Raw genomic sequence first — 208,498 nt, 5'->3', positions numbered from 1 at the left:
ACAATCTCCACCATGTCTCAATTCTCCAATGGAACACAGACCCCAGATGAGTGCCTAGAACCCCCTGGGATCTTGCTATTGTTCAGCAGGGAGTGGGGGTGGCACCCAACTTTTGTAAGAGAATATACACACTAGAGTAAAGAGTGCATTAAAATTCATGTATTAGTGAAGATAGCATTCAAAAATGTATTATATTAGGGGAATGTGTTTTGCAAAAATGCGGATATTAGGCTGCTGTCACTGAGCTCATGGCCAGGGAAACAATATCTGACAGCATCCCAAAGAAGTGAGGGCCTTCTCCTCACCTGCAATCTACCTCCTATTTATAAGGAGTGTATGTTTAAATGAAGGGAAGCATTTAGAAAGGTAACGTCACACAGCCTAAAGCGGTAGAGTACATTCTACCCTCTCGTTTTGCTGTTGCACATGTGTAGGCCAGACCTGAGAACTTGTTCATGTTTCTGCAGTAGTTTGAGTGGCAGCTGCTCTCCACACAGTGATGTAACTGGGCACAACGTCTGACCCCCCCCCCCCGGCAGCTGCAGCTGGCTGGTTTCTGTTACTGGCAGTGATGCTTTAGAAACTTGCCAATACGTTATAGTTCCTCAAAATGACTTCGCTTTAGGCTGGTGCAAAGCTGATTCAGATCAGCATACACTTTAAGTCCACCAAACACTGAATATCATTTGAGAATCCTTTATTTTCAGCCAATTTGAAGCTGGACACCATCAGTAAAGGCAAAACAAAAAACATGTTTGCTGGAATATGCTCTCTTTTTTTAAATAAGCCACAGGAATCCATGTTACATTCAGTGGTTCACAGCTACACCTTACCAGTTGTTTTAAAGGCAGCTCATATTAAAAAAAAGTTGTGGGTGAACATATCAGACGACACAGCGATTCTTCAAACAGCTCTTGTTTATTCACAGGCCAGAATAGAACTGAACTGAAGGGTTCAGCCAGCCTGCTTATATAGAGCTCCACTACAATGCAACTGTAACCACTTTCTGTAACTATCCAATCACTGAACGTCACTTTCAATCCCTTATTTCCATATGTGGACCTGAGTGAAAACTATCTACAGTATCCCCCTGCTGGCCCAGGGTGAGAACTTCAGTACTTAACATTTTGGATTTCAGAAAACTGATTGAATTTGACAGATTAAAAATAACGTCATTGCCTACTTCCCACAGATGTTGCCTCTTGAACTGGGTCTGTGTGACAGCGAGACCAAATTATTGGGGGACAGGAGGTGTTATATTGTTATGTGCACCCTGAAACTTGAAGTGCTGCAGATAGTTACCCAGATGAGGTAATGTCAGGGGTGGGCCCTGGAAATTCTTTTCTAACTGTCCCATGTGTTTCTGTTTGAGTAATGAATTCAGGGATAATTGAACGGAAGGAGCTATCTGGGTGAGATATTAATTTGGGGAAATAAATTTATTTAAGATTACTTTACCTAGAGATAATCTGGGAGCGAATGAATGGGGTAATTAAAGGCGAATTTAATTTATTTGGAGCAGGATATGCTGGCAGATAAATTAGTGGAAAATTAACTGAAGAACAGATTTGCGATGACCTAGGGTGGAGTGAAAAGTGATATGAGGGATTGATCTGGGTCGATTTGGATGCAAAATGAATTGGCTTGTCGCCTGTGACATTTAAATTGTACATTTGCATAAATTATGCATAACTATGCATAACTTAGCATATGCCTATTTTATGTAAATTTACGTCTCTGTGCCTCAGATGTTTTAAGTATGTAGCAACAACCCCGGCAACACGGATTTGGTCTCTTTTGGAACAAGGGGACTGACATTTTGTAATATTTGCATTTATTTACAGGCTCACAACTTAACACCTCAAAAGACAGCCTGAAATCTTCAAGAGCTCCAGCCAGCTCTCTGGCCCTCAGTCTGCACCACCTGAATCTAAAGCGTCATCAAAACCACGACGGGGTGAGCTCCTGTTGCTCTGTCCCTGTTCCTGCCAACCTAGCAGTTTGAAAGCATGTCAAAGTGCAAGTAGATAAATAGGTACTGCTCTGGCGGGAAGGTAAACGGCGTTTCCGTGCGCTGCTCTGGTTCGCCAGAAGCGGCTTAGTCATGCTGGCCACATGACCCGGAAGCTGTACGCTGGCTCCCTTGGCCAAGAAAGCGAGATGAGCACTGCAACCCCAGAGTCAGCCACGACTGGACCTAATGGTCAGGGGTCCCGTTACCTTTACCTTTAACAAGTGGCATCTAAAACCATCTACCACCTAGATTGCCCAGCAGGTTTCAGGACATTAGTCCTGTCTCCTAGAACCAAGAACCATGGAATCCCTAAGTTCATGAAGTCCAAAACTCAGCCCTATCTCAATATTCTTCACAACAGTCTTTGGAAGGCATGAAACTGCCTTACACTATGGGTCACAAGCAACATGGTGCTGGTGGATACGCATTCACCCACAGAGGCCTTCCATGATCACCTGCAGCACCCCATCTCTCCCGCTGTCCCCACACCTGCTGAAATTAGTCTTGAGAGAAACCATTTATTTCAGCCATTGGTTATAATATATTGGTGATATAATAGGAATCTAGCCCTATCATTGGTGATAGAATGGGAATCTAGTCCTGGCCATTGTGCTGCATGAAGGAATGAAAAAAGCTGGGTCGTAGCTGTTTTCCATTCTATGTGGCCATGGGTGGGACATTTTAACCCCCTTCTATTGCCCAAATAGGGACGCGGGTGGCGCTGTGGGTTAAACCACAGAGCCTAGGACTTGCCGATCAGAAGGTCAGCGGTTCGAATCCCTGCAACGGGGTGAGCTCCCGTTGCTCGGTCGCTGTCCTGCCAACCAAGCAGTTTGAAAGCACGTCAAAGTGCAAGTAGATAAATAGGTACCACTCCAGCGGGAAGGTAAACGGCGTTTCTGTGCGCTGCTCTGGTTCGCCAGAAGCGGCTTAGTCATGCTGGCCACATGACCCAGAAGCTGTACGCCGGCTCCCTCAGCCAATAAAGCGAGATGAGCTCCGCAACCCCAGAGTCGGCCACGACTGGACCTAATGGTCAGGGGTCCCTTTACCCCTTTACCTTTTTATTGCCCAAATGGATGTGACTTCTCAGAGCTCTGCCATGCTGAAGAGAGGGACCTGCTTCTTGTTTTGTGTTTTCCTCCCTCCCTCCAAGCCCGGAGTGGGGAGGTCTGCAGCTTCCTCCCCCAGGCTTCCTCCCCCCCCCATTATGGGGGCGGATATGTGTTGTCTGCCTTCACAGAGTGCATCTGCCACTGTTTTTTCTGGCAGGCTTCCAGATCCAAAATAACGCCAGAGATACACACATCTTAGGATAACATCGAAATCTTGGAACTCTGTCAGGAATAATATTCCAGAACATCAACGGTGCATGCCCTTAATGGGGAAACTTGTATGAGATCCAATTCCAACAGTAATTAACACACTATGCTCTGCGGGAAATGGATTAATTAATTCACAGCATCTGTTGGAGGTGTGGCAGGAATTGTGCAGATTACACACACCCTTGCTGCCTAGAAAGGCAGTGGTGAGGGCTGCAAGAAGCCAGTGTTGCTGTCATGGGAACATGCCTTACTATGAGTGAGAACAATGGTCCATTTAGTTCTGTATTGTCTGCCCTGGTTGGCAGTGGCACTCTAGGGTTTTAGACAGGAGTCTCTCCCAACCCTAGAGATGCCAGGATTTGAACCTGGGACCTTCTACATTCAAGGCAGATGTTCTAACACTGAGCTACAGTGCCCCTCCTTCTCCCTGATCTTTGTCTCTTACCAAGCAGCCTAGCCTTTGGGCTCCCTTATAGAGATAAGACCTTTAGTACTTCTTAGACCATGTGCATGCTGGGTAGAATCCTATTGCAATTTATCTGCTGCTTGTATATAGGATTGGAGGGAGAAATTTGTTTCAGATTGCATTTAAACACAAACCTACCGTATTTTTCGCTCCATAGGACACATTTTTCCCCTCTTAGAAACGAAGGGGGAAAGTCTGTGCGTCCTATGGAGCAAATGCAGGGGGGAGGCAGGCAGGAAAAGCCCCCAAGAGCAACACACAAGCTTCACGCGGCTCTTACGGGCTTTTCCCCAGGAGGGAGAAGGGACTGACGCGGCCAGTCAGTCCCTTCTCCCTCCTCATAGAAAAGCCCGCAGGAGCCGCGCGCTCCTTAAAGGGTGTGCGGCTCCTATGGGGTTTTGTGGGGGAATTGCCATAGCCGAGCGCAGCCTCCTCAACTGGGAGAGGCTATGCAAGGCTAAAGAGGAAGCCAAGGCAGCCAGCGGGATGGATCGTGCTCGCTGCCTTGGCTTCTTTAGCCACGCTTCTTTAGCCGCGCTGGAGAGGTTTAGCTCCCGGCTGGAGAGGTTGCGCAGCTATGGCAGAAGCCAAGACAGCCAGTGGGATGGATCCCGCTCGCTGTCTTGGCTTCTTTGCTCTTTGGGGCTGGGGGTGGGAAATAATTCCCCCCCTGATTTCCCCCTCTAAAAACTAGGTGCATCTTGTGGTCTGGTGCGTCCTATAGAGCGAAAAATACGGTACTTAAATCACACTTTCTGAAACAGTAAGAAAAACGAAACACAGACATCCTTTGAAATCAGCATTTCTCCAAATTTTGCAGCGCAGTTCTCCAGTCAATTAACAAGCTCAAGAATAAAGGGTCCATATAAATGTATTCATGAAAATAACATACAAAATGCATTATATATGAGGAAACTGCATGATAGGCAAAATTGCAAGTCTATCTGAAGAAATTCACTGATGGGTTTTCACGAGTCCTTTAAAAAGCAAAAGGAATTGCAAGCTGATGTGAAAACGTGGAGGTGAAAAAATGTTATTAGAAAAACGAGAGACAGAAAACGACAGATTCATCCATTTCTACTTATATGTTGCATCTGTTTTGTTTACCAACAGCCTGATGATGATGAAGTAGCAGCAGGAGCGAGGAGACAGTGATCCCCATGTGACTTCTTCTCTACAAAAGGCAACAGAAAGATTTAGAGGAAAGCTGTTTCGGTGTAATCTGCCATTACACACCTTTTCCTATGCTAGTGAAGTAGACAACATGGTGACCTCAGAGCTTTCAGTCTACCGTGTTGTGCGGAAGCGACTCACATATGTTTTCCACATCGAGAGAAGATGAGCGAGAGAGAGAGAGAGCGCACCCATGGGGGGGAGGGGAGAAAACACCCTACAGTGACTTTTTCGAAGTTCCTCCTTCACCTCCTCATTCTACTTGAGTATTTATTTGCCTCTGCCTGACTGCTCACCACAACCAAAAACCCAGAAACAACTGCAGCGATGTGAACGGATTTGAATTTTCCTTTAACCTAGATCTTAAAAGGCAGTCACTCTCCATCAGAAATCTTGAAGCACATAAACCTAGACCGGCTTCTTCAGCCTCTCTGTAACAGCAGAAAATATACTTCAGAGACGGATAATGTCTAACTGGCATCTGAGGCCCTTTTAAATGTGCCGTGAGCACAATTTGTGAGGGGAAGACAGCAAAGGCCACATTGCAAGAGCGATGTGCCAGCACCATGTCTCATAATGTCCAGTTGCGCCCCCAGCTGCACAGATACTGCTCCACAAAGCCTAGCATTTCAAGCGTGCGAATGGCTTCCACGGTCAGGAACATCAGTTCCAGACTGGCTACCATTCCATGGCCATCTATGGAGAGCAGCCTTAGCTCCTGAATGGTTGGTGCAGTGTCCATGCAGTGTCTTGGGGGTGACCTGGGGGGTTCATGCATGCAGACTGAAGGAAAGACCTGCTCCCTCTGGACTCCATCTAGGCTCTTTAAGATATGGTTACCAGACGTCCCTGTTTCCTGGGGACAGTCCCCGGATTTACAAATCTGTCCCCAGATTTCATTTAATGTCCCCGGAATTATCTTTTAAGTGTTGTAGATTGATTACTAGGGAATGAATGTTGCGTGATTGGCTCAATGGCACAAGACACATCACATGAGGACTTCAGGCAAGGCAAAATGGCAGGCGCCACGGCAGAGAGCAGCTCCTGAAGCCAGCCAGAGCCAACTGCGCTACCAGGCTGGCTCCGGGCTGCTGCTGCCGCTGCTGCTGAAGGGGAACTGGGGGCACCCGGCACGTCAACTGGGGAAACCGCTGACACCCCGCGACCTAAATTGAGCCGGGTGCGAGAGCGCCCGGCCACCTGGCTGACTGCCCAGTGGCGCTCTGGGGCCAGGAAAACCCCGGAGCCAATGCAGGGAGAAGGAGGAGAGGAGGAGGAGAAGGAAGAGGAAGAGAAAGGAGAAAAAAGAGGGAGCCCTGACTTGCTGCGCCGCTGCTGAGAAGGAGAGGTAGGAGAGCACCAGGAGGGCAAGGACACATGCCCAAGTCCAGGCCCGACCTGAGCCTACTCCATGGCGGCTAGGGCTCCAAGAAAGCAGGCTGTTGCCCAGAGGAAGGCCACGCGACAGAGGAGACCACAGAAGAGAAGATATTTCTTCTTAATTAAAAAAAGAAATTAACTTTTTTTCTCTCTTAAATAAAAAAGTGCCCCTGGATTATTTGGAAAAAATCTGGTAACCTTCCTTTAAGGCAGCCCAGGCCACAGTTCAGCTATTCCTCCCTCCCTTGCCTTTCCCTCTGGTTAGTTTGCATCTCTTGCTCACATTCTTAAATCACATTCATAACAAATTCTTGCCACGTTTGTGTGAGCCTCACGCGGACTGTGACCTCTTTAGTCCCAACGATGCTGGCAGCGTTTCTGCTGCACCAACCAGGAATGTGCATTTAATGTGCGAATGAATCGACAGCCAAAAAGCTCCACAGTGATTCAGCGGTGTCCCTATCATGGAAAGGAATACGTAGAGAGCCACAAACAGTGTTTTAGCAGTTGAGAGGTCCTCCACAAACATCTCCTGCCACCCCACCCCTGCCCCACACAACTGGTCTGTAAGGAAGTGAAGAATGCTAGGGAGGAACTTTTTCTTCAGACTCACAGACTCATTCAAGCGATGTGACTTGTCAACACAAATGGACTTTGGTGCCTGTTACAGCCTGGAAGCCTGTATAGCTTTTAATAGAACTTCCCAAGGCAGCTGGTTGTGTCAAAAGTGCAGAGAACAAAGCACTGAGTCTGAAGCAAAGAGGCACAATTGAGCAAAGATTCTTTTTCAAAGCCATACAATATTTCGGACCTTTATTCCAAGTCATTTTTTTTCTACACCACAATCCATTCTAGTGTTTTTCGCCGCTTTCAAAATCCCATTATTTTCAGACAGTGGACTCTTTTATAGAAAAAGCTTCCTGTGCGTGCCCAGAATCTACAAACACCAGGCCAGCTAGGTGTTTATTAATTGTCCAGATAACAAACCCCTAAAAAGAGAATGTTTAACCGGTGTCCCGTTGAAATTATCGGGGGGAAACGATGTGCTGTCCTACTCCGGCCTGATGAATAATTTCTGTGTAGCTGCTGAGCTCACAAAACAAATAATATTGATCTGCTAAAAGGTAACAAAGGTCCTTATAGTTAAAGCTATGGTTTTCCCAGTAGTGATGTATGGAAGTGAGAGCTGGACCATAAAGAAGGCTGATCGCCAAAGAATTGATGCTTTTGAATTATGGTGCTGGAGGAGACTCTTGAGAGTCCCATGGACTGCAAGAAGATCAAACCTATCCATTCTGAAGGAAATCAGCCCTGAGTGGTCACTGGAAGGACAGATCCTGAAGCTGAGGCTCCAATACTTTGGCCACCCCATGAGAAGAGAAGACTCCCTGTAAAAGACCATGATGTTGGGAAAGATGGAGGGCACAAGGAGAAGGGGCCGACAGAGGACGAGATGGTTGGACAGTGTTCTCGAAGCTACCAACATTAGTTTGACTAAACTGCTGGAGGCAGTGGAAGACAGGAGTGCCTGGCGTGCTCTGGTCTATGGGGTCACGAAGAGTCGGACACAACTAAACGACTAAACAACAACAACAACAAAAGGTAACACCTTTGTGTACCTTGAATCTGCACTGAGAGTACAAATGGGCCTAGTTAGCACTAGACCTTCTGTTGCAAGAGGATCCTAGAAGATGCTTGACCATGCCAAATCTGTGTATGGCATCAAATTCAAAGTGTTGTTTTGTGTGTGTGTGTGTGTGTGTGTGTGTGCGCGCGCGCACACACGCGCGCATACCACTGTTGGGGATGCTGTTGGGGAAAAGTGTGGAAAAGGCCAAAGGTAATACCAGGTTAGTCTTGTATACTTGAAATGTTAGCAGAAAGAAAAGTGAATGGCTGAAATATCCAGACCTATAGCAGAGTACTTGCTTCACAAAAGACCTTCTAGAAGCACACGTCATCTTAAGAAAAGCAATCCAGGTATATCGACGCCACACTCATGCACTGGTCTAAGCTCACTAATTTTCTTCAAGTGGTTCCTGATGAGCTTCATTGGAACTCCACTGTCCTACTGAATATCACGTGAAAACCACTGATTTAAACCACCAAGCAAAAACCAACCGAGTTAAAACAGGGCGCTGTTTGTACACCAGAAATTTCATAAAGCACCTTGCACACCAATGACTTCATCAAGCACAGTGATTTGCAGCTAAATAGAGCCTTCCTGCTACCTAAAATATTTTTTTTCTTTTTTTAAAAAAGGAGACTTAAAAACATAACAATAAATTATTCTTTGTTCAGAAAATGTGTCAGGTTATATCAGAGTGGCAGTTAGGGCATAATTACACCCATGACAACTTATAAATTACATTTCTGTTTCAAAATACAGATTTCTCTTTGCCCTGCTCCAAACACATGCAAAGACCATGAGCAAATTGGCTTACAAGGCAAAAGTGCAGAACTTAATATTTATTGATTTATTAAAGCATTTATACCATAATGATAATTAAAATATTCAGACAGTTTACGGAGGGGGGCAGCTTTATCATTTCTTCAAGGTTAACATCCCATGATTTGGTTCAGTTTAGTTTATTATATGTTTGTCTTACCAAGTTCTATTCTGTTACTGGGTTATATGGACAAAATTCAATACTAAAAAAAATAAGAGACAACCATAGTGATCCTAAAAACTAGATAAAAACAAGGTAATAAACAAAACAAAAGTATGCTATCATAAATAAAACTGAGAATTGAAAATTAAGAGGTGAGGGTCTAGGAAAGCTTGGGTAAACATATAGGTTTTTACAGTGGTGCCTCGCAAGACGAAAATAATCCGTTCCGCGAGTCTCTTCGTCTAGCGGTTTTTTTGTCTTGCGAAGCAACCCTATGTCAGGGAACTGCCATCGGAGCATCAGGTGGTGGAGGGACTCAGGGAGGAAGAAAGAGACTCAACAGCTGAAGCAGGGACCAGCAGGGGGAGGAGTGGGTCTCTGAGGGAATGCGAGCAGGAGGGAGGGCTCAGGGACGCTTCCAGCGAGAACAGTGGGGAGGTATCTGAGTCTCCCATAGGGAGACCCACACCTCGCCGGAAACTGTCACGCCGTGAGTCCAGGAGACGCGTTTCCGTTAAGGAGCTCCTTTGCTGGAAACGCTTCCGCAGACAGCCACTGTCGGACTCTACTAGTGACTAGAGCAGACATGTCTGAGGAGCTCCGTCACACACGGAGGTTTGTGGGGTCGCACAAACTCTGAGGGAGCACGTTTTTACGCACAAGCAGCTAATCAATCCCTAACAGCAGTCCGACAGTCTCTGTACGCTGCCTGTGCAAGAGAAAGCATCATGAGCGAACCAACCGGAACCGGAGGAGCGGGGGCTGGAGCTGGTCCAAGCTTGGAAGATAGATACCGAGCGTTGGAGGTCCAACTGGCGCTGCAGACGGCGAGGCTGGAGGAGAGAAGGGCTCAGGATGCAGACAAGAAGGGGAGAGCCACTCAATTCCCCAGAAAGGTACCAGGATTGGTGCAAAAATTTGGGGGGGACCCCAAGGATTACCATGCCTTTAGGACAGAGATGCAATATGCCATTAATGTGCAGTTCGATGAGTTCCCTGATGAGGAATCGCGAGTTGCTTTCGTAATTGGGCATCTTGAGAAAGGGGCGAGAGACTGGGTTCGACCCCTAATGGCAACGCACAATGACATACTAAAGGACACGAGGAAGTTCTTTCGTGCAATGGATATCATGTTTTCCAGCGATATTGAGGAAGGGGCGGTGCGCAGACAGCTAATGGCTTGTAAGCAGGGAAGTCGATCTGTCCGTGAGTACTGGACTGAGTTTACCATGCTGATTCACAGACTGAGTTGGGATTTATCGGCGGCACCCATTCAAATGCTATTCGAAGAAGGTCTTTCTTCGGCGGTGAAAGACGAGCTGTCACGGAGCCCCAGGGCGGAGTCTATGGATCAGCTGACCAAATCTGCGCTGACCATAGGAGCGCGGCAGGAGGCAAGAGCCTTGGAGAGGCGGGAAGGGAGAGGGGAACGTTGGAAGGAGTTCCGCATTCCAGACCTTCCTGAGCCAGCTTTCCCGCCGGCAGAGCCGATGGAAATAGGAACAGCGCGCGCGCGCGCATTTTCAAAAACCAGCGAGGGGGCTAAGAAGGAGGGAAAGGGCCCCCGGAAATGCTATCTCTGCCAACAGCCAGGCCACTTTGCCAGAGTCTGCCCCCAGAGGAAGGAATGGCAAGGGATGGTGGGAGCTGTTGAGGGGGAAGAACAGGGGGGAACGGAGCAGGTAAAAGCCAACGCCTGGTTGCCACAATCGGGGCACTGCAGCCAGGCCAAAGAGCAGTGAAAGTGCCCGTGCCAGAAGCTCCTCGACCTGCTCTAGTGATTGAAGTGTCGCTAGAGCTGCAAAATGGGCACCCCCTAAAAATAAAGGCGCTATTGGACTCAGGCAGCTCCTGCAATTTTATGAGCAAGGAGTTTGCTGCTGAACACCAGATACAGACTATCCCTTTAAGCAACCCCCTGCAGGTGACCACGATTGATGGCAGGGAGTTGTTGGGAGGAGGAGTCAGCTTGCAGACTGTCCCAATGATAATGAGGGTGGCAAGGCACACAGAACTGATAGCGTTTAATGTGGCCACCCTGGGAGGCGCTCCCATTATTTTGGGAATGAGCTGGCTAGCTCTACATGATCCGCTGGTTGGCTGGCATCAAAGAGTGGTGTCCTTTGGTTCAGCACATTGCTTAGAACACTGCAAAGGGGAAAAGGGTTCAGCAGGGGCCCAAGCCACCCTAGCAGGGACTGAAGTAATGGAGAAGGTGAAGGTACCACCACAGTATGCAGATCTCAGCGACGTGTTCAGCGAGAAGGAAGCTGACCAACTACCACCTCATAGACCCTTTGATTGCCAGATCAATTTACTCCCTGGAGCACAGCTTCCCGTGGGCAAGTTGTATGCCATGTCAGACAGAGAAATGCAGGAGTTGCGAGGGTTTATTGACAAGAACCTGAAGAGAGGCTTCATCAGAGAGTCCAAAGCAGCAGGGGGTAGCCCAGGGTTTTTTGTGGACAAAAAAAACGCGGACAAGCCGAGACTTGTATGTGATTTTAGGAGGTTAAATGCAGTGACTGAACCGGTGGCTTTCCCTATGCCCAGGATTGATGATATTTTGACCAGGGTGAGGAAGGGAAAGATTTTTACAAAGCTGGATCTAAGGGGGGCGTACAACCTGATACGCATAAGGAAAGGGGATGAATGGAAAACCACCATGTTTACCCCTTTGGGGGGCATTTGAATACCTCGTTATGCCATTTGGATTACAAGCAGGCTCAGCGTGTTTTCAATCTTTTATGAACCACGTACTGGGTCCTTTGCTCTACAAGAATTGCGTTGCTTTCCTAGATGATGTGTTGGTGTATTCGGAGAATGAGGAGCAACATGTGAGAGACGTCAGAGAAGTGTTGAGCAGACTGCAAGCCAACAGGCTGTGGGTCAAACTGGAGAAGTGTCGGTTCCATACCAAGGAGGTGGAATTCCTGGGGTACCGCCTGTCAGACAAGGGATTGGCCATGGATCCCGGCAAGGTACAGGCAGTGCTGGAATGGAAAACACCCAAAACCAAGAAGGATGTGCAGAGGTTCCTAGGGTTTGGAAACTTTTATCGTAAGTTCATCCGCAACTTCGCCCATCTGACGGCGCCCATCACTGACTGTCTCAGCAGTAAAAAGAAGTTTGTATGGACGGCGGAGGCGGAGCGAGCGTTTGAGGAGCTGAAAAGGGCCTTCGCCTCTGAAGAACAACTTCTGCATGTGGATTTACGAAAGAAGCTAAGGGTTGAAACAGACGCATCTGACAGAGCCATAGGGGCGGTGCTTCTTCTGCAGCCGGGGAAGGAGGAGTCAGAGTGGCGACCGTGTGCCTTCTTTTCGCGAAAGCTGAACAAATCCGAGAGGAACTACACGGTGTACGACCGAGAACTTCTTGCTATTCATGAGGCGTTCCGGAGATGGAGGCATCTGCTAGTTGGTGCACAACATAAGGTGCAAGTGTGCACGGACCATAAAAATCTGGAGTATTGGAGAACTGCGCGAGTGCTCAACCAAAGGCAGTTGAGATGGGCCCAGGAGTTCTCCAAATTTAACTTTGAGATTTGTTACGTGCCAGGCCCAGAGAATGTTAGGGCGGACGCTCTCTCACGCAAACCTGAATATTTGGAGGGGGAGGGAGCACCCGAAGAAACCCATATCATTCCAGAGGACCGCTGGGTGTGTGGGGCGACTTTGGTGGGGCAAAGGGAATTGGTAGAGGGTACGGTGCAGGATGCATACGCCCAGGACAAACTCAGGGATCTCAGGAGGGAGGAAGACAAATCCGGTGGTTTTGAGGAGAGAAACGGGGCATTGTATTATAAGGGAGCGTTATATATACCTGAAGGGGAATTGAGGGAGAAGGTACTCAAGCAGCTGCACGATAGCCCCACAGCAGGGCATTTTGGGCAACACAAGACCATGTGGCTGGTTACCAGGGAATTTTGGTGGCCCAAGGTCAGGGAAGATGTGCGGGAGTATGTGAGAGGGTGTGAACAATGCCAAAGAGCCAAGGGGGAGAGGCGGGCGCCGGCTGGTTTATTAGAACCACTGCCCACACCTGAAAGACCGTGGGAAGCAGTGGCAATAGATTTCATGACTGATCTGCCAAAGTCTAGAGGGAAAACAGCCATCATGGTTGTAGTAGACCTGTTAACTAAAATGGCCCACTTTATAGCCTGCTCACATGCGGTCACAGCAGAAGAAACAGCCAAATTGTTTGTAGAGAATGTGTTTCGGTTGCATGGCGCCCCCTTGAGGGTGGTTTCAGACCGAGGGAAACAATTTACTTCCAGGTTCTGGAGGAAGCTCATGAGCTTACTGCATGTAGAGGTTAATTTTTCAACGGCCCGTCATCCAGAAACCAACGGGCAGGCGGAAAGAGCAAATGGGGTTCTCCAACAATATTTGAGGTGTTATGTTAATGACAGAGAGAATGATTGGGTGGAGAAGCTGGCGTTGGCAGAATTTGCCTACAACAATGCAGAGAACGTGTCCACGGGGATGAGCCCCTTTTTGGCTAATCACGGGTGCCATCCCAGAGCCTTCCCAGGGGGGGAGGGGGAGAACTGGAGCGTTCCAGCTGCAGAACAGTTCGTTGAAGAAATGGAAGCGATCCATCGCCAGCTCCAACTCAACTTAAACAGGGCTAAGGAGGAATATAAGAGGCAGGCAGACAAAAACCGAAGGGAAGGTGAAAGCATCAGGGTGGGGGACCAGGTGTGGCTGTCAACCCAAGGGTTGCCGTTCAAAGGAGGTTGTAAGAAATTAAGACCCAAAAGGCTGGGTCCGTTTGAAGTCATGCAGCAGGTCAATCCAGTGGCTTTCAGGCTCCGGTTACCGAACCACATGAAGCTGCACCCAGTTTTTCACAGGTCGTTGCTGTCATCATATAGAGGAGACAGTGAAGGGAGGGTCACAAGGGGACCAGCAATGGAGGAGAAGGAACACAGCTACCATGTAGCGGAGATCCTCGATTCCAGGTGGAAGGGAGATCAAGTAGAGTATTTGGTAATGTGGGAAGGGGAACCGGAGTCGGAAAACACCTGGGTTAGGGCAGAGGATGTCAATGACGAAGTTTTAATAGAGACTTTTCATCAGAGGTTCCCACGTAAACCTCAGCCTGTAGCGAGGTTCCGAAGGGAATACTTTGCCACCACCGACGAGGAAGAGGAGTTGGAGGGGTTCCCAGATTCTGAAGAGGAAGAGGATTCAGCGAGCCAGGACGACGATCGATGGAGGGAATGGTTCGAGACGTCGGAAGATGAGGAAGATTCTTTTCGGGGTTTTAGCCCTTCACCTCCCAGGGGAGAGGAAATGGGAGGGGGTGAGGGGGGCCCTGGAGGGGAGGTGGATGTCAGGGAACTGCCATCGGAGCATCAGGTGGTGGAGGGACTCAGGGAGGAAGAAAGAGACTCAACAGCTGAAGCAGGGACCAGCAGGGGGAGGAGTGGGTCTCTGAGGGAATGCGAGCAGGAGGGAGGGCTCAGGGACGCTTCCAGCGAGAACAGTGGGGAGGTATCTGAGTCTCCCATAGGGAGACCCACACCTCGCCGGAAACTGTCACGCCGTGAGTCCAGGAGACGCGTTTCCGTTAAGGAGCTCCTTTGCTGGAAACGCTTCCGCAGACAGCCACTGTCGGACTCTACTAGTGACTAGAGCAGACATGTCTGAGGAGCTCCGTCACACACGGAGGTTTGTGGGGTCGCACAAACTCTGAGGGAGCACGTTTTTACGCACAAGCAGCTAATCAATCCCTAACACCCTATTAGCGGCTTAGCGCTATTAGCGGCTTAGCGGCTAAAAGGCTATTAGCGACTTAGCGGCTTAGAAAAAGGGGGGGAAGCGAAAAAAAATCGGAACACTCGCAAGACGTTTTCGTCTTGCGAAGCAAGCCCATAGGGAAATTCGTCTTGCGAAGCAGCTCAAAAACGGAAAACCCTTTCGTCTAGTGGGTTTTCCGTCTTGCGAGGCATTCGTCTTGCGGGGCACCGCTGTAATAAGCATTTAAAGGTCTCTACTGTCTCCAGCTCATGAATTATCCAAAGAAGGGCATTCCACAGAGTGGGCACTTTTGCCTAGCAGGTTTCCACATCATCACCGAGTCACAATTCGCTGGTCAAGGAATGACCAGCAGGGTCTCATCTGAAGATCTTAAAAGACCTGCCAGGTATGTGCTTGGGATAGTCTGAGGCAGTCTGGCAGGTGTTCTGCTCCCAAAGTTGTCTGGGTTTTAAATGTCAACAACAAAACCTTGAACTTGACTTGATAGCTAATGGTCCGCTAGTGAAGACCATTTAACACATTTTTGCTTTGTTGAATAGTGTGGGTTTCTGCCTCCCTCCCTCCAAATGGAAAATGAAAGTTCATGTTGTCCGGCCACTGGAAGCTGTAATAAATATTCATATTTTGGGTTATTGCTTGGAGCCAATTGCAGAACATAGATAGCAGGAGGAATACAACCAAAGCTTGAGAAGTCACCCAAGTAAGTTCAATGGATTCTTCTGCATTGCCTTTGGAAGCTAGAGGTTGTGCCTCAAGAACTAGGCCTTTTCTTGACCCCCAGTCACAAACCCAGGTGAAATATATGTATATAAACACATGCTTTCTTGTGAGACAGATAGATAAAACATCAAAAGGCAAATACAGCTTGGGATCAGGATAGCTAATTGTGGGCACCACAATTCAAGAAGGACACTGACAAACTGGAACGTGTCCAGAGGAGGGCAACCAAAATGGTCAAAGGCCTGGAAACGATGCCTTATGAGGAACGGCTAAGGGAGCTGGGCATGTTTAGCCTGGAGAAGAGGAGGTTAAGGGGTGATATGATAGCCATGTTCAAATATATAAAAGGATGTCACATAGAGGAGGGAGAAAGGTTGTTTTCTGCTGCTCCAGAGAAGCGGACACGGAGCAGTGGATCCAAACTACAAGAAAGAAGATTCCACCTAAACATTAGGAAGAACTTCCTGACAGTAAGAGCTGTTTGACAGTGGAATTTGCTGCCAAGGAGTGTGGTGGAGTCTCCTACTTTGGAGGTCTTTAAGCAGAGGCTTGACAACCATATGTCAGGAGTGCTCTGATGGTGTTTCCTGCTTGGCAGGGGGTTGGACTCGATGGCCCTTGTGGTCTCTTCCAACTCTATGATTCTATTATCATATATCACCTAATCAGTCATTATGGACCTTAGGATAGCTCAGTTGGTATAGCACGAGACTCTTCATCTTGAAGGTCCCAGGCCACAGAGAGGTTAGGCTGGCCTCAACCAGAGCCAGGGCTTTTTTCGGCTGCGGCTCCAACATGGTGGAATGCTCTGTCACAAGAGACAAGGGCCCTGCAGGACTTGACATCTTTCCGCAGGGCCTGCAAGACAGAGCTGTTCCACCAGGCCTTTGGTCAGGGCGCAGCCTGACTCCCTCCTTTGGCAATCTTTACAAAACTTTAGTTTATGGTTGCCATCAATTTTGATTTTAATTAATTTTTATAATGTTGCATTATTTTAGTGTTGTTAGCCGCCCTGAGCCCGGCTTCGGCTGGGGAGGGCGGGATATAAATAAAATTTATTATTATTATTATTATTAGGGGTTTTTTTGAGCATTGCAGTTGTTGCCCCTTGCAGGGGGTTGACCCTCGAAGTCCACTCCAACTCTACCATTCTATAGCACTATGTATGAGAGGGTTCCTGCAGACGCCATCTTATCAGGAGGTGTGTTCCACACAATACGGAGCAGGGCCTTTAATGTTGTGGCCCCTTCCGTTAAATATTAGATAAGTCCCATTTCTGCCGCTTTTTCAGCACCTACTGAATACATTCCTTTTAACAAGCCTATTAAAGTAGAGTAGCAGCACTCACCCACCTTCCCACCCCTCCCACTCAGGAACTGGCATTAATGCTTGGTGTTTGGAAGACAGATGACCATCACTGGCCTACCTGTGTCCAGGGCAGATGTTTATCAGCTCCATCTGGTACGCAGGCTGAGACCCTACCTGCCCGCAGACTGTCTCGCCAGAGTAGCGCATGCTCTAGTTATCTCTCACTTGGACTACTGCAATGCGCTCTACGTGAGGCTACCTTTGAAGGTGACCCGGAAACTACAACTAATCCAGAATGCAGCAGCTAGACTGGTGACTGGGAGCAGCCGCTGAGACCACATAACACCGGTCCTGAGAGATCTGCATTGGCTCCCAGTACGTTTCCGAGCACAATTCAAAGTGTCGGTGTTTACCTTTAAAGCCCTAAACGACCTCGGTCCAGTATACCTGAAGGAGCGTCTCCACCTCCATCATTCTGCCCAGACACTGAGGTCCAGCGCTGAGGGCCTTCTGGCAGTTCCCTCGCTGCAAGAAGCCAAGTTGCAGGGAACCAGGCAGAGGGCCTTCTTGGTAGTGGCACCTGCCCTGTGGAATGCCCTCTCACCAGATGTCAAAGAGAAAAATAACTACCAAACTTTTAGAAGACATCTGAAGGCAGCCCTGTTTAGGGAAGCTTTTAATAGGTTATTGTATTTTAGTGTTCTGTTGGAAGCCACCCAGAGTGGCTGGGGAAACCCAGTCAGATGGGCGGGGTATAGATAATCATTATTATTATTTTTATTATATACCTGTACCACCCCACCAGCTGCTACTTTCGAGGCTGATGTAGAAAGCTTAGATTTGCTATCCTTTGTCTGAGCACCTGCATCGACACCTGTGGCATTGCTTGCCACTCTGCATAAATGGGAAGGCATTTATTATTGGAGGAAGGAGGGCAATGGTTTTATATTGGCAAAGAATTCCTGGCGCTTCTGGGATTTGTCCTTTACAAATATGTTGGTTCCTTGGGCTGTAACGATGTCTGCAAACTGCAGAGCAGCCACTGAGAGGGCGGGACCTATACCGTTAACTTTTAAAATGCTAACATTTGTGCTATGCCGAAAGAGGAAAAAAACAAATGTGGGCTTAGCCTGCGTTTAAAGATACCAGGTCTCTCTGGTATGATAAATAAATGGGTCATATCTGATGCATATCTATGGACGCAGTGTGATGAAATGGAAAATAAAAGATTTGCGGGTCAAAAAAAACATTGGAGGCACAGCAGCAGTCCTCATATTTCCACACCCTTTCCTCTTCTAAACCAGTCAATAGAAATACCATAGTAAACCTAATGATAACAAATTAAAATAGATAGGTAGGCTACTTAATTTTTCTTATAATTTTCTTTTTAAAAAAAGATGATGATGATGATGATGATTATTATTATTATTAGAAAATGCATGAATTGCAAATATATATTCCAGAAGGCACAAAATCATTGTGTTGCGATGGATCTAGACTCGTGACATTTCAGAATATCCTGGCTATGTTTGTGGCAGTTGTTAGTTCTACACAGCTTCTAGGCCAGGGGTCAGCAAACTTTTTAGCAGGGGGCCAGTCCACTGTCGTTCAGACCTTGTGGGGGCAGGACTATATTGCGGGGGGCAGGGGGGAATGAACAAATTCCTATGCCCCACAAATAACCCAGAGATGCATTTTAAACAAAAGCACACATTTTACTCGTGTAAAAACACCAGGCAGGCCCCACAAATAACCTTATATTATTATCTCACGTTGTAATATCTACTGCTGAGTATTTTTTGTCAGCCTGTTATGATTATTTTCTTGCTGTAATATTTTTCCATATAATCTATTATATTGTGTCCTGACTTCTTTTTAGATTCTTATCTTTATGATAAGTGGGTTCATTGTAGAAGACCTTCTAAGCCTGTAATCGCACAAGCTGAATTTGCCAGTATACGATTGAATCCCACTCAAAAATGGAAGCACCATCATTCTCCAAGGCAATGAGAGCATCTAAAAGTCTTGTGGAAGGCTTAAACTCTCACTGACTGGAACTGTATACTTGGAGGAGGCGGCATCCGGGCAGAGCTGTCATGTTTCCTTACTAGCTTGCCTGTACTTCTCAGAAACAGTTGCAAGATCGGACAAAACTGGAGGCAGACCAATGGCCCAGAGCCAGGTTTATAGGCTGCAATTTAGTGAAATTGACTGTGAGACTTGGCTGCACACATGTGAATGTTTAAATGCTGGTTTGCTGGGTGGTTTTTTTTTTTAAAAAAGAAATGAATTGCATTGGGTCTGTAAACACAACAAGCAAAGTTTTCTACCTTCAAAAGCATTATATAAATATAAATCAAATCTTATAGGGAAGCATAATGCTGGATTCTGGAACTTGTCAAGGTCTTTCAGGCATGTAATCTTAGCATGGAATTTTAATATGTGATTTTAGTATTGTTTTTAAACAGATAAGTTTTATGTTGTATTTTGTATGTAACTTGTCTTTAATGCTTGCTTTTATTGGTTTTTTTTAAAATGAATCGTGTGTTTTTTAAAATGAATTGCATTGTATTTTGTAAACCGCTTGGAGATCTTGGGTTATATTAAACTAAATAAACCCAATAATGCAAGGATTTTGCTTGTGCAATGAAAGTTCCCCTCCCTCTGCTCTTCCTATGTGCTCCCTGCCCTCTCCCCAAATCCAACTCCGCAGTAGATATTGCAATGTGAGATAATAATATAAGGTAATGAAAACAACTTAGTAGAGTAAGAAAACACAGTTGGAAAGAGAGTTGAAGGAAAACCCAGAATAAATTTAGGAGACAACCAGAGAAGGGGAGGGAAGTTCCCCTTGCACAGCCAAAAGTCCTTCTGTAAGCAGAGCTATCTAGTAGAATACCCCCTTTTGTTTGAATAGGCATCATATACATTTTGAATATAATAAATAAAAATCCCTGGAATATGTGGAGATGAGAGGGCCTCCCAGGGCTGGCCCACCCATGAGGGGAGAAGAGGCAAGGTGAGGCAACTGCTTCGGGGGGAAAGATCCACAGGGGTGGCATTGCCAGAAGCAATGGGGAAAATTAAAAAGGGGTTCCTAGACTGGAGGTATCCTTCCCAGAAACCCAAAAGGATACAGGCTCCAAGTTAAGTGAGAGGCCCTTGTTGAAATACAAATGCTTATAGAATCATAGAATCATAGGGACAGCCTCAAAAATAAAGAGGAGGCTGCAAAGAACCACACCCAAAGCAATGTTTTTTATACGCTTCCAGATTGCACACGTGATTTCTGTTCACAATTCACAGCAATCTTAATACATGCCATCATCCTGAACCAATACAAAAATTGGCTCTTCAGATCAGCCCTCATTATAATACCATGTGATTACATATGACCATTTTTCAGTTTCTTTCCCTATTAAGACTTTGATTTCCCTAATCATCAAATGCCTTCCCATACAGTGGTACCTCGGGTTAAGTACTTAATTTGTTCCGGAGGTCCGTTCTTAACCTGAAGCACCACTTTAGCTAATGGGGCCTCCCGCTGCCGCCGCCGGAGCACGCTTTCTGTTCTCATCCTGAAGCAAAGTTCTTAACCTGAAGAACTATTTCTGAGTTAGCGGAGTCTGTAACCTGAAGCGTATGTAACCTGAAGCGTATGTAACCTGAGGTACAAGTGTATCCCTTTCATTTGTCTACAAAACAATTCAAGATTAATCACAATTGCCATGCCCAACCGATTCTCTTTCCAGGCATACAATGGCCACCATAGATTCTAACAGTTTATTCTTTCCAGTGTTCTGGAACGAACATTTGCCACATACAGTACCTAATAGAAGCTAGTTCTGTACTGTAAAAGGTAGGCAGGCAAGGGCCTTTTCAGTTTCGCTAGCTAGGCCATAGGCTCAAAAGCAAATGGATCATCAAAATGATGCAGTTTTATGAAATTTTTGTTTTCTCCATCACAGATCTGCCACCGCCTTGGCAGTCCCCTGCCCAGGCCTCCTCTATAGTGACCTCTTGGCCAATAGGAGGTGCTGCTGGTCTGCCATCTTTGTTCCTAATGTAGATCTTTATTCCCCCCCCCCCCCCCGTTCCTGATATAGATCTTCATTCACCCCTTCTTCCCTGGCGGGTAGGGGCACCATTTTGTGGTTCGCCTCAGGTGCCAAAATGTCTTGGGCAGGCCCTGGTGCCTCCCTCATCAAAAGAAATGCTCACGGGGCTATGATGGATAGGACTGTCCTTCCTGAGGTCTGTGGTTACTTCTTACTTCACTGGCAAATGTAATCAATGTGCAGGAACCATAAAGATGCGAAGTCCCTCCTAATTTAGTAGGTTTCTCCAATTCAGCAACTGCCTCTCTCCCAATATACCAGGACAAAGTGGACAGCTAAAATTAACCTGGCAAAGAAAGTGAAATCAGCAGAGCCTAAATGAAGAGATGGTCTTTGGAAAAAACGATAGCTTAATAAGCTACTTAACTAATAGGATACAGTACTCAAAATGTAAACAGTACCTAAAAGCAGTTAAGTAGTTTGCAGAGGTGGGAAAGGAACACACATTTCAAAGCGGGTAATTAGTGCAGCTTAAAGCACATAGCTTACAGTAACCCAGGAGGCGAATCAGCCAAGGAGTGTGTGAAAATCAAACAGCAAACAGAGCAGAATGCTATTGACACCACTTTCAGTGCAACACCAACTTACTAATATTCAGTTGAACAAAAATGATAATCGTTTCAGATCTTGTTTTAGTACAGATAAGATATATTTTCCTTATAGAAGTTTTACACCCACAAGAGAGGCAGGGTAGACGCTGAATGGGTTCAGCGCCCCCATCACTGCAGGCAACAACTGTTATAGGCAAATCCAATTGGCACGTGACCATGCCCCCCAGAAAAGGGGGTGAAATGGGCTTATATGTGCTCTGAGGTCAAGAACACAACTCCCTGCAAAATGGTCATTGGCTGTACAAGGAGAAAAAAACAACACTATTTAATGTCTGCCACCAGTGCAGAGTGTAAAAGGGGATGTTAAATTGTGGGTGAACATATCAGACAACACAGCGATTCTTCAAACAGCTCTTGTTTATTCACAGGCCAGAACAGAACTAAACTGAAGGGTTCAGTCAGCCTGCTTATACAGAGCTCCAGTACAATGTAACTGTAACAACTTTCTGTAACTATCCAATCACTGAACGTCACTTTCGATCCCTTATTTCCATATGTGGACCTAAACTATCTACAGTATCCCCCTGCTGACCCAGGGTGAGAACTTCAGTACATAACAGGGGAAACAATATTTATTAGGGGGAAAGGGTGACGGATATTTCTTAGGAACTAAAGGGTGACAACTTTTATCCTGTGGCTCTTCGCTGTCTCTTTATTTAGAGCATGGGTAAGAAAACTAAGCGGATCTGGCCCAATCGCCTGCTAAATCTGGCCTGCGGACAGTCCGGGAATCAGCGTGTTTTTACATGAGTAGAGGGTGTCCTTTCATTTAAAATGCATCTCTGGGTTATTTGTGGGGCATAGGAATTTGTTCATTCCCCCACCCAAAATAGTCCAGCCCCCCACAAGGTCTGAGGGACAGTGGACAGGCCCGCTGCTGAAAAAGTTTGCTGACCCCTGCTTTAGAGAATGGTGTTTAACTGGTTCTCTGTGAAATACCACCGTCCCCTTCACAACCCAGTGACTTTTAACTAGCATCTACTTGATGCCAGACGCTTTGAAAATCTCACTGGTGCTTGCTTCTTCAACTGGGGTGGGGGCAGTGAGAGTACATTATCCTGTTTATCTGGCATCCGTACTCTTCCGCTGCATTCCAGGCATGCCAAAATGCTAGTTTATTACGGCTTAAACAAGACTTAAAAGCTGTGGGCCTGTTAAACCAAGCAAGATAGCCACGGACCTCAGGTGGCCATGATAGGAATGGAATGAAGGAAGAAGGCTGATATTAACTAGGGCAGTTTAGCTAGAATGCTCAGTCTAAATTGTTTACTTAGCAAGTATTGGGATAACAAAATATATAATGGATAAATATGTCCTCTGTGTGTGTGTGTGCGTGTGTGCGCGCGCGTGCGCGCGCGCACACACACACACACACACAGAGTTTTTGGTTGAAGAACTGCATTGCAAAATTTGGAGAATTTGGCCAGATAACAATATGTATCATCTCAGCAAAGGAAGCTAGTCTGGATTATATTTTAACACTTGCTGGATCCAGGGGTTAAGAAGGATCTCGCATACAGTCTACTTCCTCCCCATCACAACTCACAACACTATTAAACGCAGGAGGAATTTTGTCCAATGAGGACTGACCAGTGTTTACTGATAGTTTATTGGATTTGTGTCCTACACAGCTACTCCAAAAGGCATTCTAGGATCAAAAAAGGCTTTGGTATTTATTGTCTTTTTGGTGCCTAGCGAAGGCCTTCGCTTTTCAACAAGCCCTTTTAAGTGGAGATATTTATCTCCTTCTGCAACTTGTCTTGGATTTTCAAAAAGGAAAAAATCAGAAACTCAGACATGAGATCTTAAAAGTTAGCAAGCCCTGTCCTATAATTAAACAAAAACAAGTCGTGTCTAAGCCACATTTTGCAAGAGACCAGGTTTTGCTTCGCTAAGATACCTGCAATGCAAAGCCTCTCTTTCAGATTATAGAGCTCTTTTCATCACCAGAACCCGATTTAGGGGTGGGGAGGCCTAAAAAAGCTTTTCCTGCTCAGGAACTGAGGAGAGATTAACAACTGCTGGCAGAAATGTAAAAATATAGGTGCCTGCAGAAGCCACAACAGCTGGGGCAGACAAAGACAATTGCTAGATTCACACACATCCCTCCCTTATGCTCTAAACCTTCTACTGAGGTTGGCAAGTCATGCTAAGTGAACAAGGATCCCTTAGTGCTGATTCACGTGATCCCTGGGCTTGTGGTGGCTGCGTTACATTTCTGTGCGCTATGAGTGGTGGCTTGGCCTTCAGCTGCAACCCCGTAATTATCTTGGTTAATTTTACTCACAGTCCTTACCAAATAAAATTCCACCTTGTCTCTAGTCGAAGCAGAGTGCTGCTGTTTCTGAGAATGATTAAGGGAATGCAGTATGCCACGGGAACAGCTGTTTTGGAGATAGGCCGCCATCGCCTCCAAGGCTGCAGATGTGCGCTCCCTTGCCCGGAAGTGGGCTTCGCTGAACTCTGCGGAGCTTGCTTCTGAGTAAACATGCCTAGGCTCACAGCAGCACCAAGGCTGCAGCTATAACAGCGGCTTCTCATGCTGCTGATGGGCACTTTTCTGTTTACTCTGGAGGGCAGCCAAGGGGATAACACAGCTATACCAGCTCCTCTGGGCCCAGGAGACTTGCAGAAGGATCTTGCTGCCCAGAGACGGGTGCCTAAGGGTGCTGACAGGTTGGGGGGCTGTCGGGAAGAACAAGCTGAGAGGTGGGCGAGAGCTTTCCTCCTTTTTGTTTTACGGAGTCAGAATGGGTTGAGTTGAGATGATTCTTTTATAGTTGCTTCAGGTTGTGATGGGCTCCAGTTAGGTCAGATTCTGTCTCTTATAATAACAATTAATAACAATTTTATTATTTATACCCCACCCATCTGGCTGGGTTGCCCCAGCCACTTGTGGTTAAGAGGGTTTCAGTAGACATCAGAGAGGGAAAGGAGAAGAAGTCTGTGTGTTGCGTGGAGAACTTTGGTGTTCTGGATTCAGGCTCCAGAATACGTTGGTAATGGGGTCGTGTAGTCCTCCCTTGACAGAGCTCTCAGAAGAAAACTGCATGTACGTTTCTGAGCACAATTCAAAGTGTTGGTGCTAACCTTTAAAGCCCTAAACGGCCTCGGCCCAGTATACCTGAAGGAGCGTCTCCACCCCCATCGATCTACCTGGACACTGAGGTCCAGCACCGAGGGCCTTCTGGCGGTTCCCTCGCTGTGAGAAGCCAAGTTACAGAGAACCAGGCAGAGGGCCTTCTCGGTAGTGGCACCCGCCCTATGGAACACCCTCCCACCCGATGCCAAAGAGAAGAACAACTACCAGACTTTTAGAAGACATCTAAAGGCAGCCCTGTTTAGGGAAGCTTTTAATGTTTAACAGACCACTGTATTTTAATACTTTGTTGGAAACCGCCCAGAGAGGCTAGGGAAACCCAGCCAGATGGGCGGGGTATAATTAATAAATAATAATAATAATATTTAATGGCAAATATGTGAATGCATTTAGCATGTGTAGGGTTCTCCCCCCCAAAAAAATAAAAGCTGCAGGTTAGACCACATACCTCACCGTAGTCCTGATGGAAATCCTCTCAATATTGGCATTAACCCCCATGTGAAAAATAGACATTGCTCTGGGATGTTTCATAGAGAGAATTCTTTCAGCAGGTGAAACTTGCTGAAATTGCTCTTCCACGCAGCTATTAAACAGACAGGGGCCCTGCCTTCTTTTTCCTCTGACTACCATAGCTTTTTGCTTCCACTGGTGAATTTAAATATCTAGGGGGACGAATTCAGGTTGAAATAGCATCAACAACACACTGTATTTTAATTTCAAACAATACGTTGATGTTTCTCTCTGTGTGTATGTGGGAAAGGATACTGAGCAAGACCATTTAATTACAGGCTGAAGTTGCAACCCTAGGGACACTTACTATTCGGTAAGACCCATTTAATACTTCTAAGCAAGACTGGGTATCCTTTCCAGAAAAACATCCACAATGCGAGAGTTTTTCCTGTGAGCAAATTGCAGCGTTTGAGTAGTTGGAGAGCATAGAATGGGAGAATGAGATCAACCCAGGTGTCTTCAGTGGATTATACTAAGAACTTAATAACATAAGGATTGCCTTCTTGATCAGGTCAACAGTCCATCTAGCTCAACATCCTATTCTCACAGTGGCAAACTAAGAAGCCTGCAGGACAGCATAATTGTATCATGTCTGTCCTTGGTTCCCAATACAGTGGTGCCTCGCAAGACGAAAAGAATCCGTTCTGTGATTCTCTTCGTCTAGCGGTTTTTTCGTCTTGCAAAGCAAGCCCATTGACGGATTAGCGGATCAGCGCTATTAGCGGATTATCTGCTGATCGGATCAGCTGATAAGCGGCTTAGCGGCTTAGAAAAAAGGGGGGGGAACCAGCAGGAACTCGCAAGACATTGTCGTCTTGCGAAGCAAGCCCATAGGAAATTCGTTTTGCGAAGCACCTCCAAAACGGAAAACTCTTTCGTCTAGCGAGTTTTCCGTCTTGCGAGGCATTCGTCTTGCGGGGCACCACTGTATCAAGGCCAAAAATATAGAGAGAGCGCATGATGTTTTGTGACATATCTATGCCTGATCTCTCATGGCCCTTGCCTTACATATAAAAGTTTTAACTCGGTTCCTCCAATCCAACCGGGAGACCTGTGTATTGAAGCCGGACTGCACATGAATTTCCCAGGTTGAAAAGTCCAATGCCGTCATGTACCACATTTAGATTGTTTTGAACAGAACTATCTATCTGTTTGGGGTTGTTTTTGGGGGGTGGGCGTGGGAGGAGAGTCCTAAATAAAATCTTCCATTTTCCTCTCTCACCTGGATAAGCGAGGTATGAGTGGCAGGCAGTCTCCCAGTACAGACTTTTCAATCCTGGGAAAAATGAACTCCCCCTTTGCCCACACATTTTCCAGCGTCGGATTTTGGCAAATGCGCTGGGCCCAAGGTCATTAATTCCATTGTAAGAAGTGCAGGCTTTGTGTTTTAACACATGCACATTAGGGGAACAAGTGTACTACAATGGCAATGGCAATACAAGAACATTTTGATTTTGATTTCAATGTTTAAAGTCCATTACTTCATTTTTTTAAAGTATACATCTTTATCTACCATTTAAATCATTTTAATAGCCTAACCAAAGTCTGCCATCATGAGGCTCACAGCTAGCTTTAGAGCATGGGTAGGCAAACTAAGGCCCAGGGGCTGGATCCGGCCCAATTGCCTTCTAAATCTGGCCAGCGGACAGTTCGGAACTCAGCATGTTTTTACATGAATAGAATGTGTCCTTTTATTTAAAATGCATCTCTGGGTTATTTGTGGGGCCTGCCTGGTGTTTTTACATGAGCAGAATGTGTCCTTTTATTTAAAATGCATCTCTGGGTTATTTGTGGGGCATAGGAATTCGTTCTTTTTTTTTTCCTTCAAAATATAGTCCGGCCCCCTACAAGGTCTGAGGGACAGTGGACCGGCCCCCTGCTGAAAAAGTTTGCTGACCCCTGCTTTAGAGCTCCCTAGGCCCTACGTAGCAACTAATGCCAGCGGACACGAAGGCTCGTTTGGTGAAATCCGAAAATGCTTACGCCAGCACTCTTACCCTCATGAACTTCAACTTTCCAATAGCTTGGGTGAGAAGTTACACTTGCCCCCTCGCTCCCTGAAGCTTTTAAAAGTAACATTGGTGTCGCAGCTAATGAGGCAGTAGAAGGCAAGCTGTGGTATATTCATGGCTGCTAATTACTCCATTCCCGGGAGCCTAATCAAAGAATTGTGCATTCAGTTGCTGTCTAGTCAGCACCAGCCACCTGCGATTTCTGACACACCTGAGCTCTCAGCTCAGTGGCCCATGATTCCAAATTAATCCGTCCCCATTACTAAAGGATAGAAGATGAAGGTGCCAAGCAACCGTGAAATGGTGCTTTGCTAAAAGAGCAAAGAACAAACAAGCTGAGCAATACTCCGCAATACTCCGCAGTCAACTGTCTGTGCAGAATCATATCTATATATTTATTGACACATCTATTTTTATATATTCCCCCCCTCACCAGCCTTCTCCATTGTTTCTCTCAGCCCCCATTCCACTCACCCCGTTCTGCTTCCTCCCAGTTGCAGGCAGGCTGGATTTGGCTGGCGGGCCATAGGTCAGGGCTTCCCCCATCTTTTTCCAGGCCTAGGGACACATTTGGAAATATAATAAACTGTCAGGGGCGCCACAAAATACCCATTTCACATAAAACAGGCGATGCTCAGACGCACATACATACACACTGAGAAAATAGGCAAAAATCAAGACTGAATTACTGCAATGCGCTCTATGTGGGGCTTCCCTCGCGCTTCATCTGAACCGGTGGCCGATTTGCTACTGAGCCAGGTCCAAGGCATTACTATTGGTATAAAGGTAAAGGGACCCCTGACCATTAGGTCCAGTTGTGACCGACTCTGGGGTTGCGGTGCTCATCTCGCTTTACTGGCCAAGGGAGCTGGCGTTTGTCCGCTTCCGCAGACAGTTTTTCCGGGTCATGTGGCCAGCATGACTAAGCCGCTTCTGGCGAACCAGAGCAGCACACGGAAACGCCGTTTACCTTCCCGCCGGAGCGGTACCTATTTATCTACTTGCACTTTGACGTGCTTTCAAACTGCTAGGTTGGCAGGAGCAGGGACCGAGCAACGGGAGCTCACCCTGTTGCGGGGATTCGAACCGCCGACCTTCTGATCAGCAAGTCCTAGTTTCTGTGGTTTAACCCGCAGCGCCACCCGCATCCCACTATTGGTATATAAAGCCCTTATAAGTTGGGATCAATTTGCCTATGAGACTGCCTTACCCTACACGTGTGCCCACGCAACCACTTCAACCGGCGGAACTGGAATTACTACAGTTGCCACATAATGCCTGTTCCACATTTTTAAAGAACTCAACCTTTTAGTGTGGCACCGTCTACTCTCTGGAACTCCCTGCCTATTGAGATCAAGCAGATGTTTCCCTATACTCCTGTTTAAAACATTCCTATTTAAACAAGCCTACCCAGATGCTTAGAAACCTTAGGTCCTTTTAATCAGTTTTAGCATCTTAATTTTCGTATGTTTTAAAGCAGGGTAGTATTTTGTTCTTCTCGGTTTTACTGCTTCATCTTTTGTAAACCGCTTTGCTTTTTTTTTTTTTTTTACTACAATCAGGCAGTGTATAAATGGCTCAGTTGGTAGAGCATGAGATTCTCAGGGACGTGGGTTTGAGCCCCGCCTTGGGCAAACGTTTCCTGCGTTGCAGAGGGCTGGACTAGATGACGCCTGTGGCCCTTTCCAACTCAACGTTCTCAATTTTATGAAATAAAGTAAATATGCTTACACTTATAGGAAATAAGGAAACTCTAGCCCAATGGTTGCCATTAGATTTTTAATTGATTTTAGAATGAATTGATTTTAGAATGCATTTCAATTAATTGATTGTTATTTTATGTAAACTGTGTTACTTTTCTTGTTGTTAGCCACTCTGAGCTCGGCTTCGGTTGGGGAGGGCGGGATATAAATAATTTTGTAAAAAATTATTATTATTAAATGCCACCCTTAAACAGACAATGCCTCCCAACCAAGCAGCCCCCCCCCCGCAAAACATACATATGCACACATATATACATATGAGGAAAAAAGCAAGGACCCTGATAGGTTTGAAGAGCATCTTAGGGCACTATGGTGAAAGGCAGGAACAAGGATTGAGCTGCTGCTTGCCCAGCACTACACCAAACCCTGGCAAGGCTGAAGTGCGGGAGAAGGCAGACAAACCTCTGCAGGAAAGATGGTACTGATGCTGTTGCCAGGCCCCAACAACCATCACTGTCCCCTAAAATGGAGGAGGAAGCAGGTGGGTGCATCAATACTGGTTTCTACCCACTCTTTCTTCTGGTGTTGCTGCTGCACGTATGGCAGGTGAGCACACCGCTTCTCCTTCACCTCACAATAAGTTAGGAGGGAGCGGCAGGCTGGCCCAGGTCTGCCCACTTCCTGCACCTCGGCACCTGCCGCCTGAGGTAACTGCCAGGGGACCAAGTAAAGTGGTTATTTCAGGCTGCAGGTGCCAAAAGATGGGAAGTGGACAGGGGCGTGTGGGTCGCATGACTTACCTTGGGCACCCCCAAGCTAGCCTGCTTCCCTCGCGTTTAATCTAGACGCAGCTAACTTACTGCACCACTCATATCTTTTGTGCCTATGGCAGCCATCTTGTGCCGGAATGCTTGTACCCATATGAGTGCTGGTAGCTTATTTTTAGAAAGAAAGGGAAAAAACAACCCACCCTTAAATTTTCTTTTTTGAACCACCACCAGAACTTATATCTTTAACCGCAGGTATTCAACCTTTTGAATTATGGTGCTGGAGGAGACTCTTGAGAGTCCCATGGACTGCAAGAAGAGCAAACCTATCCATTCTGAAGGAAATCAGCCCTGAGGGCTCACTGGAAGGACAGATCCTGAAGCTGAGACTCCAATACTTTGGCCACCTCATGAGAAGAGAAGACTCCCTGGAAAAGACCCTGATGTTGGGAAAGATGGAGGGCACAAGGAGAAGGGGACGACAGAGGACGAGATGGTTGGACAGTGTTCTCGAAGCTACCAGCATGAGTTTGACCAAACTGCGGGAGGCAGTGGAAGACAGGAGAGCCTGGTGTGCTCTGGTCCATGGGGTCATGAAGAGTCGGACATGACTAAACGACTAAACAATAACAACATTCAACCACAGTATTAAGCAGTCTTGCCAGACATTAACGGGTAGACCCTGAGAAAGCGGATTTATGCCTTGCCTACCATCAGGAGCATCTATGGGTCACTGACAAGAGCTAAGTGCAGCAACGTCCGGATAAAAATGTAATCTCAAGAGAAAATGAAGGTGTTGGTACCAGCTGAGCTGCTGGATAATTGGCTTTTAAGCTGTGTAAGATATAAGAATAAGCACATTTGTTTACTTCCAAGAGAGCCAGTATTATCCAGGCGTGCCTCAGCAGGCCCCTCTCCACTGAGGGCATGACAGAACACTGAATTGAAGGAGGGTATCTTGAGTCTGCCAGGAAGGGCTTTTTCTATGCTACTGGCCAACTTGCGAATGTCATGCTTGCTATGTTTCTCGGCTCCAAGAAGGAGAGCATATGGATATAAGGAAGCCACAGGAGTATTTTTCTCTCTCTGTAAGGAAAAGCACCTTCAGGAGGTGGAGGGTTTGCAAGAGGAGTGGTTAGGGAGAAGGGTGTTTCACCCTTTCCCTGCCAGCTGTGTTCCCACTCCAAATCACCCCACCAAAGCTGCTCTGCACACCAACCCATAGCTGTCAACTGTCCCTTATTTGGCGGGACAGTCCCTTTTCCCAGCGCTGTGTCCCGCTGCTGTCCCTTATTGATGATGTCCCTTAAATTTCCCGGGTTTCCAAGGAAGCAGCTCCTCTCCCTCCGTCCCTGCCAGCCAGGGAGGAGGGAGGCTTCAACTGTGTTGCTTGGCTGCATTGCTCACCCAATAAGGAGTCTAAGAACGACTAGGGGGTGGAACTTGCATGCCTTGTGCCGATCAAATCGGCCGCATTGCCTGGGGACTCGCCTTTGTTCAGCGCTTCCCAGTGGAGAGGTGGCACTGGTTTTCCTTGCTGCATGCCCTTCGCCGGGTTGCTGCGCTGTTGGAACCACCGCTTGAGGCTTCGTTTGGCTGCTGGCTGGGCTTTCTGCCTTTGGCTCAGAGGGGCTCAGAAGTCGAACATACCTGTGCTCTGAAAATCCCTTATTTGGCTGCTGATCCCTTATTTTCAAATCTGTAAGTTGACAGCTATGCACCAACCCAGCCTGGAGCAGAAATCAGCTGGGAGCAGATGAGATTTGGAGTAGGAAAACACCAGAGGAGCAGAGGGTCAAGCAAAGCCACACCTTCCTCAGCCTCACGTCTGCCCACAACAGCTTCCTCCCAAGGCTGTTGCTTGTTCTTAAGGAAAGAAAACATTTAGGCCTCGTCATATCTTTCTATATCATGCATAAAACTGCATTCTGTTCGCGTAACCAAGGCCAAATGTCTATACACATTGTTTGCGCATGAAAATGACAGCCCATGATCCCAGGGACAGCGGTCTTGTCCTACAATAACAATTCCAGGAAAATAAGAAGATATGTTCTGCTTACCAAACAGTTCCACTAACTCCAGCTCAGATATCTTCACGTTTCATGAGAAACTGGCTTTCTGAGCCCATAGGTCTGGAACTTAATCCTGAGCAGGGGCAGGGAAACCCTTTTGGCTGTGATGTGGCCTTCACACCAGAGTGCAAGCAGCCATCAGCTTGAGCCTTTATCTCAGCCTTCTCCAATTTGCTACCCTCCAGCTGTTTTATATTACCACTTGCATCAGCTTCAGCCAGCATGGCTCTGCTAGCTTGGGGGCTGATGGGATTTGTAGTCCAAAACAGCTGGGGGGGGGGAAGCAGCTCTGCCTTACATAGAGGCTAAACTTCTTGGTCCACAAATAAAGTATGGTCCACAAATATAGTATGAGTCTGCACACAGTCTTTGGCCACACCATGCTCGTGGTTTTCTAAAGATTGCTTACTGGAGCCTTTTGTTTGTCTGCTTCATTTACCTGAGTAAGGGTTTTGCCACTTGCTGCCAAATCGCCTTTCATGTAACTAGGTAAGGTAAAGGGACCCCTGACCATTAGGTCCAGTCGTGACCGACTCTAGGGTTGCGGCACTCATCTCACTTTTTTGGCTGAGGGAGCTGGCGTACAGCTTCCGGGTCATGTGGCCAGCATGACTAAGCCGCTTCTGGCAAACCAGAGCAGCACACAGAAACGCCGTTTACCTTCCCGCCGGAGCGATATCTATTTATCTGCTTGCACTTTGACATGCTTTCGAACTGCTAGTTTGGCAGGAGCTGGGACCGAGCAAAGAGAGCTCACCCTTTTGCAGGGATTCGAACTGCCGACCTTCTGATTGGCAAGTCCTAGGCTCTGTGGTTTAACCCACAGCGCCACCTGCGTCCCTTCATGTAACTCTATTTCCCCAAATGAGCATGGGAAACCTCTCTGCAGCTTCTCTGGCCCTTGGGTGCTGTTCCAACGTGCATCACACAGCTTTAATCTCTTGCTAACTACTGTGATTCTATCTTTTTAACTTCCTTAAAGCAGATTCTCCTTTTCCAAGGCTTCATATTTCACTGATCCTCATCAGTTTTGCTTCTGATCTCTGCACTGTACTTAAACTACTCCGACCTGGTTTTCCATATTATTATCTCTGCACTAAATCCTGGATCATTCATTTCACTTGCCATGCTGAAGAATTAGCAACGAGGTCTGTTTATATTGTTACACACTTCTCTGACCTCTGACTCCAGAGTTTCTTGCATGGAGTCTTGGCAGTACTGCAACCATGAGGTATACAGTGGTACCTGCAGTACTTAATTCGTTCTGGAGGTCCGTTCTTAACCTGAAACTGTTCTTAACCTGAAGCACCACTTTAGCTAACGGGGCCTCCTGTTGCTGCCGCGCCGCCAGAGCACGATTTCTGTTCTCATCCTGAAACAAAGATTTTAACCCGAGGTAATATTTCTGGGTTAACGGAGTCTGTAACCTTAAGCGTATGTAACCTGAAGCGTATGTAACCCAGGTACCTCTGAAAGTGAAGGCGAGAGACAGGGACATACCAAATTCTGGCGTCGCACAGGGTGCTGCTGATTTTTGAGACCCCAAGGTCCGCCACTGGAAGGGACCCTGACTGTCACACACACACCCCGCCCAAGATCATAACAATATTATGTATGTCTTCATCCTGAGATCGCTCTGCTATTGACATTGTGGGTCATTTTATAAACTCCATAGGCTTTCCTACATCAAATCCTTAACACTTCCATAGTAACATAATGTACCGCATTTTTCGCCCTATAGGACGCACTTTTCCCCCTCCAAAAATGAAGGGGAAATCTGTGTGCGTCCTATGGGGCGAATACAGGCTTTCGCTGAAGCCTGGAGAGCGAGAGGGGTCAGTGTGCACCAATCCCTCTCGCTCTCCAGGCTTCAGGAAGCTATCAGCAAGCCTGGGGAGCCCGTGGGAGTTCCCGCAGGGCTCCCTACGCTGTGGATAGCAGCCTGCCGCCCGGCGCATGGGGCGCCCTGAAGCAGAGTGCCCCGTGCGCCGGGCAGACATCCGCAGCGTGGGGAGCCCTGCGGGAAACCAAACCAGGTCTGGGAACAGTGGTATGGTGGTGCTCCGCCATCCCGCTGTTCCCCGACCTGGTTTGGAGGCTGGCATTGGGAAGAAGCGCACTTCTCCCCAACGCCAGCCCCACAAGTTCGGGGGACAGCGGGGAGGCGGAGCGCCGCCATACCGCTGTTCCCTGACCTGGTTTGGTTTCCCCGACCTGGTTTGGGGGGGGGGGGGAAATAAAGGGGAAAAAAATCCTTTATTTCCCCCCCCCAAAAAAAAAACTAGGTGCGTCCTATGGGACGGAGCGTCCTATGGGACGAAAAATACGGCATTTTGAATAATGGAGAACAGCCATTTCCTTGGAACAGAAGTAGAGGACGTCTGGATTCCTTGCAATAAATGACAAACAACTGCACATTTATAAATCAGGAGGGAAAGTCCATAAAAATCCTGTGTTCTTAAACTTCATAACCCACTTTCTATTGTAATAACTGAGAAGAAGCTTGTTGTCCCACTCCTCTAGTGCCTGAAGCAAATGAGTTGCATGCTATCTGTTGCCCGTCATAGGGAAAAAATCCATGAGTTCATCAGTTTATCAGACCTGGAGGAAAATTCCTTCCATCGCTCATTATGACATCAGCTCAACTCTGACTCAAAGGGCCTCCTCAGTGGCTGGGTCCAGACTTTGGAACTCCCTCCCAAAGGAGGCTTGCCTAGATTCCTTGTTGATGGTTTTCTTCAGCCAACAGGCAATTTAAAAACAACAACAACCAGACAGATATTTGGCCTATTGGGCAGATTTGCTTTGCTCTGCTAATCTGTATTCTGCTGCCATTTTTAGTTGCTCTTATTTGATTCCATTGCCATGTTGCTTATGGTGAGGGTTGCAATATTTTGAAGAGTAAAAAAGAGGTTGCTGTGACGACTCTCATTTTAAATATCCTTACTATATGTAGACCAAAGAAGCTGTGGTATATATTGCTGAGCGGGGCAGGAGCATAGCTGTCATCTTTTCCCTTTTTTAAGGGAAATCCTATTCACTGAGGCAGCAGTGAGTTTGGCTCTGCCTATATGTTTGCACCGCACCAATCTGGCCTTCCTACAGGAGTGTGTGCACTGTGCTGCCCATGCCCCTTCTTCTTTACTTCCTGGTATGCTGTCTGCTACTGACTGCTACATGTTTGTCACTCCGGACAGTTCTTTGTGGCGATTCTAGTGTTCCTAAACTTTTCTTTTGTCTTAACTCAGCCAGGTTTGGAACACGCACAATGGCCTTGCGAGACCTGAATTGCACCGGAGAAGCATAAAAGTCTGGCACTCTCCTTTGCCAACTACTTTGGCTCTGGACTTACTGCAACTTCAGGCTGATTAATAGAGTCCCTTCTCTTCCCTCCCACTTATCTAGAAAGCAGCAGTTACAAGCCAAGAAACAAACATCCAGGGAAAGTAATACATTAATCTTTTTTATTGCTCTGACGCTTGCTTCTAGGATACTTCAAGGATTTTAAACACCTAGTTCTCAGAATTTTAAAGCATACTAATTTTGGTGTGTATTTCTTACTAACTTAATATACATTTCTCCAGAAACCAACTGTTCTCCTCGTAATGCTTCTCAGGTTTTGCCCCGGAGAGGTTTTGGGAGAATGATGCAAACGGTACGTTATCACAGGCTGTAGCAACAATGCCTAACCAGGTCCATGCACAAGTGCCAACCCTGTCAAGATTTCAACAGGGTTTTTCTTTTTAATTAAGTGCGGTTGCATTTTAATTAAGAGCTTACTGAGTCCATAATAAGGCCCGCAAGGCAATTCCAAGACAGGACAGGGTGATTCACCAAGGGATCCAGCCTTAGCTTAAGTAGGTTTCACTTGATTCCCTTTGCCCACCAAAGGCCTTCCAGATCAGGGCTACGTCTTCTATTTTACTGAAGTCCAGTTTGAAGGGGTCACCCAGAGAGTACCGGCGCAGCCAAGACAACCAAAACACCCTTAACAAACCCATGGGTCTTGTAAGTTACACCACCTTGGGTGTAGCTGATGTAAAGGTAAAGGGACCCCTGACCATTAGGTCCAGTCGTGGCCGACTCTGGGGTTGCGGCGCTCATCTCGCTTTATTGGCCGAGGGAGGCAGCGTACAGCTTCCGGGTCATGTGGCCAGCATGACTAAGCTGCTTCTGGCGAACCAGAGCAGCACACAGAAACGCTGTTTACCTTCCCGCCGGAGCGGTACCTATTTATCTATTTGCACTTTGACGTGCTTTCAAACTGCTAGGTTGGCAGGAGCAGGGACCGAGCAACGGGAGCTCACCCCGTCGCGGGGATTCGAACCGCCAACCTTCTGATCGGCAAGTCCTAGGCTCAGTGGTTTAACCCACAGCACCACCCGCATCCCACTATTGATATATAAAGCTGATGAGTTGACTGAAAAGAGCCTCAGCTCAATGGTGGAGGTCCTGTTTTGCATGCAAAAGGTCCCAACTTCAGTCTCTGGCATCTCCATATAAGGCTGGGAAAGTCTTTCTATTTTAGGGTTGGGGAATCTTTGGCTCTTCAGAGGTTGCTGAACTACAACTAACATCCCTGCTCATTGGCCAAGCTTGCTGGGGCTGATGGGAGTTGTAGTTCAGCAACATCTGGAGGGACACCGGCCCCTCGTTCCTGCTCTATCAGGAAACACTTGGACCAAGGGTACCTTAGGGACTTCTGCACACAGAATGGAAACAGGACATATTCATATTCACATAGGCATTCAGGATGCAAGCTAAGCCAGTAAGGTATAAGAAAAAGAGTGGAGCAATTATTATTATCATTATCATTACCACTGTTATTGTTATTAATTTGTATACCACCATACATCTGTAGATCTCAGGGCAAAGATGGTTAAATTTGCCAGAAGAATTCACCAGCAAGCACATCTTGAGTGATACCTGGCAGGGTATAGGTATAGGGATAGAGAACAGATATACTCTATTTTTTGCTCTATAAGACGCACTTTTTCCCTCCAAAAAGTAAGGGGAAATGTGTGTGCGTCTTATGGAGTGAATGCAGGCTGCGCGGCTATCCCAGGAGCCAGAATAGCTAGAGGGAGCGCTGCGCAGCAATCCTTCTTGCTGTTCTAGCTTCTGGTTTAGCCACAGGAAGCCTCCGCAGGGCACAGGGAGCCTTCACCTTGCTGCCCTGCGAAGGCTTCGCGGGGCTATCCGTAAGCCAGAACAGCTAGAGGGAGCGCTGCTCTTGCGGGAGGTAGGGGAAGGGACAGAGCCGCGTGCGGGAGGTGGGGGAAGGGACAAAGCCAGGGATAGCCACGCTCCCTTTAAAGAGTGCACGGCTTTTGCGGAAGGTGGGAGAAGTGACACCCACCTCCCGCAAAAGCCAGGGATAGCAGCGCTCCCTTTAAAGAGCTGCGCGGAGTGTGTGTGTGTGGTTCTTGTGGGGCTTTTCTCTGAGGAGGGAAAAGGGCAGCCTGTCAGTTAAAGCTGCACACGCGCTCCACGCAGCTCGTGAAAGGGAGCGCTAAGCAGAGCCTGGGATGCATACAGGCTCTGCTCAGCGCTTCCTTTAAATAATCCCCCCCCCCCCCACATTCCCCCTCTAAAAACTAGATGCGCCTTATGGTCAGGTGCGTCTTATGGAGCGAAAAATACGGTAGATACAGCCTCTGGCTTCACTGATGGTAACGCAAGGTCTGTTGCCTTTCTTTTTTAGACTCTGCAATGGAAGTAGCTGTGCATTTGATGTGAATGGCAGCCACGAGGGTCACACAATGATAATAAGTAATCTGAGCCATTGTGTTACTTTCTGAAGGTCGCTCAAAGACAGTTATTCAATGTATTGTTTGCTAATAGGGTATGTTTACAGTCTTATGTAGACTCAACAATCCAGGGTTATTGTGTTTTGGGCAATGCCTTAACAAAAGCAAAAATGTGTTTATTATTCCCTCAAAGTCCCATATAACTATGGGAAGAATGTGTCAAAAACACGCCACCGTGTTTTCATCAATGTTATTTTCCTCAAAACTAGCCCTGTTGCCATATACAGTACCTTTAGACTGACTCTTATGTTAAATAAGAGAATGGATACATTCGGGGATATAAATCTCCTACCCAAAGGAGCTTAATTCAGGTTACTTTGGGTCAAAGCAGAATTGGTCATGCAACACCTGTTTGCTAGCAGAGGTTTAATAATTTGTTGTATTTAATAACACAGATTTAGTTATTTCAACTCAAAACACCGGCACAGTTCTACTTCTTTACTAATTTGCCGAACATGACAGTGTTCACTAACCCTTCCATGGCTGGGCAAGACACAATGGTCATGCAAAACAGGGCAAAGTCGAAGAAACCAAGACAAAAAGGGAGTGGAAACCAGTGAACAAAGGTGGATGAATCTGTCAGTTTTTGTTTCTCTTTGCTACTTATTTTCCCAGGCTTAAATGCAGTTCTCCACATTTCCGCAGAACTTTGCGATCCGTCAATCTGAAATTTCATCAGCATTTTGGTGCAAATTTATTTTAATAAGCACATTTCTGTATGCAGTTTTTAGCAATCTAACACATTTTGGCAAAGCAAGTTCCCCCTAATGCAGAGGTTTTCAACCTTTTTGAGTCCACAGCTCCCTTGACCAACTACAGTGGTACCTCGGGTTAAGTACTTAATTCGTTCCGGAGGTCCGTACTTAACCTGAAACTGTTCTTAACCTGAAGCACCACTTTAGCTAATGGGGCCTCCTGCTGCTGCCATGCCGCCGGAGCACGAGTTCTGTTCTCATCCTGAAGCAAAGTTTTTAACCTGAAGCACTATTTCTGGGTTAGCGGAGTCTGTAAACTGGAGCATATGTAACCTGAAGCGTATGTAACCCGAGGTACCACTGTACATTCTTTCTGCGGCATCCCTGTGGGGCTCAGGAGCACAGTTATGTCACCCCTTGCCTGCAGAGCTGGCAGCCGCTCACACTTTTTCAAACACCCTGCCTTGTGGAGTGTTTCCTCAGCCTCCTCTCCTTGGGAAGTCCTCCGGGCAGTTGCTGCCGCCACCCCTGGTCTCTGAGCTGCCCCCCTCGCCCCAAAGAGAGGTGCCTCCTCACACTGCCCCACAGGGGCATGGGAAGAGGATGTCCCCATCCTTAGTGGTCCAACAGAAACTGGCCATAGGTGAATATGAGGCCAGCACCTAAACTTGGGAGGCAGCAGTAGCAGCAGTGGGTTCCGCTTGGCCTGCATGGCAGAAGGGCTCCCCTTTGGCGCTGGGCACTCAGCTCCCAAGCCAGCCTGGCACACAGGAAGCACAAGAAAGGCCAGCGCAGCGCCTGCCCGGCCTCCCTCTTGTCTCTCCATTCCCAACAGCAAGGGCTGGCGGACTGGCTCCCTTGCCCACTTGGTTGCTTCAGCTCCTGGCAATGAGCACCCTCTGACCAGCCCCCGAGGCACCATTTGCCTGCTGAGCTTGTAGCCAGAACAAACAACAAAAGCAGTACGAAGACCAGTATACTAGATAGCACTGCAATTCTTATTGCATAATATACATAATTTAGTACAACAAAAACAAAATGTGTACACTTGTAAATTCTCTAATATATTTGAAATCAAATGAACACACGTCTGTCAATCTTTGAAAGTCCGTAGAAGTATAATAAGTCTATAGTTGAAACAAAGTAATAGATGCTATCCTGTGGGCTAAGCGGTAAAGCTTTTTTAGGCATTCAGGGTGCCAAAGTAGTAAGTGAATAACAACGTAGGACAGTGATCCCGGATAATCTGACTGTTTCGCTGGAATCGTCTTCAGTACAATGCATAGATTAGAAAAATGCACAAGGAGCAGTGTTCATGAGGATTCAACTATAAAATTATACTTCTACGGACTTTCCAAGGTTGTTTTAAATACAACCACCACTGAAATGAATTGTCACTTCTTTTTTATTGTTAAGGTATAAAAACCAACACAGGACGTTGCAAGTTTAAAAGCAACCCTTGCATTCTTTTTAAAGAAGACAGAAATTATATGCAATCAATTTCCCTAAACCAAAGAATTGGGACATAATTATGAAACTGTTGATATGTTGATTTACTGGATGAGGCAATATTCATAATAATTTTTAATTAAATACTTTAATGTTAGAGATGTCAGGGGCCAAAATCTCTGCATTTCTTACAAAGCTCAGCGGAGGAGCTATTCTTGTCTCAAGTCTTGTTTCTAAATTACATCTGTGATCTCCTGATCTAGAAAATTAGCACAATCTATTACGAGGGGGGTTGTCACTTTTAATGATAAGGAGGGTTGAACTTCACTGTGCGATGGCTGCTGGATTTTATTTAAATTAATACATTATACTTAGTAAACCTAATGCTGTGGATTTAGTCAGCCATTTACTCTTGCTGCTACTGCTAGGAAATTATATTAGCAGTCAATTTCCAGGAGAGTTAGTGAGCTAAAAGCTTGTCCATTTTGCTTTCTTTGCCTATAATGGATCTATTTTAGATAGAAAATAGCCAGTCCCTAGTTTATTATTTTCTTTATTTATTTTTAAAGAAGGACCTGATGTATCTCTGCATCGCCTTCATGTTTATGGTTGACCTCAAAAGTTTTGATTCTGTTTATAATCTGTTTGCTCAAGGAGGTCACACTGGGAGAGATTCTGTTTGCAATGGCAGGCTATTATGTGCGTTCCTTTTCTCCAAAGCCCCATCAACAACAGAAGTCAAGGGCCCTCCAGCCATCATGTCTCCTTCCCTCCTCTAGAACATTTCAAGCTTTTGTAAGTGCACAAAAATGGCCATTAGGAAGATTGGTAAAAAATATGGAGAATTGATTTAAAATTTACAGATTGTTCCGAACACACTGACCAGATGCTTGGAAGCTGTGGCTGGATGGTTTCGTGGGAGCCGATTGAAACTAAATGTTTCGAAGACAGAGGTCCTATGGCTGGGTCGGGATGGCATGGGGATGAGGGACCAACTCGCTTCTCTTGCAGGGGCCCAATTAGTGCCATTGCCTTCCGTTAAGAGTTTGGGTGTAATCCTTGACGCCTCCCTTTCCAGGGAGGCGCAAGTTACAGCAACAGCCAAGGTGATATTTTTCCACCTTCACCGCATCAAGCAGTTGGTCCCTTACCTTTCCCGCCCCGACCTGGCCACAGTGATCCATGCGAGGGTCATCTCCAGGCTTGACTACTGTAATTCGCTCTACACGGGGCTGCCCTTGAAGCTGTCCCAGAAACTCCAGCGGGTGCAGAATGCTGCAGCGAGGCTCCTCACGGGGTCTCTGCCATGGGAGCATATTCACCCAGTGCTTTTCAAGCTGCACTGGCTCCCGGTGGAGTACAGGATCAGATTTAAGGTGATGCTTTTGACCTTTAAAGCCCTTCACGGCCTACGACCCTTGTACCTACGGGACCGCCTCTCCCGGTATGCCCCACGGAGAGTCTCAAGGTCCACAAATAGCAACACCCTTGTGGTCCCGGGCCCTAAGGAAGTTAGATTGGCTTCAACCAGAGCCAGGGCCTTTTCAACTCTGGCTGCGGTCTGGTGGAACGCTCTGCCTCATGAGACCAGGGCCCTGCAGGATCTGATTTCTTTCCACAGGGCCTGTAAGACAGAGTTGTTCCACCTGGCCTTTGGCTTGGAGCCAATTTGATTCCCTCCCTCTCTTTCTTTTTTCTTTTCCTTCTCCTTCTGCGATGAAGCTACATTTTAATATTTTAATATTTCAGTATTTTAATGTTGTATTTTTTAATTTTGTTTTTAAGTTGTAATCATTTAACTTGTTTTTATTATTGCTTGTAGGCTGCTCTGAGCCCGGCCTTGGCTGGGGAGGGCGGGGTATAAATAAAAATTATTATTATTATTATTATTATTATTATTATTATTATTATTATTATTGAAGGAGAATTACATGAAGATGATCTACAGATGGTACACAACACCAGTGCAGTTAGGGAAAATGTACAAAACTAGTTCAAATATATGTTGGAAGTGTAAAGAAAAGGAGGGGACATTTTATCATATGTGGTGGGATTGTAAGGTAATTAAAAAATGTTGGGAAATAATATATAACAAATTGAAGAAAATGTTCCATTTAACCTGAAGCGTTTTTATTAGGGATTGTAGGGAAAGACCTGCCAAAAAAGTTGAAAAACATCTTCATGTATGCGACAATGGCCGCGGGAGTCCTAATAGCACAAAGACGGAAGACTGAAGAAACCCCAACTAAAGAATCATGGCAAAAAAAATTGATGGACTATGCAGAACTGGCAAAACTGACATGCAAACTACGGGACAAGGATAACTGTGACTTTAAGGATGAATGGGAACCCTTTGCAAAGTATTTGAAAACGCAACAAAGCGAACTGGACTCCTTGGCTGGTTTTGAATAAACATTCACAAACTTTTTATTGATAATTATTACTTAAATAGTTTGAGGATCTATACAACTGTGTAACATGCAGAAAACAGCATTTTTAGAGAAATCAAAGACTGGAACTGAGGGAAGTTGGGGGGTGGGGGGTTCTGTGGGGGGAGGGAGGAAAAAAGGGGGAAATAAGGATATGTTTCTGGATAATATGTTTTGTTTTAATTTTGAATAAAAAGTAATTTAAAAAAAGGAACAGAGACTGAGCCAATTTTTGTCTTCCACAAAAATCTGCTTTTCGGGATCTGCAACGGCATTGAGCAAAATGAAGATCAGGCTCTACGGATAGATCTCTGGGTGATTAGCAGGGGATAGCCAAGGGAATCTGGATCTCAGCTGTTTTGACAACAGAAATAGTGAAGTGTCTTCTTCATTTTCTTGCTAAATTGGACAGTGGAAATGAAAGTTTGGGGAGACAGCAGGAGTAGGGGGGAGGATATTCAATGCAGTTCATATTTAAATTTCAGTTCCCCTTTAAATCAGTCTCAAACTTTCCAAAACAACCTAAGAACCAAAGCACAGCCATCTTTCAAAATTCACATTTACCTGAATTTTGAGATCCTGTTATTGAACCAAGTAGTGGTTACAAAAATGCATACATCAGGGGAAAGCGTGCATAAAAATGAATATGTTGCTTTAAATAACAATCAAAAATGCATTATATCAAGGAAAAATGTGTCAAAACTGCATTTGTTAGAAGAAATCTACACTAAAATGCTAAGGAAATTTTATGAGAATTTTTTTTTTAATCAAAATTGCTGGTAGTGAAAACATATTTCCAGGCTGTGAATACACTCACAGGCAACCTGTTGCTTAATTCTAAGTGTGAATCTGCCAGGCTGAGTCGCCATTTTACATCTCGTTCTGGTTGTTGGTCCTCAGGGTTAGTCCTAGTAACAACCACAACACCCAATCAAGGCTGCCTGTAGACCTGTGGCTGTCCAGAGATGTTATTAGACTCCATCTCCCATAATCTCTGGCACTGGCCAGGTTGGGTAGAACTGATGGGAGTTCGAATTCCTATCCCTGCTCAAGCCTAAAGTCTTCCCGCCCAAACAGGTTCTGCCCTCAATAGGGAAATCTTTAGAGAACAGAACTGGTACACTCCTTGATTCTGATGACTGACTAGCTACATAAAGGTAAAGGGACCCCTGACCATTAGGTCCAGTCATGACTGACTCTGGGGTTGCGGCGCTCATCTTGCTTTATTGGCTGAGGGAGCCGGCGTACAGTTTCGGGTCATGTGGCCAGCATGACTAATGGTGAACCAGAGCAGCGAAAACGCCGCTTACTTTCCCGCCGGAGCGGTACCTATTTATCTACTTGCACTGGTGTGCTTTCAAACTGCTAGGTTGGCAGGAGCAGGGACCAAGCAACGGGAGCTCACCCTGTCACAGAGATTCAAACCACTGACCTTCTGAACGGCAGGTCCTAGGCTCTGTGGTTTAACCCACAGCGCCACCCACGTCCCGACTAGCTACATGGTGACTTATAAATTAACTGAATTTTAGTCTCAAATAGCAAAATTCATAGGAAGGCTAATGCTGGTTTTAGCCTTTGGTTCAGTCATGAGATGAAACACTGTGGTCCATATTCACTGCAACTGCCTTTGCATTTTGCATTAATTTACTTCCTTGGCTACGTCACTGTTAGCAATCTTTAACAACAAACAACTGTGGTAATATATTTAGAAACAGGTTAAAAACCCAAATGACTTTCCTCTTCACCCCCTCTTGCTTTTTACACACTCATAACTGCGGTCACATAGAACTGAAGGAATATAACCCCAGGGACAGCCTAAAATAACCAGGTCTCAAGAGATCTGTTAAAGGCAAATAGGAGACAAACACCCCTTTCCTGATGCTACCTATGGAAATTCAAGACTAGGACTAGTTGCACATTATAGAGTCGATGATTTGTTAAAAGGTTAGGAATAAGGGCTATTCTTCTAACCACTCATCAGCGGAGGCTTCAGATTAGTTCTTCTAGAGCAAGGGTTCCCAAGCTTTCTTCCCTCAGGGCTCACTTGAGGCAGCTGAAAATTACTACAGCCCACCAGTCACAAAACGTTGGTGAAGAGGCAGAGCTAACCACAAAATGGAGGCGGATAGGGGTGTTATGTACTGAAGTTCTCACCCTGGGCCAGCAGGGGGATACTGTAGATAGTTTTCACTCAGGTTCACATATGCAAATAAGGGATTGAAAGTGATGTTCAGTGATTGGATAGTTTAAGTTGTTACAGTTGCGTTGTACTGGAGCTCTATATAAGCAGGCTGGTTGAACCCTTCAGTTCAGTTCTGTTCTGGCCTGTGAATAAACAAGGGCTGTTTGAAGAATCGCTGTGTCGTCTGATATGTTCACCCACAACTTAACAGGGGCATTTTGGCGTAATCAGCTGGCAGTTATCATCTTCTACTTCTAACTAATCCAGCTTTGGAAATGTTTAAAGTCCTTGCCACAGCATTTCGCTTGTGGCACAGAGTTTTCCTCAAGCTAACGACAGACCTTTTTGGGAAGGCATTGCAACAGTCCCTACCCCACTTCAAGCAGAATTTGCTGGTCGAAAGTGGAGAAAGCGTTTTCTTCTATATTTTCCCTTCCCACCCTGACATGCCTCCCACAAGTACAGTGGTACCTCGGGATAAGAACTTAATTTGTTCCGGAGGTCCGTTCTTAACCTGAAACTGTTCTTAACCTGAAGCACCACTTTAGCTAATGGGGCCTCCTGCTACCGCGGCACCGCAGTTGCACGATTTCTGTTCTCATCCTGAAGCAAAGTTCTTAACCCGAGGTAATATTTCTGGGTTAGCGGAGTCTGTAACCTGAAGCGTCTGTAACCTGAAGCATCTGTAACCTGAGGTACCACTGTAAAACCTATGAGCAAGACTTCTTAAAAAGCAAGAAAAAAGAGGAGCAAAACTTCCCCAAAATGGAGCAGTTTTATGCAGAAAGAGACTAACAGTTATGTGTAGAAAGAAGACTTCCCTTTACTAGTCCCAGCTTATAGAGCAACAGCTTATTATTCATACTACTCACTTTCAGATTTCCTATCTGCCTGCCTCCCCTGCTAATTCCTCTGCCTCCCAGCCACCTTTACTCAGCATGCAAGGAGTTGCTGGTCCTGGCATCTGTCCAGCCCAAAAGGCTATGGCATGTCTATGGGGAGTGGCAGGCAAGGGAGGAGGCACGGGGCAGGCTGGGGCACTGAGGATAACCTGAAAGTGGTCCAAGGACCACTGATGGAGTCTGACTCACTGTCTAAGAAGCAGTCATCCAGCCTGAACCAATAGGGAATGATCCTTCTGGGGTGGTTGTGCTTCAGGCTTGTAGTCTTCATTTAAGTTGGTTGCTGAAAGGTTCCTGCCTCTTAAGGTTGCCCTATTTCAAAAACTGTTGAACTTTTTTTATGGAAACCACCAAAATTTGTGAAAGTTTTTTGAATTGTTATTTCTGTTTTTTTACAAAAACACGGTTTTTTGATTGACTTGTCTAAGATCCAGGACAAAGCACCACCACCTTACTGCAATGCGCTCTACGTGGGGCTACCTTTGAAGGTGACCCAGAAACCACAATTAATCCAGAATGCGGCAGCTAGACTGGTGATTGGGAGTGGCCGCCGGGACCACATAACACCGGTCTTGAAAGACCTACACCGGCTCCCAGTACGTTTCCAAGCACAATTCAAAGTGTTGGTGCTGACCTTTAAAGCCCTAAATGGCCTCGGTCCTGTATACCTGAAGGAGCGTCTCCACCCCCACCGTTCTGCCCAGACACTGAGATCCAGCGCCGAGGGCCTTCTGGCGGTTCCTTCATTGTGAGAAGTGAGGTTACAGGGAACCAGACAGAGGGCCTTCTTGGTAGTGGCGCCTGCCCTATAGAACGCCCTCCCATCAGATGTGAAGGAAATAAACAGTTATCCTATCTTTAAAAGACATCTGAAGGCAGCCCTGTTTAGGGAAGTTTTTAATATTGAATGCTGTATTGCTTTTAACACTTGATTGGGAGCCGCCCAGGGAAACTCAGCCAGATGGGCGGGGTATATAATAATAATAATAATAATAATAATAATAATAATAATAATTTCAGAAATTCCCCCCGGAATCCTGGTAATTTCCGGGTAATTTGAAATCCTAGTAATTTGAAATCCTGGTAATGTGAACGCCAAGGGGAATCCTGGCCTATGCGAGCCGCAACCAGTGCTTCTGTAATCGGTTAAACTATTATCTGCTGTTATCTACGTTGGTCAGGTGCAGGATGTCTTGAAACACCTTGTTTACCTTGCTGGGAATAAAGGAACATTTGCTTCTCGCCATTAAGGGTCACGTCATTTGTGTGGCAATGCTTGTATCTACCAATGAAACTACTATCGTATTTTTTATTTGTACGTTAGAGGGACTCCTCTTTCAGAGGCAGTTTTAGGGTAGTGCGACCGGTTCGGCCGCTCTGAGCACTGGCCCTACAGGGGGCACCAGAACCATGATGCAGAAGAGTGCAAGAGGCGGCGGTGTGTGTGTGTGTGTGTGTGTGTCACAGAGTGTGCCACTGAAATTTGAGAACCAAAAATCTACCCACTACAGTGACATAAGGTAAAGGTAAAGGGACCCCTGACCATTAGGTCCAGTCCTGGCCGACTCTGGGGTTGTGGCACTCAGCTTCCGGGTCATGTGGCCAGCATGACTAAGCCGCTTCTGGCGAACTAGAGCAGCGCACGGAAACGCCGTTTACCTTCCCACCGGAGTGGTACCTATTTATCTACTTGCACTTTGACATGCTTTCGAACTGCTAGGTTGGCAGGAGCAGGGACCGAGCAACGGGAGCTCACCCTGTCATGGAGATTTGAACCGCCGACCCTCTGATCGGCAAGTCCTAGGCTCAGTGGTTTAACCCACAGCGCCACCCGCGTCCCTGAAAGAGACATAGGGCTAGACTATTTTCAGAGCCGTCCACTTTCTCAGGAAATCCACAAGTGCATATATTATTCTGCTACAATGTGGTACTCCCAGATCCAGGTCATGAATCTTGGGTCGTGAATCTGCTGCTTGTTGCGAGCTACAGTGTAAATAAACCATTTAGCTCCTGCGTTGGTTTTAATTAAGAGTGGGTTATAAATCATGCAAAAGAAACAAAGACATTGCATCTTTCAAAGAGGGGCTCAGCTCTGTGGTCCAGTGGTACCTTGGGTTAAGAACTTAATTCGTTCTGGAGGTCCGTTCTTTTTCTGGGTTAGCGGAGTCTGTAACCTGAAGCGTATGTAACCCGAGGTACCACTGTATTTATTTACATAATACAGCAAATTTCTTCCTGTGGTTTTCAGTACTTACTGGCAGTGGCAGCAAAGGTTAGATGGTTGAAACTACAGTGGTAGCTCAGGTTACAGACGTTTCAGGTTACAGACTCCGCTAACCCAGAAATAGTACCTTGGGTTAAGAACTTTACTTCAGAATAAGAACAGAAATCGCATAGCAGCAGCGCGGCAGCACTGGGAGGCCCCATTAACTAAAGTGGTGCTTCAGGCTACAACCCTGAGATTAAGAGTCACATCGTTCTACCGACTGAGCTATCTGGTAGTTTAGTAGGAAATTAACATACGAAGTACATTATACTGGGGTGAAACGCTTGCAGAAATGTGAGTATTAGGCAATTCATAACAAAATGTGGGTAAATGTAAAGGTAAAGGGACCCCTGACCGTTAGGTCCAGTCACGGACGACTCTGGGGTTGCGGCGCTCATGTGGCCAGCATGATGAACCAGAGCAGCGCACGGAAGCGCCGTTTACCTTCCCGCCAGAGGGGTATCTATTTATCTACTTTCACTTTGACGTGCTTTTGAACTGCTAGGTTGGCAGGAGCTAGGACTGAGCAATGGGAGCTCACCCTGTTGCGGGGATTTGAACTGCCGACCTTCTGATCGGCAAGCCCTAGGCTCAGAGGTTTAGACCACAGCGCCACCCGTGTCCCATAAAATATGGGTAACACACACTAAAATTCTCATAAACTTCCATGTGGATTTTAAAAAATGCAAACTGACGCAGAATTGGGGCAGACTAAACTGGGAGAAACCAAAATTGACAGAATCCGTTTCGTTTTGTGCTTCTATGTGGTGCAGAGGCAAAGCAGGAAAACCTCTGCATTTCAAATGGGCAGCAAGCACACTATCATTGAAATGTGAAGGAACAAGTCTACTAACCTAAAGTAGCCAGTCTAGACAAACTAGGAAATGTGGCTAAACTCTCAGAACAACTTGATCCGGTAGTCAGCAATATTTACAAGCAACCCGGGAATTTAGAATGTGACAGAAACATTTCCATCAACTATGACTTCAACACAAGGGTCACAGGATCAACAAAAGCTCAGGCTGGCAAGGTCACTGTCACCCACTCTGTTACCTTGAGGGCATGGCCCTTAATAAAGTCAGTTTCTAAAAAGAAAAGGGGAGGTTTTATAAAAATTGACAGGACGAACTTTCAATGGCTGTCCTTTCGCAAAGTGGTTCTGCAATGGTGAAGCAAGGCCCATGTTTCAGGTTTGAGCCATGGAACTGAAAAAAGGTTCCGAAGTTTGCAGCCTGGTCTGATTTCCCCCTCAATTTTTTATTGGAAGAAAAGAGAAGGAAGGAAGGAAGGAAGGAAGGAAGGAAGGAAGGAAGGAACAACAACAACAAAAATTGCCAGCTGACATTAGCCATAGTATTCCATCTACTCTGATTTAAACATATTTAGGTCCGATCACTTCCTGCATCCAGAACATAGTATGCCACTGGCGAAGATATAAATAATGCCTTTTATTTTAAAAATTGAAATACAAAGTGGGTTACGTTCTGGGCGCCCGCATACATAACTGAAATTGTGCAAAGTGGGGAACACCTTCTAAAAAGCCTTCAAACACCCATGTTTTTTCCCTGCTCTCTAGCTCTCTCTCCCACACTCTCCCCAATCCAGACCAAAATATCTGGAGTTGAAACTCTGGGGCCTGCTGGAGGTCGAAGGACATGCAGGGACGCGGCTTCAGCTCTCTCTCTCGCCATTTCTGGGGCTGAATTAAATTATTTATTTATTTTCCGGTACCACGCAGATAAGCAGTTGCGCACGGGTCTATTGCGTGTTAAGTGGGGGGAGACACCTGTATTTCTATATTGCAATTCCACTAGGCTCTACAATACAATTAAAAATCAAACAGAACATTTAAGTATGTCAAAGCCAGACACAGCATCAGGAAAACCGATAGCGTGCTGCCTCCAAATGTGCTTTGAAATAGCAGGGCCTTAATCTGCAGCCTTTATGGTCCAGCTTTTACTTCCATAAAGAAGGCTGATCGCCCAAGAATTGATGCTTTTGAATTATGGTGCTGGAGGAGACTCTTGAGAGTCCCATGGACTGCAAGAAGATCAAACCTCTCCATTCTGAAGGAAATCAGACCTGAGTGCTCACTGGAAGGACAGATCCTGAAGCTGAGGCTCCAACAGTTTGGCCACCTCATGAGAAGAGAAGACTCCCTGGAAAAGACCCTGATGTTGGGAAAGATGGAGGGCACAAGGAGAAGGGGACAACAGAGGACGAGATGGTTGGACAGTGTTCGCGAAGCTACCAGCATGAGTTTGACCAAACTGTGGGAGGCAGTGGAAGACAGGAGTGCCTGGCGTGCTCTGGACCATGGGGTCACAAAGAGTCGGACACGACTAAACGACTAAACAACAACAATCTGCAGCCTGAACTCCTTTGCTGAGAGGAGCTAGGCACATTTTCCTAGGAAGAGAATACTGCAACTTAGGTGCCAACCTAGAAAAGGCCCGTGCCCTCAGATGGCAGAGGGCCCCAGAAGATGACCTAGTTCTTATATAGGAAAAGGCAGTCCTTGTGGTATCCTGGCCCCTGACCAGGCGGCAGCACATAGATTCCAGATTACTCAGACTAGAGATTTGTTGACATTCTGCAGAGAAAGATGATGAAACTGCGAACTGTCAACTAGCTTTACGAAATGTAAATACTCCTTGCATATGATCAGTGAGATCCCGCACTGCTCAGTCTATGGCTATTTGCGTAGGAAGGAACAGCCTGTCTTCCACAAATAATGTAAAACTCTGATCTGCACAGCTGAATACAATATTCTGTCCTTTGAATACATTATACTGTAAATACGGCTGCTGTATAGGACGTGGCTGAACAGGAATCAAAGGCAAAAACGGGCTTTTCGTTGCGATTCAATTAATGATTGACGCCTCCACGCCTGTTCTGATTTCTGCAAATCTTGTTAATTTAGTGTTGCTGTTTCATTTTAAGAATTTGGAGGTGCTGCCCTGCCCTGCTGTACAATTCCTGAGAAGGAGCAGGGCGCTCCAAGGAAAGCCAGATGTTTATCTTGTTGCAAAACTTTAAATGGCCCAATAGCAGCAGTGCTGCCCTCTCCAACGTCACATGGTAACAGGCAATTTTCACTGGATCGTCGCTTTTGCACAATGGCTAAAAAAAAATAATGCACTTGTGACCTTTTTTCCAGTGTCTTAAGCAGGGAGGCTGCAGCGCGTTGCCAAAACACATTGTTTGCTTTTCTTGCTAGCCGCTGGTAGCCTCGCTTTGCATTGCATTTCTGCAACATATTCCCACTGCTTGCGCCCTAAGCTGCTACCTCCTTCTTCTGGGTGCCTTTACGGCGTGCCTTTGGGACACGGCGGCCTTCAAGAAATGGAGATCAGCTTCAAAAACAAATTGAAACAGAATGGGGAGCATTCCAAACCCGCGTTGCTCAACATCGCAGGATCAAAGTTTATGTCTCCTGCCCCTTGAATTCCTGTTTAAATACAACATACGTTTGTCCCCTGAGGATTTGTTTATACTAGAGTTGTGGGTGTGACTTGCTTCTTGCTCCACTGAGAAGTTATTTGTTGAGTTGTGATCATATCAGAAATACATTAACAGGCTGTGTGGTTACTACATGGTAACCCCATATTTTTCGCTCTATAAGACACACTTTTTCCCTCCTAAAGGGGGAAATGTGTGTGCGTCTTTTGGAGCGAATGCAGGTTGCGCAGCTATCGCTGAAGCCAGAACAGCAAGAGGGATCACTGCGCAGTGATCCCTCTTGCTGTTCTGGCTTATGGGATTCAGAATATTTTTTTTTTTCTTGTTTTCCTCCTCCAAAAACTAGGTGCGTCTTATGGTCTGGTGCGTCTTATAGAGTGAGAAAGACGTCAAATGACATGAACTTTCAGAAGTCCAAACACTTTGTAGAGAGGGCTGCCCAATTATTTGGAAGCCTTGTGTAAAGCTGGTTGTAGGAGCCCCAAATTGATCCCCATTGTGACATTTTCAATCTTACTTCAGAAGTATGTCACATGCACGTGCTGAGCCCCTCAAAAGTTGGGCGGAACCCAGCACATGTGCTCAGGTGCCATATTGGTTGACTGCTTATTGCAATTCTGAAGAGGTCTCTGGCCTTCGTGCTGATGTGGTTCACACAGATCCCTCCCTCCTCCCTCCACGCCATATCACTGTCAAGTTGCAATGGCTACTTCATGCAAATAGACACCAATATACTTTCATTAATTCAAGAAGCGTTAGCCCAAGAAAGGTAAAAAACATGTCCGCCCCTCAGCCATCTGTGACAGCACTCTGTAGACAGCAGTGCATGGAAATGAGATTTGTTCCTTTTTTAGCACAGCATTGGCCCAATTCAGTGTTTCCCGAACTTGGGTCTCTGGCTGTTTTTGGACTACAACTCCCATAATCCCTAGCTAGCAAGATCGGTGGTCAGGGATGATGGGAATTGTAGTCTGAAAAAAGTTGGAAAAACAGGTTTCGGAAACACCGGTCTAATTCCTTCAGCCACATACGAACAGCAGGGCAAAGCAGGGAATCATTGGAAGGATGGCTGCTTTGGGGAAATAAGGAAGGGAACTTGTGGCAACAGGCACAGACATTCCAGACATCCTGATTCTATCTGACCCTGGAGATATAATACAAAAAAGAAAAGAAAAGCTGAATCCACAAAGGGCATGTTGCCAGATAAAGGCTGTTATTTTACAAAATATAACTGCAGCAAAGAAAGAAGTCCAGCTTTCAACAGGTAGAAGTTGGTGGGCTTTAAGGGCAGAAAATGAAAGAATATCATCCAAATTATTGGGGTAGAAAGGAGGGTGGATTCTCTTATGTGTAAACTTCACCCCCCTGGTAACAAATTGAGAAAGTACCCCACTCATTAGTGGTCCCACCCCATTTTACTATAGTACAGTCAGTAGAGTATTCTCAAGTTCCCATGTTACAGTTAGAACTCGTGATGAAAGCCAGAGGTGCAGACAGAACGCGTTGGCTGAGACAGAACTCAGGCATTTATTTTCCACATCCAGAGAACTGACCACATTGCAAAGAATAGGGAGATTAATGCCTTCTGCAGCTTTCTCCTGGGGGACAGGCCTTTTCCACACCATTAGAGTTGATGCAGAGCTGAAATCTGACATAATTTGTTCCAATACGGATTTTTGGCACCATCTAGTGACAGGCTGAAAGTAAGACTAACTGTTCCTCAAACCACTTCAACTCCGTGACACATATGGACGAGTACAGCTGCTCTGAATGATTTTTGTTCTGAAAACGATCACCCTACTCACCTGGTTGACAAACACGGCCAAACATCTGGTACAACGCTGATCTGAGACACCACTGTGCAACTTGCCGAAGGCAACACAATCTTCATGGAGTAAGATACCCAATAACTTTTCACATGGGTGATGAAAAATGTCCAGCTCCATGTAGAGATAAGGAAAGAGTGTTTGAAGATTGTGACTGGGATGAGAACTACTTCTGGTTGTAGCTGGGTAAACAGATAGCTCTCTTGTACGGTCGATCTCTCTCCAGCCAAAGTAGCCTTTGCTAAACTCAGCAGGGTGGAGTCAAGTTTTGGTAGATGCAAATGCTGCAGGAAACTGAATTTACGGATGATCCATTTGTAAACAGCACTGGAAATATCTTAGCACAGGGTATCTTTAACATATGGCTCAGGTGGCGCTGTGGGTTAAACCACAGAGCCTAGGACTTGCCGATCAGAAGGTCGGCAGTTCGAATCCCCGCGACGGACTGAGCTACCGTTGCTCAGTTCCTGCTCCTGCCAACCTAGCAGTTCAAAAGCACATCAAAGTGCAAGTAGATAAATAGGTACCACTCCAGCAGGGAAGGTTAATGGCTTTTTCGTGCACTGTTCTGGTTAGTCAGAAGCGGCTTAGTCATGCTAGCCACATGACCCGGAAGCCGTACGCCAGCTCTCTCGGCCAATAAAGTGAGATGAGCACCGCAACCCCAGAGTCGGCCACGACTGGACATAATGGTCAGGGGTCCCTTTACCTTTACCTATGCTTTTGTTAAGTTTGAAGCTGTTTTTTTTCTTCTCCCACTCGGTTGTTCTTTGGGTGAGATGAGGATGCAATTTAGCTACATTTCTCTGGTGTGTCATGGCCGGAGTGAGGAACATGTGGCTCTCCGGATGTTGTTGAACTACAACTCTCATAAACCCTGAAAGTTGGCCATGCTTGCTAGGAATGATGACTCCTGGTTGTTGGCATCCATCTGTCGCGAGAGACAATGGAGCAAAGTCCAGGAGCAAAGTCAAACTGCTGGAGAATCACAGTGCCTGCTGTGGCCGCAGAGACCGGTAACTCGTAACTGCTGCTCCCTGCATTGTTTGTGCTGTGTTAGCAGTGCCAAAGTGATCTTTCTGGGGCATAAGCCTGGGGAGTGCATGGAGGTCCTGTGTAGCGGCAGTTTAGCAAAAGGTCCCCCACTGAAGTGGTTACTTGACAAAGCTCAAATTACATGATTGTAGAAATCACGGCAATTATATATATGCAGCCAGATCACGAACTGTATTTTCTCTGCAATGAAATGATGTTGGTGCCTTTACATATGGCATAGCGACAAAACATTAGTACAGATCAATAATGGTAAGAGACAAAGACAGAAATTCAGGAGTGGAGCAGAATGTTTCCCGCCCCACCTCTACACAAAACATCTACTCTGGAAACAAATGACTTGGAAGGCAGCGAGTGTCAAATCTACTTCTACCACACTTCAGGGTGAAGACAGGCAGACATTCTTAATCCAATATGGTTGAAATTAAACAGATCGTTGTTCTCTGGGCTGCTGTAAACAGCAGCTGTGCAAAGCTGGGGAATTCCACGATTCTCACCCAAGGAAATAATTCAGACTCTCCCAAAGTGATGATGAATGCTACTTGGAGCGACGTCTCGTTCTGCTTTGCTGATTGCACACAATTTCCATGCCCCAAATCAAGGGCACACCCTACCCTCACTGCAATTCCACATATCGCCACCTGCAAAGTCAGTAGCAGGGGAAAGCAGCCAAGACGTTGAGGAGGAGATGGAAGCAAACACCGAGCAATTTAAAGTTCCTTCTCTTCTTGGCTGCTCGAGAACAAGGGGAAAAGTTATCAGGAGGGTGAGCCAACAGCGGTGTGCTTTCCTTGCCAGGATCACGAGGGCAAGAGGGGTCTGAAAGCAAACTTTTCCAACCCATGGACATCCAAACTAGCGGTCAGAACTGAGAGTTGCTATAGGAATACGGAGGAGAGAATTCGCCATAGCACTAGGCAATCATTCCATTAGCCAAGCATTTCAGCATGACAAGTGGAATACCCACTTTTCCTCCCAGCTGTGTGCTGTTCTGAAGATTCTCCTGACTCTCCCAAATCTAATGTGGGGGGGGGGGAGCTTGAGAAGGGGGGGGGAGCCCTGTTGTGCTAGCAGGAGTCCTTGCACAGGCTTCAACTAGCAGGCCTTGTTAGCTGATTCCTACCTGTTATATGTAATGCATCTCATTTAGGCATTAACCAGACCTAACACTGACCTAGTTAGGTTAAAAACTGGTAATAAGATGGACAATTATGTCAGTCAACTGGTGGTTGTTGTTTGGGGCAGAAATGCACCTTGCATTTCTGGTTTGCATTTTCATGTGAATAGTTTGCATTTTAATGTTAACCTGCCTGATTTGCAACTCTTAATGCAATACGTAATCTGAAACGCAGCTCTCCTTCGAAATTCGGACTTCTCTGAATTTTGTGATGCAGTTCCACAACAAAAAAGGGGGGGGGCAAAAATGTGGATATTAGGGGAAAGAGTGTGTAGAATGTGTACAGTAATGAAAGTCACATATAAATACATTAGGGGAAATTGCATGCAAATAAAAGCATCGATTTGGAGAAATTCACACGAAGATGCGGATGAATTTCTGCGGAGACTTTCAAAAACTAAAACTGCAAACCAATATGGGCAGGGGGTGAACTTGTGAATGGAACAAGAAAGGTGCGAGAAACCAAAACGCATTCATCCATCTCCATCAGCATGTATTTTAATTAGGAATTCCCTCCCCTGCTCTTAGCAGCCAGAAGCCTCATAGCCAGACCTGTCAGGGATGAACATGGACCAGTGGTACCAAATCATTTGGGAAACCACCTTAGTAGAAAAGATAACTGTTATGTGCGCCAGCGTGGTTGCTTGAGAGCGAACAGGCTAGACCCCCACTGGTCTTTTCAAAGGTTTTATTATCAGTGTAAAAACATTCACAATGCAGGGCGTCTCAATTCCATGTCTTACGCAGTCACTAGCAGAATCTGGGAGTGGGTGGTCCTTAAACTTTCCCCAGCAGAGTAGTCTATTGACCCCCATCCTACGCCTCCCCTCTCTGCGCGTAAACCTACTGCACAGAGAGGGCGTGGGCAAAGGGGGACCTGTCGCCCCCCCCCGCTTTGCTCATGCACGGTGTCTTGGCTCTCCCTTGCATCCTCCGAGTCCTGCACCCCTTCCCCACTGGAGGCGTGGCTTCCCTCCTCCACGGCGGAAGTGCTGCTTCTCACGATCTTTGGAGGCTCTCTGTAACCCAGCTGCCCTTCCACCTCTTGCCTCTGAGCTGATGGCAGTTCCCTAACACTAACCAATAAACTGAAACTGACATGGGGACAAATAGAAGAGGACGCCTTCACCCCAATATGGCTCCCATTTATCACATACATAGCCCAACAAGACAACAAGAACCCACCGAGAGCATACGAATCCATTGGGCTTACCTGACCCAACAAGCCCTCCCCGCCACACAAATGCAAAGAAATCCCATTGTAGCCAACCAGACAACCAACCACACCCTGGGCCCCCAACCTTTCTCACTACCAAGGAAACGTAACAAGCAAACAGAAAAAGAACCTATCTAGCCGACACAAAACCCCACACGCACACTGCAAAAAATATAAATTTCACTACCACCCCTCCTTTGCCCCCCTCTTCTTCCTGACCTTACACTGTATAAGGTAAAGGTAAAGGGACCCCTGACCATTAGGCCCAGTCGTGACTGACTCTGGGGTTGCAGCGCTCATCTCACTTTACTGGCTGAGGGAGCTGGCGTACAGCTACTGGGTCATGTGGCCAGCAGGACTAAGCCGCTTCTGGCGAACCAGAGCAGCGCACAGAAACGCCGTTTACCTTCCTGCTGGAGCGGTACCGATTTATCTACTTGCACTTTGACGTTCTTTCAAACTGCTAGGTTGGCAGGAGCAGGGACCGAGAAACGGGAGCTCACTCCATCGCGGGGATTCGAACTGCCAACCTTCAGATCGGCAAGTCCTAGGCTCTGTGGTTTAACCCACAGCGCCACCCGCATCCCACCCGCGTCTATACTCAACACTAATGTCTCATAACAAAGGTAACTGATCTGTAAAAAACACTGTACAACTTGAAAAGAGAGACAAGGCATGTAGTTTTGTAAACCAAGAAAATCTTTATTTATTTATTTTAAAAAATTGGGCATTTCCTCACAAATAAATGTCATGTGAGCAGCATGCTCTTTATCTCACTTGCTGGTCATAGTTGAAAGCTGGGTATGTGTGACCCGACAGCAGGTGCTTGGAGACACAGAGTCATGATGACTGACAGACGACGTGTGTGTGGCATGGTTGGGATGGCGGTGATTGATAGAAGAGAGTTTGGAAGAGTTTGGATTTGATATCCCGCTTTATCACTACCCAAAGGAGTCTCAAAGCCGCTAACATTCTCCTTTCCCTTCCTTCCCCACAACAGACACTCTGTGAGGTGAGTGGGGCTGAAAGACTTCAAAGGAGTGTGACTGGCCCAAGGTCACCCAGCAGCTGCATGTGGAGGAGCGGAGACGGGAACCTGGTTCACCAGATGACGAGTCCACCGCTCTTAACCACTACACCACACTTAAGCCAATAGTCTCGGCTGGCTCCAAGATTCTCTTGCCAACCTAGCAGCTCAAAAGCACGTCAAAGTGCAAGTAGATAAATAGGTACCGCTCCGGCGGGAAGGTAAATGGCGTTTCCGTGCGCTGCTCTGGTTCGCCAGAAGCGGCTTGGTCATGCTGGCCACATGACCCGGAAGCTGTACACCGGCTCCCTTGGCCAATAAAGCGAGATGAGCGCCGCAACCCCAGAGTCGTCCGCGACTGGACCTAATGGTCAGGGGTCCCTTTACCTTTTAGCTCCAAGATTAATTGCCCAATCCGCAATGCCTGGGTTGGGTGATGGCCTGAAGCATCTTTCTCTGACTTCAATCTCCTGAGTAGGCTTCCATTTTTTACCTGGCAACTTAAAGCCATGCACCTGGTCATTTTAAGATTTGTTACCTGGTCATCATAGGCTGCTTAGAAGCTTCAACCAGAGCAACAGTGAGGTTCTTTGCCTCCTAAAAGGGGAGGGATGCTGAGGGCATGTTACACAAGCGCTCCTGTTGCATTTCTTATCCAATTCAAGGCTCTGTTGTTGATCTTCTAAAGCCCTAAAGCAGTCTAGACGCTTTCGGGACCATTCCCTAGGCTCCTTCACAATCCCAGGGTGATCGAAGCTGCCCCTGTAACGATTCCATGTTCAAACAGCTAAAATGCACCGAGAGGTATCTTCTGTTTATGGAACACCCACTTCCAGGAAAACTGGCTGCTTTCCAGGCCAGAGCATATTTCAGAAGCTTATCTCTTTGTGCTGGCTTGTGTGGGTCAGGGATAAGCTGATGACAGGTTAGTGAATTTTCATGTAATTTTAGTGCCCGAAAACTGATTTTGTTTATATTGTTCGCAGGTTTAAATGCTTTTTCCATTCACCAGCCCCAGCCTTCTAGGATGGCATTAAAATAAACAAATTAAATGGATGAAAAATGCCGAGGTCTTTATTTGAACTCCTATTATCCATGCAAGCTGACGTAACCATTGACTTCCTGAACTATATGGGAACGGTATCTAGCAGTGTACTTCTACAGGAAAAGAACCCTAGCCTGCTCTCAGGAAAGCTAATAGGCTTTGGCTCTTCATTTTATTACTGGATGTTTATAGCCGTATGCTGACTGCATTTTCCTTCCCCTAATGGACAGAATAAGCCCCTATTGAAACTCAAAGAGCAGGAGTGGAACAGAAGAGTCAAAAGCAACCACACAGCTCTTAATTTCCGACTTACCTTTAAAAGCATTTGTTCTTTAGCTATTAATTAAGGTATCCAAAGATTTATTTTGTCCAGGGCTTATATTTTCAGGTCTTCCATTTATACCATTTATTTAGTCTAATTGAAGTTTAATTGAAATTTCCTCTTAGTACAAGATGGGAGAGGGGAGAGCGGCATACTTCATGCTGTGGTCAAAAATAATGACCTTCATGCTGAGGTCAAAAATAATGAGTGTGTCGTTTGTTTTCAAGGGTAGTGGTGTTGTGAAGTCAAAGTCTAAAGCAAAGTACATTGATTTACAGGAAATTGCTCACTTCCATATATGCTAGTCATTTACAAATGTATTTAGAGGGCCCCTCGAACGCTGATAAGCTTTGCACTAGTAGTGCCAAATCTGCTTCCAATAACGTCAGTGCCTCTTTAGAAATTCTTTATGCCCACTGCTGGTATTCAAAGTTCAGAAAAACATTTTATTTACAATATCCTACAGCGGACAAAGGCAAAACTTCCACTGTTCCAACAGCTGGGAGGCTCTGTGCAGAAACACATATAAACCAAAGAAAGTGGAGGAAACATTCTTTATTTCCCCTGAAGTCTATTATTAATTTTATCGTCATCGTTATTATCATCCTCCTGACCTCACCAGATTAAAAGCTATTCATTCATTGGCTTACGAAAGTGAAGCTGATCAGGTCTACGGCACTGATGCTAAATTAAACTGGTACTCTGTGCACTGCAAAATGAGCGGAAAGATCCAACGAATTAGCAGTTGTGGCGACAGTACCCAAATGGTGCATTGATGCCAGTTGGGTGGCACTATTAACATAAAACAGTGTCCACATAACCCCCACACAGTTGTGTTTTGATGGTGGAAATGCACCCTGTTCCTTGTGAGCTAATCCTGGGAGCAGTAAGAGCTAAGGGAGTTCACCCCAATCGAAAAAAAATTTTTAAAAATTGGAATGGATTCCATGAAGCAGCACATGTTCATATCCCTTTCGGAACAAATCTTTGGAACCAACCAGCTCTAGGTGTACCAGCAACAAGTGGGAGAAATTACAGTATTTTTTGCACCATAACACTCACTTTTTCCCTCCTAGAAAGTAAGGGGAAATGTCTGTGCGTGTTATGGAGCGAATGCCTGCGGGTGGCGGGGGGATCTGCTGCAGTCGTGAGCAGAGGATCCATGGTTCCCCTTCCTTCCCTCCTCTGTGGTTACAAAGCATGGATCCACATGGATCCTCAGGATTTTTGCATTGGGCTACTCCAAACCCACTGTCAGATCACATGTCTGTGGCCACAGCATGAACCACAAAAATCATATATCCACTATTTCGTTTAGAATATTTTTTTTTCTTGTTTTCCTCCTCTAAAAACTACGTGTGTGTTATGGTCTGGTGCGTGTTATAGAGCGAAAAATACGGTATATTTTTTACTTTTAAGTAGCATTACTTATTAAAGTGAATTTCCTGATATTCTAAATTTTGTAGCTACCCATGTGTGTTTTCCCACAGGTACCTAAACTAGCACTTACCAGGTTACCTTCCTAAGATTTTTTATAGTTTTTCCAGACATATTACACACACAGTTATGTGTTTTATTTACTTTAATCATTGATCCGGTGCATGAAACATTTGTTAGTTCATTTGATCAGGTTTAAAGACAATTGGAAGTACCCAACCCATAAATTAAATTAAAATACCGACTGCAGATTTCTCTGTGTTCAACAACCCTAGAAACGTAATTGATATTAACAGTACAATTCTATGCATGAAGCAAGCCCCAATGAGTTCAACAGGAACATACCCCAGGTAATTGTGTACAGGACTGCAACTAGGGCTATCTTTCATCTTTAGCAGATGAGGCGCCTGGGTACAAATATCCACCCAGCGCCCCAAATTACCAGAGATTGGGGGGGGGCGAAGCTGCGCACTGCCGGCCATGGGGGGGGCACAACTCTCCCCCATGCCTCTGCAAGAGAGCAATCCCCACAGAGGCTTGGGAGGGAAACTGCGTGCCTGCCAGCCATATAGTTGGCAGGGCGCAGCTTCCATCCTAAGCCTCTGCAGGGATCGCTCTCCTCCCGCTGAGGCTTGGGAGGCAAGTTGCATGCCTGCCAGCCATATGGTTGATGGGGCGCAGCTGGCAGGCGTGCAGGGAAAGGGGAAGCCGCCGGCAAAGCTGCGCAGCTCCCCCACTGGCTGGGGTGCCCATGAGAGGCCGGCGCCCTGGCGCAACGCACCACTAAGCCCCATGGGAAAGACGGCTCTGACTACAACCATGAGGATCAAGAGTCATTATTGCAAGGGGCTGGACTAGATTGCTCTTGGGGTCCCTTTCAACTCTACAAATCTATGATTCTATAAAATGATCAATGAAAGACCCTCAGGGGAATGGTGTTGTTGTTTTTATTGACTTTTTCCAATCAGTACAAACACCAAACTAAAAAGACACGTACCCTCAGGGGAATGGTATTTACCAGGCAGGTTAAGTTTCAGGTTTCTTAAAGTCAGGTTTGTATACACACTTTCCTGATTCTCCACGGTGCAATAGTCACCAATGTGGATATCATGAGTTGTCACAGACCAATGTGGATCTGATGGAGCGCGGCTTGCTTACATTATTAACAGCGCAGTGAGTTCCACTGTGTTCAACAGGACTTACTCCCAGGCAACCATCAACTGGGTAACGGATACATGGCAAAAACCTAATAGTATTTAGCCAGTGATATAAGTTACATCTTCAAAGATTAGACTTGGGTTTTTATTTTTGCTAAGGGTATCCATGACAGAAAGCATCGAAGCACCCACACATTCGTCCCTTATCCAATCCAAACTGTCTCCCTTTGTTCGCAACGCTGGTATCTCTTCCTCCAAACTGTTAGCGGAAGAATGGTGGAACAAAACCCAATATTGACTAAGTCACTAGAACTTGGAAGCTTTTTGGGTGCACAGAATTTATCATAAAAAAAAAAATTAACGAGGATTTTCTTTCTTTCCCAAAGAAGCCCTTTTCATGTTTATAACAACATGAAAATAATTTAGTATCTGAAAATTCCTCTTGCCTCTGTCTACCATTATGTCTACAGTACTGCACATAGTAAGGCAGCAGAAATCCCATTCAAGTCAATGGGATCTCATCAGACTAACTTTGTACACAGCTGTAGCCCAAGCATACATCCACCCAAACTTCCACTAAGATTTCAAGAACAGAAAGAAATAGCCATTGCCTATCTTGTACTTGCATGAAAATATTCTGACCTTAAACAGTGAGAAACTCCATTTTGGCTAAGGTTAGGAGAGAAGTGCTTGAACCTGATGAGGAGATCTGGGCAATATTGTTTCTGGATCTTTATAGCCATTGTCTGGATTCATTACAGCTGAATATACTTCGCTATAGGCTCTGCAGACTAGTTCCGTGGACAGTTTTATTATCTGCTGTCTAAAACAAAACAAAAGCACAGTGTTGAGAACAAAATATCTCTTTGCATACTTCTGCACCTTTGCAGAAATTAGTACAGTCAAACCTCGGATCCCGAACGCCTCCATTTCGGAACGTTTTGGCTCCCGAATGCCGCAAACCCGGAAGTAAGTGTTCCGGTTTTTGAATGTTTTTTGGAAGCTGAACGTCTGATGCAGCTTCCGCTGAGTGCAGGAAGCTCCTGCAACCAATTGCAAGCCTTGCCTCAGTTGTCAAACATTAAAACATTAAAATACAGCCTCATAACAGGAGGAGAAAGGAAAAAAAGAAAGGAAGAGAGGGAATCAAATTGATTCTAAGCCAAAGGCCAGGCGGAATAACTCTGTCTTACAGGCCCTGCAGAAAGAAATCAGATCCTGCAGGGCCCTGGTCTCATGAGGCAGAGTGTTACACCAGGCTGGAGCCAGTGTCGAAAAAGCCCTGGCTCTGGTTGAGGCTAATCTAACTTCTTTAAGGCCCAGGACCTCTAGGGTGTTGCTATTTATGGACCTTAAGGTCCTCCATGGGGCATACCGCGAGAGGCGGTCCTGTAGGTACGAGGGTCCTAGGCTGTGAAGGGCTTTAAAGGTCAAAACCAGCACCTTAAATCTGACCCTGTACTCCACCGGGATCCAGTGCAGCTGGAAAAGAACTGGGTGAATATGCTCCCATGGCAGAGACCCCGTGAGGAGCCTCGCTGCAGCATTCTGCACCCGCTGGAGTTTCTAGGACAGCTTCAAGGGCAGCCCCGCGTAGAGCGAATTACAGTAGTCAAGCCTGGAGGTGACCGTCGCATGGATCACTGTGGCCTTGTCAGGGCGGGAAAGGTAAGGGACCAACTGATTTGGATCAGAAACTACAACCAAAGAATCAAACCCAAAGCCAAAACGCTTACTTCACAGTAGTACTTAGAAGAAAGTTTATCTGTGGCATTAGCAGCCCATCGGGAGCCGACAAATAACGATCAAACTGGACCTAACGCAAACAGAAGAAGAACAGGCATTAGGCACTAAGCATCTCACCCAATTTTTCTGGAATCAAGAGAGAAGCTTCATGGTGGAACTAATGGCTGTGACTGGAGTGGTTGACCTTCTCCTCCCTGCCTGCTGTGATCCTTATGAAAACCAGACCCCACCACACACCTTTATTTATAGGGGCTGGGGGAAGCCCTGATGTGTTTCAGAGTGATGCGTTGAGCTCCGTGTCTAAATTTGGCACCAAAAGAGCAGGGAAGCAAAGAGGATGGGACTATGGGCAGCTGGAGACGGTGACCTGCTTCACTTGATTTCCATCTATGATGGAGGTCTGAGTTTGAGGGCTATTCATGCACAAGAGGATGGGAAGCAGGGTTGTGTATCCTAGCCTGTCCTCCCTGTCAGGAGCCCCTCTTCCTTGTGTCCTTAACCCTGCTCCTTAACCTTAACTCTTAATGCCTGTGTGTGCAGGTCTATCATCTATTTCAGGCTTCCTCAACCTCGGCCTTCCAGATGTTTTGAGACTACAATTCCCATCATCCCTGACCACTGGTTCTGCTATCTAGGAATTGTTTTCGGCCTACAACATCTGGAGGGCTGAGGTTGAGGAAGCCTGATCTATTTCAGCTGCTCAAATTAAACCAATGCCACTCTTATCAATTACTAGAAACAACTTTTGGACATATTTCAAAATGATACAACAGAACCTTACACCAGAATAGAATTTGCGGAGCACCGTATTTTTTGCTCCATAAGACTCACTTTTTCCCTCCTTAAAAGTAAGGGGGAATGTGTGTGCGGCTTATGGAGTGAATGCAGGCTGCGCAGCTATCCCAGAAGCCAGAACAGCAAGAGGGATCGCTGTGCAACGATCCCTCTTGTTGTTCTGGCTTCTGAGATTCAGAATATTTTTTTTCTTGTTTTCCTCCTCCGTCTTGTGGTCTGGTGCGTCTTATAGAGCAAAAATACGGTATCTTTCTTACATGGCCTTACATAAGATACGTAAGATACCACTGAATATGCTCGCTTTAGTCAAAGCAATTTTCTGTGCTAAGGGTTTGTGTCAAAAAGACCACACAAATAAACAGCCAACATTCTTTTCGGTTATCTGCACCAACGTGGTGTCTCATTAAAACTTTATGGGATAGTTTAATTTTCATGCAATGTTGCTGTGTATCAGGCCTCTTAGCACAACGAAAATATTGTTCTGAAAAACATCAAAATAAAACCAAAGCGAATGCACAATTTGGCTCAACTTTTGCAAAAAAATAATAACGAGGGCATACTTCAAGGTTCATTCACAGCCCCATTTATTGATTTGGAGTGGAACAGCTAGAAGAGAGGCAAGTCATTCAGTTCTAAACTTTCTTGAGACTATGAAGATACCCCTATCATCCCCATACCCTAACTGAGCCAAAGCACATGTCATTGGAAAAAAGGGTACATTGCTTCCTTGTTTACCCCCGCCTCCTCTTGCCCTGGTTTCTATTTAATAATTACTTCCCCCCACCTAAAAATAAATAAATACAGCTACAAATTAAATTCCAGTATCTTACCATTGCAGCTTTTAATGACATGGAATCCATACTGGGTACATTTGCCAAGGGACCCTAAAAATACAGCAATGATAAGCAAATAAATAAATAAATACTTAACCATCACTGTTAAGGAGTGCCGTTGCTTTGTGTATCTCAAAAAGAAGGCAGCTCTGTGCCACACAGCAAGCCCCTTTTGAAACTGAGGGGGCTTTCAATAGTAGCTTTTCTGCTGTTCAAAGGGCTGGGGGAGGAAAATGATGCCCAAAGGCTCAAAGTAGCACTTTGGTTCTCATCCAGATACAGTAAATGTATATTTGCAATTCAACATATTTCATCAGTTGATCAGAGTACCCATGTGATGTATCTTGATTTTGTGTGCATGAGTGTGCAGGATTACATACAAACATTAGACACCATCTCTCTCCCTAAAAATTAAGCATGAGAATATTCTTGAGAATATTTTCTACTAGAAAATTCTCCGGAGAATTCTCTCCACAAACTGTAAATTCTAATGTAAGAACCAGTTTGACAACCCACATTTTTAAAATCTAGTAAATAATAAGTCAAGCTGTAATATTGCCAATGTAAGTAATGAATAATGTTTTTTTTTTTAATCCAGTTACATTACTGGGCATTTTTATTTTATTATTATTATTTATTTATTACGGCCATAGGCCCATACTGGGCATTGTGTCATTCACCATTGCTAGTTCTGAAATGTGAGCTACAGAAAACTTTTTTTAAAAAAGTTTAAAAAATGCTATTCATTTAATTTGATGAACATTTGAATTCGTATGTATTTGAACTATATGTAATAGCCTTTTTTAATAATAATAATAATAATAATAATAATAATAACAACAACAACAATAATATATTTATTGTCATTGCCCCCTTCGGGGACAATGAAATTACTTGACTGCTCCATAAAAACACTAATTAAACAATACAGTATAATACAGCAAGGGAGATTAGATGACTTTCAAAGTCCGGGCTTCCCATTCAGGGCCGAGATCGCTCTGGAGAAGAAGCTGTTCTTAAGACGGCTCGTTCTTGTCTTCATCGTCCTGTATCTCCGTCCCGATGGCAGGAGCTCGAAGAGACAGTGACCAGGATGCGATGGATCTTTTACTATGTCCAGTGCCTTTCTATGGCACCTTGTGGCATAAATCTGCTCTAAGGTGGAGAGTGGGCAGCCAACAATGCTCTCTGCTGCCTTAACAACCCTGCACAACCCCATCCTGTCCTGGGTAGTACAGCTTCCGTACCACACACATAAGCCATAAGTGAGCACGCTCTCAATGGCACAGTGATAGAAGGCAAGCAGCAGTTTCTGCGGAAGATGGTTTTTCCTTAGTATTCTCAAAAAGTACAGTCTCTGCTGCGCCTTCTTCACAAGCCCCCTTGTGTTGACACTCCAGGACAGATCCTCTTGTAATTCAATGCCCAAAAATCTGAACGTTGTTACCCTCTCCACACAGACCCCATCAATCAAAAGTGGCTGGACGTTGCTCTTCTGTCTCCTGAAGTCCACCACAAGCTCCTTTGTCTTCCTTGTATTTATGAGCAAGTTGTTAGCTCTGCACCACTCTGTCAGCCGCTCCACCTCATCTCTATAATTCGTTTCACCCTCCCTTTCAGAGATGAGCCCAATCACGGTTGTGTCATCTGCAAATTTGACAACCCTATTACTAGGGTGAGTAGCGACACAATCGTACATGTAGAGAATATAAAGGAGCGGATTGAGTATGCATCCCTGTGGTGTTCCTGTGTTAGTCTTAAGCATATTAGAGGTATAAGGGCCCAACCGAACCCTCTGGGGGCGGTCTGACAAAAAGTCCAGTATCCACCCACAAAGTGATAACGGAAGCCCCAGATCTTCCAGTTTAGACATCAGACGTTGTGGTAGAATGGTATTAAATGCCGAACTGAAATCTAAAAAAAGCTGTCTGGCATAACCCCCCCGCTGCTCCAAATGTGCAAGGACAGCATGGAGGGCAATCGCCACAGCATCCTCTGTCGATCTTTTCGTTTTATAAGCAAGTTGGAATGTGTCCAGTCCCTCTGGTAGGCAGGCAATGACATAATTTCGTACCAGCTTTTCAAAGCACTTCATGATTATAGGTGTGAGTGCTACTGGACGAAAATCATTCAGATCTTCTGGGTTAGATTTTTTTGCTATTGGAACGATAATAGAGGACTTTAGGCAGGATGGAACAATAGCCTGGGCTAGGGATCGATTTAAGATCCCAGTGAAAACTCCTGCTAGTTGATCTGCACAGTCTCTCAATACCCTTCCAGCTACCCCATCTGGCCCTGTGGCCTTCTTTGGGTTGATTCCCTTCAACGCCTTCCTCATCTCTTCTTTCTCCACAGAGACTACTACATTCCTTTGTACTGATGATGGTGATGGTGGTGATGGTGGCAAAGCCTTCACAGGGAGTGGTGGTGGTGGTGGTAAAGCCTCAGCAGGTGTTGCTGAAGATGTTACTTCAAAACGGGCAAAAAAGGCGTTCAAATCCTCTGTGAGGGATGCCCCTCCCTCATCTGCCAGGGAGTCCTTGGATTTATACCCTGTTAATTCTTGTACACCTTGCCACACCTGCCTGGTGTTGCTACTTTGTAGATGATTCTCCAGCCGCTGTCTATACGCCTCCTTTGCTACATGGATACCTCTCTTTAGGTCGGCTCTAGCTAAGCTGTACAGCAACTTATTTCCACTTCTGAAAGCAGTATTTTTCTATTTTGGTGTGACCTTATTCTCATTGTAGATATGCTTATTAAAGAACGTACTCATGTAGTGGACCTGAGATTTTTTTTACATTCCTTTAAAAGCTACATTTCATACATACTCAACATAATTAGAATTCAAAGTTGATGGTAAATATACGGTTAGCGGCAGGCTTAGTGATTAACGTGAGTCATTCACGTTGAATTTTCAATTTCAAGCTTGGTGCAAAAAATCAAAGATGTGAATTCACTGCATTGCCCCATTGAATAAAAGTATCTGTACCATTTTTGGTTGCCATCTGAACATTTTAAATGAAATTTCTCTAATATTCTCATTAATCGAGAATATTCTCCAAAAGATTATTCTCGAGAATTTAACTTCACTACCCTTGACACATAAATCAGATTACATCTTAACTGCACCACAACAGTTTTATTTACTCACAGTTTGGAACAGAAGTGGTCTATACGCATTTCTCCCCAAAATTATTGCTTACCTGCTCTGGTTTGTGCTGCTGTACAATGTTATAGATGTAACTCAGGCCCACTCTATTCAATACATAGGAAGCTTGTTCATTTATAAGGGTATCCAAGTGTGCTTCAATCTAAAAGACGGAAGGAAGACATTTCTTACTTATCGGAATGGTAACTGAAGAAACAGCTTGTTGACGAAAGCAATTCGGAAGAAAAGTCACTGAATGCAATGGAAGCATTTTGACTAGGTTACGAAATTAAGTGCATTCAAAGCGCATTACATATGGGCCAATAATAATAATACAGTAGTCCCTTGGGTTATGTTACCTTCAGATAACGTAACCTTCGGGTTGTGAACGCGTCAAACCCGGAAGTGTGTATACTTCCGAGTTTTGCCATGCATGCATGCACAGAAGTGCTCTGCACACCTTGCACATGCACAGAAGCACTCCGCGTGCTGCGCACAGAAGCGCTCTATCACGCCGCGCACATGCGCAGAAGCGGCGCCTCGTGTTGCGGACTTTTCAGGGTATGTAAGGACTCCCGGAACGAATTAAGTTCGTATCCGGAGGGTCCACTGTAACTTGATCCACCATACTAAAGATTTGGAAGAAGCAGAGGTTTCCCTCCATCTGCCCCTACACAGCAGATGAACCAGCTTTCATTGGCTGGTGTGAGTGGCTGCTGCCCATTGGGGAGTCAGAGCAGTGAATGCTCCAATGCATATTCACAACCAACAGGTGGATGGAAGCTACTGCTGGAGGAAATATGGGGTGGGAAAAGAAAGAAGAAGAAGAAGAGGAGGAGGAGGAGGAGGAGGAGTTTGGATTTGATATCCTGCTTTATCCCAGGAGACTCAAAGCAGCTAACAATCTCCTTTCCCTTCCTCCCCCACAACAAACACTCTGTGAGGTGAGTGGGGCTGAGAGACTTCAGAGAAGTGTGACTGGCCCAAGGTCACCCAGCAGCTGCATGTGGAGGAGCGGAGATGCAAACCCGGTTCCCCAGATTACGAGACTACCGCTCTTAACCACTACACCACACTGGCTCTGAACCGCCGAAAGGTCCTGGATCTGAAACCAGCATAGTAAAGATGCATTGCCGCACATACCCGCCCTTCCAACCTGGTTAGTGCAAGTGGCAGGGCTGTGATGCTCTATTAAGTTCTGCCATTGCTGCCCAGGGGTTTGAATTGCCCCCAAGGCAAAAAGCCAAACAAAAAACCCCCCCACAGACTCATGGATCAGCTCTCCCGGACAAACCACAGGTTGTCAAACATACGGTAAAGCTTGGCTACAGCTCACGGTTTGTCTGGAGTCAAGCCATGAGCCCTGATCTGGATGAAAATCCAAGCCAAACCATGGTTTAAGGGACGCGGGTGGCACTGTGGGTTAAACCACAGAGCCTAGGACTTGCTGATCAGAAGGTCGGCGGTTCGAATCCCCGCGGCGGGGTGAGCTCCCGTTGCTCGGTCCCTGCTCCTGCCCACCTAGCAGTTCGAAAGCACGTCAAAGTGCAAGTAGATAAATAGGTACCGGTCCAGCGGGAAGGTAAACGGCGTTTCTGTGCGCTGCTCTGGTTTGCCAGAAGCGGCTTAGTCATGCTGGCCACATGACCTGGAAGCTGCACGCCGGCTCCCTCAGCCAATAAAGCGAGATGAGCGCTGCAACCCCAGAGTCAGCCATGATGGACCAAAGTTGTCGAGCTTTTCCCCACCCCCACCCCCACCAGGAAACACTACCTAGGTCAGGGGAAGTTGCGCTCCCCCCAGCCAGCCAGTTGGTGAGAGCGCAACTTCCTCCATGCTGCTGTGTGCGGGAAACAATCTAGGAAGTGTTTCCCGCTCGCTGCAGCATTGGGGGAAGTTGCACTCCCGCCAACTGGCTGGCTGGGGGGAGCGCCGCTTCTCCCCCATGCCACTATCCGTGTATTGGACAACCCCTGTTTTTTGACATGATCTTTGAGTCAAAAAACCTTGTCTAATACACAGACACATACGGCATTCTCTGTTAATGTTTGATAGCAAAGAAAACACCGGGAGGTTGACTGGACGTTTACCTGGTACTGTAACATTTCTAGCCGTTTATCTGTGAATTCAAACAGAGCCAGCGTTGTCTTCATCATATGAAGCGAATTCACCATGAAGGTTGCCATGTCAGCAGACCCCAAGTTACTGGCAGACACAGTGCACATCTGCAACAGGGGATCCAGCACACAAGAGAGAACCTAACGGGAAGAAGAGCGTGCAAAAAATGCTGTAACTGGTGGGAATTCTTGTCCATTGCCCTTTCTCTACATCTCCCAAAGCGGAGGAATGATGCTGAAATGGGGGAAATGTCATTTGCCTCCGAAAGGAGCTTCAGGCACTACAAAAAAGCATTGCCAGCCACCTGCGCTGTCTACCGCACAATCAGCTGGCTTGTTAAAAGTCTGAAAAGGATGTTGCGAAGGGAAGTTGCGCAAGTCATTGCCAGCCCAGTGCAGACGCAACAGCTTAGGCAACTGGTGATGCTTGCTTATGATGTCCAAAACTTGCTCTGAGAAAAAGGCAGGTTCGAATTACAAGGAGGCTGGACATTTAAAGCAAACATTCCAACAGCTTCCTATCGGGAGCAGCACAGCGACAGAGCAGGCTGCAGCTCCCCCTCTTTCAATGCAACGCACAACACGCAACTGCCTGGGGTGCCTTGCGTGGTGGACATCCAAGCTCAGGATCACGTCACAGGGCCACAGAATAAAGCTGAGACTGGCATCACTGTTGTTTTAACAGAAGAGAAACAGCTTGAAGGGAAAGTGAAATTACTGAAGGACTCATAGAGCATACTATTAGAATGGGAGACAAAAGATGAAGAGGTAAAATCAGTTATGATTAAATGGGCACAAGTTGTAGGTCACAACATTTTGATGGAAGACTGGGAAAAATTATGGAAAACTGACTTAAAATTTACAGATTGTTCCCTATTGAAGGAGAATTACATGAAGATGATGTACAGATGGTACACGACACCAGTGCAGTTAGGGAAAATGTACAAAACTAGTTCAAATATATGTTGGAAGTGTAAGGAAAAGGAGGGGACATTTTATCATATGCGGTGGGATTGTAAAGTAATTTTAAAAATTTGGGAAATGATATACAACGAATTGAAGAAATGTTCCATTTAACATTTGTTAAAAAACCCAAAGAATTTTTATTAGGGATTGTAGGGAAAGATCTGCCAAAAAAGCTGAAAAACATCTTCATGTATGCGACAATGGCCGTGAGAGTTTTAATAGCACAAGGACGGAAGACTGAAGAAACTTCAGCTAAAGAATCATGGCAAGAAAAATTGATGGACTATGCAGAACTGGTAAAACTGACATACAAGCTACGGGACAAGGATAACTGTGACTTTAAAGATGAATGGGAACCCTTTACATAGTATTTGAAGATGCAGCAAAGCGAACTGGACTCCTTGGCTGGTTTTGAATAAACATTCACAAACTTTTTATTGATAATAATCAGCTAAATAGTTTGAGGATCTATACAACTGTGTAACATGCAGAAAACAGCATTTTTAGAAAAATCAAAGACTGGAACTGAGGGAAGTCAGGGGGTGGGGGTGGGTTCTGTGGGGGGAGGGAGGGGAGGGGGGAAATGGGGGGAATAAGGATGATATATTTCTGGATAATATGTTTTGTTTTAATTTTGATAAAAAAGTTATTTAAAAAAAACACAAGAGAAACAGCGAAGATGGCGCTTAAAATGAGGTAAACAGGAAAAGGTAAGGCCTGAGGTCAAGGGATAGCTAGCAAAGAGCAGAAACCTGCCCTGTGCAAAAACAGATAATAATTGAGAGGGGAGGAATCTCCAGCACTCAACGAGGTGAGGTGGGGGCTAGGTCACATGATCTACCCATGTGACATTGTTAGACATCTCTGCTGCCAAACATAAAACAATGTTTTCTCTCGCAGGAGAGCCCCAGACACAATTGCAGGAGCTGCTCACCACTGTCTATTCTTGATCCTGATCTACGCAAAATAATTCCACTTCTGCTATAATTAGAAATTGCCACGGATCCAGCAGCATTTCTCCTCTTTTTCCGCTCGGAAACCTAGCATGGAATTTAATTGTCTGAATTTTGTGTCATCCCATTCCCCCCAAAGCCCTTCCCTCAAGTTGCTGTGGTTCCTTGCAATTTCAACCAATTTTACCTGCCCAAAGTCAGCTTGGCGGGTATCCAAAGGAATGACGCAAGAGTCGTGGGATGCTAGAACCTCCCGCAGCAGAGCAAGGGTCTGAGTCAATGCAGAGCTTGGCCCAAGATCTGCAGGCGGCAGTTCAACCTACAAAACAAATTACAACTTATTACTAAACTGAAAACTATGGAGAGACCTGGTCTGAATATTGGACCAGATACTGAGATATTGGATTCTTGTCTCATTACATATGCTAAAGCTATTTTTGGTCATCTGCATACTATCCCATGCTTTTTCCTGTAGGACCAATGAAGTCGTTAACAGTCGTCAACAGGTTTACCATGCCCATTGAGTAAATCACCCATCTCCTACTACCCACAGAACTGGACAGAACTGAGAACTGAGGACAGAACTTAGGAACACCTTGCACACTAGACCACTGCTGTAAAAACCTTGCTGGATTTTCATAGTGACCACTGTGGACCAGCAATGGTGGTAACAGCAACTATGATCCCAAGTGTCAACATGGCGTAGCAGTGACAGACTACACCAGAACGTATGAGCTCCGAGTAGTGGCAGTTAGAGAATAATAACTGGCAACCTTTTCTCTTTAGTGTCCCAATGTAAATATATGCGGTGCGAGATTCCTGATTTGTTGACCTGCTTTCATTTCAGGTAGGTGTTCCTCAGCAAAGTATACTAAGTTTGACACTCAGTGGCCTCGTTCCACTTCTTTTAGTGCAAAAGGCTTTAAGCGCCAGATTTGAGGTGGCACTGAAGTAAATGGCATTGGTCAGTGGGAGGGGGAAGGTGAAGAACGAGGAATGGGCAGAGAAGTCTGGTGAGCAGCATAGGCGAGACTTGGCGGCGAAGGGTGCTGATGGACCAGGGAGTTTCACATGGTGCTAAGAAGGCAACGGTGCACAGATGAAATGCAAAAGCCAACAGCAAGGTTGGCGATCACTTCGATAGTACAGAACCTGGACTTCCAAGCTTGATACCTGCACAGAGTGTCCACTGACAATGCTACAGAACCTACAACTGCAGAAGTAGGGAAGGGGGAGAGAGTTGACTAACCCCTGAAACAGACCTTATCCATCAGTTTGCTTGCATGAAGGCTCAAACTGTTGAAGAATATCTTTTTACTCAAGACATGCATCTCTTCCATTGTAGTTAACAGCATGGCTGAGGTGTTCCCCACAATATTACTGGAAATTGGGAGAGAGAAAGAGAGGCAGTAAGAAATTTCACGATAACCAAAGCAGACAAAGTCCAGCTATTTAATTCATTCCGGAGGTCTGTTCGTAACCTGAAACTGTTCTTAACCTGAAGCACCACTTTAGCTAATGGGGCCTCCCGCTGCCGCTGCACCGCCGGAGCACAATTTCTGTTTTCATCCTGAAGCAAAGTTCTTAACCTGAAGCACTATTTCTGGGTTAGCGGAGTCTGTAACCTGAAGCGTATGTAACCTGAAGTGTATGTAACCGGAGGTACCGCTGTATATTGCCTGGTGCTTTTAGGTGTTCTCTAAAGGCAAGAGGAGACGCGGGTGGCGCTGTGGTCTAAACCACAGAGCCTAGGGCTTGCAGATCAGAAGGTCGTCAGTTTGAATCCCCACGACGGGGTGAGCTCCCGTTGCTCGGTCCCTGCTCCTGCCAACCTAGCAGTTCGGAAGCACGTCAAAGTGCAAGTAGATAAATAGGTACCGCTCCGGCAGGAAGGTAAACGGCGTTTCCGTGCGCTGCTCTGGTTCGCCAGAAGCGGCCTAGTCATGCTGGCCACATGACCCTGAAGCTGTACGCCTGCTCCCTCAACCAATAAAGCGAGATGAGTGCCGCAACCCCAGAGTCGGTCACGACTGGACCTAATGGTCAGTTTACCTTTAAAGGCAAGAGGCCACCAAACTCTGAGGAGTGGGAAGCGTGCGGCCTTCCAAATGTTGTTGGATTATTACTATCATCCCTGACTACTGGCTATGTCGCTTGGAGCTGAATAGAGATGCAATCTTACAACATATGGAGGGCCCGAGGCTTCCTATGGCTCTGCTAGATGCTGATATTGAGTTCCACATAACTTATTTCCCTTATGTAGAACAGCTGGTTTAATGTCCTTTACGATGTGGAACATGTACTTGCTCTCATCAATGAATACATGGTTTTGAAGTAAAGTGAACTGACGTGATTCTAGTCTCCTTTTGGAAATTCTGCAGGAAAACTGGAAAAGCAGGACAACTCCAAAGCTGAGTGTTTTGCAAAAGGATGCTTTTTCTAATGGCCAATTATGGTCCGACTAGTTGCCTTGGAAGCTCAGCATAATGGTACTATCATTGCTTGAAGAGGGCAGGAGTCCAGGGATGTAATTTTAAAGAAGGAGCAAAGTGAATTGAAAGCACATCGAAAGGGTATTGTTGTGATAATATCAGAATATTTTTATCCAAATACAAGTTATAAATAGTACAGATTATCTTAATAAAATAAAGATTTCTTACTTACTAAAAGCAGTACTAGGAATTTGTTATTTTCCTGCTCAATGCAAAACCAACTCTACCAGCTCTGAAATTCTAAACACTGTAATGCAAAGCAAGGAATTTGTTTATCTCTTTTGTTTCTGTTTACCTGATGGTGTGGTGGTAAAATTTGAGAAGATTAGAAATTTTATACAGCAGGACTGCTCCTGGTTCAGCTACGATCACCTGTTCAATCCTCACCTGAGAAAACAGATTGACACAAACATCAATTATGTAGAATTCTTTCACATCCCATTATGAAGACAGCGTCTATGTTGTCTTCAAAAGGGACGCGGGTGGCGCTGTGGGTTAAACCACAGAGCCTAGGACTTGCCGATCAGAAGGTTGGCAGTTCGAATCTCCACTACAGGGTGAGCTCCCGTCCCGTTGCTCGGTCCCTGCTCCTGCCAACCTAGCCGTCCGAAAACACGTCAAAGTGCAAGTAGATAAATACCATATTTTTCACTCTATAAGACGCACTTTTCCCCTCCAAAAATTAAGGGGAAATATGTGTGCATCTTATGGAGCGAATGCAGGCTCCATGGCTTCAGCGATAGCAACGCGAAGCCTCCGAAGCGCAGTGGGAGCGCTCCTGCCGCACTCCGGATGCTTCAAGTTGCTTTCGCTGAAGCCTGGAGAGCAAGAGGGGTCAGTGCGCACCGATCCCTCTCGCTCTCCTGGCTTTGCTTTGCTGGAGAGGCGCTGCACAGCTTTCCCCTCTCTGCGCAGCACCCCTTCAGCGAAGCAGGAGGAGAAATGGAAGGGGCTCCATTTCTCCTGCCGCTTCGCTGAAGGGGCGCTGCGCAGAGGGAGATATATTTTTTTTCTTGTTCTCCCCCTCTAAAACAAGGTGCATGCTATGGTCGGGTGCGTCGTATAGAGTGAAAAATACGGTAGGTACCGCTCTGGCAGGAAGGTAAACAGCATTTCCGTGCGCTGCACTGGTTCGCCACAAGCGGCTTAGTCCTGCTGGCCACATGACCCAGAAGGTGTATGCTGGCTCCCTCAACCAATAAAGTGAGATGAGCGCCACAACCCCAGTCGGCCACAAATGGACCTAATGGTCAGGGGTCCCTTGACCTTTTTTATGTTGTCTTCAAGCAGGTAAGACATTAGGGGTGGGGTGGGGGTTGGGAGGTATGGGCGCGGCAGCAGAACTGCTGGATTGGTTCTGCCGATGCCCTCATCCTGCCCCTGCCCCATCCCAGTATTCAGAAGCAGGAAGACAGGGCCGCAGTGTTGCTTCAAATGAGGTTGGAAAATTCATCATGACGAAATAATTTAGGGAAATAAGAAGCCAGTATTGTTTCGATGAAATATATAACGGGAACAATGGACAAGTTTCCAACAAGTTTTGTCCTGCTTTTTCTTGCTTTTTATAGGACTATAGGACTATATGGGAAAATGCACCTTGTTAATAAATGCAGTCTTATTCTAATGAGGACGCGGGTGGCACTGTGGGTTGAAGCACAGAGCCTAGGACTTGCCGATCAGAAGGTCGGCGGTTCGAATCCCCACGATGGGGTGAGCTCCTGTTGCTTGGTCCCTGCTCCTGCCAACCTAGCAGTTTGAAAGCATGTCAAAGTGCAAGTAGATAAATAGATACCACTCCGGCGGGAAGGTAAACGGCATTTCCGTGCGCTGCTCTGGTTTGCCAGAAGCGGCTTAGTCATGCTGGCCACATGACCCGGAAGCCGTCTGTGGACAAACACCGGCTCCCTCAGCCAATAAAGTGAGATGAGCGCCGCAACCCCAGAGTCGGCCACGACTGGACCTAATGGTCAGGGGTCCCTTTACCTATTCCAAGGGCACACATAAACCAACATGCTCCACCCACCTTCAGAGGCCGGCAAACGCCTTCTGTGATGTGTCCAATCACTTCTTGCATATTTTTTTCCACTCCTGAAAGGAAACACAGCGAGAGTTATTCAGAGGTATTTCAGCAACCATGCTTCCCATTACCACACACTCCCTTGAAAAAAGTCACACCTAGGCAACTCTAACACATCACAGATTTTGTGAGAATTGTGTATATTTTTCCCTCATGCAATAAGCTGCCCTGAGCATGGTTATAATTATGGAAAGTCAATACACAAATAAAATGATTATGTGTGTAAAACCGCCCAAATCCAACTCGTTTACTTTCCACATTTCTCTGTGCGCACCTTGGACTTGCCAATGCTTTTTTTACAATCCTCCATGCCCCCATACCCCAGTTACACAGAACAAATATCTGCTGAAGTACACCGGCAGATGTTTATCGCCACCTACATCTTTCCCTGGAGATTCCAAATACACATTTCCTATGTGGTAGGAATGTAAGATTGTAAAAAAATTATTGGGAAATGATCTATAACAAATTGAAAAAAAAGGTTTAAAATAACATTTGTAAAGAAACCAGAAGCTTTTCTGCTGGGTATTTTAGGACAAGATGTGAAGAAAGAATTGAGGACGCTATTTATGTATGCGACAACAGCAGCAAGAATTTTAATAGCACAAAACTGGAAGACGGGAGAAATACCATCCAAAGAACAATGGCATGAAAAGTTGATGGAATATGCAGAATTAGCAAAATTGACAGATAAACTGCGTGAAAAGGATAATGGTGACTTTGGAAAAGAATGGGAACCTTTTGTAACATACTTGCAGAAACAAAGTAAAAGTATGGACTCTATGGCAGGGTTTAAATAAACATATATAATGTAATTAGAGAGAACAAGAAAGACAACAACGTGATAATATACTACTATATATAAGCAACAGAATGCAACAAGCGGTTAAACAAACCAGAAATGGAAATGGAGGGAAGCCAAGGGGGAGAGGGGAATTTCCAAACGATTGTTTGGTTAAGTTGAATAATGTGTGATATATGTATGAAAACCAATAAAAACTGATTTAAAACACACATTTCCTGAAATTGAGCAATACCTTCAGTAGTGATATGTTTTAACAGGGCTTCCAGATGCTCCTTTTCTGAAGCAGTAGCCTGATGCAGCCAAGCCAACATGTCTCCTACATATCTAAAACCAAAAACCAAAACATCCTGCTGCATTAAATGGTTATTCTGGCAGCAAAACCACCATGCAGTGTACGCTTCCGTGACTGCTGTACCTCAAAGGATCATGGGAATGCATTTCGATAGGCCGGGGGGTTCCTCCTGGACCGCCTCTAGTAAGAGCATCGATAAAACCACGGACCACAGCACTTCTTCTGGCTGTTGCAAACTCATCAAGAGTGTATCTGCAGTGGAAATGAAGAGGCACTTTATTAAAATCCACGTGCTTTATATTGCCACTCCAGTCATTAAGGTGCCTTGCTTTATGGGAATGTTAAGTATGCTATGCACAGAAATAAACTGTCTGAATATTCACCACTTGAGCTCCAAAAATACTTTTCACGGCGTGAAATTGTTCGGTACCATGCCTCAGTCTCCCAAAACAGGATCTGGTGGTTTGTTTCAAAAGACAATAGGTTCCCTGAATAAATTCTGTGTGGATGAGCTCATCATCTGCGGTTCCAGATGGGAAATGGCCACCTAAGCTAGAAAATACGGGAATATAAGCAACTACAGTGGTACTTTGGTTTAAGAACAGCTTAGTTTATGAACAACTCAAATTAAGAACGCTGCAAACCAAGAAGTAGGTGTTTTGGTTTGTGAACTTTGCCTTGGAAGCAGAACATGTTCCGCTTCCTGCTGAGTGTGTTCCATTTGTAAATTGAGTCCCCTGCTGTTATAGAAAAACATGCCTTAGTTTAAGAATGCTTTGGTTTAAGAATGGAATTTCGGAACGGATTCGTAAACCAAGGTACCACTCTATTATATTGGTGGCAGAGGGTTTTTTTAAGGGGGTGGGCCTGCAACACATGGGCCGAATTAAGCCTGCCTGACACCAGTTTAGCATTAGGTTTCAATCAGGGATCCTTGTTTAAACCCATGGTTTGAAGCTGGCTTATTATGAAAATAAGTTTGCTAACAGGGGTATAGCGCAGTTGGTCAGGGTGTGGTGCTGATAATGCCAAAGTTGCAGGTTTGATCCCCGTAACGGACAGCTGCATATTCCTGCATTGCAAGTAGTTGGACCAGATGATCGCTAGGGCCCCTGCCAGCGCTATGATTCTACAATGGTACCTCGGGTTACATACGCTTCAGGTTACAGACGCTTCAGGATACAGACTCCGCTAACCCAGAAATAGTACCTCAGGTTAAGAACTTTGCTTCAGGATGAGAACAGAAATCCTGCTCTGGCGGCGCGGTGGCAGCAGCGGGAGGCCCCATTAGCTAAAGTGGTGCTTCAGGTTAAGAACAGTTTCAGGTTAAGAACAGACCACAGGAACGAATTAAGTACGTAACCAGAGGTACCACTGTATTATTCTTTAAACCAGGATCCCTTGAATGTAATGCTAAGTTCAGATTCTTGAAAGTGAAACCAAACTTTCCAGAAATTCTCCTTTCAGCTATTTTATCTGGGGGGGCAGGGGCGGGGGGGGGTAGAGAAGGCAAAGGGAGTACATGAATCTGATGTTCTGCTTCAACTTGCTTAAGTTCATCCAACTTGCACTAAATCAGAGTCTGATGTTACATGTGAACTGTGCCTTTGTGTTATAAAGACATAAAAATGTAGAAATAATATTAGGATGTATTTCAGCAAGGCATTTCATTAAACGAAAAGAAAGTTGATGCTATAGAACAGGCATAGGCAAACTCGGCCTGCCAGATGTTTTGGGACTACAATGCCCATCATCCCTGACCACTAGTCCTATTAGCTAGGGATCATGGGAGTTGTAGTCCCAAAACATCTGGCGGGCCGAGTTTGCCTATGCCTGCTATAGAATTTGGTAGGTGTTCCAAGACCGTCACCTTTTGGTTAATATCAAGCACTGCTAACATTCCTTAAAAATCAGGCAACTGCTGCTGAAAAAAGGAAAGTCATAACATCATAACATAACATAACATAACATAACATGTTCCCTGTTATGATTTGATAGGTAGTTATCCCAAATCTTTAGCACAAAAGATGTAGAGTGGAGTGAAAGTCCCACGCCTTGAAATATTCAATTCCACAATGAATGAACTTTTTAAGCTAGCTTGTGGTCAGAAGGATGAAGCCCCCAGAATATTAATCTTGGTGACATTATGTTCTGCGACTAAGATAGGCAACATACTTATAGAGAACAGCCCTGTCCTGCAAAGCTTCTATTGCTTGAGCTAGAACTGGAGAAATGTCACAGGATTCTTGGGTTAAAGTTCTGCATTCGCCTGCAAAGAAGAAAAGATCAGGCCAATAGTAAGCAATGTTTCTAATCTTTACAGTGTTCTAAAAATAATAAACGAAAGTTGTTGCAATCCTATTTGTAACTAAAACGCTTACCGTATTTTTTGCTCTATAAGACGCACTTTTCCCCTCCTAAAAATTAAGGGGAAATGTGTGTGTGTCTTATGGAGCGAATGCAGGCTGCACAGCTTTCGCTGAAGCCAGGAGAGTAAGAGGGATCGGTGTACACAGATCCCTCTTCTTCTCCTGGCTTCAGCAATAGCCACGCAAAGCCTCCTGAGTGCAGTGGGAGTGCTCCGCCCGCTGCGCTCAAGAGGCTTTGCATTGCAAAGAGCCTGAAGAGGCTTGGCACGGCTATCCCAGAAGCTAGAACAGCAAGACGGATCACTGTTTTCGCTGCGCAGCGATCCCTCTTGCTGTTCTGACTTTGCTCTGCTGGAGAGGCGCTGCGCAGCTTTCCCTCTCTGCGCAGCACCTCTTCAATGCTGAAAAGGCTCTGTGCAGAGAGGGAAAGCTGCGCAGCGCCCATTCAGCAAAGAGGGAGGAGAAATGGAAGGACACCATTTCTCCTGCTGCTTCGCTGAAGGGGCGCTGCGCAGAGAGGGAAAGCTGCGCAGCACCCCTTCAGCAAAGAGCCCCTTCCGTTTCTCCTGCCACTTCGCTGAAGAGGGAGAGAATGTTTTTTTCTTGTTTCCTCCTCTAAAACTAGGTGTGTTTTATGGACGGGTGCGTCTTATAGAGCGAAAAATACAGTATTTTAAAAGTTCCTCATCTCAAGGCCTAGGAGACTAAACTCCTAAGTCCTGCCCAGGGCTGTCATTTTGAGTCATATGTGGTTATTTCCAAATCAGGAGGTCTTGAATCAGGATGCCTAGGGGCTAATAAGGGAGCTTAAAATATTAGAACATTAAAACATTCCAACATTCCAGCTGCCATAAAACTCAGGGAACAAGCTGTGCTATTACAAAGACTAAGACCTCAGATGCAAACTCTAGATAATATTTTAGAGACTAAAACCTAAACCACATTTCTAATGGCTGTCATATTCGTATTGTTTATTGTCATATTTGATTGTCAATTCAAACTTTATTCTATTGTGTTTTATGTTTGCGTAGTACGGTATGTGAATCTGGTCTGGGACCGTAATAAATTTTATTATTATTAAAACATTCCTGTTATAAAATTAACCTACTCCTGTGGTGGGGTGAGTGGCTGGAAGATAGGAGAAAGAGAGGAGATAATGCTGATACAGTTGGTATTGCTTGCCAGCTGCAAACATTTGCAAAAAGACTTCATTTTTTCTCCCATTTGTCTGTTTTGTTTTATTGTGTAGTTGTTGGTGCTTATTGTTTTAATAATTTTATGTAATTATATGCATGCAAGGTCCTCCTGAAAAACAATATATAAATACAGTAAAATAAATGTTTCTATAAACCATAATGATTTTGGTGACCAAATAGTACTGGCTAATCTTACACATTAACAAAAAATATATATATCCCAGGATTAAACTGAGGAGATTTCACCCCTCCCATATCCAAGAATCTCCTGAGGAGTCTGCTGATTCTCCAGAGAGGAGGAGGCGTGTTCTGCTCTCTACTTATTCTGCTCCAGCACCACATCAAAAAGTCAGTGTGTCGGAGAGAGAGAGTGTTAGAGAGAGACTGTGTGTTTAGATAAGGTTGCTGCTAAGAGCAGCTGCAGACACTCAGTGCGGTTCAGCATTCATTTATGCTTAGACCTATTTAGCTCTGTATATAGTTGTATAATAGTTGTAGATAGAATAAAGAAGATATTCTACAGAGCTGCTCTCCGAGTTGTTTATATACTCTGCTAGACTCTGCTATACTCTGCTGTGCGACGACTGTCTTCTTGTGGAAGTGAATCCGGTGCTCACAACTCTAAGCTGTGAGTCCACAGCACTTTGACCTGTTCCTGTGCAGAAGGTGGTCTCTGGAAGTGCTACCCAGCTCGCCTAGCCCAGTCAGGGCTGAAGTGGATAAGTCCTGTTGGTGGCACTGGCTCAAGGGCGATGCTGACATAAACAAGAGTGTAATGAATAAGTTGAGGCTATAGAATATGGTAGATGTTCCAAGACTGCCACCTTGTGGTTAATATCAAGCACTACTAACATTCTTTAAATAAGCATCTTTTCAAGAAAAAGGATTATCCAAAAAAACTAAGGTACCTTGAGCCCATCGGTAAAGCTGCTCATAAGCAGTCTCTTGAAGCAAAGCCATCTGTTCCATAATTTCTAGGCTGCAAATTTAAAACAATTAAACGCTTTTAATAAGTGTTTTATGAAAATAAAAAAATCTTTAAACAAATAATAATCTTTAGAGCTATTTCCCCGTTCCAAATATATCCACAGCCCACTTTATACAGCTTAAACTGATTGATGACTACTACTTCAGCCATTGCTTTGTAGTTTTTCGGTGAGAACTCACCCTGATCTCTGCTGGTTTGTGCGCAGAAGAATCTTGACATCGTTGTGAATTTGTTTCACTCTCCCCAATACCTTAAAAAAGTCCTAGGAAACGCAAGATTGAAAGTCACTGGTATTTTATTAAAGCAAACTGTCAACAGAGAAATATTCCCAGACTGTTATACTATAGGCCACAAACTTTGCAGTTAAAAGAATTTCTAGTGGGAGGATAGGCAAGATCTCAATGCTAAAAAATGCAATACTATTATTAATATTAAAACAAGAGTTTTACTTCACAACCACCATCCCAAACATAATTTCTCCAAATACGCATCGAGGTATGTTTTTGCCTACATTTAAAGAAAACCACTAGGCATGGTCTATGAGCTAAGTCATATTGTATCCTTTCAAGGAAGCAGGTTTGCCATATGTCTGCAATTTCGTAAACACAGCCAGTACTCAGCCCTTGCAAACAGTGTCCAGGTGGAAATCACTGAAACGTCCAGGAAAAACCGGACATATGGCAGCCCATGCCAATAGAGCAGATTTTGGCAAATTTCATTTAAAAATAGCTCAAAAACACACTCTTTTTCTAGATTTTACCAAAAAAAGTGCAACAACTGTGGGCAAAACTAAAGAAAGCTCAACAACTTTGTCAAAAACCTCAACAACCTTTGTGTGCCAGGATTTTCACTTTTTGAAGATCTATTTCTTCCTTTTTATTTGTAGGACTAGAAGAGTCTGTATGTGTGTGTGTGTGTGTGTGTGTACATGCACGTTGTAAAAGAGTGTGTAAATGGCTAATAGTATTTTGATTTTTTTATAGGTAGACCAGGGAATCATGCAGACACAAAATTATGGGACTAACGCAAAAAATATACCTATAAGCAGTTAAAAACTCATAACCTATAACTCAAAACGAAGAAGTAAGGCTTAGCATATAGAGAATGCTTGACAGGCTTTTTAAATATATAACTGATGAACACAAGTCTTCAGTAAAAAATATGCTTAACTTACAGATTCTAGCATTAATATGCTTAGCCCATGACTTTTAGTACGAAAGTGCTGGTGAATGTCTGGGTTAAATACTCGGTTTTGATCATATTAACAACTCTTTATGATACATTAGGAGCTATAGGGAACGCACAATATGAAAGGAACAAGGTAAATGGAACAGAAAGGTTCCACCTCAACTGCTAAAGCTAGAATATTATCGGTGTGCATGCTCATGGTACTTACCTCTGTAACAGGCCCATCTCTTGTGCTTCGAAGGACATTCATTTCTTCTGGAGAAAGCTGGAATTCTGCTATGAAAGCATCTGCTATCTGTGCTTTCAGTTCTAACCTTTGGCTGCAATTAAAAGGTTGAAATTTGAAAATGGGATACTTCTAGCACAGTCATATATGTGTGTTGACTCAGAAGTAAGTCCCAATGAGTTCTATGGGGTATACTCCCAGAAACTGTCTTGAATGAGCCTTATACATCAGGTAAAGTTAAAGGGACCCCTGACTATTTGGTCCATTCGTGGCTGACTCTGGGGTTGCGGCGCTCATCTTGCTTTATTGGCCAAGGGAGCCGGCGTACAGCTTCCGGGTCATGTGGCCAGCATGACTAAGCCGCTTCTGGCGAACCAGAGCAGCGCATGGAAACGCCATTTATCTTCAAACCAGAGCGGTATCTATTTATCTACTTGCACTTTGACGTGCTTTCAAACTGCTAGGTTGGCAGGAGCAGGGACCGAGCAATGGGAGTTCACCCCGCCGTGGGGATTCGAACCGCCGACCTTCTGATTGGCAAGTCCTAGGCTCTGTGGTGTAACCCACAGCGCCACCCACGTCCCAGAATATATAGATACAGTGGTGCCTCGCAAGACGAAATTAATCCGTTCCGCGAGTCTCTTCGTCTAGCGGTTTTTTCGTCTTGCGAAGCAACCCTATTAGCGGCTTAGCGCTATTAGCGGCTATTAAAGGCTTAGCGGATTAGCAGCTAAAAGGCTATTAGCGGCTTAGAAAAAGGGGGGGAGCGAAAAAAAATCGGAACACTTGCAAGACGTTTTCTTCTTGCAAAGCAAGCCCATAGGGGAAATCGTCTTGCGAAGCAGCTCAAAAACGGAAAACCCTTTTGTCTAGCGGGTTTTCCGTCTTGTGAGGCATTCGTCTTGCGGGGCACCACTGTAGAACGAAAAAATAGAGGTTGAAGTGTAAATGAAACTATATTTGAAGTGAAATAACAGAAGAAATTTATTAATGGGTTGGAACCAGAGCATCCAATCTGAGAAAGGAGCAGCTACGTCTGTCCATAGAGGACACCATGATCCAATGGAGGTTCTTTATTGCAAGAAGGTAGTGGGAAGGCAATATTCACTAGTTTTTCCTTCCTGCAGCAGCCCTCCAGGGTGCCCCAACCATGTGCATAGATTTTCAGGGGGGCACTGGGGGAATAAGTGAACAGCGCATCCCTGGCCCCTTCTTCCAGCATAAGCAGATCTCCAATGAGCATAGATCTGGATCCGACCGAGAAAGCAGAATCAGTTTCAGATATTATGATAAATGCGGTAAGATCAGATAAATGGTACAACTGGCTTTTTATACAAATTACACTGGGGGGGGGGAGGGATGCAGGTGGTGCTGTGGTCTAAACCACTGAGCCTCGGACTTGCCGATCGGAAGGTTGGCAGTTCGAATCCCGCGACAGGGTGAGCTCCCGTTGCTTGGTCCCAGCTCCTGCCAACCTTGCAGTTCGAAAGCACGTCAAAGTGCAAGCAGATAAATAGGTACCGCTCCAGTGGGGAGGTAAATGGTGTTTCTGTGCGCTGCTCATTTCGCCAAAAGCGGCTTAGTCATGCTAGCCGGAAAAACTGTCTGTGGACAAACGTCAGCTACCTCGGCCAGTAAAGCGAGATGAGTGCTGCAACCCCAGAGTCGTTCGCGACTGGACTTAACTGTCAGTGGTCCTTTACCTTTACCTTTTTACACTGGGGGGGGGGAGAGCACCCTGGAAATAGGATTTTAATCCACTGAAGAAAGACATCCAGCAATCTATGCCACTTCAGTGTATTAAATACGTAGCCCCGGTGATTTACATTGAATCATCCAACAATATAATGATACAACAAGCAGGAAAATAATACCCACTTAATAAATTAAGCATATTAAGAAACTGCTACTTGAGTGTCATTCAACCAGCTTTATATTTACATATCAGTACTCAGTGAGTGGGACGCAGGTGGCGCTGTGGATTAAACCACAGAGCCTAGGACTTGCCGATCAGAAGGTCGGCGGTTCAAATCCCCGGTCCCTGCTCCTGCCAACCTAGCAGTTTGAAAGCACGTCAAAGTGCAAGTAGATAAATAGGTACCGCTCCGGCGGGAAGGTAAATGGCATTTCCGTGCACTGCTCTGGTTCGCCAGAAGTGACTAAGTCATGCTGGGCACATGACCTGGAAGCTGTACACCGGCTCCCTCAGCCAATAAAGCGAGATGAGCGCCGCAACTCCAGAGTCGGCCATGACTGGACCTAATGGTCAGGGGTCCCTTTACCTTTACTCAGTGAGTAAAAGCTAGATGTTGGGCCGCTAACAAAAATAAATAAATGACTTGCTACCCTCCTTTGCATTCTTGGCAATTTCAATTATTGAGCTAATTTGTTTTAAATTACATCGCATAACTGAGTTTACTGAACATAGCCTGATACTTATCGTGTCTACTTTAAATAGTAATGAATATCCATTCTTATTGAGAAACTGAAAAGTCCAAGAACCATACTTCTTTAAAGTTCAGAAACTATACTCAGAGGACCTTTCAATGCCCACACAATATTATGCAAAGTGAGTTAACGCGAAATTCTCTCATTCTGAAAATTCTGCGATTAGAAAAAGGGAAAGATGCATATCCTGTGGCAAATATCTGAAGAACAGTTTAATAAAAATGACCACTGGAAGCAGCCCTAAGGTGACTTCATTCAGTACAAATGTGGGAGAATCCAGAAAAGCATTCTAATTTGACATAAATATAACAAAAGAGGCAAATACATACTTCTCTGCTTGAAGCTTAGTTGTCTTTTCTATTAAATCCTGGGTTTGCTCCTTGGTTGCCTGGAGTACAAACCAGAATAATTACAATTAAACCCCACTAAGGTCTTACGGTATATTTCTACTTTTTCATTTGCTGTTTCAACCAAAGTATAAGTCATTTAAGCACAGTAGAACAGTGAACAGAAAGGCAGTTAAGCTTCAGAAACAAATAAAGCTACATTTTTCTTAAAGGCAGAACCCAATATATGCATTTTCTGTATTTATATACTATGGGTAGACAAACTAAGGGCTGGATCTGGCCCAATCGCCTTCTAAATCCAGACCACCCGGGAATCAGCGTGTTTTTACACGAGGAGAATGCGTGCTTTTATTTAAAATGCATCTCTGGGTTATTTGTGGGGCACAGGAATTCATTCATTCCCCCCCAAAAAATATATAGTCTGGTCCCCCACAAGGTCTGAGGGACAGTGGACTGGCCCCCGGCTGAAAAAGTTTGCTGACCCCTGTTATTACAGTAGGCCCGCAACATACACAGTGGTTTCATTCCAGAAATAGCGCATAAAGGCAAAATTGTGTATAGTCAAAACACACTGGGTGCAATGGTGGGTGGGATTGCTAAAGTTTCTTTTCTTGGATGCCCTTTCACCCCCCCCCTTTCTTTCCAAACAGGTAAATGTGCACAAAATAAATCTGCTTAAGTTGCAGGTCTACTGTACTGTCTTCCTAATACAGTGGTACCTCGGGTTAAGTACTTAATTCGTTCCGGAGGTCCATTCTTAACCTGAAACTGTTCTTAACCTGAAGCACCACTTTAGCTAATGGGGCCTCCTGCTGCCGCCAGGGCATGATTTCTGTTCTCATCCTGAAGCAAAGTTCTTAACCTGAAGCACTATTTCTGGGTTAGTGGAGTGTTGAACCTGAAGCGTATGTAACCCGAGGTACCACTGTACTAGAACTAGGGCCCAGTGCAATACAGAAGTGTAGCAAGTATACCAGAGTGCTGGTTTGGTTTTGTGGAGATGTAGGTTCAACTTCTCACTGAAGACATGAACTTGGATCAGTCACCCTTTCCGAGCCTAATCTACCTCACAGGATACTTGTGTGGATAAAAAGGGAACCCATTAAAGTGTTAGGATATTTCCGTTCCACCTTAAAAGGGAGCAGGCTTTGTGAGTCACAGAGTCTGCGCATGTCCTATTCACAGGATTTTTATATTTGCTGTTGCTTTCGTTTTCTCTCTCGGTCGGAGAAGACTGACGCAGACAGTCATGTCTTTCTTTTGTTCTGATCAATGCTGAATAAAGTCTGTAAATATGCTCTCCTGCTGTGCATCTTCTGCTGTGTGAATTCTGCTGATAGAGTGTGCACCAGCCTAAGAATGTGGCAATCTATTTCTGAGGCTTCGTGTCGCTAATTGCTGATATTGCCTGTCTACAGGAGGTCGATGGATCGTCCGGCAGCTGGCTTGGGGGCTACGATGGACTATATCTCCCTGGCAGTATCCCAACATAAAGGAAGGGTGGGATAAAAATCATAGAGTTGTTCAGTTGGAAGGGATCCCAATGGTCATCTAGCCCAACCCCCTGAAATGTAGGAATCTCACTTAAAAGCATCCATGACAGGTGGCAAATGTAACAAGAACATATCCACCCCGTTAACCTGACAACAATATTGATGATCTGATCATAATGATTCATAGGAAACTGATCATAATGATTCATAGGAAATGTGTTTTAGAAACGTAACCTGGGTGATTTACATACACACAAGCTCAGAATAATGTGCACAGAGAGCTTTTATGCATGCAAAATGCCCTTTTGATTTCACTAGATGGAGTAGATTCCTGAACAGTGAAAGGCTCCAAAAACAGACCATAGAAATTAATGGGAACCTCTTTTCATGCAGGGGGTCCTTTTGTGCCTTAGAATTCCCATGGCTGTAAAAAAAAGAAATCTTCACACTGGGATCAAAAGTGATCTCTATGTGTTGTACTGGGGGAAAGTACTGTGCTGTTGAAACTACCAAGTCCCAGTGTGCCAGAAATTACCACATCTGCACACAAATCCATTCTTTACCTTCAAGTGATTGGTCATCTCCTGGCAGCAGTCGCTCATAAACTTCACATCTTCATTTATGCTTTCAAGTTCCTGAAAGAGCACAGAAACAGACAAGTAGCCTAAAACACTAGCACTCATATTGAGATTTGCTTTTTCCACATTTCTCTCCCCCCCCACCAATTTTCTGAAACACCAGAACTATTGGACAGTTTCCCTAACAAGCATAATCTTCACTGTTGTATGATACAATCACTGATAAGAATATCCAATGATTCTTCCTCCCTGAAGCTCCAGATTTGGTTTTTCAGCGTTGGAGAAACTGGATGCGCAGCAGTATAAGAAAGCATTACATACTTTTAGCATTCGTGCTTCCCAACAAGTGCTGGATAGCTCCAGAGATACAACTAATGGTGTTGCTCTATACATGTCTACTCAGGAGTAAGACTCATTGACTTTAATGAAGCTGTCTCCCAGGTAAGTCTGTACAAGATAGCAGGCAGCAATAGTAATATCTAAAGAAAAATTGTGGTGGCAAATGGAGATCTGGTAGTATTTTATATAGATTTTGTGAACATACTCATAGGGGGTGTTGAACTGTGGCCAATGAGAGTGCCCAGTGAGAGAATAACAGCAGCAAGAATATTATTGGCCCAAAAATGGAAGCAAGAAGAATTACCGACGATTGAAGAATGGAGGATGAAGTTAATGGACTATGCAGAATTAGATAAACTAACAGGAAGGATTCGAAACCGGCGGGACCAGAAATTCACAGAAGACTGGAGTAAATTTACGGACTATTTGAAAAGTATTTGTGAAGTTCAGATGACATTTGTAAGTTTGCAAGAAGTTTTGTGAAGAGTATTATTGGAAGAAGTGGTTAAAACGGTAGATCATCAGAGGTGCTGATGGAAGTCTAAGAAGATTATGTAAGTGATAAATTTTGTGGTACATTTTATAAGTTATATGTTAAAATCATATATATATATATATATATATATATTTGTTTTCGTAGATTTTCACGGGTACAGGAATGCAGGTTTTGGTGTCCTCGGGTGTCTTCCCGTGTAAAAGTTGGGGTGTCTAGGCGACGTTTCGACGAGGTCTCACTCGTCATCTTCAGGCTGGTGCTTTCGGCTTCTTGTTACTGGAACAGAGCGGGATCTCAGTGTTTGAGTTCCTATAAATACTGTAGAGGGGTGTGGTGTATTGCCTCAAAAGTTCTGGGCAGAGGGGAAGTTCCCAGGCTAGTGTTCTTTTCTTCTTTTGTTCCTTAATTACTTGAGGGATATCTTGAGTGATTTCTTGAGTGATATTCTGAGTACCACTTAGGTGGGTCATTAGGTGTGGATTAGTTGCTAAAGCCTTCGTGTCTTGACCTCTTGAATTTGTGAAGAGTTTTTCTGGGAAGATGGCTGTACTGCACTTAGTTGTGCTTTGGCTTGGCTTCGTGTATAGGGGCGAGCTGTGGTTTTGTGCCCTGTGCCAGCCAGATCTGTGTAGGGATTGCAGGGGGGTGCAGCATCCGGAGTTGCCACTATGGTTTGGTTACTGGATGGTGTCTGTAATTTATCTGTGGAGAGGGTCTGGGTTTGGGTCTGAATCTCTCAAATGTGTTAATCGCCAATGGATACCAGCAAAACAGGGTTAAGAAGCTAATCCAAAAAGAAACACCCCCCAAAAACCAAGACACGGAAGAAAACAATGGCATGGCCCTCCTTCCTTATATCAAGGGCACTACAGATAAAATTAGCAAAATCCTCCATAAACACAATATCAAAACAGCCTTTTGCACCAACCAAAAAATAGCCAATATCCTCAGAAACCCCAAAGATAAAATCCAGTTGGAAAACCAAGGGGTCTATGAAATACCCTGCAAAGTCTGCCCAGCCACGTACATTGGACAAACAAACAGACGAATAAATGCACGTATCGCAGAACACAAGAATGCCGTCAAAAAAAGAAGAAAAATCTTCCTCTCTTTTCCAACACATGAAAGAAACAGGACACGAAATTAATTTTGCAGATTCCAAATTGCTCTTTAACATGGAACATCACCACAAGAGAATAATCATGGAAGCCATCGAGATAGAGAAACACCCTCACAACATGAACAAGCGTGACGACACGTCCCGCCTGCCAGACATCTGGAAATTAGCCCTCCCCACAAAAACCGACACCAGATCCAGAGGCACACAGAACGCCACCACCAATCAACCACACCAGACCCAAACCCAGACCCTCTCCACAGATAAATTACAGACACCATCCAGTAACCAAACCATAGTGGCAACTCCGGATGCTGCACCCCCCTGCAATCCCTACACAGATCTGGCTGGCACAGGGCACAAAACCACAGCTCGCCCCTATACACGAAGCCAAGCCAAAGCACAACTAAGTGCAGTACAGCCATCTTCCCAGAAAAACTCTTCACAAATTCAAGAGGTCAAGACACGAAGGCTTTAGCAACTAATCCACACCTAATGACCCACCTAAGTGGTACTCAGAATATCACTCAAGAAATCACTCAAGATATCCCTCAAGTAATTAAGGAACAAAAGAAGAAAAGAACACTAGCCTGGGAACTTCCCCTCTGCCCAGAACTTTTGAGGCAATACACCACACCCCTCTACAGTATTTATAGGAACTCAAACACTGAGATCCCGCTCTGTTCCAGTAACAAGAAGCCGAAAGCACCAGCCTGAAGATGACGAGTGAGACCTCGTCGAAACGTCGCCTAGACACCCCAACTTTTACACGGGAAGACACCCGAGGACACCAAAACCTGCATATATATATATATATATATATATATATATATATATATATGAGAGTGCCCAGTGAGAGAGGAACCCACTGATAGAGAAAAGTGGAGGAAAAGGATAGCTGTCCGCATTTTTTCTACAACCCAACATGTATTCATGAAACAAGACACTCTACTTCTCATCTTACTCTTAACAAGATTATCTTCACAAGTTCCCTGTTTGGCCAATGTGGTTGTTTTTTGCTTTCTGAACATGAACATATTTAGCCACAACCAAGTCTAATCCAGTTTCCCTGTGATATCTTGTGTGCTTCTTTCTTCTCTCCGCAAATTAGACAGGTATAGTAGAGGGGAACAGAACCAAGCAATGGAATTACCAGCCAGTCATTTGCCTCAGGGGCATATAGGTGGGTTTACAGAGGCCCTTGGCTGTCAGCTTCCTGCTGGACATTTAGAGCATTAATGAATAAAAGTGGCATACCTCTTTCACTTGTTTGAAAATGTGAACAAATTCTTCATTTATAGCTAAGCTGCGATGTTCCATATCTCCGCGTAAATTTCTTCTGGTACGCAGACTATTTTCTACAAAAAAGACTGAAAGAGCCTTGAGCGCTTCTAACATCTCCTATAAAAATATATAAAGATCATGTTGACAGTTCATATACAAAATGAACTTTTTAAAAAAAGGACACACATCAGAAGACACAGAAAACATCTTCAGTTTTCCAGATAAATCACATTTTAACAACGCTAAACTATCTTTACAATATAGTTTACAATAGCAAATATATAGATTAAATACTCAACATATTTTTGAATATAAACATCAACTTGATATAATTATGCCATAGTCAACTCAATCAACTAATTACTTGCAAGTAAAGCTAAACTCTGTCCTGTATTGTGAAGACCAATTCTAGGGCACCAGTCCAGCTTGAGTTGCATTCAGCTAGGGGTTCCAGATGGGAATGCTCATTCCTATCTGCAAAAGATGTATTCCACGCATTCAAGTCTGTTGTTTGGGGGGCCTAATCTGGCCCGCTGGTTGGTTTAATCCTGCCCCTGGCAATTTATTTCCTGGGGTAAAATCCTAAAAAAAAGCTCAATAACTTTAATCCTAAAAAAGGTCAACAACTTCTTTGGTCGGCCCTCACGCATGTTCACTTCATTAAATCTGGCCCTCTTTGAAAAAAGTCTGGACACCACTGATGTATTCAGTCAATTCAGTAACGCCTGTCAATTCAGCTCATTCAAGCATTTTAAACTGCCACTCTTCCTTGGTGGGTACCATATTCGTTCTCCATGCCAATAAGATTCTAGCCACAGTGGTGGCATATAATAATTTTGTTTTTTAGGGACTTCTATTGTTACCGTTCCCAAAAGGGTTGTCTTGGGCTGGGTTTTTTGTTTTTTTAATCTTTTTAATTCATTGTAAATTACTTCCCAGAACTCCCTGATTCCTTTACAGGACCACCACATGTGGGGAAAAAGGGTCCCTCTCTACTTCATTACATTTCCCTGCCTTTTCAATGGTGATGTCTAGTCTTAAAAAAAAAAGTCTCATTTATAATTTAATCAATTTGAACCCCTCGTTGCCTGCGAGTAAGCCCCGCTGAGCCCAACGGGGCTTACTTCTGAGTAGACCTGGCTAGGGCTTGGGCTGCTGTTCATAACCAGCTAGAAAAGGGGAATCCGCCAACTAAGCCAGTCATTTTTAAAGAACCACCCTAGAGAAAAGAAACCACACGAACGACGCCTTCCCTATGGCTCTGATTCGCAAAGCCGGTGCCTATTTCTCGGATACGGCAGGACTGACCACAGGTCGCCCACCTTGTCCGTCTCCAAGCGCGTCTCCAGCACTTTGCGGAGCTTGCGAGAGAGAGGATTGGACCCTCCAGACGACCCTTGCGAGGAGGAGGAAGCGCCCGCCGACGAAGCGGCAGCCCCGGCCGCGAACGGCTGCAGCGGCCGCTGCTGGTCTTCAGCCGCCGCCGCCGCCATCTTTGCTCTCTCCCTCCTGAGGCCGCCGTGGCGGAGGCGGCGCCGTCAACCGGACCGGGAGCGTCGCTGCACCGCTTCCCTCCACCTCCCCGTGGCTGGAGACAAAGAGTTCCGCCCTGCACTGTTTCTCAAACTCGGGTCTCCCGCTGCTGTTGGTCCTGGTAGCTAAGGATGCTGGGAGTTGTAGCTCAACAAGGAAAGCTGGGTACAGTGGTACCTCGGGTTAAGTACTTAATTCGTTGCAGAGGTCCGTTCTTAACCTGAAACTGTTCTTAACCTGAAGCACCACTTTAGCTAATGGGGCCTTCCGCTGCCACGCAATTTCTGTTCTCATCCTGAAGCAAAGTTCTTAACCCGAGGTACTGTTTCTGGGTTAGCAGAGTCTGTAACCTGAAGCGTCTGTAACCTGAAGCGTATGTAACCCGAGGTACCACTGTACAGTCATATCTCGGGTTGAATACACTTCGAGTTGAGCGTGTTCGAGTTGCACTCTGCGGCAACCCGGAATTCACGGAGTGCGTTACTTCCGGATTTCGCCGCTTGCGCATGCGCAGACGCTCAAAAGGACGTGACGCGCATGCGCAGAAGCGACAAAAAGCGACGCGCGCAGACGTGCCGTCGCTAGTTACGTTTGCTTCTAGATGCGAACGGGGCTCCAGAACAGATTCCGTTCGTATCTGGAGGTACCACTGTATGAGGGAGGAGGGTGGTGCTGTGGTCTAAAGCACTGAGCCTCTTGGGCATGGGTAGGCAAACTAAGATCCGGGGGCTGGATCTGGCCCAATAGCCTTCTAAATCTGGCCCACGGATGGTCCAGGAATCAGAGCGTTTTTACATGAGTTGAATGTGTCCTTTTACAGTCATACCTCGGGTTACAGACGCTTCAGCTTGTGTTTTTTCAGGTTACGGACCCGCCAAAACCTGGAAGTACCGGAACAGGTTACTTCCATGTTTCGGGGGTCATGCATGCGCACAAGCGCTAAATCCATAGCTGTCAACCTTCCCCTTTTTTGCGGGAAATTCCCTTATTCCAGCGCCGTTTCCCACTGCTATCCCGGATTGTTAGATATCCCGTAGACTGTCCCCGGGACAGGTGAGGCTGCTGATCCCTTATTTTTGAGGCTGCCAATCCCTTATTTTCAAATCTGAAAGTTGACAGCTATGGTTAAATTGCGCTTTGCGCATGCGCAGAAGCGCCGAATCACAACCCGCGCATGCGCAGACGCGCCGCTGCGGGTTGCGAACGTGCATCCCGCATGGATTACATTTGCAGCCTGAGCGTCAACTGTATTTAAAATGCATCTCTGGGTTATATGTGGGGCATAGGAATTCTTTCTCCCCCCCCAAAAAAATATAGCCCACCGTCCACCCAAGGTCTGAGGGACAGTGGACTGGCCCCTTGCTGAAAAAGTTTGCTGACCCCTGCTCTTGGGCTTGCTAATTGGAATGTCGGCAGTTCAAATCCCCGCTTCCGTTCGCTGTCTCAGCTTTTGCCAACCTAGCAGTTTGAAAGCATACCAGCATGAGTAGATAAATAGGTACCATTCTGGTAGGAAGGTAAACAGCATTTCCATGCTCTCTGGCACTTGTCACTGTGTTCCGTTGCGCCAGAAGCAGTTTAGTCACGCTGACCACATGACCCAGAAATCTGTCTGTGGATAAACGCCAGCTCCCTCAGCCTGAAAATGAGATGAGCACCACACCCCATAATCGCCTTTGACTGGACTTACTGGGAATGTGGGCTTGGGAGAACACATATTTGTTTGAGGCTGTCCTGCCATGTAACGCTCCAGATCTTTCTTACACAAGAAATAGTACCCATGTAGAAAACAAAACACAACAATAAAAGATACTGTGTACATTACAAAAAGGGGAGTTGTTATTGTAATTAACCAGACCTTAATCTAATATGGTATTTACAAAAATGAATTCCAAAAATCGTTAAATTTGTCCATTGGAAGTCTATGTTTGTGCACAACTTATTCATGTGTAGTGAGTTTGTACATACCGTATCTTTAATCCAATCATTAAAGAGAGCTGCGTTTTTATTTTCCCAGTTCATCAATACCCGTCTTCTTGCCATAGTAAGGACACGAAAAGTCCATGCATGTTGTCCCTTTGTTAGATTCCATGTCTTGGGTATATAATTCCAAAGGATATATTCCTCTGCAAATTTAAGATTGTTCTGTACAGTTATGATCATAGACCTTCATCTTTGTATTGATGGTTAGCATCATATTTTCCTTGCCAATACACTTGTCACCAATGCTGATGCATGGAGTTCTGATGACGTCCTGACCCAGGATGTTGGTCTTTGTCAGGCTAATGGCGAGACCAAACTCTATGGAGGCTTGCGCAGGACAGTTGATGAGTCTCAGCAGAGCTTCCTCAGAGTGCACTGTCAAGGCCACATCATCTGCAAACAACATCTCTCGGTTAAGAGAGATATTGCATTCTACTGGAAATCCAGAGATTAGAAAAATCTGGTAAATTGCTGTCTCCATAGTTAACATACTTTGCATTCAATAATTTGCAGTCCTCAAGCCAATAAATGTAAAGAAAAACAGACTATCTTCATCATTTTATGGAACAATAATTACTAAAATAAAACCGAACAGAACACACACACACGTATATTCATTGTTAGGAACGCCTGTATTAGTATATTTTTTTCTCTGGGTTATATATTATTTGTAGTGGCATATTGCGTTGCTCATTATGTGATATCTGTTTTTTTATTAAGTCTTAATTAAGAGACTTGTTTCACCCTAGACAAAGTGGGCTCAAAGTGGGTCATGAAAGGTTCTGCCACCATAAATTTGCCAGTTATTACGGTGCTCAAAGTAAGATTTGCTTCTGCTGCAGCGTACTGACATAGCTACCTCTCTGGTAGAATTAGCATTTATATAGTGCTCTGGAGTATACAAAGCACTCCACATGTATTATATAGTAATTCTTACCTTAACCCCGTGAAATAGATCTGTATTATTATCCTTGCACTGGGAGTGGGGGTTTGAGGGCCTTGCCTAAAGCTAACTAATACGTTCATACCAAAAGCACAATTCAGACCAGAGACATCCTAATCAATCTCTTGGTTACTACACCAGCTTGTGACACTAAAAGTTATGGACCCTCCAACATTTCTCTGATGAAAATAGGGATTTCAAATTGTTAGTGGGTGCTGAGCATGAGAGTTTCACAGATAGCTGTAGAGGCCATATCTCGCACCTCCTTTCAGCAACATCCATGCGGCCTCTACAGTGGCCTCTCAGGAAATAAGAGGTGCTGCTGGTCAGTGTGGTGTAGTGGTTAAGAGCGGTAGATTCGTAATCTGGGGAACCGGGTTCGCTTCCCTGCTCCTCCACATGCAGCTGCTGGGTGACCTTGGGCTAGTCACACTTCTCCGAAGTCTCTCAGCCCCACTCACATCACAGAGTTCTGTTGTGGGGGAGGAAGGGAAAGGAGAACGTTAGCCGCTTTGATACTCCTTCGGGTAGTGATAAAGCGGTATATCAAATCCAAACTCTTCTTCTTCTTCCTCTCACCCCTAGGGACTGCCCTCTGGTGTCTCCTGGGCTTTGCAATCACCCAGTGTGATTCAGGGTGGGCCCCTTTCAATCCCACAACAATCTTTGATTCCCACTTCAACCACTGATTAAGATTGATTTGATCCCCACTCCTGTTCCCGATGGAGATATTTATCCACTACTTGATCCTGATGTACATCTTCACTCACCCCTTCTTCCCTGGCGGCCAGAGAGAGCCGTTTTGTTGTTCACCTCAAGGACAAAAATGTCTTGAGCTGGCTCCGGTTTAAGCCCTAACAATTTGAAATCTTTTAGCAACTTGGCAATTGCTTTCTGTCAGTTAATGTCTACTGTAGAGGTATGACCATCATATGTAAAGGTAAAGGGACCTCTGACCGTTAGGTCTAGTTGCGAATGACTCTGGGGTTGTGACGCTCATCTCGCTTTACTGGCCGAGGAAGCCGGTGTTTGTCCGCAGACAGCTTCCAGGTCATGTGGCCAGCATGACTAAGCCGCTTCTGGCGAACCAGAGCAGCGCACGGAAACGCCGTTTACCTTCCTGCCGGAGCGGTACCTATTTATCTACTTGCACTTCGATGTGCTTTTGAACTGCTATGTTGGCAGGAGCAGAGAGCTCACCCCATTGCGGGGATTCGAACTGCTGACCTTCTGATCGGCAAGCCCTAGGCTCTGTGGTTTAGACCACAGCACCACCCATATCCCTGCCTGACCATCATATGTACAAAGAGCCAAAAACATTGGGGGTAAGGTTGCTATTTCCCCAATAATGCCACAATAAACATAAAACATGATATGAATGTAACTTTACATCTTAAACAATGACCGTATTTTTCGCTCTATAAGACGCACAAGACGCACCTAGTTTTTGGAGGAGGAAAACAAGAAAAAAAATATTCTGAATCTCAGAAGCCAGAACAGCAAGAGGGATCGCTGCGCAGTGAAAGAAGCAATCCCTCTTGCTGTTCTGGCTTCTGGGATAGCTGTGCAGCCTGCATTTGCTCCCTAAGACGTACACACATTTCCCATTACCTTTTTGGAGGGAAAAAGTGAGTCTTATAGAGCAAAAAATACGGTAACAATAACTTAGGCTTTGGTTTGCTGGCTCAAGTCAGTATCAAACGTCATGCTTCTGTGGTTATTCACCTGCAGGGCAGATCCAATTTTCATCAGCATCATTGTCATAGAAGGTCTTCTCAGAGCTGGTCACTTGTACATTTTCCTCATTCTTGACCACACTTTGGTGCCTTCCAGTCACCACTCATGTAATGCACATATCCTGAGCTATGAATCAGCCATGTTGCTTTGTACTGTTAGGAGCACTCAAGAGTTGTTGCCCAAAAGATGTATATCAAAAACAGCATAATCCAGCAGTTCAATACTGTCAGTCAGGCACAATAATGTTAGTGGGTGCTGAGCATGAGAGTTTCACAGAATCTTTGAAACTGCCTACCTACAATATAGCGATGCAAAACGATAGCTGCTTCCCGAACAATTTCTCTACCAAAGGGGCAAATTTAAAATCCAGTTGAAGAGACACCTCATCAGAATATACCAGGCCACCTACAGAGTTTGACTGGCAAAACCTGATTCTTCAAGCAAGCTGCTTTTTCATCATGTCTTTCAGCGTGGATTATAGAACTCCAGAAAATGGTGTATGCATAAACAACTAACATAATTTGTGCAGACATCTGTTCAGCCTCAAATAATTGTTCCTTTCACATCCGTGCTCAAAGGCTTTCTCGTGTGCTCTGATGTGTAAAGAAGTGTCACCTATCTCATCACTTTTAATGATCTCGTCACCCTTGCGAGTGTAGTCACACCAACAACCCTTATGGCAAATGTCTCACCTTGGCCTCACGAAGAACTGAAGAACAGCACATCTTTTCTAATTGTAGAAAAGCAGTCCCTCAAGAGCTCAAGTGTGGAAACAACCAAAGTTGTCGCTCTTCCAGAAGTGTTTTTTGTGTGCGTGTGTGTACAATGATGATGGCATGCAGAAAAATTATGGGACGAACTACTTTCACATTGTGAACGTTGCCATGCGGAAAATGAGTCCCCTGACACTTCCTTGTGGGAGCGCATTTAGAGTGGAGTGTTTCTCAAATGTTTGCTTTCCTAAACTGACTCCGCTTTCTTGGATGATCACACGCACAAGACCACCTATCTGTTGGGCTGATGAATGATTGAGATCTCAGCAAACAAAGCTGTGTGTATCCGGTGACTGAGCATAAGAACCTGTCAATTGGGGTGAAGTGATACTGACATTTTCAGTAGGCATCTTTCTCCTTTCTCTTAGTCCTGTTTTGTTTTTTAGCAAAAGGATGTGCGGCCGCTTCCAGACGGATGGCTATTTTCAGGTGGGATTCAATCACATACTCCTGCAATTTCAAGTCACACAATTATAATTGATTGGGAACTCTTGTGTAACAAACAAAAGACCAGGCTTTTTGCAATCAGGGAAATGCAGTGCGAAGCATGGGCTAACACTTTTACACAATTTTGCTTAGTCTCCTCGCAAACAAATCAGGTGGATCACTCATTAAATAGCCCACAGTCACCTAAGCTCCCGGCAAACAAATCAGGGTGAATGCTCAGCAAATAGATAATGTGGTAACGCCCTGAGGAGCTCCTTTTTCTAGCTGCTACTTGTACATTTGCGCTCAAAGAGAAATAGACAAGTCAGAGAGAGCCCACCCTAGCTATCTTCCAGGCCAGCAGGCAGGAGCACTTGATCAGAAAAAGAGGTGTTGGAACTCACCCTCGTTCTCTTATAATGGCAATGGCACCCATCTGAGAGATGCCGGAACTGAGTTCCGGAGAGTTCCGGCTGAAAAAAAAGTCCAGCATATTCCCCTTCCCAGATTTGATCCCAAGTCAAAGATGATCTTACCCCAAAACAAGCTAAAAATACCAGCTCAGGTGGCAGGTTTTGACTCCCATTTAATGTAGCTGTCAGCTGAGAATTTACCTCAGGCACAATGAAATGTCAGCGGGGTTGGCCAGCAGAACTGCCTCATCGACCGTGGACTTCAATGTGCTAGGAAAAAACACTATCCAAGAAGAGGTCTCACTTCAATTGCTGCGTTTACCACCTGTTTTACATTTCTCTCTCCTGTTTTTGAAAATGGATTTGGGATTCAAACTGGTTGTTGTTTAGTCGTGTCCGACGCTTCGTGAAACCCCTGGACCAGAACACGCCAGGCACTCCTGTCTTCCACTGCCTCCCGCGGTTTGGTCAAACTCATGTTTGTAGCTTCGAGAACACTGTCCAACCATCTTGTCCTCTGTTGTCCCCATCTCCTTGTGCCCTCCATCTTTTCCAACATCAGGGACTTTTCCAGGGAGTCATCTCTTCACATGAGGTGCCCAAAGTATTGGAGCCTCAGCATCAGGATCTGTCCTTCCAGTGAGCACTCAGGGCTGATTTCCTTCAGAATGGAGAGGTTTGATCTTCTTGCAGTCCATGGACTCTCAAGAGTCTCCTCCAGCACCATAATTCAAAAGCATCAATTCTTCGGCGATCAGCCTTCTTTATGGTCCAGCTCTCACTTCCATACATACCTAAAACGTAGATTGATGTTTTAAACGTAAACATGCCTGCTGGACTTCTCTCAAGGTGTGATCCACAAAACCCACTTCCAAAAGGGGCCAGGCAAGATGTCAAAATATGACACAATGCGATTTGAAGGCTGAGAGTGATATCAGACTTAAAAGTTGGTATGCATATTCAAGGCAGCATACTGTACAGTGTTTCAAGTGCAAGTGTGCCCTCCTACACCTGTTTTAAAACTTGGCATGTAGAAACACGCACAGAATTCATGCTGGTAACTTCATGCTCAACAGGGTTTTTGTGTTAACTAACAAACCTACATATGGGATGCCAAAGAGGCAGGTCAAACCTGTCATTTTGCTTGGCCTGGGAGGAACTGTGTGTGTTTCCTGAAACATTTTGAATGAAAAAAAGAAAACCAAGATTTTTTTCCCCTGGAATTTTTATCTCCACTCTAAATTGATGAGAGATCTGATGTAGCATGCTTGACTTAATTTTAATAAACTAAAAAAACTAAAAACTAAGCAAGTGCCATGTTAATTTTATATGCAGTATTTCTGACCCCTCCTCCCATTAGCCAATGTAGATGAACTAAAATATTTAATTAGGGCCAACTTATAGAAAGCATACTTAATGTGGTTTATATGTTGATTTCAAGCAAATTTTAAAAATTACTTGGGCATACTTTTTATTGGACATACTTTATTTTACATTTTAAGATGTGACAACTAATACCACGAACTTCCCTTAAAAAGGTAAAGGGACCCCTGACCATTAGGTCCAGTCGTGACCGACTCTGGGGTTGCGGCGCTCATCTTGCTTTATTGGCGGAGGGAGACGGCATACAGCTTCCGGGTCATGTGGCCAGCATGACTAAGCCGCTTCTGGTGAACCAGAGCAGCACACGGAAACACCGTTTACCTTTCCGCCAGAGCGGTTCCTATTTATCTACTTGCAATTTGACGTGCTTTCAAACTGCTGGGTTGGCAGGAGCTGGGAACAAGCAACGGGTTCTCACCCCGTCGTGGGGATTCGAACTGCCGACCTTCTGATTGGCAAGCCCTAGGCCCTGTGGTTTAACCCACAGCGCCACCCATGTCCCCCTGAACTTCCCTTACATTGCTTCAAAATAAAAATGGGAAGGCGCTGAAAACCTGTACCAATCTGAGCATGCTAGAGGTACATAAATATATGTTCTTCCTATGAACAGTCCTCTGAAAAATGTGAATGACATTTTAGATTTGACTATTATTTATTTATTAAATTTATATACCATGCTCTTTTTCTTCCAAGGAGCTCAAGCTGGTGTACAAGGTTCTTTTCCTCCTCTCCATTTCCTCCTCACAACAACCATTTGAGGTAGGTGAGGCTAAGAGATGGTGGACGGCCCAAGATCGCCCATTGAGTTTCACGGCTGATTGAGTGATGGGATTCAATCCCTGGTCTTCAAGGTAAGTCCACGACAACTGGAATGAACACAACATCCGTGTTAAATGAACAATCAAAGCTGTAATTCCATTTTTTCCAGGTCTATAGTAAACACATATTTATCCGCACAGCTCTTTGGGCATGCTAAATGGGTATGTTGAAAAATTTCACAGCACCTTCATTGTTTACTAAATTAAGATAAAATGCATTATTAATTGTTATTAACCGATCTTTCAAACCATTAGTTTCTAAAAGGGGGGATCCATGGGCACAGCCAGGGGGTGCAGCTGCCCCCCATAAAGTAAATAAATAAAAATGCTTAACTGACCAATTGCGTGACCAATATCTTGGTCTGCACCCCCAATATATCCTGGCTACACCCATGTCCAGAAATGAATCGGACAATGTTGGGTTTTAGGGTGATACCTATCAATTACTCAGTGTGTAGGTCGCTGCAAAACATGGGGTTTTCTCTGCCAAACTTTGGCACCGGTTTGAAGCGACTTGGACAAGGTTAGACTTGTGGGTGTCCACTACGAACCCCTCAATTACCCAGAGCGCTGCAAAACGACTGCGGAACTCTGGCGCAGCTTTGGAGGGGGTCCCCAATGTCGGGGTCCCCTTCTTAATGAAGTTGGTGTGGGAGGGGGGGAAAGGTTGGCAGAATTTCTTCCCACCCCCCACCCCCACCATCCTTGGGTACCCCTTTGCCAGGAGCAGCAGCCAGGAACGTTTCCAAACCCCAACGCCCCCCGGCCATTCATTCCAGCCGACTCGTTCCACGACGGAGCGCGCAATGCGTTTCTGCAAAATGGGAAACCATCGACCCATCGCGAGGTCATCATGCTTCACCCCCCGTCCGCCCGTCGCTTTTTTCAGCGGGGTAACTATTTGTTGGTGGTGATTGACCCCCCCCCCAATATTCTTCAACGCGATCTCCCCCCCCCCCATAAGCTGGCGCGCTGCTGGAGATGCGCCCCTGCCTTCCCGCCTCCTCGAGGGCGCGCCTCGCTTCCCCGTCCTTCTTCGCCTTACAAGGCTGCGCGCCAGGCATCCCCCTCCCCTTTCTCCCTCTCCCCCTCCCTCCCTCCCTCTCGGGATGGCAGGGGCGGAGCTCCGCGCTCCGGGATTTAGGGACCCTGCCCCGGCCCGCCCACGCCTCTTAGAGCCCTGCCCGGCGACGGCAGCGAAAGCAGCATCGCCGGAGGAACGGCGACGGCGGCACCGCTTCCTCCACCTCCTCGGGTGCCCAGAAAGGCCGCACTTGGCAGCGTCCATGCGGGCCCGTGTTGGGGACGGCAGGTTAGTGACGAGTCGCGTTGTCCTGGGGGGGGGGCGGGCAGGAGACGGATACCCCCCAAAGCCCCCCACGACCCTCGCCAACGCCTCGGGCTGGCAGGGCGCACAGCGGCCGGGGAGAAGGGCTGCTGCGCAAAGCTGGGAGGGGGCGCGCTGCTGGTTTTTCCAAAGGGGGGAGGGGGGAGGGCGGGCCCCCACCCCCACCCCCACCCCCACCCCCAGCCCTCAATCCCAGGCCCTGGATCCATTCCCCAACGTGCTCGGGACAGGCGGGATCAAACTTCCCAGCAAGTCCAGTTGGCCACTGGGCGCTGCTGCTGCTGCTTGCACCCACGTTGGCGTTGCGATAAAAGCCACGGCTTGGTGGCTTTGGGGGTGTCCCCACCGCCCCCTCCGCCTTTGAAGGCTTTGCCAAAGGCGGCTCTGCTCTGGATGTCTCCCCCGCGCATTCTTCCGAGAAAGGGGCGCATCCAGTTTTGGGGGTGGGATTGGAAAAGCGTGCCGGCGAAGTCGGGTTGCGCAATGGGAAGTTTCCAAGAAGATGGGATTTCTTGCCGTAAGGAAAGTGGCGGGGGGGGGGGGGGAAGGATCGCAACGAAACTTGGAGGCGACGTCGTCTAAAGTCCCCGCCAACGAATGCTCGTTAAATATCCTGCGCCGTCTAAGCACCCCTTTGGATGAATGCTGGATAAACAGGTTGTCTGGAAGCCCTGGGGATTTCTGATCATTACAGCCTCTTTGAAATTAGGCAGCCACCAAAGTAAGGTAAAGGGACCCCTGACCATTGGGTCCAGTCGTGAGTGACTCTGGGGTTGCGGCGCTCATCTCGCTTTATTGGCCAAGGGAGCCGGCGTACAGCTCATGTGGCCAGCATGACTAAGCCGCTTCTGGCGAACCAGAGCAGTGCACGGAAACGCCGTTTACCTTCCCGCCAGAGCGGTACCTATTTATCTACTTGCATGTTGATGTGCTTTCGAACTGCTAGGTTGGCAGGAGCAGGGACTGAGCAATAAGAGCTCACCCCGTCGTGGGGATTCAAACCGCTGACCTTCTGATTGGCAAGTCCTAGGCTCTGTGGTTTAACCCACAGCGCCACCCGCATCCCTAGCCACCAAAGTAGATGCTTCAAAAACAAAAGGAGGGGTGGGGTGGATCTGGGCGTGCTTAAAGAAGGCTCCACTGTATGCCTTGGGTCTTAATTTGCTTCGCTTTTGTGGGAAGAGGCATCAGCCAAGTTTTCTCCACAAGGTTGCCAAATTCCATCAAGCCCACCCTTTCATTCTCCTGCCTGTTTTTCACCACTTTGAAGTACAGTCAATATAATTAAGCCCCTCTTGTTTATTCTGCCCTGGTAACAGATTCCCCCCCCCCTCTACATTTGTGAAGAAAAGCAAGGGCAGATTTTTGTTTAGGACCCAAAAAGGCCCCACCTGGCCCTCTGCTCATCCATGAGCAGCAGGGAAAAGGCAGTCATAAAGACCACCTTCTTTTGATTTATTTCCTAAGTACCCCAGTTGTTCTCTGAGAAATGACATCACCTTGCTGTTCTATTGTTGATTCCCATGCAATTAAACACTGATTCTGACCCCTGTCTTACAGGAGGCGGGTGCGGGGGGAGGGTTTGCCAACTTTTCACCTGGCCTCTCTAACTCTGCCTTCCACAGCCACCAGATGTGCAGGTATTAGCAGGTGATGAAGTCTGTCTGCTGTGAAAGGCTTCCCCTACTGATTTCTGCACATCAGAATTCTGTCAGTAGCACAGGTCTCCGTGTGTGTGTGTGTGTGTGTCTCAGTGTGTCAGTTTGCTGCCCTGGATGGACGGCTGACTGAGCTGTTGCAGAGCAGGCAGAGAAGCATGTCTGCTGATGGATTCTGTAAATAAAAATAAATAAAATGAATAAAATTTTATTATGGTTCTGACCCCCTCCTTTGGCAATCCTCACAGAACTCTAGCCCAATGGTTGCCATTAATTTGATTTGAACTGATTTTATAATGAAATGATTTTAGAATGTTGTATTATTAGCCGCTCTGAGCCTGGCTTCGGCTGGGGAGGGTGGGATATAAATAAAATTTTATTTTATTATTATTATTATTATTATTATTATTCACACAACTCCCTACCCCTCTGCTTTGAAAACAGCAGCACTCAGAACTGGAATTGGTAGCCCTACCCTAACCCAACCCCCCTTGTTCTCTTTCCTCTCGCCTTCTGCATGCTGAAAAATTCCGCTCCCCATCCCAGTATCCTTTCCCCCCTTTCCCCATTCCTTTGTTCCAGGAGCAAGTTGATGTTATTTGCTGATAATATTTTTTTTCCTTTGTCCTTTCCTTTTCCCGCCCTCCCCTCCCTGACTGCTTCTTATTACAACCACCACAGCTAATACAGGGCAGAACGCACTGAGAAGAGTGAGGAAACTTTCCACCGCACCAGGAAGGTGACTCTGGATGATAAAAGAACCAAATACGATGGCCGTTCCGGAAGATTCTTTTGGACCGCAACGTTACCGAGACTAGAGGCCTTTGGGTTACTCGCACAAATGTCCTCCTAACCCTCACGGCGAAATCGTGTCCCTGGCCTCCTTTTTTTGACACGGCTGTGCGGGGTGGGGAGCTATGACTGGGAAAATGGCATCTAGCCTTACTTGTACTGGGGTAGTATGGGCTTTTTTCTCCTTCCTCTGTGCCGGAGTTTCCTGCGTGGGCTTCTTCATGCCTTACTGGCTTCTGGGCTCTCAGCTGGAGAAATCGGTGTCCTTTGGCACTTTCCGGAGATGCTCCTATCCAGTACGAGACGAGAACCTCCAGATCACGGTGATGGTGGAACAGTGTGGACGCTATGCATCCTTCCAGGCCATCCCAAGCGTGGAGTGGAGGATCTGCACGGTGGTGACGGGTCTGGGCTGCGGTCTCCTCCTCCTGGTGGCCTTTACGGCACTCATGGGATGCTGCGTGTCAGAGCTTATCTCCAGGACTGTGGGCAGGGTGGCTGGAGGACTCCAGTTCTTGGGCGGTGAGTAACAGTGAACTTTTGACCACGGAACCCGCCTTTCCGCCAGTACAGAAAACAGTGCCTATGTTGTTCTCCTTGCGGAATTGTCTTTGCGGCTTGAATATATTTGTACGTTAAATTTTCTGCCGGATCCGACACTTGCACTCGGTTAGGAATGGGAAAGGCTGCTCTCAGCACATCTCGATTTCTAAACTTTCAAACGAGCGAGTGCGCTGCTTTTACAGTACTGTATTTATTTATTTTTTACAATATGGAAGAACGGAGCTGTTTCATAGCTAGTCCTAAGCTACGGCTCATGAAGTGGCAGATTCCTTTTTTCCGCCATTACAGTACGTACAGGAAAAGGGTATTTGACTGGTCGCCCAGTCCTAATGTTTGTTTGGAAGAAAGCCCTATTGATTTTAATGAGGCAAGCAAGCAGCATGATTGTATCCACATTTTACTGGGAAATAAGGTCCTTTGTGTTTTATTAGGACTTTTTTGCTCTCAGTCAGGTTCATGTGTAGAGTTGCAGACTTCCTTAGTGGTAAACACATATTGGATTGCAGCTCATATCATGTTTTGTAGGTAGACCCTCCATATTTCCCCCCTCCTTTTTATATATATATAAAAAGTGTCTTGGATACTCGGTTTTCCTCTTTCTGACCATATGGTTTTAATTTTAGCTTTTCCTCTCTTTTTTTGTGGCAACAGCACTCCCTACTTCTTTGTGTTCCTTCCACTCCACAACTGCTTCTAATTCCAACCTCTGCAGCTGCTGTTGTGGAAGGAAAAACTTGATCAAAAACTCCAATTTCCCCTGTTCTTACGATGTAGTCTTTGTCTTTGTGATCCTGCAATGGAGAAGAGCGATTTTGGCTTCCTAACAGCTGCACTGCCTCCACCTTAGCTAGCATTCTTGAAGATACCTATCTTTGCAGAAAACTCTGGGTTGCAATTTGATCACGGGATGAACCAGGCCAGAGAGTGCTAAAAAATGACAATTGCATTCTCAAAAGTACAGAGACATGTTTCTGGCTGCTACTGGTGGTTCATTTTCTTCACCAATCCAAGCCTGATTAAAGTGTATGCAAAGTAGTCATGGGGGTGGGTGGAGGCATAACATTTTCTGCATAATCCCTCCTACTACTATTTTTCTGTAATCTCCCCCCATTTTTTATTATTTCGAAATGCACTGGTAGATAGCGGTCGCATTTCCTTAGTGACATTAAAAAAATGAACACGGTATAAGTCAAGATGGGCAACTGGAATGGTTGCAGTACTAATCAAATCTAAAATCAAAGTTGTAGTTCAGTTTTTTTGGTAACTGTCTAGAGGACGTACCTATATTTATGTCTACAGCTTCTCCAGCAGTTACCCGCAGTGGTTTTCAGTGCTGTCACTTTCCCTCTTAAAATCTAAATAATGTTAGGGAAGTGTGTGCTATTAGTTGTTGTGTCTTGAAATATTTACAAGTAATTCTAAAAATAGTTTCCAAGCAAATCTTCAAATTTCATAATAGTCAAACCACGCTAAGTGCATTTTATTGCACCCCCCACAGTATTTCCTTTCAGCTACTTTTGGCTTTGGGGTATTGCTTCAGATAGTAACACAGTATATAAAATTCAAGACGGCATGCATTTTTAACTTTGTTTACAAAATTTAAGTTGGAAAAAGGCTGTTAAATTAGATCTCTATTCGATTTAGGGCAGTGGAAAAATCCACCAGGAGCCCCCTTTCACTGGTGAAGAGGCAATGAATGTCACAGTTCAATATTCTGTTTTGTGTATGGCTTTACTTGCACTGAGCATTGCCCTCAGTTGTAACATGAATTCCATGTTCCGAGTTTTGACTGCAAGCTGTGAAAGTGTCTGATTTCCAGACTGCCTTGTCTTGGGCTATGTGTGGCCAGTTAACTTTTTCTGTTAATTGAGCAGTATCTTAACAATGCTTTGCATTCCTGTGATTGTCATTTAGCCTGTCCTACACAATGGTAACACAGTCAGAATGTTGTTGTAGGCATGCTGTTTTTTGGAGAGAGACGCAGCGCTGTACCCTCATGTGCAAGCTTAGCAGTTTGAAGTTTATCTGGGCAAACAAGAAGAACAGGAAGATTCTTCTCCTCTCCTCTTTTCTCTCTCTCTCAATCTCTGTTTCTGTGGTTTAAGGCACTAAAATTCAAAAGAAGCTACCGGACCCCAGTGCTTTAAATCTGTCACCAAATAATCTTGTTATATATTAGTTTTGCATCTCTAGCAATGAGAGGTCTTTAGGCCTGTTTAGCTGAAAGGTCTGACATGAATTCGGGATATGTACCTCACACCGTCCGGTTTGTTTTAGGGCTTCTGCATGTTATAATGGGTATCTCTTCACATTTCACCATTTAGGTTACCAGATTTTTTTTAATGAATCTGGGGACCCCTTTTTTTTTTTTTTTTTTTTTTTTGAAGCTGAGTAGCAACAGGGAGTCAGTAGTGGGGATGGTGAGGCAAAAGACCCTGGGCCCAAGCACACATGCATATTGTATAAAGGTGCAAAGCCCTTCTTTCGCAACCTGTGAAACATAGATGCTCTGAGTTTTTAAAAAACTGGGCAACGGCACCTGCCTGTGACTCCCGAGCCTCACACAATCTCCTTCCCCCTTCCCCCTTTGTTTTGACTGATCTTGGGAGTCATAGGGTTTCCCAGTTTTTAAAAAAACTCTGCACATTTATGTTTCACAGGGTGTGAAAGAAGGGCTTTGCACCTTGCCTGGCAGAGAAACCGCGCGCCTTGCGCCCCTCCTGGACAACGGCCGCCCGCCTGCAACTCCTGAGCCTCACCTGATCTGTCAAAACAAAGGGAGAAGGGGGCAGGAGATCTGTACCGCCGGATGTCCCTGCTTCCCCCTCAGCAGTGGCGGCGGCAGCAAGCAGATCCTGAAGCCAGCCAGAGCCAACTGTGTTACCAGGCTGGCTCCGGGCTGCTGAGGCTGCCGCTGCCACGTTTCCCGGGGACAGATTTGCAAATCTGGGGATATCTGGTAACCCTAAGCTAAACTGATAAGCAACCCTACTCTACAACACACTAAGGTGGAAGTTGCACCTGTGCAGATTAGCAAGTATCCTAGGCTTCCTTGTCCGAAGACTAGCTATGCCACAAGCATGACAATTGCAGCAACTATGGCGGCCACCCAGAGACCACCCCCTCCAGTCACAACATCATCCACAGACAACACCCCTGAATGAAAAGCACCAATCAATAGTCTTGTGAGGAAGGCAACCCTGGTTAATGATAACCCCTTGCTCCTCCATCCGTTAGGCGATGCCCAGGGAATTGGGAGCAAAAGGCCTTCCCTACCTGATGTTCTGAACCTGTAGCTCAGTGGGGGGTGTGTGGAATGGGGGAACATGGCAGAATTTGGGAACCGTGAGTTCAAATGCTTGCATATTTTCAAAAACGAGGAGAAGCGCTCAGAAATGTGTATCCAAATACATACCTCATACAAGTCCAATTATACATACATGACATCTAAAAAGAGGAATTTGAGAGGGGAAAGTTAGGAGGGTCTCTTTAACATCTCATGAAAGAGAAATTGTGCTTCTCATGAAAAGGCTGACACCTACACAGGAGAAAAAACAGTGGCATTAAGATAGGAGAATGAAGTTTTTCTCTTCCAGTTCTACTGATGTTGAAATGCAATGCATGCTTTAAATAGTTATGCAACAATCATTCCTTTAAGCTCCTTTAAAAATATTTAACCTAAGGGTTTTTTATTTCGTCTGGATTTAGTCTAATCCTTATTAATAACTTCCGAACTACCAGCCCACTTCTAGAAGAATAGCATTATTACTTAATATTAACAAAAATAAATTTTAAAAGTCAAGAGTCTGTAACACAGACTTACTTATTACGGTATGTGGTTTCGCAAGTGAAAACCATACTTGGTTGGATACACTCTGGGGTCAAGTGAGAGATTTGGAGAATCTGCGAGCAGATAGACCCTTAGGTATTGCGAAAAGGAAATATTTGGCTGTGTAGTCTTCTCCTGCATGGTCTCACGCATTCCAGAGGTTGCTGGTTTCGCTTGAAAACAAGGTGGTGTAAACTCAGGCGCTCGCTCCATTTTGTGGAGCAGATTTGCTTGGCTGTGCTGCCATTCTTCAACGCTCACACGTGCGGCGGTGGCAGTGCTGCGGCCTGCATGAAAAATAACAGGGGTGGCTTGCTCCCATGGCAACCCACATCCGTGCCCCTTGTGGGCTATTCTCTCTTGCCCTCTCTCTTGCCCTCCCTAGCGTGGGACAGGCAGTTCACTGTAGGGCTTGATATTGAGACCAGAGAGAGTCACTCAGGGACGCCTCTGAGGCAAAGTTGGCTGAGGCCGGGAGGAGGATGGGTTCAGAGAGAGAAAGGGGGTATAAATGCTATTTCCTGCGCAGGCTGCTGCACTGCTAAATTTGGAGAGCCAAAGCAAGAGATCTCTCTTGCTGTTTTTGATACTGCTCACGTAGCAAGTTGTAAGAGGAGAGACTTTAAAAGTCGTTTCCTTTATGAAGCCTCCCTAGCAAGCTTTTCCATTCCCTTTCCCTCATTCTCTAGATTGGCTTTTTCATATCTCTCTCGCATATCAACTAATCCATGGGTAGGCAACCTAGGGGCCAGATGCCAGTCAGTCAGTCAGTTTTATTGCACATAGCCAAAGGCTGCCGAAATGTACACAAAATCATTCGACAATTAAAAGAAAATATACTGGATTGATACAAACATTTATATTATCAAAACATTACATACTCTAAACAGAGCTATAAAAGTACCCCAATATACAAATCAAGACATTAAACAATAAAATTCATAAGCTAAAATCACATGGCCACTAATATCTCAAAAAACAATGTCAATTAATACAGTGTGTGATTTATACTCAGAGTTTGGTGACAAAGATAGAGTATAGCCTGATGTAGATAGATGCGGCCCAATCGCCTTCTAAATCCGGGCCACGGATGGTCCGGGAATCAGTGTGTTTTTGCATGAGTAGAATGTGTCCTTTTATTTAAAATGCATCTCTGGGTTATTTGTGGGGCATAGGAATTTGTTCATTTCCCTCCCCAAAAATTATAGTCCGGCCCCCCACAAGGTCTGAGGGACAGTGGACCGGCCCCCTGCTGAAAAGGTTTGCTAACCCCTGAGCTAATCCCTCCCTCTCTAAGGTGAACAAATGTGGCTTCCAGTTTCCCTCTTCCTCAAATTTCTTCCTATTTCCAAACACTTTCCTAGTGCCATCCACCATTCCTGTCCCCCCAAAATGTCTCCCACCTCAAGGCTACCTGAAAGGAGGAGTTGGTAGTCTTGGACTCTCTGAAGCACATTTCAGAGCTGTAGCTCGTGGGGAACACATGGCTAACCTAATGAAAAGTTCAGGATTTGCATGAGGGAAGGAGGCAAACCCAAGTGCCTTTGCAGAAAGCAGGCTTTGCATGTGTGGAGGGACACTTCAAGCGCCCCTCCACCTGCAAATTCAAGTCAAAAAGAGGTAACAAAAACCCCATGCTCCAAACATCTTGGTCCAATTTGCTTGCCTCCCCACTGGAGACGCCCCAAATGTTGGGTGCTTCGTGTAAAATAAATGAAAGACTTGCCGTTTTCATCCCCCAAAAAGTTTTTGATTTGAGTTCCTACTGAAATGAGGCTGCATTTTAAAGTTGTATTTTAATCTTGTTTTTACGTTGTATTTCAATCAATTGTTTTTATATTTGGTGTTAGCCGCCCTGAGCCCGGTCTTGGCTGCGGAGGGCAGGGTATAAATAAATTTTTTTATTATTATTAAAAGTTTGCACACCTTTCTTTAGTTGTCGGAGCGCTTTCGGCTACCCAGGTGCCAAATTTCAGGGCTGCGTCTTATCAGGTGAAGCTTTAATCCAGGGGTCAGCAACCCTTTTCAGCTGGGGACCGGTCCACTGTCCCTCAGACCATGTGGTGGGCCGGACTACATTTTGAAAAATAAAAAATGAACAAATTCCTATGCCCCACAAATAACCCAGAGATGCATTTTAAATAAAAGCACACATTCTACTCATGTAAAAACATGCTGATTCCCAGACCATCTACGGGCCGGATTTAGAAGGCGATTGGGCCGGATCCAGCCCATGGGCCTTAGGTTGCCTACCCCTGTTCCATGGCATTCAGAGTACATAAGCAAGACAGCCAGTCCTGAGCAGCTTTCCATAGCAAAGCTACTAATAGCAGCTTTTTATTCTGCAAGCATTGTAGATGCACATATTGGAAAATCCCCTGAAGGCTCATTACAGTGCCTGAAGGGCAGAGGAACGCTCACAGCCCAATGTGTCGTCCATATGTGGTTTTGTTTGCTCTGTGTTGGAGTGTTTGCCTCTGTTATGAGACATCTCTCCCTTCCTTCCTTTCTCCCTCCCTCTCTCCCTTATTATATTTTTATTCTGCTTTTCAGACAAAAAAAAAGAAATCTCTCAAAGCATCTCGCCGCAATTAAAATTCAACACACAGTGCCCAGACAGGCAGGGTACATAAATGAAAAGAAGGAGGAGGCCCCGCCCTCAGGCTTGCAAACTCAAAAAGACAAGACAACAGAAGGGGAAGGGAAGGGAGCTGGAGCGAAAAGAAAGAAAGAAAAGGGAGATCAACATGTCAGTGCCAGAACAAAGAGGTGTGTTGGGGAGGGACTGCTCAGCGCAAATGGAGCCCTTGCTTTTCCAGGTTCAATTCCTGGCATATCCAAATAATAGGAAGCAGAAGGAGCTGATGGGGCAAATAGCCTGAGACTGCCGGTCAGAGTAGACAGCATTGGGCTAGGATGGACCAATAATAATAATAATATAATAATTTATTATTTGTACCCCAGCCACTCTGGGCGGCTTCCAACAAAGATTAAAAATACAGTGGTACCTCGGGTTAAGTACTTAATTCGTTCCAGAGGTCCGTTCTTAACCTGAAACTGTTCTTAACCTGAAGCACCACTTTAGCTAATGGGGCTTCCCGCTGCCGCTGCGCTGCCGGAGCACAATTTCTGTTCTCATCCCGAAACAAAGTTCTTAACCCAAGGTAATATTTCTGGGTTAGCAGAGTCTGTAACCTATAGTGCATGTAACCCAAGGTACCACTGTACATTAAAATGTCACACATTAAAAACTTCCCTGATCTGATTTGGTATAAGGCAGTTTCATATATTCGTAAGCAGGGATATGCAACTAATTTTTCTAATTTTCCTGCATTGGACCTTCCTTTCACCTCTGTGCTTGCAGGACAACTGACCATTGGAACAGTGTTATTTTGAGGAAGGATCAGGCAGAGGAGGGATATTCCTGCCAGCTTCTCATTCTTTGCTAGAAAAATGCAACCTGTGCCGTTAATAAAGATAGTGCAACTCGTTGGCGACAAATAGGGCGAAACGGGGATAGAGCGCTGACACCCCGACTTCCTCATTACTTCATATAATAACAACGTTGAACTTACCCTTTTCTTGAATCTTCTTGAACTTATTAAAAAAAAGAAAAAATGAAAAACTGAGTCAAGAATTTGTGAGAACCTAGTAAAATCTGATATTGCAAGTTCACTTTATTTTAGGTAGTTTGTAAGTTTCTGTGGCACTTTGTAAGTAATTGTCTCTTTCTCACATATTTGATAAATGGCGTAAAATTATTTTTGAACCACTGTGTGAAGATTTGTCGCCAGTGTGATGTACGAGTTGCACTAGCTTCTCATTCTTTGGCTGATAATATCTGGGGCCGGATAAAATTTGTGCGATGAATGTTGAATCCTAGATGTAAAAATGCCCCAACTTCCCTAGTAGTCTGGTGTACTTCAGAAGATGCATGTGTACAGATTTTCAGGGTTCTGGCTAGCATTGGAGTACCTCAACCACTTTAGGGTCCAGTTCATGTCTTCTTGCTGCAATTACAGTGGTACCTCGGGTTACATACGCTTCTGGTTACATACGCTTCAGGTTACAGACTCCGCTAACCCAGAAATATTGCTTCAGGTTAAGAACTTTGCTTCAGGATGAGAACAGAAATTGTGCTCCGGCGGCGCGGCAGCAGCAGGAGGCCCCATTAGCTAAAATGGTGCTTCAGGTTAAAAACAGTTTCAGGTTAAGTACGGACCTCCGGAACGAATTAAGTACTTAACCAGAGGTACCACTGTATTATTATTACAGTCATACCTCGAGTTGAATGCGCTTCGGGTTGAGCGCGTTCGAGTTGCACTCCGCAGCAACCCGGAAGTAATGGAGTGCATTACTTCCAGGTTTCGCCGCTCGCGCATGTGAGACACTCAAAATGACGTCATGCGCGGCAGTGGCGAAACGCGACACGCGCAGATGCACCACCGCATCTTGTGTTCCATTCAGGATGCGAACGGGGCTCCAGAACGGATCCCGTTTGCATCCCAAGGTACCACTGTATTATGAGCCATGAATGAGTCACAACCTCTTTATTTATATATCTAACCCTCACCTATGAAGTAGGGTCTCTAGCCTACAAAAGTTCATGCCATACTAAACGTTTTAGTCTCTTTCATTTTTTTATTTTGTTTAGGAATTTATCTCCCATCCCTCAGGTCTTGCCGTTCTCAGGGTAGCACTTTTCCAGCGCCACAGGACTCGTCATTATTTTTGCTGCAGCAGAGTAACACCACTTATCTTCTGGGATTGGAAATGGTGTGAGAATGGCCAGATTGTCTCTGCATGGGCTCCTGGCATCTATTATGGGATGGATGGCACAAGCGTAGAATATGGAAAGCTGTATCCCAGCGTACAGGAGAAATCAGCTTTTAAGAATGTAAGAAAAGCCCTGCCTCTAAATTGGATTTGATTTATTGTATATCTATGCTGCTTTTTGTTCAGCTGAATCTCAAAGCAGCTTACAAACAATAAATAACCATAATCTACAGAAAAACAGCAGAATACCACAAATGCAGCACAAGCCATTTAAAAGATTTTTAAAAAGATATTTTTAAATCATCAATAAAACAAATACGATATATAAATCATTATTTTCAAAATAACAACTACCATATTTTTTGCTCTATAACATGCACCAGACCATAACACACACGTAGTTTTTAGAGGAGGAAAACAAGAACAAAAAAATTCTAAACGAAATAGTGGATATATGATTTTTGTGGTTCATGCTGTGGTCACAGACATGTGATCTGACAGTGAGTTTGGAGTAGCCCAATGGAAAAATCCTGAGGATCCATGTGGATCCATGCTTTGTAACAACGGAGGAGGGAAGGAAGGGGAACCATGGATCCTCTGCTCACGACTGCAGCAGATCCCTCCCGCCACCCGCAGGCATTTGCTCCATAACACGCACAGACATTTCTCCTTACTTTCTAGGAGGGAAAAAGTGAGTGTTATGGTGCAAAAAATACGGTAAAAAAAAGTTGAACAGGTAAATTGGCGGCAGCACAGTCATTGTTAATCACAACTTCCATGAGTTTACCCCCAAACAAAAATTGAATTTTTGGAAACCTGGACATATGGCAGTCGCCCCCCCGCTCCCAGTTTCTGCAAACTCTTGGTCATTTTGGTTGCCCTTTTCTGAACCTTTTACACCTCTGCAATATCCTTCCTGGTTCTGCTTCAACACGGCTTGTTCTTCTATTTTTAATAGTGATTCCCACCAGTTTCCCCAGAAAATACATTAAGCTAACTTTCCTGTAGTTTCCCAGATCCCCTCTCTGAATCCCTTTTTTAAAAAAATGGGTGTTTTACATTGGCTCCCCCCGCCCGCCCCCCGTTTTCAGAGACAAGTGCTTGTTTTAGGGACAAGTTGCATGTTTGGGCTAGTAGATCAGCAGTTTCACATTTGAGTTATTTAAGAATTCCTGGGTGGATGTTATCCAGACCTACTATTTTGTCAAAAAAGCTTATAACTTTGCTTGCTGTCCCTACTATTTGCCTCAGTTCCTCAGACTCACTTTCTGTGAGAATTAGTTCAGGCCCAAGGATCTGCCCTACATCTTCTAGTGTGAAGACAGATGCAAATATTTTATTTAGCGCACGGGTAGGCAAGCTAAGGCCCAGGGGCCGGATCTGGCCCAATCGCCTTCTAAATCCGGCCTGCGGATGGTACGGGAATCAGCGTGTTTTTACATGAGTAGAATGTGTCCTTTTATTTAAAATGCATCTCTGGGTTATTTGTGGGGCCTGCCTGGTGTTTTCACATGAGTAGAATGTGTGCTTTTATTTAAAATGCATCTCTGGGTTATTTGTGGGGCCTGCCTGGTGTTTTTACATGAGCGGAATGTGTGCTTTTACAGTGGTGCCCCGCAAGACGAATGCCTCGCAAGACGGAAAACTCGCTAGACGAAAGAGTTTTCCGTTTTGGAGGTGCTTCGCAAAACGAATTTCCTATGGGCTTGCTTCGCAAGACGACAATGTCTTGCGAGTTCCTGCTGGTTTTTTCCCCTCCCCCCCTTTTCTAAGCCGCTAAGCCGCTTATCAGCTGATCAGATCAGCAGATAAGCCGCTAATAGCGCTAATCCGTCAATGGGCTTGCTTCGCAAGACAAAAAAACCGCTAGATGAAGAGAATCACAGAACGGATTCTTTTCGTCTTGCGAGGCACCACTGTATTTAAAATGCACCTCTGGGATATTTGTGGGGCATAGGAATTCGTTCGTTGTTTTTCCTTCACAATATGGTCCGGCCCCCCACAAGGTCTGAGGGACAGTTTACCGGCCCCCTGCTGTAAAAGTTTGCTGATCCCTGATTTAAAACTACAGTGGTGCCTCGCAAGACGAAATTAATTGGTTCCGCAAGTTTTTTCTTCTTGCGAGTTTTTCGTCTTGCGAAGCACGGTTTCCCATAGGAATGCATTGAAAATCAATTAATGCGTTCCTAGGGAAACCGCTTGCCAGGCTGGCGGTGCGGAGAAGGGCTTTTCTCACCACCGCAAGCCTTCAGGACAGGTACGGGAACAGAGGGGAAGGCGCTTGCGTGGGAGGAGGGTTTTTCCTCCGCACCGCCAACATTCAGAACAGCATTCTGAATGTTGGCGGTGGGAAGGAAAACCCTCCTCCCACCCCAAGTCTTCAGGAAAGCCATCCGAAGCTGGGCGGCGGGAGGAGGCGTCCCCCCCCCGCCCGGCATCGGAGCTTCGTTCCGATGCCGGGCGGGGGGAGGAGGTCCGAGGACAGTGGGGAAGACGCGCTGCGCTTCCCCGCTGTCCCGGAGATTTCCCTATGGTCTGTCGTCTTGCGAAGCAAGCCCATAGGGAAATTTGTTTTGCGAAGCGCCTCCAAAACGGAAAACCCTTTTGTCTAGCGGGTTTTCCGTCTTGCGAGGCGTTCGTCTTGCGGGGTACCACTGTATTTTCTTCCATTAGCATACCTTTGAGTCCCTTGCCCAAAAAAGTCCAACTGCTTCCTTAGCTGACCTCGGGCTGCTAATGTATTTGAATAGGGTTTGGGGGGGGCAGTATTATTAGTCTTAATGTTTTAGCAATGCGTTCTTTTTTCCGTTCCTTATTGCTACTTGCCTTTCTTTTGCCAAAGTTTATGTTAACTTTTTATTATCATTTGGACAATACTTCCATTTTTAAAAGCAAGACTTCTTGCTACTAACAGCTTCTTTGACTCTGTTCATTAACCACGCTGGCATCTTCTTGACACTGATCTGTGATATACATTCTAGCTCAGCTTGTATTTCTCCAGCAATGGTTTTAATGGCTGCCTGGCAGATATTCAACTTGTAGTGTTTCCTGCATGGAAAGGCAACGAAACCACACCAGTTGAATTTTTGAAGCTATTAGATGCGAGTTTATGAAATATGTATTATTTAATATGCTATGTGTGCAGCTCGGAAAATGTTGCTCAAATTTTTATTTTTTATTGTTAGTCCTTTTTAGAAAAAGTGTACAGTGGTACCTCGGGTTAAGTACTTAATTCGTTCCGGTTCTTAACCTGAAACTGTTCTTAACCTGAAGCACCACTTTAGCTAATGGGGCATCCTGCCTCTGCCACGCCGCCGGAACACGATTTCTGTTCTCATCCTGAAGCAAAGTTCTTCACCCGAGGTACTATTTCTGGGTTAGCAGAGTGTGTAACCTGAAGCGTATGTAACCTGAGGTACCACTGTACTTAATGGTCCTCTTGTTTTTCCTCCAGTAAGCAAATTGCAGCGGATTACCTAATTATGATGGAAGTCTGTGTAGACAATATCAAATGTTCCCCCTATAGCATAAGTAGATGTAGACATAGGCTGTCACAATTTCAGAAATGTTTTTGGCTCATCTAAGTGCCGTTTCCCCAGATTTGTTTGTAAATCATAAAACGATCAAGCCTGGGTTCTCTACACTTTGATCGTAAGACAGAATGCCAAATAACTTTCTAGCTTGTTGTCTCAGTCCAAGTTATGGGATGATGAACATGTATATATTCCAGAAAGCTGTTGATGAACCTGTATGTCAGCTGTTATTCCTTCTTACCCTTCTTGACAGTTTATACTTGGATTCTTGCTGCAAAGCATCAACTCAGCCTCAGGTGTGGCTCCCATGGCTGCCAGTTGCCCTAGGAGGCATTCACAGGTGTATAAAAGGATTTACGGAAGCCTGTAACCCTCTTGGCACTAATCAACCGTACCCAGCTGCTACTCTGCAAACTACCCAGATGGGAGGCTGAGTGGAAGGAGGGGGTCTCGTTCGCAAGGTGAAGGCCTCAGGAGACTTGGAGGTTCTGTGCTGTGACGCACAGAGGATATTGTGTTGTCAGAGATGCAATGCAGATCTCTTTGGGGTTGGATACAGATTGTGGTGGTGCTGTGGGTTAAACCACAGAGCCTAGGACTTGCCGATCAGAAGGTTGGCGGTTCGAATCCCGGCGAAGGCTGAGCTCCCGTTGCTCAGTCCCAGCTCCTGCCCACCTAGCAGTTTGAAAGCACGTCAAAGTGCAAGTAGATACATAGGTACCGCTCCGGTGGGAAGGTAAACGGTGTTCCGTGCGCTGCTCTGGTTCGCCAGAAGCGGCTTAGTCATGCTGGCCACATGACCCGGAAGCTGTACGCCGGCTCCCTCGGCCAGGAAAGCGAGATGAGCGCCACAACCCGAGTCGGTCACGACTGGACCTAATGGTCAGGGGTCCCTTTACCTTTACAGATTGTGGTCTGAGCCAAAAAAAGATCAGCAGAAAGTGTGTTAAAGGAAAATGGCATATTTCCCCCCCATTTCTGAAGCTCTGCACCTGGCTGATTTCGTATGTTATGTGGAAGCACATAACCTGGAAGAACAAGTGAACTGTGCTTCCTCTTTGAAGTGTAGCAGCTTGACTTCGCTCTATCATGTCTCCCATTTACGCTTTCAGATATATCATTAAGAAGCCATTGTGGCAATTACCTAGGAAGGGTACACTATAACTGCCTTAAGTTCTTAAATTTCGTTTCCTCCTGTGGTTTCTGTTTGAGCTACAGGCCTGATTTTATGGTATCTGTCCCAGGTAAATGCTGTCCTTATTTTGCCTTGGGGAGAGATTACAGGGGTGCCGTGAAAAAAATGTTGCTATGAATTGCTAGGGTTTGACATTCTTCAAGTTTCAGCCCTCTTCCCCAGACTCTCTAGAACACCATCTTTGAGTCCCTTTGAGTCCCTAGATTTCATTAGACTACAACTCCCATCATCCCTAGTCAGTAAGTTCAGGGATGATGGAAGTTATAGTCCAACAACATCTAGAGACTCCTAAGATTGGGGAAGGCTGGTCTAGAAGTTAAATCTCTGTGTGAGAGGGCAGATGCAACTTGCGTCTCTGGTGCACAAGCACGTCAGCGTGAACCCTGAGGCACAGGGTAGTGCAAATCCTGCCATTTCAGACATCTCAGCTGCTGAAACTCATTTTTCACATAGGGCAATTATGTTTTTCTTTATCCCAAAGAACTAACACCCTTTTTGCAGAGTGTTAAGAGTTTATGCAGAGTTACCGTATTTACCCAAATGTAATGTGCCATCGAGGGACGTGGGTGGCGCTGTGGGTTAAACCACAGAACCTAGGACTTGCCGATCAGAAGGTCAACGGTTCGAATCCCCGCGACAGGGTGAGCTCCCGTTGCTCGGTCCCTGCTCCTGCCAACCTAGCAGTTCAAAAGCTAACGGCCAGGGGTCCCTTTACCTTTACCTTTAATGCGCCGTTGAATCTAATGCACACCCTAGTTTTTGTGATGTAATTTGGCAAAAAAGGTGCGCATTACATTCAGATAACAGTAGTTAAAAAGTACCCTATAGCAGGTCAGGTGGGGAGGAGCCTTCAGCGGTGGACAGAAGGGAAGTCCTTGGGCAGTGGTGCTTAGCATGTGACTAGGAATATTGCAATGAGTTCCCTGAGAAGCAATGACATATTTAACAATTGGGTGTGTGTGTGTGTGTGTGTGTGTGTGTGTGTACATCACTCTGCACACATGGAGTCATCCAATGTGCCTAACTGCTGACAGAGGAGATTCCTATCCTTGCAGAACTATATCAGGGGATCAGAATAATCTGCCTCTCCACTGAAGCCAGCCTCGGGCAAGCATGCGCATGCATTCGGCCCATATGCTCCCAGCATCAGAGAGCACTGCTCAGGCGCGCAAGCCATGAGCCAGCCAGAGCTGGATGTTTCTTTGACGGAAGGAAAGCGGTCTGTTGTTCCTCGAAATTCACTTGGGTGGGGGAGGGATTGCGTGGTGGCAAAAATAAAAATAAAAAAATGCACTAGTCGTATACTTTCAGAAATCATGCACATCTGCCCAGGAGTCAGGAAACAGAAATGGCATTCCCCCTGTTCGCGTGATGGGGTTTTATCTGTCTGCTGCACATGATGAATGTATGCAATCAGCTCGACATGACTCTGCCCTTGAGGAGTTCTAGCGCAGAACGCAGTGGCCCGTGTCCTGATGAGAGAGGGCTGGCAGGAGCAAATAAAAGCTGTTACACAACAACGACATGGGCTACCCACTTCCAGACACAGCCCGAGGGGCTGCTGTTGATCTATGACAGCCAAAGTGCCTTGGAATCTGGTGCTCTCAAGGAATGTCTTGACTCTGATTAAAATGTTCCATGAGGCCTTGCTTCAAACGCTGTCTGCATGTACCAGGGCAGAGTGGAAAAGCAGCCTGTGGACCTCTGGATGTTGTTGGGACTCCAACTCCCATCAGCCTCAGCCCGCATTGCCAGTGGTCAGGGATAATGGGAATTGTAGTCCAGTTAGGAGGGCCTAACATTCCTGTCGGGAGCAAGCCAGCAGTAAATAATAATAATAATAATAATAATAATAATAATAATAATAATAATAATAATTTATTTATACCCCGCCCATCTGGCTGGGTTTCCCCAGCCACTCTGGGAGGCTTTCAACAGAATATTAAAATACAATAATCTATTAAACATTAAAAGCTTCCCTAAACAGGGCTGCCTTCAGATGTCTTCTAAAAGTTTGGTAGCTGTTTTTCTCTTTGACATCTGGTGGGAGGGCGTTCCACAGGGCGGGCGCCACCACCGAGAAGGCCCTCTGCCTGGTTCCCTGTAACTTGGCTTCTCACAGCAAGGGAGCCGCCAGAAGGCCCTTGGCGCTGGACCTCAGTGTCCGGGCAGAACGATGGGGGTGGAGACGCTCTTTCATGTCTACTGGACCGAGGCCATTTAGAGCTTTCAAGGTCAGCACCATCACTTTGAATTGTGCTTGGAATCGTGCTGGGAGCCCTCTTCATCCCTCTTCGGGTTCTGGGAGACCAGGGAGGACAAGTGCTTGTTGCAGCAGGAGGGGGAGACACTCGTGTCTCTTCACCGGCCTGACTCATCTCTGCCTCTTGGCCTCGTTCCTCCCACTGTCCTTCTTTGGCTTCTGCCTCTGGACTTCTCTAAGCCCACTCATCCCTGTTACCCCCCTCAGCTTCCAATACCTCCTCTTCCCAGTCTTCTCCCTCTAACTACTCATTGTTGTCCCACCACCACTCCCCAGCCTCTGAGTCTTCTTGGGGGGTTCCCCAGCTGGTTCCTCCCACCATTTCTCTGTATACAACCTCTCCATGGGACGTGGGTGGCGCTGTGGGTTAAACCACAGAGCCTGGGACTTGCCGATCAGAAGGTCGGCGGTTTGAATCCCTGAGACGGGGTGAGCTCCCGTTGCTCGGTCCCAGCTCCTGCTAACCTAGCAGTTTGAAAGCACGTCAAAGTGCAAGTGGGTAAATAGGTACCGCTCCGGCGGGAAGGTAAACGGCGTTTCCGTGCACTGCTCTGGTTCGCCAGAAGCGGCATAGTCCTGCTGGCCACATGACCTGGAAGCTGTACACCGGCTCCCTTGGCCAAGAAAGCGAGATGAGCGCCGCAACTCCAGAGTCGTCTGCAACTGGACCTAATGGTCAGGGGTCCCTTTGCCTTTAACGTCTCCATGACAGTTTCCCACCCTTGTACTAGGGCAGTGTTCTACTGAAATTGGGTCTCCAGCTGTTTTTTCAGACTACAATTCCCATCATCCCTGACAACTGATCTTGCTTGCTAGGGATGATGGGAGTTGTAGTCATGCTGATGACACCCAACTATCTGTTGATGGATGGCCATCCTGACTCAGCCCCAGACACCCTGATCAGATGTTTGGAAGCTGTGGCTGGATGGTTATGTGGGAGCCGGTTGAAGTTAAATCCTTCAAAGACAGAGGTCCTTTGGCTGGGTCGGGATGGTATGGGATTGGGGGGGCAACTCCCATCTCTTGCGGGGGCGCAATTAGTGCCAGCACCGTCCGTGAAGAGTTTGGGTGTAATCTTCAACACCTCCTTTCCATGGAGGCGCAGATTGCAGCTATAACAAAGGCGGCATTTTTTCATCTCCGCCAAGCTAAGCAGTTGGCTCCTTACCTCTCTTGCCCTGACCTAGCCACTGTGATCCACGAGACGGTCACCTCCAGACTGGATTATTGTAACTCGCTCTACGTGGGGCTGCCCTTGAGACTGACCCAGAAACTCCAGCGGGTGCAGAATGCCGCGGCGAGACTCCTTACGGGGTCCTCGCTGCGGGATCACATTCACCCAGTGCTATACCAGCTGCACTGGCTCCCGGTGGAGTACAGGATCAGGTTTAAGGTGCTGGTTTTAACCTTTAAAGCCCTATACAACCTAGGACCCTCGTACCTATGGGACCGCCTTTCCTGGTATGTCCCACAGAGGACCTTATGGTCTTCAAACAAAACATCTTGAAGGTCCCAGGCCACAGAGAGGTTAGGCTGGCCTCAACCAGAGCCAGGACTTTTTCAGCCGTGGCCCCGATCTGGTGGAACGCTCTGCCACAAGAGACTAGGGCCCTGCGGGACTTGACATCTTTCCGCAGGGCCTGCAAGATGGAGCTGTTCCACCAGGTCTTTGGCCAAGGCACAGTCTGACCCCCTCCTTTGGTAATCCTCACAGAACTCTAGCCCAATGGTTGCCATTAATTTGATTTGAACTGATTTTATAATGAAATGATTTTAGAATGCTGTATTACTTTACTGTTGTTAGCTGCTCTGAGCTCAGCTTCGGCTGGGGAGGGCGGGATATAAATAAAATTTTATTTTATTATTATTTATTATTAGTTCCAAAATAGCTGGAGACACAAGTTCCAGAAATACTGACTGCCCTAGGATGTGAAGTAGGATCTTCTTTTTAGCAGCCTTAATTTTGTGGAATTGCTTCCTAATGGAAAGGATTTCCTCCCCCCCCCTCTTTTAAAATACTTTTAACAATTTGATTCTGCTGTGAATGTTCTGTTATATTATCAGAGGAGTGTTGGCTTTTTGTCCATTTTTACTGCATTTGAGAGGTATTAATTAACAACTCTTGAATGCAATTTGAGAAGAGCAGGGTATTAAATGTAACCTTTATTACGAATTTAGAGCACTGAACACTCTGCGGTGAATACTCATTATAAGACATCTTTATGAACTATGGTCACTTGGGAAGCAATTATTAGTGTTTGCAGAATCTTTAATCACCACTTTGATATCCAACAAGCAAAGGGTTTTATAGAGTCCTGACATTCGTTTTGCAGAAAGAAAAACTCAATTTAATGGTAGCTTTGGTGCCAGTGGGGCTTAAAAAAAAATCAATTCAGCAGTTACTGGCATGGCCTTTTATCCTCATATGGAGTTGTTTGCGTTCTTTGCAATCCATGAATGTATATTACCAAATTAATTCCTGCTTCCCTGCTGTTCAGAAATAATTGATTCAATAATAAAGAGTTGTGATCTGATACCTATAGCTGCTTCTAGGCAGAGGATCAGATAGTAGATTGGTCACTTCTCTCCGCAGGCAAGGGATTTTTTTCGAAATATATTGTGTGCAGTTCCACAAAAATTTGATGCTTTCCCATCTTTGTTGTTATTTAGTCCAGTGTTTTTCAACCTTTATTGGCCAAAGGCACACTTGTTTCATGAAAAAAATCACGAGGCACACCACCACTGTGTGCGGAGAGGGAGATGTCAGAGCCCCGCTGCTCTCTATGGGGAATCGGATGAGAGCGGACCGCCTGTCCGCTCTCATCCGATCCCATCCGATCTGATCTCCACCCAGGACAGATGGAAAATAGGGTGGACACAGTCCGGCGCCCGCATAGCGGGCAAAAATTTGACATTTTTAAAAAATATATATATCTTTTGAATTTTTCAATTTTTCCCACGGCACACCAGGCAACATCTCGCGGCACACTAGTGTGCCGCGGAACAGTGGTTGAAAAACACTGATTTAGTCGTTTAGTCATGTCCGACTCTTTGTGACCCCATGGACCAGAGCATGCCAGGCACTCCTGTCTTCCACTGCCTCCCGCAGTTTGGTCAGACTCATGCTGGTAGCTTCAAGAACACTGCCATCTCGTCCTCTGTCGTCCCCTTCTCCTTGTGCCCTCCATCTTTCCCAGCATCAGGGTCTTTTCCAGGGAGTCTTCTCTTCTCATGAGGTGGCCAATGTATTGTAGCCTAAGCTTTAGAATCTGTCCTTCCAGTGAGCACTCAGGGCTGGTTTTCTTCAGAATGGATAGGTTTGATCTTCTTGCAGTCCATGGGACTCTCAAGAGTCTCCTCCAACACCATAATTCAAAAGCATCAATTCTTCGGCGATCAGCCTTCTTTATGGTCCAGCTCTCACTTCCATACATCACTACTGGGAAAAGCATAGCTTTAACTATACGGACCTTTGACGGCAAGGTGATGCCTCTGCTTTTTAAGATGCTGTCTAGGTTTGCCATCGCCTTTCCCCCAAGAAGCAGGCGTCTTTTAATTTCGTGACTGCTGTCACCATCTGCAGTGATCATGGAGCCCACGAAAGTAAAATCTCTCTCTGCCTCTCACGCAAGGATAGGAGAGGGACAGGAAGTCCCGTTGCGCAAATGGAAGTCCTTGTGCGAAGTGGATGACTTGGTTGGGTGCGACCCGTGGTCTCCACAGGGACCTAGGATTATTCAGGCAACATTTCCTGCCCTTTCCGATGTCCTTAGTTGGAAGACAGGAGCTCTCTCCAAACTTCTCTGAGGCAAAGGAATGGGCCTGAGCTTCTGGATCTCACTCTAAACAAGATGGGAACTGTCTTCAAGTTTTCTCATAGGCCATTGCCAGGCAACAGCTCCCTCCAAGTTCCTCCGAGTGAGAGGAGTGGGACTGAGCAGCTGGAACCGTGATGGAAGCAGTTTCTAGGCAGCACTCCCAAAATATAAGTATCTTGCAAATTTGCTTGGAAGCCTAAGAGCTGGGGGGGGGGGGGATATTCCTAGAACTGCCAGATTTTTAAAGGTCATTCCTTATGTGCAACCATCTCCAGTGAGGAATTGTGCATGGAATTCTCATCAAAGTGGGATGCATATGCTTTTTTCCTCATTTTAAGCTTACACCTTGAAAACCCATCCAAGCAGTCTACCTTCCTTGGCCCCTCAATAAGGGACCATTGTTGTAACGCAGCTTGCTTTTTAAGCAAATGCCCGGCACAGTGTTAAGCATTCGTATGTGAGGCACACATTTGAGAATAGATCCCTGCTGAAAACAGTGAAGCTCAGTTCCAAGTAAACATGCATAGCCGTGAGTGACACATGCCAGGTTTTTGCTTATTTTCATTCTAAATGTGGGCCTTTACCTTCCAGATCTTGCTTGGTTAAGCTAAAAATGAAATTCCAATAACATTTCCCTCCTCCGAAGCGGACTTTCGGAACTCCCTCAGGGATTTTTGTGTTTCTTGCCTTTGTTTTATTCCCAGCAAAAAGTGTGCTTGCTGTTTTCCAGTCTGTTGCTGTGTGATTTATGAGCCTTTCATGAGCAGACATCCACCAGCTTGTAAATAATTGCACTGACAAGGAAGGCCAGTCTGGTAAACAGATTATTCCTAATTGTGCAGGGAGAGAGTCAGGAATCCTACTGTCACATCCAGAAGCATACCTCATTCCTCATGTTTTTCCAAAGCCCTGGCTGAAGACTTAAAGGGCAAGCCACGTCATAGTTGTGCGAGCGGAGTATAAATAAAATATGTGTGCATTGAGTCAGGAAAGAATCTGCATATGCAAGTGAACTGGCCAAAAAATGAATTGGTATTCTTCCAAGGCTGGTTGAACATTATTGCCACAGACTGAAAAAAGCTATACTCTTTGGCACAACATACCCTAGTATACTTAATACATGATACTCTGGGCAACATTTACTGCCCTGGGAACCTCTAACTAGAGTTGTAAATACAATAGATAATAATTAGAATAATTTGTAACAGAAGCTCCACCTGGCTTCTTCAAAGATGAGCAGCTAGCAAGGTATCCACTCAGCTTGCTGTTTATTAAAAATCAGCTTTGTAATGGCTTAACTTCCCTGATTCGCAATTCTCTGAAGACCTCTTGCTGCCTTCTCCCTGACCTCCATTTTCTTTTGGTCTGCAGGCTTGTTAATTGGTTCTGGCTGCGCTCTTTATCCTCTGGGCTGGGACACTGAAGAAGTCCGGCAGACCTGTGGTTACCTTTCCAACCAGTTTGAGCTGGGTAAGTAAGTGGCTGCCAATGGAGCAGGTTTAAATAAAGTTAACGGTTTTGACTGAGTCTGCTGAAGCACTTTGCATGATCTGCTTAAGCCTTTCTGTCGCCCTGACCACTGAAATTCCGACGCCACCAAAGTTAGGACAGTTGCCATCAGCCCTCCTGTTACAGAGGAAAAGGTCTGCCTGCTGTCTGCTCTTGAGAAACTGCCAGGATTTTATTGCATTTGATTTGTGGTATGGTACCTGTCTCCTCCCACTAGTAGCTTGGGAGGTCTGCAGGAACACCATGAGGCTGCAGATGGGTGATTTGGGATTGTAGTAAAGTGGTACCTCGGGTTAAGAACTTAATTCGTTCCGGAGGTCCGTTCTTAACCTGAAACTGTTCTAAACCTGAGGTGTGCTTTTGCTAATGGGGCCTCGATTTCCGTTCTCATCCTGAGGTAAAGTTCTCAACCCGAGGTACTACTTCTGGGTTAGCGGAGTTTGTAGCCTGAAGTGTTTGTAACCTGAGGTGTTTGTAACCTGAGGTACCACTGTATACAGTGGACACTCGGGTTGTGAATATGATCTGTGCAAGATGCACGTTCGCAACCCACAGCGTAAAACGTACTGGGAGCCAATGCAGATCTCTCAGGACCAGTGTTATGTGGTCTCGGCAGCCACTCCCAGTCACCAGTCTAGCTGCCGCATTCTGGATTAATTGCAGTTTCCAGGTCACCTTCAAAGGTAGCCCCACAGAGTGCATTGCAGTAGTCCAAGCGGGAGAATACCAGAGCATGCACCACTCTGGCGAGACAGTCTGTGGGCAGGTAGGGTCTCATCCTGCGTACCAGGTGGAGCTGGGTAGACAGCCGCCCTGGACACAGAATTAACCTGCGCCTCCATGGACAGCTGTGATAACCCGGAAGTAACCCGTTCTGGTACTTCTGGGTTTCAACGGTCCGCAACCCGAAAAAACGCAACCTGAAGCGGCTGTAACCCGAGGTATGACTGTATAGCATGTCTCCCAGTTGTCATCATGAGGCATGCGCAAAGTGCTTGGGAAAGAGGCGGAGAGGGATCTGCCTGCTGCTTTGTATCCAGGGACCTGATGCTTCCATCTGCTTCAGAGTGGGCCGTTGGTGTCACTTAAACTCTCGAGCTCATGAATTGGAGTCATGGTGGCTCTCCCCTTGTTGCTCTCCCAAGCGCTGCAAAGCAACAGAGGGTGGCTGAAGCCTGCCCAGTTGAATGAATAATCAATCCAGTAGCAGAGAGTTGCCTGGAGGCAGTGTGCCCAAAGGGGGTTTGGGGGGACAGGTGAGCTAATGAGCAACTTGATCTCTTGTCTGGAGATCCTAAGCAAACTCTACTGGGACAGAAGTACTGTATTTTTCCATGTATAACATGCCCCATGTATAAGATGACCCCTATTTTTGGGGACCACAAAAAAGGGGGGGAAATTGCCCAAAGTTGTTGAGCCTTTTTGGGGGGAGGGAGATTTCCCAGAGTTGTTGAGAGCCAGTGTGGTGTAGTGGTTAAGAGCATCGGACTTGTAATCTAGTGAACCGGGTTCGCTTCCCTGTTCCTCCACATGCAGCTACTGGGTGACCTTGAGCTAGTCACACTTCTTTGAAATCTCTCAGCCTCTCTCACCGCACAGAGTGTTGTGGGGGAGGAAGGGAAGAAGATTGTTAGCTGCTTTGAGACTCCTTAAAGGTAAAGATAAAGGGACCCCTGTTAGGTCCAGTCACAGACGACTCTGGGATTGCGGCACTCATCTCGCTTTACTGGCCAAGGAAGTCATGTAGCCAGAATGACAAAGCCGCTTCTGGCGAACCAGAGCAGCGCATGGAAATGCGATTTACCTTCCCGCCGGAGCGGTACCTATTTATCTACTTCAACTTCGTGCTTTCAAACTGCTAGGTTGGCAGGAGCAGGGACTGAGCAACGGGAGCTCACCCGTCGTGGGGATTCGAACCGCTGACCTTCTGATCGGCAAGCCCTAGGCTCTGTGGTTTAACCCACAGTGCCACCCATGTCCCATTTCTGACTTCTTAGGGTAGTGATAAAGCGGGATATCAAATCCAAACTCCTCTGCTTCTTTTGGGGGGTGGTCACCAACCCCAGTCGCTCGACCTTCCCACTCGACACAACCACAGCCAATTGCATGCACGCCTCCCCACTGCCGTAAGTGAACCACCCAATTGCCACAGCCAATTGTCAGCAGGCCTCACTGCAGCAACCAATCGCCGCTGATAATCTCCTGCTGGCTGCTGCCACCAATCACCCTCTGCTTTCCGTGTATAAGACGACATGCAATTTTTGCCTATTATTTCTAAGGAATACATAGCGTCTTTTTCCTAGCATTCATCATCTGGCGATTCAAGCTTTTGGGTCATCCTTATTGGGATAGAAAAGTCCCGTTTTAATATTCGCGCACCCAAAATAATGACATGCCTTGTAACCAAAATTCACCTCTTACTTGTTCTTTGCAGTGTTTCCTTGAATTAATTGCAGCTTGCATTTTTTATTTAAAAGGGGGAAAAAAAAGAAAAACAATAATGGTGAAACCCATCTAATATTGTCCTTTGTCTTTTGTTTACCTGTAGGTACCTGTGAAATTGGCTGGGCTTACTATTGCACAGGAGGAGGAGCTGCTGCTGCGATGTTGATCTGCACTTGGCTAGCCTGCTTCTCTGGCAAGAAGCAGAAACAGTACCCTTACTGAGACCAGAAAGACGCAGCACAAAGAGAACCAGTTTAGGGATATGGAGTGGGGGGGTGGGGGGGGGAGAGAGAGAGGAAAATAAATGCGCATGTAAGCCTTTCTTGGAAAGGTGATTTCTGTTCTTCACTGTCGCCAGATCAATACAAACAAGAGTCAGTGACGTTTGACACTTAATGAACAGTGGGGTTCTCTGTAACTTAGGGGTATAAACCAGGAATTTCATAGAGCTTATGCTCTTAACCACTTTATTCCTAGCCTATTGTGGTGTAGTAGAAAATGCAGGAAGCATTCACTTTCTTGTGTGTAGGGAGGAGGAAATTAAGGGTTTTTAAGCAGTGCTTCAGTTGAAATGGTTGAAAAAACTACATGCTGGAAGACAAGGATGTAGCCTTATAAAATATTATTTAACATGACAGGGGATTGGACATAAAGGGGGCATTTCTTCACGGTTTTTCTGACGTGATTTCTCTGACGTGATCAGCCACATCGGCTCACAGCTACAGCACCTGCCTTGTGTGTGTGTGTGTGGATGGCATCTATTTTGAGGCCTTAAAAGTATTAGCCAATCTGATGCGGAGTTTTAATTTTGTGAACTTAACTATGAAACTTGTTACGTGACTCCTGTAAAGCACATCTGCCTACTTTTGCACAGACACTTTTTCCTTCACACGGCACCTAACTGCAGATTATGTGGAGATATTTTTTTTACAATGTACCAGGCTCCAGCCAATTGGACTCGTTTGCCTGTCTGCATACCATTAAGCAGTTTGTAGTAGCAGCTCACTGCGGAAGGCTCTGATACTCAGGCAAAGCAGCCAAGGGGTTTTCTTCGTTATTTAAAAAAAAAAAAAGCAAAAAAAAAAAAAAAGCACAGAGATCCACATCAAGTCATTTCTCTCCTTTCACAAATGCACATGTTAACTCGCTCCTTTACTTTCACATAACCTGCAGAAATATGGCCAAAGTACACATTGCATATATTTTTACAGGTATTTGTGTGTACAGTCAAACCTCTTCTTACATCCGCCTCCGCTTGCGTCCGTTTTGCGCAACGTCCGCGGCAAACCCGGAAGTAACCGGCAGGTTTGCCGCCGTTCACGCATGCGCAGGAGTGGTGATTGCCATTTGTGCATGCGCAGAAGCGGGCAATCGCCGCCCGCGCACAACGGCACCTCTCCCAGCGACCCATTTCGACTTCCAGACGGCCCTCAGGAACGGATTGTGGCCGTGAGTAGAGTCTTTTTTGGCATGGCGGGTGGGGAGAATTGAGCATAGTTCCATCCCAACATCACAATTCCACGATGCAAAAAAGGGGCGTTACTCTATTGCAGACATTTTGTAAAGTGTACATTTGGCGTGCACGTTCTTCTCACCGTATCACACCTATGCAACATACTGTATTTTTTGCTCTATAAGACGCACCAGACTATAAGACACACCTAGTTTTTGGAGGAGGAAAACAAGAAAAAATATATTCTGAATCTCAGAAGCCAGAACAAGAAGAGGGATCTCTGTGCAGCGAAAGCAGCGATCCCTTTTGCTGTTCTGGCTTCTGGGAAAGCTGCGCAGCCTGCATACGCTCCATAAGACGCACACACATTTCCCCTTTCTTTTTAGGAGGGAAAAAGTGAGTCTAATAGAGCAAAAAAATACGGTAGGTTTCTCTTCATTCACAGATGGAAATGCTCAGATTGCCTGTTCAGCTTCTTCTTCCTCCATGTTAATTCATGCACACATACCTCGAAGCACAGTACATATAAATCCACAGACCCCATTTATATAGACTTCCTCTTCAGGCATGCTTTTTTATGCTCTCGTTATCTTGATTCATTACATTCACTCCATAGAGGAGCAACGAAGACCCGTATGTCCGCTCCTGCTTCTCGTTTCCTTCTTTCGCCGCACAGCTTCAGATGTTCATCAAAAGTAGCAACAAAGGAAATGCAAGCGACTTGCTTCCGCTCTAGTAGTTTTCATGTGAAAGGGAGATGCGGGCATTGCCTGCTGCAAGGTCTGCATTCTCCTTGGCACAGAGAGTGCGTCTCGATGTCGCACAAGACCAAGAAATAGCAACAGAGGACAAGTCCTTCTTTGTTTACTTGGATAGTTTTGTTTCGAGACCACTACTTTCATTACTGCTTCGAGCGATGAGCCGCTCGCAGAGAATCACTGTGGAGCAGAGCAATTGCGATTAATACTCCTTGCACTCCTGTTTTGTTTTGCTCTGCTCTAGATCATATGAATTTCAGTATTATACCACGTTTTAAACTAAAACAAAAACCCTAATGGACTAAAGGGCCATTTTTTTCAGTATTTTATATAATCTGTGTACACGTGTTCTCATGTTTTATTAATGGCCTTTTCAGACCTATATACATTTTATTAACCTCAATGTTTTTCCAAGTTTCTTACCAAAATGCAATATTTTACTCAGCGTATGTAGCCTTTTAGATAGGGACGTTCTATGAAGGGCAGGAAGGAGAGAGTTCTGTCCAGTGAGAATTGTGGGTGTGGCACAGTAGAATATTATGACTTATGCAAGAGCAATGACAAACATCTTCCAATTTTTGTTACTAATAGCTAGGTACTTATTGACGTATTGTGCTGTATTGTTTATTTTAATATTAATCTTTGTAATATAATATAAAATGTACGATATCGTTTGTATTTTAGAATCTGTAAATAAATGTCTTCTCTATGATACTTCAGCCGTCTGGTTGAGTTTCCCTTCCTCCTTTATTTTTTATTATTACTTACTAAATTTATATACTCCTCATCTATCTTTCATAGCTATGGCTTTACAGGATAAGTGTAAATGTCAGCCTGTACCTTGAAAGTAGGATATCCATTTGCAAAGGCTGCCAAACGGAACGAGGGAAGGACTGACACTGACTAACCGTCATTTTCTGGAAAAGTGCCGTGTTCGAAGAACTCCCACAAGGCCCCATACATGAGAGGTTTGTTATGTTTCTTCTGCTCTGCAGCTGCCTGAAAGCCTGGCAGCAAAGGAGAGGATGCATCCTGCTCAAGGACCTCTCCTTCAAGACTTGTACAGTGGTACCTCGGGTTACAGACACTTCAGGTTACAGACTCCGCTAACCCAGAAATAGTACCTCAGGTGCGAACAGGATGAGAACAGAAATTGTGTGACGGTGGCAGCAGGAGGCCCCATTAGCTAAAGTGGTTAAGAACAGTTTCAGGTTAAGAACGGACCTCCAGAACGAATTAAGTTCTTAACCCGAGGTACCACTGTATTCCTGTCAATGGTGACGTCAACCTGGAGCCGGGGGCACTCTCCATCAATGAGGAATGCTGCATCTTTCACAGAGATAAAATGACCTGACCCCAGCTTTCTCCTTCCACCGTTCCCAGGACATAGTTGTTCCGAGTTTCTGCCCTCGTCCCAGACACTTCAGGGAAAAGAAGTGGCAAGTAAGCCACTTCCATCTATCTATCTATCTATCTATCTATCTATCTATCTATCTATCTATCTATCTATCGTAACAGGACTTGCCCAATGATAAAAACAAGAGTCCCTGTTTGTCCCCTTCAAACCAGATGCATGTGGCCAGCAAGTGGCCAGAGCCACTATCTATGGAAATGTGCAGTCAAGAGCTTATAGAGGCAATGCTAATAATAATAATTTATTATTTATACCCCGCCCATCTGGCTGGGTTGCCCTAGCCACTCTGGGCGGCTTCCAACAAAACACTAAAATACAATAACCTATTAAACATTAAAAGCTTCCCTAAACAGGGCTGCCTTCAGATGTCTTCTAAAAGTTTGGAAGTTATTTTTCTCTTTGACATCTGGTGGGAGGGCGTTCCACAGGGCAGGTGCCACTACCGAGAAGGCCCTCTGCCCGTTTCCCTGTAACTTGGCTTCTTGCAGTAAGGGAACCGCCAGAAGGCCCTCGGCGCTGGACCTCAGTGTCCAGGTAGAACGATGGAGGTGGAGATGCTCCTTCAGGTATACTGGACCGAGGCCGTTTAGGGCTTTAAAGGTCAGCACCAACACTTTGAATTGTGCTCAGAAACCTACTGGGAGCCAGTGTAGGTCTTTCAAGACCGGTGTTATATGGTCTCGGCGGCTGCTCCCAGTCACCAGTTTAGCTGCCGCATTCTGGATTAGTTGTAGTTTCCGGGTCACCTTCAAAAGTAGCCCCACATAGAGGCCATTGCAGTAAACCAAGCGAGAGATAACTAGAGCATGCACTACTCTGGCGAGACAGTCCGTGGGCAGGTAGGGTCTCAGCCTGTGTACCAGATGGAGCTGGTAAACAGCTGCCCTGGACACAGAATTGGCCTGTGCCTCCATGGACAGCTGTGAGTCCAAAATGACTCCCAGGCTGCGCACCTGGTCCTTCAGGGGCACAGTTACCCCATTCAGGACCAGGGAGTCTTCTACACCTGCCCGCCTCCTGTCCCCCCAAAACAGTACTTCTGTCTTGTCAGGATTCAACCTCAATCTGTCTTGTCAGTCTTCTACACCCGCCCACCCGCCCCCTGTCCCCCCAAAACAGTACTTTTGTCTTGTCAGGATTCAACCTCCACCTGTCTCGTCAGGATTCAACCTCAAAAGCTAGAGTTCTCCCAAGGAATAGCACTGCCCACTCCATCAAGGGGCAGCCACCATACTGCAGTCCACAGAAGTGCATCCCTAAAGAAGGATTCCCTTCCACGTTGACACTCAAGATGAACAGATATGCCTCTGCCTTTGGATGGAGTAGCCTAAGTCCATACCCACTCAGGATGAATGGGGTAGTGTAGCAAGCAGCTCCACCAAGATCAGACCTTAAGGCTCCTTGGGTCTCGTTCCTCTGATCAGCCTAGAACAGGAACTCCCAGAGACCTCCCTCATTCTCTCTGTTACGTTAAGTTCCTCAATGCCTGGGGCCAGTTCAGTCCTACTGTAACAGAACTGTTCTCAGTATTGTTAATACTGGGTGTTGGATCGGTTGCAAGGAAGTTAGTTCCCCTTCCTGATGCTCAAGCAAGACCAAATCATGTCAATCTGTGCTAACTCTACCTCCAGGAGGAGTTAACTCTTTCCAGGAGTTAACTCTTTCCTGCATGCTCCACTCTCTGCTGACCAGAAGAACACTTCACAGTAAGTCCAACTTGCTCTGTTAAATGTAGGATCTCAAAGGTGGGGCAACATTAGCCAATAGGGTTGAGTCCACAGGCTCAGGCAACCTATGCAGAGGTTAAACTGAAGTGCCATGTACACACTTGCTACCAATCCCACTTTTTCTGCCATATAATTGAAGTGGGCCTAAGGCAGAAAAGGGGGGGAAAGGAAACAAGGTGGTGCAGTCAAATCTCTGTTCTCCAGTTGGTATATGCATTCACATAAGCTTTTGAGGAATAGTCTTTAGGTGGGACACCAAAGAATTTGAATAGAGGATGAAGCAGCCCTTAAAACGCAGAGGGGCCTCTTCAAATGTTTACAGCACCAGTCTGAACTGGGTGCTTTACAAATAATAAAAAACAATTCCAGGAAAATGGAAGAAAGGTATTTTTAGATTCTGCAAATTTCGTAAGTAATAGTAATAATAAATTTTTATTTATACCCCACCCTCCCCGGCCAAACCGGGCTCACACAACAAAGCATACATGCAAAAGTGGGAATGTAAAGAATACCCCAAACAGTAAAAGTAGTCACAACATGACAGTTTGCTTTAGGAGTAAACAAACTTGAATTTCTTGGTCATTCACAAAGCTTCAGAAGTCCCAAGAGAGTTTTAAAAGATACCACTCTGGTGGAAAGCTATTTGAGGCTCCCTAGAGAAAAGCATTGCTAAAAGACCTTGCATTTTCAAACTTGGAGGAGACATTTCCAGAGATAAGCATAGCCAAGACTGTTTTGCAGCACAGTCATCTTATAGGATCTTCCCATACAGACCAGACCAGCCTCTTCTTCCTCCATTCACAGGAAAGCAGCAATCAGGCTCCTTAGCTGAGATAATCTGCTACAAATAAACGGAAATTTCTGACTCCATGAAGAAGTAATTTTTTCCCAATTATGGAATGACTCATGGAAGCTGCATTAAACTAGTATTTCTAGCAGTTTGTGTGGCGGTAAATTTACTCTTGTATGATTTAAAATTAGCAGTGCTGATGACACTGACTTAAAAAACAAACAAGTCTATAAAAACCAGCTAACACAAAAATTGCCACCACTTAAAATCCCTGAGATAGGCACAAAAAGTGAAACAAATGTGCACTTCAAATGAACAAAGTTAATCCAAAAGTTCTTGTGTTACACAGCCGACAGCAATCCAACAGAGGAAATATTCTGGAAGTCCCTTGTGCCGTGTGAAAGATGCTGTCAGTATAAAGGCACGTACTTCTGTACTTGCTGGGCTCCAATTTCTGCTACATAAATTGCTCCAGTTTTCTTGCTGACATCCACAAGATGGGGCTTAACTTCGCTTGCAAGCTGAATTGTGTCCATCACAACACAGTCCTCAATTGATCCTACCGGTGGGGCAGCCAAGATTGACACCCTGTCAATATTTATATGTGCGACGATCATATACCTTTGATCTGGAGTTAATCTACAGGAGGAAGGGAGGGAGGGAGAGAGAGAGAGAGAGAAGGGGAGAGAGAGACTATTTAAAGAGAATCCTTTAAATCCTATTTAAAATCCTGCAGTATGAATATAATGCACTTTTGCTCACATTTTGGGGGGGGTGTTACCTTCTGTTTGCACATCCCTCATGTCACCTGAAAAGTTGATCTGGGGGTCTCCTGATAATCTCAAATTCATCCTACTGGTGTCATCTGGAGGATTTTGTGACCCTTCTGAGCCAGTTTTTGGCCAGGGAAACAGGGTTCAGACAGAACGGGAAACTAGTTTGTGAAGTGCACCAGCATATTTTATTCTTTGAAACCTATTAAGACTTATTTTTTAAAAAAGGGGGGGATGTCATAATCCCACCCTCCATGAATGGCAGCCCCTTCCACTCATCAGGTTCTTTGGCACTAAACTCAAATCTCAACATTCTTAGTTAACAACAAAAAATGTTTTTGCACAACCTGCAAAATTATACTTTTACACAAGAGACTAAGAAGGTAAAGGGACCCCTGACCATTAGGTCCAGTCGTGACCGACTCTGGGGTTGCGGCGCTCATCTCGCTTTATTGGCCGTGTAAGCCAGCGTACAGCTTCCGGGTCATGTGGCCAGCATGACTAAGCCGCTTCTGGCGAACCAGAGCAGCGCACGGAAACACCGTTTACCTTCCCGCCGGAGCAGTACCTATTTATCTACTTGCGCTTTGACGTGCTTTCAAACTGCTGGGTTGGCAGGAGCAGGGACTGAGCAACGGGAGCTCACCCCGTCGTGGGGATTCAAACTGCCGACCTTCCAATCGGCAAGCCCAAGGCTCAGTGGTTTAACCCACAGTGCCACCCACATCCCACACAAGAGACTAGATGGGCACAATCCACCATTAACCAGAATTCATTAGGCCCACAGTCATTTCTATGAACACATATCCCAATGAATGAAAGGAAAAGACCACACTTATGTGAGAGCCTCATTCCTATATTTCCAAAGCAGCATGGAATTACCCCATGGGGAAGCAGCTTCCACACAGCTGTGAGTGCAAGTGAACAGAACCAATATTATACTTGTGTGGGGTAAAATTCTAACGGCTGCAGACCGTTCAGATATGGTGGAAATGCCCGATGAGAAGGATCTAAAGGTGCCCTTCTTTTCACGGAAGGAGTCCTTCAGTTCGCAGAAAGGCCTTTGAGCAAGTGGGGAGGAGATTCCTTTTCTCATAAGCCTTAATCAATCAATGGCCCTTTAAACTGCGTGGGGCATTGTTTTTGTTCGTTACTATGGTATGTATTTTGTGGTTTTTATATTGTATTTTGTGGTTTTTATATGGTATGTATTTTTGTGGTTTTAAACTGCTCAGTGATCCTTGGATGAAGGGTGGTACAGAAATTTAATAAATGATAATAATGATTTTTCACGTATTCCTCATCTTGCACGTAGCTACCCCCCTGCACAAATGCCAGCACCCACTCCTCTGCAGAGTAGATTTCCAAGGGGTACTGTGAAAATCACTTTTCCTCTTCTATTTGCAGATGCCAGGAGCTTCTTCTTCTTGAGCAGAATTCCACTTACAGAATTGCTGGATCTGATCCAAACAGAAGTCAGGCACCCATTAGAAAGCCTAATTTAAGGCTTTGGCAGCCAAATCAAGCTTTTGCATGCCATAACCCTTCCGATAATAAAAGGGCCGCAAAAAAGGCAACATCTACCATCTGTCTAGCATCTGATATTCGTGCAAAGTTATGGAAATACAACATGCAAAATTATTTGGATGGATGCACTAATGAGCCACCTCTCGTTTTTCGAGCCAGATGGATACATTGAGGAAAGCCAGTGTAAAAGTTATATGGCACCACCAAACATACTGGCATTTTCATCTCAGTGTTAGGAAGAGATATATCTCCAGTGAACACAGTAGCTCAAACACTGGTACACCCACAGTGCCACGTAAAATGGCTCTAACACTGGCACTGGAGCTCTTCATCACTGTAATGGGAATTGGGGGTTGCTCGTGCGTAAGTTGCCGCCACTCTCGGTGAGGTTGCCTGGATAAACCTTTCCCTGGCTGGACAGTCCTGATTCCGCGTCTGTCTCAGTCACTGGCAGAATCCGTCAGTGGGCGTTTCCTGAACTTCTTCCAACATAAAAGTTCCTTGACGGATAGTCTCCGCCTACCCTCCCTGCGCGGAAGTCTTCTGCGCAGGGTGGGTGTGGGCAGTGTCAGGAAAAAGCACCAATGCAAAAGCCAGCTGCAGGTGGCTGGAATGCAAAACAGGATGTTGTGGTTTGCAACTGTACTAGTGGAGAAAGGGGGCAGTCCTTTCTCTGCTCTGAGCACCGGATGTTAGCTCAGAGTGTCATCTGACCTGTACTGGAAGTGCAGGGGTGGAGTTGTGACTCTTCTGCTGGAGACTGGAGGGTACAGACACGCATTCTCTGTACTGCTGAACGACAGGAATAAAACATGTAAATAGGACTCCTGTCTGTCTTTCTTCCCCTCCCTGGGGGAATGCAGGGAGGGAGAGAAGGAGGAGGGTGTGTTCTCCTCACGTCTGAGGAGAATCGCCGATTTATGACCTTGCCTGCCGGGAGACGCAGACGGAAGGTCAGCAAGGATCCCAGCCGAATGCCTGGGAGTGAGGCCAGTCACCCGTGACCTCGGCTGGAATCCTGACATCTGGTAGCAGACCCGGTGGTTATGATTCATCGTAAATCTGCATGAGAGGTGGATGGATCGTTGCAATCCTCTGCACCAAGGAAGATAAGCGTCTGAGTGAAGCCAGAGGCTCAACAGATGGCTGGTGGAAAGAGGAGGTGTTTTTCCACGCAACGGAAACCTCAAGGTATGCTGAATTTCGGGCTGGATAAACCTTTCCCTGGCTGGACAGTCCTGATTCCGCGTCTGTCTCAGTCACTGGCAGAATCCGTCAGTGGGCGTTTCCTGAACTTCTTCCAACATAAAAGTTCCTTGACGGATAGTCTCCGCCTAGCCTCCCTGCGCGGAAGTCTTCTGCGCAGGGTGGGTGTGGGCAGTGGAGGACCAATGCTCTCCCCGCTGGTCTCTGGCGAAGAGTCCTGGAGCCATCCCTCCGAAGCCCGCTTCTGCCCGCCTTTCTCCCTGGTGTAACGCTGATTTCCTTCCCCGGTCACTGAGTCCCCTCTTTTCCTGCTGGGACCTTCTCCGGCATCGCTCGGGAGCCCTTCCTCCACTCCTGACTGCGATGGCAGTTCCCTGACAATCACCTTACAAACAAAAGCGTTCTCCAGAATCAACATGAGCCCTGCTCAGTTGAAAAGTCTCCCCTTCCACCCACCGCCCAGATTTGCATGCAAACTACAGATACTATACCTGACGGAAGAAGGACCATCTTGTGTAAAGCAGCTATTCCAACAGCCCAACCATTCCCCTGTGGTTTTCTGAAAAGCCTGGATTCTCCAGTTGGCTCTGTCAGCAACCCATACCTACCGAAAATACAAAATCTGTTCATAGCCATTTTTAAACACTACCTCAGCGATCCTGCATATGCTCTATGATGTTCAATATCACATGATTTACATGTTGCCATACTGAGCAGGCTGGTATAGGATCTCGCCAACATTACTGAACTCTCTTTAGGGAAGAATCCATACCTGCAGCAAAGCATGTGCTCTTTAATCCTAGCTTCCTGCTAAACATACTTATATGTCGCGGCTTTTGATTGTGGTTGGAAGAAGAACAGCAAACCACTAATGTGGGTCTGCAGGTAATATTAAGCCAAGCCTCCTGGTTTTTTTCTCCCAGAGGCAGGCAGAGCTTGTTCATAGTAAGCCAACGTTTGTTTCAGATTATTATTTGTTTCTAAGTTTAGAAAACAAAGGAAAATCATAGACGTGTTTTCCTTCTACATGAAAAATGTAAGTTTTTCAGTTAAGATGTTGGTCCAGTACATCTCTACAGTACTAACATGGAATCAAGGAAAATGCAGAGAATACTTCACAAAACAGTGCCCTAAAATTCATACCTGGAATTATTTCGATTAATGTCTGCAGGAGACTTTAAGGTATAATTAGAAAAATCTTAATAATTATTCATAAAGGAAACAGCTTATAAGAAGTAAATAAGGATGCCAGAAACAGGATAAAGGAAGTCTTTTATTTGTTTGTATTGTTGTATATTATGCTTGTTGTTTGTTATGCTTGTGTCTGATGGGGGTGGATTTCTGTGTTGGGGGGTTTGTGTTATGTTGTAAAAAAAAAATCCAATAAAAATTTATTTTTAAAAAATATACTAACATGGAATCACTCGTTTCTTGGTTTAATTAAAACTTGTTGATGAAAAATAGCATGGAATGTTTCATTCACAGGCAAGGAAGGGGCGGGGGAGAGAAACATGCCATAAAAGATTGGAGAAAGCCCCAAAACTTTAAAGCACCAGTCCTCAACACTTCCTTGAAAGCTGCAAGTAAATTAAAGGTAAAGGTAAAGGGACCCCTGACCATTAGGTCTAGTCGTGGCCGACTCTGGGGTTGTGGCGCTCATCTTGCTTTACTAGCCGAGGGAGCCGGCGTACAGCTTCTGGGTCATGTGGCCAGCATGACTAAGTCACTTCTGGCGAACCAGAGCAGCGAACGGAAGCGCCGTTTACCTTCCCGCCGGAGTGGTACCTATTTATCTACTTGCACTTGGACGTGCTTTCGAACTGCTAGGTTGGCAGGAGCAGGGACCGAGCGATGGGAGCTCACCCCGTTGTGGGTATTCGAACCACCGACCTTCTGATCGGCAAGTCCTAGGTTCTGTGGTTTAACCCACAATGCCATCCGCATCCCTACGCAAGTAAATTACTGGAAGTTTAAATTCAAGTGAGAAAATTTCAAGCCCTGGTCATGATGGCTATTTATAAAACTATATTACAGCGATCACGGCTACTTTACCCGTCCGACAGCATCCACCGTTACACTGTGTGGGATATTGAACTGTGCAGTGCCAGAACCATTTTCTCCATGCAGCCACAGAGTCTTAAAGTCTGCAGGTAGAAAGGAAGCACCATATATTGCTGTGCATTTTATAATAAAATATCTGTATTACATCATAATAAATAAATAAATAAATAAATAAATAAATTTTTATTTATACCATGCCCTACCCGGTTTAAAAACCGGGCTCAGGGCAGCTAACAGCAAATATAAAACATTGATTAAAATGCAACTTAAAAAACAGCATAAAACAGCACAGAATACAGCATAAAATGCAGCATCAATATCAATAAAATTCAAAAATTCAGGGGTCATTTTTGGAAAAAAAAATACCCCAGTCAATAGACATCGAATGATCACCAGGGCTAACTGGCCAAGTTGGTCCTACTAGGGCCAGCAAGGAGGTATGTGGATAAGAATTTAAATGTGGGGTCCCAGAAAGGGTTTCTTCATAGAAGAGGCAAGGGAAAAGGGAATAGAGGATCAGGCTAATTCAAATTGAAGGCCAGGCGGAATAGCTCTGTCTTACAGGCCCTGCGGAAGGAGATCAAGTCTTGCAGGGCCCTCGTCTCGTGGGACACAGAGCATTCCGCCAGGTTGGAGCCGTCCCTGATAAAGCCCTAGCCCTGGTGCAGGATAGTCTGGCTTCCTTAGGGTCCTCTGCGGGACATACCAGTAGAGACGGTCCCATAAGTACAAGGGTCCTAGGCCGCATAGGGCTTTAAAGGTCAGCTGACAGCTTTCTAATTCTTTAGTGATTTCAAAAACAGGGTAACTTTCTGTCCTCTTCCTAAAAACAGAGTGGGGGAACATATTATAAATACTGTAAAACTAAAAACTATCCAGTAAGGATTTGGGCCTTCTCCTACATTTAATAAACAAAAACAAAAAAACACATTTCCTTCTATCATAGTCTGACTGTGGAAGTTCTACCGAAATTTCAAATGCTGCAATTAACAGAGCCCTTAAAGAGTAAACCCATATGGGAGAGACAAAAGACCTCAAGAAATACAGAAATGATAGTCACATAAATGAGGAGAACGCAGCAAAAACAAAAACAAACCACTAGCGCAGGCACTGGGAAATTCCCCACCCCCTGGAGGCTATTTTGACACGTGGGTGGAGACACCTACTTGTCTAGTATGTCATTATGAAACCAGCTCACAATTTCAAACAGGCTGCCTAGCTGGCTGGCACTGACGGCAGGACTTGCTTGGCCCATTTGCAGGCATTGTACCTGCAAAAAGACATTTTGCCTCTGCATACTAGCTCTGCAGGCCCACAGAGGAAAATATGTCAATTTGCAGGTGTGGTTTGGATCCAAACCACACTTGCAAATGGACTTCAAAGGGACTTGCTATTCAGAAGCCCCACTTGCCAAGGAACAACTGGGAGAGCATTTTAAACTCCCAATTGTTCCTTGGCACCTGTGTCTTTTATGTGCCGCACATCTGACATCACATGTGATGGCAGGTGGGGAGAGCTTGTGGAAAATGGGCTGGGGGGGCCAAACAAGCTGGGGCTGATTAGGCCTGGTGGCTGGAGGTTCCCTATTGCTGTACATCAAAGCAATTCTGAATGTTGCATGTATAGGCCATTCACATCCATTCACTTACCTGGCGTCAATTTGACCAAGCGGTTGTTCAGTCCTCCATCACCATCTACAATATAGATGTCCCCGCTTTCTTCCACAAAAATCTCTGCTGGCTGGTCAAACTGCAAGGGATTTGTACCAGAACCTGCTCTACCTGCAGTACCTATGACTTGAAGAAGTTCACCTGAAGGACTATACTGTTTAATTGTGTGTCCATATTCACCTATATGAAGAAGGAAATAGACATTTTTCAGTAAGATCACATTTTCTCTGTGAACACCATAATTTTAAAAGGAGTGAGATTGTGAAGAATTGGGCAAAAACTGGATGGGGCATTAACTGGATTTACTGCTCTCCAAGTGTGGAACCTCTGTGCTGTGTGAACCGCCCTTGGTCTTCCACCATGAACCTGTTCTTGTTCCTCAGCCTACTGAAACGCCCAGGAAGAAACATCTACCTCCCTTTTTAATCACCTGAACTTGCACAGATGCAGAATTGTATCTTTTAGGATGATGGCCTGGTGGTACTGAGCGCTTTGTGTGGGCTGTACTGTAGTTAAATTGAACACTCAGTTGGATATCAGGCCCAAGAACATACAAGAGCAAGCTGCTGAAGGAATGAACTGCAAGGAGAGGCACATGAATGGTCTGGTTATTTCAATCTGTCTCGCTTCACCTTTGTGTCTTAGAATGGACTGCTGTGTTATTTTTTCATGTTTTATATCTTGAGACAGCATGGAGACAAGTTCTTTTGTGGAAAGGCAGCCTCTAAAATTTACGTCTAACGTCAAACATCACAAGCACACTGTTTTGTTTCACTCTGATGTTATTTAGTAATAATCATTCCACATACCAGTTCCAACATCTGTGATCCACACTGAACTTGTATTGGGTGTGTTCTGCACAAAGATACCATGAGGCATTTCAATGGAAGCATTCCATGCTTGTAAGAAATAGCCATCCTCAGTATAAACTACAACCTTAGGCACATTTTCATCACCTCTCTGTAAAAGTGTATAAAGATAACAGAGAACCAATCAGATCTTGCAGAATGAAATTCCAGAATTTTTTCATTACGTTTCCTTATTGCATATACATACATATGCATATACATATATTCTCACAAATCTTATTAGCTCCGCCAAGTATTGTTATGTCTGGTTCACATGCAAGGAAAAAGCTGATCAGTGGCTTCCTTTCACTGAATCTTAATGCAGAGGTACAAAAGGATAGTGGATTTTTGTCCTCAGCATAAACAGTGGTACCTCGGGTCAAGTACTTAATTTGTTCCGGAGGTCCGTTCTTAACCTGAAACTGTTCTTAACGTGAAGCACCACTTTAGCTAATGGGGCCTCCTGCTGCTGCCACACCACCGGAGAATGATTTCTGTTCTCATCCTGAAGGAAAGTTCTTAACCCAAGGTACTATTTCTGAGTTAGTGGAGTCTGTAACCTGAAGCGTATGTAACCCGAGGTACCACTGTACTGCAACCAAACAGCTGCCTTTAGCCCCCTCTCAACTGTCACCTAGTAAAAGGCGTTAGTCCATCAGGCTATGTGAATTGCCTCCATCCCAAAGATCATTCTAAGAACTGTAGGAAATGATGCACGATGATTTCCCTCCTCTCCCTCCCCATCTCTTTTTCCTTGTGTGCCATGTATTGTAGATTATAAGCCTAAAGATCATTGTAAAGCCACTCTGATAGCCTTTTTGACTAAAGAATGGAGTAAAAGTGTTTAACCTAGATGGTCATGGCATAACACAAAAGTGGACAGAGTACAATCACAGTGAAGCTATCCCCATAATCGTACTTCCATACAAGAAAAGGCATAACCTGTTGAAATTCTGCCAGGAAAATAAGACACAAGAAAAGTGCATTAAAGACAAGGGAAAAGAGAAGTTCTTTAGGACCCTATTGCCTGCCCATCGAACAACTCACTCATCAGTTGCAGTTCTGACTTCACTTATTGGCTAAAACCACTGACAGGCAGGAGGAGCCAGGCTTGATTATTTCACAGAAATCACTTAGACAGTTATCTTCCCATTTTGCTTCAGAGTTTTCTTTTTAAGAGGGCAAGAAACTTACTTTTTAAAAATGAAAGCTCAGAGTCTGGGGCCCCTCCCTGGGGGCACCAATGAAGGCTTTTGCCGGCTCATCGGGTTGGCAATCCCTGATCTAAGGTACTGTTGAGGAAAAAATGCTGCGAGGTTTTTTTTTTGGTGTGTGTTTTTTTAAGAAAGCAAAGAGACAGGATATGCAGGCTAGAAGAGCAGGTTTCTAGGAAGATCAGGGATACAAGAGATCAAGCAGAGTCTGGGTGTGAGAAACTGAACAAAGAACTGGCAGAAAGGCAGAGGGAAGGGTCTGACAGAATGCAGCCACCTTATGGAATAGAACTAATGTGCAGCAGATAGGCAGGGCAAGTATAGAGGAACTGTGGCACATTTAAAAGCCTTTCTTGATTTTGCAGCCAGATCTACAGAAAAAGAAAAGCTGAACTCTCAGCCTCTGAATCCATTTAGAGCAACCAAGCTTTGCGAAACATAATGCCATGAGAATAAAAGCACAATTTCTAGTACAAAGACACTGCCCAGCATTTCCTACACTGGAAAAGAAAATGGTCATTAATGGAGATATCCTAGTGACTTGCTGATGTAATCTACTTAAAATAATTGTGGCTTTCTTCACTGGCACTGTTATAATGAACAATCTTAAGGTAAAGGGGCCCCTGACCATTAGGTCCAGTCGTGACCGACTCTGGGGTTGCGGCGCTCATCTCGCTTTATTGGCCGAGGGAGCCAGCGTACAGCTTCTGGGTCATGTGGCCAGCATGACTAAGCCACTTCTGGCGAACCAGAGCAACACACGGAAACGCCGTTTACCTTCCCACTGGAGCGGTACCTATTTATCTACTTGCACTTTTTCTGCTTTCTAACTGCTAGGTGGGCAGGAGCAGGGACCGAGCAACGGGAGCTCATCCCGTTGCAGGGATTCGAACCCCCAACCTTCTGATCAGCAAGTCCTAGGCTCTGTGGTTTAACCCACAGCGCCACCCGCGTCCCTTTAATGAACAATCTTAGTCAACCATAAAGACTGAAAAGTGGAGTGTAAAGGGGAAATGTTGGAAAGGGAATAACAATTGGCTCCCTATTCTAGCATTAGTCTTCTAAGCTCCGGAGTAAACATAATATGAATGTTAAAATAGCATGCCAAGTTATGGAACTTTTTGAAGAAAAGATTGTATTTTATAGCGAAAGAAGCAACAGCATTCATTTACTCCTTTAGGTAGCTCTTGCCACTACACTTTTTTTGGGGAGGCATTTTTTTTTCAGTATGGAAAAAGTTCACCCACACTGGAAAAAAGTCATGTGAATGTTTGCTCCTCACAAAGCTCTCCTCAACACCGGAAAGCATGTCTGCTTCCTTACAGATCCACATGCATTCAGCAAGGAAAAATATAAAGAGAAATGTGAAGTTTTCTGACACTGAAGGATGAGCCTCCACCCAGTATTCTGTGCAAGAGTTCCTAGTCTGGTTGCTGTAAAAACAGGAACTGCTAACAATCGAAGCTACACACTGGACAACTCTGCTGGTCAGAAGACTGTCTTTTCTTACCTGTCCCACATATACTAATCCATTGACGTCATCCACAGCAACACAAAACGTCTGACCAGCAAAAGGAATCAAAGGCCAGTTTACATCAAGCTTGTAGAGTGGCTTCTCTCTTCTCCAGAGAGGGAAGAAAGTCAACTCACTTAACACCTTAAAAATAAATGGCAAAAAAAATACTGTTAAATGAGCCATCTCCAGAGAGCAGTATTTAACATTTATCCATCACATTTTTTATCTCATCCTTGTTCTAAGCACTGCGTGCCAGAGGTTTTCCCATTTTTGCTCTCATTGCAACCCTGTGAGGTACGCTAGGCTGACAAGCAGCGATCAGAGGCACCATGTCTCTGAGCATCAGCCCCTGGAGAGTGAGACTGCCCTCATGTCTTGCTTGTAGACTTTTCACAGGCCTATGGTTGGCCACTGTGGGAAATAGGATGGACTAAACAGGGCACTTGCGTTCTTTGGAGCATGGATAATCACGTCCAGGCTACTGTGGTTAGGAGTGGGTTGCAGCTGGCAAACCAGTCAAGCTGGTGAAATGTGCTTCAACCTACAGAAACCATTTAGGCCTCCAAAGGTGAGCTCAGAAGTAAAACTCCAAACTGCAAACCTCATTGCCATGCATCAACAGAACCTCCATCTTGCCTGGATTGATCTTCTGTTTACTGGCCCTTACCCACTCCATTATGGATTCCAGATATTGGTTCCATAGCTTCATCTAGATTTAATGAAGAAGAGAAGCAGAACTGGTCATCACCAATGTACTGATGATGACGACACCACATTCCAGATCCCTAGATAATTTCATTTACAGGTTTTGCGTAGATGGCAATGCTCCCTTGGCCTCAAAAGGGAAGGAGAAGTTTCAGGAATGGGGAAGTGATAAAATACATATTTTTCCTTCCCCCTACATCCAGCCCTCCTCTGACATACCATACTGCATTAGAGGGCTGCCAGTCCAAAACATGAATATTTTAACAGCTAAGCTGTCAGGGACTTGAGTAGGTCAAACCCCTCTCTTCACCCTACCCTCCATTTTCCTTTCTATTTTTGTTTGTTTTCAACCAGCACTCCAAATTCCACCCTTCAACTGTTCTTAGCCATACAAACCTAGTGGCTGAGGTGTGATACAGTAAACAATTTCTGTTCCTTTTTCTCAGTTCAACTGCCATAAGCAGCTTTCTATACCTCCAGAAAACTCACCGGTTCTTGTTAGGCCCTTTTAGAGCTTTTTCTTTTTTTAAAAGCCCTTAGTTTTGTTTTTATTTACAAATTCAGAAAGTGCAAGTTTGTTTTGGTAGCCTCATGGCCCTTCCAAACCAACAGTCCATTCTAACAGTGCAGTTCTCATGTAACGTGGGGGGGGGGATAATATAAATACTAATATGTATCCTGAAGTATTACGTTCCACAGATTGATCATTTAACAGCCAACTAAAAACACATTTTTTCAGTAATACGGACTACTGTATAGTCTGCAGGGCCAGCCCACCCATGAGGCAAGGTGAGGTGACTCCCTTAGGTGGCAGGATCCACAGGGGCAACAGATCCCAATGTAGATCTTTATGCCCCGCCCCTTGTTCCTGATGTAAATCTTCACTCACCCCTTGTTCCCTAGTGCGGACTGAGATGCCCTTTTTGTGGTTCATCTCAGGGCCGGTTCAGACAGAACAAATATCCTCCAAACATGGCTTGGTTTCCCATGGACTTGGATAATAATAATAATAATAATAATAATAATAATAATAATTTATTATTATTTATACCCCGCCCATCTGGCTGAGTTCCCCCAGCCACTCAGGGCGGCTTCGAATCACGTGTTAAAAACAATACAGCATTAAATATTAAGAACTTCCCTAAACAGGGCTGCCTTCAGATGTCTTTTAAAGAGAAGATAGCTGCTTATTTCCTTCACATCTGAAGGGAGGGCGTTCCACAGGGCGGGTGCCACTACCGAGAAGGCCCTCTGTCTGGTTCCCTGTGACCTCCCTTCTTGCAGGGAGGGAACCACCATAAGGCCCTCAGCGCTGGATCTCAGTGTCTGGGCTGAACGATGGGGGTGGAAACACTCCTTCAGGTCTACTGGGCCATTTATGGCTTTAAAGGTCAGCACCAACACTTTGAATTGTGCTCGAAAACGTACTGGGAGCCAATGCATGTCTCTCAGGACCAGTGTTATGTGGTCTCGGCAGCCACTCCCAGTCACCAGTCTAGCTGCCGCATTCTGGATTAATTGCAGTTTCCAGGTCACCTTCAAAGGTAGCCCCACAGAGTGCATTGCAGTAGTCCAAGCGGGAGAATACCAGAGCATGCACCACTCTGGCGAGACAGTCTGTGGGCAGGTAGGGTCTCAGCCTGCGTACCAGGTGGAGCTGGGTAGACAGCCGCCCTGGACACAGAATTAACCTGCGCCTCCATGGACAGCTGTGATAAGATCCCACACCCCAAATGCTTTTCATCCAAGCTGCCTCCCCATTAAAGAAATCGTACTCGATTAGGTCACAGGGTTTCCCAAAGTTGGGTCTCCAGCTGTTTTTGGACTACCATTCCCATCATCCCTGAGCACTGGTCTTGCTAGCTAGCTTCCTTGTTAGCTTCCTTCCTTCCTTCCTCCTGGGCCGTGTTCAGAAAGTGCTGGTGGGGGATGAGTGTTCAGACCCCTGGGCTCTCACTTGTGGGGTGCCTCAGGGTTCCTTCCTCTCGCCCATGCTTTTTAACATCTATATGAAGCCACTGGGAGAGATCATCAGGGGGTTTGGGCTGGGTGTCCATCAATATGCAGATGATACCCAGCTCTACCTCTCTTTCAAATCAGAACCAGTGAAGGCGGTGAAGGACCTGTGTAAGTGCCTGGAGGCGGTTGGAGGATGGATGGTGGCTAATGGATTGAGGTTGAATCCTGACAAGACAGAAGTACTGTTTTGGGGGGACAGGGGGAGGGCTGGTGTGGAGGACTCCCTGGTCCTGAATGGGGTGACTGTGCCCTTGAAGGATCAGGTGTGCAGCCTGGGAGTCATTTTGGACTCACAGCTGTCCATGGAGGCGCAGGTCAATTCTGTGTCCAGGGCAGCTGTTTACCAGCTCCATCTGGTACGCAGGCTGAGACCCTACCTGCCCACAGACTGTCTCCCCAGAGTGGTGCATGCTCTAGTTATCTCTTGCTTGGACTACTGCAATGCGCTCTACGTGGGGCTACCTTTGAAGGTGACCCGAAAACTACAACTAATCCAGAATGCGGCAGCTAGACTGGTGACGGGGGGCGGCCGCCGAGACCACATAACACCGGTTTTAAAAGACATACGTTTCCGAGCACAATTCAAAGTGTTGGTGCTGACTTTTAAAGCCCTAAACGGCCTCAGTCCTGTATACCTGAAGGAGCGTCTCCACTCCCATCGTTCTTCCTGGACACTGAGGTCCAGTGCCAAGGGCCTTCTGGCGGTTCCCTCATTGCGAGCCGCAAAGCTACAGGGAACCAGGCAGAGGGCCTTCTCGGTAGTGGCACCCGCCCTGTGGAACGCCCTCCCACCAGATGTCAAAGAGAAGAACAACTACAGTGGTGCCTCGCAAGACGAAATTAATCCGTTCTGCGAGTCTCTTCATCTAGCGGTTTTTTCGTCTTGCGAAGCAACCCTATTAGCGGCTTAGCGCTATTAGCAGTTTAGCGGCTATTAAAGGCTTAGCGGCTAAAAGGATATTAGCGGCTTAGCGGCTTAGAAAAAGGGGGGGCGAAAAAAAATCGGAACACTCGCAAGACGTTTTCGTCTTGCAAAGCAAGCCCATAGGGAAAATCGTCTTGCGAAGCAGCTCAAAAACGGAAAACCCTTTCGTCTAGCAGGTTTTCCGTCTTGCGAGGCATTCGTCTTGCGGGGCACCGCTGTACCAGACTTTTAGAAGACATCTGAAGGCAGCCCTGTTTAGGGAAGCTTTTAATGTTTAACAGACCACTGTATTTTAATATTCGGTTGGAAGCCACCCAGGGTGGCTGGGGGAACCCAGCCAGATGGGCGGGGTACAAATATTAAATAATAATAATAATAATAATAATAATAATAATAATAATAATAATTAGTATTAGTATTATAGCTAGGGATGATGGGAGCTGTAGTCCAAAACAACAACAGCTAGAGACCCACGTTTGAGAAACCTTGGATTAGTTCCTCACAGATGTGTGCATATTCACACAGCACATGGCTGTGAAGGGAAGGCCCCCCCCCCGACCCTGGGCGTCGCTCCCTCAGCCTGGCCCACCTCACAGGGCTGTTGTGCCCCAAGGGACCCTGCTAAGCGCGGGAGCGGAGGGCGGTCCGTTCTGTACCTGCCAACCCACCTGCACCTCAGACCCCGCCGTGTACAGGCTGATCAGCAGCACGAGCGAGGCGGCCCCTCCGAGGCCCGCCAAAAGGCGGCAGAGCCGTGGATAGCGGCGGGCGGCCATCGAGGAGGAGCCTCCGCGGGCGCGAGCCGAGCCGCCGCCCCCCGCCACGAGAGCGAGCGAGGGAGGCGCGCACGTTCGGGACGGAGCAAAGCTTCTTGGGAGGTGGAGTCCCCTCGTCGCTCAGAGCAAGGCGAAGTACATGGCGGAGGGACTACAATTCCCATGAAGCCCCGCGGCGTCAGAGAAAGAGAGCTTGTGTGAGGAAAAGCGAACGGACCCTCGTCGAGAGAGGCAAGGCCAACTTTTTGAGGGGAGTTTGGTGTCGCTTGACCCGCCCGGGGAGCTCAGAAAAGCAGCTGGGGAGGACGGTAAGTGCCTCCAGGGAAAGGATAGCTCCCTCTTTTCCACACACCGCCATTGCTTTCCCTGGTGCTGGTTTCACTTCGACAGGCAGACGCAGCCTGTGGCTGAGGCGGTTTGCAAAGCTTGTGTGTGTGTGTTGTGTGTGTGTTGTGTGTCGGTCAGTTTGGGGGAATTAATTCCTCCCCCCACAATAATATTTATTATTTTTCATACATAAACATAACAAAAAGAGAGAGTTAACAATAGTAAAAGAAAAAGAATAAAACGAAAAGAAAAAGAAAAAAGAATGCAAAACATAAAATACATCAAATCACCGCATAAACTAAAACTTAATTAATTAAAATCCATCTTCATAAACATATTACTTGACTTCCTCTAGTCTCTTCCATCTGAATTTCTTAGTGATTATACATAAACATAACAAAAAAAGAGTTAACAATAGTAAAAGAAAAAAAAGAAAATGAAAAGAAAAAAAGGAAAAGAAAAAAAGATAAAAGAATGTAAATGAGAAAAAGAAAAAGAATATAAAGAAAAAAGCATATAAAGAAAAAAAGAATATAAACAGTTTTGGGGCATTAATAAAGGAACCTGTTAAGTACTGAAGTTCTCATCCTGGGCCAGCAGGGGGATTCTGTAGATAGTTTTCTCTCAGGTCCACATATGCAAATAAGGAATTGAAAGTGACGTTCAGTGATTGGATAGTTACAGAAAGTTGTTACTGTTGCATTGTAGTTGAGCTCTATATAATAAGCAGCTTGGCTGAACCCTTTAGTTCTGTTCTGGCCTGTAAATAAACACGTGCTGTCTGAAGAATCGCTGTCGTCTGATATGTTCACCCACAACTTAACAGAACCAGTTTGTCCACTGCTGGCCAGGCAAAGTTTAGGTTTATTCTATTTACACTCCCCTTTATACTTAGAGAATTGTAGTGTTGGAAGGGATCCCTAAGGGCCATCTAGTCCAGCCCCTTGGAAATGGAGGAATCATTTGCCCACAGCTGTCCCCAAGGGGGTCTCAAACCACCCGACCTTTGGGTTTGTGGGAGTGGGGGGGTATTGGTTATTTTCGGGTTTTCGTTCTCGCTTTTTATTATGTATTTTGTGCTTCTACAGACGCTTCAAGTTGTGCGATTTCGGGTTGCGCGCCGCGCTGAACCAGGAAGTACCAGAATGGGTTACTTCCGGGTTTTGGCGCATGTGCAGAAGCACTAAATCGCGCTTTACGCATGCGCCATAGCTGTCAACATTTCCCTTTTTTAAAGGGAAATTCCCTTATTCCGAATAGGATTCCTCGCAAGAAAAGGGAAAAGCTATGGCATGCTCAGAAGCGCCAAATCGCAACCCTCAAGTGTGCACACGCGGTGCTGCGGGTTGCGAACGTGCTTCCCGCATGGATCACGTTCGCAACCCGAGCGTCCACTGTATTCTGTTTTGTTATGCCATGAAGAGCGGTATACAAATGTGATAAGTAAAAAATAGCAGCCAGACACAGTGACCCGTAGCACTACATGCACACACCCCGGTCTTCCGACTAAACAATAACTTTCTGACAGTAAGAGCTGTTCAACCGCGGTGTGGATTCCTTCAGAAGGTAGTGGGTTCTCCTTCCTTGCAGTTTTTAAAGCAGAGGCTGGATAGCCATCTGTCACGGATGCTTTAGTTGAGATTCCTGCATGATGGATGACCCTCGGGGTCCCTTCCAACTCTACGGTTCTTTGATTCCCACTGGATAAGAAGCCCTGAAAGGATTTACAACCAAAGTCAAAACAAAACAAAATCCATGGACAATAAAAAAATCACAAACATTTTAAAATGCAGGTTTAACAGTACATTACCGTACCCAGTGGGGACGCTGGTGGCGCTGTGGGTTAAATCAAAGAGCCTAGGATTTGCCAATCAGAGGGTGAGCTCCCGTTGCTCGGTCCCTGCTCCTGCCAACCTATCAGTTCGAAAGCACGTCAAAGTGCAAGTAGATAAATAGGTACCGCTCCAGCGGGAAGGTAAACAGCGTTTCTGTGCGCTGTTCTGGTTCGCCAGAAGCGGCTTTGTTATGCTGGCTACATGACTCCCTCGGCCAATAAAGCGAGATGAGCGCCGCAACCCCAGAGTTGGCCACGACTGGACCTAATGGTCAGGGGTCCCTTTACCTTTACCTTTACCGTACCCAGTGACCACTGCCAGGCTATTTTATGCCCTTGGCAAGGCTATCGATTTGCATGCACACCAAAAATTGCTCACTGTAATTTTCAAAAATGAACATCTTGTAGAAATGATAAACAACTTCAAAATAAAACCTAAAAATAAAATATTGTCGGAAATTATAAGCTAATCTGTATAAAACTGTGCCCCTCAAAGGAGGTTTGCACCTTAGGTGGTTGTCTGGTTGGCCTAATGATAGCCCTGACCATATGTGGCAATAAAAGGGCGTGAAAGAGGACAAGCAGTAAAATGCTCCCCTGCCCTCAAATAGCACGATTGCAACTCCCTGGCAGCAACTTCTCAAACAGATTTACTACAACTCCTATCCTTGCAAAATCTTTTCCAACCTGGCCAAAGGTTAATTGAACGATTTGAGTTTGGCAGGCTCAGTTCCAGATCCCCTCTCATGCTAGGAACATGTGATAGCATAGTAAAAGTTGAGTCCTGGAATACATTCTCTTCAGTGGCACAGCCACCTCCAGCTGCACCTTGGATTAAGGAAGAAAGATCTCATTGGATCAAACTGACCACTGTCCTTGGATTGGGCATCACAGCATTTTGGGAACCAAGAAAGGAAACCCTGTTTTCTAGGCTCTGCCAACAGGCTTGTAAAATCAGGAAAACAAAGGCAAACTTCCCAAATACAGCACACAGTTATATCTCAGTTTTCTGCCTTCTGAAATCTGAATCTTTATATTGAAGAATGTCTGTGTGTGTGTGTGTGTGTTGTGAATAACTAGGGGTGATGGCATTGTGAAGAAAAACTGTAGGTTGGTAGGAAAAATCCTTTATCTGTTGTAGAAGCTTTATGGTGCATTTACACGCATGCTTACTCCTACGTAAGCCCTCCTGAGTTTAATGCAACTTACTCCCACGTAAGTGTATATATTTCCAACCTGAATTATCTTCTTGTTATGAGGCTGCTGTAAATTCAGCTATGGAATTCAATACCATAAGATGTAGTGAAGCGTGTTTTAGAAATTTAATAAATAAGTACAACTCTAAAACAGTTTTCCCCCTTTGTTTCCAGCAGAGATCATGGCCTTGAAAGAAATTTCTAGCAATAAATGCTTCGGTGGTTTTCAGAAAGTGTTTGAGCATGACAGGTAAATGTTTTATTCATGTAAGTTTTTTTAAAGGATATTTTGCAACCCTGGGGTTAGGGTTATATTCAGCTAAGTCCTACTTAGTTGACTAGACCCACTGAAATGAATGAACCTAAGTTAGCCATGTCCATTAACTTGGACTGACCTATTCTTGAGTAGGAATAACATTGAATAGCACCTTTATGCTGTAGGGCTATACCCACAGGGCAGTATTCAGCTAAATAAAAACGCTAGTGCAAGGATTAGCACTAGTGCAAGGGGGTTCCCCCCCCTCCTCCTGCACCTGCCCTGTGCCACAGCAGAAGCCTTTGGGTGCAACCTACCCACTACCTATAACCCATAGCCACCAAAGTTTAGAAAATTTGTCCCTGTGTGCTTGGGGCTGGACAACAGCTAATTACTAAACAAATGCATATTTTTGGCAGACAACAATTTTGCATATAGCAGTTCTGTTGATATTTAGGCTTTGGTATACCAAAGTACTGAGAAAGCATCTTTTTGTTCTTCAATTTTAATCACATTTTTAGTAGCTTAACCATCACTACATCTTCCTTGCTTTTTCAGTGAACGTCCAGTTGTCCATTGCAGGGGTGGGAAACCTGTCTCCCTCCAGATACTGTTGAACTCCAGCTCCCATCAGCCCTAACCAGCATGGTCAGTGGGCAGGGATGCTGGGAGCTGTGGTACAATATCTGGAGGGCCACAGATTAGCCACACCCACCCCACTGTACTCCACTCTGTCCTTTCAGTCTCTATGCTCAGTCCCTCGTGTGTCTCCTTTTGCGTTCTTGGATGCTCAGGTAGACCCTCTTTGATAATCTGCATCATGTCCCTTCTTGTGGCAGCTCCAATTGTCCGCTGCCTCTACTTGCCTTGACTGAATTAGTTGCACTGATTTCAATGGGGGAACAAAAACACTCTTAAGTAGTTAAATAAAGCATGTGGCTTGAGTATTAGCCTTTGGCAACTCTGATTGGAGGTTGCGGTTTCTTATAAGCGAGTTTCGTTAGTCCATGTTAACTGCATTTTGTTGTCAACAGCGTTGAGCTGAAATGCAAAATGAAGTTTGGGGTTTATCTGCCCCCCAAAGCAGAAACTGAGAAATGCCCTGTATTGTACTGGCTCTCAGGTGAGTAATCTGAAGTGGCCCTTGAAAAAGATATCACCAAAGGGGGTTAAAATTAATTCAAACATGTTGTAGGTGTGATTTCAGTAGGTTTCTTCTGATAGATGTTTCAGAGATTCATATACTACTTTTCATCAAAAAATTATCACAAAGTGGTCTGCAGGAAGAGATCAAACAACAAATAAAATAATAAAATATATTTAAAAGAAATGAAAACATAAATTCTATGAAACAGTGCAGCATCAAAACTCTATAGATCACAGCAAGCTAAATGGGCCAACCATAAGTCTGAAGCCTGGGGAAACAAAAGTGTCTTGAGGTAGTGACAGAAGCTTACCAAAAATATTGTCTGTACCACTAGGAAAAGGGAGTTTTCATACCAAGGGAGCCTTATATTGCATCCCTACACAGGGAGCAGCACCTGCCAGGGAGACAGCAAGAAGGCCCCCCTCCTCCAATCTTATAGCCCAGATAAGATTGCAAAGTGTTTTTGTAGATTATCATCTAGATCAGGTTGGTCCAACTCGCAGCCCTCAATGCCTTTTTTGGCACCATTTTATGCCCCCCCTCCAGCCCTTGTACCTCCTTCCCAAAGCTGGCTAAGCAAGGCTCTAGGCTTTGGGAAGGAGGTGTGAGGGCTCTGAGAGGGTCCTAGAGTCCTCCTTCCCAAAACCTTGTTAGCACTTTCCCAGCTTTGGGAAGGAGATGGGAGGGCTCTGGGACCCTGCCAGAGCCTCATAAAGGTAAAGGGACCCCTGACCATTAGGTCTAGTCGTGGCCAACTCTGGGGTTGCGGCGCTCATCTCGCTTTATTGGCTGAGGGAGCCGGCATACAGCTTCCGGGTCATGTGGCCAGCATGACTAAGCCGCTTCTGGCGAACCAGAGCAGCGCACGGAAACGCCGTTTACCTTCCCGCCAGAGCGGTACCTATTTATCTACTTGCACTTTGACGTGCTTTGGAACTGCTAGGTTGGCAGGAGCAGGGACCGAGCAACGGGAGCTCACCCCGTCGCGGGGATTCAAATCGCCGACCTTCTGATCGGCAAGTCCTAGGCTCTGTGGTTTAACCCACAGCGCCACCCACGTCCCTTGCCAGAGCCTCATACCTCCTTCCCAAAGCCCAACACCTTGCTTATTCGGGTTGTTGTTTTTTGGGGGGGTTTTTTTTTGGAAGGCAGCACAAGGACTGGCAGCGGAGTGTCAATTTTGACTTGCTCCCCTTGCTCCATGTGGCAAAACAGTTTGCGGTCCACAGGTTCCATGTCTGAGTGCTGTTGTGGTCCACTTGGTATGAAAAGCTGGACTTCCCTGATCTAGATACATTTGTGATTCAGTGATAAAGCCAGACTGCCTTGCTTTTGCTGTCAGCTGAGCCTCAATAAAGGCTTATAGATAAGATAATTTGTGGCACATCTCTTTCTGCAAGATGCTGTTAGGCGCTGGACAAAATCTGACACCCTAAGAGACTCAAGCTTTAGTGTTAAATTACAAAGCTTCCTTACAACTGCTTCAGCCAGAATTTAGAGAATCAGTGTTGAAGTTCACACCCAGGTGGCATCTTGCTCCAGTGAGAACAGTGCTGTATGACTAATGAGGTGTCACATAGCCCTTTAAGGTGTTTATAACCACATAATTAACAAAGAATAGACGGTCACTCACCCATATGTGGTGGGATTGTGCATTAGTGCCAGATGTTTATTCTGTCTAAGATGTTTGACAGAATATTTGTAGTAGTCCAATGGATCGCATACCTTGTTCCAACTTTGACACTGCTCTTTCTAACTAGCAGCCCTCATAGCATTATCTGCCATGTCCTACTTTTTGGTAGGAACTGCCCTTATGAAGATTGCTAAAAATTGGTAGGCTCTTTTCAAATCTGCCACTCAAGGAGGACACTCCAAAAACTGGCAAACTTCACAGTCAGAAAAACTGGCAGTAAATTCATTAGTGTGATTGCAAAGAAAGACCTTTTCCTAAAAATCTGTTTTCCCTTCTTATATGTGCCTGTGGAAATTCTTCGCTTCCTGCTACTGGTATTATTAGGATTAATTTAAACATGGTAGCATTTCAGGTCTAGTGGAACTTTCTTTACTCTTCAACAATGAATGAGAACTTATGTGTAATAAAAAAATATTCACTGTCAACACAATGTCTTTTTTGTTTTCTTTGTCTACTGGTACATTAATAAAAATGTAATGAAGAAAATTTATTTGCAATTAAACAGTAATTGAATAACTTTTGCATGGTGGCAGAATTACAAGTAAATTGTAAAAAATCAGATATTTTATTCCATCATATTCCACCGAAAGAACAGAAGAGAAATAATCAAGAGGTTTGAATATACCACTTTGCCACATGCAATTTATATATCTGAGAATCCAGATTATAAACAAACAAACAAACAAACAAACAGGCTGATAGTGGCAAGTTATGTGCCCTTTATGGAAGGAAATTCTGAAAATTAAAGGGGAGAAGCTGTCATTAATTGGTTGTATAACAGCAATTAAAACTATTGTTGTTCCTAGGTTTACTTATCTTTTCCAGATCTTCCTAGGGGAGACATTTAGCTAGGGGAATAGCTAAATGAGTGGCAAAAATGTTAGGAATCTTTCTGAAAGAAAAAACCTAGAACAACAAAAAGCCCTGTTATATAAACATCTATCACTGGGAGGATGGGGGAATTCGTTTTTTTGAAGTTATACTTTGAGGCTAATCAATTTAGACACTTAGGCCCAACAATATCAAAAGATATAAACAATGGTTCAAAGTGGAAAGTGCATCCTCTTACTTTTGGGCTAAAACACGCTCACTTGGATAGCTTCTGAGCCAGAACCCTATTGGCAGTGCTCTTGCCATTACAATGCTCTTCTGTCTTTTCAGGATTAACGTGCACAGAACAAAATTTCATAACGAAAGCAGGTTTCCATCAAGTTGCAGCTGAACAAGGCCTGGTTGTGGTTGCCCCAGATACCAGCCCACGTAAGTGCTAGGCCAATGAACATCAAATTAATTGCTTTTATTATTGCTGTCACGTAGCTGCGCGTATTACTAGTAAGTTAAGCCAAACTTTGTATACAATCCTAGAATCTTGTCCATTTGTATCAATAATAATAATAATAATAATAATACAGTGGTACCTCAGGTTACATACGCTTCAGGTTACAGTCTCCGCTAACCCAGAAATAGTGCTTCAGGTTAAGAACTTTGCTTCAGTATGAGAACAGAAATCGTGCTCCGGTGGCATGGCGGCAGCAGGAGGCCCCAGGTTAAGTGGGGCTTCAGGTTAAGAACAGACCTCTGGAACGAATTAAGTACTTAACCCGAGGTACCACTGTAATCCTTTATTGTCACTACACCACCTGTGTGCAGTGAAATTAAACGACCCCCCCCCCACATACACTCAATCTTGTTTGCGCTGTGTGTGCTTGTCGGAACTCAATTACAGTGGCACCTTGGGTTACATACGCTTCAGGTTACAGACGCTTCAGGTTACAGACTCTGCTAACCCAGAAACAGTACCTCGGGTTAAGAACTTTGCTTCAGGATGAGAACAGAAATTGTGCTCCAGCGGCGCAGCGGCAATGGGAGGTCCCATTAGCTAAAGTGGTGCTTCAGGTTAAGAACAGTTTCAGGTTAAGAACGGACCTCCAGAACGAATTAAGTTCCTAACCCGAGTTGCCACTATACACCACTATTTTTTCCCATTCAGCAGCCCAACAGCCCACTGATAAAAACTGTTCTTTAACCTGTTGGTGCGGCTGTCTCTACTTCTGTATCTCCTGTCCAAAGGTAGGAGATTAAAGAAGTGCTGGCCAGGGTGTGAGTCATCCCTAAGAATTTTCCTGGCTCCCTGAGGCAGCGGTCTCCTGCGATGTCATCTAGCAAACTCCGAGGACAGCCTATGATGTCATCTGCTGTATTTGCCACCCTCTGTAGGGACTTCCTGTCTGTGGCTGTCAAACCAGCGTACCACACTGTTATACAGTATGAAAGGACACTTTCTATTGTGGCCCGGTAGAAGGAGATCATCAATTCTTGCTTGACATTGTACTTTCTTAAGACCCTGAGGAGTCTCTGTGGGGCCTTCCTAACCAACAGATGTTTTCCTGTGCAGTTCTAGTAGTTGCCAGATCAGCACAGATACAGTATTGATAAGCGGATTTTCCTGTAAATGCATCTTCCTCCTGGGCGGTGAGGTGGGGAACAGCACACACTAAAGATCTGCCTTTTATTTCCCCACAATTGGCTAGACAGTGGCATGCGCTTTTAGCTCTTCATCTAGTAAAGTCCATCTAAGTGTGCAAGGTTTTCCTCGTTACCAGGTAGACTGTTCTGCCTGGCAACCCATTGCCAAGCAAAGAGAGGCATGCACATAAAGCCCCTTGAACATAAAGGAAAAGTGCCACTCCTCTGCTGTGAATGGTGATTATCAGCATAGACTTTCTTTCCATGGTAGGCGGATGCAATATTAAAGGAGAAGATGAGAGCTGGGATTTTGGCACTGGAGCTGGTTTTTACGTGGATGCCACTGAAGATCCGTGGAAAACGAATTATCGCATGTACTCGTACATAAAGGATGAGGTGACTTTTGGCTTGGTTAATTGTGCCTGTGTACAATTCTCTTGATGTAAATATAGAATGGGATATAATACAAGGTGTGGGTTCCCCAACTTTTTCTCCCCCATCCTTCTACTGTAAGTCTGATGGTCAGATACATATGAGTATCCTTCTGGACTCTGACACCCAACTGTGTCCGTATTGGCAAGATCTGGCATTGGTACTTGCGCTTTATCTCTGAGAAAATAAGACACCTGTAAATTTGTCCTGCATTTCCTCTCACGCATTTTCTCACCTGCACTCAAGCTCTGAGGGTCTAATTTTCTGCTCTGAGAAATTATGTAATATGGTACCCTGTAATTCCTTATGAACTCTTACCATCTTCCCTAACTTTGCCCAACATCACCAAAGGCAAGCGAAAGGCCTGGTGTCTCTTTAAGTGTGCAGGCAATAGCATTGCTTCTTTAAACTTGTTCTGCCTTCATATACTTGCAAGGACCCCTGAAACTGTTATAGTAAAATCTCCTCAAGTTGAGTAGTTTACTGATAGTTTCCCTGTTTCTTTGTAGCCAGTATATCCCACAGAAAGCTTATTGGGCAGCATGTGTGCTGCTGTTTGATAATGTGTTGGACAAAGGCAAAGGTTTGATAAAGTGTAGGTCAAAATGTTAATATACTCACTTCTATTTCCTTCCCATTGACGTCTTCCAGTTACCTAATCTGATAAATGCCAATTTCCCAGTTGACTCTGGGAGGATTTCTATTTCCGGCCATTCAATGGGGGGTCATGGTGCTCTAATCCTCGCTCTGAAGAATCCCGGAAAATACAAGGTAAGATTCTGAATTCTTTAATGTATATCGAATAAAGTAAAGGAATTAGATAATGATGCAAAGAGAGATAATATTAAGAAAATTTACCCTGAAAAAGTAAGAGATGCAATCACCTTTATCAGTGTGGTTTTTAAATCAGTGGTCAAATTCAGTGCAGTTTTGAAAGGGTCAGTGCACCATCTTGCTGTCTGATTGTATCCAAACATAGACAAAAAGCTGCTCCTTGATATCAGGAACCATCATGTAAAATTTAGTTATGCTATTTTAAGAGATGTCCAAATACATATCAGACAACTTTCCAAAATACAGTGGTGCATCAGTTTTCAAACGTAATCTGTTTCGGAACACCGTTTGACTTTTGAAACGTTCAAAAACTGAGGCGCAAAGGGCAGTCTGCAATTTAAATGGGCGAAATTGGGGGGAAACTCAGCGAAAGCTGTTCAACTTCCGAAAAGTGTTCGAAAACGGAAGCAATTACTTCCGGGTTTTCGGTGTTAGAAAAACAAAACATTCGGCTTCCAAGATGCTCAAAAACCGAGGTACCACTGTATATAGTAGATTGGCATTCTGGATGTTTACAATTAATAGGCAGTGCAAATTGAAGTATGGCACAATCCTATGAAGATATATTGATAAATGGGTACAGAAACAAATAAAGTAAATAAAAATTGTGTTATTTCTATACATGTCCGTACACCCGGACAAGATGAGTTTGCACTGTCCTTTCCTACACATGACAAAAGATGAAAATAAGCAGCTGTTTTCTAGAACCATGCTGTTTTCTACAACTTTACAAATGCAGTTTTTTAAAATTCAGAGTTGCTGGGGGAAATCTAGATTCAGATATTAACACAGTCGCTTTGTTTTCCTTGAATCTTCCATTTCTGACTAGTCTGTTTCAGCCTTTGCGCCAATCTGCAACCCAATTCAGTGCCCGTGGGGGAAGAAAGCTTTTAGTGGATACCTGGGGTCGGATGTAACCAAATGGGAGGTATGTACTGGAAATATCAGCATGGTGTAGAATAACCACAGAAGCGCCATCAAACTGCTTCATCAATATAGATTTATTTTTTTTAAGGCAAGGCAGGTTGGGTGCAGTCTTGAAAAGGGATATAAAATTATACAGTCATGGGAAAAAGAAAGCGCACCCTCTTCGGATTCTGTGGTTTTACATATCAGGACATATTAACGATAGTCTGTTCCTTAGCAGGTCTTAAAATTAGGTAAATGCCATGATTTATTTAATGTGGTGCGGCTTGCGTGCATGATGTGAGCATGTCGTACGGCGTCCGCAAGTGAGGTGAGCACATTGCGTGGCATGTGTGCATGGTCACCATGGAATTTTGAGGGGGCCCGGACCTCTCCCTAGATATGGGAGGGCCTTAGCCCCCCAACTCCCCCTAGGCGGCGTTCTTGCTGGCATTGCTTACTCCTGTACATTTCATTCTTGTGGTTGTAACACTGTAAAGCCTTCTGGAGTATGAGAGGAATGTTTCCAGCATTCTCCCGTGTTGGAGTTGAAGAATAAGAAAATGGGGTAGCTCATAAAAGAACAAGCAAGCCAGAATTGTGTTACTTTCCTTGGCTACTCCCAATCTCTGGTCCAGAACATTTTCCAAGACAGGCTAGGAAATAGTAGCAGAGTTAAGTTTTCATGGGGAAGGGCAAACGGGCTCCTGAACAGATTCACTGTACAGCAAATCTGCCTCTTTTGCTGCTGCTGTTACACTTAATAGTCTACTTTCTTTCTCACAGTGATGTCATTGTTACCAGTCAACCAAGGAATGTCCGAAACTCCATCCATCAGCATAAATCATTTTATCTGCTGTTGACTTGCTATTCCTTATGTGCACTGCAAAATAAATCTGTGTGTAATATGAATACTGAATACAGGCAGGTAGCCGTGTTGGTACCTTGGAGACCAACTAAGTTAGTTATTGGTATGAGCTCATACCAATAACTAACTTAGTTGGTCTCTAAGGTGCTACTGGAAGGGTTTTATTATTTTATTATTATTAATTATTTATTTTATTTTGTTATGAATACTGAATGTGAGCCTGGTCAGCATTGCATTTTAATTTGGAATTGACTGTAAATTGGATAGGAATTGTGATTCTTTCTGTTGGTCATTGTTTTTCCAGTATTGTGAGATCTTGGGCTTATCCACATTTACCTTTTGCCCTGCTATTTTCAGGCACAGGCTCATCCTTTAAAGCTGCATGTCCAAGCACCCCCACCCCCACTGGTTTCTGTGCGAAAACCCACTCCTTAAAGCTGAAGTGCAATGAACGGCAATTCGAATTTTCTGTGGATTGCCCTTTGCTCTGCTTTAGCTTTGAAGAGCGTTTTTTTGCAGGGAAAGCTCTGAAGCCTTCAGAGAGCAATCAGACACAGAGCTTTAAAGCGCAGATTACGCCTGGAAAGTGTGGAGGAAAGGTCAATATGGATAACCTCTTGTCTGGATGCTGCAGTTTTTAGAAGTAAATGTATCTATATCCGTTGCAGGCTTACGATGCTACACATATTGTGAAATCCTACAAAGGCCCCTCTTTGGATATTCTGATTGATCAAGGCAAAGACGACCAGTTCCTTACAGCAGGGCAATTGCTGCCTGATAATTTCATTGCCGCCTGCACAGAGCGCAAAATCCCAGTGGTCTTCAGAATGCAGCAGGTAATGTCCTAAACGTTTTGTATCTTGTGTTAAATTTTCAGTAGTAAAGGTCGATGATGCTTCTCTTTGCCTCCTGAGGCAGCATTATTATCATTTTCAGGTTTATTTAGATATTGCCTGATCCCCTCTCTCATTCACTCACACACATCCCAAAAAACCCCCACTACACCAGTTTAAAGAATAGTACAGTCATTCTTTTAAAGAATTAAAAATAAATCAGCAAAACAACCCAAAACACTTTCAAACAAATAAAGAGCAAACAGTAAACAAACAAATGCTACTTGTTAATTCCTGACGGCTTGACAAAATAAAAACAGCCTTTCCTCATGGAAGAGGGTCCATGAACAGTAGTTGAAAAGGCCCCCATTAGAACCTGTAGGGAACCTGCATAGGCCTTGTGTAATAGAAACGTTTTCAGCAGGCATTTATAGTTGGCTAAGAACGTGCCTGCTGAATCTCGCTTGAGTGGGTGTTCATATGTAAAAAAAGGTAAAGGACCCCTGGACAATTAAGTCCAGTCAAAGGTGACTTTGGGGTTGCGGCGCTCATCTCGCTTTCAGGCAGAGGAAGCCGGCGTTTGTCCACAGACAGCTTCCGGGTCATGTGGCCAGCATGACTAAACCGCTTCTGGCACAACGGGACACCGTGACAGAAACCAGAGCACTCGGAAACGCCATTTACCTTCCCGCCACAGCCGTACCTATTTATCTACTTGCACTGGTGTGCTTTCAAGCTGCTAGGTTGGCAGGAGCTGGGACAGAACAACAGGAGCTCAACCTTTCAAGCGGATTCGAACCACTGGCCGTCCGATCAGCAAGCCCAAGAGGCTCAGCTGTTTAGGCCACAGCGCCACCCACTCCCTTCTGGGTGTTCATAGGACTGGGTTGATGGCATTAAAGGTTCAGTTTATCACTGTCCTCCAACGAGCCTCACCAGCTTGGGAAATGAAAACCAGTGCTCCTAACTGAGCTGAGGTACAAGGTTTCAGCCAATCCCTGAGGTACCCTGGACCCAAGTTGCTCAGGGCTTTGTAAATTAATACAAGAACCTTGAACCTGGCATGATCCCATTTCTGAAACCCCAGAGAGCTGCTGTAAATTGGTCAGTGATGTAATTCAGGATAAGGCAGCTTCCTGAGTTCCTGTGTTCCGCTCTGCATCCAGAAGGTCCCAATTTCAATCCCCGGCTTCTCCACGTAGGGTTGGGAACCTTCCCTTTTCTGAAGCCCTGGAGCCCAGCCAGTGTAGACATTACTGAACAAGATGAACCCTTTTTCTTGAATTGTGTTGAAGGGACGCGGGTGGCGCTGTGGGTTAAACCACAGAGCCTAGGACTTGCTGATCGGAAAGTCGGTGGTTCGAATCCCCACGACGGGGTGAGCTCCCGTTGCCCGGTCCCAGCTCCTGCCAACCTAGCAGTTCGAAAGCATGTCAAAGTGCAAGTAGATAAATAGGTACCACTCTGGCAGGAAGGTAAACGGCGTTTCCGTGCGCTGCTCTGGCTCGCCAGAAGTGGCTTAGTCATGCTGGCCACATGACCTGGAAGCTGTAGGCTGGCTCCCTCGGCCAATAAAGTGAAATGAGCGCTGCAACCCCAGAGTCGGTCACAACTGGACCTAATGGTCAGGGGTCCCTTTACCTTTACTTTAACGTACCAAAGGATTGCAGTACTGTGCAATATGTACACTTATATCCCTCTGTCGGTCTACAAGGGCACATTCTTAAGTTGTTCTGGCAAGTTTCCTTTAAAGGTAGATGATACCTTCCTCTGTCAACAGAGAGATAGACGATGGTTAGATAATTTATTACACTGAATGCGTATGCTGAACCCAAGGCGAATTTTCCAGCTACTTGGTTCTTGAGTACTACTGCCTCTGAATAATGCTGTAAAAAACAATGCTTTTGAAGACATGTTGGCTACGGATTTGACCATTTGATTTCTTTTTCCCCTTCCCAGGGCTACGATCACAGTTACTACTTTATAGCAACATTCATTAACAACCATATCAGGCACCACGCAAAATACCTCAATGCTTGACTTGAGTATCTCCTGACAGTATAAAACAATTGGAAGATAATCAGTGGAAATTAACAACGAAAAAGTACGTGAATAATCAGTGAATTGAAATGAAGTCCTGATTTTGTTCCTCAGAATAAACACTTGGAATATGCCTTGTCTGATGTGAATTAATTTAATCATATTTGGGAATATCACTGTAAAGCTACCATTCTAAGCTGAAAACATTTCTAGTTATATTATAGCTACACTGCTTTATCCAAACTATAGAACTGGCAAACATCTTCCCCTGTTTGTGTGGGGCTTGCTCATGGTTGTGTGTGTCAACGCAAGCCTGCTTGTAACAGGGGGAAAAGATATTTTGAAAGTGGTATTTTGGATCCTGCATTCAAAACTAGAATTTAGGCTGCCTGGTAGAACACACAGAATCATACCCCCCCCCCCCCGTTTTTTAGCTTGTAAAGTATGTGAGAGGCTTGCTGAATACAGTAGTGAGGAACAGTAGTGCCTTAACCTCCCCCCAATTCTACCCTCCCTTTCTCCCCACTGCCGTTTCAAATATGTGGTTGCCCCCACAGCAGTAATGTCTTCATCCTGGGCTGCGTATACGTGATGCCCTATCATAGTCATCCTACAATAAGTAACCTTCAGTATACCCACTGACAGCACACAAACAGCTTTGCCCTGGCACAGTAAGGGTGCTGGGGAAGCCTTGTGAGGGTGGCTATGGTTTAACATACATTTACTACAGCAATAAAACTGCTAGCACATTTGCAAAGCTAAGCAGGGTGCGGCATGGTTTCCAACTGGATGGGGGACCGCGTGTTGAGATTTGTGCATTGCAGGGCATTGGAGCAACTGACCTTCGGGGTCCCTTGAGAGAGCTGCTGGCTGCCCATAGTTTAGTCTCCTTAAAAGTAGCTGCAACACCATTGAACAAGAATCTGAATACATGTCACTCAGTTTTACTGTGCACCATTCAACTTTATTCATTTTTAACAACTGCCGTTTTACACATGTCCTTCCACTAAACTGGGCTGATGTCAGACACAAAATCTAAGTTTCTTAGCTCTTTTTCACTACCCCATTGTACTTTGAATCAGGATGTTAAAAGCATAGATATGGTGTCCTTCATTAATGATGGAAGTATGGATTCTCCTAAGGTTAAAATCATACATGCACTGTTGCTCTGTGCGGTTCAGTTGCATTTGCAGTTTTTATGTGGTCAATGTGAACTGCAAAGCACTCTGTATCCAGTGTAAATATTCATCAGGATTATGAAGCAAAATATGGTGTAGTAGCTTTTACTGGAAACGTTAGTGCAGAAAGATAAAGTACTGGCTATTCTGTAATTAATTTTTGCACTCAAAGCAGCTACATTGGAATCATGAGGCCAGTTCAGAAATGGAAGGATCCTCGATACACATGTGGTGGCATCACAAACGGGCAAAAAATTACTGGGAGATTATTTATGAAGAACTTAAGAAAATGTTTAAATTTACATTTCCAAAAAAAAACCTGAAGCATTTTTATTGGCTATTATAGGTGAGGAGTTACCAAAGGAAGCTCACAATCTGTTTTTATATGCAACAGCAACTGCAGGAATAGATTACGCAAAAATATTGGAAAGAAGAGGTCATCCCAACAAATGATCAATGGCTGTACAAGTTGATAGAATTTTCAGAGCTTGCCACTATGACAGCTAAAATAAGAAATTTGGATGAGAGGAAAATAAAGGGTGAGTGGGAATATCTTAGTGAATATTTTAAAAGATGTGACATTAAAACTGCTTTGCAAGTAGGGATGAATTTTTGAACAACAGTTAACAAAAGAAAAGAAAAAGAAGAAAAAATGATAGGAGTAAAGTAGGGAGGAACTAAATGAGTTGCAGCCAAATCCTGAATGCCGGTAAGGGATAAGTTGGGAAGTCTACATGGGAAAATGTGAGACAAAAACACTGTATGAAGTATAAAATGGAAATGGAAACGTGTATAAACAAATAAAAAAAGGAACCATCAGGCCAGGACACAGACCTGTGTACAGTGCAGTGCTTGGCACTTTATTCGACAGACTGCCAGTTCAGCTTCAGTCAGTTAAAATATTGACATCTATTGCACTGAAGCTGCAGCATCTGTAGCTGCCGCAGCTTCAGCAGCTGCAACAGCTTCAGCAACATAATTCGAATAGCAGGTTGGCGAGCAGGCACTAAAAAGATAAGGAAGCCTAAGCCCATAGACATTCCTAAAAATGCGAGGGAACTGAAGGCCTTTTCCATACAAGGGTCCCGTGCAGCAGTCGCAGGCTTTAAAGCTAAAATGTGGAGAGAGAGAGAGAGGAATGTTAGGTGTTCTTTACATTTAACGTACTGAGAAAAGAATGGACAGCAGGGCTGGCCAATGTGGAACTACAACCCCAGCACCTCTAGCCAGCATGGCAAATTCCCAAGGATGAAAGGAGTTGTAGTCCAAAACATTTGGCCAGCACCATGTTGTCTACCTGTAGAGCAGAGCTTGCGCTTGAAACCCATTAGAAATATTCTACTTTTATTAATAAGTAGCATTTAGATGGTGCCTGTGGTCTTGGAACATTCAGAAACACTGAGTCCCGCCCAACAATGCGGGGGCTGACGCCACACGTGTGATGTGCATGCACGTGATGTCACACATGTTGCACGTGGCATGCATGATGACTGTGGCTTTGGGAGAGGCCGACCAGGGTTGCCCGCTAAGCCCCACTGGTCCACGTGGAGTCTTCTGACTGCACTGCCCAGGGTGACATTCTGCCAGGTCTCCTCTGCCCTCTCAAGATTTGGGGGACTGAGCCCCATCCCAGCAGACATTGTGGGGGGCTGTAGAGGCCTCATCCCCAAGGAGTTGGCGCACCTGTTCAAGACATTGCATGTACCTTACCCCCACTTATCTTTATACAGGGGATGCCAACCTTTTTGGACCAGTGGGTGCTATTCTAGCACAGGGCTGTGAGAATCCCTAAGGAAACCTTTTTGGTCACATAGTTATTGCAGGGGTTGGGGACTGACTGCTATTGCATCAAAAGTTTCCCTTAAAACCTGTGGTTGTGATGGAGGTCCCCGCCTTACTTACTTGAGCAATATCTCGTGAATGTCCCTTGGGATTTTGTGATACACTCTCCAAAGGTTGTGTTTGGCAAAACAAAAGGCAGCCATGTCAGTGAGTCGTTGTGGCTCAAGGCGGCAGATTTCATCCCAGAAGTAGGCGTGCAAGAAGTTGTTTTCCACCTTAAGGCAGCTCAGCTTGAGCTTCAGCAGCCCGCAAGGCAAGACGTACAGTAGATTGCCTTCTACGTTCAGATATGTCAGGTTCCTAAAGGATCACAGACCAAAAGACACCCCACAGGTCACTTACATATGTCTCATCAACTTTAGTAGATGAAGAAGAGTTTGGATTTGATATCCCGCTTTATCACTACCCGAAGTAGTCTCAAAGTGGCTAACATTCTCCTTTCCCTTCTTCCCCCACAACAAACACTCTGTGAAGTGAGTGAGGCTGAGAGACTTCAGAGAAGTGTGACTGGCCCAAGGTCACCCAGCAGCTGCATGTGGAGGAGCAGAGACGCGAACCTGGTTCCCCAGATTACGAGTCTATTGCTCTTAACCACTACACCACACTACACCAAGCAGTTGGCATCCCCAGCTGGTTCCTCACAACATTCCTCTGAGTTCAACATCCCTGACAATGGGTGTGTGAGTGAGGGTAAAACTAGCCTACTGTACGAAGGTAAAAGTCACATTTGTTGCTCTACCCACTTTTGATTCTGGCTCTGCTCACCCCAGGAATGTTGTGAACTTTGCCCAGAATGGAATGTGTCCCACTGCAATAAGAGCTGGTACAAGAGTTTGTGCTTTGAAAATCTGATCAGGAAACCCCAGACAGTTGATACTAAAACAGTAGAAATCAGTTGGAGACTGAAATATATACCTGAGTTTTCCAATTTCATTAGGGATGGATTCAAGTTCATTGTAGGAAACATCGAGGCCCTGCAGATTGGGCAATGAAAATAGCCTATAGAAAGAAAGCAAATACACACCATACCAAAGGCATATGAAACTCAGCACATCATTCACCTATTCAGCTGCTAATACGTGCTGAGTAATTCAGGAGGCCTAAAATTGCCACAGAAAGCCTCACTAAACCAAGAGACTACTTTCTTTGTCCTCCAATTTGTTACTATTGAAAAGACGGATTGTTTTGCACAAAAAAATGTGATAAAGATTATAGTTCCTAGGAATGGGCAGAGGTTTTTTTTTAAGTGGGGGAGCAGTAAATAAAAGCAAAGAGACTGGTGGCATCTCAAATAATTTTGTTACGGTGAAAGCTTTTGTGGACGATAGTCTACTTCAGGTGCAAATAGACTGATGCAAGTGGTTACATGGGAAAAAGTGGACTTTAGTGTGGGAGATTTGCAGTCAAATGCGAGTTAGTATGTGAAGGGGTTAAGGACCATAGAGTTTTAAAAATTACTGGAGTAGTTTCTGTGATGTCACAGAGTGTCCTAAGTGTGCTGGTGTTTATGAATCACACCGCTGTATTTTTCAGGTCATTTTTGTGCTTTTTGTGATATTAAAAGCACTACTGCCGTACCCAGCTGGAAGAGTAGTCAGCAAATTGAAGGACATAACCAATAATTTAAGATTCTTCATTCGGCAGATATCTTCTGGGATGAATTTGATGGGGTTGTTTCGGAGCTTTAGCACTTCCAAGTGTTTAAGATAAAATACCTGTGGGATCAAAAAGAAAATTGAATGGGCAAATGCAATAAAATGAAGAAAACTGGGGACAAAGCCAAGGCTGGGTGGTTGATCTTCTAAGTGGAGGGCAAAGGTGTTGATAGACTTGGAGTGTGACTGGGGAACGGACAGCTTAGGAGGAAAGATAAGTAACCTTGGGTTGCATGTTACAAATAAACTATGGTTCTTTGTGAATGCTCAGTATGCTGGGGCATGTTGATAAAATTGCAGGTGCATAGCTTCTCTCCTGTTGCTGCTGCTGTCAGAAAATGAGCCAAGGTGGGATTAGAACCCTCTCAGATAGCTGCCATCTCCCGTCAAACCACCACATAATGCATGGAGCCATGTCTTCCCTGCTACTTGCATTAAAACAAGGCAGGATTTTGTTTGTTTGTTATGTCCCACAGTCACACTTACCTCTGTAGGAAAGAAGTACAAGTAGTTAAATGACAGGTTAAGGTACAGTAAAAAGCCGGCCAAAGGCGAGAGGTCTGGAAGTTGAAACAGAAAAAATGCCTACGGAGAAAACATAGAAAGGGGCAGGGAACCCACATGAGATTTATATTTTCTATAAATAATCTGCTGTAAGAAAGAACTGCTTTCTTACAGCAGCAACAGGGAACAGGCTAATACATGTCTATTTCCATCCCTGGAAACCGCTCCATACATTGGGTGAAACAGTTTTGGAGGTATCTGCAGCATATTCGATTCAAAATAATATACACCTATGCTTTAAAAGATATGCTGGAATGCAGCCTGTGGATGTACTACCTAACAGGGATTAGGCCTTCCTGATCTGTGGAAACCATGTTCAAACCGACGATGTGATCATGCACACCTGACTACTCATATAGGGCCAACCCTGTGACTGAACGTAAAACGTTGATCTGAAGTGGTTTCAGAGATAAGACAGGCACTCATAGTCTTGCACACACTACTTCACACAGTCTCTACGATAGGGGTGGGGACCGTTTAGCCCTCCAGATGTTGTTGGACTACAGCTCCCTTCTGCCCTGAGCACTGGTCTTTTTGGAAGGACTGATGGGATCTGGAGTTCGGCAACATCTGGATGGTACCAGGTCCCCACCCCTGCTCTACAGACTTGGGAGTTCTGTGTGAACAGCACTTTTACTCTCAGTCTTTCTATAACAAACAGGGTAAAGAAGTCTGACAAATCACTCTGTAGCTCTGTGTAGCCTATAAGAGAACTATGGTGGTTTGTGGTTGATTGGGAAGACTTAGACTCAAGTCCTCAGTGTACCATAGACCTCCCAAGGTGACCTTTGGCTTAACTTCTCTTGGACTGTTAGGGTGATAAAATGGAAATCCCACTGGAGGCCTCAGTAGGTGCCTCAGAGAAAAGACTGTCAAAGGCAACACAGTCACACTTTTAGGGAAATTACCTTAAGACTAAGCCCAGTTCTTCTATGCATTAGGCAAGAGAGTACTGCCATGTAAGCTGCTGACATCGATTCAGTCTCTTCCTCTTCTAGATTTAATTTTGGCTCGCTTCCCATACCGGAGATAAGTGAGTCATCATAATCCAGCTCAGGTTCATAATCTAGCTCAGGTTCTAGTTCTGGAACAAATCTCGCTCCTGCATATTTGGTGGGAATGCAAAATGGTTAACCTGGGTGTTTAATATCAAATATCACTGGACAAAACATGTTTCTGGCTCCTCTTTGGCTCTTGTCTCTTTAGATAACGATGTCAAACCCTCAGTCACGTGCAAAAACATAGCCTTAATGTTACTAGTGGCTGCCAGATTAGTTATTGCCCGCTATTGAAAGTCTCCTCACACTTTAATGTGTGAGTCATGGTTCAGCAATGAATGCATTTATTATTTCGGTCACAGACCAGTTCCAGCTCACATACAATATCAAGGAAGTCATAAAACACAATAGGATACATTTGATGGTTCAGCAATATCTGAAACACCACTTTGTCAAAACTCTTGACCAGACACAGACGTGTGGTCTAAGGAAAGGCTAAATCTCAGAATTCTGATGCAGATTCATTTACCTTCTTTGAACATATTGAAAGGGAAGGATCTTCCCATAACCCTCTAGCTCAGGGGTCAGCAAGGTTTATCTTGCCTGGGCCGGATTGGACCCACGGAGATCCCTTTGTGGGCCGGATCATGCATGCGCCTGCGATTTTTGGCGTCTGCACAGATGCAATTTTCGGTGTCTGTGCAAACGCGATTTCCAGTGCCGTGGAAGCGAGTCGCCACGTTGCACTGCGCCGGTTTAGTGCAGTGTGCTCAGTTCGGGGGCAGCTCATCGGCCAGTCAAATGACCTCCACGGGCTGCTTCCGGCCCATGGGCCTTAGGTTTGTGATCCCTGCTCTAGCTTCTCAATCTTCATTATGCTTGGAGTATTTAAATATCTGATATTCAGCAAATCAAGATTGTAATTTGGTATACAAATTCAACTAAAAAAGGTAATGCAATAAACATTGTGCAGGTTGTTAAGTGAGAAGGACAGTAAAAAGGTAAAGGGACCCCTGACCACTAGCTCCAGTAGTGACCAACTCTGGAGTTGCGGCACTCATCTCGCTTTATTGGCTGAGGGAGCCAGCGTACAGTCATATGGCCAGCATGACTAAACCGCTTCTGGCGAACCAGAGCAGCGCAGGGAAACGCCATTTACCTTCCCGCCAGAGCGGCACCTATTTATCTACTTGCACTTTGATGTGCTTTCGAACTGCTAGGTTGGCAGGGGCAGGGACCGAGCAACGGGAGCTCACCCTGTGGCGGGGATTCGAACTGCCGACCTTCTGATCGGCAAGTCCTAGGCTCTGTGGTTTAACCCACAGCGCCACCTGCGTCCCACGAGAAGGACAGTAGCATCTCTTTAAAGCAACTGTTCTGGTAGGAGTACACATTCTATCAGCATCAGGCAGCATAGCCAGTTGTCCAGGATGACTAGAATTGCACCCTAACAACATATGGCTGCGGCTGCTTTAAGGTACCAACAAGGACAACAATTAAAATATAAATTGTGAACAATGTAACAGGCATTAGATAGCATAAGAAATAACAAATGCTGTCATTTGCTCCTCCAGCTTTCAGTCATAGCATGTTACAGCCCTATATATAGCACAGATCAAATCATTTTGGGTGATACTCAACACTAGCCTGCTGAGAGCAGATTCATTGAAGTTAATGGACATGTCTAACCTCCGTCCATTCATTTCAACAGGTCTACTCTGAATAGGACTTAGCTGAACCCAACTCTTCTCCTCTCATAATGGTCTTTGCCACTTCTTCACTTCAAGCTGTTTTTTCCTTAACCCACCCCTGATAACAGACTGATCTCTTAGTAATCCAGCACACAGTTTAGCAATACGTGGGTCGGCCAAAGTTGTGACTAGCTGACTGGGCTGACCAGCTTCTGTTTATGCTATCAGAAGTGTGGCATTTGGTACTAATCAGCTGCAAAGCAATGTGTGTGCTAACACCCCATTCATGAGGTGTAGATGTACCGCATTGACTAGGGATGCGGGTGGCGCTGTGGTCTAAACCACTGAGCCTCTTGGGCTTGCCGATCAGAAGGTCGGCGGTTCAAATCCCCGCGATGGGGTGAGCTGCCGTTGCTCGGTCCCTGCTCCTGCCAACCTAGCAGTTTGAAAGCACGTCAAAGTGCAAGTAGATAAATAGGTACCGCTCCGGCGGGAAGGTAAACGGCATTTCTGTGTGCTGCTCTGGTTTCGGTGCGCCGTTGCACCAGAAGCGGCTTAGTAATGCTGGCCTCATGACCCGGAAAAACTGCCCGCGGACAAACGCCAGCTCCCTTGGCCTGTAAAGTGAGATGAGCACTGCAACCCCAGAGTCGTCTGCGACTGGACTTAACTGTCAGGGGTCCTTTACCTTTACCTTTTTACAGCATTGACTCAACAGTAAGGCATGTTTTGGGGTTCAGTCTCATCACGATTAGACTTGTGCACCTACTCCATCATGTCCTCAATGCTTGGTTCTGCCACTGTCAGTCTACTGGGGTGAAGGATCTGAAGCAGGGAGCCTGCTCTTCATATGAAACTCCCTGCAGGATTTATAGCAGATCTTCCACTCCAACAAGTGGGGCACAGCAGCACCAGGCAAGGGGAAAGTGGCCAAGGTGTGATTTCCTAATCATGTGAGAGACTGAATTAGATATGCACAAATTCTGGGCATTTTGAAGCCATTGTTCTCATCCTGGGTTTCCCCTCAGGGGAAAAACATGTGGAAATTTGGAAAGAACCTGAAATATATGGAAAACTTACTTTTTTACTGTTAAGTTGTGGGTGAACATATCAGACGACACAGTGATTCTTCAAACAGCTCTTGTTTATTCCAAAAGGCCAGAACAGAACTGAACTGAGCTCAGTCAGCCTGCTTATATAGAGCTCCAGAACAGCGTAACTGTTGCAATTTTCTAAAACTATCCAATCACTGAACGTCACTTTTTGATCCTTCATTTGCATACAAACTATCCAATCACTGAACGTCACTTTTCAATCCTTCATTTGCATAGCTAGCTACAGTATCCCCCTGCTGGCCCAGGGTGAGAACTTCAGTACATAACACTTACCAAACCTCATTATTTTACTGCTTTAGCAACATAAATCCCATGATTTATTTCATTAATACAGTTGTGTATGCTACATTTAATGAAACAAATATGCAGAACGTAAGCCAACGAGTATGATTGTGGATGCCCGGGCTTAGGAGAAAAAAGTATTGTGTTTTTACAGAGGGCTTGTGATGGAACGTTTACTTCCCTACTAATTGGATTGCCCAGAATATTCACCCCCAAATTAAAGATTTGCATCACACATTACATAAGAATGCAAGGACACACAGCATATATTTGAAAGCAGCTTATATGCTAGATGGCATATAACTCTGTCTTTTTTTTGCAGCAGCTGCAACCTTTAGTAAAATGCTTGTAGATTCTGAAATAGTGAATTGTCATGATGTTTAATATTTGATTAAGACAGCTCACTGATCCATAGCTGTCAACCTTCCCTTTCCCCCCTGGAAATTCCCTTATTCCAGTGCCGTTTCCCGCTGCTTCCCGCTGCTATCCCGGATTGTTAGATATCCCGTAGACCAGGGGTCTGCAACCTTTAAGACAAAAAGAGCCACTTGGACCCGTTTCCGAAGATAAAAACACCTGGGAGCTGCAAAACCATTGCAACATTTAAAGCATGCACGCCGCTGCCCTCCGATCTGACAGCGGGTGGGAAGGTGACGTCAAGACGTTGCGTGACTAACGCACGCACCGCCCCCATGCGACGTCACAGCCAGTACAGCACCCGCCACAGTGGGGAGTGTCGGGGCGCACAATGCGCCTCCTCCCCTCACTAGTATCCGTCCCGGAGCCGCGGCAAAGGTGTAAAAGAGCCACATGCGGCTCTGGAGCCGTGGGTTGCAGACCCCTGCCATAGACTGTCCCCAGGACAGGTGAGGCTGCTGATCCCTTATTTTCGAGGCTGCTGATCCCTTATTTTCAAATCTGAAAGTTGACAGCTATGCACTAATCACTTCTATCATCAACTGTTTCCAATAAAGCTTGTTTATTACCTTATTTTATATTTGTGTGTGTGCTGCATTAAGGCTTTTAGATGAATAACAGTAACGGTTCTTTCTAAAGGACACACACACATACACGAGAGTATATAAAAATGGTTTCTACCTGCATAAGTCACTCTTTTCTTTTTTTTCTGTTTTACCTCCTCAATAATCAATTCTTTTTCCTCTGCAGGGAGAGATAGTCTTTCTTCCAGTCTTTCCCCCAGTCTTTCTCCCAGTCTCTCCGCCAGTCTCTCCTCCAGTAACCTTTCTGAAAAACATCGTAAGTCAAGTTAGAATGGATTCTGTTTATATGGAGATAAATATCTTCAGATCTTCCCTTGCAAAACAACAATGTCTCTTGGGATGTGTTGCATTATTACAAATTTTCTGTCTGGTTCCCACATGGAATTATCCCCCCTACCACATGCTGTTCTGGGGTCTATCTTTAGGAAGCTTGGGTGGGGGGGGCAAACTCCATTATAGCACAAATGGAAGCCCTTGTCCAAGGTTTCTGCTAATGGGAGTTCCTAAGCTGAATCCCATATCATCCAACATTCCTCCAATCAAAATAGGGACATCCTATTCCATTATTATTATTATTATTATTATTATTATTATTATTATTATTAGTATTATGCCACCCATTAAACATTAAAAAACATCCCTATATAGGGCTGCCTTCAGATGTCTTCTAAAGGTTGTATAGTTAATTATAATTATAATTATGATTATAATTATAATTATAATTTATTTATACCCCGCCCATCTGGCTGGGTTTCCCCAGCCACTCTGGGTGGCTTCCAATAGAATATTAAAAACACAATAAAACTTCAGACATTAAAAACCCTTAATATCTCCCTGTTTCGGGGGGGGGGGTCACATATCTCCATACACTTCAACAGTTCACCATTGAAAATAGGGACATTGTTATAAGAAAAAACTGCTCCTTTATCCCTCTTTATCCAAGAGCCTATATAGTGCCCTTATGTGGGTTTTCTATTGGTAAAGGTAAAGGGACCACTGACCATTAGGTCCAGTCGTGGCCGACTCTGGGGTTGCGGCGCTCATCTCGCTTTATTGGCCGAGGGAGCCGGCATACAGCTTCCGGATCATGTGGCCAGCATGACTAAGCCGCTTCTGGCGAACCAGAGCAGCGCACGGAAACGCCGTTTACCTTCCCGCCGGAGCAGTACCTATTTATCTACTTGCACTTTGACGTGCTTTCGAACTGCTTGGTTGGCAGGAGCAGGGACTGAGCAATGGGAGCTCACCCCGTCACAGGGATTCAAACCACTGACCTCCTGATCGGCAAGTCCTAGGCTCTGTGGTTTAACCCACAGCGCCACCCGCATGGGTTTCTATTGGTAGGAGACAATAATAGAGACCAGCCAGAGAATATTGAGAAGCAAAGCAGCTAGTAAGCATAATCTTTATCAGACTATTGCAACAGGGTCCCCTGCTCACCCTACGCAGGGAGGGAGGAAAGGAACCCAAAACATTGGTGTGCAAGCTCTTATATAGACTTTTGAAACTGCCTACCCTGTAGCTCAAGACCACCCCCCAAAACATCATACACACATCACAGAAAGAGGTGGTCCCCAACAGAAATTTGAGTGTGTTGCTTCTCTCCTGTCTGCCAGGATACCTGATAATGCCTCATTATCTGATTGCCTTTTCTGGGTAGCCTGGCCATTCCTTTGAGATGGTAAATGCTTAGTTCCTGAATCTCTTACGCATATTGATAGTGTGCTCAGCTTAACAGACTATATTTACAGGGAGGTGTGAGCCCCTATAGTCCAAAGACAATTTGAAAGCTATGCCCATTTCCTTCCTCCTTGCAGAGAAATATTTGAGGTCAATTTGGGAGAGTCAAAACGGCTTCAGGATTGTTCTCCTGTACTATTTCAGACATGTGGTTTATGTACTTATGTATGTGTTTGCCTTGTACATTTATGCACATTTATTTTATATATATATATAAGACCTTAGAATTCCTATTACAGACATCTTATGGAAAAGCAGGACATTCCAGGATCAGAAACTGGGACATCTTCTGTAAATCCGGGACTGTCCTTGGAAAATAGGGACACTTGGAAGGTCTGAAATCCTGCTCTTTGTGGACCAAACTGAATGTATGTACCCTTCTATATTCTGCTACATTGCAGGTTAATTTAAATCATCAGGAAAGAAGATTGAGGACTCAGCTATAACATTTTAAGTGCATTTTAAGTGCATTATACAAATGTGACACTAGATGGCACTGGTGAGCATGCATATTTTTTTTAAAGCATTTTCAAAGCATTTTTTATATCTGTGTAGATCCAGCCTAATATTATATTGACTGTTCGCAGAGAATCCTCAGAGCACTAATACTTTTACTTCAGTGGAACAGTTGCTACTACAAGAGCTCAGAAACCCTTCTCATCAGAGCTTATCTGTTATTATTGATATTATTATTAATTAGATTTATGTACTGCCTATCATCATAAGAGCTCAGGGCGGTTCACAGAATAAAATACAGGGTAAAGGTAAAGGTACCCCTGCCCGTCAGGGCCAGTCGTGACCGACTCTAGGGTTGCACGCTCATCTTGCTCAAGAGGCCGGGAGCCGGCGCTGTCCGAAGACACCTCCCGGTCACGTGGCCAGCGTGACGAAGCTGCATCTGGCGAGCCAGCACCAGCGCCGCACACAGAAACGCCGTTTACCTTCCCGCTATAAAGCGGTCCCTATTTATCTACTTGCACTTAGGGGTGCTTTCGAACTGCTAGGTTGGCAGGAGCTGGGACCGAACGACAGGAGCTCACCCCGTCGCGGGGATTCGAACCGCCGACCTTACGATCAGCAAGTCCTAGGCACTGAGGTTTTACCCACAGCGCCACCCGCGTCCCTAAAATACAGGATAAAAAGAAGTAAATAAGTAAATCAAACCAGCAAAACAATAACCCCCCTCCCTTCATCCTGAATCCCACCCCTACTTTCCTTACACCCTTCTGTTCCACCAAACTCTTGATACAGACTTGCTACTATGTCTCCCCACCCTTGCAGACTCTGATTCCAATGTCTCTAATTTTTTTGTTCCTTTCCTATTTGCTATAAGTGTGAGGGGTCCCCACTCTTGGTTTTGATGGTGCCTTAAAAGGGAAGCACCCTCTTATCTCTACCCCCTTCAACAGCTCATTTTCCAAGCAGGACGGAAAGCGTTCTGACAATTCATCTTCTCCTCTTTGCTCCTGGCTTCTCTCAGTTTTCCTCTTTCTGATTCCCCATCAAGCAGATTTATGGGTCCCAAGGGGATAGGAGAAGGCGGGGAAGTCCCACTGTGCCGCTAAAAGACCTGGCATGCCTTCGGCTCAGCATTTCTGCTTTATCTCTGCACATTTTGAGGAGAGGCATGACCTCCGACTTGGCCTGGTTTATTGCTGGTGGAGTTTCTTCCACGGATTTACAGAGGTGTGAAACTATCTCTGCTTCCTTTTCACAACTGATTTACATCACTGATCCTAAAATCAAGTTTTCCCCCTGGCACGTTACACCATTCTTTTACGAAAGCGCATGCTATAGTCGCTAAAAATGTTGATTTACAATTAAACAGACCTCATACAACCTATGATTACTTAAAAATGTTCGCTTTTACCATTCCCGAAAGTCCCATTTTGAACCTAATTTACTTTCCAGACTCCTTAGGGATTTACTTTCCAGACTCCTTAGGGCTGCACTGTAAGAAATATCCAAGTAGGAGATCTCTTACACACCTACCGGTAATTGATTAGAGTTTTCATTACTACAGCAAGCTTGTATCGTTCATTACCATGCTGAAAAACAGCAGAGTTTTGTGCTAAAACGCAGTCTGAATTGTGTGTGGGGAAGATTTAAACAGGAAAATATATACCGTATTTTTCGCTCTATAACACGCACCCGGCCATAACACGCACATAGTTTTTAGAGGAAGAAAATCCGTAGGCATGCCACCCGTAGGCATTCCCTCCATAACACGCACAGACATTTCCCCTTACTTTCTAGGAGGAAAAAAATGAGTGTTATGGTGCAAAAAATACGGTATATAGGAAGACTAAGTGGGAGATTTGAAGACCCTGAAAGTCCTGATCAAATCCAGCATACTTGTGAAAATGTGCAGAGTTTTCCTTTTCACTTTAAAAAAAATAAAATCAATTCTGACATTCTCTTAGAGTAAAATTCAGTGTTGCCACTCAAATTTTCAGCTATGCATTGGAGAACAGAAACAGACCTTTGGGGATGGCATTAACTGAAAACAGCAGAGAAAGAATATGCAGAAATGTGAGTGTGTAAAACAAGCCAGAATTCATAAAACTGTAGCATGCAGCACTGTACCTAATTCCATTTGTCTCTCAGATTTTCTTGGTGGTTCAGGAAAAGGCAGATCTGCATTTGTGAGCAGTATAGAATGGAGTTCTCTTGGGCCTCTCCTTTCCCTAGCAATCAGCTCACTCGTGAGTGCTTCATAGTTAAGTCGAGAAATAATTGGCCTTGTAGTTTCAACGTCCAAGCATTTGACATGAAGAGTGGCGACTATAGCCAGACCTTTCAATATAAAATCTCTTCGTAAAAGCAGCCGGTAATCTCCTAGAAATGGCATTTGCATCCTTAAGGGTACACGACGTTTTTGCAATGGGAAGCTAGGAGGACCACTAGGGTGTGAAGGAATAATAAAGGTTCTTTCAATATTCGCTGGAACTTGGATTTCAGAACCAAAGTCCGGAAAACTCAAACAAATTACTTGGCTCTTCTCAGGCAAATGAAGCTGGCCATAATCAGTGCCATGTTTTCCTTTGAATTTTGTATCTTCTTCATGAGCACCTGTAATGAAATAGGACAGTTGTACACAAAAAGAAAAGTCAGGCTATTTAAAGTGCAAACTAATGTTTCCTAAATAGAATTAACTCAGCCTTGGTTGTGGAGAGGGAATTTTGCTTCCTTTTTTTAAAAAAAGACAGTAATTTGCAATGCCTTTTGAAGAAGTAAAAAGCAGGGCTGGCCCAAGACATTTTGCTGCCTGAGGCAAACCAGAAAATGGCACCCTCTGGGAAATTGCAGTTCGTTAAGAGTGCTGAGTTAAAGCATAGATAAGGAATATCAGGATCAGAGCCCAAATGCAACCGTCTAGGCCTCTGTCGGGGGTCAAGCCGCTCTCTTCAGTCCTGCTTTTATACCCTCCAACATCCGGCTGATCCAAATTGGGACACTTAATTTTTTCGGTCCCAAGCTGTCACAAGAGCTGGCTGGCTTGGACCAGAGCATGAGACCACAAAACAAACATTTTCATTTTTGTCCAGTGCTGTGGTGCAAGACCAGAAAATGAGCGCTTTTGGGTTCAGTGCTCTGGCACGAGCCCACTAATTTGCACCAGAGTGCTGAACCCAAAAATGGGACATTCCAGCCATTCCAGGGAGGGCTTCTGTAATTCTGGGATGTCCCGCTTAAATCGGGACAGTTGAGCAGTTTGTGCTTTGTGCCTTCCTTGAGTGTTTTTGGAGAGAAGGCACTATAGTGGTGGGAGAACTCTCTTTTCAGACACCCCTCCCTCCATACTAAGGAATGAGCCCCCCACCGATCACAGTGGACTAATTCTTGGCATAAATGCCGAGAAGAGCGCTGCCCAAGTTTCAAGTTGTAAACCATTGAATAAAGGTAAAGGGTCCAGTCGTGGCCGACTCTGGGGTTGCGGAGCTCATCTTGCTTTATTGGCCGAGGGAGCCGGCGTACAGCTTCCGGGTCATGTGGCTAGCATGACTAAGCCGCTTCTAGCGAACCAGAGCAGCGCACAGAAACACCGTTTACCTTTCCGCCGGAGCGGTGCCTATTTATCTACTTGCACTTTGACGTGCTTTCAAACTGCTAGGTTGGCAGGAGCAGGGACTGAGCAATGGGAGCTCACCCCATCGCGGGGATTTGAACCGCCGACCTTCTGATCGGCAAGTCGTAGGCTCTGTGGTTTAACCCACAGCGCCACCCACGTCCCATAAACCACTGAATAGACCATGGTTAATCAATGGTATGCCCAATCCTAGGTTATCCATTGTGCCACATTACCTTTACGGCATTTTCTGCTTGGTCCAGCCCGTTCAGGCTTCCCCTTTGGGGACAAAGGTCTCCGAAGCAGCTTAGGTTCAGACATGGACCTGGATTTATAATCCTCTTGTAAAACTGCGTGAGAAATGTGAGTGTACTTTGTTCTTAAAAACGAGAATGCAGAGACGCAGAAGCTTAGCTTTCTTCAAACATTCTGTACTGAGTACCGCTCCAAATTTTCTTCCTTATAGGACACATGTCCACAACTTTCAACCTAGCACCAAATTATTATTATTATTATTATTATTTTTAAAAACCTCCTTAGCATCAACTATCTGATGTGTGGACACTCTTTGACGCAGCTGCATCCACATCCCTGCAGCACTTACACAGAAAAATTGGGGTGAAACTTTAGATTGGTTTAAAATAATTGATTTTCCATCCCTCTTTGTGTGTGAGAGAGAATGTAAAATCCTGCCCTGGGTGGACTCGAACCACCAGTCTTCTAGTTAACAGCCAGATGTGCTGATCCCTTGTGCCACTGGTGTTTTCATTCCTCCACCCTGAACTGGCAGGATATGTTCCCCAATTTCATTTTCCCAGTGTGAACAACCAATCTATCCTTTAGAAGTAACCCCAGTGCGTACAGCATGGATGTTACATTGACAAATATATTGTCCAATGCTTTGAACTGCAGCGGCAAACTTGTTACCTTCTTTTTTAAAAAAAAAATCCCTGCAGCAGTTGCACATCTCATTGTAGGCATGCGAGTTCCATTTTACTGTAGTGTCAGCTGACGACAAATCAACACAGATTGTGGAAACTTCACACTGGACTTCAAGCATCTGGCATTGTGTGCCTCCCCATTCTTCCTCCAGACTCTGGGTCCTTGGTTTCTAAATGAGATGCAAAAGCTGCTCTCATCAGAAAAGATTTGGGGAGCCATGTCATCAGCTGGTGTTGGTCCACTGTGCTTCATTAAGTCCAGGGTCAATGCTGCCGTCTACCAGGAGATTTTGAAGCACTTCATGCTTCCTTCCGCAGACGATCTTTATGGGGATGTTGACTTCATTTTCGAGCAGGACTTCGGCACCCGCCCACACTGCCAAAAGTACCCAAACCTGGTTCAATGCCCATGGGATTACTGTGCTTGATTGGCCAGCAAACTCGCCTGACCTGAACCCCATAGAGAATCTATGGGGCATTGCCAAGAGAAAGATGACAGACATGAGACCGAGCAATGCAGAAGAGCTGAAGGCTGCTATTGAAGCATCCTGATCTTCCATAACACCTCAGCAGTGCCATAGGCTGATAGCATCCATGCCACACCGCATTGAAACAGTAATTGATGCAAAAGGGGCCCAAACCAAGTACTGAGTACATATGCATGCTTCTACTTCTCAGAGGTCCAATATTGCTCTATTTGCAATCCTTGTTTTGCTGATTTCATTTAATATTCTAATTATCTAAGATTGTTAATTTTGGGTTTTCATCAACTGTACGCCATGATCATCACAATTATAACAAATAAAGGCTTGACATATCTCGCTTTGCATGACATGAGTCTATCTCATATATTAGTTTCACCTTTTAAGTTGAATTACTGAAATAAATGAACTTTTCCACGATATTCTAAATTTCTGAGTTTTACCTGTATATCCTTAGCTCCCAGAGTTCAGGATTAATTAATGGACCAAAGGATGTAATTTGAAAATGAAATGGGCTGATTGTCACAGCTGGTCGTTCCTTGGCTTGTGTTTGCAATGCAGGTTTTGCAGTGAGAAGATTGTAATGTTTGCATATGCTTGGAGAAGACTCTAGATTCCCTATTGCTCGAATTAGCAGCTCATCACAGATGCTAAGTGCAGGTTAGCTTTTATATATCCATCTATTTCAGAGCACATACCCATCCGAAGAAAATCCATTCAAGTTTTGAGGCAGTTCTGCTGAGAAACGCTTCTGTACATCTGTACATTTGGATGTGCCTAGTAGGTTCATTATGTTTAGTGTGTCTCTGTAAAACAGCGATATGTAACCTGTGGTTCTTCAGCTGCCACTGGACTCCAACTCAGCAAGCATGACCAGTGGCTAGAGATTATGTAGTCCAATGGCATCTGAAAGGCCATAGGTTCTCCATTCAGGCTCTGTAAAGGCTGCTTGGCAGGCTGATATTCAGAATAATCAATGTGGTTACAAATTCTCATTTTTTTTATTGTGCATGGTGGTCAACCAATGTGTCAGTCAACTCATAATAATTTGCCCTAAGTTGATATTGTACATCAACCTACAGCTGGCAGAAAACTGCCTCATAATGCTACCTTGCCTTAGGAAGCCTATACAACTAGTCTCTGCTTTTTGTGGTGATGGAAAAAAGCAGAGACATCACCTTGCGAACAAAGGTCTGTATAGTTAAAGCTATGGTTTTCCCAGTAGTGATGTATGGAAGTGAGAGCTGGGCCTTAAAGAAGGCTGATCGCCGAAGAATGGATGCTTTTGAATTCTGGTGCTGGAGGAGACTCTTGAGAGTCCCATGGACTGCAAGAAGATCAAACCTCTCCATTCTGAAGGAAATCAGCCCTGAGTGCTCACTGGAAGGACAGATCCTGAAGCTGAGGCTCCAATACTTTGGCCACCTCATGAGAAGAGAAGACTCCCTGGAAAAGTCCCTGATATTGGGAAAGATGGAGGGCACAAGGAGAAGGGGACGACAGAGGACGAGATGGTTGGACAGTGCTCTCGAAGCTACCAGCATGAGTTTGACCAAACTGTGGGAGGCAGTGGAAGACAGGAGTGCTTGGTGTGCTCTGGTCCATCGGGTCATGAAGAGTTGGACATGACTAAACGACTAAACAACAACAACAACAACGAGTCTGTTTCAAGCTTTTCCAACTGTAAGAATAGTAACTTACACAGCTGCTCATGTAATTAATAACTTGTTAATGACCTCTCGGCTGCCATTTTTGTTTTTCCTACCATGGCCAAGACATAGATGTTTTGCTGGACTCACTGGACCTGTCAGAGACAACACCTGAGGAAGGTCGCTTGGCATCCTTGGAGACGAGTCCTAACAAACAAGGTGGGAGCCACCTTCTGATTGGCTAGAGAATGACCATTCCATTCTACAAAGGACTACAAGGGGAGGAATCAATACGATTGACGGAGGAACCATCCTATGCTGAGGAATCGTTTGCTACTACATGTAAGAGATGGCACAGCTGGGGTTCATTAGCAGTCAAGAGATTTGATGGGGCCACTGGCTCAAACTCGGACAACCTGTGGTACAGAGAAGGCAAGGTACAGAGAATGTGTACCCCAGGGATTGGGTAAGCGAAGCGAACAGCCAGTACAATTTGTAGGAGCAACAAACTGTGGCAGAGGGAAGCATGTTTCTCACAAGAAGTCACAGCCTGCCATAGTAAACACAACTACCACTGGCCTTTAAGAAAATAAATGAATTGCCAGCCGGTGTAGAAAACTGAACTTACAGTCGGGAAAACTGAATGTTTTGGCAGGTTTGTCCAACCCTACTGGTGAAGTTAGGGATGCAGGTGGCACTGTGGGTTAAACCACAGAGCCTAGGGTTTGCCGATAAGAAGGTTGGCGGTTCGAATCCCCGCGGTGGGGTGAGCTCCCGTTGCTCGGTCCCTACTCCTGCCAACCTAGCAGTTCGGAAGCACATAAAAGTGCAAGTAGATGAATAGGTATCCAGCAGGAAGGTAAACGGTGTTTCCGTGTGCTGCTCTGGTTCGCCAGAAGCGGTTTAGTCATGCTGGCCACATGACCCAGAAGCTGTATGCCGGCTCCCTCAGCCAATAAAGCGAGATGAGCGCCGCAACCCCAGAGTCGTCCGCGACTGGACCTAATGGTTGTTGATTTAAAGCAGAGTCTCGTGCCCAGCGGAAGGATGAGGAGTACGTGCTGCATACTCTATTTTGCTTTATTTACAGTTCAAAGCTGGTATATTACAGAAAGACATCTTGCCTCTGCCGGAGCAGAAAAATGCATCCTCTCTCCTCGACAGCTCGGAGAGAATCACACAGTGAAAAACAGGAAACCAGTGTACGTCACATCCAGCCTCCCTTTCCCATGAGAAACTCCAACAGTACAGACTGTGGAATGTAAACACCTGTCTCGTGACAAGCCCTTTCGCTGCACAGTGAAGGAAAGCAGAAACCAACAATGGTCAGGGGTCCCTTTACTGGTGAAGGTGCAGCAGAGCTTGATTCTTCCTTTGTGTCTGCTATAGAAATGCCGTGGTTTACTGCAGATGGGACAGAATTCTCTATCCCTCCTCTGCCAACCATTCCCCCGCTCCCAGGGTAGTAGTTTTTGTGGGTTCATCTACAAGGCTGGATGATGACATAGTTTTAAATATCACTTCTGAAAAACTTTAGTCTGGTTCCCTTCTCATGATTTTATTCTTTAAGTATTTAAAGAAACTTGCATTTATTCCAACAAATTTGCCGGACTGAAAGCTCATTGAACACTTCTTTCCAGAGGGACGGCAGCCAACACAATAGCAGCTACTGTACAGTGAACCTTCGGCTCCAAAGTTCCCTTACTCATATGCCTTAACCCTACATAACATTTGAACAAGGCTAATTGAATTTATTTATACCCAGCCTCTCCCACACCCTGAGATCTATCTTCCTTCTTCATTTCAGTCTGGCAATGAATCATGCATGACAGGGGAGGGAGAGAGAGAGAGAGAGTAAATAAATGCACAGCCAAGTTTAGTAGTACAAATATTATGTTTCATATGCAGTAAGGGGACTCAGAGGACAGTAGAGGGTGTGTATGAGCCAGATACTCAAACTACATGTTACTTTAAATGCATTTTAAAGCCCCTTTCCCCAAAACAGTCACACATGGGCGTAGCCGGGGGGCAGCCCCAATAAATAAAAAGCAATAAAATGCATAGCTAACTGAGATTCTACCCCCCCCCCCAAATGTCTGCACGCCCCCCAGCAAAAATCCTGGCTACACACACACACACACACACACACACACACACACACACAGTTTGCTGTTACAGTGGTACCTCGGGTTACATACGTTTCAGGTTACATACGCTTCAGGTTACAGACTCCGCTAACCCAGAAATAGTGCTTCAGGTTAAGAACTTTGCTTCAGGATGAGAACAGAAATTGTGCTCTGGCGGCACAGCAGCAGCAGGAGGCCCCATTAGCTAACGTGGTGCTTCAGGTTAAGAACAGTTTCAGGTTAAGTACGGACCTCCGGAACGAATTAAGTACTTAACCCGAGGTACCACTGTATTAGCATCTTTTGGAGCAAATAACTGGCTAGCATGATTTTCAGCTGGAGACCAGCCTGGTGCAAAAAGGTTAAACCCCTCTTCTGCCCTGCTTGATTTTACTGCATTTTGGGCAGGGTGTGGTGCGAGGCTGCTTTTAGTTGTGCAAAATCCCGAGCACAGAACTGAAAGACGTGTTTATAGTAAATGGGAGGCTTGATCCTCCCTCCTGCTGCTTATTCCATGAATCTGATCTATCAAGGCCAGGAGCATCTGATCTTAGGATGGACATCAGCATAGGAATGCGGGTTGTAAACCCAACCCATCAGCCAGCATAACCCTTGCTCCAGATATGTGCAGTTTTGTTAATTCTGGCACAAGCACAAAGTTTGCTGCTGCTCTCATTTTTAGCTTTATTGGTGGTTAGGTCTTAAAGAGGTGCTCTTCTCAGCTCCATCGTGTATAACAAACAAACATGGCCTGGATTCTACACGCGACTTTCCTTTTCCCTTGTTCAAATCTGTGAAAGAGCAACCAGGTCACATTAACCTCCAACATCCTCAGGTGAAAATAGGGATATTTCTCACTCCCCTGCAACTGACCCTTCTCAACCCCTCATTTTTGTCTTTCAGGTTACTGTGGCTACAACGCTTATATATTTACTTACTTGGGAGAAAGTTCAATTGATGTCAGGGAACTGACATCGGAGGGAGAGGCGAAGGGGAGGCTCCCAGATGATGCTGGCGAAGGACCCAGCAGCAGGGGGAGAAACAGCTCAGTAGAGGGGGAAGCCAATCAGCGCAACACCAGGGATAAAGGGGGGCAGATGGGGGAATTGGAGAGAGGGCTCCAGGACTCTTCACTGGACATCAGTGAGGAGAGCCCAGGTCCTCCGCTACCCACGCCTTCCCTGCGCAGAAGACTCCCGCGCAGTGAGAGGAGGAGGAGACTGGGTGTCAAACAACTTTTATGTTGGAAGAGGTTCAAGAAACGCCCACTGACGGATTCTGCCAGTGACTGAGGCAGCCACGATGAGAAGGGGCTGTGCAGTCAGAAAGGTTTAACAAGGCAAATTAACCGAGAAAGGCACCAGTTTACGCACGAGTAACTCATACCTATTACAATTGAACTCCATTAGACTTCTGAGTAGACACGTATAGGATTGTACTGCTGGTGTATTTGGGTAGAAAATACCGTACTTTTCCGCGTATAAGCCTAGGGTTTTTTCTTTAAAAATTAGCTTTAAAATTTGCCCTTGTCTTATACATGGGTAGTGCAGAGGGGGACTGGGGGACTGGTTGCAACCACAAGATTTTCAGCAGCAATGGGGCAGGTGATTGGTGGCTGTGTGAAGGGCTGTTTGAGATTGGCTGGCTCTGTGGCATAGCACGGTCGATTGACAGCTGCAGATGAGCGATTTTTGACAATCCCCACCCACCCCCCAAAAGCTCAAAAATTGTGTGTAATCCACTCCGAATAAACTCAACAACTCTTGGCCATCTCCCCCCATTTTCTTAAATCGGAGTTCCCCAAAATAGGGGGCGTCTTATACTTGGGGGCGTCTTACAGTCGGAAAACTACAGTAATTTATTTTGACCTAATAATTAAAAGTGGTGAATGCTTGGCACAACCCTAAGTTCACATAGGCTCCAAGCATGATTTGTTTTGTCCATAGAAAACAGCTGAGTTGGTAGCCTAAAACAATATAAAGTCTTTATTGTCAGACTACAGTCTCCATTCAAGCTTAAAAATAGACTTTTCTGTTTTTATATAAAATACTTGCTTCACTTTGGGTCTTATGACCTTTATCCAGTACAAATAAAAGATGTAGAAACATAAGAAATCTTATAAACGTTGCATGTCACTACAATATTTTTTTTTGCATATCACAGATATGACAGTCCTTCGAAAAAACACTGAGCTTGTTAATTATATCCCAGCATTGTAAAACAACCTGCTAGTCTTCATCCATGCAGTAAAACACTTAAGAGGAAGAACTAATTCCATTAGATGCTATCCCAAAAAACTATGAGGGCCTATCATTTAAATACAGTACTACAAAATTATACGCTTTATTCACTTTCCTGTTCTTCACAGTCAGTATCCCAGCTCCTCATCCCCAAAGTACATGTCCCCATTCAAAACCTACCAAAAATATCTGTAACAATTTTTTAAAAATGGTTTCTGCACCGCAAACAAAATATGAATAAATAGGTTCAATTAACACTTGAGAGAAAGTACAAATAAGACTCTTGCGGCACATGAAAGACCAATGGCACAATCCTAACCATATCTACTTAGAAAAGTAAGTCCCATTGAATTAGGTGGGACTTACTCGCAGGTAAGTAGGGTTAGGACTGCAGCTTAACGGGTTCCTTACAGCAATGTATTAGCTTTTGTGGACTAGAGTCCATCAGATGCATGAAGTATGTTCTTAGTTGGCAGAATTATACATGCATATGTATTTGTGTATACACAGAGAGCGATACAGAACAAATGTAAACAGTGATGCTAAAAGGCATTGAGATGCAGCCTCTAACATTTGAGAAACTGAGCACGTTCCATTCAGTGTTTAGCAAAACTAGTGGTTGGGGGCTTAAGGAAGCCCATAGTAAAGTAAAAATTACATTCAAAACATATCTCAACTGTACTGAGAATATACAACTAATGACAGACCCTCCAAGTGTCCCTATTTTCCAGGGACAGTCCGGATTAACAGAAGCTGTCTTGGTTTCTGATTTGATCCCAGAATGTCCTGCTTTGCCTTAAAGGTAAAGGGACCCCTGACCATTAGGTCCAGTTGTGGCCGACTCTGGGGTTGCGGCGCTCATCTTGCTTTATTGGCCAAGGGAGCCAGCGTACAGCTTCCGGGTCATGTGGCCAGCAGAGTTCTGGCGAACCAGAGCGAATGCTGTTTTCCTTCTTGCTGAAGCGGTACTTATTTATCTACTTGCACTTTGACATGCTTTTGAACTGCTAGGTTGGCAGAAGCTGGGACCGAGCAATGGGAGCTCACCCCGTCGCAGAGATTCGAACCGCCAACCTTCTGATCAGCAAGTCCTAGGCTCTGTGGTTTAACCCACAGAGCCACCTGCGTCCCACTAAGGCTTTGTCTTAGGATGTCCCTATTTTATTTGGAGAAATGTTGGTGGGTATGGAGTTACCTGACCCCAGGCCATCTGAAGACAGCCCTGTATAGGGAAGTTTTTAAATGATTTTAAAAAAATGTTTTTATATATGTTGGAATCAGCCCAGAGTGGCTGGGGCAGTCTAGTGAAATGGGAGGGCATAAATAGTAAAATGATGGTGATGGAATAGGACCTTGCTATTTTTATTGGATAAATGTTGGCTGGTATGTAAGAATTATTATAGAAAGGTTAAACTAGAAGACCAGGGCTAGGTTTCCTTACTCCCGCTTATATATTAGTATATTGGCAAAGCTCAACTTCCAGGACACAGCAAGAGAGACAGTGAAGTTAGCTGTTGGGACCTGAAAAATGCTCTCTTTTCTCAGACCATAACAGCAGCCAGACCTATTTGTTGGATTATCCGGGGAGTTGCTCTCATGACGCCTCCCACCCCCAATTTATGGGCTCCCTCTGCCTAACTTAATCTTAGCTCTTGGTTTGTTCCTGCGTATATTTTCTATTACTGTCTTAGTCCATGAAAGAATTGAGGAAAATTCATCCAGCTATCTTGGATAAAGGATTGTTATCGGCATTTTTATTGGTTATTCTACCTAATTTTATGATCTTGCCTTATACTGCTCTGCTTACTTTTAGCAGAAGAACAGGATAACAATTAATTGATTATTAGTATGCCTCAATCTAGGGACGCGGGTGGCTCTGTGGGTTAAACCACAGAGCCTAGGACTTGCCGATCAGAAGGTCGGCGGTTCGAATCCCTGCGACGGGGTGAGCTCCTGTTGCTCGGTGCCTGCTCCTGCCAACCTAGCAGTTCGAAAGCACAACAAAGTGCAAGTAGATAAGTAGGTACCGCTCCGGCGGGAAGGTAAATGGCGTTTCCATGCGCTGCTCTGATTCGCCAGAAGCGGCTTAGTCATGCTGGACACATGACCTGGAAGCTGTACACCGGCTCCCTCGGCCAATAAAGCGAGATGAGCGCCACAACCCCAGAGTCGGCCATGACTGGACGTAATGGTCAGGGGTCCCTTTACCTTTACCTGTACACCCTCCGCTGCAGTTTTGTTTTCTAATAACCATAAGCTGCTCTGGAATTCCTGGGGACTGAAGAGCAGGTTGCAAGTATTTATCATCATGAAGCCACCATCCAACACACAGCCTGCAGTGCGAAGCCGCCGCCACCACACACCCTCATGCTGTTTTCGGGTGCATGCTGACAGCACAATGCAAAGGACTTTGTGAATGCCTCCAGAGCCCTAAAGCACCCCATTGACTTAACAGGTTCCATGCCGAAGCTTAAAGGAGTGTGCATAACTACGCAGAACACGAAGTTCCCAGAGATTCTGCTGCTTGTTCTAAAGCAAGTTGAACGGACTGTGCCTCCCACCTCGGGGCTGCCAGCTGGTCTGGAAAAATAAAAACAAGGAAACAAAACCTAGCCTGGCTTGCTCTTCTGCCTTCTTCAGCCAACTGATATGCAGGCCTTGGCAGGTTTCCCCAAGCCTCCTGGAGAATAACATTAGCCCCTCTCAGTCCTTCCAGTATCCATAGATACATCTCTGATCTACTCTCTGTGGAAGGTTGCTCCCTGCAGCATGCAAGCATACAAACAAAGGGGTTTTGCACACACAACTGTCAATACAGGAAGGCAAGTTTCCTCATCATGTTGTGCACTGAGCGTTCCATGCATAAAGTTGTATGCACTTGGGGTCCTTTATAGACTTTCCAAGGAATTTGTGTAGATGGCTGGGGCAGCGCTAGATTTTGGGGGGCGCGGACGATTCTCCTGCACAGGGTGATGAGCCAAGGGGGTGAATAATAATAATAATACCTATATTTATATAGTACCTACCGGGAATATCCATGAAAAGCAACTGTACCAAAAGGAATTATTGTGAAAATAATAAATATTTAGGGGGTGCACCAAATGTTGCATGTGCTCTGGGCGCCATATTACCAAAGTTCGCCTCTGGCAGAGGGGCAGGAGGGGGGAGTGTTATGTACTGAAGTTCTCACCCTGGGCCAGCAGGGGGATACTGTAGATAGTTTTCACTCAGGTCCACATATGCAAATAAGGGTTTGAAAGTGACGTTCAGTGATTGGATAGTTACAGAAAGTGGTTACAGTTGCATTGTAGGGGAGCTCTATATAAGCAGGCTGGCTGAACCCTTCAGTTCAGTTCTATTCTGGCCTGTGAATAAACAAGAGCAGTTTGAAGAATCGCTGTGTCGTCTGATATGTTCACCCACAATTTAACAGGGAGCTTGCTGCCCATTCCCCATGCAGGTTTAGTATCCATGAATCCTGAATCAACAGCCACAAGCAGATTGTGTATGGGCAGCGAGATACAGAAGATAGCTCCCAGTGGCACTTCTGAGCCACCTTCACTACTTGAGTTGCATGAAAATCAGACCATCCATTAGGGTACATGAGAGCTTTTATTCCAGTGCCAATAAGCAAATGGATCAGGACTACAATAGGGGACAAAGTGTTAAGGCTGGCTCCTTCCCATGGGGGGGGGTCCTTCTCTGACTATTTCCTGTTGAAGAGCCATTCACACCAGTTGCTAATGGTGCGAATGGTACCTACTTTGGCTCCAAGCCATCTAACTTTCCTTAAGATCAAGCCTGGTCATTTTGGGGTGGGGTTTGGGTTTTCCTCCCTTCTCTGGCTCCTTTTGGGGTTGCAAAAACACTTAATATTTCCATTCGTTTGTCCGCAAGGAGGCGGTTGGAGGATGGATGGCAGCTAACAGATTGAGGTTGAATCCTGACAAGACAGAAGTACTGTTTTTGGGGGACAGGGGGTGGGATGCTGTGGAGGACTCCCTGGTCCTGAATGGGGTAACTGCGCCCCTGAAGGACCAGGTGCACAGCCTGGGAGTCATTTTTGACTTGCAGCTGTCCATGGAGGCGCAGGTCAATTCTGTGTCCAGGGCAGCTGTTTATCACCTCCATCTGGTACGCAGGCTGAGACCCTATCTGCCCGCGGCCTGTCTCGCCAGAGTGGTGCATGCTCTGGTTATCTCTCGCTTGGACTACTGCAATGCGCTCTATGTTGGCCTACCTTTGAAGGTGACCCAGAAACTACAATTAATCTAGAATGCGGCAGCTAGACTGGTGACTGGGAGTGGCCGCCGAGCCCATATAACATCAGTCTTGAAAGACCTACACTGGCTCCCAGTACGTTTCCGAGCACAATTCAAAGTGTTGGTGCCCTAAACAGCCTCAGTCCAGTTTACCTGAAGGAGCGTCTCCACCTCCATCATTCTGCCTGGACACTGAGGTCCAGCGCCGAGGGCCTTCTGGCTGTTCCCTCGCTGCAAGAAGCCAAGTTACAGGGAACCAGGCAGAGGGCCTTCTAGGTAGTGGCGCCTGCCCTGTGGAACGCCCTCCCACCAGATGTCAAAGACAACAACAACTACCCGACTTTTAGAAGACATCTGAAGGCAGCCCTGTTTAGGGAAGCTTTTAATGTTTAATAGGTTATTTTAGTGTTTTGTTGGAAGCCGCCCAGAGTGGCTGGGGGGACCCAGCCAGATGGGTGGGGTATAAATAATAAATTATTATTATTATTAGCAAGCCTGATATATGCAGTAGTTGCATTCTTACATCTCAGAGGGCTGTTTTTAATTATTATCTAATTTTTACTTGTTATTAAGGACAAATAATTGTTATTAAGTGACATTCAGCTTCTAATGCCACCTCTGGTGTTAATCTAGTGCTGATGAATTTCGAGATGACCGCTGGGGAAGAGAAAGAATGGAGGCGAAGGGGCTAAGGAAAGAGGATTAAAAAAAAACCCAGCTTTGACCTTGGCTCATTAATTTGGGATCCATTTAATTTCTGCATAATAGTGCTAGCACCTTACCACCTGTCACATACTAAAATATTAGTGTGCTATTTTTTTCCAGTACAAGTGAAGTCATATTTCATTTATTTTTGTTGGTCAAACCTGTTTTAACCTGTTTAATAATTGCATCCTCTCTTTGATTTCTGGCCTCCTGCCTTCTCTTTGCTTCGTTGCAAAATTCTCAGTTCTTTTTTCCGTTGTTACAGTACTTGCTCTCATCTCATTTTCTTTTGCTATCCTTTCTATCACCAGCCTATTGCCCCTTTCCTCATGTCTTCTTCCGCATTCTCTTTACCTTCTCAAACATTTCTAGCCTTTCTTCTTCTCACCTTCTGCTTCCTTTGTACCTGCTAGCATTGCCTTTCTGTCTCCTCTTTTTACTCTCCTCGCTTTAATTCACCTTCTCTGCAGCTCTAATTCACCTCTCTGTGACTCTTGCCGCCTCCTAATGTCAACTTAAGGGGCGCGGGTGGTGCTGTGGGTTAAACCACAGAGCCTAGGACTTGCCGATCAGAAGGTCGGCAGTTCGAATCCCCGTAACGGGGTGAGCTCCCGTTGCTCGGTCCCTGCTCCTGCCAACCTAACAGTTCAAAAGCACGGCAAAGTGCAAGTAGATAAATAGGTACCGCTCCGGCGGGAAAGTAAACGGTGTTTCCATGAGCTGCTCTGGTTCACCAGAAGCGGCTTAGTCATGCTGGCTGTACGCCCGGCTCCCTTGGCCAATAAAGCGAGATGAGCGCTGCAACCCCAGAGTTGGTCACGACTGGACCTAATGGTCAGGGGTCCCTTTACCCTTAACCTAATGTCAACTTGCCTGAAATCAAAATCAGCAGGATTCCTGGGGAGGCTTCACCATTCTCAGAACCTAAATATGGGTGGTAGCTGTTCTTTTTGCCCCTTTGATGGATGATGAAGTTTGAAGAAACTCCATAGCTTCTCACACACAGAAGCAACATATACCTGTAGTTCCGAAACAAAATGTGCCCCCACTTTAGTTCGCGAAGTCTTTCCATTTTACAATTCTTTTTAAAAAAACAACTAAATGTCAACACTTCCAAATCCACACTGAACTATTAAAGATGCTGTCCTGTGCATAGTTACCTGAGAGTAAAAAGGTAAAGGGATCCCTGACCATTAGGTCCAGTAGTGACCAACTCTGGGGTTGCAACGCTCATCTCGCTTTATTGGCCGAGGGAGCCGGCGTACAACTTCCGGGTTATGTAGCCAGCACAACTAAGCCGCTTCTGGCGAACCAGAGCAGCGCACGGAAACGCCGTTTACCTTCCCGCCAGAGCGGTAGCTATTTATCTACTTGCACTGGTGTGCTTTCAAACTGCTAGGTTGGCAGGAGCAGGGACTGAGCAACGGGAGCTCACCCTGTCGTAGGGATTCAAACCGCCGACCTTCTGATCGGCAAGTCCTAGGCTCTGTGGTTTAACCCACAGCGCCACCCATGTCCCTTACCTGAGAGTAAAAAGGTAAAGGTAAAGGTACCCCTGCCTATATGGGCCAGTCGTGTTCGACTCTAGGGTTGTGCGCCCATCTCACTTAAGAGGCCGGGGGCCAGTGCTGTCCGGAGACACTTCCGGGTCAAATAAGTGTGCTTTTCTGAGCAGCCATTCATAGGATTTGCTTTGTAACTAAAGCTTTCCCTCGCTGCAGAGCTGAATTTCCTCTACCTTTCCTGCATATACCTGGAAGTAAAGCCCCCAAACTGAACATTGGCCAGTCTGCTCAGAGAATTAGGCTTCACCTGGCAATAGTATGAGCTGGATTCATGTATTTTAAATCGTCATGCCTGTACCTAAGAAGTGTTACTCCCTGAATAAACCTCCTCAGACAAAACTTCACATGCAGGCTGTGGAGCGGTGGGAACCCAGTCTATGCTCTAGGGAAGCCGGTAAAGAAATATAGACTTAACACACCCCATCCAATTTTTAAGGCATGCTTGTTCATTAAGTCCAACTAGGATTACTTACTTACACACAAAAACACACTGCCCCCTGCCCAGCCCTTCTATTCCAAGTAAGAAGTGCACTGGATTTTTGAACTGAATTTGAATTTTGGGTCAAATTCCCCCAGCATGCCATCTTAAACTGGCTTTAAATCTGATTGGTTATGATGGTTTTGCTGATTTGTTTTTCAAACCACTGATCAGATTTTTCTGTTCTGCTGCATTTTATATATTTAAGCACATCCCCCACACCCAAACACCTTGATACTACTTTTATAACTGAGCAAAGCACCCTAGGACTTTTGTTAAAACTGAAGGGCGGTGTTAAAAATGTCTTAAATACTGTATTGGCCGGAATATAAGCATCACATTTCCCCCCTGAATTCTGACTACGAAAAGTTAAAGTGCAGCTTAAATTCTCAACCTTACAAAAATTGGCTTTTACGATATCACTCCTGAAACAGGCATAAAATGGAATGGGTGTGAGTGCCTGCGGAATTTTAAGGGAGCGGCTTATATTTGGGTATTGTCCTTTTTTCTTTTTCCGCCTTGAATTTCAAAGGTGAGGCTTATATTCGGGTGCTGCTTATATTCGGGCCAATACAGTAAATAAATATGGCGCCAAAGGCAGCTCTCTCACCCGGCCTCAGTCTCCCCACAACACCTATAATGGTGTAAGAAATAACAGCCCGCCTCACAGGGGTGTTGTGGAAAAAAAACGAAATAGTTTATAGAAGGGGAAGTTCTGTCAGGCGTCGTTGCATTTGGGAAACCACATAACTGGCCGCATTTTCCTTGCCATGACACCAGAAGCAGATGGACTCAAATTCTCATCAACCTCAATCAATATGGCCAAGGGACAGGAATGATGGGAGTTGTAGTCCAATAATATATGGAGGGCTGGGCCACAGGTTATCCTTTCCTGTACTGGAGGCCAGAGATGCTGAAGGAGGAAACAGGACTGAGTAGATGATAGGAGGAAAAATAAGGACCCAGAGGTGCGAATTTGAATAAAATATGGGGTGTCCGTCCCCCCGGTAAGCCCCGCTTCACATAATTGATCACATTACACAGTGCACATACGTCATTTGAATGGCAATGCCCATGTGATAGGAATTTTGAGGTCTTAAGGTAAAGGTAAAAGGACCCCTGACCATTAGGTCCAGTCGTGACCAACTCTGGGGTTGCGGCGCTCATCTTGCTTTATTGGCCGAGGGAGCCGGTGTACAGCTTCCGGGTCATGTGGCCAGCATGACTAAGCCGCTTCTGGCGAACCAGAGCAGCGCACGGAAGTGCCGTTTACCTTCCTGCCGGAGCGGTACCTATTTATCTACTTGCACTTTGACGTGCTTTTGAACTGCTAGGTTGGCAGGAGCAGGAACCGAGCAACGGGAGCTCACCCCGTCGCGGGGATTCAAACCGCCGACCTTCTGATCGGCAAGTCCTAGGCTCTGTGGTTTAACCCACAGCGCCACCCGCGTCCCTAAGGTCTTAGATATATGGTAATGTTCATAAGTGTACTAACCAAGCACGTACATAGATCAGCACAGGAAGACCGACCTGAAACCATTTTGATTCCCAAACTGACCAATTGTTTTCCCTGCAAGGGGGGAGGGGGGAGTCAGGGAGCCTTCCCATTGTCTCAGGAATTGAGTAATCAGCATTTTAATGGGTGACAGACTATCAGAAAAGGCAATCAGATAACCTGGCAAACAGGAAAAACAACATTCAAATTTCTGTTTTAGACCACCTTTTCTGTGATGTAGGTATGATGTATCTGGGGGGTGGTCTTAGGTTACAGGGTGGCAATTTCAAAAGTCTTTATAAGGCCTTGCATGCCATTGTTCTGGGTTCCTCCTCCTTTCCTGCGGGTGAGGGGAGCACCCTGTTGCAACAGATCAATAAAGATCAGGCTTACTAGCTGCTTTGCTTCTCAATATTCTCTGGTTGGCTTCTGTTATTTTCTCCTACCAATAGGAAACCTACATAAGGACTTTATATGGGCTCTTGGGTACCCCATAAGGCAAAAGGGCAATTTTTGTTTACAACACCATCACCTTTGGGGACCCCCCTCAGATGTTTTTTGTGGGGGGGGGGGAGAAGGTACCTCAGCCCCTCGGAGTTGGTTCCTATGTGAAATATACTCAAGAGTCGCAAAGTGATTTCATGCTCTTTATTCAGCTCATAGTGGTGAGAAGGAATGAATGAATGTCCCCTCAAAGTATCTGCTTTATATACATTATTTACACAATGGGCTGCACATGATTGGCTAATTCTGGAATTCTACTGTAAGCCAATCAGGTTGTGGATTCACTTCTATCTGGAGCATGATTGGGTGGTTCCTGCCAACCAATCATACTGCTGCATTGTTCTAGGACCAATCAGACTGCTGCATTCTGAATCCTATTGTTCTAGGACCAATCAGACTGCTGCAATTTGGATCCTATTGTTCTAGGACCAATCAGACTGCTTCAGTTTGGATCCTATTCAACTCAGTACATAACACTATGCAAGGACTTAAAGGAGCAATGAGCGATAATGGAGTCACATAGAGGAACAAAGGACAGGCGATGCAAAAAAGCAACAAAGTTCAAGAAGGGTTAGGGTTTCGCCTTTTTTTGTTTTGGCAGGTCTCTCGTGTCTTCATGACTGGCAGAAACATAACAGCTGCCGTTTCCCCCTCACGGCGGTCACCGTTGATGCTGGGAAGAGCTTCAGCTGTTACATTCCTGCCCACCCTGCAGTTTTGAGAGTCATAAAGCCGTGTGAGAAAGAAGCTGAGCCATCGACAGGGCGTCTTCGTGTGAGGGAGGAAGCATGCGGACGGACAAGCCGGGTTGCCACTTTCTGCCTGGCTCTGCTCACGCCCCTTAACTTGGGGCAGCTGCATCTGTAAGTTTTGGTTTCTCTCATGTTATGTACTGAGTTGAATAGGATCCAAACTGCAGCAGTCTGATTGGTCCTAGAACAATAGGATCCAAAATGCAGCAGTCTGATTGGTCCTAGAACAATAGGATTCAGAATGCAGCAGTCTGATTGGTCCTAGAACAGTGCAGCAGTATGATTGGTTGGCAGGAACCACCCAATCATGCTCCAGATAGAAGTGAATCCACAACGTACATAACATCTCAGTTTCTCATTTTCCCATTCTTAAGCCCAGTTCCCCAAATTCCCACATTGGTTTGGGGGTTTTGTTATCTCAGAAGTCCTTGTGGTGATGTTCCCGGTCCCTTCCAGCCCTACACTTCTATGGATCTATGAAAATTCATCGGCATATTAGTGCTTACACACATTTTTGCAAAGCGTGCTACCCCCCCCATATTTATATTTTCCTGAATGCAATGCAATTTTTTATTTTGACAAATATGTGCATATTTACGCACATATTACCTCAGTATATGCACTGCTGTACACATTACTTGGGGACGTGGGTGGCGCTGTGGGTTAAACCACAGAGCCTAGGACTTGCCAATCAGAAGGTCAGCGGTTCTAATCCCCGCGACGGGATGAGGTCCCATTGCTCAGTCCCTGCTCCTGCAAACCTAGCAGTTCGAAAGCATGTCAAGTGCAAGTAGATAAATAGGTACCGCTCTGGCAGGAAGGTAAATGGCGTTTCCGTGCGCTGCTCTGGTTCGCCAGAAGCGGCTTAGCCATGCTGGCCACATGACCCGGAAGCTGTACGCCAGCTCCCTCAGTCAATAAAGCGAGATGAGCACTGCAACCCCAGAGTCATCCACAACTGGACCTAACAGTCAGGGGTCCCTTTACCTTTACCTTTAAACATTACTTAGCGGGAGAACTGCACTGCACTGCTGCGAATTTCGAAGGGCGGCTGTATTTCCGCTTGCATATTGTTTTGGAAAGCGTGATCTGGGTCGATTTGCCTTGAAATGTGAACTGCATCAAATGTCGGCCCCACCCCTACCCTAAAGACACAAAGAACTGAATTTCATACTGCAGGTAAAAGCAAAAGGAGCAGAGGTGGAACACAAAGTGACAACTGCATAGATGAGGGAGCTCTGCATAAAAGAGGCGCAGAGCAGGAAAAACCCTGCTGATTGTAGAGTTTCTGCCATTGCTGCTGTGTTAGAATTAGAGAAGCCAGACCTCGTGAAAGTCTCTTAAAAGCACAAGGATGCTGTCAACGTTGGGACTTGGAAACCCCTAAGCAGCAAAGAGGGGAGAGAGGTTACCGTATTTTTCGCTCCATAAGATGCACCTGGCCATAAGACACACCTAGTTTTTAGAGGAGGAAAACAAGAAAAAAAAATATTCTGAACAGTGGATGTTTGATTTTTGTGGTTCTTGCTGTGGCCACAGACATGCTACGTGATCTGATGATGAATTTGGGTTGACCCAATGCAAAAATCCTGAGCAGCCATGTGGATCCGTGCTTTGTAACCACGTTTTTGCGCCATTGCGGCCCCAAGAAACAGTGGATGCGTGGTTTTTTTGGTGCCGGCTGTAGCCATGGACATGCTATGTGATCTGATGGTGAATTTAGGGTGACCCAATGCAAAAATCCTGAGGATCCATGTGCTTTTACCTCCCCCCTCCCAGGCAGCCTCCTTTATCGCTAGCCTCCCTTATCTCCCTCCGATCGCTTGCCGATCAGCTGCTCAGCGGCTTTGTTTCAACACCCCCTTCCCTCTTTCTTAAAAAAAAAAAGCACGATCTGCTTTTTGCCCCTGGGTAATTCGGCTCCAGGGACCACACATTTGCTCCATAAGACGCACAGACATTTCCCCTTGCTTTTTAGAAGGAAAAAGGTGTGTCTTATGGAGTGAAAAATACGGTAATTTTACAAACAGGCCCGCTGGATCTACCACATAGTGAGAAAAGCAAGGGAAATCCTGATCCTAATTGGACCCTACCCTAACTTTTGCAGCTTGGTTCCTTGTTCTGGGCAGGAGATAACAGCAAGAACAGACAGCAGCACCTGGCTTGATTTTACTTCTACCCGTTATCTGTGGCTCCAGATATTGTTGCTACTGAGAGCCCCCTCAGTCCTCTCCTCCCCTTTGTTTCCTGTGGTACAGTAGTCTGCAGAGAGGGAGAAAAGAGTAGCCTGTAGGCTTGCGGCTTCACAATCATGCAGCTCACCCCAGGGACCCTTTACAAAAACGTAAGACAAGCCCAGCCAATGGTCCATCCCATCCAACGACCTGTTCTCACAGTGGCCAACCAGATGGTAGCCACTAGTAGCCACTGCTAGCCTTTGTCTATCTCCATTTCAAAGCCATCACTTTCCCGGATGTAACTTGAAAATGAAAAGCATTAGTAATCCCAAACTCTTCTCTGAAGTCTCTGGAACAATTGTGGTTAACTTGTGAAATACTTTTCATTTTGTGCAAATTAGCAGACGAATACCAAACAGACATCAACAGTTTGCTCCTCGGCGGAGTCTTCTTGATGAGGGTCCAGTTCAGATTGAATGCTAAGCCAAACTATGGCTTTAGTGTGAATAAAGTGAAAATCACGACTGCTTCTCACCTCCCTCAGTCCCCTTGCTGCTGTGCTCCCTGAAGTTAAGCCATGGTTTGGCTTAGGGTTACGCACAAACCAGAGCTCACGGTTTGCCTCGTTCCTAGAAAACCACAAACTGTAACCAAGGTTTTCTTCTGGGCTCACCATTCATGGTTTTTCTGGAAGAGACAAATAACAAGCTCAGGTTTGCCCATAATGCTAAGCTAAACCATAGCTTACCTCTAGGTAGTGCCGTAGCAACAGGACCAGGGAAGGAGCAAAGCAGCAGTGATTTTTGCTCTGGCTTGCACACTTATTCACTGACTTACTCACACTCATTAAACCACTGTTTGAGAAATTAGGTTTAAGAATTAAATGCGCTGAACTTTTATACTTTTAAAGAATAGGTTACACTTTTATTTCACCTTTCTTCCATGGAGTAACTCAAGATGCACATATAAATTCTCCATACATCTCCTATCCAGGCACTCACCAGACCCTTTGAGAGGGTGTACGCAGGTTCGTCCCTGTGCACAAAATATATATTTTAGTCTGTCAACCATGGTTGACTGTGAAACACTCTGTGTGCTCCTGCTCCCTTCTTCTGTTCCATTAAGCACTCTCATATATTGCATGGAAGGGCCTAGCTTGCCTTCTGAGTACTGAGGGTGACAAGGGTGGTCAGATACAAACGTCGCCTCTCCGCATGCATTTAAAGCACTTTGCTTCCACCAAAGAACTACAGAAACTGTTGTTTAAAGGTGCCTGGAGTTGCTAGGGGACCCCTCACAAGGAGACATTTGCCTGCACCCATAACAAACCCAGGATTCTTTGGGAGAAGCTAAAGAGGTACAATGGTGCTTTAAATGGATGTGGCCCCAAAGAGGCCATTTTTAATTGTTGTGCAGAAGAGGGAATTTCAGAAGGTGTAGCTTGCATGACAATCGGCACCTGCTGAAATGCCCTCTTTGAGACAAATATTAAAAAATGCTGTCTTCCTTTTCCATCTGGCCGACTTGACGGCTAGCAAATATGTTTTGTTTTGACACTTACCAAGCCAACGATGCAGCCAGCCTCTTCAGCGCACAGCTCTAGCAAAACGTGAAGCTCTGAGGAGAAGCCATGTCTGCTGTTCCCAGCCTGCCTACACATATCTCTACCCACCCATCTTCAAAACATTTACGCTGATAGAAACATGCTCGTGTCGACTGGGCTCTGATGGCAAAAGTGAAGTGAGGTACCATGAAAATTTAAGCAAGCCTGAACATGTTGATGATTCGTGCATAAATATACAAAAGTATCAAGTCTCAAAAAGTTTGGATGAACATTTAATTTCTACAGAAGAGTCAAGAGCTGTGGCTAACTGGACTCCTCAGGAAATAGACTTAGCATTACAATCATATACCTTATAGCACGCCTTAAGGAACAAACTTGATAGTTGCAAAGGAGGACAACCTGACAGGCTGAATCCTGGTCCCGTTGAAGTCAACACCTAACTCCCATTGGCTTCAATTAGCACCAGAATATGGCCCTTTACTGCCAGGGATGTTTACATTACAATCAAATTTACTAAGCCAGTGAGGTGCACTGTAAACTTTTGGTGCCCCATTATCTCTTTTGGGTCCTTCAGAGCCCAAACAGCAGAATAAACTGAACTAAAGGAAACCAAGCTTTCCCTCTCCCTTTCATTCCTTTTTCACAGATTCCAGGAAAAGAGGTTGAGTTTGACCTTTTTTTTTTTTAAAAAAAGAAAAGAACAGAATTATCTGAAATACAAAAACAGTTTTCCCAGTCGCCCTTGTGCACTTCACATCCTAAGGAAGGATGAACCCTTTTCAGTTCCAGAAGGACCAGAACTTGAAGGTGAGGAAAATAAAGTTTGATTGGGATTAGGACTTGAATTCATTCCAGTGGGGATATAGTACAAACTCTCCATGTAGTTGCCATCGGCGGTTTGGGTAGCTGGAGGAACGTCACTCTTCGAAAAATGGCTGTAATTTTCGTTGAGGTTTGCATTTTCTTGAGCGGCTTGTTGGTCTTGAAGATCCAGGTTGGCAGGGGGCATAGCTGGAGGGGGAGGGGGGAAGCCAGGAAAGCCAGAGTACGACATGTAAGGTGGTCCGTAACCTCCTGGATTCATGACCACTGGTGAGAAAGGAGACTGGTAAAGCCCGCTGTGTGACGATAGTGGGACTGGGGGTATCAGGACCTCAATGTACTGCCCTGTTTCTGGGTCATAAAGCATCTTTAATTGAGGCTGCCTTGGCGGTTCCACATAGTAGCATTTCCCACTCTCTGGATCAACCAACATTTTTCTGTGCCCCTGTAGAGGAGGAGGAGGAGGAGCTGCAGCAGGAGCAGGAGCAGGAGCAGGATGAAAGTGCCTCGTTGGGCTTGGGGCACTCTTACCAGATGGCGAAATTCCTTCATTTCTTCTTGTGAAGCTAGGAGACTCTTCAAGTCTTAGGGGGAGTTGCCCATGGCTCGGGTGACTGTATAGCACGTTGTCGGGGGGTGCCTTCCTCTCCATTTGTTTTGGTGGGAAAAGTTCGTGGCTCATTTTATTTCCCGATGCTTCTCCACTCGGCTGGAAGGAGACATTGGAGGTGAAAGAGTTGTTGTCAGTGTTCAAAGGCACTGGGTGTTTAAAAGTTGCTTCAGATTGATGGGTTTTCACAGGAATCGTTAAGTAATTTGTGTTGTCAGCCTGGGTAGCTGAAAAATACTGTTCATTTGTTGCCTGATGTTTGTTGAAGTTGTCACACCCTGGGTCGTGGAGCTTTCCATAAGAGGTTGATGGAGTAAAAGAGGAGTTTGATATCACCTTGATTCCTTCAGTGTACTCTGTTGGTGCTAGTGGACTGTTTGAAATCACACAATCAGACTGTATTCTGTTGTGCTTGTCCAAGGGTCTGGTGTCTTCCTGTACTGTAGAGTCATATCTACCATCTGCAAAATTACTATTTTCTTGAGTCTGTGTGTGAATATTTTGGGTGCTTGTCATTGGAGGCCTGATGGCTTGTGGGTACCTACAGCTTCCATGAGATGATCCAGATTCTGGAAACATATTTTCGTCTTTCAGAAGGTTATTGGAAGCCACTGAGAAGAACTCGCTGGATAAATGTTTCTGATAGGGCAACTCAGCTTCTTGGGTTTTGCAAGAGTCATTAATATAGCTTGTGGTTCCACAGCCATTATCTCTCCTTGTGATTTCCCGTACATAGGTAGAAGATGGGATCCTAAGAGACTCAGATGAAGCAGCATCTTGGGTTTCTCTCAACAAACTATGTTTAGACTGTGGCACTGAATCTTTCATGGTCCTTTCATCCAGTCTGGAGCAACTGGAAGCTGGAAAATAGTCAGTTTCAGTTTTGTGTGACTGTTTGGAGAGAGAACTGTTGACTTTAATATTAAGCTGAGATTCTTTCTTGGCAGTTGTAGAAGAAGGCCTGACATTTAATTCACTCCGCTCATAAGGCACTTGTTTGTTTTCAACTTGCGTCTGAAATTCTTTATTTTCAACAAGTTTCTTGGACTGAATTGTAGTAATGTGCACTGCAGGTTCACCCACCGCAGAACATTTGCTTTCTGGATGACATACGGGTACATTTTCGTGTGTCTGTACTGTGGGATTAGAATTATCAGTGGGCTCCTTGCTCCTTGTGCTCTGATCATGTAGAGAAAGCGTTGACACATCAATGCCCCCAATTTGGTCTTCCTTATTCTCCTGTGCATTGTTTGCTGTTTGCATATCATCTTTCCGACATATTGATGTGCAGCGTATGAACAGAGGTGAAACAGCTGGGGGCTCCTTTGGTAGCACAATTAAGCTGTTCTCACTTTTGCTTTCAGAATAGGATGCCTGATCTACACTGGAGCTGTCTGAAGATTTAAAGCCAAGATTATATGTGTCCTTCACTAATTTTCTTACACCTCTGGGCTGATGTATTCTGGCCTTCTCTTTGCTTTCCGTTTGCATTGTCTCCCCTGTGTGAGGTGTTTTGGGGGGATTTGATTTTTCACCACTGTGTGATTTGACAGAAGCTGGAAAAGCCACAGATGAAAGTTTCATGCTCTGAAATGTAGGCAGCCTCCGCTCATTGGAAACTCTGTCCAAAGATTTGTGCCTAGAGGCATTTGGAACATTATGCTCATTCTTGATCTGAGGGATGAGTTTCATTTCTTTGGTTTTGGATGTGAAGATGTTACTGGGAGTATCTTTGGGTACCACAAAGCTTTTCGGTTTCAGGGGGGATTTGTCTTCCTTTGCCTGTGTGTGCCTGCTCTGACGAATGGCTCGCTGCTTCAGATTTGGCCATGGCTTTTGTGGCTTTGCAAATTTCGGAACTGCAGCCAAGCTTTCCGTATCAGCCTCCATGGACTCAAACACAGCTCGGGCTCTCCTGTATTCTTTCCTTACCCCAGCGGCCTGCTTCCTGGTGTTGCTTGATTCTATTACATTCACACACCCATCTGCCAAAATGGGGAGTCTTTTCAGCTGAGCGACTTCTTGATACTTCAGTCTCTCGTTCAGCTCATTAAATGTATCTTTCAGTTTGCAGACATTCTCCCTTAGTTGCTCGTTGAGCACAACTCCTTTCGTTGGCCTCAAGGCGTCCACGCCGTCTTTATTCACTGTGATGGGCTCTGACCTCTCACTGGTGGAATGGCTCTGCACATCCTCCGTTGAAAAACTGCAGTCCGACTTAGACAGAGAACTTGACTTGCCTTCTAAACTGTCCCCTGGGAGGTCAGTGCTTATGGACGAAGGGACAGAAGAGGTTGAGCTCCCCCGGACAGACGCTTGTTCCATTTTAATCCTGTGTTCGTACTGCATTTTTTTAGCCAAAACGTTTTTCACCAGGCTGGAAGCCATCCTCGTTTTGCTGTAAGCATTGTTCAAAGAGGCGGCTTTCAGAAATTGCTTATAATTCAGCCTAAACTCATCGCTGATGTTTCTCGCTTTCACGCACGACTCTTTTCGTGGTTGTGTGAATGGCTGGAGGGCAGCACAGTCCCCAGCAGCACAAAAACCTGCCTCCTTCTTCTCCTTCCGCCTTAACTGGATCTGACGCTTGGGCACCATTCTCTTTTTAGAGAGGCTCTTTTTGCCATCAGCATTCTCTAGGGCGACATCGATGCACTCAGCGTGCTCCTTCCCCAAGACGCCACCAAGCAGTCCTGCATCTGGGGCTTTGCTGGCTGTTGGGAATAGCCGGCTTCCTTTAGCGTGGCCGACCACCACTGTTTTCCTCTGATCACTGCATAATGGCCACCTGTTCATTCCATTACTATCTTCTGGCAAGGAATTGGACAGGCTGGAGGATGTCCTGTTACTGGAACTATACATATCTAGGTAGCTGCCTTGTGGGCATGAGAGACTCTGGAAGGACAGAGCAGTGAGCTTCTCTACTTCGTTATCAGCCTCATCAGAGTCACTCAAAACACAGGGATTTTCAACAAAATATTTGGGGCATGCTGGTTTGCTACTTACAGGACCATGCACTCGGCTGCCAAGGCTGCTTTTCTTCGGCTTGCGTGCACTGGGTAACATTTCCTTGGATTTGTCGGAACTGAATTGTGCAGGACGATCCAAATACTTCGATCCGCTGTCTCCTGGCTGCAGCCTCTGTGTGACTAGCCCCATTCTACCACTGCACACTGGGTCTGAGCTATTCTTAGCTTTGATTGACATCTGAACCTGTTGCTTTTCCTTCCCACTGGAACAGAGTTTGTCTCTGCAGGTTTGATCTTTTATAGTACCCTTGGGGTCTGCCTGCAGGCTCGGTGCTCTCGCCTCTTGGACTGGCAACGACTCGCCAAGTGTCTCGCTCCTGCGTAAAGGAAAACGAGCTCGGGGTCCTCCAGATGTAACAGCATAAGTATTCCCTTTTGTGCCGCACAGGCCATCTCGTAAGACGTCGCTGGAACTATTCAATGTCCCATGGAGTTGGCTGGCTGTAACCTTGGAAATCCTATCAGCAGGGCTTGTCTGAGCTGCAGGAAGGACCGGCGTTGCTGTTACGCTTCCTTGCTCATGTTCTGAGTCGCAGTAAGTGCACTCCTCGAGACAATCTCCAGCTTCTTCAAAGAATTCGACACAGTCCTTGAAACTCTCTGCTTCCTCTGAACCCGGCGCTGAACGGTAAGAAGAACTAGACGTGTCCGAGGTGCGGTCTCCTTTGGAATTGCTCGGAACGTGGCAGTCTTTCTCTGGAGGAGAATGGAGTCTGCAGCTGTAGTTTCTGATTTGTTCTCCGTCCGGACCATCAGGTTCAGGAGAAAGTTGACTGCTTCTCGTCACGCAGGGGAACATTTTTATGCTGCATAAACCATTCAGATCTGAGCTGGAACAATGGGAGTCTGGATCCTGTTTTATCGCTGTTGCAGCTGGGTCTGTTCCCACTCACACTTGTGAACTTGATCTTCTGGGAGAAGCTCATGTTCCATCCTCTCCCTGTTTAATCCAGTCGTGATAAAAAAGCGAAACCTCTGGTTATGTCATGTGCCTGTTTGAGGGAGGCATGCCGAAGAAAATAGAAACACACACATGCAGCGTGCTATAAAAACACAAGCATCAGTAAACAGAAAACAAAATATCAGTGCTATATTTGCTTTCCTTCTCTCCAGAGCAACTCAGCCAGAAGTTGAGATACAGAGCAGCTAGTTCCAAAATGCGTTATGGCTTGCAGAACAAAGTACTCCAGGAGGCACCAGCGACATTAGAGAAATAAAAATAAAGATTAAAAATCCAAGCGTGTTAGCATGGTTGCTACAGGTGTCGTTTGATAAAATAATTTTTAGTCCTTTAATCACCTAAATGGCTGAATAAATTCATCACTTAAAAACAAATACAATTGTATACACGTAATACTCTGATCTTGAAGGAAATTAGGTAGGACATGTTTATGCTGGGGCTGGTGCCATCTTAGAAGACGCATTTCTTCCTATGTGAGAGAGGAGGAGGAAAGCATATTCTGGGACTTCTTGCCCTCTGCAACTTCTATAAGTACACATATTTAAAATAATTTAAATACGGTATCTGAAGAAGTGTGCATGCACACGAAAGCTCATACTAATAACAAACTTAGTTGGTCTCTAAGGTGCTATTGGGAC

At 45.4% G+C, this 208,498-nt stretch overlaps 7 protein-coding genes and 1 long non-coding RNA gene across 20 annotated transcripts; 3 read left to right on the top strand and 5 right to left on the bottom strand.

The window, feature by feature from the left end:
• Positions 1 to 60,084: 60,084 nt before the first annotated feature.
• Positions 60,085 to 92,968, bottom strand: COG6 (component of oligomeric golgi complex 6). 2 transcript variants are annotated; one of them, XM_083495168.1, is made up of 19 exons: positions 92,733 to 92,968; positions 91,384 to 91,527; positions 88,160 to 88,231; positions 86,086 to 86,144; positions 83,291 to 83,402; positions 82,074 to 82,156; positions 81,815 to 81,885; positions 79,517 to 79,610; positions 77,465 to 77,593; positions 77,282 to 77,373; positions 76,191 to 76,255; positions 74,463 to 74,554; positions 72,938 to 73,055; positions 71,863 to 71,994; positions 69,730 to 69,897; positions 67,695 to 67,802; positions 64,486 to 64,539; positions 62,851 to 62,930; positions 60,085 to 61,937 (listed from the first exon to the last, which is right to left on the bottom strand). In XM_083495168.1, the coding sequence occupies exons 1-19, from the start codon at positions 92,901 to 92,903 to the stop codon at positions 61,790 to 61,792; spliced, it is 1,992 nt and encodes a 663-aa protein (XP_083351294.1). In that variant the 5' UTR covers positions 92,904 to 92,968; the 3' UTR covers positions 60,085 to 61,789. The 2 variants fall into 2 exon arrangements, with proteins under 2 accessions (XP_083351294.1, XP_083351295.1); XM_083495169.1 differs by lacking the exon at positions 92,733 to 92,968 and adding an exon at positions 91,941 to 92,003 and having other exon boundaries at positions 91,384 to 91,851.
• Positions 92,969 to 95,474: 2,506 nt separating this feature from the next.
• On the bottom strand, positions 95,475 to 102,101 carry LOC310703218. Its single transcript, XR_014524004.1, has 3 exons — positions 101,982 to 102,101; positions 101,275 to 101,467; positions 95,475 to 100,012 (listed from the first exon to the last, which is right to left on the bottom strand). It is a non-coding gene; the product is annotated as an uncharacterized lncRNA (long non-coding RNA).
• A 429-nt stretch (positions 102,102 to 102,530) lies between these two features.
• Positions 102,531 to 132,079, top strand: LHFPL6 (LHFPL tetraspan subfamily member 6). 2 transcript variants are annotated; one of them, XR_014523958.1, is made up of 5 exons: positions 102,531 to 102,731; positions 105,107 to 105,739; positions 126,567 to 126,665; positions 129,253 to 130,768; positions 131,030 to 132,079. XR_014523958.1 is itself a non-coding variant. In XM_083495338.1 (4 exons), exons 2-4 carry the CDS (start codon positions 105,343 to 105,345, stop codon positions 129,369 to 129,371), a joined length of 615 nt encoding a protein of 204 aa, XP_083351464.1. In that variant the 5' UTR covers positions 102,577 to 102,731; positions 105,107 to 105,342; the 3' UTR covers positions 129,372 to 132,079. The 2 variants fall into 2 exon arrangements, 1 of the variants encoding a protein (XP_083351464.1); XM_083495338.1 differs by having other exon boundaries at positions 102,577 to 102,731; positions 129,253 to 132,079.
• Positions 132,080 to 134,905: 2,826 nt separating this feature from the next.
• On the bottom strand, positions 134,906 to 150,623 carry NHLRC3 (NHL repeat containing 3). Of its 4 annotated transcripts, XM_083495302.1 has the most exons (8): positions 150,345 to 150,380; positions 146,708 to 146,815; positions 146,101 to 146,247; positions 143,338 to 143,488; positions 142,508 to 142,708; positions 140,850 to 140,941; positions 139,289 to 139,401; positions 134,906 to 135,930 (listed from the first exon to the last, which is right to left on the bottom strand). In XM_083495302.1, exons 2-8 carry the CDS (start codon positions 146,813 to 146,815, stop codon positions 135,702 to 135,704), a joined length of 1,041 nt encoding a protein of 346 aa, XP_083351428.1. In that variant the 5' UTR covers positions 150,345 to 150,380; the 3' UTR covers positions 134,906 to 135,701. The 4 variants fall into 4 exon arrangements, with proteins under 4 accessions (XP_083351428.1, XP_083351427.1, XP_083351426.1 ...); XM_083495301.1 differs by lacking the exons at positions 146,708 to 146,815; positions 150,345 to 150,380 and adding an exon at positions 150,424 to 150,623; XM_083495300.1 differs by lacking the exons at positions 146,708 to 146,815; positions 150,345 to 150,380 and adding an exon at positions 150,412 to 150,570.
• A 35-nt stretch (positions 150,624 to 150,658) lies between these two features.
• On the top strand, positions 150,659 to 165,496 carry ESD (esterase D). 3 transcript variants are annotated; one of them, XM_083495316.1, is made up of 9 exons: positions 150,659 to 150,839; positions 154,063 to 154,138; positions 155,179 to 155,267; positions 158,146 to 158,244; positions 159,722 to 159,846; positions 160,534 to 160,653; positions 161,546 to 161,644; positions 163,159 to 163,326; positions 165,283 to 165,496. In XM_083495316.1, exons 2-9 carry the CDS (start codon positions 154,071 to 154,073, stop codon positions 165,361 to 165,363), a joined length of 849 nt encoding a protein of 282 aa, XP_083351442.1. In that variant the 5' UTR covers positions 150,659 to 150,839; positions 154,063 to 154,070; the 3' UTR covers positions 165,364 to 165,496. The 3 variants fall into 3 exon arrangements, with proteins under 3 accessions (XP_083351442.1, XP_083351443.1, XP_083351444.1); XM_083495317.1 differs by having other exon boundaries at positions 150,711 to 150,839; positions 154,066 to 154,138; XM_083495318.1 differs by lacking the exon at positions 155,179 to 155,267 and having other exon boundaries at positions 150,761 to 150,839.
• A 1,884-nt stretch (positions 165,497 to 167,380) lies between these two features.
• On the bottom strand, positions 167,381 to 184,784 carry LRRC63 (leucine rich repeat containing 63). Of its 4 annotated transcripts, none has more exons than XM_083495185.1 (10): positions 184,687 to 184,784; positions 181,735 to 181,848; positions 180,016 to 180,501; positions 175,787 to 175,933; positions 171,511 to 171,704; positions 170,525 to 170,623; positions 169,962 to 170,098; positions 169,299 to 169,382; positions 168,444 to 168,683; positions 167,381 to 167,652 (listed from the first exon to the last, which is right to left on the bottom strand). In XM_083495185.1, exons 1-10 carry the CDS (start codon positions 184,760 to 184,762, stop codon positions 167,451 to 167,453), a joined length of 1,779 nt encoding a protein of 592 aa, XP_083351311.1. In that variant the 5' UTR covers positions 184,763 to 184,784; the 3' UTR covers positions 167,381 to 167,450. The 4 variants fall into 4 exon arrangements, with proteins under 4 accessions (XP_083351311.1, XP_083351312.1, XP_083351313.1 ...); XM_083495186.1 differs by having other exon boundaries at positions 184,623 to 184,761; XM_083495187.1 differs by having other exon boundaries at positions 181,735 to 181,987; positions 184,623 to 184,750.
• A 19-nt stretch (positions 184,785 to 184,803) lies between these two features.
• LOC310703194 (uncharacterized protein) lies at positions 184,804 to 208,137 on the top strand. Of its 3 annotated transcripts, none has more exons than XM_083495354.1 (3): positions 184,804 to 185,002; positions 198,547 to 198,808; positions 208,013 to 208,137. In XM_083495354.1, exons 1-3 carry the CDS (start codon positions 184,819 to 184,821, stop codon positions 208,047 to 208,049), a joined length of 483 nt encoding a protein of 160 aa, XP_083351480.1. In that variant the 5' UTR covers positions 184,804 to 184,818; the 3' UTR covers positions 208,050 to 208,137. The 3 variants fall into 3 exon arrangements, 1 of the variants encoding a protein (XP_083351480.1); XR_014523975.1 differs by lacking the exon at positions 208,013 to 208,137 and adding an exon at positions 199,049 to 200,197 and having other exon boundaries at positions 184,842 to 185,002; positions 198,547 to 198,829; XR_014523974.1 differs by lacking the exon at positions 208,013 to 208,137 and adding an exon at positions 200,805 to 200,849 and having other exon boundaries at positions 184,843 to 185,002.
• Positions 202,698 to 208,016, bottom strand: LOC310703090 (uncharacterized protein). The gene has a single exon (XM_083495120.1). The coding sequence runs from the start codon at positions 207,696 to 207,698 to the stop codon at positions 203,190 to 203,192; it is 4,509 nt and encodes a 1,502-aa protein (XP_083351246.1). The 5' UTR covers positions 207,699 to 208,016; the 3' UTR covers positions 202,698 to 203,189.
• Positions 208,138 to 208,498: the final 361 nt, after the last annotated feature.

Source organism: Podarcis liolepis (assembly GCF_965112155.1).
Source record: "Podarcis liolepis genome assembly, chromosome: 3".
Lineage (NCBI taxonomy): Eukaryota > Metazoa > Chordata > Lepidosauria > Squamata > Lacertidae > Podarcis > Podarcis liolepis.
This window is presented reverse-complemented; position numbering and strand designations above follow the sequence as displayed.

What these genes read in the sequence shown, in the direction of transcription:
- COG6 (XM_083495168.1), bottom strand. Translation starts at nt 92,903, where the DNA reads ATGGCGGCGGCGGCGGCTGAAGACCAGCAGCGGCCGCTGCAGCCGTTC. An exon ending in GAGATGGGCCTGTTACAGAG is followed by an intron (nt 82,157 to 83,290) that starts GTAAGTACCATG and finishes TGCGTTTCCTAG; the next exon opens with GACTTTTTTAAGGTATTGGG. An exon ending in GCGTTTGCCGGCCTCTGAAG is followed by an intron (nt 74,555 to 76,190) that starts GTGGGTGGAGCA and finishes CTGTTTTCTCAG; the next exon opens with GTGAGGATTGAACAGGTGAT.
- LOC310703090 (XM_083495120.1), bottom strand. Translation starts at nt 207,698, where the DNA reads ATGTTCCCCTGCGTGACGAGAAGCAGTCAACTTTCTCCTGAACCTGAT.
- LOC310703194 (XM_083495354.1), top strand. Translation starts at nt 184,819, where the DNA reads ATGACCATTCCATTCTACAAAGGACTACAAGGGGAGGAATCAATACGA. An exon ending in CAACCTGTGGTACAGAGAAG is followed by an intron (nt 185,003 to 198,546) that starts GCAAGGTACAGA and finishes TTGTTTTGGCAG; the next exon opens with GTCTCTCGTGTCTTCATGAC. An exon ending in AACTTGGGGCAGCTGCATCT is followed by an intron (nt 198,809 to 208,012) that starts GTAAGTTTTGGT and finishes CCTTCTCTCCAG; the next exon opens with AGCAACTCAGCCAGAAGTTG.
- NHLRC3 (XM_083495300.1), bottom strand. Translation starts at nt 150,531, where the DNA reads ATGGCCGCCCGCCGCTATCCACGGCTCTGCCGCCTTTTGGCGGGCCTC. An exon ending in GATTAGTATATGTGGGACAG is followed by an intron (nt 143,489 to 146,100) that starts GTAAGAAAAGAC and finishes ACACTTTTACAG; the next exon opens with AGAGGTGATGAAAATGTGCC. An exon ending in GATCACAGATGTTGGAACTG is followed by an intron (nt 142,709 to 143,337) that starts GTATGTGGAATG and finishes TTCTTCATATAG; the next exon opens with GTGAATATGGACACACAATT.
- LHFPL6 (XM_083495338.1), top strand. Translation starts at nt 105,343, where the DNA reads ATGACTGGGAAAATGGCATCTAGCCTTACTTGTACTGGGGTAGTATGG. An exon ending in AGGACTCCAGTTCTTGGGCG is followed by an intron (nt 105,740 to 126,566) that starts GTGAGTAACAGT and finishes TTTGGTCTGCAG; the next exon opens with GCTTGTTAATTGGTTCTGGC. An exon ending in TTCCAACCAGTTTGAGCTGG is followed by an intron (nt 126,666 to 129,252) that starts GTAAGTAAGTGG and finishes GTTTACCTGTAG; the next exon opens with GTACCTGTGAAATTGGCTGG.
- LRRC63 (XM_083495185.1), bottom strand. Translation starts at nt 184,762, where the DNA reads ATGCCAAGCGACCTTCCTCAGGTGTTGTCTCTGACAGGTCCAGTGAGT. An exon ending in CTGACTACTCTTCCAGCTGG is followed by an intron (nt 169,383 to 169,961) that starts GTACGGCAGTAG and finishes TTCTTTCTATAG; the next exon opens with GCTATTTTCATTGCCCAATC. An exon ending in ATTCACGAGATATTGCTCAA is followed by an intron (nt 167,653 to 168,443) that starts GTAAGTAAGGCG and finishes TCCACATTTTAG; the next exon opens with CTTTAAAGCCTGCGACTGCT.
- ESD (XM_083495316.1), top strand. Translation starts at nt 154,071, where the DNA reads ATGGCCTTGAAAGAAATTTCTAGCAATAAATGCTTCGGTGGTTTTCAG. An exon ending in TGTATTGTACTGGCTCTCAG is followed by an intron (nt 155,268 to 158,145) that starts GTGAGTAATCTG and finishes CTGTCTTTTCAG; the next exon opens with GATTAACGTGCACAGAACAA. An exon ending in TGGTCTTCAGAATGCAGCAG is followed by an intron (nt 163,327 to 165,282) that starts GTAATGTCCTAA and finishes TCCCCTTCCCAG; the next exon opens with GGCTACGATCACAGTTACTA.